The 271,009-nt window shown below is 41.6% G+C and overlaps 6 protein-coding genes, 1 long non-coding RNA gene and 1 pseudogene across 8 annotated transcripts; 2 read left to right on the plus strand and 6 right to left on the minus strand.

The window, feature by feature from the left end:
* Nucleotides 1–13,469: 13,469 nt before the first annotated feature.
* LOC147001680 (uncharacterized) lies at nt 13,470–47,367 on the minus strand. The gene is made up of 9 exons (XM_085828847.1): nt 47,218–47,367; nt 46,422–46,485; nt 46,039–46,193; nt 43,888–44,160; nt 31,300–31,450; nt 30,108–30,270; nt 28,661–28,792; nt 27,815–27,998; nt 13,470–13,646 (listed from the first exon to the last, which is right to left on the minus strand). The coding sequence occupies exons 1-9, from the start codon at nt 47,365–47,367 to the stop codon at nt 13,470–13,472; spliced, it is 1,449 nt and encodes a 482-aa protein (XP_085684973.1).
* A 10,169-nt stretch (nt 47,368–57,536) lies between these two features.
* On the minus strand, nt 57,537–58,007 carry LOC147001681 (eosinophil cationic protein 2-like). The gene has a single exon (XM_085828932.1). It carries the CDS (start codon nt 58,005–58,007, stop codon nt 57,537–57,539), a length of 471 nt encoding a protein of 156 aa, XP_085685058.1.
* A 15,610-nt stretch (nt 58,008–73,617) lies between these two features.
* Nucleotides 73,618–217,496, plus strand: LOC147001682 (uncharacterized). Of its 2 annotated transcripts, none has more exons than XR_015044612.1 (3): nt 73,618–74,234; nt 203,600–204,091; nt 216,985–217,496. It is a non-coding gene; the product is annotated as an uncharacterized LOC147001682 (long non-coding RNA). The 2 variants fall into 2 exon arrangements; XR_015044613.1 differs by lacking the exon at nt 73,618–74,234 and adding an exon at nt 175,185–175,264.
* Nucleotides 98,263–103,472, minus strand: LOC147001683 (disks large homolog 5-like). Its single transcript, XM_085828933.1, has 5 exons — nt 103,423–103,472; nt 102,295–102,457; nt 101,038–101,169; nt 100,177–100,361; nt 98,263–98,565 (listed from the first exon to the last, which is right to left on the minus strand). The coding sequence occupies exons 1-5, from the start codon at nt 103,436–103,438 to the stop codon at nt 98,501–98,503; spliced, it is 561 nt and encodes a 186-aa protein (XP_085685059.1). The 5' UTR covers nt 103,439–103,472; the 3' UTR covers nt 98,263–98,500.
* Nucleotides 124,923–132,125, plus strand: LOC147001684 (uncharacterized; annotated as a pseudogene).
* LOC147001685 (disks large homolog 5-like) lies at nt 150,348–161,110 on the minus strand. Its single transcript, XM_085828999.1, has 5 exons — nt 160,960–161,110; nt 159,768–159,930; nt 158,327–158,458; nt 157,479–157,662; nt 150,348–150,422 (listed from the first exon to the last, which is right to left on the minus strand). Exons 1-5 carry the CDS (start codon nt 161,108–161,110, stop codon nt 150,348–150,350), a joined length of 705 nt encoding a protein of 234 aa, XP_085685125.1.
* Nucleotides 188,639–189,109, minus strand: LOC147001686 (eosinophil cationic protein 2-like). Its single transcript, XM_085828934.1, has one exon. It carries the CDS (start codon nt 189,107–189,109, stop codon nt 188,639–188,641), a length of 471 nt encoding a protein of 156 aa, XP_085685060.1.
* Nucleotides 217,497–228,383: 10,887 nt separating the features above from the next.
* Nucleotides 228,384–233,565, minus strand: LOC147001687 (disks large homolog 5-like). The gene is made up of 5 exons (XM_085828935.1): nt 233,515–233,565; nt 232,387–232,549; nt 231,118–231,249; nt 230,256–230,440; nt 228,384–228,646 (listed from the first exon to the last, which is right to left on the minus strand). Exons 1-5 carry the CDS (start codon nt 233,528–233,530, stop codon nt 228,582–228,584), a joined length of 561 nt encoding a protein of 186 aa, XP_085685061.1. The 5' UTR covers nt 233,531–233,565; the 3' UTR covers nt 228,384–228,581.
* Between the last annotated feature and the right edge of the window lie 37,444 nt (nt 233,566–271,009).

Genomic DNA, 271,009 nt, shown 5'->3' on the forward strand with positions numbered 1-271,009 from the left:
TCTTTCTTCTAATGGCCGACTAGGCCATCTTCTGATACATATGCAGCTATAGACACGATCTCTGGGGGGTACTGGTTAGTTCATAATGTTGTTTCACTTATAGGGTTGCAGTTCCCTTTAGCTCCTTGGGTAATTTCTCTAGCTCCTCCATTGGGGGCCCTGTGATCCATCCAATAGCTGACTGTGAGCATCCACTTCTGTGTTTGCTAGGCCCTGGCATAGTCTCACAAGAGACAGCTATATCTGGGTCCTGATTTCTTATGAACCCCAAATGAATATTCATTTCCTAAGAAGCTTTAGAGCAATACAGTTGTGACTCTTATTAATGTGTGCCACAGACCCTCTGGGCCCCTTTGTCTGCATGGAACGGGTCTTTAGTCACCTGTGGGCAAAGCGTCGGATGAATGACAAACAGATGCACACAGGAGAGGTCTTGTGGAATCTGAATGTAATGCCAATTCGAGCATCAGACTTTTTAAGCAGAAGACAATAACGAAGTTGGGTGACATACTCGCAAGGTACAAATGAGGTAACCGGATGCTTAATGACTCTTACACAGAACAGAGGAATGAAAACACAAAGACTGGCAGGAACTGGGCAATAAAATAACTGAGACAAAGTCAGCCCTATCTAAGATCAGCTATAGTCTTAGAAGCCTGGTGTGAGATCTTTTCACTCCTAGGGCAAGGGCTTTCACACCCAAGTCATGGTTCTAACTAGGGAGTTCCATTCTAGCTAACCATCTCATGAATAATGCAATACTCTAAAACCACAGCCCTAAACTACTTCCTAAACCATTGTAAATTCCTGTATATGGGAGCGACTTGACTTTTATTCTAAGTGATACTGTAGTACCAGAGGCTATTCTGAATGTCAGTGAATAAGCAACATTCTTACTGAATTTCAAGCCCATGGTCTTGCTCAAGGACGTTCTAGGACTGTTGGAACACTAAGGCTTTAGCTATGTCAGAATTCAATCTTAAAAGGCATTTATAATAAAGAGAGCACGTGGATCCATCCACTAGACTAACGTGGGAATGGAAAATTAATGTATGGGTTAAAGAGAAAGCCAGACTCCAGGAGCAAGTTTCTGTGAAACTCTTTTTGCTTCATGAGCAGCTTTTATTTAGGCATCCCTACCTGAAAAGCTGACTCGACCAGAGTGCCATGGCAAATGTGGTCAGCATGACTATTACAGGAACATGTGAATACCATGTACCATATTTTAGGGGTATCTAATTATATGACCTAAAGGATACAGTATAAATCCATTTTCTATCATGAAGTGCTTATTCACAGAGTAGGCCATGACATCCACACACCCCAAAATATACCCTTGTGAAGCACTGGGAATTCATGATTTAGACCATGATGCCTGGAGAGTACAGAAAAACATCTCTGCCTGTGAATTCTGGAGCTCCAGAAGTGTGACACCATAGCTGGCTAAAAATGCTGGGCTTGAGAGTGTAGGCTTTGAACTTGTTTCCTTATTGTTGGTTTGTTTTTCAATTCATAAAAATGCAGACATTTCACTTGGTACGGGCATAAAAAGAACCTCTCTCTACTCAGCTGGATCAGTATATGCAGTGTATATAGCTTTAGCAAAATATCAAAATAGTGACCAGAAAAAAGAAAGAGAAAATAAATATCAAATCCTCAAACTAATGCAACCAAAAACGCTAAGCCTGTAAGCAAACAAAACCCAAATAAACAGGGGCAGTTTAGTGGCACTGAATTACAACAAGTGGTCAGCCATGAAGACAAGGTAGAAAGTTTCAGATGTAATAGCTATCAAGGAAAGCATTGCCATGTTTCTTTGGGTCTTTGTAGTTTAAGATTTTGTAAGACCAAGGATGACACATGTTACAGGATTTTGCTCAAAGTCTTTTAAATTTACTTAACTCACATCGATTAAATATTCTTGGTGGTTGGTGAGGACAAGTATTAATTTACAGTCTTAGACATTTTCTCCTGAATTCTGAGCAGCTCTGGATGAGCTTCTGCCTTCTCTGAAGCACTGCCAGGTGCAACCTCAGCAAGAGGGGAAGCCCATACACCTCTATGTGGAAATAAACTACCCCTGCTTACCAGTAACATCATCTAATCTCTGCTCAGGTCTTTCAACTCCTAAGAAGATGAATATCTTCTTGATGTACATTAATAATTTTGTAGCATAAATATAATATAATATAGCATAACCAATATAGTATAGAATACAAATTCTTGCAACTTAAGTGTTCTCAATGCTTTGTCCTGGAGCACATAGCTCCCCTCCCCCTTTTCCTGACATGTACTACACACAGCAGCACAGACCTGAGTATGGTATTCCTCCTTTCTCTCTGAAATGGCTATTGAGCCTAATGAACTCAAAGCTTTGTTCATCCCCAAGTCTACACATTAGCTGCAAATAATGAAGTTTCTTAGGTTCTCAGCTTGGAGCATGATAGAAATTCTTATTGTCCATAATCACTTATTTCTTATAGTGATCTTGTCCAGCCCTACAACTTGGAGAAATGAATGACAACAGTTATACACTACAACCAGTAGAATCCTCTGAAAAGCTCTTTTGCCACATGATTTGCAGTTACACCTTTTCAGATAATCAGTCTGAAAGTCTAAAATGTATTCTATTGCTGCCACTCTGAGGATGAAATTTCCAGGGTTTGGACATGCCTCAACTGCCTCTTGCTCCAGGCCTGCTTCCCTCAGCCCCTAGCTCTCTGGCCTCACAAAAATCAATAGTCTATGATTCATTAAGAGACTCTTGGAGCCTTCTGACTAACACAGCCAAAGGATGTATTCCATGCCTTATATTGGGATTTTTTGTTCGATAGCCTATGGCTCTGGGGAAGACTTTTTATCCCAGTAGCATAATTCATTCTCTCTCTCTCTCTCTCTCTCTCTCTCTCTCTCTCTCTCTCTCTCTCTCTCTCTCTCTCTCTCTCTCTCTCCCCGTGTTACTGTGTGTGAGTGTGTATGTGTGTTATACAATTTTTCGTATATGTAAATTAATATGACCGCTTAAGTCATATTAATTTAGTATTAGTTTTTCCCACAAATTCCCTCTCCTTCTGTATTATCCCCTTCATCCTTCTCAAATTAAGCCTCTCCCTGTTTTGTCCACTTTCCATTTCATATCACCTTATCACCTGTATCCTAATAGCCTATTCTACTCCCATAGTCTCCATTTACATTTTTGTTTTCTATGGTTACTGCAAATTAATACCAATTGAATAGTAGTGAGCTATTTTGCAGTATGCTACTCTCCAGAACACAGGTCATCAAGACAAAAGATAAAGAAACATGAGAATTAAATATTACACATCAAATGGACAGATAGGTGCAGAATATTCTACCCAAGTACCAAAGAATAAACATTGTACTCAACAATCCAGGGACTCTTCTCTAAAATAGACAAGTTTGTGGGCCACAAAAGAAATATGAGCAAAATTGAAATAAGTCTACATATCCTATTGCAACACAGTACAGTAACATTTAAAACCAACAGCAAACAAATCTCTAATAAGTACAAAACTCATTGTAATTAAACAACTCAGTGCTAGATAATGATACATCAAAGAAGAAATCAAAAAAGAAAAAAAGTAGAAAATTTCCAGGAAAGAACAACACAACAGTATCTCTAGCACATGTCAAAACTGTTCTACAAGGAAAATTAATATCTCTAAGTTCTTCCATTTTAATAATATTTCTTCAATTACATGTCTGGGATTTAAGGACATAAAACTGTGCCACCAAACTGCAGGGTGGGTCTTTTGTACCCAGTTAATCGTCTTTGGAAATGTCCTTGTACATATATCTGTAGTTTTTAACCTCATTCCGATACTAGGTAGTTCTTGTTTGTTTGTTTGTTTGTTTGTTTGTTTGTTTGTTTTTTGAGACAGGGATTCTCTGTATAGCCCTGGCTGTCCTGGAACTCACTTTGTAGAGCAGGCTGGCTTTGAACTCAGAAATCCGACTGCCTCTGCCCCCCACCCCCTTGTCCCTGAGTGCTGGGATTAAAGGCATGTGCCACCACACCCTGCCCACTAGGTAGTTCTTAATCCAGTAAATTTGCAAAAGAATTTAACCATTAAATGCATATTTGGAACTTAAAATTTCAGAAAATGTGTCTGTGGCCATCATGGCTAGAGAATATGACATCAGGCAGTCAGGCAGTAAGTCACTGTGCTGAGAGATTACAACTTCACACACACACACACACACACACACACACACACACACACACACACACACTAATGCCACATCTCTTGATCTTCCCCTGTTTCACCACAGGATAGCTGGTCCTGCCACTCTTCTGCAGTGAGGAAGCCAGAATGCAGGGGAGATGCCTTTCCTGCCCTTACCCTTGGCCACCTTAGGTAGACAGGAATGAAGCCTGAGGGACAAGAGAGAGTGGCAGTTTACCCACCCCTCACAGACTATAGCTGTTAGAGCAGCACACCCAGCATATCACCTGGGCTGCACACTAGAGCTGAGCCAGGTTGCAGGAGCAACAGTGACCCAGCCCCAAGAATGTGAGTACAGCAGACATGATTCTGTCACTTGGCAGCTGAGCTGTGGCATGGGCATGGGAGAGAGGTTGTCCCCAAATTCCCAACCCTGTGCCAGGTAGTGGAGCAGGATGTGGGGCCATACAAGTGTTACAGTTGGCCCTGCTCCTCACCAGCTGAAGCATTCAGGAGAGCAGTCCTGCAAATTGCCTGGGCAGCACAGAAAGCTAGCCCTTGTCTACGGATATTATATCACAGCAACAGGAAAAGAAATTAAGTCAACATAGTTTTGAACTCCTGAATTTTAGAATCGAGGATAAAAATCCTCTATTGATTAAGGCATCCACTTTGTGGTACTTTGTAATGATAGCTCCAGAAAATTAACATGGGACTTTTCAAATGGCTATTCTTAAAACATTTGCTGATATTTATTTCACGGATAATGATGTCAGCCTTCACTCACATGAAATCTGTTTGTTTCCTGTAGAATGTACCAGACTTGCATCTTTCCTGTTTGTGCAAGGGCTTTTTAAAAACATGAACACCTCCTGAAGGGGCCTCAGATGCAAAATTTCTGATCTTTCCCTTTCCTCCCCAGACCAACTGTCTCAAAGTCCTGATGACCTCTTATTAGTTTGCACCAAATCTCTATTTCTTGGGATTAGTGAAAACTGCTCTAATGAGGGAGAAGGTAACATTGTGGCTTAGAGCAGTGCCTGAGTATTAGAATAACCATTAGAGCTTCCTGGAAGACACCTATGACTGATCCCATTCCTGCTGTTTAGAGTCAAAGACTGTAGAGTATAGGGTTGAGCCTTTAGTAGAAAGACACCTCCAGTGGTCAGCATGCATAACCAGGGTTGACATTCACTGAAGCTCAAGGGCATTGCCCCTTGTTATTCCTAGCAGGAATAATAGAGAGGAAACTGGAGATGATCCTATCACAGGATTTTTGTGGACAGCCCTGGGGCTAATTATATAAGATATTAATTCTGTTCTCCTGTGAGTGGTTGTGAACAAGGAATGAGTCAGCACTCAGGTGATTTCCTGTAAACCTTATTCCCATTTTAATTTGTAAAATAGAGGAGAGCTGATGATTGGGCAGGTAAAAGGGAAGGTGGAGGGGGAGAAGAAGGAGAAAATGGAAGAGGGAGAGGACACAGAGGAGGAGGAAGAAAGAGAAAATTGGAGCAGAAGCACATGGTCTGGAGAAACTGCAAGTTCTAAGGGGTATCTTAAGTTCTGAAAGATGTTAGTGTAGTGGTAGGTCTGCCCAATCTAGGTGCACTGCATGTAATCATATTGTATTGATCCTTGCCAGGATATATTTGGGTTGGAGAGATTTACTGCAACACTGGCTTTATTCTAGTCTACATTCCTTTGATTATGACACAAAAAAGACAAAACTTTCAAAAAAATCTCAGTAGGTCTTCCAAGTATGAGGAGATGAAAGGACTATAGCTGTACAGAGTAGAAGAAAGTCACCATGACAGTGAGGAACAGATGGCATGCAAGGAGAAATGGTAGGAGCAGCCTAGGTGGTTACCCAGAACCAGAGCCTTTCATTAAGTACTGAATGCCTTATGCATTTCTAACTTCTGGTTCTGCTTACACATCATCGTTCTCTGAAGATTGGAAAGTCAGGTACAGGGCAAGATATTCTTCAGTGGTTGTTAGATAAAGAATTTTTATAAAAATGTGTGTGTGTGTGTGTGTGTGTGTGTGCCTGATATATGTAGCACACATGAACATTTTAACATGGAGGGATACACACATTTGTGGCATATCTAGGTCAGATAAGAACATCAAGGGTCCTGTTCTATTACTTTCTGTCCTATTACTTGCAGAGAATATTTACAGTCTGGGTTATCTTTCCAGGTCTTCCTTTCTTTAAATATATTTTTCTCTCCTCCATGTATCACCCCACTGTGTATCCTCTTAGGATCTAATTTGGACAAAAGACATAAGCTATGCTTATGGTATGGATAGTGCATAGGTTGTGCGGGAAGCAAAGCAAGGATGTATGATGTGTGGTGTGATTTCAGAGTTGATGAGATGGTTGTTGCAGAGATTTGTTTAGAAGTAAGGAGATGGATACTGATAGATAAGAGATTTCAAACAACAATATACTCTAGAAATATACTCTAGTACATAACACTGTAGAAGGGAATGTTCACTCCCCAGAAACATACTATATATTTTATGGAGAACTTAAGTAAATAGTTCAAAGTCTCTAAATGGAAAAATGTGAAAGGGTGGACAAATGAAAAGGCTCATTAGAGGTGGTAGTTTCATTTCTCTTGCTGTGATGAAATATCCAAGCCAAAAATGTCTCAGGGAAGAAGCAGTTCTTCTAGCTTACAGTTTTATGTGACTGTTCATCATTGCAGGAATAACAGCTGGTGGTGACATTACTGGTCTCATCACACTGACAGTCCAAAGCAGAGAGAAAGGAACACAGATATGCTCACTAGCTCACTTGAGTGCTTACTTGTGTTCAGCTCAATTCTCCACCTTTATGCAGTTCAGGACCCCCTCCCTGTCTAGGGTATTGTGCCTCTGACAGTAGGCTGTGGTTTTTGACATCAATTAATTTGACTAAGAGAACTAACCCCAAGGATATGCCCATAGGCCACCCATGGATAATCCCTTGATGAGACTCTCCTCCGAGATGACCCCTGGTTAGATGTAATGGACAATTAAAGTTAACCCTCACAGACAGCAAGTTTATGGTTAGAAAAAGTACTTGTTTAAGAAAAACATTTATATACTATTCACTATGTATTTAAGGCTATAAAGGTCATTTTTGTATCAGGTAGTCAGGCGCTTTCTCTTTTTCAGTTTAATGAGGCTGAGTCCTGCCATGTTGTCCATGCTGGCCATGAACTCTTGCCCCAGCATCCCAAGTACCAGGTTGAGAGGCCTATACATCTCTGCTCAGGTAAGCTGGTCCTTAAAAATAGAGAAGGTTCTAATTAAGAACTTTTATATTTAACTATTTTTGAAAAGTATCTTAACACCAGTTCCTGTGTTCTCCACAATCTACAATTTTTTGTGCAAAAGAGTATTTAGCAACTTTAAAGCTATCTCGTAAGTTCAGTATCTTAAGGTTCATATGGTAATGGACATTATACCTGTCAGAATAAAATTAAAGAGTCAGAAGCTGTTTCTACCAAAAAACAAACCAAGAAGAAAACATTAGGTCAGTCAGAAATGGGAGTTCAAAGCTCCCAAGGAAAAGAAATGTTAAATGATTTGATAGTTTTACATTGCGTTCTTGTAATGAAGCTTCAAAAAAACATAAATTTGCATGCCAGTTTAAAAGCCTTAATATTGCCAACCAGCCTGCTAGACAAAGCCAAAAGTGATTTTGCTTAAAAAATAGTTTTCTGAATCCAGTATAGAAATATAAAGAAGACATGTTCCCTCAGTGGAAAGTCAAAAGTTGATCTTAGAGAAACAGGAAGACTGGGGTTGGCTAGTGTAGTGTAGTGTAGTGTAGTGAAGTGTAGTTTAATGTAATGCTTAATGTTTAGTGTGCCCAAGACCCTGGGCTCTCTCTCTAGTAATGCCCACTTAGAAAAGCTGAAATCAGAACAGCAGGTGACAGATCTTGGGACAGATGTTGAGAGGGTCATGGTAGGCAGTGAGTTGCAACTCAGCTACCAATGGATTAGCTCTTCTGTAGAAGTACTGTGGTGGGCAGCAATTCGCCAAATATCTCCAAGTAACTGCTAAAGAGAAATTGGTATGTTCACAACACACATCACACACACAAACATCCATACACACACACACACACAAACTAATGTGATAGATGTCTGACCTGATGGATGTGCCAATTACCATCTTCTTCAGCATTGTGGTCTTACCACTGACTTCTAGAAAGTATCCAAGAGCAATCACAATAGCCTTTAATGTTTCCTGAGTGGGTACTAGACTTCCATGATGAACAACCCAAAACAAAATAACCAAAAGCTGCCCCTGGGTTTTTCATTTGATAGTTTATGGGATTTAGCAGAGGCATTGTCAGAGCATAATAGAGTAATTTTATTTAAACATTGTTTATATTTATTTGTATATTATAAAGGTTCTACAATGGTTGGTTTCCATGTAGCCTTTCAAAAGTCTTCAGTCAGTTATCTCACCTCCATACTACCTCCTTGTCTTAGTGCAGTTTTGCTTTTTCCCTGCAGTAAAGGTGTGGAAAAACCACTGGGCAGACCAAATGCAGAGATGTTAGACTATATTTACCATAATCCCTCTGTCTGGTATTGACCTGGATGAAAATGCAGATACACTACTTAGACAGTAGGAAAATGTAGCCTTGGATGTGGGAGGTTGAAACTGGGCTTATATTTTCAAAATTTTAGTACATTTTTGTCTTGGCAAAAGCATGGCATCCTATGGGCAGACATGGTGTGGGAGTTCTGTATCTGGAACTCCAGGAAGCAAGAATACCTGTCCTGAGCTGGTGAACCTTTAAAGCTGTTTTTAATAACAGGAATTACAGAGGGCTACAGACACAACATAGTGTTTGTGCTTCTGAATATCATGAGCCCATGAGCCTAAGGGGCTCTCTGAGGCAGCCCTGTTCTTATACTTCACCATACTTATGGCCCTTTGGCTTGGGACAGTCTCAACCCCAAGCAACTCAGTCTTTCAAATCATAACACCTTGAACAAACTCCAAGGAAGGGAGACTGAGTGAACCATAGGCAAAGTTGGAAAGAAAATGCTAGCAGGCAAACAGGAAAACAAACTAGGATGCCAAGAATATGCAAGAATCCCCCTGGTTTTCCAGTGTGCAGTTACTATTCACCAAGTACAGAGAAGGAACACAAAGGCTTAGCCAGCCTTTTTGACTCTCAGCCAAATGGGTTTAACACAGCAGACTCATCACTAATTCCAGGTTCCACCTTCCTTTCTTTTCTTACAAATGATTTCAATGCAGATAAGCACTTTTCCCTCTACAAACCCTTCAAAATCTGACTTTACACCATGTTTGTCTCCATTTGTTCTAGTGATCTAGGTGGAGAGGCATGATGAAGAGCTGTTTCCCCAATGCAAAATGAACTGACAGAGTACTTTTCTCTTTTAAGTTGTCCTCTATTATATAGTTTAAGATGTTTGCTCACCAAGTGATTATGTGAATATATACAAACACATACATACATATGTGTACAGAGACACATGAATACATGCCTTCACATATACATGCACACACACATAAAAGAAAAGAATACATGAATGAACAGTACTATGTACTAGCACCTACAACAGGTACCTACCATTACACAAATATGACACATAAACATGTTCACAAACACCTGGGCAAAAAAACACACACACACACACTCACACACACAAACACACCAATGAAAACACTGCTATATTACATATATTACAGCACATTTCCTGACAATTGACCTAGTATTGGGACCTGAGCTGTGTAGTAGATTCTTAAATTAACCCAGCCTGTGCTGTCTGGGCCTGTCCTGATTTCCTTGTCAGGAACTTTTTCCATGCAGATATTTGCTGCTTCTCCAAGTATGGTATAAAACAGACAAGCGGATCCTCTGCACACACAAGTGGGTCCACACAAGATTCAAGGTTCTAAAAAAGGGTTTCAAAACATCCTCCAGCAAGCTCCAAGTTGAAATATATTCTGCTCTCTAAACCTAACTTGGCTAGTTCTCATAAGACTCTTGTAACACCAATAAAAACAGTTAGCCATAGATATTATTCAGTAGCTGCAATTCAACACATTACAGTTCATGTGATATAATGTCAGGGCCAGGAACCAGGAGTGGGTGAGTTGGTAAGAAGGGGAGGGGAAAGGGAATTGGGGGAGGTTTTTATTAATGAGGGGATACCAGGAAACGGGATAATATTTAAAATGTAAATTTAAAAAATCCCAATTTAAACACACAGGCGTGCAATAGCACGTGTGCGCGCGCATGCACGCGCGCGCGTGTGCACAAATACACACACACACACACACACACACTCTTCATTCCTAATGTGGGCCAAAATGAATGATATTAGTGACTTAACATGCCTTGTTTTTTTTTTTTTCTGAAATGAGGCACTCTGCAAAATAATGAGGTGGAAGACATGAGAAGAGAAGTCATTTCCATGATACACTCAGCAAAAACAATGTCAGCAGAGGGATGCACTGTATTATTCCAAGAATCCACTTGGTGAAGCCAGTAAGACACTCCATTAATTTTCAGGGGGTTATCTTAGTGCAAGGAAGGCAAAGGAGTCTAATTTTTATTTTTAAATGCTTACATATTTAACTTTTTATTACTAAAGACTTTAATTAGAAAACAATAAAACTGGAGACTGTCCTTCTGTCCTAGGAGTAGATGGGGCCAGAGGTGCTCTGAGTTAGCTGCCATAGAGAAGATCGGAGGACTTGGTTCCTAGATAATTCCGGAAGTGACATCCCGAGGTACCTTTCCATACCATAGAGCTGGAAGGGGTTGTTTTCAGGGGTCCAGGAACTCCTATACCTAGAAAGGAAAGCTAGCCGTGACCAACTGGGAGGGGGACCAGGGCATGTGGCTGTATTAGAACTGGCCACAAAGGTTATATCTGGCCTGGTCTCCTGACCTCCTGACTCCAGTGTCTGAGTATCTGCTGCGACCCCTGCCAGCATCCAGGATGCATGCAAGAGAAAGAGTGCTGTGTGAAGGCTTCGCAGCAGAAGAGAGGCCCAGAAGTGGAGCTTCAGGAAGAAGCTTGATCCCCAGGGCCACTGGAGTCTGAGGACCAGTAGATGGAGAGCCATGAGAATCCAGGTAAGTTGGATTCTGTGGTCCCTCAACCAACACCAATGCTTTCCCACCAGGCCACAGAACCATCTTTCGTGACTCCGGGGTGCCTGGATTCCTGCCCCTTGTCCTCCAAGAGCCCTACACTCCCATCATAGAATGATAGGCTGGTGTTTTAGGTTCCTAAGTGTTCTTTCAATAGGAACATTGAGATCCTTGGAGCCCTGTTTTGTCTCATGTCTTCAGCTGGCTGGTTTTGAGCTCCCCTTTTGTGCTCCATATCATGCTTGGGTTCCAAGGGTACCATGCTTCGTGGTACCCCTTTTTTTTTTCACATGGGAGGCCCTCCAAACCCTGGGTCTGGAAGTTGTAGTGAATGAGGGAAGGACTGGGAAGGGGACTCTGAGGTCACATGATAAGATTTGGAAAAGGTGGGCTGGACTATCTATGTTTTTATTCACTTTTAAATGTTGGCAACATGGTTTCTCTCTCTCTCTCTCTCACTCTCTCTCTCTCTCTCTCTCTCTCTCTCTCTCTCTCCCTCTCCCCCTCCCCCTCCTCCTCCCCCGCCCCTTTCCCTCTCCCTCTCCCCATTCCCCTCCTTCCCTCCCTCCCTCCCTCCCTCCCTCCATCCCTTTCTTTACCAAAAATCATAAGTGAGTCGAAAACTATGAGGAGATAGCAATGGATGGTAGAGAAACAGTTGAATGGAGACTATGAAAGACTTATGTTTAATGTGAGACACAGGACTCTGCTATCCATCACTGGGGAATAAAAATTTTTAGGGGGCACACTCTTAGACTAGGTTGAGAGCATTAGTGAAATTTCATTTTTGAAGACTCACATCTTTCACACTGACACTCAGCCTGAGAGAAGCCTATTTCACATCCCTGTTGATCCAGTCAGCTCCAGAATATAAGCTCTAGGAAAGAACTCGAGCAACACTGACAGAAAACAGGACTGACAAGTACCTGCTCAGGCTCTTTCAGTGTGAGTCAAGATCTAGGCAGGGTGAAGAGACCATCTTGCAATGCAGGGAAAGGGGAGAGAAAACATAAAATCCCCCCCCCAAAGGCAATGATAACCATTCATTTGGCAATTCCACTGGGATCTAATACTTGTAAATTTTGTCCTGCCTGTCTCACATGACCCCTAAGAAGCAAATGACCATTTTTTAAGGTGCTTCTCTGCCATTCAGTATTCCTCAGGTGAGAATTCTTTGTTTGGTTCTGAGCCCCATTTTTTAATGGGGTTATTTGATTTTCTGGAGTCCACCATCTTGAGTTCTTTATATATATTGGATATTAGTCCCCTATCTGATTTAGGAGAGGTAAAGATCCTTTCCCAATCTGTTGGTGGCCTTTTTGTCTTATTAGCGGTGTCTTTTGCCTTGCAGAAGCTTAAAGTTTCATGAGGTTCCATTTGTCAATTCACGATCTTACAGCAAAAGCCATTGCTGTTCTATTCAGGAATTTTTCCTCTGTGCCCATATCTTCAAGGCATTTCCCCACTTTCTTCTCTATAAGTTTCAGTGTTTCTGGTTTTATGTGGAGTTCCTTGATCCACTTAGATCTGACCTTAGTACAAGGAGATAGAAATGGATCAATTCACATTCTTCTACATGATAACAACCAGTTGTGCCAGCATAATTTGTTGAAAATGCTGTCTTTCTTCCACTGGATGGTTTTAGCTCCCTTGTCAAAGATCAAGTGACCAGAGGTGTGTGGGTTCATTTCTGGGTCTTCAATTCTATTCCATTGGACTACTTGTCTGTCACTATACCAGTACCATGCAGTTTTTATCACAATTGCTCTGTAGTAAAGCTTTATGTCAGGCATGGTGATTCCACCAGAGGTTCTTTTATCCTTGAGAAGAGTTTTTGCTATCCTAGGTTTTTTGTTATTCCAGATGAATTTGCAGATTGCTCTTTCTAATTGGTTAAAGAATTGGGTTGGAATTTTGATGGGGATTGCATTGAATCTGTAGATTGCTTTTGGCAAGACAGCCATTTTTACAGTGTTGATCCTGCAAATCCATGAGCATGGGAGATCTTTCCATTTTCTGATATCTTCTGGTTTAGAGGCAAACAGTATATAAACTGAGCCCCTACTTTGGTTCAAAGACAAGGATGGGCAGACATATCCTGTGCCTAGTACATGGATCATGATCCTGTTAGTCACTCACCAGTAGAATTGATTTTCTTTAGTCAACTCCTTGTACTTGTACAAGGCTTCACTAATGTCCTGAGGCATTCTCTTCAGGTCAGTCATCACCTGATCATGTTGCATGTTGAGCATGAATGTCCTAATTTTGATTCTGTGGGAGGGCATGGCCCAAGGAGCAAATAATCCCATGAACTATGGATACAAGGATCATGTTAATTCAAGCTGAATCATGGACTACCCCAACACATATATACCACGACATTGCTCCATGTTACCAGTTCCACTTGGAGCTTATTAAACTTATTACTCTTTGCCTGGGGTCAGTAGAGGCAGGGAAGTAAAAGCAGGGATTTGACCTACTTTATCTCCCCGAAGGGGCATGAAAGAATAGACTAGCACTCCAAGAACTTTCCAGGAACCTGTGCTGTAGTCCTGGGTCCACCTACATATCTGTTTGTAGACAAGGAATTGTCAATCCTTGCTTCTATTGCTACATAAACTCCCAAAGGACATAATCAGTATCTACAGGATGCTACATTTCCAGTGTGCACCTAAGGTGAGCACAGAGCTCATATGCTGTGCTGCTCAAAGTGAGGCTCCCTCTGTCTTCACTATTTTTGGCTGGAAACTGTGTCAAGCAAAATCTCAGGCCCCAGCATACCACACAGACACTCCAGCTCTTAAGTGGAACACATACACACACACACACACACACACACACACACACTGACACCCCCCCCATAATCAAACACAATCCGAATGCCAAATGAACACACATTATCTGATAGTATAGTGAATAGAATGTGATAAAAGCAGTGATGAACTATGGCCAATCCAGTTATACTGAGAGACAGTATGTGGGACCAGGCCCCTCCAGCTGTTGACATTACCAGTTGAACACAAATTATTTCCAGGTCAACTGCAAACATGATTGGCCATAAACACAGTGTACTTTGCCTCTCCCCAAAACTTATACCTGTATAGGATTCTTACATTGCAGGATTAGGGCTCACACACTACAACCCTAAAGCCCAGACTGTAATTCATACCACAGGCTCTGATTTACCTTTGGAGAAATCAAATTGCCTGAGTCCCATTTCACTCCTATCTGAACTTGAAGTTCTGTGTCGAAAATCCATTCAGCAAAATGAATTGGGATGTGTGGACAGCCTGGTGTTTTAGCCTCCTGTGATATGAGGGAAACTGAGGTTAACAGAGAGGGCCCAAGACAGTCAGCAAAGAACTGGGCATAATGACTACCTGTTGTTCAAATCCTTGTTAGTGTAATTGGCTAGGATTCCCTGGAGTTCATCTCTCTCATTTTTGATCCCTTTGAGCTTCTCCATCCTCTTGATTCTCTGATCCTGCTTATTGGTGGTGGAGGGTTGGGGTGATGCCTTTCCAACAGACCATGTAGGTTGATAAACACTATTAAACTCATAGAGATAATAGGGCAGGGAATGGTGACAACATGCTTTTCTTTTTCTTTGGGTCTCTAGTGAGATTATTCATTTGTTGTGTTTTCTTGGGTATGTTTACACTTATTCTGTTTGAATTTTGCTTCTAGTATCCTCTGTAGTGCTGGAGTAGTGGAAAGATATTGTTTGAATTTGTTTTTGTTGCAGAATATCTTAGTTTCTCCAACTATGGTCATAAAGAGTTTTCTGGGTATAGAAGCCAGGGCTGGCTTTTGTATTCTCTTAGAGTTTGCAAGACATTTGTCCAAGATCTTCTAGATATTATCATTTCTGGTGACAAGTCTGATGTAATTCTCATAGGTCTTCCTTTGTATGTTATTTGACTTTTTTTTCCCTTAGAGCTTGTAATATTTTCTTTTTTTATTCTGTACATTTATACTTTTGTTTAATATGTGACAGGATGATTTTCTGTATTGGTCGAATCGATTTGGTGTGTTGTAGGTTTCTTGCAAACTTAAGGCCATCTCTGTCTTTAGGTTAAGGACTTTTAAAAATGATATTGTTGAAGATGTTTTCTGGGTCTTTGAATTGTTAAGTCTCACCCACTTCTTTTTCTATTATTCTTAGTTTTGTTCATTTTATTGTGTCCTGTATTTGCTAGATGTTTTGACTTAGGAGTTTTTTACTCTTTGTATTTTCTTTGAGTGACTTTGTAATATCATTTATGGTATTTCCTTTGCCTGTAATTCTCTTTTCTAAGTTCTTTTGGTGAGGCTTGTATCTGTAGATCCTGATCTATTTTGTAGATTGTCCTTCTCCAGGGTTGCCCCATTTGTGATTTTTATAACTTTATTTTTACTTTTTCTTTATTGATTTTCTTATGTATTTCCATTCCAAATGTTATCCTCCTTCTCAGTTCCCCCTCCAAAAACCCCATCCCCTCCACTTCTAGGGTTTCCTTTATGTATGAGGGTGCTCCTATACCCCCTCCTCCCCACACTCTTGCCTCAGTGCCCTAGCATTGCCCAACCCTGGATCATCATGCCTGTACAGGACCAAGGGCATTCCCTCCCATTGATGCCAGATAAGGCATTCTTCTGCTACGTATCCAGCTGGAACTCTGGATATCCCCTCATGTACTATGTGCTTAGTGGTTTAGTGCATGTGAGTTTTGCGAGGCTCTGTTTGGTTGAATTTGTTGTTCTCCTTATGGAGTTGCAATCCCCTTCTGTTCCTTCAGTCCTTGTCCTAACTTCACAATCTGGGTCCCCTTGCTCGGTCTCATGTTTGGCTGCATGCATAGAATTTCAAGAGAGACCAAATACCAAAGTTGCAGTTATGAAGTAGCATTTCAATAATTACATGGTATGGGGGCGGGAGTATCACCAAAACATGAAGAAGTACATAAAAGATTTGCTGCAGCATTAGGAAGGTTGAGGACCATTGCTACATACTGATATACTGAATCGTCTCCTGATTACCCATAATCCTAACTTGGTACAAATGTTATCTATCAATGTTACACTGTGTTTAGGGAAAAGCAACAAAAATGTTCCTGCACCTGTGGGGGAAAAAAAAAGGAGAGAGAGAAGAGAGAGAGAGAAACTTGCCAGGCTCCTGACAGCATCAGATTTCTTGACATCAGCAATAGTGACTGGGTTTGGTGTCTCCAGATGGAATGGATCCCAAGTTGGGGCAGTCTCTAGATGGCCTTTCCTTCAAGCTCTGCTCCTCTCTTTACCCCTGCATTTCCTTTTGATAGAAGGAATTCTGGATTAATACTTTTGAGATGGTTGGGTGGCTACATCCTTCAAAGGTTTCCATGCTTATCCAATAAATATGGTCTGTATAGTTCCTACTTCTTCTTTGTTTGGTATTCGGCTTATGTCCTTCATGTTGGGTTCTGGGACTCTCTTGGGTCCCTGGCATCTGAGACTTTATAGTGGTTACACACAGTTCCCCCTCCCCAGTGGCTACAGACCTCATTTCAAATGACTTTCCCTCTGTACTTCTTCCCGGTCTCCTCCCATGTCTGAACCAGAACCCCCTTTACCTCCTACTCTTCTCTCCCTCCCAGATCCTTCTCTCCTCCTACTTCCAAACATTCTTTTCTTCCCCCTTCTGAGTAGAACTGTAGCATTCACACTTTGGTGTGATCTTCCTTCTTCGGTTTCCCATAGTCTGTTAGTTGTATCGTGAGGATTCCATGCATTTTTTGAACAATTTCCACTTATCAATAACTACATACCATCTATATCCTTTTGTGACTAGGATACCACACTCAGGATGATATTTCAACTTCCAAACATTGGCCTTGACTTTCATGAAGTAATGTTTTTAAAGCTGAGTAGTACTTCTGTACAATGTACCATATTTTCTGTATTCATTCCTCTGTTGAGGGACATCTGGGTTGTTTTCGCATCTGGTCATTATAAGGTTGCTATGAAAGTAGTGGTGCATGTGTCCTTTTAATATATTGGAGAATCTTTTGGGTCTATGTACCATGGTGGTATACCTGTATTTGAGGTAGAACTATTTCCAACTTTCTCATGAATTGCCAGATTGATCTCCAAAGTGGTTTTTCCAACTTGCTGTCCCAGCAGGAATGGAGGAATGTTCTTCTTTTTTCACATTCTTGCCAGAATCCCCTGTCAGCTGACTTTTGTTCTTGGCCCATCTGAGTGCTGTGAAGTGGAATTTTAGGGTCATTTTGATTTGCATTTCCCTGATGACTAAAGATATTGAACATTTCTTTAAGTACATCTCAACCATTCAAGATTCCTCAGTTGAGAATTTTCTGTTTAGCTCTGTACCCCATTCTTTAATAGGGTTATTAAGATCTCTGGAGTGTAACTTCTTGAGTTCTTGGTATTTTTTGGATATTAGCCCTCTATCAGACGTAGGGTTGGTACAGATGTTTTCCCAATATGTGTGTTCAATTTTGTCCTTTAGACAGCATCCTTTGCCTTACAAAGCTTTTCAATTTTATGGGGTCCCATTTGACAATGTTTTTTATCTTACAGCATGAGCCATTGGTGTCCTGTACAGCAACATTTCCCCTTTGCCAATATGTTTGAGGTTCTCTACTGCTCTCTCTTGTATTAGATCCAGTGTATCTTGTTTTATGTGGAGGTCCTTGAGTGACTTGGACTTGAGCTTTGTACAAGGAGATAAGAATAGATCAATTTGCATTCTTCTATATGCATACTGCCAGTTGAACAAGCACCAATTGTTGAAAATGCTGTCTTTTATCCACTGGATGGTTTTGGCTCCTTTGACAAAGATCAAGTACCATATGAGTGTAGGTCCATTTCTAGGTCTTCAATTCCATTCCATCTGTCTACTTGTCTGTCTATACCAGTACCATGCCATTTTTATCACTATTGCCCTGTGGTATATTTTGACATCAGGGATGGTGATTTCCCCAGCCATTCTTTTATTGTTAAGAATAGTTTTTGCTATACTGTGGTTTCTGTTATTCCAGATAAATTTGAGAATTGCTTTTTCTATCTCTGTGAGGAAATGAGTTAGAATTGTGATGGGGATTGCATTGAATCCGTAGATTATTTTGGCGAGATGGACCTTTTTTACTATATTAATCCTGCTCATTAATGACCATGGGAGATCTTTCCATATTCTATGGTCTTCTTTGATTTCTTTGTTCAGAGACTTAATGTTCTTGTCATTCAGATCTTTCCCTTGATTTGTTAGAGTCACACCAAGATATTGTTTGTGACTATTGTGAAGTATGTTGTTTTTTAAAATTTCTTCCTCAACCTAATTACCCTTTGAGTAGAGGAAAGTTCCTGGATTTTCTGAGTTAATTTTATATCCATTGACTTTGCTGAAGTGGTTTATCATCTGTAGGAGTTCTCTCCTGGATTTTTTTGGGCTCACTTATGTGTAATATCCCATACTCCTCAAATTGTAGTGTCTTGAATTCCTCCCTCCCAATTTGTATCACTTTGATCTGCTTTTTTTTGCCTGATTGCTCTGGGTAAAATGTCAAGAACTATGTTGAATACATAGAGGAAGAGGGGGAAGTCTTTCCTTGTCTCTGATTTTAAGGGGACGGCTTCAAATTTTTATTCATATATTTTGATGTTGGCAACTGGATTGCTCAATGTTGCTCTTATTATATTCAGATATAGACCGTGATTTCTGATCCCTCCAGTGCATTGAACTTGAAGTTGTATTGTATTTTGTCAAACACTTTTTCAGCATCTGATGAGATTATCCAATATATTTTAAGTTATTTTATATAGTGGATTACATTGATGGATTTCCATATATTGAATCATTCCTGCATCTGTGGGATGATACAGCATCTAAAGGGATGATCAAGTAATACTTTCTTAAATTTATTACATAGTATATTACTTTGATGAATTCCAAAACATTGAATCATTCTTACACCCCTACATGATGCCTATTGGATCATGGTGAATGATCATTTGCATGTGTTATTAGATTCAGTTTCCAAGAAGTTATTGAGTATTTTTGCATCAATATTTGTTATGGTTTTTATATGCTCAGCCCACTGAGTGGCAATATAAGAAGGTGTGGCCAAGTTGGAGTATAGGGTGTGGTCAAGACCCTCACCCTAGCTGCCTGGACATTAATGTTCTATTAGCAGCCTTCACATGAACAAGTAGGAATTTCAGCTTCTCCTGTACCATGCCTTTCTGGATGTGTCCATGTGGCCACCTTGTTAGTACTTGACTGATCCTCTTAACCTGTAAGGCATCCCCATTGAATTGTAGGAGAAGCTGCAGTGCAGCCAGACTTGGAGGAGTCCCAAAACCCTCCTGGTACAACTAGTCATGGAGTTTGTTCAGCAGCCATCCGTCTGCAGGAGTCAGGGTGTTATTCAGAGTCACACCTCTTATCTAAAGCTTTGGAGAACCACCTGTCTGAGGGCCAGAAGCTCTTGTGGGTATCGGCTGATGCAGAGTTAGAAACAGCTCTATAAGTACTCAGCCTGATACACAGAGTCCTAAGGGGAGAAACAGCAAATACAGAGGTCTGAAGGAAAGGACAAAGTACCCAAAAAATGAGTATCCAAGGCTGTATCCTCAGATTAGAAAAGAGAACAGAAAAAATGGAGAGGGAACCCAGTAAGTGGCAATGGGGAGAATGGAGGCCAGGTGTTCCTGGTGGTCATGAACTGCAGAGAGTTCACAGCAAATTTTAATGTGGATTATGAAAGTAGAAAATGTTCCCTTTGTTTTATTACATTCACCTTGTTTGGGCAGATAATCCACGCAGGAAGGCTGAGCAAGTGCTAAGAAAGAAAGTTGATCTCAGAGAAACAGGAGGACTGGGGTTCTCTAGTGTAGTATACTGTAGTGTGGAGAGGGGTGGTGTGTTGTGGTGAAGTGTAGTGTACACTCGTGTAGTGTTTGCTGGTTGGTATACATGAGGCCCTGGGCTCCTCTCCAGTTTAGCCCACTTAGAGAAGCTGAAGTTAGAATATCAGTTGACAGATTTTAGGAGGGTGATGGTGGACTGGGAGTTGCAATCTCAGCTACCAAGGGATTACATCTTCTATAGAAATAGAGTAGATGAGATAGTTCTTGTAGAGACCTGAGTAGAAGGAAGGAGATGGGGATTGTTAGATAACAGATGTCAAATTACAATAAGAACAAAGAAATTAATTCTAGTACTTAACATTGTAGAAGGGAAAGTTCAGTTCCCAGAAACATGTTGCATTTGATGGAGAAATAAAGTAAAAAGAGTTCCAAGCCTCCAAATGAGAAGATCTGACAGGGTGGACAAATGAAAAGACGCTTCAGAAAAAGCATCTTAGGAGAGAAACAGTTTGTTTAGTTTACAGTTTCATGTGACTGCCCAGCATTGCAGGAAGTCGTGACAGCTGGTGCTTGAGAGTACTGGTCACATCACACTGACCTTCCAATGCAGAGACAAATGAACACAGATATGCTCACTAGGTCGCTTGAGTGCTTACTTGTGTTCAGCTCAATTCTCCACCTTTATGCATTCGGGGCCTCTTCCTTGTCTAGGGAATATTGCCTCTGAGAGTGGGCTGTGGCTTTTGATATCATTTAATTTGACTAGGAGAACTAACCCCAAAGATATGCCCACAGGCCACCCAGGGAAATATCCCTTGTTGAGACTCTACTCCCAGATTCACTCCAGGTTGTTTCCAACTGACAATTAAAGCTAATCTTCAAAGACTTGGTTACAGCAAGTCCTTGTTTAAGAAAAACATTTCTATACTACAGATGAGCTTTTCCTTCGAAATAAACCAGAAACTAGGTAAGAGGTTTTATATTCTGACTATTTTGGTAAAAGTATTTTAAAACCCAACCCCCAGATTCTCCATAATCCATAATTTGTTTGCAAAAGAGTATTTAGCCACGTTAAAGCTATCTGATGAGATGAATATTTTCAGGGTTGTATGGTAATGGTCATTATACCTAGGAGAAGAAAATTAAAGAGTGTGGAACAGCTTCTACCACAATACCAACCAACAAGAAAACATTAGGTCAAAATGAAAATGGGAGTTGAAAGCTCCCAATGAAAAGAAATGATAAATAATTTGATAGTTGTACATTGTATTCTTATATTGAATCTTCACAAAGGATAAAGTTGCATGTCAATTGAAAATCTTTAACATTGCCAACAAACTTGCTAGACAAACACCAAAGTGATCTTGGTTAAAACATATTTTCCTATATCCAGTGCAGATATATAAAGAAGACATGTTCCCACAGTGGACAGCCAAAGTTGATCTCAGAGAAACAGGAGGACTGGGGTTATCTAGTGTAGTATACTATAGTGTGGTGTGGTGCGGTGTGCTGTGGTGAAGTGTAGTGTATTGTCCTGTAGTGTTTGCTGCTTGGTGTGCCTGAGGCCCTGGGCTCCCTCTCCAGTTTAGCCCACTTAGAGAAGCTGAAATTAGAATATCAGTTGCCAGATTTTAGGAGGGTGATGGTGGACTGGGATTTGCAATCTCAGCTACCAAGGGATTATCTCTTCTATAGACATTTGGTGGGTTGCAATGGGCCAAATATCTCCAAGTAACTGCTAAAGAGTAATAGATATGTTCTCAAGAAAATAATGAGATAGATGCCTGAATTGATGGCTGTGCCAGATACCATCTTCTTCAGCAATGTGGTCTGACCATTGACTTCCAGAAAGGGAGGAAGAGCAATGGAAGCAGTCTTTAATGATTGGGGAGTGTGTATGAGACTCAGTGATGAGCAACTCCAAACAAGATAAAGCAAACCTGGCCCTGGGCTTTTCATTGGGTAGTATATTATGTTCAGGGGAGGAATTGTCAGAGCATAATAGGGTATTTTCATTTAAACCTCCTTTATATGGGTTTGTGTATTAAAAAGCTTCTTAAATTGTAGGCTTACAGGTGGCCTTTCAAAAGTCTGCAGTCAGTTATCCCACCTCCATACTACTTCCTTGTCTTAGTGTTGTTTTGCTTTCTGATCTGCAGCACAGGTGTGGGAAACCAACTGGGCAGACCAAATGCAGACATGGTAGATTGTATGTATCCTAAGCCCACTGTCTGGTATTGACCTGGATTGAAATGCAATTACACTACTTAGGGTGTGGAAGAATGTAGCCTTGGGCATGGGAGATCGAAGCTGGGGTTCCCTGACACCTTGGAGTCCATTTGACATTGAAAACCACAGGCAAGAGTAGAGAATGGAGTTTCTGAATTCCATGGGCCTATGTTAAGGAGTCTGGGGACATGGACCCAGGAAATCCTAGACATCCAGACAGTGCTGAGTTGCAGGGAGTTTATAGCAGGTTAGAGCCTGCTGGCCTGCAAGGAGACCAGGCCAAGGGGTTCTCAGAATCTTGGACATGCAGGTACTGCTAGAAGTCACAGAGGAGCTGAGCATGTAGGAGGCCAGCAGGCTGAGAACTAGCCCTGAAAACAGGGAATGGGAAATTCTGTATTAGCTCAGAAGTGACTAGTCCAGGAGAATTAAGGGGCCTTCTGTTGGAGACTTAGATGGCATGGCTCTGTAGGCAAAGGCTTTTTCTTCGTATAACCCACAGTTGATTTGATGAGAGAGACACTCCTTGGTTCTAAACTGTTTATTGATTGTTTTTCATGGAAATGAAAGCATAACATGTCTTGAGGTTAGACTAGAAGTTAAGTACCTTCTGAGGAAGGAATGTCCAGGAAGGGAAGCTTATTGACTAAACCCTACCATCTTCTAGGTACCTCATTAGTAGGGGGAACCCTATTCTGTTCTAAATGACCACAGGCCATGTTCCTATATAGAGATTTTGGTCCCATGAAAGAGGCCTTTTAGGAAGCAGGTGACACTTTTGCCATCTGCTGTGGGTCTGGGACTTCCAACCCACTCAACCTTACCAAATTCCTGACATGGTGGTCTACTGTCCCAGGTCTTTGAGTTTTATTGATGTGAGGAGACACCAGGACCAAGGCCACTTTTCATTAGATCTGGCTTATAGGTTCATAGGCTCAGTCCATTGATTTCAAGGCAGGAAGCATGGCAGCATCTAGACAGACATTACTTTGGAGAAGAAGCTAAGAGCGCTATATCTTATTCTGAAGGCACCAAGAAGACTGTCTAACTGGTGTTTAGTAGGAGGGTCTCAAAGCCCACCCTCCACACTGACACACTGTTTCTAACAAGGCCACAACTCCTAAAGGTACCACTCCCATGATCAAGCATATTCAAGCCACCACAGTCCTCTGCAATCTCCCAAGATATTTACCTCACTCAGTCCTACTGTTTTCCTTTTTTCTCCTTCACCAATTATGTGTTCTATTATTTTCTTGAAATATCCTCCTATAACTCAACACTATGCATTACCTTCAATGGATACTGCAGTTTAAATACACATCTCTAGACATTCAAAGTTACCATCAACATAAGACACATCATGTGGTATTTGTCTTTTTGGGTCTGGGTTATATCACTCAGAAAGATTATTCATGTCTCCATCCATTAACCTGTAAATGTCATTTATATTGTCACAGTTCATTACCATTGTGTATATGAACCATATATTCATTATCCTTTCATCAGTTATATTTACGTCTGGGTTGTTTTGATGTCCTGCCTATTGTGAATAAATCAGCAAGGAACATGAGCACACCCAGGTCTCTGTCTTAGGATAATGCCTTTGGCTATATGCCCTGGAATAGTGTCTGAGTCTGTGTTCTCTTGCTAGAAAGAGACAACAGGACCATGATAGGTCCCTTTAAGGAGAGCATTTAAATGGGGGTCTGCTTACCATTTCAGAATTTTAGTAAATTTTTGTCTTGACAGAATCATGCATAGGACATGGTGTTGGAGAAGTAGCTGAGAGTTCTGGATCTGGATTTGCAGGAAGCAGGGATACTGGCCCTGAGCTGGGCTTTTGAAACTTAAAAGCCCACCCCCACAGAAGGCCACAGCTCCAAATTCGATCAAATAGTGCTATACCCTGTTGACCAAGTATCCAAATCTATGAGCCTATAAGGGTTCTTCTCATTCACACCACCACAAATAGTACAGCTGGTTCATATAGAAGATCTATCTCTAGTAATATTTTCCAGAACATTTCTCCTGTTTTTCGTAATGACTGTACAGGTGAATATATTCTCTTACCCCACACTCATGCCAACAGTTGTGGTCCTTAGGCTATTGTTAATAGCCATTCTGACTGCAGTAAGATACAAGGTTAAAACTATTTTAATTTGCATTTTCCTATGAGGAAGGATATTAAATGTGTAAATACATATCTATGATCCATTTCTTTCTCTTCTTTTGAAGATTCTGTTCAGTTCGACAGAACATCAGAAGGGAGTATGTTTGAGACTGGGACTCTCTAGTTACCCCTGCTGTCCCAGAATCTAGTACATAGACCAGACTGTCCAGAGGCTCATGCAGTTCTTCTTGCCTCTGCCTTCTGACTGCTGGGATTACAGGTGTGCACTACCATGTACAGCCATAGAACATTTTGAAATGCTTAAATTTATAATGTTTTAGTATTTAACAGGCAGGTTTTCTGGTGTTTGGTTTTAAACACCATCCGATTGTCTAGAAATGAACTCTCTGTCATATGTACACTTAGTAAAGATCCTCTCCCATCTTGTAGCTGATCTTTGCATTAATTAAGAGTTTCTTTTGCTTTCTTATTCACTGTTTTATTGCTAGGACACATCTTGATCAGGATAAAGTATAAAGAAAATATTCAATTGGGGTTGGCCAACAATATAAAAGGGTGATTGAGGATTGTCAAGGTGGGGAACATGGCAGTAGGCAGGCAGGCATGCATACAGGCATCATAAAAATAGAGGAGTAGATGAACTTGTATCTGATACATATAGAGGAGGCAGAGGAAAGAGATAGATAGATACAGATTGACAAACAGAAAGACTGAGGCAGAGACGGAGACAGAGACATTATAGACTGAGATATAGAGAAAAAAAGAGAGAAACATAGTGAGATCAACAGAGACAGAGAGAGAGTGACAAAGACAGGGACAAAGACAGAGGCAGGGATTGGCATGAGCTTTTGAAACCTCAATGCCAACCTCCATTGTCACAACTCCTCCAGCAAGTCCATATCTACTACTCCTTTGTAAAACAGTTCTATGAAGTAGGTATCAAACATTCAATTATGAAATGAACTTTGAAGGTCATTTTAATCCCAATCACTTCATTTATAATTCAGAAGATTTTAATTACTCAATGTGAATATTTTTGTTTCCTGAGATGTATTAGAGAAATACTGTTGTGTTTCTAATTTGTTTGTCTGACGTGGTCATCCACAAGAGAGTACATTATGACTGTAGCTAAATTTTTGACTATAGAGATAGAGCATGGATACTTTTTCCATCCTGACATCGGGATCCACATAGTTTGATACATTATCTACATCAAAAGCTCAATTTTATGTGGAGATCTGGCTGGCTGGGCACTACTTATGAAGCCTAAACAACATAATACTTGAAGAGTCCCATTCCTGCCTGAAACTTCTAGTGTTACAGGACTATGTATGAACCACACATAAATGCAGAATATCCTTATAATAGAAATAATTAGAGATGATGTTTTATCCATAACAATACACTAATTTTATTCAATAAATTCTTAACGTGGGGAGTCAGTTTATACAAGATATAGACTTAGCAAAATGCAAATTAATTACATTAACAAAAAGATAATGAATATATATTGAAACTTCAAATGAAAACACAGGAAAACCAAAGACCCAAAGAAATCAAAACTCTAACCAAAAACCAAACAAAATAATTAAGCTAAGCATCATTCTCTTGCTGCAGATGTTCAGCACAGACCCACAGCCTGTTGCTGGCCTTGGTGAAATAGTGCAAAGGCAGTCACTGATGGTAATAATCTATTGAAGATGAATATAGGCATGCCTCATTGGGGTTGGTGTTCTGCTCATGGACTAGTCCATCAAGGCTAACATGAGAGATGTTACAGATGATACCTCAACGTTTTTCAAATTCACATGACTGACCACTATGAATTATATCTTGATGACCCAACAGGACCTGCCAAAATTGGCATTGTCAGAGTCCTGCTGGATGCCCAGCAGATCTTGATGTATCTCAGTACTTCTCTGAAGCCTTCCAAACAGGCAGTCTTGCTGGATGAAAGGCTAGACAAAATAAAGGCCTCATTACCCATAGCAAACTAAAAAAGAAGAAAATGCAGCCCAAGGTTGCCATGGTTACAAGGATTAGATGTGGTTAATTTGCTTTGCACATCCAGTGCTCCTGGTGAACAGTTGTGTCGGAGCAAGATCTTGACCTGGTGTCTGATCTGTTTGAGCTTCTGCAGAATATTTCAGACCTATGGGAGGAAGAGAAAAAAGCCTGGTGAGATCTTGCCATGTCAGCGATCCAAGAAACACCAGCTTTACTCATCAGGATAATCTAGTATGACCTTTCATCTGAGATCTTTCCTGTATCCCCATAGGAGAAGGGGCAGAGAGCACCTGGGCCTGGATGTTTTTCTCAAATGTAAAAAATTGCTTGACACTGAATTGTGAACTACACACTGTGCTGGAGTTAAAGTAAAACACCACATTTCTCCAATAGTCTAAAGTTTATATTGAAAAATAAGTTTGTATCAGTGTCTGAATCTAACATTGAACAGAGGCCTTCTAAGGAGCCTAGCAAACTTTGAAGTGAAGGCTCTTATTATTTCTGGAGTGCAGAATCCTTCCTTGGCTCTCCTTGTGAACCCCTATATCTGGGAATCCCCAGAGAAACCATCTCACAGGAAATCCATGCACACTGAAAAGATACTGTAATCAGCAAGAGTGTGCTTCGTGCAATTCTTCCCAAGGGTAAGCATTGAACTCTAAAGGGGATACTCATGAAGGAAAAAACAAAAGCAAAACCAAAAACCAATAGCCCTGCTATGTGTATGGCTCCTTATATACTGCCATCCTGTACTAGTACTTCATCTCGGAGACATCGAAAGGACACTGCATCGTTTCAGCCAAGCCATGACACACACGCACACCCATACACACGTACACATACACAATAAAATTGGAGCCTGCCCTTCTGTCCTAGGAGAGGACAGGCCCAGGCCCCTCTGGATGAGTTGCCATAGAGCAAAAGAGAGGGCCTGATTCTTAGATAATTCAGGAAATGGCATCCTGAGGCACCTCTCCATACCATAGAGCCTCGAGGGGTTGCTGTCAGGGGTCCAGGATCTACTCTGCCTAGAGTGGCAAGCTAGAGGTGGCCAACTGGGATGGGGAGGAGAGGGCATGGCAGAAATCCAATTTCTTCAAAAGAGGGTAACTCCACAGGAAGTCTTGGAAATGATCACAGAAGTGTAAAACTGGATGAGACATAGGAGAGAGCCTGGATAAGGTGCAGGATGGTTACATAGGCTTGACTGTCTTTATGATAACACATTAGGGCATTCTGCCCATGATGCTTCATTCATCCTACCTGCTGCTGCTTAGTATAGTGGTCTTTGATCTTCTGGCTGCCTTCTTTACATAGTATTTTTGTTGCTATGTTGCATTCTTCCAATGCAGTCTGATCCCATACCAGCTGTCTGTTCTCACTCCTCAACATCCTAACTTTGTGCTGGATGAGCTTAGATTCAATCAGGAGGTGGCAGTTCCTGAAGCTGAGCCACAAACAAAACATGGTGATTACAGGCAGCATCCATCCATCTTCCTCCCATTCCTCCAAGCACCATTCCTTCATCATGGGCCCTGATCCTCAGACAGCCCCAGACAAGTATCCAGATTGGCCATAGAGGGAGATCAAATCCAGAGGACTGCCACTTTCCAGAAGTCCCAAGGTACTTTTGAAAACTCTGACACCAACAGGGACTCATGTATCTCTCAGAAAAGAACATGGTGTCTATATGTGCTTATGAGTCTGTGGTATTAAAAACCACCTGTAGGTATAGGGCAAAATTCTCTAGGAGTGAAGAGACCCAAGCATCATACTATCTTTCTATGTTTCTCCTGGAAACCCCTTCTATGAATCTACTTTCAGAGCTCAAGAGGTCCAAGGTTGATTGATATCTCCATCATGGTAGAAACCTTTCAATCTTGAGGATACTGAGTTGGAAAGGACAGTGACTTGAGGGGCTCCCAGACTCTTCACACTTGGTCAAAATGACTCTAAGATGTTAAAATCTTAGTGCCTCATTTGAAGGAGGCAGGCTTCCTCTTTAGAGACTAAGAGTATAGAACCTGAGCCCCATGTTCGTTCAAAGACAAGGATTGTCAGACATATCCTGGGCCTAGTTCTTGGGTCATGACCCTGTTAGTCACTCACCAGTAGAACTGATTTTCTTTAGTCAACTCCTTGCACTTGGACAAGGCCTCACTGATGTCCTGGGGCATTCTCTTCAGGTCAGTCATCACCTGGTCATGTTGCATCTCAAGCATATATGTCTCAAAGTTGATCCTGTGGGAGGGCATGGCCCAAGCAACAAATTGTCCCATGAACTAAGGATACAAGGATCATTTCAATTCAAGCTGAATCATGCACTACCCTACCCCATATATGCCACTGGACCTAGCTCCTTGTTACATTTTCCACTTGGTGCTTATTAAAATTATTGCTCTTCAGCTTGGGCCATTAAGCCCAGGGAAGAAAAGGCAGGGTGCTGATCTGCTTCAACTCCCTGAAGGGGTTTGAAAGAATAGACTAGCTCTCCCAGAACTTTCTAGGAATCTGTGTCACAGGCCTGGGTCCCACGTTAAATCTGTATGATTCTCCTCCTGGTTTTAGACAAGGAATTCCTAATCCTTGGTTCTATTGCTACAAAAATTCCCAAAGGACATAATCATATCTACAGGGAAAAGCCTTTATCACACACCAGGAGATTCCAATGTGCATTCACGGTGAGCACAGAGGTCAAGTCCTCTGCTACTCAGAATGAACCTCCCTGGCTTCCTCACTGTTATTGCCTGGAAATGGAGTCTTGCAAAACTCAATGATATATCACATGACACAGACTCTCTAGATCTTAAGCTGCACACACAGGAACACACACACACAGGAACATATACACACAGGAACACACACATTCACAAACGCACACACAAGCTCACATGCAAACAGTATCTCTCTCAGTCTCTGTCTCTCTGTCAGTATCTCTCTCTGTCTCTATCTCTTTTACACACACACACACACACACACACTCACACACAGACAGACGAAAGACACAAGATACACACACACAAGACACACACACCCCCAATCAGAATGCCAAATAAATAAAATGATTTGGCTTTATCTGAGAGTATAATGAACAAAATTTGAGAAAAGCAGTGATGAACTGCAGCCAATCCAGTCATACTGAGAGACAATATGTGGGACAGTCCGCTCCAGCTGTTGACCGGACCAATTGGATCCAATTTATAGCCTGGTCAGTTATGGAAAGCATTGGCTATAAACATACATTACCTAGCAACTCCCACACACCAACACCTGTGTAAGCTTCTTAAATGGCAGGATGAGAGCTCACACATTACTACCTTCATCCCCAGACTGTGATTCATGCCACAGCCTCTGAATTACTTTTGGAGGAATGAAAAGTGCCTGTGACCCCATCTCACTCCTATCTGAACTTGAAGTTCTGTGTCGACAGTCCAATCAGCAAAATTAATTTGTATATGCAGACAGCCTGGAGTTGTAGCCCACTGTGGTATGAGGGAATCTGGGCTTAACAGGGATGGCCCAAGATAGTCAGCAGAGAACTGGGAATAAAGACTACCTGTCATTTAAATCCTTGTTAGTATAATTGGCCAAGATTCCCTGAAGTTCTTCTCTGGCATTTTTTATGTTCTGGAGCTCTCTTTTGAGCTTCTCCAACCTCTCGAGTCTCTTCTCCTGCTCATTGATGGTGGGGGTTTGGGGTGATGCCTCCCCAACAGAGCCTGTAGGTAGAAAAACACTAGTAACCTTGTAGAGATAATAGGGCAGGGAAAGGGAAACCATGCTTTGTCCCACACAGAAGCCTGAGGAAGAGGAACATCTAGAGACACCGAGAATCCCTGATAGTGCATCATAGGTTTCTTCAAGCTGGGCTCCTCAGCTAGGTCCCTGTTCACAACCACCATCACTAAACATATGCCTGACTTCCTATTGTAATCGCCCTAGCCCTGAAATGCATAAGCTGCCCCAGGCAAGAATAAGTGGATGGCATTTGTATATGCAGACAGCCTGGAGTTGTAGCCCACTGTGGTATGAGGGAATCTGGGCTTAACAGGGATGGCCCAAGATAGTCAGCAGAGAACTGGGCATAAAGACTACCTGTCATTTAAATCCTTGTTAGTGTAATTGGCCAAGATTCCCTGATGTTCTTCTCTGGCATTTTTTATGTTCTGGAGCTCTCTTTTGAGCTTCTCCAAACTCTCGCGTCTCTTCTCCTGCTCATTGATGGCATTGTCAGCTCATATCTGACAACAAAGTCTGTACCTCTTAGCATACTAGCCAACACTTTTCTAGTCTTCTTCAAATGCATGATGAGAGCTCATACACTACTACAGGAACCCCAGACTGTGAATCAGTCCACATCATATGTGTTCCATACCAAAGTGTCTGAGACCTTGATTCATAGGCAGGGGAATAGCCCTCTCTGTTCTTGGCATCACATGCTCATGTAACCTAGAGGAAACTCTATTAAGATGAAGTGCATGAACACTCTATCCTTAGAACAACACTTTTCTATTCTCACATAGCTTGGTCTGCATAATTTTCCATTCAGGAGGAAATTAAGATCTCTCAGCAAAGAAAGTGCAGGCTTTTGAATACCAGGCTGTCCGTAAAACTAATCATCAGATATTCTTGACTCTGGTTCTACCATTGAAGAATATTAAGTATCCAGATCACAATCCCTATTCCTGGAAGGACCAGCTGAAGCCCACAACCTCTCAGCAGCTCCCCAAACCTTGCCCAGGACTCACTGTGCCATCTCCATGACCAGTTGTTTCTTGCCCTTTCCCACCATGACGGGCGGCCGGACTCTTTCTGCCTTGGTCTGGTGTCTGTGTGTATTCTATTCTCTCTCTGAAATACCCTGAGGAGCATGGACAACATGCCTCCTTGGGAACCCATGAGGATCTGAAGGAATACCCCACAAGCCGCTCTGGTTACCACAACACTGGTGACATCACAGAAGATTCTAGGGTTCTCTTGGATACAAGAGATTGTCTGGGAAGTGACTGATGATGTCACTGGGAACTTCCATGGCCTACCGGCTTACCAGCTTACCCCATCTTGACCAGTTTCTGAGGTGTCCTTTCCTGGAGTTTCTCTTTTGCCCCTGGGGATACCTCTTGGCAAATTCTCCTTCCAAAGCTAGAGATTTCTCTCTGCTTCACTACAAGTCCAGTGCTTTGAATGGGGAGAGTTTCTTAGTGCCATGGCATGGGTCGCTCTTCTTTGTTAGGATCCTTTTATGAGGGAGATTCTTCTCCAATATAAATCTACTTCTGGGGTCCATTCATGGAACAAACAATCGATTTACCCAGGTGTCTCTGTTTCCCAGAGGCCAAAAACCTACTCCTGCACCTTTACTCTTACACAAGTTGGATTATATGTTTTAGACTGCCACTGCCTTGGGAGGAGACACTGTTTCAATATATCGATCCCTGATTTCACACAATCTCTGATGCTAAAAAGGACTCAGTATAGGTTTAGTGAGAGGGCCTTGATGAGTCAAAACGGGCTTAGTGGAGGCATAGGTGGAAAGCTCTTTCTTGGCAATTTAGTGCTGTGTTGTCCAGGATATCCGTGTAGAGCTTGTAATTTCCTTGTAGGACAGCAAGTATTTGCATATAAAATATTCCTGAGGAGGAGATAAGTACAGGTCAGAGCTGCAAAGCCCCCTTAAGTCTAAGAGCCTTGTGCACATCATAGGTCCCACTACATGCTCATACAATAGAAAATATGCTAGATAAGAGCAAGAATTTCATTGTTGTATGTGTGTTTGTGTCAGTCTTTGTGTGGTATGTGGTGTGTATGTTGGTGTGTCTGTGTGTGTGTGTGTGTGTGTGTGTTTGTGTACCAGCTATGACTCAGTGTGTTTATTCTAAGTTGTGTGTTTGTGTAAGGCAAAATGCCTTTGCAAGTGTTTGTGGTATGGATGCTTGAATATACAACTGTGTTTGTGTGTGTATATATGTTTGTGTGTGTGTTTGTGTAGACATGTAACCATGTCTGTTCTAGAGGCCAAGCATGATGAAAAGCCCCTGAGATTACAGACTGCATGCATAAAAAATCAAATACGGCAGTCAAATTAGTGTGCAACTCTACCTAGCTTCCCAGAAAAAAAAAAGTACACAAATACTCATGTAAAGTCAGGCTCTCAACTGGATAGTGGCAATAGTACTGATCCTCATTGAAATCCTTTGGAGAAAATCATCAGAATATGGTACATAGTGTTGAGGAGGACGTTGGTGTATAATATCCATGTGTTATGTCCCTTTTCTGCTCTGGAAGAATTATGAAGGGCCACTGGAATATCAGGTGGCTCACTGTGTATTCTCAGCATTCCAGATTCTTTTCGTCATTGCCTGCTACCATTGCCTATCCAGCTACCTATACTCAGTAAAACGTTGCCTTGTCATATGTCTTGGATTCTAATCATTGAGAGATTGAGTTGCATGTAGCTGAACATGCATCCAGCAGAATTCCTATAGCTGTGGTGCAAAACAGGGGTGTTTCAGGAGCCCCTTGAGGGTCATGATAATCTAAAGAACTCACACTATGTTATCTGTGTAGCATTCTGCAATTGCTGTTATTCAAACTCTTTTCTCAGTGTTAAAATCAGCCTCCATGGGGGTTGGGGGAAATGAGGACATTCAGACAGGTCTGGTAGTATAAAATCAGGTAGGTGTTTGAGAAGTGGGGTTCAGAAAGTAGAAAAGAAGTCACTTTTGACCCACTGATTGCAGAACAAGGAGTAGATATCCAGAGAGTCTCTAGGGCACATGAGGTCTGTACTGGTCCTCAGAGTAGTCCATTAGAAGATGATATCCTGATGTCCATCAGCTAAAGAGTGAAACTGTACTATGTGATGCAGCCCTTTCATGAACTACTGCTCAGTGTTAGATAATCCATGCAAGTATTTGCCCTTCAACTAGTTAGCCGCATCTTACTCAAAATATCCCTGACACAGTCACATTATTGGGAGAAAATTGTTCCATTTGTTCCTCATTATAGTGACTTCCTATTTTTCTGGGATCATACCTTTGGACACCTAGTCAGTAAGGCAATGACAAAGGTAGCCTCTAATGGAAGGAAATGTTTTCTTTGGGAAAGGATTGAAACAATGAAGGAGAGGCTAGTCCACTACCACCATGTGATCCTTTGCTGGCAGACAAGCCTACTCTTCCTACCTTTTGGAACTTGCTAAGACAGGTTGGATACTATGCCAAGAACCCTGATTCTGAGTCTGTGTTTATGAGTGGAAAGCTTATCACTGACTGAGCTGTCTATATGCTTTGCTCATTATGTACCTATCCCATTCAAGATTTGTTTTTTATGACTCCAAAATATCCTGGGAGATTTTTATAATAGCATTACCTAGGAAACAACACTAAACAAGTTACTGAGGTATACTGTGCTTGTGTTGTGTGAACACAAATAATTTGCATATTTGACAGAGTGCTCTACAACAGTCTCAGATGTACAGGTGTGTTGTTATGTTCCTTCATGACCATCACTTTTTAAATTTAGTTCCTAGTGTTAGAAATATTTTCAGTTAAAACATTCTTGCTGATTATAGGACCCATGCAGTGCCTGTAGATTTCATGTGATATGTTTTCTCTGGTTATTTCCAGATATAGGGGTTGATGAGTGGTACCCTGTCAGGATCCTGCACTAGAGAAATAATCATAATCTTCGAATCAATTCTAGGCAGGTTCCCCATATGGCATCCACATGATTTTCTAGGTTTTTCACATCTCTCTTGAACTCAGATTTGGGCATTCCTACAATGTTAGTTTTCAATATATTATACCTGGATTATTGGAGTAATATAGTGTTTTTCTTTTAAACTCCAGTACAATGTGTAGTTCACAGCTCAGTTTCTAGCAGTTTTTAAAAGCTGAGAAATAATTCCAAGCATAGGTGCTCTATGACACTTGGGGATGCAGGGAATGACCTCGGCCAATGATGGGGATGCAGGGAATGACATCAGCCAATGATGGGGATGCAGAGAATGACCTCAGCCAACGATAGGTCATAATGTATTATCCAGCTTAATAGATCTAGTGTGGGATGGAGAGCTGAATTGACAAATTCTAATCAGGCCGTTGTTCCTTCCTACACTTGGTGTGAAATACTCCAGCAGAAACTGGAACATGGAACAGACCAGAACAAGGTATCCTTTGAAGATAACTTCTATAGGGGCATCTCTGCGTGTGCAAAACAAATATTTCATCTCATCCCCAGTAATCATGGCTATCATCTGTTGCATTTTCTTCCTTTACTTTTGTTTCCTTGCAATGAATAGCTATCAATTTCATCTGGGTTGTGGCTCAGCAAGAGTGAGCATGTAGAGGGATTCAGACATGTGCTGAGACACATCAAGAGCTGCTGGGAAAACAGGAAGATTCTGAGAGTGTAAATTTTTCTTGTCCTGATAAGTCATCAAGGAAAATAACAAAATCATTCTACAAAATCGCAAAGACTTTGAGCCCAAATCTGTAACATGTTTTCTGCTTAGTGTTGGGTGTCCTTATTCTTCAAACCCATATTCCAAAAAAGGAGACCTACTTAATTTTCTCTTGTAAAGATTGTTACCAGAAGTAAATTATTTTCATGTGTGTTGCCAAGGACAGCCATGGGCTGTAAGTCTGTGCTGCAAAATAACAGCCAAAGAAGGCTCTTTAGCACAAGTCTTGTTTTTAGATTTTGGTTTGAGCTTTGATTAATTTTGTTATTTGGTTTTCTTTTGTTTCATTAGAAGTTTTTTTGTTTGTTTCTTTGCTGTTGTTTTGTTTTGTAATTGATTTAATATTTTGATAAGGCTATACACTGTACTTATTGACTGCCCACTTTTAGTTTCTATTGAGTAAATTGGATATATTCTAAGACTAAAACAGTGATCTCCAACTCTTCACTCTTAAGAAACTTCTTTATTCAGATGTGGTATCATCCTACTGAAATCTCACACCTATCAGACACAGATGGATCTAAGTAAGGGGCTTGGGTTCCATAATGACTTCCCAGCCAGATTGAGCTACAAAAGGAATAGATTGTACATTCAGTGTGTCTAGTGTGTACAACTCTGTGAATTCCAACTTCAAGATGGAAAAATTATCCATGCTGTATCCTTGCATGTCAAATATTTAGCTGCTGCTAAAATACTGTGGATGATAGTGTTGAACAAATTAATGGGAAATATATCAGTATTTCTGAAATGTCTTTCAGGAAATAAAAACATATTCTAAGGGAATATAAAAGCTCTCAGAAAACACAGATATGTATGCTTCTGCTTTCCTTCAAATGTTCTACCAGTGGTAACTACTACTAGAGATATTCATATTTAGGACCTTTCGAGTAGGGATTTATCATTTTTTGGTTATTTTGTTGTTTTTCTTTGTTATGAGAGTGAATTTTGTGCTTGACAATACATTTGGTTCCTTTTTGGGTTTTTAACACAAACACAGTGTATAGTTCAGTATTCAGTATACAAATGTTTTTAAAAGCTGAGACAAAATCCAGGCCCATATGCTCTATGAGTTTTCTCCTTCTTCACCACCCTCCCGTGGTGATTCTGCTTGTTATTTGGAATTATTTTATATTTATGCATGATTTGCCTGTAGGTCTGTGCAACTTTTGCATGCCATTCCAAAAGGCCAGAAAAAGTTATTGGGTTTCACCTGGAACTAAAATGACAAAGGACTGTTAGATGACATGTGGGTATTTTGAGAAACATATTCTCAAATGAAGAGCTATCTCTCATCCCCTGATATGCACTTTTGTCCTTCCATGTTGCTATATTACTGGAATGGATCATACCTATAGAAAGTGTTTCTTGAGATATGTTTACTTTGTTGTAAAAAAGTAGAAGCACCCATTTCCTTTCAGAGCCAAAGCAGTTTAGAATGTGATTTGAAGTTTCTCTTGTGATAAGAGAAGCAGGTTTTGGGAGCAGCAACACCAGGTAACAGGGACAAATCATAGTGCAGAGCCCATCACTGACACTACCACAGGAAAGTGGGCAATGCAGAGAATACTTGCATAAGACAGTGGAGCTGGTGCCAAGTTAAAATCCTGCAATTGCAGTGGCTTGGAAAATGAGAAAGAGCCTTCCCAGATGGTGCCTAAATGGAGTCTTCCATTTCTTTACAATAGGAAACATGGTATCCATTTGAGTAGCTGGTGTGTACTGGAGATCCAACCTCTGCTTTGCAGGGTAGGGCTCTCATGGGAAATCCTCTACCAAAGCACTGAATAGGTCAGAGGTACTTAACCCTTAACTGAGTACTTCTCCTAGCTTTCTGATTCTGTACATTGCACACAATAATCCTTGTAAGAGTCCCAGTGTTTTGACTTAGTTTGACTGGCATATAGCATATGACATATTCCATACTTTATTATTCAGGACTACTCTCAAATGTTGTGTGAAACTAATTTCAGAACATCAATAACTTTTACAATACTCGGGTCCAAATGTTGTCTCTATTTAAATTTCTAATAATTTCTTTAAAATGTCTTTGAAAGTTATGCATTAATCTGGAACTACCATTACTCAGTTATTATTACATTGTTTCCAAGATGAGAACACACAGCATACACCTGGGACATTTTGATCTGTGCTGTACTGAGCGCTTATATCTCAATTTTTTCATAGTTTAAGAATCATTACATCAAGAAACATCGAGTTTCACAGACTACACTAGAGAAGAAGAAAAAAGAAACAGGAAATTCAGATATAATAGAATAATTATATACATCTAGGCCAGCTGAAAAGCAGTGATGAATTCTATACAGTGATTGTATAGGACTAAGGTTAAGATAAAGGGGAATTACGTTTTAGTATGAAGAGCTTCCACAGGCTATTGAGATGTTTCTATCTCAGCCTACAACAGGCAGGCCCTTATTTCAAATTGCAGGTACCCAGGAGGAATGTGTCTCCTGCTTCTCAAGACCACAGTCACCATCCTCTTTTACAAGTAGCTGCTGCAGGCTGCTGAGAGGTATCCATTTTGACCTGTTGTGGGCAGTCCCTCTAGTTGCATGCTCTCTCCATCACCCTTTAAATGTAAAAATGCAGAGACCCACAGCCAAACATTAGGCTGTGGTCAGAGATTCATGTGGAAGTGTTGGTGGAAGTGTTGTAGTAGCCAGAAGGGTTAGGAAGCCACAAGAGGACCTACAGAGTCAATTAATATGAACCCTTAGGGGTTCACAGAGACTGAACCATGAGTCAACACCACATAGGGGTTTGAACTAGGACCCTTTCATAAATGAAACAGATATGCAACTTGGTCTTCATGTGGGCGACTAACAACTGGAGTGGGTGCTGCCTCGGATTTAGACTCTGTTACCTGCCTTTAGATCTCTTTTCCCTAGCTGGGCTGCCCTGTCTGTGCTCAGTGAGAGAGGATGCACTTATTCCTGATGCAACTTGATGTGCCGGGTGAGTTGTTACAGGGGAAAAAAGGAGGGTCACTTACTCTGGGGAGAAGGGGATAGGGAATTGTGTGTGGGGGGGATTGGGACATTGATTATGACTGGGAAGAGAAGGAGGGACTGTGATCAGATGGAAATAAATAAATAATTCAACGAAAAAATGCACACCCACTGGCTCTTGGAGACTTTCTGTTCAAGTATGTCTTTGATCATTTTCTTCATGATCTTCTCTCCCTTCCCCTCCAGGCAATGCTCTACTCCTTCCCTATCACCTTCTTTTTTGATACAAAGTTTCAGTAGAAACAATTTAAGCTCATCTGGACTTGCTTCCAAACAAATGACTCAGACTCTGCTTACATCATTTGACTCTGACAATTACTGTGAGGTGGTGGTGCACACTTTTACTCCCAGCACTTGCAAGGCAGAGGCAGGATTTCTGAGTTTGAGGCCAACCTGATCTACAAAGTGAGTTCCAGGACAGCCAGGGATATTCAGAGAAACCCCGTGTTAAAAAAACAAAAACAGAGACAATTACTGTGGGTTTGGTCACCCCTAATCTGCTTTTCTACCAGCTCACCTGGCTACCTCCCCAGTGGTGCACCCCAAATACTTGCTGTTTCTCCTCCATATGCACACAGGGTACCTCTCCTCCATGGTACCTTTTCTCTTTTCTTCTAATTTCTCCTCTTATCTTTCAGTTCTCCACCCACAACCAGATAACTAAAAACTCACATATGTCTACTGCCTCCATTAAATACCAGTAGTCAGTTTTATTTAACCAATGGTTTTAAATTAAGCAACAATATTTGCACAACAAAATCATTTGATAGGAGAATTCTCTCCTAGTTCCAGACCTTCCTAGGAACAGAATTTAGCATTACAATACATAGCAACAGATGGGAACTCAATGAAGTTCTTAGAGTAATAAAGGTGACTTAAAATTTCTTATGTAGTCAAGGATGCTCCTGAACTGATTCTGACCTCCTCTCCCAAGTGCTGGGATTACAAGCAATGTTGTGAGATGTCAGTAACTTCATTTTCAAGGGATATAAGGCCTTCTTCTGTGTCTCCTGACACCATGTACCCACATCATGAATGGAAATACATGGTGCCAAAAAACCCATCCAAATGTGGGCCCTGCATCTTACTATATATGAACTGGTGGGAGTATTTCCTTATAATAACTATGTTTAGCACTCTTCTGTTAGGCTAGGCAGAATCCCCAAAGCAGATAATTCATTAGTCCTCTGGATGCACTTGCCTTGGAGCTGAAAGAAGGCCTGGGTTCCACAATTTATCTGTGAATATTTGCATTATCCCTTCCTACAAGTACAAAGTCCCCTTAACTGGTAAGCCTAAAACCTCCAAACCTCAGAAACTTATTTGACTTGATCCCGTATAAAAAACATAATCTCCACAAACTGTTTAGACTGCATTGATTTCATAGCATTCTGTCTGCCTGTACCTTTCCTGGCATTAAAGGCAAGTGCCACCATACTAGGTTAGATTGTTATGTCTTGTAAGATTGAAATAGATCATTGGGCCATTGTAAAGTGATCTTCTGGTACACATAACAGGAAAGTAGGACCACATCCCTGTCATGTGAGTGTCCACGGAACAAGGTGGTACATGATTAATCTATGTGGGCTGAAAAGAGAAGGAGAATGTTCTTCAGAGCAATGAACTACAGCAATGGCTATTTCTTCTTAACCTTGAGCCAACTCCACTGTGTATATTGAAGAGAAAGCAATTGTCTCAGCAGCAAATTCACAAGACAGTGACTTTCATCACTCTCCTTATGCTGTCTAGACCACAGATCCAAAGACCTTCTAGTAGTGGGAATACCTTCTACCTGGAAAACTGTCAGACACTCTGTACTAGGCCTCTGCCTGCACCTCACATTCCACTGTCTACTCCCAGGTCAATTTAATTGTTTCAAAGCCTACTGTTGTAAGCCTGGGCATATGCTTCCATCTTTGGGTCCTTTGTACTTTGCTACTGGTGTCTGCTTAAACCTAGGAGTGCTAGCACTGTAAATCGTTTCACTCTGTGTCACTGATAACTGCTACTTTGTCAGAGGAAGATATTAGCATATGGCAGTACAGGCGACCAGGAGCAGCTGTGCATCATCCAGGCAAATCATCCTCACTCAAGCTGACTCTGACATCTAGTGAGGCTTCAACAGTCACAGGGATTAGTGCAAATTTCATCACAGTTTTTTTGTCTCTTTGAAGTAATCAGAGGTAGACAATAAAACAAAACTATAGCAACAAAGAAACAGCAGTGAAACAACAGCATCTACTACAGTTGGCCACACATGTATTGAAAACCATTTAGAGCAGTTTGGAACACATGAGGTTCACACCTCAGTTACAAATTCCCTATATCCATAATCCCTAACCTGCATTTCAGTTGTTGGTCTGATGCTGGCCTCCTTGGTTTCTCTAACTAAAAAAGTACTGAATCTCTGAAATGGAGCACAGAGTCATATAATTACATGAGTGTATCAGATGGAGAGTTCTCAGTGTAAGTGAGCAGTGGGAAACTTTAGCTGATGAGACCTGGCACCCCCACCTACATGAAAGTCAGAGGACAATTTATGGAGTTTTTTCTCTCCTATGATGTGGGTCACAGGGAAGGAACTCAGGTCTCTATGCTTGGTCACATTACCTTTATCCACTGAGCCATCTCATCAGCCAGTCATCACAGACACAGAATTTAATAATCTGTGTATTCCTATTTACATTCGGGGTTATAACACAACTATGAAAACTTTCCCCAGAGAATATATCTACTCAATTAAGGGCAATAATTGGAGTCTGGGAGGGATCTATGAGGAAGGTGGCAGACTTTAAAAGCCTCCATGGAGCCTCACAGTTTTTTTTGTCTCCAACAAGTCTGAATGAGATGGGGTACTTTTTCCTTCTCTTTGACCTCCCAGTGCTATGATTGAACCTAATAAATGTCCATGCTCCCTGAGTTACATTCCAGCCCTGTAACTTTATTCATCTGTTACAACAGCTACAAGGCAAGTGGCAATTTGAGACTCTATAGTCAGTTTGGCTGCTACAAGATTGGTCCTTGAAAATGGCTGACAGAATGCTTTAAAGACTAGGAATATCTATCTGAAAGAGAAAAGGAAGTGTCTCAGTCCACTCTGCATACTTGGGACAGTTTAGTGGTTTAAATACTGATGTCAAGCTGTTATCTACCTGTACAAATAGCATTACTAGATATCAGGTAATGTACCTGACAGGTAGCATTTACCAAAACAGCCAAGCACTACACTGAAGACTTACAAGTAAATAAGGCTCAGGACCCACCAGAGAATTAAAAGATGGACAAGAAAAGCCGTATCACGTGATAATGATTGGTTTCCTGTGTGTTTACAGATGTCCCTTTCTGTGTCACAGTCAGCTTAGAAAGAGAAGGTGTCCAAAGACAGTGAGCAACTTAACACATCCCTCAATCCTTCTCAGGCTTCTACTTAAAAGCCCTGGTTTGACAGCAGCAGGTTGGGGACCCAGGGGATTAATTCCTTCACACATTAAGTCTCTGACTCACAGTCTCAGAAATGAGATCTGTTCCAGGAGACCTTCATAAGCATGCAGCATCCACTGGAAAAAGTACTTCCTCAATAAACTCTGAGATCTAGTGTGGTTAAGATCAATATCAGCCATCGCTCTCCCTTCCTAGCCTTGCACAGACATGCTCTCCACCATTGGCATGTGACCTCTATTTCAGGATCCATCCATGCAGGATAGTTTGAAGTTTCATCCCAACACTGGTTAGCTGGCCTTAAATTTTTATTCCTTTGTCCACTTCTACTCACTGAGGAACTTCTCAATTCTGCATTTCATCGATTAGGCATTTCATGCCTAGTCTGCAGTGTTATCCTACATGAGAGGTGACAGATCTGCTTCAACCTTGACCATTCTATGGCATTATATTGAACCCACAAGAGCTCTGAATGGGTGTCAGGTAACCTAGGAAAATTAGCATTCCATCTTCAAGCACCTGAACCTATAGGTCTCCATAAACTTCTATCTTTGATTGTGGATGATCTTGTTCATTTGAAAACCACACAATCTTGAAGGACAAAGAAGAAATATAGTGTAGATACAGGAAAGAAGTCTCCTCCATTAAGAGCATTTGTCTATCCAACAGAGGACCCAGAGGGCAGCTAACAATCCTATTAATGCTTCTCTGGGTTGAACATAATGCCCTCTTCTGGCTTCTGGAGGAATTGCATGCATTTGGTGCACAGATGTGGTCCTGGTGGGATTTCTAGAACCCCCTCTGGGCACCCGTGGGGTCCTGCCCCGTGCGCCTGGCTCACTTGCTTTTTGCCGGTTTTCTGGTACCAGGTGAGGGTTGCAGCAGGCAAAACATACTTATAATAAAAAAAAAAAATAGCAACGCTCCAAATTCAAACAAATAAAACCCAAAAGGCTCCAAATGTGTAGTCACATTAATATTACCTTAAAAGAAAGCCATGTCTCAACATGTCTGGGAAATCTCAACATGGGTAGTTGGAAAGTCTTTTTCTGGAAAGTCAGTATTTCTGCTTTACAGTTATCACCAATGCTGTATTTCAAGGAAATGTGAGGCAGATAGCTCTGGGTTTCCTGATTTCTTATGAACCCCAAATGAATATTTATTTCCTAAGAAGCTTTAGAGCTTTAGAGTTGTGACTCTCAGAAGTAGTGACACAAGCGCTGCCCCTTCTCACACCTGGGCGACCTATGTTTACTGCCCCCCACCCCCACCATCATAAGGCGGTTGCTTGTGCACGGGTTGAAAACTTAAGGACCAGTCCCAGTTAGCTAGAAAAGTCCTGAAGTTACTTTTTCAGGACAGGATGGGTGAAAGTGTGATGGACCTGCCTTTCCTACACCCTTGGGATCTTAGTGTGTGTGCGGGGGTGGAGGTGGGTGTGGGGGGCACGACACTTCTCCCCTTCCAGGACCCCTCACTCTCCCACCTCTAGTAGCCCCAGACCTCCCCTACCAGATGGTCTGTCCTCATTGAGTATCCACCAGGGAGGTCCTCCCAGTCGGAGACAGAATTTCGTCTCCCACTAAGCTTGCCATACTCCAAAGTCCATTTGTGAGAGCGAGTCCCTTTCTAATGTCTGCCTGTAGAAAAACTGAAAGTAGAAAGAAAGGAAGCAATCTCCAAGCAGATGTCTGACCACCCCTACTCGTGAAGTCACTACTCACAGCATTGGGTTACAGGGTCCTAGGAGCCCCAACTCCATTCTGCAGCCCCAAAAGGGTGAACAGCTGGTGATTTCACTCCAACTTCCGAATTCCCCCAGGTCACTCCGTACCCCGCAGGATTAGGACCCCATAGTCAGGGAGGGCAGCGGAGAACAATGATATAGGTATAAATATTGAGCCTGGCTCCTCCTCTCCCCCGCGCTCCAGACACACTCTGGGCTGCTAGGCACGCCCCATCTGGTCCTACTGCTTTGCTCGGTGCTTATCCCTGAGGGGCCCCAGCAATCTTTTACTGCAGGAGCCCTGCTGGGGAAGAAAAGTAACTTTTTGTTTGTTTGTTTGTTTTTGTTTTTTGTTTTGTTTTTGTTTGTTTGTTTTGTTTTTTTCTGAGAAACCCAGCCTGATTAGACAGCCAGGGCGGGGCGGGGGGGGGGAGCTGGTGGAACCCGGTGGAAGTCTCCCAGGCAGTCTGATCACACTTTCTCCTTGTCCTCCTGTCTCCTCCTCCTAGGTGCAGAGATTGTGGGCAGACTCTGTAATCACTGAGGAGGGGGAAGAGGAGGGGTCGGAGCTCTCCTGCAGTGATGGCACGGGCGCCCTTATGACTTGGCTAGGTGGAGTTTCATGGAGGCTGCACCAGAGGTCCTTCCTTCTAGCCTGGCGGCCTCAAGTCCAACTCCATACCTCTCCGAGGCCTGTAAGGCAGGAAGTGCGCACCCCGGTTCCACTGTGCCCCACCTGCAGCCTGCGGCCAGCATGGAGAAGGACAGCCTGAGCCGCGCCTATCAGCAGTATGAGTGCATGACAGAGATCTGCTAAGGCGCCTATGGGAAGGTGTTCAAGGCCCGCGACCTGAAGAAAGGTGGCCACTTCTTGAATCTGAAGCACATGTGAGGGCAGACAAGTGAGGAGGGCATGCGGCTGTCCACCATCCGCGAGGTGGCGGTGCTGAGGCACCTGGAGAATTCAAGCATCCCAGTGTGGTCAGGTGAGCTGAGAGCCCTGGCCTTGGGGTCCAGGAAGGTGCTGGGCAAGGGGCAGCTGGTGGCCCAACTAAAGTTAAGAGTTGAGTTTCCCCAGATAAAACCGGTGACCCTGCTAGACAGTGCAGAAAAGTTGACCTGCGGTGGCTTCCAGGCAGCCAAGCTATTCTGAAGAGCTTTCTTTCTTCCTGCTCCAAGGGGTCCAGGGATATTGGGTGTCTTTTAGGGACAAAACCAGACAACCCCAGAAATGTCCCTCCAGCCCTTAATTAACTTTTCCCGTCCGTGGGGGGAATTTTTGAGAGACAGAGTGAGATAGTTATCCAGCTTGCAGATACTAGAAGGAAACTTTAAGGGTGGAGCATAATGTAAATAATAAAGTTTAAGAAAATGCAGAAATGTGCAAAAATGTGTTGGCCAATCACACCCACAGTGGTGACTTTTTTATATAGTTGTACATTGGCTTCTGATAGTCTTAGAAGTTCAGAAGTTTAGAGTCTGACACCTAGTGTTAAACATTGTTTGAAAAATGTCTTTCAAGGCTGGGTACTGGGAACACTGAACCAGGAAGATCCAGAGTTCAAGACCCTCCTGAGCTACAAAAGACCCTGTCTGAGGAAAGAAAGGGAGGGGGAGTAGGTAGTAGGGTGGAGGGCGATTGCATCTCAAAAGGTTTTCTGATTGTATCATTTAGTATCTGTGGACTAGTATGATCTGACTTAGAATGCCTCTCTCACAGAGGTTAAATGTGAGTCTGTGCTTTAGATTCTAAAGCCTCTGTTTTCCCTGGAAGAGTTGTGCAGGTGGGGGTGTTCCTAGCCCACTCTCCTGTGATTGAAGAGAATGGTGTTTTCTTGAAGACTCTGGGATTTCCCTATTGTGCCTTTTCTCATTCTCTTTTTAAACACATGCATAGCTGGAAGTTAAAAGGGAAAGCACAGACTTTTCTACAAATTAGGTGATGAGTTAACATTCTCAGCTCTTCTTTTTAGAGGGATGATCTTGGAGTCTTCATCCTGTCTTCTCATTCCTGTAGGGATTCCTTACAACAAATATGTGCCTACTGTATGCCCTGGTGCGTCCCAGGCTTGATGAGCCAATAGTGTTCTGCACACAGATTTGCTCTAGTTTTATGGTTCATAATCTTGAATTCTGGAGCCTTTGTCAGAATAAGACTGTACGGCCAGAGTGTTCCTATTCCACAGGTGATTTCTGTTTGTCATCCTTATAGACCTGTGATGGGACATCTGTTTGTAGACAAGGAATTGTCAATCCTTGGTTCTATTGCTTACATAAATTCTCAAAAGACATAATCAGTATCCTCAGGTGAAAGCCTTTATAACATACACCAGGAGTTTCCAGTGTGCATCTAAGGTGAGCACAGAGGTCATGTGCTGTGCTGCTCAAAGTGAGGCTCCCTGGCATCTTCATTATTATTGCCTGGAAACTGTGTCAAGCAAAATCTCAGGCCCCAGCATACTACACAGTCACTCTAGATTTTAAGTGGAACATACACACACACACAAACACACACACACACCACATAACTAAACACAATCAGAATTCCAAATAAACACACATTATCTAAGAGTATAATGAACAAAATTTGAGAAAAGCATTGATGAACTACAGCCAATCCAGTCATCGTGAGAGGCAGTATGTGCGACCAGGCTCCTCCACCTGTTGACTGGACTAGTTGGACCCAACTTACCTCCATGTAAACTGCAATCATGATTGGTCATAAACAGAGAGGACCTTGTATCTCCCACAAACCAACACCTTTATAGGATTTTTACAATGCAGAATTAGGGCTCACACACTACTACCCTTATCCCCAGACTGAGATTCATACCACAGGCTCTGATTTCCTTTTGGAGGAATCAAAAGTGCCTAAGACCCATATCACTCCTATCTGAACTTGAAGTTCTGTGTCGAAATTCCAATCAGCAAAATGAATTTGGATATGTGGACCGCCTGGTGTTGTAGCCTCCTGTGATATGAGGGAATCTGCGGTTAACAGAGAGGGCCCAAGACAGTCAGCAAAGAACTGGGCATAATGACTCCCTGTTGTTCAAATCCTTGTTAGTGTAATTGAGTAGGATACCCTGGAGTTCTTCTCTCTCATTTTTGATCTTCTGGAGATCCCTTTTGAGCTTCTCCATCGTCTTCATTCTCTGCCCCTGCTTATTGATGGTGGAGGTTTGTGGTGATGCCTTTCCAACAGTTGATAAACACTAGTAAACTTGTAGAGATAATAGGGCACGGAATGGAGACACCATGCTTTGTTGCACACAGAAGTCTGAGGAAGAGGAAAATCTAGAGTCACAGAGAATCCCTGAAAGAGCAGGAAAGCTATCTTCAGGCTGGGCTCCTTAGCTAGATCCCTGTTCCCAGAAACCATCATTAAGCATATTCCTCCCTCCCTATTGCAATTCCCCTAGCCCTGAAATGCATAAGCTCTCCCATGCAAGAATAATTGGAGGGCATTGTCAGCTCTTATCTGACAATGCAGTCTGTTCTACTTAGCATAAAAAAGTTTGACCATAAACATTAACACCTAACATCTCCCATAAGCCAACACCTGTCCATGCTTCTTAAAATGCATGATGAGAGCTCCCACATTACTACACTAACCTCAGACTGTGAATCAGTCCACATCTTGTGTGTTCAATGCCAGAGTGTCAGAGACCTTGATTCATGAGCAGGGGAATATCCCACTCTGTACTTGCCATCACATCCTCATATAACCTACTGGAAACTCTAACAGGATGAAGTGCTTCAACACTCTATCCTGAGAGCAACACTCTGTTATCCTCACAGAGCTTCCTCTGGGCATATTTTTGCCACTTGGGATGATATTAAATTTCTTAACAAAGCAAGTACAGGTTTCCCAATTCCTGGCTCTCGGCAAACTAATCATCATAAATTCTTGTTTCTGGGTCTGCGATTGAAGAATTTTGAGGATCCAAATCATAAGCCCTATTCCTGAAAGGACCAGCTCAAGCCCACATCCTCAATGTAGCTCCCCAACCTTTGCGCAGGAAATATTGTGCCTTCTCCAGGACCATTTCTTTCTTCCCACTTCCCAAGATGACAGAAGGCTGGCCTCATTCCTCCAAAGTCTGGTCTCTGTGTGTATTGTATTTTCCCTCCAAAATAGCGTGAGCTGCATGGACAACATGTTTGCCTGTGAAACCAATTGGTTCTGAAGGAATACACTACAGGCCTTTGGTGTCACCACAACAATGGTGACATCACAGAAGAGTCAAGGGTTCTCCTGGATACAAGAGATTGTCCAGGGATGTGACTACTGATGATGTCACTGGGAACTACCATGGTGCACTGGTTTACCAGCTTGCCCCATTTAGACCCGTTTCTGAGGTGCCTGTAAAATTTGATATTCCCCCTGTACCTGAGATTCCCTATTGCCATGAACAAGGGAGTTTTAATTAGAAAAAAAAGTGGGATTCTCTCTTTTGACCCAGGGGTTCCCTTTGTCACCTTCTCCTTCCAAAGCTGGAGAGTTCTCTCTGCTTCACTACATGTCAAGTGCTTAGGATGGGGAGAGATTCATAGGGCCTAAACATGGATAGCTCATCTTCGTTAAGGCCTAGAGCTCTAGGATCCTTGCATGTGGTAGATTGTTCTCCAATGTAAATCTACTTCTGGTGTCCATTCATATAACATATAGTCCAATTCCCCAGGTTGCTCTGGTTTTCAGAGGACAAAATCATTCTCCTGCACATTTAATTTTCTGCATGTTGGGTTATGTTTTTTAGTGGGCACATACCTTGAGAGGAGTCATTGTTTCAATATATTGAGATATGTGCTTTCAAAAAAGCTCTGTTTTAAGATCAGATTTTTTTTCAATGAAATTTCCTTGTACTTGGCAATAGAGGAACTCAGATACAGGGGGAATATCAAATTGTAAAGTTTATGTCCCTTCTTCAAAAGCTAAAATCCCACATTCTCTCTTCATCCAAAAGAACAAGACAAAGTAGGCATCTGTGAGCAAAGGTCAACAGGGGTCTTGGATTGCTGCTCTGTAGTCCCATTAGCTCTCCCTTCTCCAATATTTACCTTCTGATGTTCCCAGTTCCAAGTCTGAGGCTGTTGGGCATTGAATTATGATCCCATAGTCGACTACAAGATACGTAATACTCAATATGGTGGATAGGCAATGGAAAGGGCTCAGGTCTGTGGAAACCTCAATTTTAATGGGTCCATAATTTCAGGATGGTCTCTGTTTGGCATTGTCATCTCTGGCTTCTAGCTTTTCGACATGGGCCTGCTGAATGCATGGTAAAATGCCACCTAACCTCTCAGGTGTAAGAGTGGAAAAATCATGTAAGTGTTTTTCAAATTGATTGTGTTGTCTTTAGCTACCCTTTTCAGCCAAGTAGTATCACTACAACAAGGCTCAGAGGTGGCTAGGATGATGGTGGAAAAGTCAGAAGTCCACTATGTCTCTCAAAGAGTTGATGAATAGCCTTTATGGAAACAGGAGGACCTGGACAATGAAAAAGAAATACTTATAGTTTGGTTAACTGATTATCTTTGATATTGGGAAGCAATGGGGGAGGCATTCTAAACAAATACTATAGGGATGGATTCCTACATGCATTGGGTACAAAATGCCAAAGTAAGAAGGAGGCCCATCCATCCTTCCAGGAAATCTCCTGAGAGTTAAGTACCGTTTCCATTAGTGAACTATTCTTCATTTGAATGTGAGCAGAACTCTGAGGTCTGCATATACAATGAAGTTTCTCAGCTATTCAGAAATCATCCACTGTTACTTGACAAGTTTTGGCTATGAGTTCTCTGCTATAATCTGACACAATTCCAAGCAAGTGGTAAAATTGTTGGTCCAGCACCTGGAATAGCTTTTGAGCTACTCTTTGAGACCTTTGAGACTAGTGGATAAAACTTACCTATCCAAATAAGGTATCACTAAAAAGAAGCATGGACTCTTATCCTCCCCTAGCAGGCCACATATCACTGAAGTCAGTTTCTCACAATTGACCATAGTTTGGCCCCTCGTATGTGCCCACTTCTGGGATAAGTGTCTGTCTTTACATTTATTTTACTATAAATCTGACATATTGCTTACATAAATCGGGCCAGGCTGTCATGTCTAGTTATAACATGCCTTTTTCTGGGCAACTCAGAAAGTATACTGGACCTCTGTCTGGTACCCTGGTGAAAGTTACTTTCCAGAACCCTGCCAATATTTCCTGGCAGAATGATCTTCCCTCTGGCTTCCACCACCATTCGTTTGGCTCTTCTACCCTTTGGATATTTTTATATTCCCTATGTCCCCTTGGTTGTATATGGATTCTCAGGCAGCAGTGATGCACTTTATGTCACCAGAATGTCAGTAGGCCTCACTGGTTTTTGGGCCGATTTTTGGGTAGCCAAGTCAATTCCCTGGTGACTCGTGGCCTCAAGGGTGTTTTAAAGTTGATGTCCTAAGCATTGAAACCAAGAAACTCCTAGAGGAAGGCAAAGAGTTTCCAGGAGAGGCAAGAACTCCTCTTCGTTTTTAATGTTCTTTCTGCCAGCAGTGACGAGCCCTCCTTCTTGATAGATCAGAACATTCACATGTGCAGAATCTAAGGCATAGTGACATTCCTGGTATGAGATAACAGGTCTTCTTTTTCACCATATATTTGGTCTATAAATCTGGGGTCCAAATCATTTCAGTTGCAATTTCTGCTGAAGCCCCTGTGTCTCTGAATCCATGTTTAAAGATGGTGCTCCCAACCATGCCTCATTGCCTCAGAATGCCAAGCATTGCCTCAGAACTGAAAGATTTCATTGGATGTGGGGATATTTATTAGGTTTAGGCAGACAGATTTTTCTTTCTTTCTTTCTTTCTTTCTTTCTTTCTTTCTTTCTTTCTTTCTTTCTTTCTTTCTTTCTTTCTTTCTTCCTTCTTCCTTCCTTCCTTTCGTTGTTTGTTTTGTTCATTTGTTCTTTCTTTCTTACTTTCTTTCTTTCTTTCTTTTAATTTCTTATTAGAGATTTTCCTCATTTACATTTCAAATGCTATCCCAAAAGTTCCCTATACCCTCCTCCCACCCTGTTCCCCAACCCACACACTTCCACCTCCTGGCTCTGGCATTCTCCTGTGCTGGGGCATATAATCTTCCCAAGACCAAGGGCCTCTCCTGCCAATGATGGGCAACTAGGCCATCTTCTGCTACATATGCAGCTAGAGACATGAGCTCTGGGGGTATTGGTTAGTTCATATTGGCTGCAGACCTGTTCAGCTCCACAGGTACTTTCTTTAGCTCCTCCATTGGGGGCTAAGTCTTCCATCCAAGAGATGTCTGTGAGCATCCACTTCTGTATTTGCCAGGCACTGGCATAGCTTCACAAGAGACAGCTATATCAGGGTCTTGTCAGCAAAATCTTGCTGGCATAAGCAATAATGTCTGGGTTTGGTGGTTGTTTATGGGATAGATCCCCAGGTGGGACAGTCTCTGTGTGACCTTCCTTCTGTCTCAGATCCAAACTTTGTCTCTGTAAGTCCTTCTATGGGTACATGAGTTACAGAGACAGATCTCTTTCATCACATTTCTTTCCTCAGACAATTACTGATGAGTTTCTGTGTGTCAGCATCTGGCAAGAATGTAGCAGGACTGATGACAGTGGGGTTTTCTATCTAGATTCCAAGGATAGTCCAAGAAAAGGACCTGCTACTTTTTCAAACATGGCTTGATCAGCCAGGGTTCTGGTTTTCCTTTGAGAAGAACCTTCACTGCATGGGGTGATGTAAGTATAAGATGCTGACCCAGAGTTAACGTCTCTGCTTCTCTTGCTAAAATAGTAGTAGCCAACATAGCTCATTTTTTATTAGATATTTTCTTTATTTACATTTCAAATGCTATCCCAAAAGTTCCCTGTCCCCTCCCCCCGCTCAGCTCCTCTACCCACCCACTCCCACTTCTTGGCCCTGGTGTTCCCCTGTACTGGGACACATAAAGTGTGCAATACCAAGGGGCCTCTCTTCCCAATGATGGCCGACTAGGCCATCTTCTGCTACATATGTAGCTAGAGACACGAGCTCTGGGGGTACTGGTTAGTTCATATTGTTGTTCCACCTATCGGGTTGCAGACCACTTCAGCTCCTTGGGTACTTTCTCTAGCTCTGCCATTCGGGGCCCTGTGTTCCATCCAATAGCTGACTATGAGCATCCATGTCTGTATTTGACAGGCACTTGCAGAGCCTCACATGAGACTATAGGTATTTTGTTCCCTAAGTGGAACAACCTGAGGAGACAGAGTCCAGTAGCCTGGACAGGGCTGTTACACGGTGGTACAATGGGCCTAAAATACGTAGTTTCACACTACTTGCAGTAAAATTTGTTTTATGGACCTGTAGATGAAAAGGCTTGGAGGCATCTGGAGTTGCTAGGGTTTTGAACTAAAGCCCCATCTTTAAGGTCCCAAACATGATTTGTGCAGACTCATTCCAGATTAGAGAGTCAATGCCCTCATTTTCACTTTTTTTGTTTTTGTTTTATTTTTTGTTTTTGTTTTGGTTGGGAGGATTCTAATGACTACTTCTGTTTCTGTAGAGGTTATGGGACTTTTTATATGGTTTACTTATCTTGATTTTAGTTTGGTATGTGGTATTGGGCTGGAGAGATGGGTCAGCAGTTGGGAGCTCTGGGTTTCTTCCAGAGGTCCTGAGTCCAATTTCCAGCAGCAGCATGGTGGCTCACAAAAATCTATCATGGGATCTGATGCCCTCTTCTGACACATGTGTATATATGCAGCAGAGCACTCATACATTCCAAAATAAACCTTAAAATAAAATAATATCTTCCATTTCATCTACATTTTCCAGGTTGGTTGAGCATAGGTGTTTCTAGTCAGACAGGCTGAGTTTTTAAATTCCTCAGTTTCTATTGTTATGTTTCCCTTTTCATTTCTGTTTTTCTTAATTTTGGTACTGTTTTTGTGCCCTTTAGTTAGTTTGGCTAACTGTTTTCTCAAAGAGCCAGCTCTGGGATTCTTTGATTCTTTGTATCTTGCTCTTTGTTTCTATTTGGTTGACTTCAGCCCTGAGTTTGAGTATTTTCTGACATTTACACCTCTTCAATGTGTTTGCTTCTTTTCATCCTAGAGAATTTAGGTGTGTTCTTAAGGTGCTGTTGACTCCTTATTAAGATGACTTCAAATTCTTTTTTTTTCCCCTATCGTCAATTTACTCTGTTTTTTAATTGGATATTTTATTTATTTGATTTTCAAATCTTATACTCTTTGCAGGTTTCCCCTCTGCAAACTCCCATGCCATCCCCCTTTATCATGCTTCTATGAGGGTTTTCCCTTGCTCCATTGCTTCAGCATGGCCGGTCCCAATGAGAACAGGCAGTCAATGGTTTTAAAGCATGTATTTTAGAAAGGCACAGAGAGGAAGAGAGCAAGGAAACAGGGAGGCTCGCTATGGCCATATGGAGAGAAAGTAGAAGAGGATGGGGAAAGGAGGAGAAAGTGGGAAGCAAGAATAAGAGAGACATGAGAGTAAAAGTGTAAGAGGTTAAGAAAGGGAGAAGGGGGCAAATAACCCCTTTTAGAGTGCACAGGTCTACCTGGCTGTTGCCAAGTAATTGTGGAGAGGAAACTAGATGTGGCCAGGTAATTGGCAGTGTGGAGACCATACAGAATACCAGGAGCTTGGGGCCTTGTCTATGTGACTGATGGGCACACACACCCCTGCAGGGGGACTGTGGGAGGCTGTGGCTGCAGTAGGAACCAGGGGCCCAGGAGATGTGGCTGAACACCTGCCGTCCCATTCAGGCAGAAGTCACCATATACCAGGTCACCATGGTTCAAGGCCTGTGCTCTACTAGGGACCAGCCTGTAGGTGCACAGCTCACTGTCCCACAAATCAAGGCAAGTTTTAGAGTGTAAAATGACACCATGACTCAAATGTTTGTGTTGGAGTCTGAGAATCGTCACACACACCACTCAGACACTGGTGCCTCCCATCAAACAGGAATGGTCTATCAAACACCATACCCCATGGCTGATGATAGATCAGGGACTCCAGTCAGACGTGGGAGCAGACTGTCACCTTGTGTCAAGATCCAGTAGGGCTTTTTAAGCCTGAGATTACAAATATCTGTGCCAAGATTTTCACCCATCAGGATTTAGGGATGGGGGTTTCCTTAGGAACATGTCTTTGTTGTACACTCATCCTGTTCCCATTGGTTGGAGTATTCAACTGTGGCAAAGGACTTGCCTTGTCTAACCTTCATGTGTTAACTTGTCAACCAGGATGGGATTTGTCTAACCTTCATGTGTTAACTTGTCAACCAGGATGGGATTTGTCTGACCTTCATGTGTTAACTTGTCAGCCAGGATGGAATTTGTCTAAACTTCATGTCTTAACTTGCCAACCAGGATGTCAGTTACCCATATACACATCTCTTTGTACCAAGTAGGATGCCAGCTCCCAGAACGGTCCTGGCAACTTAAACTTTACTTGACCCTTACTCAAAATGGAAGCTTTAATCTAAATAGATGCAGGTGTCTCTCTTATGATTGGGTCCATCCCAGGGGCAACTTATAAAAGCAAGTACCATAAGGATTTATACACAGGTGCAGGAAGTGCTGTTGTTGAGTGGTTGGTTCGGGATGAAGCTTATTGTGGGTACCTAGACAAAGCAGTTCTATTGAATTTTATCTTAATTTCAAGGGCACAGAACAGAAAAGAATATGTAATCAACTTGGCATTAGCAAGTTTCCTAATGACAGCAGAAGCAACACTTGAGAAAGTTTCATTATAATATTAGTAACAGCACAAAATGACAGGCTATCCAGGAAACAGTTACCTAGGCCTTAACATTTTTACTTAGGTTTTAACATTCCATCTTGGCCTTGCTATTTTACCTAGGTCTTAACAATTTGAATCCTGCTACTAAGGAATATGGAGATAAGGGTGAGGGTGAAGTGAAGCGGTGGATCAACCAGCAAAGGCCCTTGCCATGAATGTATGGCAACCTGAGTTTGATTCCTAGAACCCAAGTAACGGTTATTGGCCAACATCTGACCTATAAAATATAAGCAAACATAAGCAAAAAAGATTTTAATCCTGTTGGACGCTGTCGAAGATTTTGTCAAAGATCAGTCATGTACTGGAAGGGCCATCAGAAGGCCATGCATGTCTCATGTGTCCCAAGGAAATATTCCAGCGCAGAGAAAAGCAAAGAAGACAGGATTGCAGATAGATCCCCATGAGAGTACTGATCCTTCCAAAGACAGATGATATAAAACCTATATGTACATCACTGTGCCATGAAAAAGGGGCAACAGAAACTGGCCATGGATCAATGTGGAGAGCACCTTTCCTCTCTAAGTCCTGCAGTTAAGAAAAATCATGGAATACATGATTCATTCCATCCAGGGAGGGATGTCACTCTGTAAATGGGAACTTGACTGTTCTTGGGTAGAGAGTTACCTACAGTAAAGCAAGAATATCAGGGCTATGGTCTTCACAATGTTGCTGCCCTCATTCTTTACACATCTTGGAGCAATGCAGAGGACGTGCTCCTATCCCAATAAGGACTTGGAGGTAGAATGTACTCTTTTGTCTCCTTGGGGCAGCTTCAAATATGTGTTGGTGTTTGTACACACCTTCTTGTACTAGATAGAATCTTTAGCAACTGGGGTTGAAACGATTACAGAGGAGTCAAATATGTTTTTCTAAAGGACACTGTCCAAGGTTTGGTCTCTTCTGGTCATTTAAGACTCACAGATTAACCTTTATTTACACATGTGATTATCTATATTCACAGCTCTAGGGATAAAATATTACCCAAACTCTGCTTGGAAGCCCCAAAGCTCATGTGGTATTGAAATTATTAACGAAGCTCTTAAGTAGATCCTAGGAAAACGTTACCAAGAAATTGAAAGACCCACAAAGTTAGGACTCCCCCATGTTCTGACTCAGGAGAGGCGACACCCCAAATCACTCACCAGAAATGGCCTTGATGCACACCGCAAGAGGATTTTTTTTTTATTCCAGGCAAGCTCTAGGCCCCACAGTCGCACACCACGCAGGGGTAGAAGACTGTGGACCCCGAGTAGCTGGAAAAGGAGGTATTTAAAGGAAAAAAACACAGCCCAAGGGGGTAGGGAGGGCATTATTGGAAAATGCCAAAAACACTGGTGAAAAATCCTAAGGGGGAACTAAAAATTACAAGGGGAAACTCCCTGCTTCTGAAGATTGTTCTCAAGATTTTAATCTAACTTTTGTGAACAACCAGGCCCTGGAACAGGGTCACTGAACCAGCTAACCTACATTCTTGGTGCTAGGGGTCTGAATTTTTACTGGTCTTTCAAAACCTCTGATAAATGGGTGAATCTGTTCTTGTTGCCCCCAGGGGTGTTAGAATAGCTCCCCAAACTGACACCAAATATAGTCCTTGGTTGTTGTATATCTTTTCCTCACATGAGTCCTGGGTTAGACTCTGAGGTCAATCAGATGATTCAGTACAATACACTACGAACTTGGGGCAAATCCAATAACCCTACAAGAGTATGGAAACAAAGTTGTACGCACTCAGTCTGAATGGATCTGGCTTCTCCTGGTAAAATCCACAGAATAGTTGGATCCTCTGTGGAAGGGACCTTACCAGGTGGTTCTGAGAACCCCAATGACTGTCACATTGTTTGATGTTAATACCTGGGGTTATAGTTTCAAGCTAAAATCAGCAACCTCAAAGCAGAGATTCCACCTGAGGACATAGAGTAATAACCCCCACCTATGATCCAAGGAAGGCTCTCCAACTTCTCTTAATGGACCAATGAATTGGCTCAGCAAATGAAAGCACTGCTGATGTCCCAAGTTTGAGCTGCAGAGTCCATGTATTGGAAGAAGGGAACCAGATTCTGTAAGTTCTCCTTTGATACCCACATACATGACCACCACATACATGTCTTCCACATACATGCTATGGTATGTGTGCCCCCACCAACACAATAAATGTAAAGCATTAAAATAAAACATCAAACAATAAACAAACCTCTACCCCCATGAAATGCCATCACCCCCTATCTAGACTAAGATCATCACCTGTAACATAATCTTATCAGGGAGAAAATAGTGTGGGAGAGCATAAGGCATGCTAGCTGTACAGAGAAAAGTGCCAACAACTATCTCAGAGACAAGAATGGTCACATGGATAAACATGAGAAGGAATGGCTCTGTTACCATTTCCTATGGAATTTGTTAGCTTAATGAAGAGAGGAAGACAAAGCTATAGAATGCTGAGCCTCTCTCTTCTCAGATGGATGGGCCACCCAAGAAAGGACAGTTTGAAGATTCACTTCCTGGTTTTTGTCTGTGTAAAGGTTAGATACAAAGCAGTAGTGTTTATCATGGACATTCCACTCACTTGTGTAATCATAATTTCTCCTTCATTCCTCTGCCTCTCTGATCTGTCTTGCACTTCCTCACCCTGTGTGGCTGGTTCTCTTGTTTCACACAGTCCCAGCTTCTGCTTTCCTATTCCATGTATTCTACTCCCCTATTTTACACTTTCCTTTAGATTTCATCTTTGCTTTTCATCTAAATCCATGTATGGTTACATATAAGTACACACACACACACACACACACACACCCCACTTTTAAAAATCCATTGAGGTGGAGAGATATCTCGGCAGTTAAGAACACTGATTGCTCTTGCAGAGGACCTGTGATTCATTCCTAGTTCCCATGTAGCTAACAAACATCTGTAACCCCAGGGCAGGCCCTCTCATTATTCATCTCTTTCCTGTGCAGATTCCAGTTCCCTTATCTTGGAATCTGTCCTTCTGGTTTGAGTTGAATGTTCTCGTAATTGATCTTTAAGGACAGCTGTACAAGGAGAGGGCAAGGGATAGCCTCATCCAGAGATCCCAATTCCCTGGTCTCCTCTGCCAGCCACCTCTTTCCCACAGTGAAACTTTAGGTAAGATGCTGTGTGGGAACTTTTGGGAAAGATGTCCATATTTTCTCAGATTCATTTGTTTCTAGGGACTGGGAAGATTCCTAAATTGGTATAAGGCCCTGCCTCAACACACACACACACACAACACACACACACTTTTCTGTGTGTGTCTCTTCCCCTTCCTCTTTCCACAACACTGACAGACACAAAGATACCAGAGATCTAGATTTGTACGCAAAGGTGTTTATTAGTAAGAAAATATCTGTTCAGCTAAATTAAAGGTAGTCAGGGACAGGTTACACGAGGACATGTGCTATATGGAGTGCAGACAGAGGAACTGTCTCTTCATTACTATGATCTTGCAAGTAGCAGATGAGTGAAGGTGCAAAGTGCTGGCACTGGAGTTAAAATGTCCCATCCAAGTGAACTGGTACCACTGGATACATGGGACTATCCTGTTGAGTTCTGGGGTTATAGGCAACTGTGTAGTACTCCACTGATCTTCTTGGTTGGTATCTGCATTGGGTATAAGGTGTTCTCCTCCGACTTGTGATGTTACAGACAGTTATATGCACCCGAGATGAACTATTATGACAGTTTCTACTTATATTGTCACTGCACAAGCCACTTGGATTTCCACACACACCAACAGCATTAGCAAAACTTGTATGAAGAAAAGTATTTAGGCCCTTACATGTTCTTCTAAACCTGTTAATACGCTGCATTTCAACATTACATTGGAGGTTGGCATTATTATTGATATGCTGGATGGCAAACCACTGGGAAGGGGTTTGTCCCAGGCATGAGGAAAGCATTAGGACAAGTCCTAGCAGCAGCAGGAGACAAATTCGGGACTCAAGCAGCTTCGGACCCATGTTTCCTGTGAGGAGAGAAGAGAAGTGACTGCTCCCACCTTGCCTTAGTTTTCCCTATGTCTTCCTGAAGGCCCTTGCTGTCATTATGGGTTCACAGTGCCACTTTTCCTGGACACTGCCCCATTACCTGCCCACCCTGTCCCAGGCATAGGCAGTCAGTGTCTTACCCCATCTGCTTTGTGGTTCCCGTGGACCTGAGGTCTGGTTGTCCTGGAAATCAGGGATAATGGGTGAGCACCACTTGGGCCCTTAGATATACAGCAGGCTCTGTGGGTGGAGCTGGTGGAGAACCCACAGATTGGTACATTGCCTGCTTGTGCAACCAGCCTTCTGTTTCTTCACTTGGCCAAGCCATGGTGCTGCTGGCTCCATTGTAAGGAATAAATTCCAAGCCCTCTTGTGCAGGGCAGTTTGAAGTCTGAATTGGAACTCTCCACAGAAATCTCTGTATTGCCTTTTGATTGGCTGTAGGCTTCGTGTCTGTTTTCAGTAAGGAACAGACAAGTTTTCTATTAGCCTGACTACACACTTTTAGGAAGCCTTGGGAAGCCGGAAACATAAGAGATATTTACCTTTCTGTCTTGCATCTTTAAAATTATATGATGGTGAGGTCTGCAGAGATGGCTCAGTTGTTAAGAGTACTTGATGCTCTCCAGAGGACCCAAGGTTGGTTTCAGTACCTATGCTGGATGGCTTACAATTGCCTGTAACTCCATCCAGCACATATCATGTCTTCTAATAGCATCTGTTGGCATGTTCATACACATGTGCACAGACAGACAGAGACACATTAGTAAAAATAGGTCTTAGAAATCAGTGAGATGATAGTGGTTAAGAGAACTTCCACTCTTCCAGATTCCTCCTCTTCCAGAAGATCACAGTTTGTCATGCAGAGGCCACAACTTGAGATAACTCTAGGTCCAGGGGAATTGGACACCTGTTTGGTTTTTGTTAGTACCTGTACACACATGGCACATGTGAGTTCAGACACATGTAAATGTTAAAAAGGCAAACTTTAAATATTGCATATAGGAACACTGTCATAGTTATAAGAAAACACTGTACTCACGGCATAGTTCATAGTACTTTCCTGATTGTTTTCTATATAAGATTCCTTTCTACATTTCCATCTACCCTCATTTGTTCCAGAGCTAGTACCAATGGTCTAGTTTTACAACATGGACCCTCAGAAAACATCTCTTTATCTAAGATGCCAGAGTTACTATAAGCCAATGTTAAAAATGGTGCAATAACTCTAAAAGAATTTTGATTTCTGTTTTTCTTCATACTGGAGTTTGAACCAGGCTTTTTGCAATCTAGAGACATGAACTGCTGCTGGTCTACATCCCTAGTGTCACCTAGATAGAGAGTTTGGGCTTCCATAGTTTAAAAGCCTCTCTAAGTTTTTTGTTATCCAAACCTCCCTTGCACTCCCACCCACTGACACATGCCCAGACCTGCTCTCAGTTCTGTTGTGAAGTACAGCCGGAGTTATAGCCCAAGAGTAAGTCTTGGGATTTTCTTTCCAATCTTGATGAATATCATAATAATATCTCAAGAAATACTTTTGCACTTGACCTATAAGCTACAATGACTATTTTGATTTCCCAATTGATAGATGTTTTTTGTGCAGATTCCATCGATGAGAGATTGTTTCCAAAACTTGGAATTTCTTCAACCCTGGGATCCTCATGCAATGACTGCTCTTGACCTACTGACTGACAGATGCCCAGTGTCAGTGTAGTATTTGACACAGCTCTGTCAAGTGCTCCGGCTGTCTATGGAAATGACAGTGGACAACATTTATAAAATTGTCACAGGAACCTGTTTTTAGGGACTAATCTTTTGGGGGTCTAAGGAGTGTTGAGTAGGGTATCACTCTGTAGCCTGGGTTTGGTTTCAACTTGCTTAGAAACCCAGATTGGATTCAAAATTTTCTGTCCTTCTGCCTCAGGCTGGAAGTTGTAGGCTCCCAGACTTGCAATTCCAGACCCAGCTTATGAACCAAGTTGTAAGCAGCCTGTGCTGCTGTGAGTGGATGCTCAGCTTTAGGAAGTAAGACTCAGCAGCAAGAAGCTAGGATGCCATGGGCTTGCCCTTGAAGGATGTTTGGGGACGCAGTGCCCTTTCCTGTCCTCCTTTCTTCTGCCTTGACCTTGAGCAGCATTGCTTTAACACACACCTCCCATCGTGGGCGTTTCTCTACCACAGACTCCGGAATAAGAAAGCCAACTGACGGGATGTTATCCCTGACACTAAAATTAAATGAATGTCTGTTTCCCTTCATAGTTGTTCCCGTACACACATGCACACATGCACACACATGCACACATGCACACATATGCATGTGCACCCACATTTATTCATTGACTCAAAGCACTAGAGAGATTCCTAGATGGAAGGAATCTATGAGATCTTTTATTACAGATCCTTCATTTCACAAAAGAAGACCAGAATCCGGTGTGATGTCCCAGGCTGACACAATATGGGACTGGTGACTCTCCGATCTTAGGGACACACAGCACTCTGACAACTTCAGGGTTGAGGTGGAGATCTCCTGCAGAGTGTGCAGTCTCAGAAAGAGAAGAAGAGGCTGAAGCTGGGCGCCTGCAGGAGGCTAAGAAAGGTTGGGCTATCAGCTAGCACAGAATGAGGTCTATAAGACCTCACTGTGGTCAGCAGAGGGCAGGAGAGGGCCTGTAGTCCTGTGCTGGTGTGGGGCCTGGGAAAAGAGGACCTGGCCTGGAGATGGCCTCATTTCTTCCTGAAACACAGAAAACACAGATGTGGATGTTCTTCCCACTGGAACCTTCTCAACTAGAGTCTCTTTACTAGACTAAGAATGTTGTAACTTTCAATGGACTGCCCAGCCTCCTCACTCTGTTAATAGGATAACCTGTAATGATGTGTGTGGGGTGCTGCTTCACTCTGAAATGAGAGATCATCCCAGTGGGGTTGTGCTTCAATGTTCAGCAGCCTTCCCCTTTGATGACACTAACCTGGGATACAGCTGTTTAGAACACTCTAGAGATGAAAGCAGTTAGGATAAGTCCTGAGGACAGTCATTTAGAGGCTGCATGTTGGTCTCTAGGAAACCCTTGCTCTTGCCTCCTTCCCTAACCTACACGGCTTTTATTCTCAGTTTTATCAATAAAATACTCTCTTCAGTTTCATGGTGCTTTGGGGGACTCAAGGGGTCAGGAGCTCTGGTCCTGTTCAGTGTATGGCCCTTACCCAGCACCAGGCTGTAGGTGCCACCAACTGTCCAACTTCTGTCTGATTTGCCTCAGCCAGGCCACTCTCTTTGAACCAGTACTATTCTTGGCATTGCCTCCCAAGTGCTGGATTACTGAATAAACTTCCCACCTTCTCAGGGGCTGAGGACTGTTTTTGGTTTGTTTTATTTGTTTGTTTTCTGAACGACAGTTCTCACTATTTAGCCCTGGGTGGCTTGGAATTTGCTATGTAGATCAGGCTGGCCTCAGAATCAGACAGAGCCCCTTGATTCTGATTCTCAAGTGTTGAGGTAAAAGCTTGTGCCACTATGTCTGATACCACTAAAGAAAGCTTCTCGGTCAGATTCTGTTGGGCACAGCATCTGGGAAATTTAGATCCACACTGTGCAGACTTTCTGATTTCTCACAAGGCAGAAATAAAGATTACTTTTATGTTGAAAACTGTAAATATTTATGTATGTATTTATTTATTTAATGTATGTAAGTACACTGTCACCATTTACAGACAGACCAGAAGTGAGCATCAGATTCCATTATAGACAAGCCACCATGTGTTTTCTGGGAATCAAACTCAGGAATCCTGTAAGAGCAGTCAGTGCTCTTAGCCATTGAGCCATCTCTCTCGAAAACAGTTTATCTTTATATTTGTAGTTAATTAAAAAACATAAAAGGGACAGTGTAGTTCAGCCAGAACACATGTAGGGGCATCAGGTCTCTGCTCCTACTTAGTGACCTTATCCTTTGCTTTGTAATTCATGGCCACATCATCCCCCTTTACTATGACTGCGAACTTGCAGGAAGAACAGTATAGAGCTAGGCACACCAACAAGTCAGCTAGTGGAAATTAGGTAAGCCTATCACAACATTGCTATGGACAACACGTTTGAAGAAGCTGTCTGTCCTAGCAAACATGACCTGATTGCCAGGTTTTTGTGTTAAATAAAAAGCAGCTACTTCACTCAGGGTGCAGGAGGGACAAACAGGCTTAGCATACTAGCACTGGTTGCCTCTTCAGGCCTGTTCCATTCATCTTCTATTTTCTTTCTCCTGCCAGATCATCTCCTTGGAGTTGTGGTTCTTTAAAGTTTCTTGTTTTCTCAGCATGTCCTTCAGGCCACCTTGGGTCTTTTGCCTTTTTCCTCCCAAATTATTGGTATCATGGCAGGAGCAGTTGACCCAAATGGACTTTGCATTGGTGTACGTGAGCTCTCTTGCTGATTTGCAGTGGTAAGGAGTGTTAAGAGATGGTGAGATGGCTCAGCTTGGAAAGTACTGAGAAGAGGGGTGGGTAATGAATGAGATCTCAGTGGAATAAGGGTAGCTTATGCCTGAAGCCTTATATACTTGCATGAGCTGTCCTTAAATACCTTTCTGTAATCATGAATGTTCATGTGATAATAACAAAACCATACAACATGGGTTCTAGTTTAAAGTTTATTATAAAATCATCCTCTCTTGTGCCTTGAAGCTCCCTCCTCCTTCAAAAAAAGAAAAGAAAAAAGAAAAAGAAAAGAAAAATGTTGTCATTCTGTTGTCCCCAGAACATGTTAGATAAAAGGCACTAAGCAATAAGGTGTTGTTATGGGTTAACAAGCCGCTTATCAGAACTCAGATGGTGAAAGCAGAATCCGTTACTTCACCACCCCTCTATCTCTTCTGTCTTGGTCTATCTTCAGGCAGAAGTCCCACACGCATTGATAAGAAATTCGTTTTGTAGCAATCTTTCTGGAATCAGCCCACTGATACCAGAGAGACCAGAAGAGAGGTGATGTCACCTGTGGACTGAAGCTAGGATAAATCCTGGAAGGGCTCTCAGGGTGGGGTTGGCTTTTATTCTCATTTTATACTCTAGGACCACCAGGTTGGGCAGATAAGCAAGCAAGAGATTATAGAAGCATAGCTGACAGTCAGCAGGTTAAAATTAGCAGACCCTTGCCATTTCTCCAAGCCATTCTGTTTCAGGTAGCAGGTGAAGTCATGGTTGACCAACAGGCAGTACAAACAGTATCAGTAAATCAAGTATATAACTAAATAAACCAATAAGTCTATATCTAGTAATTGGTCTTTTCTAGCATATTCTACTCCAGTGGCAGCAGGGCCAAACCCTACTGTCTCAAGAATGAGAGGAGCGGGTAAGGTCTCCATCTTTGTCCCTCAACACTCTCAAGACAATGTTTCTGAGTGTCAAGGGTCTCCCAGTGATAGAACAGTGGATCCCAGGAGCAAGAAGCTGTCGCTGATTACCTCATGTTTGCACCAATAACCCTGGTGGTCCATCAACTCTTCTGTGGTAGCTGTGTGTCAGCTCTTCTCTTTCCACTGCTTATGTGTATGAAGCCAACTTTATATAATTCAACAGAATAATGATGTAGAACAGTACAGATAAAAATCAGATTTGGAATCAAGATGTCAGCCTCTAAAGAGATTTTGAAAATATAATCCAGCATCAATTTTTCTTATTTATCTTTTTGTTTGGAAAAGGATGTGTTTACTAGCCAGATCTGGTGACACATGTTCCTCTAGACATGGCAGAGTTGTGTTCAGAGTGTTAGGCATCGCAGACAGCTCTGGGGTCTGTGGAAGACCTCGTTCTGGAGTCTGTGGTCCACACAGAGTCCAGGGGTGTCAGGTTCTCAGGCTTGGACACTGCAGATGCCACTGGATGACCCTGAAGAGCTGAGACCAAAGAAGGGGTGACTGGAAGAGGGGAAGCTCAGGCAGACTCTGGTCTGGGGCCTGAAGGGAAATTTCCAGGAGGAGGGAGTGCTGGCTCAGTTCCCATGGGGAGGAGAGTGTCTGCCTAGCTCTGCTGGCTTCCTTAGTGGGCAGGTTGATGGTGGTGGTGGCTGGGAACCAGAGAGATCTCCTGGTGGGAGGTTCTGAGCAAGCACCTCTTTACAGGAATGTCTGCTCCATTGCTTCAGCTCAGCAGGTCTGATGAGAAAAGGCAGTTAATGGTTTTAAGGCATTTATTGTAGGAAGGCAGAGATAGGGAGAGAGCAGGGAAGCAGAGGTTCTGGCAACTTGAACTTTACTTGACCCTTACTCAAAATGGAAGTCTTAATATAAATTGATGCAAGTGTCTCTCTTATGTTGGGTTCCATCCCAGGCATAATGTATAAAAGTAAATATCATAAGGGGTTATACACAGATGCAGGAAGTGCTGCTGTGTGGTTGGTTCAGTTTTAAGCTTATGTGGGCACCTATACAAAGCATTTCTATTGACTTTTATCATGATTTCCAAGGGCACAGAACATAATAGAATATTTAATCAATTTGGCATGAGAAAATTTTCTAGTTACAACAGAAACAACACATGAGAAAGTTTCCTTATAATATTAGTAACAGCACAAAATAACAGGTTAGCCAGGAAACAGTTACCTAGGCCTGATATTTTCACTTAGGCCTTAACATTCCATCTTGGCCTTGCTATTTTACCTAGGTCTTAACAATGTGAATCCTGCTACTAAGGAATATGGACATAAGGGTGAGGGTGGAGTGAGGTGGTGGACCAACCAGCAAAGGCCCTTGCTATTCATGTTTGGCAACCCGAATTTGATTCCTAGGACCTATGTAAAGATGGAAAAGAAGAATAGATTCCACAAAGATGACCTATGTCTTCCACATCCCCCCATAACACTAAACAGAAATTAAGAGGGATTGGAGAGAGGACTCAGTGGTTAAATTGTTAATCAATTTAACCACTCAGTGGTAAATTGTTAATCTGCTCTGAGCTCCCAGTGGGAGCATTCATAGCCCTGTAGTCCCTCAAGAGACCTGGACTCATGATTGAAAGACACACACATGCCGGCTGACTTTTGATATGCCTTACTAGCTCAGTGGTTGGGCACTTCCAAACCTCCCTGTGGCAAGCACACACTCCCTCTGGTATTCCAGAGTTAACACTTTCTATATCCCAACATCTCATCCTTTCTGTTGGGAATTGGTTTTAATGCTTTGTCTTAATTAGGTTCCCAAAATCACACAGGAAATTGTGTGTCCAAACACTGAGGGCCCCTGACCCCAGTTGTTTTCAGAAGGTAGTGCAGGATGTCTTTGAAGCAAGTCTTGAGGCTCCATAGCCTAGCCTCATGCCTGGCTCATTGTCTGCTTTCTGAGTGTGGATGTAATGTGACTAGCTCTTTTCCTACTAGTATGACTTCCACGTCTGCTGTCATAACTTTGACAGATGCTGGACTGTGTCCCAGTGTCTGCCTGGAGCTGTAAGTCAAAGTAACCCATTCTTATACAAGTTGGTTTTTCCCTATTTTATCACAGCAGTGATAAAAGGCAATGCTAATGATCTGAATTTGACCTGCACAATCCATATGGCAGAAGGCGGGAACCAACTGCTGTAAGTTGTCCATTGACCTCCACATACATGACCTCACACAGTGTGCTGTGGTATGTGTGCACCCACCAACACAATAAACGTAAACCATGATAATAAAGCAAAACAGCAAACAAAAACATGGATAATAAACAAAGGATCTCACAACCTCCCTTAAACCCCAAGAGCTACTGGCCAGATTCAGACCATTGCCTGTAACATCTGCTTCTCAGAGAGATTACAGTGTGGGAGAGCCTAAGCCACCCTAGCTACATAGAAGGAAGAGACCGAAGGGAGAAAATGCCAACACCTGTCTCAGAGATTAGCATGGCCATGTGGATAAACATGAGATGGAATGTCTCTGTCTCCATTTCCTATGGACTCTGCTAGGATCACTCCAGAAAGTTCAGGTTAAAGATCAAACAGACCCACAACCTCCTTTTCTAGATGTTCGACCTGACTTTCCTGTGAGTCCAGCAGGTACAGTCACAGCCCTGTCTCCAGGACACACAGACCTTATCTCCTACCTCACCTCAGAATACTAACTCTATCCGTTTTCTTCAGTTCCAGAGACGAGGTGCCCAATGTTATGACAAGCTGTGGGTCCCCAAAGCTGAGTAGCTAAGGCTGGTTTCTGCTTCTGTTGCCAAAACTGTCTGGCCCTGTTGTTGGAAGACGTTTTATAGCTCGAGTTCAGAGGTCAATGTTTGCTTGTCTTTTTCACACTGAAGTCGTTTTCTTTAAGGAGGTCAAGACATTCCTTCACTGGACTAAATTTCCTTTTTCATTTGTCATTAACATTCATCCTGGTCACATGCAGACACTTGTTATGTGGTAAGTGTACAGTGCCCGGTGTGGGTGCTTCTCCTTCTAACTTTATTCTATCCAAATTCTCCTGTCTTTTCACTAAATTTTATTTTAAGTGTATGGGTGTTTTGTTTTGTTTTGTTTTGTTTTGTTTTGTTTTGTTTTGTTTTGTTTTTCTGTGAAATTCTCCACAACACAAATTGCTCTAAAATTTCCCCTGCTTCACTCGCTCTCCTTCTGCTTTATAAGAGCTGTTCCAACTGCCAGCATCCTCCCTCCTCCTGATTTTTCATAACAAGGGGTCATTTCACAAAGAAATCCTGGGAGGTGAGCTGCAAAGAATGAGCTTGGACAAGTGAGTGGCCCCTCAGCTTTGGGTTGGGGACACTGGTGCCCCCTCTGGAGGGAAATGTTGCCAGAGACAGGTAAAATTTCCCCAAAGTGACTGAAAGAGATCTGGGAACAACTATAGTTGAAAGATAGTTTAGTCTGCTGTAAAAACAACAACAACTACAACATACACACAAAGAGAGAGTGAGAGTGCCACATGTCTTTCTTCTGGCACACTGGGCAACATCTGATCCATTTAGGAAGACTTAGAACTGATAAAGTAGGAAAGGGAATCTGGTGAGTGAGCCTCTTTCCTAGGAACTGAAGAAAACTGATAGTGTCAGTTGTCTGAGATGGTTTAGGAGATAAGGTCTGTGTGTCCTGGAGACAGGGCTGTGACTGCTCCTGCAGGACTTGCCAGTCAGGGCAACCATCTGGAAAAGGGGACTGTGTGTCTGTTTGACCTCAACCCAGGGCTTGGATGTTTGAATCATCTCTTCTCAGAGTTGATGTAGATTGGGAAAGGATCTTTACCTATCCTAAATCAGATAGGGGACTAATATCCAATATATATAAAGAACTCAAGAAGGTGGACTCCAGAAAATCAAATAACCCCATTAAAAAATGGGGCTCAGAACTGAACAAAGAATTCTCACCTGAGGAATACCGAATGGCAGAGAAGCACCTGAAAAAATGTTCAACATCCTTAATCATCAGGGAAATGCAAATCAAAGCAACCCTGAGATTCCACCTCACACCAGTCAGAATGGCTAAGATGAAAAATTCAGGTGACAGCAGATGCTGGCGAGGATGTGGAGAAAGAGGAACACTCCTCCATTGTTGGTGGGATTGCAAGCTTGTACAACCACTCTGGAAATCAGTCTAGCAGTTCCTTAGAAAATTGGATATAGTACTACCAGAGGATCCTGCAATACCTCTCCTGGGCATATATCCAGAAGATGTCCCAACCGGTAAGAAGGATACATGCTCCACTATGTTCATAGCAGCCTTATTTATAATAGCCAGAAGCTGGAAGGAACCAAGATGCCCCTCAACAGAGGAATGGATACAGAAAATGTGGTACATTTATACAATGGAGTACTACTCAGCTATTAAAAGGAATGAATTTATGAAATCCCTAGGCAAATGAATGGACCTGGAGGGCATCATCCTGAGTGAGGTAACACAATCACAAAGGAACTCACACAATATGTACTCACTGATAAGTGGATATTAGTCCAAAAACTTAGGACCCCAAGATATAAGATACAATTTGTTAAACGCATGAAACTCAAGAAGAACAAAGACCAAAGTGTGGACACTGTGCCCCTTCTTAGAATTGGGAATAAAACACCCATGGAAGGAGTTACAGAGATAAAGTTTGGAGCTGTGATGAAAGGATGGACCATCTAAAGACTGCCATATCCAGGGATCCATCCCATAATCAGCTTCCAAACGCTGACACCATTGCATACACTAGCAAGATTTTGCTGAAAGGACACAGATATAGCTGTCTCTTGCAAGACAATGCCGGGGCCTAGCAAACACAGAAGTGGATGCTCACAGTCAGCTAGTGAGTGGATGGATCACAGGGCCCCCAATGGAGGAGCTAGAGAAAGTACCCAAGGAGCTAAAGGGAACTGCAACCCTATAGGTGGAACAACATTATGAACTAACCAGTAACCCAGAGCTCTTGATTCTAGCTGCATATGTATCAAAAGATGGCCTAGTATATCATCACTGGAAAGAGAGGCCCATAGGACTTGCAAACTTTATATGCCCCAGTATAGGGGAATGCCAGGGCCAAGGTGTGGGAGTGGGTGGGTAGGGGAGTAGGGGGGGGGAGTGTATTGGGGACTTTTTGGATAGCATTGGAAGTGTAAATGAGGAAAATACCTAATAAAAAAGATTAATTAAAAAAAAATTGTTATGTAGTCAAGGATGCTCCTGAACTGATTCTGACCTCCTCTCCCAAGTGCTGGGATTTCAAGCAATGGTGTGAGATGTCAGTAACTTCAGTTTCAAGGGATATGAGGCCTTCTTCTGTGTCTCCTGACACCATGAACCCACATCATGCATGGAAATACATGGTGCCAAAAAACCTGTCCAGTTGTGGGCTCTGCATCTTACTGTATATGAACTGGTCGGACTATTTCCTTATAATAACTACGTTTAGGACTCTTCTGTTAGGCTGGTCAGAATCCCCAAAGCATATTATTCATTAGTCCCCTGGATGCACTTGCCTTGGAGCTGAATGAAGGCCTGGGTTCCACAATTTATCTGTGAATATTTGCATTATTCCTTCCTACAAGTACAAAGTCCTCTTAAAAGGTAAACCTAAAACCTCCCAACCTTAGGATCTTATCTGACTTGATCCTGAATAAAAAAAACAAAAAAACAAAACAAAAAAAACCCCATAATCTCCACCAACTGTTTAGACTGCATTGATTTCATAACATTCTGTCTGCCTGTGACTCTCTGGGTATTAAAGGCAAGTGCCACCATACTAGGCTAGGTCATTGTGTCTTGCAAGATTGAACTAGATCATCTGGGCCATTGTAAAGTAATCTTCTGGTACACATAACAGGAAAGTGGTATCATATCCCTGTCATGTGAGGGTCCAGGGAACAAGTTGGTACATGATTAATCTATGTGGGCTGAAAAGAGAAGGAGAATGTTCTTCAGAGGAATGAACTACAACAATGGCTGTTTCTTCTTGACCTTGAGCCAACTCCACTGTGTATATTCAGAAGAGAAAGCAATTGTCTCAGCAGCAAATTCACAAGACAGTGACTTTCATCACTCTCCTTATGCTGCCTAGACCACAGATCCAAAGACCTTCTAGTAGTGGGAACACCTTCTAGCCTGGATAATTGTCAGACACTCTGTACTAGGCCTCTGCCTGCACCTCACATTCCACTGTCTACTCCCAGGTCAATTTAATCGTTTCAAAGCCTACTGTTGTAAGCCTGGGCATGTGCTTCCATCTTTGGGTCCTTTGTACTTTGCTACTGGTGTCTGCTTAAACCTAAGAGTGCTAGCACTGTAAATCATTTCACTCTGTTTCACTGATAACTGCTACTTTGTCAGAGGAAGATATTAGCATATGGCAGTACAGGCGACCAGGAGCAGTTGTGCATCATCCAGGCAAATCATCCTCACTAAACCTGACTCTGACATCTAGTGAGGCTTCAACAGGCCACAGGGATTAGTGCAAATTTCATCACAGTTTTTTTTTTTTTTGGTCTCTTTGAGATAATCAGAGGTAGACAATAAAACAAAACTATAGCAACAAAGAAATAGCAATGAAATAACAGCATCTACTACAGTTGGCCATGCATGTATAGAAAACCATTTAGAGCAGTTTGGAACATATGATGTTCACACCTCAGTTACAAGTTCCCTATTTCCATAATCCCTAACCAGTGTTTCAGGTGTTGGTCTGATGCTGGCCTCCTTGGTTTCTCTAACTTCTGGGCAACAAAAGTGAAAATAAAAAAGTACTGAATCTCTTAAATGGAGCACAGAGTCATATAATTACATGAGTGTATCAGATGGAGAGTTCTCAGTGTAAGTGAGCAGTGGGAAACTTGAGCTGCTAAGACCTGGCACCCCCACCTACATGAAAGTCAGAGGACAATTTATGGAGTTTTTTTCTCTCCTATGATGTGGGTTACAGGGAAGGAACTCAGGTCTCTATGCTTGGTCCCATTAACTTTATCAACTGAGCCATCTAGTCAGCCAGTTACCACAGACACAGAATTTAATAATCTATGTATTCATATTTATATTCTGGGTTATACACCCCACTATGAAAACTTTCCATAGGGCAATAAATGGAGTCTGGGAGGGATCTATGAAGAGGGTGGCAGACTTTAAAAGCTTCCATGGAGCCTCACAGTTTTGTTTTGTTTTGTTTTGTTTTGTTTTGTTTTGTTTTGTTTTGTCTCCAACAAGTCTGGATGAGATGGGGTAATTTTTCCTTCTCTTTGACCTCCCTGTGCTATGATTGAACCTAATAATGTCCATGCTCCCTGAGTTACATTCCAGGCCTGTAACTTCATTCATCTGCTACAACAGCTACAAGGCAAGTGGCAATTTGAGACTCCATAGTCAGTTTGGCTGCTATAAGACTGGTCCTTGAGAATGGCTGACAGAATAATTTCAAGCCTAGGAATATCTATCTGAAAGAGAAAAGTAAGTGTCTCAGTCCACTCTGCAAACTCGGGATAGTTTAGTCGTTTAAAGACTGATGTCAAGCTGTTATCTACCTGCACAAATAGCATTACTAGATATCAGGTTAAGCTACCCAACAGGTAACATTTACCAAAACAGCCAAGCACTACACTGAAGTAAATAAGGCTCAGGATCCACCAGAGAATTGAAAGATGGATAAGAAGAGCCATATCACTTGATAATGATTGGTTTCCTGTGTCCCTTTCTGTGTCAGAGTTAGCTTAGAGAAGGTGACCAAAGACAGTGAGCAACTTAACCCATCCCTCAATCCTCAGGCTTCTGCTTAAAAGCCCTGGTTTGACAGCACCAGTTTTGGGATCCAGGGGATTAATTCCTTCACACATTAAGTCTCTGACTCACAGTTAGTCTCAGAAATGAGATGTGTTCCAGGAGACCTTCACAAGCATGAAGCATCCACTGGAAGAAGTACTTCCTCAATAAACTCTAAGATCTAGTGTGGTTAAGATCAATATCAACCATCGCTCTCCCTTCCTAGCCTTGCACAGACATGTTCTCCACCATAGGCATGTGACCTCGATTTCAAGATCCATCCATGCAGGAGAGTGTGAGGTTTCATCCCATCACCAGTTAGCTGGCCTTAAATGGTTATTCCTTCCTCTACTTCTACCCATTGAGGAAATTCTCAATTCTGCATTTCATCAATTAGGCATTTCATGCCTAGTCTGCCTGGTTATATTACATGAGAGGTAACAGATCTGCTCCAACTTTGTCAATTCTATGACCTTATCTTGAACCCACAAGAGCTCTGGATGGGTGCCAGGTAACCTAGGAAAATTAGCATTCCATCTTCAAGCACCTGAACCTATAGGTCTCCATAAACTTCTATCTTTGATTGTGGATGATCTTGTTCAATTAAAAACCACACAATCTGGAAGGACAAAGAAGAAATGTAGGGTAGGGACAGGAAAGAAGGCTCTTCCATTAAGAGCATTTGTCTATCCACCAGAGGATCCAGAGGGCAGCTAACAATCCTATTAATGCATTTCTGGGTTGAACACCATGCCCTCTTCTGGCTTCTGGGGGAATTGCATGCATTGGTGCACAGATGTGGTTGTGGTGGGATTTCTAGAGCCCCCACTGGGTGCCCGAGGTGGTCTGCTCCATGTGCCTGGCTAGCTTGCTTTTTGCCAGTTTTGCTGGTACCAGGTGAGGGTTGCAGCAGGCAAAACATATATATAATTAAAAAAAATAGTAATGCTCCAAATTCAAACAAATAAACGAAACCCAAAAAGGCTCCAAATGTGTAGTCACACTTATATTACCTAAAAGGAAAGCCATGTCTCAACATGTCTGGGAAACCTCATCATGGGTAGTTGGGAAGTCTTTTTCTGGAAAGTCGGTATTTCTGCTTTACAGTTATCACCAGTGCTGTATTTCCAGGAAATGAGAGGCAGATAGCTCTGGGTTTCCTGATTTCTTATGAACTCCAAGTGAATATTCATTTCCTAAGAAGCTTTAGAGCAATACAGTTGTGACTCTTAGAAGTCTCTACACAAGGGCCGCCCCTTCTAACACCCGGAGACCTAAGTTTACTGCCCCTGACCCCCACCATCTTAAGGGCGGTTGCTTTTGCAAGGGTTGAAAACTTAAGAGCCAGTCCCAGTTAGCTAGAAAAGTCCTGAAGTTACTTTTTCAGGACAGGATGAGTGAAAGTGTGATGGACCTGCCTTTCCTACACCCTTGGGATCTTAGTGTTTGTGCGCGGGTGGGGGTGGGTGGCACGACACTTCTCCCCTTCCAGGGCCCCTCACTCTCCCTCCTCTAGTCGCCCCAGCCCTCCCTAACAGATGGTCTGTCCTCCCTGAGTATCCACCAGTTAGGTCTCTGAGTTGGAGGAGAATTTCATCTCCCACTAAGCTTGCCATACCCCAAGGAACATTTGTGAGAGCTAGTCCCTTTCAAATGTCTCACTGTCGAAAAACTGAAAGTAGAAAGAAAGGAAACAATCTCCATGCAGATGTCTAACCACCCCCACTGGCATACTGGCAGCATGGGGTTACAGGGTCCTAGGAGCCCCAACCCCGTTCTGTGGCCCCACACAGGTGACCCCCGGTGCTTTCACACCAGCTTCCGAATTACCCCAGGTCGACCCCGCACGATTAGGACCCCGGAGTCAGGGAGGGCAGCGGAGAACAATGATATAGGTATAAATATTGAGCCAAAGGGCAGCTAACAATCCTATTAATGCATTTCTGGGTTGAACACCATGCCCTCTTCTGGCTTCTGGGGGAATTGCATGCATTGGTGCACAGATGTGGTTGTGGTGGGATTTCTAGAGTCCCCTCTGGGTGCCCGTGGTGGTCTGCTCCATGTGCCTGGCTAGCTTGCTTTTTGCCAGTTTTGCTGGTACCAGGTGCGGGTTGCAGCAGGCAAAACATATATATAATTTAAAAAAAATAGTAATGCCCTTCCAGGGCCCCTCACTCTCCCTCCTCTAGTCGCCCCAGCCCTCCCTAACAGATGGCCATGACATTGAAGCGCGGGGCTTCTCCCCCGCGCCCCAGGCACACTCTGGGCTGCTCCGCACGCCCCCTCTCTTTCTGCTGCTTCAAGCCCAGCTCTCATCCCGAGAGGCCCCAGCAACCTTTTCCTCGCTAAGACTGCACGAGCCCTGCTGGGGAAGAAAAGTAACTTGGTTTTTCTCCGAGAAACCCGGCCGGATTAGGCAGCCAGGGCGAGTAGAGGAGAGGAGGCGGGGAGCTGGTGGAACCCTGTGGAAGTCTCCTGGGCAGTCTAATCGCACTTTCTTCTTGTCCTCCTGTCTCCTCCTCCTAGGTGCAAAGATTGTGGGCGGACTATGCAATCACTGAGGAGGGGGAAGAGGAGGGATCAGAGCTCTCCTGCAGTGATGGTGCAGCGTGGCGCCGTGAGGCGCGGCCTGGCGTCTTGGCTAGGTGGAGTATCACAGCTGCTGTGCTTGAGGTCCTTCGTTCTAGCCTGGCGGCTGCGAGTTCAACTCCGTGCCTCCCCGAGGCCTGTAAGGCAGCGAGTGTGCACCCGGTTCCACTGTGTCACGCCGGCAGCCTGCAGCCAGCATGGAGAAGGACAGCCTGAGTCGCTCTGATCAGCAGTTTGAGTACATGATGGAGATCAGCGAAGGCGCCTAAGTGAAGGTGTTCAAGGCCTGCGACTTGAAGAAAGGCTTCCTCTTCGTGAATCTGAAACTCTTGTGAGTGCAGACCAGTGAGGAGGGCATGCCGCTCTCCACCATCCGCAAGGTGGCGGTGCTGAGGCACCAGGAGAATTCCAGCACCCTAATGTGGTCAGGTGAGCTGGGAGCCCTGGCCATGGGGTCCAGGAAGGTGCTGGGCAAAGTGTTGCTGGTGGCCCAACTAAAGTTAAGAGTTGAGTTTCCCCAGATAAAACTGGTGACCCTGTTAGACAGCGCAGAAAAAAAGACCTGCAGTGGCTTCCAGGCAGCCAAGCTATTCTGAAGAGCAGGCTCTGCCTGCCCCAAGGGGTCCAGGGGCATTGGGTCTGCCTGCCCCAAGGGGTCCAGGGGCATTGGGTGTCTTTTAGGGACAAAACCAGACAACCCCAGAAATGTCCCTCCAGCCCTTACTTAACTTTTCCCATCCGTGGGGGGATTTTTGAGAGACAGAGTGACATAGTTATCCAACTTGCAGATAATTAGAAGGAAACTTCAAGGGTAGAGCATAATGTAAATAAAGTTTAAGAAAATGCAGAAATGTGCAAGAATGTATTTGCCAATCACACCCACAGTGGTGCCTTTTTTATATAGTTGTAAATTGGCTTCTGATAGTCTTAGAAGTTCAGAAGTTTAGAGTCTGGCATCTAGTGTTAAACATTGTTTGAAAAATGTCTCTCAAGGCTGGGGTACTAGGAACACTGAACCAGGAAGATCCAGAGTTCAAGACCCTCCTGAGCTACAAAAGACCCTGTCTGAGAAAAGAAAGGGAGGGAGGTAGGTAGTAGGGTGGAGGGCGATTGCTTCTCCAAAGGTTTTCTGATTGTATCATTTAGTATCTGTGGACTGGTATGATCTGACTTAGAATGCCTTTCTCACAGGTGAGATGTGAGTCTGCACTTAGATTCTAAAGCCTCTGTTTTCCCTGGAAGAGTTGTGCAGGTGGGTGGGGGAGGCATTCCTAACCCACTCTCCTGTGATTGAAGAGAATGGTGTTTTCTTGAAGATGCTGGGATTTCCCCATTGTGCCTTTTCTCATCCTCTTTTTTAAACAGATGCATAGCTGGAAGTTAAAAGGGAATGCACAGACTTTTCTACAAATAAGGTGATGAGTTAACATTCTCAGGTCTTCTTTTTAGAGGGATGATCTTGGCATCTTCATCCTGTCTTCTCATTCCTGTAGGGATTCCTTAAAACAAATATGTGCCTACTGTATGCCCTGGTGCATCCCAGGCTTGATGAGCCAATAGTGTTCTGCACACAGATTTGCTCTAGTTTTATGGTTCATAATCTTGAATTCTGGAGCCTTTGTCAGAATAAATCTGTATGGCCAGAGTGTTCCCATTCCACAGGAAGTTCTGTTTGTCATCCTTATAGACTGTCCGAAACTATCTTTGGAGAAAGTTTCCGTGGACATTGTGTGCTTCCTGAGATTCGTGTTTACTCCTTCAGGTTAGTCCAGCCTTGAGTAGACTTTGAAGATACAGAAAGAACCAGAGGCTGATGAACACCTCTTCCAAATGACTAACTTGTCCAGTCACTGGTTTTTAAGCTTTTCCCATGTTATTTTATTTCGGGATTATCAAATTGACTCCTTTTCTATGTTTTCTGGAGATCATCTGGAGATTTTGAAATGATGATTCCACTCAATCTTATATAAAAGCACTAAGATTAGTGGTCCTGAAACTACTTAAGCAGTTACTCAACATCCTGTAGGAAGACAAAACACAAAATTAAGTACATATAATAAGGGACAATTTACTCCAAAGGAGAGAGAGCAGGATTTGTAGAGAAGAGCAAATAATGATTAAGGCTCATAAACCAGTGGAACTCTGCAGCCTGGATATGGGACAACAATGTATGGTTCCGTGCCATTCCTGAAAGAAAAGGTCAGAATTCATCCTCATCCTTAGGGAATAAGCCACCTCCAGATGAAAATTAAAATTATTTCCTTCAACTACCCTCCCCAACACACAGAGAAACCTGTCTTGATTTATACAAGGACACACAGGTTAGGAAGATTAGCCAAGACCTTCTCAAGTCTCATAATCTCTAGATAATTTAGAAGTTCAGTTTATTTATTATTTTTAAAATATTTTTATTTAAATATTTTCTTTATTTACATTTAAATGTTATTCCATTTCCTGGTTACCTCTCTGAAAACCCCTAATCCCCTACCATCTCCCCCAGCTCACTAGCCCACCTACTCCAGCTCCCTGGTCCTGGCATTCCTGAGCACGGGGGCATGGAGCCTTTACAGGACTAAGGGCCTCTCCTCCCATTGATGACCAACAAAGCCATCCTCTGCTAAATATGCAGCTAGAGAAATGGTTCCCTCCATGTGTACTCTTGGGCTAGTGCTTTAGTCCCTAAGATCACTGGGGGTACTGGTTGGTTCATATTGTTCCTCCTATGGGGCTGCAAAACCCTTCAGTACCTTGGGTCCTTTCTGTATCTCCACTACTGCAGTCCCTGTGATCAGTCCAATGGTTGGCTGAGAGCATCCTCCTCAGAATTTGACAGGCACTGACAGAGTCTCTCAGGAGGTAGCTATACCAGGCTCTGGTCAGCAAGCTCTTGTTGGTATCCACAAGAGCACCTGGGTGTAGTGACACTATAGGGAATAGTTAGACAGACAGGACAGTCTCTTAATGACCTTTCATTCAGTCTCTGCTCCACACTTTGTCTCTCTGTCTCCACCCATGGGTATCTTGTTCCCCCTTCTAAGAAGAACCAACATATCCACATTTTGGTCTTCCTTCTTTTGAGCTTCATGTGGTCTGTTAATTGTATCTTGGGTATTCCAAGCTTCAGGGCTAGTATCCACTTATAAGTGAGTGCATACCATGTGTGTTCTTTTGTGATTGAGTTACCTCACTCAAGATGATATTTTCTAGTTCTATTCATTTGCCTAAGAATTTCATAAATCATTGTTTTTAATAGCTGAATAGTACTCCATTGTGTAATTACATCACATTTTCTGCATCTATTCCTCTGTTGAGGGACATTTGGGTTCTTTCTAGCTACTGGTTATTATAATAAGCCTGCTATGAAAATAGTGGAGCATGTGTCATCATTACATGTGGGAGCATCTTCTCGGTATATGCCCAGGAGTGTTATTGCTGGGTCCTCAGGTAGTACTATATCCAGTTTTCTGAGGAACCACCAAAATGATTTCCAGAGTGGTTTTCAAGCATCAGTGGACTCAGTTCCCAAATAAAAGGACATAGTCTAAAAGATTGGAAAAGTAAACATCACCCGGGATTTTGCTGCATACAGGATATGCACCTCACTGACAAAGACAGATACTACCTTAGAATTAAAAGCTGAAAAACAATTTCCCAGACTAATGTTCCCAAGAAATAAGATGAAGTAGGCATTCTAATATCAAATAAATCGACTTCCAGCCTAAAGTTTTCAAAAAAGACAAGGAAAGACACTTCATATTCATCAAAGGAAATATCTACCGAGATAAACTTTCAATTCTGAACATCTATGCTCCAATTGCAAGGGCAACCAAAACCAGAAAAGAACTTTTACTAAAGTTCAAAGCACACATTGTAACTCCCACAACACTGGAGGGAGACTTCAAGTACCCCACTCTCATCAATGGTCAGATCATGGATACAGAATCTAAACAGAGACAAAATGAACCTAACAGAAGTTATGAACTAAATTGATTTAACAGATATATATATATATATATATATATATATATATATATATATATAGAACATTTCATCCTAAATCAAAAGAATATACCTTCTTCTCAGCACCTCATGGCAACTTCTACAAAATTGACCATATAATCATTCACAAAACAGGCCACAACAGATACAAAATATTGAAATAATCTGATGCAACCTATCATATCACCACGGACTAAGGCTGGTCTTCAATAACAACAAAAACAACAGAAAGCCCACATACACATGGAAGCTAAACAATGCTTTCCTCAATTATAACTTGGCCAAGGAAGAAATGAAGAAAGAAATGAAAGACTTTTTAGAATTTAGTGAAAACAAAGTTACAACACACCCAAACTTATGGGGCAAAATAAAAACCATGTTAAGTGGAAAACTCATAGCTCTGAATACCTCCTAAAAGAAACTGGAGAGAGTATATACTAGCAGCTTGACAGAACATCTGAAAATTCTAGAGCAAACAGAAGCAAATATACCCAAGAGGAGTAGATGGAAGGAAATAATCAAACTCAGGGCTGAAATCAACCAAAGAAACAAAGAAACAAACAAACAACAACAACAACAAAACTATACAATGAGCCAACAAAACAAGGAGCTGATTCTTAGACAAAATCAACAAGATAGAAAATCCCTTATCCAGACTAACCTGATGGCACAGACACAGTATCCAAATTAACAAAATCAGAAATGAAAAAGGAGACATAATGACAGAAACCAAGTTAATTAAAAAAATCATCAAATCCTACTACAAAAATGTACTCAACAAAACTGGAAAATCTGTATGAAATGGACAATTATCTTAACAGATACCTGGTACCAAAATTAAATCAGGATCAGATAAACCATGTGAACTGTCCTATAACCCCTAAAGAAATAGAAGCAATGGGTAAAATCTCCCAGCTAACAAAAGCTCGAGACCAGATGGGTTTAGTGCAGAATTCTTTCAAACCTTCAAAGAAGACCTAATACCTATTCCCTTCAAACTATTCCACAAAATAGAAACAAAAGGAATAATACCCAATGTGCTCTATGGAGACACAGTTACACTGATACCAAAACCACACAAAGACCCAACAAAGAAAGAACTTCTGAATTTCATTTATGGATACCAGTGCAAAATTATGCATTTCACTTCTCAAAAACCAAATCCAAGAACAAATCAGGAAGATCATTCGTCATTATCAAGTGGACTTCATCCCATGGATGCAGGGATGGTTCCATATACAAAAATCCATCTGCATAATCCACTATCTAAAAAATCTCAAAGAAAACCACTACATGATCATTTCATTATATGATGAGAAACCATTTGACAAACTTCAACATCTATTTATGATAAAAGTCTAGGGAAGATCAGGAATTCATGGCCCATACCTAAACATAGTAAAATCAATATACAACAAACCTGTAGCCAACATCAAAGAAGGGAGAGAAACTGGAAGCAATCCCACTAAAATGAGGGAGTAGACAAGGCTGCCTTCTCAGTCCCTACCTATTCAATATTGTACTCAGTGTCCTAGCCAGAGCAATTAGACAACATAAGGAGGACAAAGGGATACAAATTGGAAAGGAAGAAGTTAAAATACCACTATTTTCAGATAATAGGATCATATTCTGAACTGACCACAAGTTCCACCAAAGATTTCCTTCTTTTATCTTTCTTCTATTTTTAAAATTTTTTTCCTTTATATATTTTAAACTCCAGAATTTTGTTTGTTTGTTTTTTGTTTTTGTTTTGTTTTGCTTTGCTTTGTTTTGTTTTGTTTCAGGACAGGGTTTCTTGTTGTAGCCCTGGCTGTCCTGGAACTCACTTTACAGACCAGGCTGTCCTGGAACTCAGATATCTATCTGCCTCTGCCTCCCAAGTGCTGGGATTAAAAGTGTGCGTCACCATGCCAGGCTAAACTCCAGATTTTATTCCTCTCCTGGTCCACCCCCATACCATATCCCATACCACCACCCCCAAACCCCTGTGTCCACAGGATGTTCCCACCACCAGGCCAACCCCCACCAGACCTTCAAACTCTCTAGGGCCTCCATTCTCTTGAGACTTATGTGCATTTTCTCTGACTGAATCCAGCCTGGCAGTCTTCTGCTGTATATATTTTGGGGGCCTCATAACAGATGTTGTATGCAGCCTGGTTGGTATTGCAGTGTCTGAGAGATCTCCAGTGTCCAGGATTACTGAGCGTTCTTGTCCTCCAACAAGGTTGCCCCCCCCCTCCTCAGCTTCTTTCAGCTTTCCAACAACTGGGGTTAGCAGGTTTCCATAATTCAACCACAGGGGTCAGCACACAACCAATGGTTAGAAGCACTGACCACCAGAGAACTGCTAAACCTGATATACAACTTCAGCAAAGTGACTTGATATGAATTATATCAAACATATCAGTATCCTTTTTTTACTCAAAAAATAAACAGGCTGAGAAAGAAATTAGGGAAACCACATCCTTCTCAATAATCACAAATAAAAGAAAATACCTTTTTTTAAATTTTTAATATTTTTATTACATATTTTCCTCAATTACATTTCCAATGCTATCCCAAAAGTCCCCCATAGCGCCCCCCACTTCCCTACCCACCCATTCCCATTCTTTTGGCCCTGGCATTCCCCTATATTGGGGCATATAAAGTTTGCAAGTCCAATGGGCCTCTATTTCCAGTGATGGCCAACTAGGCCATCTTTCGATACATATGCAGCTAGAGACAAGAGGTCCAGGGTTCTGGTTAGTACATCATGTTGTTCCAACAATAGGGTTGCAGATCCCTTTAGCTCCTTGGGTACTTTCTCTAGCTTCTCCATTGGGAGCCCTGTGATATATCCAATAGCTGACTGTGAACATCCACTCCTGTGTTTGCTAGGCCCCGGCATCGTCTCACAAGAGACAGCTATATTTGGGTCCTTTCAGCAAAATCTTGCTAGTGTATGCAATGGTGTCAGCGTTTAGAAGCTGATTATGGGATGGATCCCTGGATACGGCACTCTCTAAATGGTCCATCCTTTCACCACAGCTACGAACTTTGTCTCTGTAACTCCTTCCCTGGGTGTTTTGTTCCCAATTTTAGGAAGGGTCACAGTGTCCACACTTTGGTCTTCATTCTTCTTGAGTTTCATGCGTTTAGCAAATTGTATCTTATATCTTGGGTATCCTAAGTTTGGGGCTAATATCCACTTATCAGTGAATACATATTGTGTGAGTTCTTTTGTGATTGTGTTACTTCACTCAAGATGATGCCCTCCAGATCCATCCATTTGGCCAGGAATTTCATAAATTCATTCTTTTTAATAGCTGAGTAGTACTCCGTTGTGTAAATGTACCATAATTTCTGTATCCATTCCTCTGTTGAGGGACATCTGGGTTCTTTCCAGCTTCTGGCTATTATAAATAGGGCTGCTATGAACATAGTGGAGCATGTGTCCTTCTTACCGGTTGGGACATCTTCTGGATATATGCCCAAGAGAGGTATTGCTGGATCCTCCGGTAGTACTATGTCAAATTTTCTGAGGAACCGCCAGACTGATTTCCAGAGTGGTTGTACAAGCTTGCAATCCCACCAACAATGGAGGAGTGTTCCTCTTTCTCCACATCCTCGCCAGCATCTGCTGTCACCTGAATTTTTGATCTTAGCCATTCTGACTGGTGTGAGGTGGAATCTCAGGGTTGTTTTGATTTGCATTTCCCTGATGATTAAGGATGTTGAACATTTTTTCAGGTGCTTCTCTGCCATTCGGTATTCCTCAGGTGAGAATTCTTTGTTCAGTTCTGAGCCCCATTTTTAATGGGGTTATTTGACTTTCTGGAGTCCACCTTCTTGAGTTCTTTATATATATTGGATATTAGTCCCTTATCTGATTTAGGATAGGTGAAGATCCTTTCCCAATCTGTTGGTGGTTTTTTTGTCTTATTGATGGTGTCTTTAGCCTTGCAGAAGCTTTGCAGTTTCATGAGGTCCCACTTGTCAATACTCGATCTTACAGCACAAGCCATTACTGTTCTATTCAAGAATTTTTCCCCTGTGCCCATATCTTCAAGACTTTTCCCCACTTTCTCCAAAGACAAAAACCACATGGTCATCTCCTTAGATGCGGAAAAAGCATTTGACAAGATCCAACACCCATTCATGATAAAAGTCTTGGAAAGATCAGGAAGTCAAGGCCCATACCTAAACATGATAAAAGCAATCTACAGCAAACCAGTAGCCAACATCAAAGTAAATGGTGAGAAGCTTGAAGCAATCCCTCTAAAATCAGGGACTAGACAAGGCTGTCCACTTTCTCCATACCTATTCAACATTGTACTTGAAGTCCTAGCCAGAGCAATTTGACAACAAAAGGAGATCAAAGGGATACAAATTGGAAAAAATGAAGTCAAAATATCACTTTTTGCAGATGATATGATAGTATATATAAGTGACCCTAAAAATTCCACCAGAGAACTCCTAAGCCTGATAAACAGCTTCGGTGAAGTAGCTGGATATAAAATTAACTCAAACAAATCAATGGCCTTTCTCTACACAAAGAATAAACAGGCTGAGAAAGAAATTAGGGAAACAACACCCTTCTCAATAGTCACAAATAATATAAAATATCTTGGCGTGACTCTAACTAAGGAAGTGAAAGATCTGTATAATAAAAACTTCAAGTCTCTGAAGAAAGAAATTATAGAAGATCTCAGAAGATGGAAAGATCTCCCATGCTCATGGATTGGCAGGATCAACATTGTAAAAATGGCTATCTTGCCAAAAGCAATCTACAGATTCAATGCAATCCCCATCAAAATTCCAACTCAATTCTTCAACGAATTAGAAAGTGCAATCTGCAAATTCATCTGGAATAACAAAAAACCTAGGATAGCAAAAACTCTTCTCAAGGATAAAAGAACCTCTGGTGGAATCACCATGCCGGACCTAAAGCTTTACTACAGAGCAATTGTGATAAAAACTGCATGGTACTGGTATAGTGACAGACAAATAGACCAATGGAATAGAATTGAAGATGCAGAAATGAAGCCACACACCTATGGTCACTTGATCTTCGCGACAAGGGAGCTAAAAACATTCAGTGGAAGAAAGACAGCATTTTCAACAAATGGTGCTGGCACAACTGGTTGTTAACATGTAGAAGAATGCAAATTGATCCATTCCTACCTCCTTGTACTAAGGTCAAGTCTAAGTGGATCAAGGAACTTCACATAAAACCAGAGACACTGAAACTTATAGAGGAAAAGAAAATACCTTGAAGGAGACTCTAACCAGGAAAGTGAAATATCTGTATGACACGATCTTCAAGTCTCTGAAGAAAGAAATCAAAGAACATCTCAGAAGATAGAAAGATCTCCCCTTCTCATGGATTGGCAGGATTGATATAGTGAAAATGGCCATCATGCATCTGCAGACTCAATTCAATCCCCATCAAATTTCCAAATCAATTGTTCTTATACTTAGAAAAGCAATTTGCAAATTCATTTAGAATAACAAAAAAAATATGTCATAGAAGAGTGAACAAAAGTGTCACAGGAGGAAATGTGGAGACAAGCTGTGGAACTGAGACTGAAGGAAAGGCCATCCTGAGAATTCCCACCTGGGGATCCATCCCATATACAGACACCAAACTCAGACACTGTCAAAGATGCGAAGAAGTGTTTGATGGCAGGAGCCTGCTACAGCTGTCTCCTCAGAGGCTCTGCCTGAGACTGATGAATACAGAGAAGGATGCTTGCAGCAACCCTTTGGAATGAGCATAGGGTCCCCAATTGAGGAGTTAGAGAAAGGACTGAAGGGGCTAAATGGGTTTGCAACAATTGGAAGAACAACAATGTCAACCAACCAGATACTCCAGAGCTCACAGGAACTAAACCACCAATCAAAGAGTACACATGGAGCAACCCAAGGCTCTAGTTACATATGCATCAGACAATGGCCTTGCCAGACATTAATGGGAAGAGAGGCCCTTGTTCCTTTGAAGGCTCAATGCCCCAGTGTAGGGGAATGCCTGGGCAAGTAGACAGCAGTGTTTGTGTGAGTGGGGAACTCTCTCATAGATGCAGATGGAGGGGGCATGAAATAAAAGGTTTTGAACTAGAAACCAGGAAACAGGATAAATTTTGAAGTGTAAGATTAAAATATTTTAAAATAGAAAAACAAAATGAATTGAAGACCCAGAAATTTAACCATACATATCGACACATGATCTTTGACAGAGAAGCCAAAAATATACAATGGAAAAAAGAAAGCATCTTCAATCAATGGTGCTGGTCCTACTGTCAGTAAGTAAGTATGTATAAAAATGAAACTAGATCCATATTTGTCACCAGGAATAAAACTCAAGGCCAGGTGGATCAAAGACTTCAACATAAAACCAGATTCACTGAATCTAATTGAAGAGAAATTGAGAAAGAGCTTCAAACTCACAGGAATTGGAGCAAATTTTCTAAATACGCTCCGATGGCTCAGGTTCTAACATCAAAAATTGATAAATCGGACCTCATGAAACTGAAAAACTTATGTAAGGCAAAGGGCATAGCCAGTAGGACAAATTGATAGCCTACATATTGGGAAAAATTTTCACTAACCTTACATTCCAAAATATCTAAAGAACTCAAGTAGCTAAACACCAAGAAGAATAGAACCCAGTCTAAAAATGTCGTAAAGAACTATAGAAAAAAATCACAACAAGGATCCTTGAATGGCCGAGAAGCACTTAAAGAAATGTGGAAAGTCCTTAGTCTTCAGGGAAATGAAAACCAAGGCGACTGAGATTTGTATAAGGCAGTATAATTTCCAAATAAGAATGGCCAAGATCAAAAACTGGTAAAAGCACATGTTGGTGAGAATGTGAGAAAAGAGAAACAAAACTTCATTTCTAGTGGGAGTGCAAAGTGCTTTGAGAGCTATGGAAATCAATCTGGAGGTTCTCAGCAATCTTCCATTTGCCTGCCACTCCTCCAAGTACTATGATCCCTGCAAGGGCCCTGATCCCCAGACAGCCCCAGACTAGAGACCACACTATACCCATCAGTCCAAAAGAGAGGCAGGTCAAATCCAGGGACCAGCCAAATGCCACAAGAATCAAAGGACTTCTGAAAACCCTGACACTAAGTGTGTCCCATGTACATCACAGAGGAGGAAATGTACCTCATGGTTGCTTATATGTCTGTGGTACCAGAAAACCATCAGTAGGAAGAGTGTAAATCCCCTCTGAGGGAGGAGAGGAGACCCAAAAGGTATAAACTCTTTCGATTTTTGTCATGGATCCCAGATCAGTGCCTGTGGATTTCATGTGATATGTTTTCTCTGGTTATTTCCAGATATAGGGGTTGATGAGTGGTACCCTGTCAGGATCCTGCACTAGAGAAATAATCATAACCTTCACTTCAATTCTAGGCAGGTTCCCCATAAGGCATCCACATGATTTTCTAGGTTGTTCACATCTCTCTTCAACAAAGATTCAGACATTATTACAATGTTATTATTCAATATATTATACATGGGCTATTGGAGTAATGTAGTGTTTTTTTTTAAACTCCACTACAGTGTGTAGTTCAAAGCTCAGTTTCCAGCTGTTTTTAAAAGCTGAGAAATAATTACAAGCCCAAGTGCTCTATGACAGTTGGGAATGCAGGTAATGACCTCAGCAGACGATAGGTCATAATAATTGGTTGTCCAGCTGAATAGATCTAGTGTGGGACGTAAAGCTGAATTGAAAAACAACACTAACGGGGCTGTTGTTCCTTCCTTCCCTAGGTGTAAAATACTCCAGCAGAAACTGGAACATGGAACAGACCAGGACAAGGTCTCCTTTGAAGAGAACTTCTATAGGGGAAGCTCTGCATGTGCAAAGCAAATATTTCATCTCATCCCCAGTAATCATAGCTATCATCTGCTGCATTTATTTCCTTTATTTTTGTTTCATTGGAATGAATAGCTCTTAATTTCATCTGGGCTCTGGCTCAGCAAGTGTGAACATGTAGAGGGATTCAGACATGTGTTGAGACACATCAAGAGCTGCTAGGAAAGCAGGAAGATTCTGAGAGTGTAAATTTTTCTTGTCCTAATAGGTCATCCAGGAAAATTAAAAAATCATTCTACAAAATTGTAAAGATTTGAGCCAAGGTTGGTAACATGTATTCTGCTTAGTCTTGGGTGTTCTTATTCTTCAAACCCACACTCCAAAAAAGGAGACCTACTAAAATTTCTCTTGTAAAGATTGTTACCAGAAGTAACTCATTTTCTACTGTGTTGCCAAGGACAGTCATTGGCTGTAAGTCTTTGCTATAAAATAACAGCAAAAGAATGCTGTTTTGCACAATTCTTGTTTTTGGATTTTGGTTTGAGCTTTGATTACTTTTGTTCTTTGGTTTTCTTTCATTTCATTAGAAGTTTTTTTGTTTGTTTCTTTGCTGTTGTTTTGTTTTGTAATTGATTTAATATTTTGATAAGGCTATACACTGTACATATTGACTGCCCACTTTTAGTTACTATTGAATAAATTGGATGTTTTCTTAAGATTAAAACAATGATCTCCACCTCTTCACTCATAAGAAACTTCTTTATTCAGCTGTGGTATCATCCTACTGAAATCTCACACCTATCAGACACAGATGGATCTCTGTAAGGGGCTTGGGTTCCATAATGACTTCTCAGCCAGACTGAGCTACAAAAGTGATTGATTTTACATTCAGTGTGTCTAGTGTGTCCAACTCTGTGGATACCGATGTCATGATGGAAAAATTCACCATGCTGTATCCTTGCATGTCAAATATTTAGCTGCTGCTAAAATACTGTGGATGATAGTGTTGAACAAATTAATGGGAAATAGATCAGTATTTCTGAAATGTCTTTCAGGAAATAAAAACATATTCTAATGGAATATAAAAGCTGTCAGAAAACACAGACATGTATGCTTCTGCTTTCCTTCAAATGTTCATTCAGTGGTAACTACTACTAGAGATACTCAATTTTAGGACCTTTTGAGATAGGGAATTTTTTTGGTGATTTTGTTGTTTTTCTTGATTATGAGAGTGAATTTTGTGCTTGACAATACATTTGGTTCCTTTTGGGGATTTTAACACAAGCACAGTGTGTAGTTCAGTATTCAGTATCCAGATGTTTTTAAAAGCTGAGACAAAATCCAGGCCCATATGATCTATGAGTTTTCTCCCTCTGTTTTCTTTCGCCCCAGTGGTGATTTTGTTTGTAATTTTGATTTATTTTATATTTATGCATGTTTTACCTTCTGTAGGTCTGTGCAACACTTGCATGCCATTCCCCAAAGGCCAGAAGAAGTTATGGGGTTTCACCTGGAACTAAAATGACAGAGGACTGTTAGATGCCAGGTGGGTTTTTTGAGAAACATATTCTCAGATGAAGAGCTATTTCTCCATCCCCTGATATGCACTTTTGTCCTTCCTTGTGTGCTATATTAGTGGAATGGATCATACCTATAGAAAGAGTTTCTTGAGATATGTTTACTTTGTTGTAAAAAAGTAGAAGCACCCATCTCCTTTCAGAGCAAAAGCAGTTTAGAATGTGATTTGAAGTTTCTCTTTAGATCAGAGAAGCAGATTTTGGGAACAGTAACACCAGGTAACAGGGACAAATAATAGTGCAGAGCCCATCACTGACACTACCATGGGAAAGTGGGCAATGCAGAGAATACTGGCATAAGACAATGGAGCTGGTGCCAAGTTAAAATCTTGCAATTGTAGTGGCTCTGAAAATGAGATAGAGCCTTCCCAGATGGTGGCTGAATGGCTTCCTCCATTTCTTTACAAAAGGAAACAAGGTATCCAATTGAGTAGCTGGTGTGTACTGGAGATTCATCCTCTGCTTTGCAGGGTAGGGCTCTCATGGGAAAGCCTCTACCAAAGCACTGAATGGGTCAGAGGTGCTTAACCCTTAACTCAGTACTTCTGCTAGCTTTCTGATTCTGTACATTGCACACAATAACTCTCATAAAAGAGTCCCAGTGTTTTGACTTAGTTTGACTGGCATACAGTATGACATATTCTATACTTTATTATTCAGGACTACTCTCAAATGTTGTGTGAAACTAATTTCCGAACATCAATAACTTTTACATTTCTCGGGTCCAAATGTTGTCCCTATTTCATTTTCTAATACATTATTCAAACTTTCTTTAAAAGTCATGAATTAATCTGGAACTATCATTACACAGTTTTTACATAGTTTCCAAGATGAGAACACACAGCATACACCTTGGACATTTTGAAGTGTGCTGTACTGAGCTCCTTATATCTCAATTTTTCATACTTTAAGAATCATTACATCAAGAAACATCGAGTTTCACAGACTACACCAAAGCAGAAATAGAAAGAAATAGAAAATTCAGATATAATAGAATAATTATACACATCAAGGCCAGCTGAAAAGCAGTCATACACAATGAATTCTCTACAGTGATTGTACAGGGCTAAGGTTAAGATAAAGGGGAATTATGTTTTAGTTTGAAAAGCTTCCACAGTCTATTGAGATGTTTCTATCACAGCCTACATCAGGCAGTCCCTTATTTCAAATGGCAGGTACCCAGGAGGAAGGTATCTCCTGCTTCTCAAGAACACAGACACCATCCCTTTTTACAAGTAGCTGCTGCAGGCTCCTGAGAGTTTTCCATTGTGTCCTGTTGTGGGCAGTCCCTCTAATTGTCACTCTCCATCACCATTTAAATGTAAATATGCAGAGACCTACAGCCACAGCTGGCCTCCTTGGTTTTTCTAATTCTGGGCAACAAAAGTAAAAATAAAGAAGTACTGAATCTCTCAAATGGAGCATAGAATCATATAATTACATGTGTGTATCTGATGGAGAGTTCTCAATAAGTGAGCAATGGGAAACTTGAGCTGCTGTGGACTAGGACTTGGCACCCCTACCTACATGAAAGCCAGAGGACAAAATATGGAGTTTTTTTCTCTCCTATCATGTGGGTCACAGGGAAGGAACTCAGGTCTCTATGCTTGGTCGCATTACCATTATCCACTGAGCCATCTCATCAGCCAGTCACCACAGACACAGAATGTCATAATCTATGTATTCGTATGTACATTCAGGCTTATACCTCAACTATGGAAACTTTCCCCAGAGAATATATCTACTCAATTAAGGGCAATAAATGGAGTCTGGGAGGGATCTATGAGGAGGGTGGCAGACTTTAAAAGCTTCCATGGAGCCTCTGGTTTGTTGACATTGTTTTTCTCCCTATTGGGTTGCAAACCCCTTCTGCTCCTTCAGTCCTTGCCCTAACTTCACAATCTGGGTTCCCTCACTCAATGTTTGGCGGTCTGCATAGCATTTCAAGAGACAGCAATAACAAAAGTTACAGTTATGAAGTAGCATTGCAATACTTATATGGTAAGGGGGCGGGGAGCATCACCAAAAACTAAAGAACTTCATAAAAGTGTCACAGGATAGGAAGGTTGAGAAGCACAATGTTGAATAGGTATGGAGAGAGTGGACAGCCTTGTCTAGTCCCTGATTTTAGTGGGATAGCCAACATCAAAGTAAATGGTGAGAAGCTGGAAGCAATTCCACTAAAATCAGGGACTAGACAAGGCTGTCCACTCTCGCCCTACCTATTCAACATTGTACTTGAAGTCCTAGCCAGAGCAATTCGACAACAAAAGGAGATCAAGGGGATACAAATTGGAAAAGATGAAGTCAAAATATCACTTTTTGCAGATGATATGATAGTATATATAAGTGACCCTAAAAATTCCACCAGAGAACTAAACCTGATAAACAGCTTCGGTGAAGTAGCTGGATATAAAATTAACTCAAACAAGTCAATGGCCTTTCTCTACACAAAGAATAAACAGGCTGAGAAAGAAATTAGGGAAACAACACCCTTCTCAATAGTCACAAATAATATAAAATATCTTGGTGTGACTCTAACTAAAGCAGTGAAAGATCTGTATAATAAAAACTTCAAGTCTCTGAAGAAAGAAATTATAGAAGATCTCAGAAGATGGAAAGATCTCCCATGCTCATGGATTGGCAGGATCAACATTGTAAAAATGGCTATCTTGCCAAAAGCAATCTACAGATTCAATGCAATCCCCATCAAAATTCCAACTCAATTCTTCAACGAATTAGAAAGTGCAATCTGCAAATTCATCTGGAGTAACAAGAAACCTAGGGTAGCAAAAACTCTTCTGAAGGATAAAAGAACCTCTGGTGGAATCACGATGCCTGACCTAAAGCTTTCCTACAGAGCAATTGTGATAAAAACGGCATGGTACTGGTATACTGACAGACAAGTAGACCAATGGAATAGAATTGAAGATGCAGAAATGAAGCCACACACCTATGGTCACTTATCTTTGACAAGGGAGCTAAACCATCCAGTGGAAGAAAGACAGCATTTTCAACAAATGGTGCTGGCACAACTGGTTGTTATCATGTAGAAGAATGCGAATCGATCCATTCCTATCTCCTTGTACTAAGGTCAAGTCTAAGTGGATCAAGGAACTTCACATAAAACCAGAGACACTGAAACTTAGAGAGGAGAAAGTGGGAAAAAGCCTTGAAGATATGGGCACAGGGGAAAAATTCTTGAATAGAACAGCAATGGCTTGTGCGGTAAGATCGAGAATTGACAAGTGGGACCTCATGAAACTGCAAAGCTTCTGCAAGGCAAAAGACACTGTCAATAAGACAAAAAGACCACCAACAGATTGGGAAAGGATCTTTACATATCCTAAATCAGATAGGGGACTAATATCCATTATATATAAAGAACTAAAGAAGGTGGACTCCAGAAAATCAAATAACCCCATTAAAAAATGGGGCTCAGAACTAAACAAAGAATTCTCACCTGAGGAATACCGAATGGTAGAGAAGCACCTGAAAAAATGTTCAACATCTTTAATCATCAGGGAAATGCAAATCAAAACAACCCTGAGATTCCACCTCACACCAGTCAGAATGGCTAAGATGAAAAATTCAGGTGACAGCAGATGCTGGCGAGAATGTGGAGAAAGAGGAACACTCCTCCATTGTTGGTGGGATTGCAAGCTTGTACAACCACTCTGTAAATCAGTCTGGCGGTTCCTTAGAAAATTGGACATGGTACTACGGGAGGATCCAGCAATACCTCTCCTGGGCATATATCCAGAAGATGTCCCAACCGGTAAGAAGGACACATGCTCCACTATGTTCATAGCAGCCCTATTTATAATAGCCAGAAGCTGGAAAGAACCCAGATGCCCCTCAACAGAGGAATGGATACAGAAATTATGGTACATTTACACAATGGAGTACTACTCAGCTATTAAAAAGAATGAATTTATGAAATTCCTGGCCAAATGGATGGACCTGGAGGGCATCATCTTGAGTGAAGTAACACAATCACAAAGGAACTCACACAATATGTATTCACTGATAAGTGGATATTAGCCCAAAACTTAGGATACTCAAGATAAAAGATACAATTTGCTAAACGCATGAAACTCAAGAAGAATGAAGACCAAAGTGTGGACACTGTGCCCCTTCTTAGAATTGGAAACAAAACACTCATGGAAGCAGTGACAGAGACAAAGTTTGGAGCTGTGATGAAAGGATGGACCATCTAGAGACTGCCATATCCAGGGATCCATCCCATAATCAGCTTCCAAATGCTGACACCATTGCATACACTAGCAAGATTTTGCTGAAAGGACCCAGATATAGCTCTCCCTTGTGAAACTATGCCGGGGTAACAAACACAGAAGTGGATGCTCACAGGCTGGAGAAAGTACCCAAGGAGCTGTGGGGATCTGCAACCCTATAGTTGGAACAGCATGATGAACTGACCAGTACCCCGGAGCTCTTGTATGTATCAAAAGATGGCCTAGTTGGCCATCACTGGAAAGAGAGGCCATTGGATTTGCAAACTTTGTATGCCCCAATGCAGGGGAATGCCAGGGCCAAAAGAATGGGAATGGGTGGGTAGGTAAGTGGGGGGGGGTATGGGGAACTTTTGGGATAGCATTGGAAATGTAATTGAGGAAAATACGTAATAAAAGAATATTAAAAAAAAAAGGAAGGTTGAGAAGCACTGCTCTGTACTGATACACTGAAACATCTCCTGATTGCCCATAATCCTAACTTGATACATATGTTATCTATCATTGTTACACTCTTTAGGGAAACAAGACAAAAAGATTATCCCCCTGTGGGAGAGAGAGAGAGAGAGAGAGAGAGACCAGGTTCCTGTCAGCGCCAAATTTTTTCACATTGGCTATATTGACTGAGTTTGGTGTTTGCAAATGGGATGGAACAGTAGGTGTGTCAGTCTCTGGGTGGCCTTTCCTTCAATCTCTGCTCCTTTCTTTATCTCTGCATTTTCTTTTGAGAGAAGTAATTCTGAATTAGTATTTTTGAGGCAGTTAAATGGCCCCACTCTTCAACTGTGGCCATGCATATTCACTGAATATGGTTTGTATAGTTCATACCTGCCCTTTGTTTGGTATTTAGGCTAATGTCCTCCATGTTGCGTCCTGGGAATCTCTTGGGTCCCTGGCATCTGGGACTTTATAGTGGCTACAAACACTTCCCCCTCCCCCATGGCTACAGACCTCCTTTCAAATGAGTTACCCTCTGTACTTCTCCCCTATCTCCTCCCATATCTGAACCAGCCCACTCTTACCTCTTACTCTTCTCTCCATCCCAGATCCTTCTCTCCTCCTATCTCCAAACATTCTTGTCTTCCCCCTTCTGAGTAGGACAGAAACATCCACATTTTGTGTGGTCTTCCTTCTTTCTGGGTTACATATTGTGTGTGAATTGTTTCATGAGCATTCCATGCAGTTTTTTGACTAACATCTACTTATCAAAAGTACATACCATGTGTGTCCTTTTGTGACTGGGATACTACACTCAAGATGATATTTCAGCTTCCAACCATTGGTCTTCAAATTTCAAGAAGTCTTTTTTTTAATAGCTGTATAGTATTCCACTGTACAATGTACCATATTTTCTGTATCCATTCCTCTGTTGAGGGACATCTGGGTTGTTTTCATCTTCTGATTATTATATAATAAGGCTGCTATTAATATACTGGTGCATATTCCTTTTAATGTATTGGAGAATCTTTTGCTTATATGCACCATAGTGGCATAGCTGCATTTAAGGTAGAACTATTTCCAACTTTCTGAGAAATTGCCAGATTGATCTCCAAAGTGATTTTTGCCAACTTGTTGTCTCAGCAGAAATGGAGGAATTTTCTTTTTCATCACATCTTTGCCAGCATCAGCTGTCAGTTGAGTTTTGATTTTAGCCAATCTGACTGCTGTGAAGTGGAATCTCAGGATCAGTTTTATTTGAATTTTCCTGATGACTAAAGATGTTGAACATTTCTTTAAGTACATCTCAGCCATTCAAGATTCCTCCGTTGAGAATTTTCTGTTTATCTCTGTACCCTATTCATTAATAGGGTTATTTGGTTCTCTGGAGTGTAACTTCTTGAGTTCTTTGTATATTTTGGATATTAGCCCTCTATCAGATATAGGGTTGGTAAAGATGTTTTCTTAGTATGTGCATTGCCATTTTGTCCTATTGGCACAATAAGAAGGTGTGGCACTGTTGGAGTAGATGTGACATTGTGTCAAGACCCTCAACCTAGCTGCTTTGAAATTAGTGTTATATTAGCAGCCTTCAGATGAAGATGTAGGACTCTCAGATTCTCCTGGACCATGCCTTTCTGGATGCTAGTATGTTGCCAACTTGTTGATACTGGATTGATCCTCTGAATATGTAAGGCATCCCCATTAAACTGTAGGGGAATCTGCAGTGCAAGGAGATTTGGAGGAGTCCCAAAGACCTCCTTGTACAACTAGTCATGGAGTTTGTTCATCAGATATCCATTTGCAGGAGTCAGGGTGTTGTTCACAGTCATGTCTCTTATCTGAGCTTTGGAAAATCACCTGCCTGGGGGGCCAGAAGTTCCCATGGGTATCTGCTGATGCAGAGCTGGAAAAAGCTCTAATAAGAACTCAGGCTGATTCACAGAGTCCTAAAGGGAGACATAGGCAATACACAGATTCTGAACGAAATGGCAAAATACCCCAAATCTGAGTTCCCAAGGCTGATTGTTCAGATTAGAAAAGAGAATAGAAAAAATGGAGGGGGACACCAGTAAGGGCCATTGGGAAGAAGGGAGGCCAGGTGCTCCTGTTGGTCATGAACTCTGCTGAGAGTTCACACCAAATTTCAGTGTGAATCATGAAGGTAGAAAATGCTCAATTTGTTTTATTACATTCACCCTATTTGGGCTGATAATCCATGCAAGGAGACTGAGAAAGGTCTAAGGTTTCCACCATTCTTGAAGCCACTACTCTTTTTCAGGTCCCCAGAAGGTGGAGTTTAACAATGAGTTGACCAAACAGGGTCCTTGAAACATTAGCAGATCTGCTTCAGGTGGCAGATCTTGGAAGTTTATGAGTCAACCAGGAAACAGGATTTTCTTAAGTATACCTGTCTGTGTTCATGGCTCATTTCCACATAAGGCAGACTAAATTTCAGGGGCAGCTATGTGTACACTGGAAAATCCAAGAGGTAATTTTTATTTGTTTTTCAGAAACCACAGTCACTTTGTAGGCAGGCTGACAGTTATAAGATAAATTGAACTCATTGTGTTGTCAAGCCTGTAACAAATCCTTGATCTCTTGTTACTCTTTCTGTGATCTGCTTAGCTTCCTAGACAGTGCCTGAATAGCCCTGCGTTTATGCATTATCTGCAAAGATATTGGAATTAAAGAGTTTTTTAACTCATAGGTAGCTGCATATTTCAATGTGGATTTTGAAACCAGAACATGCTAGCCTTTTTAGGAAGCACTCCTAAGGTTCATCTCAAGGAATACTGGAAACTATGCCACTCTGCTTGTGAGTAGCCTGTATATCATTGGAAACAGAATTAACTAGAGTCTCTTTCTTTAAGTGTTACCAGTCTGGGTCAGAAAATGGTGTCCTGCCTTAATGTGTAGTGGGATGATTTGTGCCAAATTATGTAAGCTATTAGATTACATCTTAGCATGAACAGTTTCATTAGGAAAAGTGTCAACCTATTGTGATGGACAGAGTATGGTAGAGGACAAGGCCCTGCTCTTCATCCTGAAAAGTTGACAGAGAAGATGCCTCCAGATGAATGTCTGTCCAGCTATTCATGCCATATTTCAGGTAGTTTTCAAGCTTTGGAATTACACAGAACCTTTAGGATTCTGGCTTAGTACTTCAAATTCAGTTATTGAAGAAGTTAAAGTGTCCCTTCTGTAGGGTGTGGGGCTTCTTTAAACTCAGAAGATTGATATTAGCATGGGGAAGAAATCATGTCTTTGAAAGAGTGTAATTCAAAGCTACTTTTGAAGACTCTTTCTGTGATGGGTAAATCCTAAGCCTTTCAGGATGCATTGACTGCAAAGGCTCAGCATCAGGTTAGTACTGTGTCCTGTGCCTTCACGTTAAACCCTATTTGCTAGCAATAGACAATGAATTTAGGTGAGTCCCATTTGGGTATGTCAGAGTGGAAGGGAAGGAGAAACTTGGATAAGGACAGGAGAGTCTGATGTAGGCTAGAATCTCTTCACAAGACACATACATAGTGGTCAATGTAATGGTTTTTATGGTATAATAATCCATAAATTGTGGCATGTGCCCTCTATTTTTATCATGTTGTGCATTGTTTATACACTTATGAATTATTGTATCCATCTCTGTGCTTGTTGCCCCCACACTTGGGTGAAGCCTAAAAGACAAGTTGTGAATCAATTTACTCTTGTCTTTCAATTGTTGGAGATCAAATTCTGGTCTCCAGCTTGGTTGCAATCACCGTCACTATTGTGACATCCCACGAGTTCATTATATTCATTTTCTTTTACTGTTTTGAAGATAGTATCTATAGTCCTAGCTATAGACGTGGAACACAAGAATACCAATGTCTAAACCTAGAGTTAAAGACACTCATTATCAAACAAAGTCTGTTGTGTCTTTCAAGGATATGTATTAGATGTTTCCAATTAACAACTAGGTTTCTTCAGCACATGTATATAGCATTGAGCAAGTGGTACATCATAAAGTTGCCTACCATCTATTGGACTGAGAAAGAAATTAGGGAAACAACACACTTCACAATAGCCACAAATAATATTAAATATCTTGGTGTAACTCTATCCAAGCAAATGAAAGACCTTTATGTCAGGAATTTTCACACCTGTAAGACAGAAATTGAAGAAAATATCACCAGATGAAATGATCTCCCATTTTCATGGATTAGTAGGATTTACATAGTAAGAGTGGACATCTTACCAAAGGCAATCTACAGACTCAGTGCAAAACATCCATTAAATTTCCAACACAATTCTTTTCAGACTTTTATAGGACATTACACAACTCAATATGGAAAGCCAAAAAAAAAAAAAAAAAGAAAGAAAATCAAAAACAAAAAACCATACCACCACAACCAACACCACCAAAAGCAAAAAACAAAACAATACCAAAACCCTGTAAAACCAAAACAATCACCTACAGTAAAGGTATTTCTGGAGGCATCACCATCTTTGATTTAAGCTTTACTAGAGAGCAATAGCAACCAAACAAAGTGCTACAGGCACGGATATAGAAAGTTTGACCAATGGAATTGAACTGAAGACCCAGAAGCAAATACCCTTACCTTGAGGAGAACTTAACTTTTCACCAAGAAACTAAAACTGTATAGTGGGGTGGAAAAAAAAAGCATCTTCAACAAATGGCTCAGGTCTAATTGAATGACTGCATGTTAAAGAATGAAAATACACCCATATTATTCACCCTGCACAAAACACAAGTCCAACTGGATCAAAGACCTCATCTAAAACATGATATACTAAATCTGATAGAAGAGAAAGGGAGGAATAACCTTGAACACAATCACACAGGAGACAGCTTCCTGTACAGAATGCCAACAGATCTAACACTTATAGCAAAAATTTAATAAATGGGACTTCATAAAACTGAAAAGCTTCACAATGGCACAGGTAATATCAAAAGGGCAAAAGTGCAACCTACAGAATGCGAAAAGATCTTCACTAACTCTTATATAACTCACCAAACTATGTATCTACAAACTAAATAAAATTTTATCCCAATTTTAAAGTTGGGTACAGATCTAAAGAGAGTATTCCAACAGAAGAATCTCACTAGGCCTAGAAGCACTTATGGATATGTTCAATATTCTTAGTCATCATCATCAGGGAAATGCAAATCAAAAGTACTCTGAGATCTTACAGGCCTCAGAATGGATAAAGTAAAAATCTCAAGGGACAGCTCATGCTGATGAAAATGTGTGCCAAGGATAACACTGCTGCTAGAAGGAGTACAAATTTGTCCTACCATATTGGAAATCAACTTGATGCTTTCTCTGAAAACAGGAAATATTTCTACCTCAAGACCCAGTTGAACTTTGCCTGGGCATATATGTAAATGATGCTCTACCATACCACAAGAACACTTGCATACCTCTCTTCATAGCAGCACCTGTATTGGGGGTGGGAGGCTCTCTGGGAAGAGCTAGAATCCCAGGACAGTGGAAAACCCCAGGAATCTTTTAGGGTGGCTCTAGACTCAAATTGGAAAGTCTGGATTCTGAACTGGCCATCTCCTGTAACTGGACAAGACGTCCAGTGGAGGGACTGAAACAACAACTCAGCCACCAAAACTTAGACCCACAATTTTTCTTGCTTTTAAGATGTGCATGGTAAAAGATGAAGTTGAATTTTATGAAAGCACAAAATAATGGTTTGCCCAACTTGAGACCCATGCCAAGAAATGGAGCCTCCCCACCCCCGACATAGTTAATGATATTCGTGTATATGTGCAGCCATGGATCTAGCATAACTATTGTTAGAGAGAAAGCCTTCACTCAGCAGCTTCTGAAAACAGATGCAGAGGCTTGGGGAATTCTGTGGAAGAGGGAGAGGCAGGGTTGAAGGAGCCACAGTGATCAAGGACACCACTTGATAACCTACAGTTTCAACAAATCTGAGCTCTGAATAACTCATAGAGACTGAACTTTGAACTAGAGAATATATGTGGGATTGACCTAGGCCTTCTCCAAAGAAGTAACAGTTGCATAGCTTGGTCTTCCCGTGGGAATCGTAAAACTAGAGAAGAGATTGTCTCTGACAATATTGCCTAACTTTGGATCCCCTTGTCTTGACTGTCATGATTTATCTAGCCTGAAAAGACAAAGATGCACCTAGGTATACTGCACCTTGATAATGCAAGGCTGGTTGTTATTCATAGGAGGCCTCCTCAATTCTGAGGAGAAGGGTAGGAAGGGTGGATAGCAGGGAGCCACTGGAAAGAGGGATTGTGAAGGGAGGAGGGTGCAGCTGAGATCTGGATATTAATAAATAATTAACATTAATAATAATTTTGAAAACATTAATTTTTATTGGTGATGAGATGTTAATAAATTCTTCCTCATACCTTTCTAATGCTAGTGAAACAAACTGACTAATACATAGCAAACATACTCAGTTCCGTTAGAAGATGCCATTTTTTTTTCTTTTTAAGAGAGACATGCCCCTTAGATTCACACAAAGTCCATTATTTAAGTTGTTGTTTTTGGTGCTGTTGTTGATCTTCCAGTGGGCAATCACTATTCACCAAGTGCAGAGAAGGAACACAAAGCCTTAGCCAGCTTTTTTTGACTCTCAGGCACATAGATTTGACATAGGAGCCTTTTCCTTACTTCCAGGTACCACAATTATTTGTTTTCCTACAAATAAAATCAAAACAGATAAGTATTTTTCAATCTACAAATTTTGGAATATCAGATTTTATACCATTTTTTGTCTTCTTTAGTTCTAGTGACCTAGGTGGATAGGCATGAAGATGGGCTACTATGTTTGAGGTTCTTAAAATGCAATATGAATTGACAGAGTACAATTCTCATTAAAGATTTCCTCCATTACCATTTAAGATGTTTAATGACCAAGCAAATGTATGAATATATATAGACACAATTACATATGTATATGTACAGAGACCCACAATTACATCCCTTCAAAGACACATGCACACACACATACAAAAAGAGTACATGAATACACACTTGTATAATGAAGCAACTATAACAAGCACCTACCATTACTGAAATACAAAACACACATACTAAACACCCATGGACAAGAGGACACACACACACACAAATGTACACAAACACACACACTCACACACACACATAGAGACACAACCTCCGCTATGAAAAGATGGCTATGTTTCAGAACATTTCCTGTCACTTGAGGAATTATTGGGACCTAAGATGTGTAAAAGGCTCTTAGACTAACCCAGCCTGTGTGCCCTGGCCTGTACTGATTTCCTTGTCAGGAACATTTTCCATGCATATACTTGCTGATTCTACAAGTATGGTGTAAGCCTTGCACAGACAAGCTGGCACACAAGATTCAAGGTCCTAGGAAAGAGGGGTCAAAGAACATCTGAAATATATTCTGCTCCTAAACCTACCTTGGCCACATCTCAGAAGACCCTGGTAGCACCAATAAAAAGAGTTAACAATGGTTATTATACAGGAACATTTCAACACGTTGCAGTTCATGTGATATAAAAATCATCTCCAATGTCAGTCAAAATGAGGCTAGTGAATTGACATGCAATGATTGTTCTGAAATGCAGCACTCTGAAAAACTCTGAGGGGGAATCTGTACTGAAGCAAAGCCAGGGCCATGACATACTAAGGAAACCTATGTCAGGAGAGGGATGCAGAGTAGGATTTTTTGAATCCTCTTGGTGAAGCCAATCAGACATACCTTGAATGTCTAGGTGGTTAACTTATGCAAGAAAGTCAAAGAAGTCTAATTTTTATTTTTAAAATATGTATATTGTGGAACTTACTCTTTTTTACTAAAGACTTTAATTATAAAACATTAAAATTAGAGGCTGCCCTACTGTCCTAGGAGGGGACTGGGCACAAGCCCCTCTGAGTGAGTTGCCATAGATCAGAACAGAGGACCTGGTTCCTAGATAATTCAGGAAGTGGCATCCTGAGGCACCTCTCCATACCATAGAGCAAGAACGTGATGGTATAAGGGGTCCAGGATCTCCTCTGCCTTATAGTGGCCAACTAGAGGTGTCCAACTGCTAGGAGGAAGAGGAGGAGGAAGAGGAGGACGAGGAGAAGGCATGGCAGTAATTAAATTTCTTGAAAAAAGGTCAAATACACAGAAAGTCTTGGTAATGATCACAGAATTGTACAACTGGATGGGACATAGCAGAGAGCCTGCATAAGTTTCAGGACAGTTGCATAGGCTTGACTGTGTTTATGCTTACACATTAGGGCAACTTGCCCCTGATGCTTCATTCAGCATACCTGCTGCTTGCCTGCTATATTTGTCTTTGATCTTCTGGCTGCCTTCTTTACATAGTATTTTTGTTTCTATGTTGCATTCTTCAAAGGCAATCTGCTCCCTTAGCAGCTGTCTGTTCTCCTTCTGCAACATCCTGACTTTGAGCTGGATGAGCTTAGATTCAATCAGGAGGTGGCAGTTCCTGAACCTGATCCACAAACAAAATATGATGACTCCAGGCAATATCCATCTTCCTCCCACTCCTCCAAGGACCATTCCCCTATCATGAGCCTTGATACCCAGACAGCCCCAGACAAGTATCCAGATTGTCCGTGGAGCATCACATAGAGAGAGGTCAAATCCATAGGCCAGCCACTTTCCAGAAAACCCAAGGTACTTCTGAAACCACTGACACCAACAGGGACTCATGTATCCCTCAGAAGGGAACATGGGGTCCATATGTGCTTATATGTCTACAGTATTAAAAACCACCTGTTTTTAGGTATAGGGCAAAATTTCTCTAGGAGAGAAGACACCCAAGCAGCACACAGTCGTTCTATGTTCCTCAGGGAAACCTCATCTATGAATCTAATTTCAGAGCCCAAGAGGCTCAAGGTTGATAAATATTTCCATCATGGTGTAAACATTTTCTATCTTGAGGATACTTAGTTGTAAAGGACTATGACTTGAGGGGCTCACAGACTCTACACACTTTGCCAAAAAGAGTACAAGATGTTAAAATCTTACAGGCTTGCTTTAAACGAGATAGGCTTCCTGTTAGAGAAAACAGTATAGAACCTGAGCCCTCACTTTGTTTCAAAGACACATATGGACAGACATATCCCGTGTCTAGTTCTTGCTTCATGACCATGTTAGTCACTCACCAGTAATATTCATTTTCTTTAGTCAAGTCCTGGCACTTGTACAAGGCCTCACTGATGTCCTTGGGCATTCTCTTCAGGTCAGTCATCACCTGATCATGTTGCATCTCAAGCATGAATGTCTCAAAGTTGATCCTGTGGGAGGACATGGCCCAAGGAATAAATAATCCCGTGAACCAAGGGTACAAGAATCATTTCTATTCAAGGAGAATCATGCACTACCCCAACCCATGTATGCCACAACCTAGCTCCTTGTCACCAGTTCGACTTGGTGCTTATTAAATTTATTACCTTTGGCCTGGGGCCAGTAGAGACAGGGAAGTAATGGCAGGGAGCTCACCTGCTTCAGTTCACTGAAGAGGCTTGAAATAATAGATTAGCTCTCAACAGACTTTCCTGGAACCTGTGCAACAGGCCTAGGACCACGTTAAATCTCTATGACTCTCCTCCTGTTTTTAGACAAGGATTTGGCAATCCTTGGCTCTATTACTACAAAAATTTCCAAAGGACATAATCATATCTACAGGGAAAAGCCTTTATAACATATACCAGGAGATTCGAATGTAAGCACAGAAGTCAAGTCCTGTGCTGTTCAGAATGATCCTTCCTTGCTTCCTCACTGTCATTTCCTAGAAACTGTGTCAGGCAAAACATAATGACCTGTCACATTACATAGATTCTCCAGATCATAAGCACACACACACACACACACACACACACACACACACACACACACACTTACACTCAATCAGAATGCTAACTAAATATAATGATGTGGCATTATCTGAGAGTATAATGAATAAAATCTGAGAAAAGCAGTGATGAACTGCAGCCAATCCCGTCATACTGAGAGGCATTATGTGGGACGAGGCCACTCCAGCTGTTGGCAGGGTCAATTGTACCCAAATTACCTCCAGATCAATTTTAAAAGGATAGGCCATAATCACACAATACCTAGCAAATCCCCCAAACTAACACCTGTGCAAGCTTCTTAAAAGGCAGGATGAGAGCTCACACATTACTACCTTCATCCCCAGATGGTGATTCATGCTAAAGGCTCTGATTTAGTTTTGGAGGCATCAAAATTCCTGTGACCCCCATCTCACTCCTATCTGAACTTCAAGTTCTGTGTTGAAACTCCAATCAGCCAAATGAGTTTGGATATGTGGACAGCCTGGGATTGTAGTGTCCTGTTTTACGAGGGAATCTGTGCTTAACAGGAAGGTCCCAAGATAGTAAAGAAGTAGGCACAGTGACTACCTGTCATTCAAATCCTTGTTAGAGTACTTGGCCAGGATTCCCTGGAGTTTGTCTCTCTCATTTTTTATGTTCTGGAGATCTCTTTTGAGCTTCTCCAACCTCTTGATTCTTTTCTCCTGCTCATTGTTGTTGGGAGTTTGGGGTGGTGCCTTCACAACAGACCCTGTAAGTAGATAAACACTAGTAAACGTGTATAGAAAGTAGGGCAGGGAAAGCAGAAACCATGCATTGTCACACACAGAAGCCTGAGGAAGAAGAAAATCTACAGACACTGTGAATCCCTGAAAGAGCAGGAAAGCTATCTTCAAGCTGGTCTCCTCAGCTGTGTCCCTGTTCCCATCCACCATCACTAAACATATGCCTGACAACCTATTGCAATCTCCCAGGCCTGAAATTCATAATAAGCTGCTCCAGAAAGAAGACTTGGAGGGCATTTTCAGTTCATATCTTACAACTTATTCCATCCCTCTTAGCACAAGAAAATAGACAATAAACACCAGCCCCTAACTTTCCATGAGCCAACACCTTTCTAGGCTTCTTACAATGTGTAATGAGAGCTCATACACTACTACACTGACCCCAGACTGTGAATCAGTCCACATCATACTTGTTCAATACCAAAGTGTCTGAAACCTTGATACATGAGCAGGGGAATATAGCTCTCTGTTCTTGGCATCACATGCTTATGTAACCTAGAGGAAACTATATCAGCATGAAGTGCTTCAACACTCTTTCCTGAGAGCAACACTTTGTTAATCTCATAGAGCTGGGTCTTTGAATAATTTGCCATTCACAGGAAAATAAAGATCTCTCAGCAAATCAACTGCAGGCTTGTCAATTCCACACTGTCTAAAAAACTAATCATCAGATATTCTTGTCTCTGGCTTAACCATTAAGGAATTTGAAGGATCCAGATCAAACGCAGTATTCCTGCAATGACCAGCTGAAGCCCACATCCCCCATGTATCTCCCCCAACCTTGCCCAGGTCTCACTGTGCCTTCTCCATGACCAGTTCTTTCTTGCCCTCTCCCAACATGATAGAGGGACAGTGTCCTTCTGCCTTGATCTGGTCTCAGTTTGTATTATATTCTCCCTCCAAAATACCCCGAGGAGCATGGACAACATACCTGCTTGGGAACCCATTAGGATCTAATGGAATACCTCACAGGCAACTCTTGTTACCACAACACTGGTGACATCACTGAAGATTCTAAGGTTCTCCTGGATACAAGAGATTGTCAAGGGAAGTGACTACTGATGATGTCACTGGGAATGTCCATGGCTTACCTGCTTGCCAGCTTGCCCCATCTTGACCAGTTTCTGAAATGCCCTTTCCTGGAGTCTCTCTTTTGACCCAGGGGTTAACCCTTGGCAACTTCTCCTTCCAAAATGAGACATTTCTCTCTGCTTCACTACAAGTCAAATGATTTGAATGGGGAGATTTTCTTAGGGCCATGGCATGGGTAGCGCATCTGTGATAGGATCTAAAGCTCTAGCATCATTGGATGTGGGCGATTCTTCTTCAATATAAATCTAGTTCTGGGTGTATTCATGTAACATACAATCCTATTCCTCAGGAGGCCCTGTTTCCCAGAGACCAAAAACATCCTCCTGCACCTTTACTTTTATGCAAGTTGGATTATATTTTTTAGTCTGCACATGCCTTGGAAGGACACATTGTTTCACTATACTGAGCCATGTGTTTTCATTAAATCTCTGTTTTACAACCCCATTTCGTTGCAAAGAAAACTCCCTTGTACTTGGTAATAGAGGAAGGCAGATTCAGGGAGAGCATCAACTTGTAAAGTTTACATCCATTCTTCAAAAGATAAAATCCCACATTCTTCCTGTCTCCAAAACAACCACACAAAATAGGCATCTGTGAATAAAGGCCTACAGGGACATTGAATTGCTGCTCCATAGTCCCATTACCTATCCCTTCTCCAGTTTCTACCTTTTTGAGTTCTCAGTTCCAGGCCTGAGACTCTTCCAGATTGGATAATGATCCTGTATTCATGAGATGCTTAAGACTCAATATAATGGATAGGCGATGGATAGGGGATGGAAAGGCCTCTGGCCCAGGGAAACCTCAATTTTAATGGATCCATCATTTCAGGAGGGGATCTGTTTGGCATTGACATCTGTTCCTTCTGCCTTCTTGACCTGGGTGTGCTGAGTGCATGCTAAAATGATACTTAAACTCTCCAGTAAAATAGTGGAAAAATCATGTAAAGCCTTTCCAAATTGATTATGTTGTCTTGTCTACCTTCTTGAGCTATGTAATATCACTATGACAAGGCTCCAAAGTGTCTGGGGGGATGGTGGAGTAGTCAGAAGCCCAATCTGTCTCTCAGGTCGTCAGATGAATAGCCTTTATGGAGAACTGGAGAAAATGGGTAATGAAAAAGCAATAGTTATAGATTGGGTAGCTGATTATCTCTGAGCATGGAAAGCAATGCAGCATGCATTCCAATCAAATAGTATTGGGATGAATCCCTCCCTGTATTTACGTACAATAGGCCCAAAGTAAGAAGGAGGCCCATCCATCTTTTCCTGAACTCTACTAAGTGTTTTGTAGTGTTTCCATTAATGAAATCTTCTTTACTGCATGAGACCCGAACTCTGAAGTCTGCATGCACCATGAAGTTTCCCATCTATCCATAAATCATTCAGTTTATTGACAAGTCTTGTCTATGAATTCTTTGGTATGGTTTGACACAATTCAATGGGACTGGTAAAACTGTTATTCCAGTATCTGGAAGAGCTTTTCAGCTACTCTTTGAGAAGTATCCTCTTCTTTTTATTTTATTTTATTTTATTAGATATTTTCTTCATTTACATTTAAAATGCTATCCCTAAAGTGCCCTATACCATCCCCCTGCCCTGCTCCCCTACCTACTCACTCCCACTTCTTGGCCTAAAATCAGGGCAGCTATTCTCAAGATAGGATATCATTCCCAACCATTGTGGCTAGTCATGTACCTCAGCACATACTGCAGTCCTACTGGCTCTGGATGGCGTAAGCTAGTCAGCCATGCTGTGCTTGGAGGGCATTGTCAGCTAGTATCTGATGTGATGCAAGTAGGTCCTGGATTCCCTAGTGCTTAGCACCACCAAGCTGTGATTGCCTATGTTCAAGATGAAAGTAGTGAATGAATGAGAACTTGGAATATCCTTTCCTTGATTTTTGCTATCAGGCATACATGGAACTTAAAGCAATACACCAAGCATGCAGTGTAGTAAAAGCCTACAGACATGGACTCCTCATAGAGGACCAATTGTGTGTCTGTGTGTGTGTGTATGTGCTTGTATCCCCCATGGGTCTATGCATCCTTGGAATCTGGAGTCTACAGTGGGGCCTGTTGCAAGGTGATGCTGTCTCCATGTGCAGGGAGCCCCACCTTAGTCAGCACTGCTCTTTGTCTATATGTTCACCTTGGTGGCACATTCAAATCACATGAGGATTATATATAGCAATCCTGATACTGAGTCTCCTCCCTGCAAATACTGATTTTTTGCTCTCGGTCGCTGTGTAGCAATAAGAACCTACAACTGAGAATTTGTGTTCTGAAGATATATTTTTGAAAAAAAAGTGGTAACAGGGTTGAGGTGGGCCAGGACCTGTGGCACAGACTTCCTGGGAACTTTTTAGAAGGGTAGTCTTTCCTTCCAGGTCCATGAGGGAGGTCTTGAAGCCCTTGATCCCTTACTAAGGAACCCCAACCTGTGTTGTCCTGGCATCAGGATACTGAGTTTAATAAGCAACAGAAGGTCTCAGTATATAGGAGGCAGAATGTGACATCCACTGCATGAGGGTAGTCCAGGACATAGCCTGAATTCACATGATCCTTGAAGCCTGTGTCATGGAGTAACTTCAGTGAGTAGAAGAATGGGTTAGATTTATTTCCTATACTCAAAGCAGACAGCAAAGGATGAAAGTCCTCTATGCATTATGAAAACTACTCAGAAGAGGGTGCTAGATCCTCAGTCTCCAAATTATCCAGAAGATGGGATAAGACAGATTGCCATCCAGTACCAAAGACATCCAGAGAGCATCTTAAGATCAAAGTCAGCTTGTGGTATAGCCCTAGGAGCAAGGAGGAGGAGTCTGCCGCCTGATGCCCTCTTCTGACAGTCAGAATGAAATTAAGGAGCTCTTGTACAGCAGCTGCAGCCTTGACAATTCCTGTTCCCTGTCAAACAAACTGCTCCAAGAAGCTCCAAGCTCCTGATTCTATTACTGGAATTCCAAGCTCAAGCCCACCTTCTCTAGGAAGCTCCCTCTTTCATGCCCAGGATTCATAGTGACTTCCCCAGGACCATTAATTCTTTCTCTTTAACACTAAGACCAAAGGCCATCTTGTGGCTGCCTCTTTCTGGTCTTTGTATGTTCATTGTTCTCACCTCCAAGAAAGCTGCTCAGTTTTGTCAGCATGTCTAAGGATGAACCTTAAAGGTAGTTAATGAATGCTCCAAGAGCAGTTGGAGTCACCACAACATTAGTAACATCACAGACAATGCCAGGGCTCTCCAGGTTACAATACAACATCTAGGGAAGGGACTTCTGATGTCACACAGGACAGCTCTTGCCTTCCTGCTGAGTACCTCACCCAAATTGACCTGAAGTCAAAGTGGCTTTTCCAGAGAGTGGGATAGATTGCCTTTTGGTACTCAAAATATTAAAAAGTGGCTATCAATCACCTTCCAATGCCAAACGTATCCAGAAGAGATCCTTTGGATCCCCATGCAAATCCACATGAAATACCCAGACTCCAGAATAAGATACTAGGCAATATACAACATATCTAGATAAAGTGTGATAGATCCCCTTGCAGTACTGAACCTATCCAGAAGAGGTTAATACACGTCCAGCCAGTTTCTATGCTATGAGGACTGACCTGGACAGAATGGAAAATATCACAACTAATGACCAATATATGGTTATGTTGTCCAGGTGTTCTGGAAGATGTTATGTGAGAATTGCAGCCCAGCTGGTTATTGCAGGAAAACAAAAACTGGAGCAAGGATTTGGTTCATGTCCTGAATCTTATTCTACAGAAAAATTTTAGCAACACTAATACATATTAGCAATGACCAATAGCTGTAAGGGAAGTAGTGTTATACTCTAAGCATACATCAGTGACATATAATAGTGTGTTAGCTTTTTAAATGTGGAAAAGAAAATGCAGATGAATGGGGAATTATGTAGAATTGGAGAGATGAAAATAAGGCATGTATTTTGAGGCAGTAGGCATTTGTGGTGCATGATTTTACCTGAATCTCCCAAGGACAGCATGGTGTATGGAGTGAGGTACAGGTACAGAACAGCTAGGAATAACACACAAAAACACTGTCTCAAAACCACCATGAGAGAGAGAGAGAGAGAGAGAGAGAGAGAGAGAGAGAGAGAGGGAGAGGGAGAGGGAGAGGGAGAGAGAGAGAGAGAGAGAGAGAGAGAGAGAGAGAGAGAGAGAGAGAGAGAGAGAGAGAGAGAGACAGGAGACAGAAAGAGAGGGGGACACACAGAGAGAGAGAGAGAGAGAAAGAGAGAGAGAAGAGACAGAGAAAGAGGGACAGAGAGAGAGAGAAAGAGAGAGAGAGAGATAGAGAGAGACAGACAGACAGAAACAGACACAGAGACAGACACAGAGACAGAGACAGAATGAGACATAGAATGAGACAGAGCGAGACAGAGAGACAGAGACAGAGAGACAGAGGCACACAGAAACATAATTTAGGGACACAGAGAGAGACAGAAAGAGAGACATAATCTCACTCTGGTCTAGACTATTCCCATGAGGAGAACACAAGAGGTATTCATCTACCTTGCATTACTAATAAGATCATACATTATTTGAACATAAACTGAGTCATGGACTGAGTTGGGAAAGGTACAGCAGATCTCTGCTTTGCACACAGAAGTTTCAGTCTTGACAATATCTCTGTGAAAAAAAACCGTTGTTCTCATCACACTCAGAAGAAACTTTTGATACAAGATGGCACCCACTTATGGGTTTCTAAAAAGGAAATCTAGTTTAGTTCCTTAACTTGATAAGAGGCCTCAACCAGAAACACACACCACACTCTGTTCCTTAGTCAGGAATCAGGAGCATTTTCTTTACAGAGGGAACTTTGACAGAGGATTTCCATCATTGATTCCATTTAAACATTTAGGTCCAAGAAAAAGAAAGCAGCATTCTTTTTCTTGGTGGGAAAAATTAAATCATCGTTACACAATGAGATCATTATTTACATACTAACTTAAGAGAAGGTAAAGATAAACTATTTTAGACTTGAAATACTTACTAATTTTAGAAATGAAGAAGTGGTTCTTAATTATTGATATTCAAATATTTAGGATGGCTTTTGGGATCCAAAGTCAACCTTGACCATGTTAGTGGGTTGTGTACAAGACCAGCCCTGGCTACTTAAGACTATCTAAAATCAGTAGCCTGTCTCCCACAACCATATTGCAAATACATAAGCCACATGCTATCCTGCTCTCTGGTTGGGAAACTATTCTAGGGAACCAATTGTTTTGAAGGCTTTTGCAAAAGGCAAGAATTTACTCTGATGACATTATCTAACCCACATTGCCTTCCAAAGGCCTCATCTTTAATGCCATAAATTGTTTCCACTCTTTTGCTACCTCACAATGAGGCTCAAATTTCAAGAAGAGATTTTCTGGTGGGTGAGGGAAGACTTTGTTGAGACCAAAACAGGTGAGAGGAAAAGCCTGCCAGTGTCCTGACAGCTCAGAAGAGACAACCCTGACAAAATCATCCACCATGACAGATAGTAGCAGAGAGAGAAGTGCTGGGTGTATAGGTCATGTAAGCATCTTAATCAAGTGTGTTGTTCTTAATAAATAATGGAGAACTCATGAATGTCAGCTCAGTGTAGCCTCTCAGGACCTTTAGTGACTGAGTCATCTCCTCCTTTCCTGTATGAATGCACCAACTATAAAAAAATGAGTTTTTTACTCATTTTTAGCAAAGGTTAACTTCAAGAACTGCCCAAGTACCTCTCTCCCTGCTCCTTTCTTGCTGAGCCAATGTTCTCTGGATTGTTCATTGACTCCCCAGCATCAGTCTGGACTCAATATATTTCGTCCTGATCTGTCTTCTAAGCTGTTTCAACATTTGATTTCTGTGCCCATAGACCTTGTACTGAGTCTCACCTCACACTCCAATTCCTAGGGATTTTCCCAGCCTTTCACTGTCATAGAAGTATGCAAAGAATTCATTCACTGGTTTTTTTTTTTACATTAGAACTTCATAAGTTTTAATTTTTATTCAAGGGAAAACAAAAAGTTACATAATTTGACATAAAATTCTTCCCATATGACACATATCCTTTATGTAACACTAAACTCCCAGTTTAGAGTTTAAATTCATGAATTCTAAGAAATTCACAAAGGTGATTTTGATTTGCAACTGTGGAATATGACTGGCATTGTAAGTATAAAAACACTAGGTCCAGCCATGAGTCTTAAATCCTGTGTTTTCATGTGAAGGATATTCAACAAAGGAGTCAGACTTTGGTTCAGTTTGTAAACTTTGCACAAATTTTGTTATGATAGCCTGCTGACAACAGAGGAAGATACCCATAAACAAAAACAACCTTATAGTTTATTATTATTGTTTTGTTTTGTTTTTCTTTCTTTGTTTTTTTTTTTTTTCCCTCCAGAGCTGAGAACCAAACCCAGAGCCTTGTGCTTGCTAGGCAAGCACTCTACCGCTGAGCTAAATCCCCAACCCCTAGTTTAATATTTTAATGCAAGCCATTGTAACTCTTTGGGTCTGAATTTTTAACCAGCTGGTACTTAATGTGAACCATAACCAGGGAAAGTACACAATGCTAAATTAACATAAAACATAAGTTGCAGCAGAAAAGAAAAGAGGACACCAAGAGAGGTAAAATCTGGTACAGTCAGCTTCATTGGTTTGGGGGGTTGTTTTTGACATTGCCCAGGTGATTTTGTAATCTAAACCATGACAATTCTCATCTGCTTGGCAACAGTTGTTTTCTAACACTATAATTAAAAATACCCAGGACAGCCAGGGCTACACAGAGAAACCCTGTCTCGAAAAAAACAAACAAAAAAAAAAAATACTACATAGTATAGAATAAACACTCTTCTGTTATAAGCTATTTGCCACTTAGTATTTTTTTGAATAATTTACTTAAATGAATGCATGACACCAAGTGCTTGTTCCTGCAGCTATTTATTGACTATTATTTTTAGATGAGATAAGCATATTAATTACCAGCAAATAAATTGTTTTAAAAAGCATTGCTAAGTGTGAACAGTCATCAAAATGGGGGAGGCTCTCACTTGTATCTTCGGCTAAGAGCCTAGTGATTGGTAGTAATGCTTTTATAAGTATAAAATCTAATAATTTGCTTTGTGTATGTGATACATCTGAAACTATAAGTAAAATTTGCTCAGAAACTGGGTTTTATTTTAGAAGATGCGCTCAAACACAAAATGTGTTTTATAAGTTAAGTTTAAAGGCACATCATTGCTCTGTTTTATTATTTAAAAAAATTACTACAATGCATCTGTAGTAAAAACTGTTTGCAGTTTTCTAGAGCAACTTTTATTCCTTTAACCTTGCTTCATATTGCAACATAATTAATTTTAAATACGAAAAAAAAAAACCTAGGGTGAAATTAGTAACATGGTCTAATATAAAAAAAAATCTTAAAAGCAATATTTCCAATTTAAACAGAATTTTGTTGATTTTTCTACAAAGTACAGAAATTGCCCCTCCTGTACTTTTTTCTCTCTCTTGCTTTAAGATGTTTAGAAGTTTTGAGATCTACAGATCTAGATTTGGGGAAAAATCGAATTATTTTCAAAGACAGCTATTTTGTTTTACTCCTTGTAGAAAGACTTGAAGACCTTTCCTCCCCTTCACCAAAATTCTCATTCTCACCTAAAGTAGCTGCATCCATTTTTTTCTCAGGTAAAAGGACATTCTTACAAAGGTTCAAATCTCAAAGTCCCCAATAAAGCACTTAAATTAAGCACTCTTCCTCATGTGTGCACATGTCTGTTATTTTGCAGTAATTTTTAATACTGAAATTGAATCTTTATAGTTCTCCAGAAATACCTTGGTGAGCCTCAACAGTTTCTAACCACTTAATAATTGTGACCCCGCCAGCCCCTTCAAATAGATCCTTAACCACAAGTGTGCTTGGCCATTCCCCAAACCATAGCCTCTGTCCAAAAAGAAAAGATAGGGCTTTGTGAGGCAGAAAGGAAGTGAGAGAAAACAAAACAAATGTAGCTCAAGCTGAAAGTGAAAAGTGCTTGGACAGAACAGATTGGTATTTTCTTTTCTGCATGGCATTCTGCCAATCTTCGCCCCACACCCCACTCCTCAATAAGGTCCGGTTTTTGCATGTAGGAAAATGTTGTTATCTGCCACCCCACGGAACCCCCATAAGTACTTTTCTTTATTTTGTTTTCTTCTGTCCTCAGCAGACTGATAACCTTCACCCACTCTGTCAACACCCCAACTCTGGGGGACCTTAATTGTTGGTGGAAACCCTGAAGACCCCCGATGCAGAATCCCACTGGATGCCTTTCATGCCACTTATTTTCAGTAGCTAGATTCCCCCACTAGAGTGGTTGCAGTGAGAACTGGAAATTTTCATTTACCTTTTCCTGGCCCTCCAGGTCCCCAGTTCTGAGCTGCTCACTGGGGAGCACAGCCTTGCTTGCTTGCTCCTGAAGGCTTTAATTTGCATGCTCACCTCCAGGTGGTTCTCAGAGGCTAGAAGGTCCACGCCCTGCTGTCCTCCACTTGGTTCCCCAGCCAGGGCTAAAGCCCGAGGCCCCTGAGCCTTCTGGGCTGCCCCATGGGCAGTGTACTCCCCTGTCCCTCCTCCCTCCCTGGCTATGCCCACACCCTGCCCGCAGAGTGCCACTCACCTGGGCCACAGTAGTCACTTACCTGCTTCTAGGGGCAAATGCCTGTGGGGGCAGACAGACACTCCAGCTTCACAGGAGTCTGGCGCCCCTGGACCACAGGAAAGGGGCCAAGGACTCTCGTGGGTAGGTTGAGGGGCGGGGGTCCTGGCTAGGATCCCAGTGTGTGAGAGTAAAGGTGTGTAGGGGGCTGTGTGGCCCCTCAGAATCTACTTGGGTTAACATTGGGACTGGGTAGGTTATGGGGGTCAGCTGGGAGGAGCTAGAGGTCTCCAGAGGAACCTCCCACAGCGGGGACACCCTGATACCTGGGTCCTATGCCAGCTTGAACAGATTTCGTGTATAAAATACTCATATGTTCACTTTTCATCGAGCTTCTCCAAACTGACTCTACTTGGACAGTCACATTTAAAATTGAACGTGCACCATCTGGGTGGGATTCTGTGCTGCAGAATGTGTTTCCGTGCCCCCACGTTTATTTCCCCTGTGCAAGTTCCCTCAGTAGCCTCCCGAGGGGTGTGGGTATGGGCCCCATCTTCCCAACTAAGGAGTAAAACCTTGGCCCAGGCTTCCTGCTGGCGACCCCTCAGGTTCTTTATGCATGGAGTAGTGCACACAGCCCACCATGGTTAAATCCCTGCAAGTGTGCACTCTTGCTTCAAGCCCCAAGTTTACTTTTCTTATTTAAAGCTTTGCAGTTCAAATGCACTCCCTGGGCAGGAGCAGCCCAGAGCCTGGGGGCACACTCATCCTGTATATGTGGGCTTTATCTGTGCGGGCGGGGGGGGGGGCAAGACACTTCTCCCCTTCCAGGGCTCTTTGCTCTCCTACCTCTAGTAGCCCCAGCACTCCCCTACCAGATGGTCTATCCTCCCTCAGTATCCACCAGGGAGGTCCTCCAAGTCAGAGGCAGAATTTGGTCTCCCACTAAGCTTGCCACACCCCAAAGACCATTTGTGAGAATGAGTCCCTTTCAAATGTCTCCCTGTAGAAAAACTGAAAGTAGAAAGAAAGGAAGTAATCTCTGAGCAGATGTCTGACACCCCTATTAGCATACTTGCAGCATTGGGTTACAGGGTCCTAGGAGCCCCATCCCAGTTCTGTGGCCCCACATGGGTGAACCCCAGGTGCTTTTATGCCAGCTTCAGATCTCCCCTAGGTCGCCCCATACCCCACAGGACTAGGCCCCCGGAGTGAGGGAGGGCAACAGAGAACAACTATGTAGGTATAAATATTGAACCATAACATTGATGCTCCGGGCGCCTCCCCTCCCCTATGCTCTGGGCACACTCTGGGCTGCTCTGCAGGCCCACTCTTGTCCTGTTGCCTCCCGCCTGGTGCTCATCGCCCAGGGGCCCCAGCAACCTTATCCTCTGAAGATTGCATGAGCCCTGCTGGGGAAGAAAAGTAACTTGGTTTTTCTCCAAGAAACCCAGCCTGATTAGGGAGCCAGGGCCAGTCGAGGGGAGGAGAAGGGAGCTGGTGGAACCCGGTGGAAGTCTCCAGGGCAGACTGATCATGATTTCTCCTTGTCCTCTGGTCTCCTTCTCCTAGGTGCAGAGGTTGTGGGCAGACTGTGTAATCACTGAGGAGGGTGAAGAGGAGGGATTGGTGCTCTCCGCAGCAGCAGCAGCCCAGCACAGTGGCTTTGCTAGGTGGAGTTTCCTGGAGGCTGCACGAGGCTTGTGCCCAAGGGCAAGGAGGTTGGTCAGTCCTGCCCTGTGGCCAGGAGTCCAACTCCAGGCATCCCTGAGGCCTGTAAGGCAGGAGTGCGCATCCTGGTCCCACTGTGCTGAACCGATAGCCTGCAGCCAGCATGGAGAAGGACAGCCTGAGTCTCGCCTATCAGCAGTATGAGTGCTTGGAGGAGATCTGCTAAGGCGCCTAAGGGTAGGTGTTCACTACCTGAAGAAAGGTGGCTGCTTCATGACTCTGAAGCTCATATGAGTGCAGACCAGCGAGGAGGGCATGCAGCTCTCCACCATCCGCTAGGTGGCAGTGCTAAGGCACCTGGAGAATTTGAGCACCCCAACTTGGTCAGGTGAGCCAGGAGCCCTGGCTATGGGGTCCAGGAAGGTGCTGGGCAAGGGGCTGCTGGTGGCCTAACTAAAGTTAAGAGTTGAATTTCCCCAGATAAAACCGGTGACCCTGCTAGACAGCGCAGAAAAAGAGACCAGCTGTGGCTTCCAGGCAGCCAAGCTATTCTGAAGAGCTTTCCTCTGCCTGCCCCAAGGGGTCCGGGGATTTGGGTGTCTTTTAGGGACAAAACCAGACAACCCCAGAAATGTCCGTCCAGCACTTACTTAACTTTTCCTGACCATGAGGGGATTTTTGAGAGACAGAATGAGATAGTTATCCAACTTGCAGATAATTAGAAGGAAACTTTAAGGGTGGAGCATAATGTAAATAAAGTTTAAGAAAATGCAGAAAAGTACAAGAATGTGTTTGCCAATCACACCCACAGTGGTGACTTTTTTTTATATATATAGTTGTAAAATGGCTTCTGATAGTCTTAGAAGTTCAGAAGTTTAGACTCTGACACCTAGTGTTAAACATTGTTTGAAAAATGTCTATCAAGGCTGGGTACTAGGAACATTGAACCAGGAAGATCCAGAGTTCAAGACCCTCCTGAGCTACAAAAGACCCTGTCTGAGAAAAGAAAGGGAGGGGGAGGGGGTGGTAGGGTGGAGGGCGATTGCATCTCAAAAGGTTTTCTGATTGTATCATTTAGTATCTGTGGACTGGTATGATCTGACTTAGAATGCCTTTCTCATTGGTTAGATGTGAGTCTGTGCTTTAGATTCTAAAGCCTCTGTTTTCCCTGGAAGAGTTGTGCAGGTGGGTGGGGGAGGCATTCCTAACCCACTCTCCTGTGATTGAAGAGAATGGTGTTTTCTTGAAGATGCTGGGATTTCCCCATTGTGCCTCTTCTCATTCTCTTTTTTAAACAGATGCATAGCTGGAAGTTAAAAGGGAAAGCACAAACTTTTCTACAAATTAGGTGATGAGTTAACATTCTCAGGTCTTCTTTTTAGAGGGATGATCTTGGCATCTTCATCCTGTCTTCTCATTCCTGTAGGGATTCCTTAAAACAAATATGTGTCTACTGTATGCCCTGGTGCATCCCAGGCTTGATGAGCCAATAGTGTCCTACACACAGATTTGCTCTACTTTTACGGTTCGTAATCTTGAATTCTGGAGCCTTTGTCAGGATAAGACTGTACAGCCAGAGTGTTCCCATTCCACAGGTGGGTTCTGTTTGTCATCCTTGTAGACTGTGAATCTATCTTTGGTGAAAGTATTCCATGGCCACTGTGTGCTCCCTGAGATTCGTGTTTACTCCTTCAGGTTAGTCCAGCCTTGAGTAGACTTTGAAGGTACAGATAGAACCAGAGGCTGATGAACACCTCTTCCAAATGACTAACTTGTCCAGTCACTGGTTTTTAAGCTTTTCCCATCCTGTAGGAAGACAAAACACAGAATTAAGTACATATAATAGGGGATAATTTACTCCAAAAGAGAGAGCAGGGTTTGTAGAAAAGAGCAAACGGCCAATAAAGCTCAGAAACCAGTGGGGCTCTGCAGCCTGGAAATGGGACAACAATGTATGGTTCTGTGCCATTCCTGACAGTAAAGGACAGAATTCATCTTCATCCTTAAGGAATAAGCCACCTCCAGATGAAAATTAAAATTATTTCCTTCAACTACCCTCCCCAGCACACAAAGAAACCTATCTTGATTTATACAAGGACACACAGGTTAGGAAGATAAACCAAGAGCTTCTCAAGTCTCATAATCTCTGGATAATTTAGAAGTTCAGTTTATTTATTATTTTCAAAATATTTTTTATTTAATTATTTTCTTTGTTTACATTTAAATGTTATTCCATTTCCTGGTTTCTTCTCTGAAAACCCCCAATCCCCTAACCTCTCCCCCTGCTCACTAACCCACCTACTCAAGCTCCCTGGACCTGGCATTCCTGAGCACTGGGGCATTGAGCCTTCACAGGACTAAGGGCCTCTCCTCCCATTGATGACCAACAAAACCATCCTCTGCTAAGTATGCAGCTAGAGAAATGGTTCTCTCCATATGTACTCTTGTCCTAGTGCTTTAGTCTCTAAGAACACTGGGGGTACTGGTTGGTTGGTATTGTTCCTCCTATGGGGCTGCAAAACCCTTCAGTACCTTGGGTCCTTTCTGTATCTCCACTACTGCAGTCCCTGTGATCAGTCCAATGGTGGGCTGAGAGCATCCTCCTCAGTATTTGACAAGCACTGACAGAGACTCTCAGGAGGTAGCTATACCAGGCTCTGGTCAGCAAGCTCTTGTTGGCATCCACAGTAGCACCTGGGTGTAGTGACACTATAGGGAATGGTTAGACAGATGGGGCAGTCTCTCAATGTCCTTTCATTCAGTCTCTGCTCCACACTTTGTCTCTCTGTCTCCACCCATGGGTATTTTGTTCCCCCTTCTAAGAAGAACCAAAGTATCCACATTTTGGTCTTCCTTCTTTTGAGCTTCATGTGATCTGTTAATTGTATCTTGGGTATACCAAGCTTCAGGGCTAGTATCCACTTATAAGTGAGTGCATACCATGTGTGTTCTTTTCTGATTGAGTTACCTCACTCAGGATGATATTTTCTAGTTCTATCCATTTGCCTAAGACTTTCATAAATTCTTTGTTTTTAATAGCTGAATAGTACTCCATTGTGTAATTACATCACATTTTCTGCATCCATTCCTCTATTGAGGGACATCTGGGTTCTTTCCAGCTACTGGCTATTATAATAAGGCTGCTATGAACATAGTGGAGCATGTGTCATTATTACATGTTGGAGCATCTTCTTGGTATATGCCCAAGAGTGTTACTGCTGGGTTTTCAGGTAGTACTATGTCCAGTTTTCTGAGGAACCACCAAAATGATTTCCAGAGTGGTTTTCAATCATCAGTGGACTCAGTTCCCAAATATCATGACATAGACTAAAAGACTCGAAAAGTAAACAGCACCCAGGATCTTGCTGCATACAGGATATGCACCTCACTGACAAAGACAGATACTACCTTAGAATTAAAAGCTGAAAAACAATTTTTCAAACAAATGGTCCCAAGAAACGAGAAGTAGGCATTCTAATATCAAATAAAATCGACTTTCAGCCTAAAGTTTTCAAAAAAGATAAGGAAGGACACTTCATATTCATCAAAGGAAATATCTACCAAGATAAACTGTCAATTCTGAACATCTATGCTCCAATTGCAAGGGCAACCAAAACCAGAAAAGAAATTTTACTAAAGTTCAAAACGCAAATTGTAACTCACACAACACTGGAGGGAGACTTCAAGTACCCCACTCTCATCAATGGTCACATCATGGATACAGAATCTAAACAGAGACACAATGAACCTAACAGAAGTTATGAACTAAATTGATCTAACAGATATCTATAGAACATTTCATCCTAAATCAAAAGAATATACCTTCTTTTCAGCACCTCATGGCACCTTCTACAAAATTAACCATATAAATGTTCACAAAACAGGCCACAACAGATACAAAATATTGAAATAATCTGATGCAACCTATCAGATCAGCATGGACTAAGGCTGGTATCAATAACAACAAAAACAACAGAAAGCCTACATACACATGGAAGCTAAACAATACTTTCCTCAATTATAACTTGGCCAAGGAAGAAATGAAGAAAGAAATTCAAGACTTTTTAGAATTTAGTGAAAACAAAGTTACAACACACCCAAACTTATGGGACACATGAAAACCATGTTAAGTGGAAAACTTATAGCTCTGAATACCTCCTAAAAGAAACTGGTAAGAGTATATGCTAGCAGCTTGACAGAACATCTGAAAATTATAGAGCAAACAGAAGCAAATATACCCAAGAGGAGTAGATGGAAGGAAATAATCAAACTCAGGGCTGAAATCAACCAACCAACCAACCAAACAAACAAATAAACAAACAAAAAACTATACAATGAAATCAACAAAACAAGGAGCTGATTGTTTGACAAAATCAACAAGATAGAAAATCCCTTATCCAGACTAACCTGATGGCACAGAGACAGTATCCAAATTAACAAAATCAGAAATGAAAAAGTAGACATAATGACAGAAACCAAGTTAATAAAAAAAAAATCATCATATCCTACTACAAAGCTGTAGTCAACAAAACAGGAAAATCTGTATGAAATGGACAATTATCTTAACAGATACCAGGTACCAAAATTAAATCAGGATCAGATAAACCATGTGAAATGTCCTATAACCCCTAAAGAAATAGAAGCAATGGGTAAAATCTCCCAACCAACAAAAACTCCGGGCCAGATGGGTTTAGTGCAGAATTCTTTCAAACCTTCAAACAAGACCTAATACCTATTCCCTTCAAACTATTCCACAAAATAGAAACAAAAGGAATAATACCCAATGTGCTCTATGGAGCCATAATTACACTGATACCAAAGCCACACAAAGACCCAACAAAGAAAGAACTTCTGAATTTCATTTATGGATACCAGTGCAAAATTATGCATTTTACTTCTCAAAAACCAAATCCAAGAACAAATCATGAAGATCATTCATCATTATCAAGTGGACTTCATCCCATGGATGCAGGGAAGGTTCCATATACAGAAATCCATCTGTATAATCCACTATCTAAAAAATCTCAAACAAAAACACTGCATGATCATTTCATTATATGCTAAGAAAGCATTTGACAAAATTCAACATCTATTTATGATAAAAGTCTAGGGAAGATCAGGAATTCATGGCCCATACTTAAACATAGTAAAATCAATATACAACAATCCTGTAGCCAACATCAAACTAAAGGGAGAGAAACTGGAAGCAATCCCACTAAAATTAGGGAGTAGACAAGGCTGCCTTCTCAGTCCCTACCTATTCAATATTGTACTCAGAGTCCTAGCCAGAGCAATTAGACAACAGCAGGAGGACAAAGGGATACAAATTGGAAAGGAAGAAATTTAAATACCACTTTTTGCAGATGAAAGGATCATATACTTAACTGAACACAAAAGTTCCAACAGAGAATTCCTTCTTTTTTTCTTTCTTCTATTTTTTAAAATTGTTTCCTTTATATATTTTAAACTCCCGATTTTTTTGTTTCTTTTTTGTTTTTGTTTTATTTTGTTTTGCTTTGTTTTGTTTTGATTTGGGACAGGGTTTCTCTGTGTAGCCCGGGCTGCCTGGAACTCACTTTATAGACCAGTCTGGCCTGGAACTCAGAAATCTGCCTGCCTCTGCCTCCTGAGTGCTGGAATTAAAGGTGTGCGTCACCATGCCAGGCTAAAATCCAGATTTTTTTCCTCTCCTGGTCCACCACCATACCATATCCCATACCACCACCCCCAAACCCCTGTGTCCACAGGATATCCCCACCCCCACGCCCACCCCCACCAGACCTTTGAACTCTCTAGGGCCTCCATTCTCTTGAGGATTATGTGCATTTTCTCTGACTGAATCCACACCTGACAGTCCTCTGCTGTATATATTTTGGGGGCCTCATAACAGCTGTTGTATGCAGCCTGGTTGGTATTGCAGCATCTGAGAGATCTCCAGGGTCCAGGTTTACTGAGTGTTCTTGTCCTCCAACAGGGTTGCCCTCCCCCCTCCTCAGCTTCTTCCAGCTTTCCAACATCAGGGGTTAGCAGCTTCCCATAATTCAACCACAGGGGTCAGCACACAACCAATGATTAGAAGCACTGACTACTAGAGAACTACTAAACCTGATATACGACTTCAGCAAAGTGGCTGGATATGAATTATATCAAACAAATCAGTATCCTTAATTTACTCAAAAAATAAACAGGCTGAGAAACAAATTAGGGAAACCACATCCTTCTCAATAGTCACAAACAAAAGAAAATACCTTGAAAGAGACTCTAACCAGGCAAGTGAAATATCTGTATGACAAGAACTTCAAGTCTCTGAAGAAAGAAATCAAAGAACATCTCAGAAGATAGAAAGATCTCCCCTTCTCATGGATTGGCAGGATTGATATAGTAAAAATGGCCATCATGCATCTGCAGATTCAATGCAATCCCCATCAAAATTCCAAATCAATTGTTCTTATACTTAGAAAAGCAATTTGCAAATTCATTTAGAATAACAAAAAAAGTGTCATAGAAGAGTGAACAAAAGAGTCACAGGAAGAAATGTGGAGACAAGCTGTGGAACTGAGACTGAAGCAAAGGCCATCCTGAGAATTCCCACCTGGGGATCCATCCCATATACAGACACCAAACTCAGACACTATCAAAGATTCGAAGAAGTGTTTGATGACAGGAGCCTGCTACAGCTGTCTCCTCAGAGGCTCTGCCTAAGACTGATGAATACAGAAACAGATGCTTGCAGCAACCCTTTGGAATGAGCATAGGGTCCCCAATTGAGGAGTTAGAGAAAGGACTGAAGGGGCTAAATGGATTTGCAACAATTGGAAGAACAACAATGTCAACCAACCAGATACTCCAGAGCTCACAGGAACTGAACCACCAATCAAAGAGTACATATGGAGCAACCCAAGGCTCTAGCTACATATGCAGCAGACAATGGCCTTGTCAGACATTAATGGGAAGAGAGGCCCTTGTTCCTTTGAAAGTTCAATGCCCCAGTATAGGGGAATGCCTGGGCAAGGAGACAGCAGTGTTTGTGTGAGTGGGGAACTCTCTCATAGATGCAGATGGAGGGGGCATGAGATAACAGGTTTTGAACCAGAAACCAGGAAACAGGATAAAATTTGAAGTGTAAGATTAAAATATTTTAAAATATAAAAACAAAATTAATTGAAGACCCAGAAATTTAACCATACATATCGACACATGATCTTTGACAAAGAAGCCAAAAATATACAATGGAAAAAAGAAAGCATCTTCAATAAATGGTGCTGGTCCTACTGTCAGTAAGTAAGTATGTAGAAAAATGAAAGTAGATCCATATTTGTCACCAGGAATAAAACTCAAGGCCAGGTGGATCAAAGACTTCAACATGAAACCAGATTCACTGAATCTAATTGAAGAGAAATTGAGAAAGATCTTCAAACTCACAGGAGTAGGGGCAAATTTTCTAAATACGCTCCGATGGCTCAGGTTCTAACATCAAACATTGATAAATGGGACCTCATGAGACTGAAAAACTTATGTAAGGCAAAGGGCATAGTCAGTAGGACAAATTGGTAACCTACATAATGGGAAAAAAATTTCACTAACCTTACATTCCAAATTATCTAAAGAACTCAAGTAGATAAACACCAAAAAGAAAAGAACCCAGTCTGAAAGTCGCAAAGAACTATAGAAAAAAATCAAAACAAGGAAACTTGAATGGCTGAGACGCAGTTAAAGAAATGTGGAAAGTCCTTAGTCTTCCGGGAAATGAAAACCAAAGCAATTGAGATTGGTATAAGGCCGTATACTTTCCAATAAAGAATGGCCAAGATCAAAAACTGGCAAAAGCACATGTTGGTGAGAATGTGAGAAAAGAAAATCAAAACTTCATTTCTGGTGGGCATGCAAAGTACTATGACAACTATGGAAATCAATCTGGAGGTTCCTCAGAAAATTCGAAATAGATCTGCCTGAAGGCCAAAGACTTACCTTCATGGCCTATGGCTTCCGAATTTCATGTTTCATCCAATGGCATATTATTTAGATCTTCCTATTGGGCTTCGACTTTGATCTTGGTAAGCATTTGGTCTCTGATTCTCAAACAGTTCTCTGTCCTCACACTTTTTTGAGGTATCGCCAACCCCAGGGACATATTTTTCCTTCAAATTTCTCCAAATTTGGGGACTTCTAATATTTGGGGAAACTGAGTGACAAAAGCAATGTATGCTGAGCACTTTAGTGTCCAGTGCATATGAAACTATGTGTGTTTAGATATGGTAATCCTCTAGAACATACTTTATGAAAGAAGCAGTATGCTCTTAGGTTCCCTGTTTGACCTCACTTAACTTTGCCAGCTTTGTGGGCTGCTGTACTGCTGCTCTGAGAATAATCAGAAACTCCTGGAATAGATGCCTCATGTCTCATTGCCTTTGCCAGGGTTAGGACACTAGTGGGAGTAGGTTTGATGGAACATTAACAAAACCAGTGCTTCTTGTCAACCATCTGAATGAAGTACCATGTTCCAGGACAGTTCTGTATGAACTTGTCATATCCAGGAAATGGAGCAAGAGAAAAGCCAAGCAAAAGACATCCTTTTACAGCACCCTCGACACCTTTTCACAGGACAGGGTAAGTTGGCTTTGGTAGAAGAAGAGATGTTCTGAGATAGTTGCCCTTCATCTGATCAGAGAATAAGAGTTCATGAATTTTGGGGAAACATTGTGAGTGTGGGGTTGCAGTAAGCATCATGTAATGTGAATGAGCAAAAACTATATTAATATAAAAACAAAATTAAAGTTTTATCAAAATGGGGCAAAATATATTGTTCTACTAACTCTAGTATGTATACACCGGCAAACACTTTAACATCTAGAAGGGCTAGATGTTGTAAAGTAGGGTGACTTTGTCATTGACACATACTGTGTACATAGCAAAGATGAATAAAATGGAGGACTTGCACCCCAAAGATCCATTATTCCCCTCACATCAAAGTGACTGTGCCACCTTTAATAGAAATCTAGAGGCTTCTTTTCATCCTGGTCTCAGGGCTCATCCATAATACAGTACCAAACAAGCCCTGGCCATGTGTTCCTGTGTTACTGGCAGAATTCTGCCTCAGGGTTCAGAGACACTGAAGGGCCAGCTTTGGCCTTCCAGGGCAGCCATTCTTTCAGCTATACCAGGCCCTCTGCCACCTAAATGGAGACTTCCACATAGGCCTGTCATCTCAAAAACAGAAGCTAAGTTAATCCAAAATATTGAGATGCCACTCTACAGTCATGTTGAGTTGGTTCCATGAGATCATACAAGGTAACTAATGTTTCTGTGACTGTTTTCCTTATTTGAAATTGAGTAATGAGATCATCTGAGGAGTAACCACTTCTGACTAACATGAATGATAGGACTGTACAGAGCATGAGCTTAACGTTCTAGGTACAGTGCAAATAACTGGGGGAATTAACAACAAAAACCAAAGGAAACAATAGGAATACTAACAACAACATTTTTTCAAAAAAATACTGAGTGCTGGGATTAAAGGCATGTACCCACTCTGGCTAGCTTTATATGTAATAAAAACCAAACAAACAACCCTTTTACAGTTCTATCAGTTACAGTAGAGGGAGCTGTGTGATACTGTGTGCTGCTTTCTTTCCCCAGATACCTCAGGTCTTCAGTCTTCTACCAGGTGAGCTGGACCTAAGAGCAGCCTAGTTGACTTTCCTACTGGCATGGCATGATTCTGCAAAAATCCTTTTCATGATAAGAAAAAGTATGGAGGAGACCCCTTGTTGGTGCATCCAGAATCCTTTAGGCCAGGAAACAACCAAGCCACAGATAGTGAAAAACCAAAGGAAAAATCACATTGCCAAAATATGGGCTCCATATTGGAAGAAAAGGCCCTCAACTTCTAAGGTATCAACAATATCTGCCCCTCAATTGTGAGCTCTGCATGTTGGTATTGTGTGGCTTCAGGTGGTAGTCAAAGGCAGATGTCTTCCCGCAAAAGACATACATGATTTTTCATCGTCCATCTGTGAGGATAGGTTTCATTATAGCACAGATTCAGCACACCCAGCATAAGAACACAGAAGCCTCAGATGACAAAGCCAAAGGGACTCCATCCTGAACTTATAGACCCATTAAAATTGAAGTTTAACCTGAACTCAGGCCATTCCACTCCTTGCCCTACCTCCTGAGTTTTATGTTTGCTATGAGTAGAGAATTATGATACAACCCCAGCATCCCATGCCTGCACTTGGGAATTCAGGAAGACTGATATTAGAGAACTGATGGCTATGAGGCTACAATGCAGTACAGTCCAGGTTGACCTTTCCTCAATGATGTCCACTTTAATTGTCTGGTTGTATTTTAGAAAGGGAGGGTGTGCAAGTTAATAATTTGAAGATGGGACAGAAAGTTTACCACTTTATATTTGTCCTGTCGCTGAGCCCCTATGTTCCAAAGAAAAGGGCGTTTTCCTTGCAAAAGATGGGATTATAAATGGGAGATTTTTTGAAACACATGGATATGTATATAGGAACAATACCAAGTATCAAGATATGCACAGTAACAAGATATTATCCAGATTTTATACAATTAAAGGTATAGGAGAAAGATATTGGCCTTTGTGAAACAGGGAAAACCTGGGGAATTAGACTGTATGTCACATGAATTCACTCAGATAGTATATTTATTATTGAGAAATATCTCTTCACCATCCCTAGAGATTTGGATGCTAACAAAAATCTCTTCTGCATATCAGGGTCCTAACCAATGCTTCCCATCGAAAGCACTTGTCTTCTAATGAAGCATATGAAAAATCTCTGAATTTAGAAAGAGAGGTTGCAATAGGGTATTTGCCAGGTCACATGAGAGGCTCTAGGAAATGCACAACAGAAACTGGTAAATTTGGGGAGATCTAGTTATCAAATAGGCCTTAGCCTTTCCCAGTGACATCATCAGTAATGCCTTCCTTGGACAATCTCTTGTATCTAGGATAGAACTAGAATCTTCTGTGATGTCACCTGTGTTGTGGCTACAGCAACTGACTGTGGGATATTCCTTCAGTGCCTTTTGGGTTTTCAATCAGGCATGTTTTCCTGGCTGCGCAGGCAATTTCACAAGGAGAATGGTGATCAAGGAGAGACCAGACCAAGACAGAAGGAATCTGGCATCCTTTCTTGTAAAAACAGAAGAAGGAAATCATTCTGGGGAAGGCACAGTGAGTCTTGGGCAGAGTTTGGGAAATTCTGGAACAGGTTGGCTTGAGCTGAGCCTTCCCTGAGTAGATATTAAGAGCTGGAGCCTTGGACTTTCTTAATGACAGACCAAGAGACTAAAATTTCTGAAAATTCATTTGACAGAGCCAGGAATTGACAATCCTGCAGCTTCTTTTCTAGGAGCCATTTAATTTCATTTAGAGTGTCAAAGAATGCCCTGAGAAGGCACTATGAGAATAACAATGTGTCCCTTATTGGTAGGGAGTTGAAGCACTTCATCTTCTAAATTATTGTAGGATACATGAGTCTCTGATGCAGAGAACAGAGGAGGATTCTAATCTGGTCATTTGTTGATGTCTCAGCCACTTTGAGTTTGAACACACATGACTAGGTATTGATGGTTTTCTTGGCATAACATATGACATGAGCTGAAATTGTTCCCCAAATCTTTATGTGTGAGGCAGCTTATGGATTTCAGGGCAAGGGGTAATATAATAAATAGTGTGTGTTAGTTGTGACCAACAGTGGTGGTTGGGAAGAGGAATATAACTTAGCAGACCAGCTCAAATATAGCCTTTCTGCTTTTTCAGTGATTAATCCTGTCTCTAGCTTTTCTCTTCCTCAACCTTCTCTTTGGGACTCAGAATGGTCTCCCCTGCCCTGGGCCATCAACTATGCAAATGCATTTGTGTTTATCTATCTTCAGTGTCTGCTGGGAAAACATCACCCCAAAATTGCAACATCACTAATCATATGAAGAATATGAATAAAGTAGAAGATATGAAATTTTATATCAGGAAGATAAATGCTGAGAGATTAGAACTTTTTCGAATCTTGGACATTGACATGAATACTGATTTGAACTACAGGTAAAATTATGCCCTGTATCCTGTTGACTGTATTGTGCCCTCTCTGTTAACCCACATTTTCTCTCATAATGGAGTGTGTCATCTCTCACATTCATTATAAGAAGTCTTGACAGTTGTTAAATTGTTGGATAAGAGCTGTGTGTTCTATGGTCATCCTCTTTTGTACTTGCCCTTGCTGTGCTTGGAGTCTGATTGGTTTTGTTAACAACTGGTCACAATTGCTGCCTTACTGTGTAAGAATGCAATGTCTGCAGGCCATTATTGCTTTAATATAATTTTGTTCATTGTACTCTCAGACTGTGGAACCTACCTGGATTTATTTGGCGTTTTAACTTGTGTGTGTGCATGTGTGTGTGTGTGTGTGTGTGTGTGTGTGTGAAGTTAGTTGTTTGTGTTTTGTCCAGGATCTGGGGTTCTGAGACCTTTGATGGGATCTGAGGATTTGTGTGATGCACAGTTTGTAGTGCATGGTAGTGTTGAGTCCTTAGAGGCCCAAGTTGATCATCAGGGTACTTTGTTCCCTGTGTTTACCTTGGTATCACAAGGAATCTCCTGGGGTAGGAGGTGTTATAAAGCCTTTTTCTTTGTAAATACTAGTTATGTCCTCTGAGAATTCATTTAGCAATTGGATCAAAGGATTATCCCTGCCTTAAAACTAAGAGGAGAAAAATCCTTATATCTAAGGACCAAAGCCTGTGGCTCAGTCTAGTAGAAACATCTCACAGAACTAGTATATTCTTTCAGGCTCACAAAAGAAGCTCTTGAAGGTCAGCCATCTCCATTTGGTCGCCTGGCTCTGCTGTCCTCTGCACAAGATATTTAATCAGTACCAATAGGACCCACTTTGAAGGAGCAATGATGTGGCATACAATTGGCTTGGGTAGTCCAGATACAGCCTTTTTGCACATGATACCTGATTGCTTTAGTTCAGAGGATTATTTACTCTTTGGGCCATGCTCTACCACAGGATGAACATTGAATTCACCATCATTAAATCACAACATGAGAAGACAATGTTAGATATGGAAAAAATGACACAGTCAATAAGTGATACCATTGAGATGTACAAGGAATTCATAGAAGATAAAGATTCCTACAGGTGAGTCCCAGACACAGCTGAGACCCTGAACTAGGCAGGGAATGCTTGTGGACTTCCAGGACTTTGAACAAAAGTAAGAGCTCTAGTTCTATACTATCTGTTTCTTAATAGGAGCCCTCCCTTGAGGCAAGGGTCTTGGATTTGTACCTCTTGAACTCATTTTTCCTAAGTGTGAAGATTGTCCAAGACAGTCAGTCTTTATTCTTCCAAATTCAGGATCCTCTGTATAGAACCAATTTCCACCATGCTGGGAATCTCAAGCAACCCTGACCTCTAGGGTTCTGACAGCAGATTAAAAGATCTGGGATCCATGACAAAAATCGAAAGAGTTTATACCTTTTGGGTCTCCTCTCCTCCCTCAGAGGGGATTTGCACTCTTCCTGCTGATGGTTTTCTGGTACCACAGACATATAAGCAAACATGAGGTACATTTCCTCCTCTGTGATGTACATGGGGCACTCTTAGTGTCAGGGTTTTCAGAAGTCCTTTGATTCTTGTGGCATGTGGCTGGTCCCTGGATTTGACCTGCCTCTATTTTGGACTGATGGGTATACTGTGGACTCTAGTCTGAGGCTCTCTGGGGATCTGGGACTTGCAGAGATTATAGTACTTGGTGGAGTGGCATGCAAATAGAAGCTTGCTGGGAATCACCTTTTTTGTTTGTTTGTTTGTTTGTTTGTTTGTTTTTTATTCAGCTTCAAGCACACCTACCTCCTGAAAGAATGCAATCAATTGAAGGAAAAAGTAAGGATGTTGCTGAATGAGAACAGAAAGCTGCTGGTAGAGCAGGCTGACCAGAAAGCATCCTATGGTGAAGAAAAGAGGTTCTGTGATGAGACCTCCAAGAACATACATCCCAAGTGCTAAGCAGTAGCAGGTAGGGTGATGTGTATCAGAGGCAGATTGCCCTCATGGCTAACCATAAACATAGACAATCCAATGAAACATCCACCAACTTATCCAGGCACTCCCCTGTGTCTCCTCCAAGTGTTTATTTAGGTGATCATCTACAAGGCTTTCTCTGGAGGTAGCCTTTTTCAAGAAACTATATGTTTAGCAAGCAAATTTTTCTGCCCTGCTATAATCTGCAGTTCACTAGGGGAGATTAGTTGATTACACATCACAACTCTACATGATATTAAGTTTGAAGGGTGCTGTGCTGGAGTCCTTCTTCAGATCAGTGGAGAGCTTTGAAGGAAGAAGTAAAGTCCTGAAGCTCATTTGCTTTATGGGCATCAGGTAGGTTTCTAGGTAGGACATAGATTGCAGGAATGATAGCTTAGTGGAACTGACAAATAAGTGGATTTCATTGTTGCCTTTTGGAAGTTTTTGTCCCCCACCCCAACCTTTTCCCCTATAGATCTTGATTCACACTGAGTGAACCTGAGTAGCAGCATGTCAGTCCTATTTTCTTTGAGTGCTGTTGGAGTTTTCCTTCCTGGGCCTTGTGGTCTGGAGCTGGCTGAATGAGCAGGGATGTAGGAAAGGCTTCTCAAAATCTCAGTTGGTGTGAGAGTTTTGAGGCTTCATGTAAAAATTTCTCCATATATACCCCTCATATGACCAAGAATGTTTTATAGGGATTTCTATTTCTCTAGTAAGAATACTAGAGTTGAAATTCTCAGTTTAAATATCTGCTCTGCATAGTCTAAAATATTTGTTCATCTAGCATGATAGATTCTTCATTGTTTTTTGCTCCCTTATGTTTTTATGTGTGTGTGTGTTTGTGTATGTGTGTTTATGGGTGCTTATGCCAATCTGTACCTTTGTGGGTATTTTGTAAGGCCAGTTAAGGACATCTGATTTTGTGTAGTCATTCTTAACTTATTTCTTTGGGCCTAGGTCTCTCAATAAACCTGATACTTCCTGTTGTTCGATGTCCAGTAGACTTTTCATCTCCTGTCCACTACCAGGTGGACATCTGTCTCTTATTTAAACCAACAAATCATTAAACAATACTACTATTTTTAAACTAAGTATTAGATTTTTTCATTTTTCCTGCTTAGAGTTATTGCCTGGGAGATTCTGGCTTGTCTTATTGGCTTAACCATGGGCATACATAGAAGCCTACAGGACATCATTCTGCTGACATTGTTTTGCTAACTATATTTTGGGCATGGCTCTGTTTCAGGATAGATTCTCAGAGTTGTGTAGAGTGCTGCATTTCAGATATGTCACAGCAGGTCATTTAACTAGATTTCTCCTGACTGATTTTGAGAATGATTTAATATCATATAATAAGTAAGGTGTTGTAAACTTCCTGAGTAATGACCAAAAGTCACAGTCTTCCTTGGATGCTAAAAAGGACTCAGTGTAGGTTTAGTGAGGGGACTGTGATGAGTCACAATGGGGCTTACTGGAGGCTATAGGTAGAAAGCTCTTTCTTGGCAATTTAGTGCTACGTTGTCCAGGATATCTGTGTAGAGATTTTAATGTCCTTGTAGAACCAGCAAGTATTTGCATAGAAAAAGTTTCTAAAGAGGAGATAAGTACAGGTCAGAGCTGCAAAGCCCCCTTGAGTCTAAAACCCTTGTACACATCATAGGTCCCACTACATGCTCATACAACAAAAATATGCTAGATAAGAGCAAGAATTTCATTGATGTATGTGTTTTTGTTTCAGTCTTTTTGTGCTATGTGGTGTGTGTGTTGGGGTGTGTTTGTGTGTGTGTGTGTGTGTGTACCAGCTGTGACTCAGTGTGTTTATTCTAAGTTGTGTGTTTGTATAATGCAAAATGCCTTTGTAAGTGTTTGTGGTATGGATATATACAACTGTGTTTCTGTTTGTGTGTCTGTTTGGGTAGACTTGCAACCGTGTCCGTCTTGAGCGACCAAGCATGATGAGTAAAGCCCCTGAGATTTCAGATTGCACCCATGAAAAATCAAATACAGCAGTCCATTTAGTATGCAACTCTACCTAGCTCCCAAGTGAAATAAAAAGGGACACAAAAGCTCATATATAGTCATACTTTCTACTGGCTAGGGGCCATGTTACTGATCCTCATTGAAAACTTTTGGAGAAAATCATCTGTATATGGTACATAGAGTCGAGGAGGACATTATTATATAAAATCCATGTTATGTCCCTTTTCTGCTCTGAAAGAATTATGAAGGCCCACTGTAATGTCAGGTGGCTCACTGTGTCTTTTCAGCATTCCAGATTCTTTCCTCACTGCTTGCTACCATTGCCTTTCCAGCTTCCTCTACTCAGTAAAACTTAGCCTTATAATTTCATTTGGATTCTAATCATTGAGAGATTGTGTTGCTTGTAGTTGTACCTGTATCCAGCACAATTCCCATAGTTGTGGTGCAAAACAGGGCTGTTTCAGGAGCCCCTTGATAATAATAATAATAATAATGATAATCTAAAGAACTCACACTATGTTATTTGTGTAACATTCTGCAATTGCTGTTATTCAAAATCATTTTCTCAGAGTTAGAGTCAGCCTAATTGGGGGTTGGGAGAAATTAGGACCTTCAGACAGGTCTGGTAATATAAAATCAGGTAGGTGTATGAGAAGCAAGGTTCAAAAAGTAGAAAAGAAGTCTCCTTGGATCCAGAGATTCCAGAACAAGAGTAGATATCCACAGAGTCTCTAGGACACATGAGGTCTGTAATGATCCTCAGGGTAGTCCAGAAGAAGATGATATCCTGATGTCCATCAGCTAAAGAGTGAAATTGTACTATGTGATGCAGCCCTTTCATGAACTATTGCTCAGTGTTAGATAATCCATGCAAGTATTTGACCTTCAACTAGTTAGTCTCATTTTACTCAAAATATCCCTGACACAGTCATATTATTTGAAGAAAATTGATCCATTGGATACTACTTATAGTGACTTCCTATTTTTCTGGGATCATACCTTTGGACATAAAGACAATGATCAAGGGAGCCTCTAATGGAAGGAACTGTTTACTTTGGGAAAAGGCTGAAACAATGAAGGTGAGGCTAGTCCACCACCAACACGTGATCCTTTGCTGGCAGAGAAGCCTACCCTACACAGCCTTTGGAACTTGCTAAGACAGATTGAATAATATGCCAAGATCCCTGATTCTGAGTCTGGTTCATGAGGGGAAAGCATATCACTGACTGAGCTGTCTATATGCTTTGCCCACTATGTATCTATCCCATATAAGATTTGTTTTTTATGTCTCCAAAATATCCTGGGAGATTTTTATAATAGCATTAACTGTGGAAACTAAACAGTTTGCTGAAGTATAAGGTATTAGTGTTATGTGAATACAAATAAATTGCATATTTGACAGAGTGCTCTACCACAGTCTTAGATGTACAGGTGTGTTGTTATGTTCCTTCATGGCCATCAGTTTTAAAATTCAGTTCCTAGCCTTGGGAATATTTTCAGTTAGCACATTCTTTCTGATTTTAGGACCCATGCAGTGCCTGTGGACTTCATGTGATATATTTTCACTAGTTATTTCCAGATATAGGGGTTGATGAGTGGTACCCTGTCAGGATCCTGCACTAGAGAAATAATCATAACCTTCACTTCAATTCTAGGCAGGTTCCCCATAAGGCATCTACATGGTTTTCTAGGTTGATCACATCTCTCTTGAACTCAGATTCAGAGATTGCTACAATGTTATTATTCTATATATTATACATGGACTATTGGAGTAATATAGGTTTTTTTTTAAACTCCAGTATAGTGTGTATTTCACAGCTCAGTTTCTAGCTGTTTTTAAAAGCTGAGAAATAATTACAAGCCCAAGTGCTCTGTGACACTTGGGGATGCAGGCAATGACCTCAGCAGATGATAAGTTGTAACAGATGGTCCAGCTTAATAGATCTAGTGTGAGACGTAGAGCTGAATTGAAAAACACTTACTGGGCCGTTGTTCCTTCCTTCCCTAGGTGTGAAATACTCCAGCAGAAACTGGAACATGGAACAGACCAGGACAAGGCCTCCTTTGAAGAGATCTTCTATAGGGGAAGCTCTGCATGTGCAAACCAAATATTTCATCTCATCCCCAGTAATCATAGCTATCATCTGCTGCATTTTCTTCCTTTATTTTTGTTTCATTGCAATGAATAGCCCTTAATTTCATCTGGGCTCTGGCTCAGCAGGAGTGAACATGTAGAGGGATTCAGACATGTGCTGAGACAGATCAAGAGCTGCTAGGCAAGCAGGAGGTTCTGAGAGTGTAAATTTACCTTGTCCTGATAGGTCATCCAGGAAAATTACAAAATCATTCTACAAAATTGTAAAGATTTGAGCCAAAGTTGGTAACATGTATTCTGCTAAGTCTTGGGTGTCCATATTCTTCAAACCCACACTCCAAAAAAGGAGACCTACTAAAGATTCTCTTGTAAAGATTGTTACAAGAAGTAACTCATTTTCTACTATGTTGCCAAGGACAGTCATTTGCTGTCAGTGTTTGCTATAAAATAACAGTAAAAGAAGGCTGTTTAGCACAATTCTTGTTTTGGGATTTTGGTTTGAGCTTTGATTACTTTTGTTCTTTGGTTTTCTTTCATTTCATTAGAAGTTTTTTGTTTGTTTCTTTGCTGTTGTTTTGTTTTGTAATTGATTTAATATTTTGATAAGGCTATACACTGTACATATTGACTGCCCACTTTTAGTTACTATTGAATAAATTGGATGTATTCTTAAGATTAAAACAGTGATCTCCAACTCTTCACTCATAAGAAACTTCTTTATCCAAGTGTGGTATCACCCTACTGAAATCCCACACCTATCAGACACAAATGGATCTCGTTAAGGGGCCTGGGTTCCATAATGACTTCTCAGTCAGACTGAGCTACAAAAGTGATTGATTTTACATTCAGTGTGGATAGTGTGTCCAACTGTGGATACCGATGTCATGATGGAAAAATTACCCATATTGTATCCTTGCATGTCAAATATTTAGCTGCTGCTAAAATGCTGTGGATGATAGTGTTGAACAAATTAATGGGAAATATATCAGTATTTCTGAAATGTCTTTCAGGAAATAAAAATATATTCTAAGGGAATATAAAAGCTGCCAGAAAATACAGACATGTATGCTTCTGCTTTCCTTCAAATGTTCTATCAGTGGTAACTACTACTAGAGAGATTCAATTTTAGGACCTTTTGAGATAGGGAATTTTTTGGTGATTTTGTTGTTTTTCTTGATTATGAGAGTGAATTTTGTGCTTGACAATACATTTGGTTCCTTTTAGGGGTTTTAACACAAGCACAGTGTAGAGTTCAGTATTCAGTATCCAGATGTTTTTAAAAGCTGAGACAAAATCCAGGCCCATATGATCTATGAGTTTTCTCCCTCTGTTTTCTTCCCCCCTCCCCGTGATGATTCTGTTTGTTATTTTGATTTATTTTATATTTATGCATGTTTTGCCTTCTGTAGGTCTGTGCAACACTTGCATGCCATTTCCCAAAGGCCAGAAGAAGTTATGGGGTTTCACCTGGAACTAAAATGACAGAGGACTGTTAGATGCCATGTGGGTCTTTTGAGAAACATATTCTCAAATGAAGAGCTATCTCTCCATCCCCTGATATGCACTTTTGTCATTCCTTGTGTGCTATATTAGTGGAATGTATCATACATATAGAAACTGTTTCTTGAGATATGTTTACTTTGTTGTAAAAAAAGTAGAAGCACCCATCTCCTTTCAGAGCCAAAGCAGTTTAGAATGTGATTTGAAGTTTCTCTTTGGATCAGAGAAGCAGATTTGGGGAACAGTAACACCAGGTAACAGGGACAAATCATAGTGCAGAGCCCATCACTGACACTACCACTGGAAAGCGGGCAATGCAGAGAATACTGGCATAAGACAATGGAGCTGGAGCCAAGATAAAATCTTGCAATTGTAGTGGCTCTGAAAATGAGATAGAGCCTTCCCAGATGGTGTCTGAATGGCCTCCTCCATTTCTTTACAAAAGGAAACAAGGCATTCAATTGAGTAGCTGGTGTGTACTGGAGATTCATCCTCTGCTTTGCAGGGTAGGGCTCTGATGGGAAAGCCTCTACCAAAGCACTGAATGGGTCAGAGGTGCTTAACCCTTAACTCAGTACTTCTGCTAGCTTTCTGATTCTGTACATTGCACACAATAACTCTCATAAAAGAATCCCAGTGTTTTGACTTAGTTTGACTGGCATACAGCACATGACATAATCTATACTTTATTATTCAGGACTACTCTCAAATGTTGTGTGAAACTAATTTCAGAACATCAATAACTTTTATATTTCTCGGGTCCTATTTCATTTTCTAATAATTTATTCAAACTTTCTTTAAAAGTCATGAATTAATCTGGAACTATCATTACACAGTTATTACATAGTTTCCAAGATGAGAACACACAGCATACACCTGGGACATTTTGAAGTGTGCTTTTCTGAGCCCCTTATATCTCAATTTTTCATAGTTTAAGAATCATTACATCAAGAAACATCGAGTTTCACAGACTACACCAAAGCAGAAGAAGAAAGAAATAGGAAATTCAGATATAATAGAATAATTATACACATCAAGGACAGCTGCAAAGCAGTCATGCACAATGAATTCTATACAGTGATTGTACAGGGCTAAGGTTAAGATAACGGGAATCACGTTTTAGTATGAAGAGCTTCCACAGGCTATTGAAATGTTTCTATCACAGCCTACATCAGGCAGTCCCTTATTTCAAATGGCAGGTACCCAGGAGGAAGGTATCTCCTGCTTCTCAAGAACACAGACACCATCCTTTTTTACAAGTAGCTGCTGCAGGCTCCTGAGAGGTTTCCATTGAGACCTGTTGTGGGCAGTGCATGCTCTAATTGCATGCTCTCTCTATCACCATTTAAATGTAAATATGCAGAGACCTACAGCCACAGCTGGCCTCCTTGGTTTTTCTAACTCTGGGCAACAAAAGTAAAAATAAAGAAGTACTGAATCTCTCAAATGGAGCACAGAGTCATATAATTACATGTGTGTATCTGATGGAGAGTTCTCAGTAAGTGAGCAGTGGGAAACTTGAGCTGCTGTGGGCTAAGACTTGGCACCCCCACCTACATAAAAGCCAGAGGACAAAATATGGAGTTTTTTCTCTCCTATCATGTGGGTCACAGGGAAGGTACTCAGGTCTCTATGCTTGGTTGCATTACCATTATCCACTGAGCCATCTCATCAGCCAGTCACCACAGACACAGAGCTTAAGAATCTATGTATTCATATTTACATTCGGGGTTATACCGCAACTATGAAAACTTTCCCCAGAGAATATATCTACTCAATTAAGGGCAATAAATGGAGTCTGGGAGGGATCTATGAGGAGGGTGGCAGGCTTTAAAACTTCAATGGAGCCTCACAGTTTTTTTTTTTTTTTTTTTTTTTTTTGTCTCCAACAAGTCTGGATGAGATGGGGTAATTTTTTCTTCTCTTTGACCTCCCAGTGCTATGATTGAACCTAATAATGTCCATGCTCCCTGAGTTACATTCCAGGCCTGTAACTTCATTCATCTGCTACAACAGCTACAAGGCAAGTAGCAATTTGAGACACCATAGTCAGTTTGGCTGCTACAAGATTGGTCCTTGAGAGTGGCTGAGAGAATGCTTTCAAGACTAGGAATATCTATCTGAAAGAGAAAAGGAAGTGTCTCACTTCACACTGCATACTCGGGAGAATTTAGTCCTTTAAAGACTGATGTCAAGCTGTTATCTACCTGCACAAATAGCATTAGTAGATATCAGGTTAAGCTACCTGACATCTACCAAGACAGTCAAGCACTACACTGAAGACCTACAATTAAATAAGGCTCAGGACCCACCAGAGAATTGAAAGATGGACAAGAAGAGCTGCATCACGTGATAATGATCGGTTTCCTGTGTGTTTACAGGTGTCCCTTTCTGTGTCAGAGGCAGCTTAGAAAGAGAAGGTGTCCAAAGACAGTGAGCAACTTAACCCATCCCCCAATCCTTCTCAGACTTCTGCTTAAAAGCCCTGGTTTGACAGCACCAGTTTGGGGATCCAGGGGATTAATTCCTTCACTCATTAAGTCTCTGACTCACAGTCTCAGAAATGAGATCTGTTCCAGGAGATCTTCACAAGCATGAAGCATCCACTGGAAAAAGTACTTCCTCAATAAACTCTAAGATCTAGTGTGGTTAAGATCTATATCAACCATCGCTCTCCCTTCCTAGCCTTGCACAGACATGCTCTCCACCATAGGCATGTGACCTCTATTTCAGGATCCATCCATTCAGGATAGTTTGAAGTTTCATCCCAACATTGGTTAGCTGGCCTTAAATTTTTATTCCTTCGTCCACTTCTACTCACTGAGGAACTTCTCAATTCTGCATTTCTTCAATTAGGCATTTCATGCCTAGTCTGCAGTGTTATCCTACATGAGAGGAGACAGATTTGCTCCAACCTTGACAATTTTATGGCATTATCTTGAACCCACAGGAGCTCTGGATGGGTGCCAGGTAACCTAGGAAAATTAGCATTCCATCTTCAAGCACCTGAACCTATAGGTCTCCATAAACTTCTATCTTTGATTATGGATGATCTTGTTCAATTAAAAACCACACAATCTGGAAGGACATAGAAGAAATGTAGAGTAGGGACAGGAAAGAAGGCTCTTCCATTAAGAACATTTGTTTATCCACCAGAGGACCCAGAGGGCAGCTAACAATCCTATTAATGAGTCTCTGGGTTGAACACCATGCCCTCTTCTGGCCTCTTCAGGAATTGCATGCATTTGGTGCACAGATGTGGTCCTGGGGGGATTTCTAGAGTCCCCTCTGGGCACCCCTAGGGTCCTGCCCTGCAGGCCTGGCTTGCTTGTTTTTTGCTGGTTTTGTGATACCAGGTGCGGGTTGCAGCAGGCAAAACATACATATAAATTAAAAAAAAATGACAACGTTCCAAATTCAAACAAATAAAACCCAAATAGGCTCCAAATGTGTAGTCACACTAATATTACCTAAAAAGAAAGCCTTGTCTCAACATGTCTGGGAAATCTCAACATGAGTAGAAGGAGGTAGTTTTCTGGAAAGTCAGTATTTCTGCTTTACAGTTATCACCAATGCTGTATATCAAGGAAGTGAGAGGCAGATAGCTCTGGGTTTCCTGATTTCTTATGAACCCCGAATGAATATTCATTTCATAACAAGCTTTAGAGCAATACAGTTGTGACTCTCATAATTTGGTCAGCATGCTTATTACAGGAACATGTGAATGCCATTTACCTTATTTTAGGGGTACCTAAATATATGACCTAAAGGATACAGCATAGATCCATTTTCTATCATGAAGTGCTTATACACAGAGTAGGATATGACATCCATGCCCCCCAAAATATACCCTTGTGAAGGACTGGCTGTCTGGGAATTCTCGATTTAGACCATGATGCCTGGAGTTTACAGAAAACCATCTCTGCCTGTGAATTCTGGAGCTCCAGGAGTGTGACACCATACCTGGCTAAAAACGCTGGGCTTGATAGTGTAGGATTTGAACTTGTTTTCTTTTTTGTTTGTTTGTTTTTTAATTCATAAAAGTGCAGACATTTCACTCAGTATGGATTTAAAAAGAATCTCTCTCTACTTAGCTGTATCAGTATATGCAGTGTATATGGCTTCAGCAAAATATCAAAATAGTGACCAGAAAAAAGAAAGAGAAAATAAAAATCAAATCTGCAACACCAAGGTAACCAAAAATTCTAATCCCCTAAGCAATCAAAACCAAAACCTACAGGGGCAGTTTAGTAGCACTGAATTACAACATGTGGTCAACCGTGAAGCAAGGTAGAAAGGCAGTTTCAGATGTAATAGCCCATCAAGACAATCATTGCCATGTTTCTTTGGGGGCTTTGTAGTTTAGACTTTGTAAGACCAAGGTCGACACATGTTACAGGATTTTGCTCAAAGTCTTTTAACTTTACTTAACTCAACTCCATTAAATATTCTTGGTGTTGGGTGAGGACAAGTATTAATTTACAGTCTTAGACATTTCCTCCTGAATGCTGAGCAGCTCTGGATGTGCTTCTTCCTTCTCTGAAGCTCTGCCTGGTGCAACCTCAGCAAGAGGGGAAGCCCATACACCTCTGTGTGGAAATATACTGCCCCTGCCGACCTGGAACATTATCTGACCTCTGTTCATGTCTTTCAACTCCTAAGAAGATGAATGTCTTCTTGATGTACAACAATAATTTTGTAGCATAAATATAATATAACATAACATAAACAATATAGTATAGAATACAAATTCTAGCAACCTAAGTGTTCTTAATGCTTTGTCCTGGAAGCACATAGCTCCCCTCCCCCTTTTCCTGACATGTACTACACACAGCAGCACAGACATGAGTATGGTATTGCTCCCTTCTCTCTGAAATGGCTGTTGAGCCTAATGAACTTAAAGCTTTGTTCATCCCCAAGTCTACACATTTTACATTAGCTGCAAATAGTGAAGTTTCTTAGGTTCTCAGCTTGGAGAATGATAGAAGCTCTTATTGTCCATAAACAGTTGTTTCTTATAGTGACCTTGTCCAACCCTACAACTTGGAGAAATGAATGACTGCAGTTATACACTAAAACCAGTAGAATTCTCTGAAATTTTCTTTTGCAACATGATTTACAGTTACACCTTTTCAGATGAACCTTCTGAAACTCTAAAAGGTATTCTATTGCTGCCACTCTGAGGATGAAATTTCCAGGGTTTGGACATGCCTCAACTACCTCTTACTCCAGGCCTGCTTCTCTCAGCCCCTAGCTCACTGGCCTCACAAAAATCAATAGTCTATAATTTATTAAGGGTGTCTTGGAGTATCCTTACAAACACAGCCAAAGGATGTCTCCCATGCCTTCTATTGGGATTTTATATTTCATAGCCTATGGCTCTTGGGGAAGACTTTTTATCCCAGTAGCATAACTCTCTCTCTCTCTCTCTCTCTCTCTCTCTCTCTGTCTCTCCTGGTGACTGTGTGTGTGTGTATGTGTGTTATATAATTTATGTATATGTAAAGTAATGTGACCCGTTAAGTCTATTTCAAACAATTTAGAGTTAATTTTTCCTACAAATTCCCTCTCCTTCTGTATTGTGCCATTTGTTCTAGTGATCTAGGTGGAGAGGCATGATGAAAAGCTGTTTCCCCAATGCAAAATGGACTGACAGAGTACTTTTCTCTTTTAAGTTGTCCTCTATTATATCGTTTAAGATATTTGCTGACAAAGTGACTATGTGAATATATAAAAAAATACATGCATATGTGTACAGAGACACATGAATACTTGCCTTCACATATACATGCACACACACATAAAAGAAAATATGAATGAACAGTACTGTATACTAGCACCTACAACAAGCACCTATCATTACACAAATATGACACATAAACATGCTCACAAACACCTGGGCAAAAACACATACACACACAAACATACACATACACACACACACACACACACACACACACACACACACACACACACACACCAATGAAAACACTGCTATATTACAGCCCATTTCCTGACAACTGAGGAAGTATTGGGACCTGAGCTGTGTAATAGATTCTTAAATTAACCCAACTTGTGCTGCCTGGGCCTGTACTGATTTCCTTGTCAGGAACTTTTTCCATGCAGATATTTGCTGCTTCTACAAGTATGACATAAAACAGACAAATGGGTCCTCTGCATACACAAGTGGGTCCACACAAGATTAAAGGTTCTAAAAGAGGGTTCCAAGAATATCCTCCAGCAAGCTCCAAGTGGAAATATATTCTGCTCTCTAAACCTAACTTAGCAATTTCTCATAAGACTCTGGTAGCACCAACAAAAACAGTTAGCCATAGATATTATCCAGTAGCTGCAATCAACAGATTACAGTTCATGACATATAATGCCAGGGCCAGGAACCAGGAGTGGGTAGGTAGGTAAGAAGGGGAGTGGAAAAGGAATTGGGGAGGTTTTTTTTTTTTTTTTTTTTTTTATGATGGGAAACCAGGAAACGGGATAATGTGAGTAAAGAAAATACCCAATTTAAAAACAAAGTTGTGCGTGTGCCCACGAGTACGCACGCGTGCACACACACACACACACACACACACACACACACACACATGTTAGTAATGTCAGCCAAAAAGAGGTTAGTGACTTAACATGCCTTGATTTTTCTGAAATGCAGCACTCTGCAAAACAATGAGGGGGAATCTGTACAGAAGCAAAGTCATGTCTATAATACACTCAGCAAAATAAAGTCAGCAAAGGGATGCAGTATAGGATTCCATGAATCCACTTGGTGAAGCCAGTAAGTCACTCATTAGATTCCAGGGGTAGATAAACCCCTGTGCAATGAGGCAAAGGAGTCTAAGTTTTATTTTTAAAATGCTTACATGTTTAACTTTTTATTACTAAAGACTTTAATTAGAAAACAATAAAACTGGAGACTGTCCTTCTGTCCTAGGAGTGTATTAGGCCCGAGGAGCTCTGCTCTGAGATAGCTGCCATAGAGAAGATCGGAGGACCTGGTTCCTAGATAATTCCGGAAGTGACATCCTGATTCACTTCTCCATACCATAGAGCTGGAAGGGGTTGCTGTCAGGGGTCCAGGAACTCCTCTGCCTAGAAAGGAAAGCTAGCAGTGACCAACTGGGAGGGGGACAAGAGCGTGTGTCTGGATTGGAAGTGGCCACGAAGGTCACATCTGGCCTGGTCTCCTGACCTCCTGACCCCAGGGTCTGAGTATCTCCTGTGATTCTTGCCAGCATCCACGAGGCAGGCAAGAGAAAGAGTGCTTTGTGAAGGCCCTGCAGCAGAAGACAGACACAGAAGTGGAGCTTCACGAAGAAGCTTGATCCCAGGGCCACTGGAGTCTGAGGTCCAGTGGATGGAGAGCCATGATAATCCAGGTAAGTTGGCTTCTGTGGTCCCTCAACCAACACCAATGCTTTTGCCCAATGTCAGGGAACCATCTTTGTGACTAGGGGGTGCCTGGACTCCTGCCCCTTGACCTCCAAGAGCCCCACACTCCCATCTTAGAATGATAGGCTGTTGTTTTAGGTTCCTAAGTGTTCTTTCAATCGGAACATCGAGATTCTTGGAGCCCCGTTTTGTTCATGTCTTCAGCTAGCTGTTTTTGAGCACCCCTTTTGTGCCCCATATCATACTCATATTCCAAGGGTACCATGCCGGCTTTGCGGTTTTTTCTCACATGGGTGGGCATCCAAACTCAGGATCTGGAAGTTGTAATGAATGAGGGAAGGACTGGGAAGGGGAATCTGAGGTCACATGGTAAGATTCGGAAAAGGTGGGCTGGACTATCTATGTTTTCATTCACTTTTAAGTGTTGGCAACATGGCTTCTCTTGGATTAGTAAGACATTAATTGTTGAAAAATTCAACTGTGGGTAACATGTAGCCCAGATTTCTTGGGTAAGACCACCACTAGTCTACCCCCTCCCTACTGCTTCTTTCTGAAGTTTCCTTCATGATGAGATAAAACTCATGAGAAGGCACAGTGAGCCAAGTTGTGTGTCTGACACCTGAAGTAGACAGCATTGACTTCCTCTTTGTTAATGAATTGGCACTTACAAAAACAAACAAATAAAAAACCCCAAAACACTAAAATGTTTGTATAAAATTATAGAAAATAGCACCATGATCTTCCTAGCTATGAGCAATTGAACCTCATAACAATTAGTTGAGACCAAACCATACAAAGATTTCTGCCTGGGAGGTGACAGAAAATTCAAAGATGCTGGTCAGACAGCTTAAACAAAACAGGAAGTCTCAGGTTCAGTGACAGACCTGGTTTCTAGGGAATATGTTACAGAAAGACTGAATAAAAAACAAACAAAACGATGCTGTCCCAATCAATCAATCAATCAATCAATAAATAAATAAAACAAAAAAAGAAAAACTGAACAAAATCTTACATAAATAACTGGACTTTCAACACACCCACCAATATATGTATTGGTACAAATATGCTTATGCCACACACAAACACATACTCTCTCTATAGATAGATAGATAGATAGATAGATAGATAGATAGATAGATAGATAGATAGATACCACACACAAACACATAGTCTCTCTCTCTAGATAGATAGATAGATAGATAGATAGATAGATAGATAGATAGATAGATAGATACCACACACAAACACATAGTCTCTCTCTCTAGATAGATAGATAGATAGATAGATAGATAGATAGATAGATAGATTGATAGATATAGATATATGTCGCTTTCTCTGTCTAAAAATCATAAGTGAGTAGAAAACTATGAGGAGATAACAATGGATGGTAGAGAAACAGTTGAATGAGGACTATGGAAGGCTTATGTTTAATGTGAGACGCTGGTCTCTGCTATCCATCCCTTGGGCACTAACATTTCTTAGGGGGCACAATTTTTAGACTAGGTTGAGAGTGTTAGTGAAATTTCATTCTTGAAGCCTCACATCTCTCACACCAACACTCAGCCTGAGAGAAGCTTTTCTCACATCCTGGTTGATCCAGTGAGCTCCAGAATATAAGCTCTAGGAAAGAACTCTAGCAACACTGACAGAAAACAGTCCTGACAAGTACCTGCTCAGGCTCTTTCAGTGTGAGCCAAGATTTAGGTCTGCGATGACACATCTGTTTGTAGACAAGGAATTGTCAATCCTTGCTTCTGTTGCTACATAAATTCCCAAAGGACATAATCAGAATCTACAGGAGACTACATTTCCAGTGTGCACCTAAAGTGATCACAGAGCTCATATGCTGTGCTGCTCAAAGTGAGGCTCCCTGTGTCTTCAGATCTTAAGTGGAACATACACACACACACACACACACACTCCCTCCCCCATAATCAAACACATTCAGAATGCCAAATGAACACACATTATCTGAGAGTATAGTGAATAAAATTTGATAAAAGCAGTGATGAACTATGGCCAATCCAGTTATACTGAGAGACAATATGTGGGACCAGGCCCCTCCAGCTGTTGACAGGACCAGTTGAACCCAAATTACTTCCAGCTTAACTGCAAACATGATTGGCCATGAACACAGTGTACTTTGCATCTCCCCAAAACGTATACCTGCATAGGATTCTTACAATGCATGATTAAGGCTCACACACTTCAACCCTTATGCCTAGACTGTAATTCATACCACAGGCTCTGATTTACCTTTGGAGAAATCAAACTGCCTGAGTCCCATTTCACTCCTATCTGAACTTGAAGTTCTGTGTCGAAAATCCATTCAGCAAAATGAATTTGGATGTGTGGACAGCCTGGTGTTTTAGCCTCCTGTGATATGAGGGAATCTGAGGTTAACAGAGAGGGCCCAAGACAGTCAGCAAAGAACTGGGCATAATGACTACCTGTTGTTCAAAGCCTTGTTAGTGTAATTGGCTAGGATTCCCTGGAGTTCGTCTCTCTCATTTTTGATCTTCTGGAGAAACCTTTTGTGATTCTCCATCCTCCTCATTCTATGCTCCTGCTTATTGGTGGTGGAGGGTTGGGGTGATGCTTTTCCAACAGACCATGTAGGTTGAGATAATATGGCAGGGAATGGAGACAACATGATTTTCCTTTTCTTTGGGGCTCTTGTGACATTATTCATTTGTTGTGTTTTCTTGGGTATAATCACACTCATTCTGTTGGAATTTTGCTTCTAGTATCCTCTGTAGTGTTGGATTAGTGGAAAGATACTGTTTGAATTTGTTTTTGTGGCAGAATATCTTAATTTCTCCAACTGTGGTCATAAAGAGTTTTCTGGGTATAGTAGCCAGGGCTGGCTTTTGTGTTCTCTTAGAGTCTCTGCAAGACATTTTTCCAAGATCTTCTAGATATTTTCATTTCTGGTGACAAGTCTGATGTAATTCCCATAGGTCTTCCTTTGTATGTTACTTGAGTTTTTTCCCTTATAGCTTGTAATATTTTCTTTCTTTATACTGTACATTTATACTTTTGTCTAATATGTGACAGAATGATTTTCTGTATTGATCCAATCGATTTGGTGTGTTGTACGTTTCTTGTAAATTTAAGGCCATCTCAGCTTTAGGTTAAGGACTTTTAAAAATGATATTGTTGAAGATGTTTTCTGGGTCTTTGAACTGTTAACCCTCACCTACTTCTTTTTCTGTTATTCTTAGTTTTGTTCTTTTTATTGTGTACTGCATTTGCTAGATGTTTTGAGTTAGGAGTTTTTTACTCTTTGTATTTTCTTTGAGTGACTTTGTAATATCATCTGTGGTATTTCCTTTGCCTGCAATTCTCTTTTCTATGTTCTGTTGGTGAGACTTGCATCTGTAGATCCTGATCTCTTTTGTAGGTTGTCCTTTTCTAGGGTTGCCACATTTGTGATTTTTATAACTTTATTTTTACTTTTTCTTTATTGATTTTGTTATGTATTTCCAGTCCAAATTTTATCCTCCTTCTCAGTTCCCCCTCCAAAAACCCCATCCCCTCCACTTCTAGCATTGCCTCTATTTATGAGGGTGCTCCTATACCCCCTCCTCCCCACACTCCTGCCTCAGTGCCCTGGCATTGCCCAACCCTGGATAATCATGCCTGTACAGGACCAAGGGCATGCCCTCCCATTGATGCCAGATTAGGCATTTCTCTGTTACGTATCCAGCTGGAACTCTGGATATCCCCTCATGTACTATGTGCTTGGTGGTTTTGTGCATGTGAGCTTTGTGGGGCTCTGTTTCATTGATTTTGTTGTTCTGCTTATGGGGTTGCAAGCCCCTTCTCTTCCTTCAGTCCTTGTCCTAACTTTACAATCTGTGTTCCCTCGCTCGGTCTCATGTTTGGCTGCGTGCATAGCATTTCAAGAGACACCAACTACCAAAAGTTGCAGTTATGAAGTAGCATTGAATAATTTTATGGTATGGCGGAGGGAGTATCACCAAAACCTGAATAAGTACATAAAGGATTTGCAGCATTAGGAAGGTTGAGAACCATTGCTGTATACTGATATACTGAATCACCTTCTGATTACCCATAATCCTAACTTGATATGAATGTTATCTATCGTTGTTATACTGTGTTTAGGGAAAAGCAACAAAAATGTTCCTCCACCTGTGGGAAAAAAAGGAGAAAGAGAGAGAGAGAGAGAGAGAGAGAGAGAGAGAGAGAGAGAGAGAGAGAGAGAGAGAGAGAGAGAGAGAGAATGAGAATATACCAGGCTCCTGACAGCATCAGATTTCTTGACATCAACAATAGTGACTTGGTTTGGTGTCTCCAGATGGAATGGATCCCAAGATGGGGCAGTCTCTGGATGGCCTTTCCTTCAAGCTCTGCTCCTCTCTTTATCCCTTCATTTCCTTTTGAGAGAAGGATTTCTGGATTAATACTTTTGAGATGGTTGGGTGGCCCCACCCTTCAAAGATTGCCATGCTTATCCAATAAATATGGTCTGTACAGTTCCTACTTCTTCTTTGTTTGGTATTTAGGCTAATGTCCTTCATGTTGGGTTCTGGGAATCTCTTGGGTCCCTGGCATCTGAGACTTTATAGTCGGTACACACAGTTCCCCCTCCCCAATGGCTACAGACCTCATTTCAAATGACTTTCCCTCTGTACTTCTTCCCCATCTCCTCCCATGTCCGAACCAGAACCTCCTTTACCTCCTACTCTTCTCTCCCTCCCAGATCCTTCTCTCCTCCTACTTCCAAACATTCTTTTCTTCCCCCTTCTGAGTAGAACTGTAGCATTCACACTTTGGTGTGATCTTCCTTCTTCTTCGGTTTCCCATAGTCTGTTAGTTGTATCGTGGGCATTCCATGCATTTTTTGAACAATTTCCACTTATCAATAACTACATACCATGTGTGTCCTTTTGTGACTAGGATATCACACTGAGGATGATATTTCAACTTCCAAACATTGGCCTTTGAATTTCATGAAGTAATGTTTTTAAAGCTGAGTAGTACTTCTGTACAATGTACCATATTTTCTGTATCCATTCCTCTGTTGAGGGACATCTGGGTTGTTTTCAGTGTCTGGTCATTTTAAATATGGTTGCTATGAACATAGTGGTGCATGTGTTCTATTAATATATTGGAGAATCTTTTGGGTATATGCACCATGGTGGTATAACTGTATTTGAGGTAGAACTATTTCTAACTTTCTCAGGAATTGCCAGATTGATCTCCAAAGTGGTTTTTCCAATTTGCTGTCCCAGCATGAATGGAGGAATGTTCTTCTTTCTTCACATTTTTGACAGAATCACCTGTCAGCTGAGTTTTGTTCTTGGCCCATCTGAGTGCTGTGAAGTGGAATCTTAGGTTCATTTGGATTTGCATTTCCCTGATGACTAAAGATGTTGAACATTTCTTTAAGTACATCTCAGCCATTCAAGATTCCTCAGTTGAGAATTTTCTGTTTAGCTCTGTACCCCATTCTTTAATAGGGTTATTAGGATCTCTGGAGTGTAAGTTCTTGAGTTCTTTATATATTTTGGATATTGCCACGTACTTTGGTTGAGTCAGTTTGACATAGCGAAACCTGGGAAGCTGACCTATGAAGCAATGAGTTTCAAGGAAACTCTCTTCCTGGAGTCTGGCACTTTCTCCCCTAAATCTTTATAAACCATAAAATCAATCTTCCATCCCCGAATTAGCCTAGTGTATGGATTCACGTGTGCTCTATTTAGTATTACCTTAATGTAATGACTTTTAAGATTGAATTCTAACATAGCTAAAGCCTTTCCCAGTGTTCTAAGTTCCCAGATAGCAGCAAGGAGCTTAAACTATTCAGTAACTAATTAAGCACTGCAATAAAACAATAAAGCACTAGCCATTAGCTCAGTTATCTGCAGAAAGAGATTGGAATTCTCACTGAGATAGAAATTCTTTTTACAGACTACATTCCATGCCAACAGCAAGTTAATATACTATACTGATAAATGGGAATTCTCCAGACGTAGATAAGAATTAAAAAGACCTAAGAATTCCAAGGTCCTTGACACTACTTTATTCCTGAGGCCAGGCAAGAGTTAATACCCCCCCCCAGCCCAATTAACAGTAAAGTGTGAAACTCTTGCCTGGCACAGGGCTGATCCAAAGCAGATGCTAATCTCTAATGTAAACATCATCCTTTTGAAGTCACTCCTCTTACATCTGGAGGGATGCTTATCTCTAATGTAAACATTTATCTGGTTACTATAAATTCTTTTTATAGTCACTCCTCTTGCACCTGGAAAACTTCTATGTACCCTATCTGCTATGTTTTACAATTTATGATATTCGCTGTAATATAATTAGTCTAAGTTCGACCAGAAAATTACATTCAGATTCTGCACAACCTCTCCTGTGTATGACTGTTTGTCACTCCATCCTAAGCTTTGCCCACCTACTCTAGAGAACCATTTCACACAGGCATGGGACCCAGAGGGTCTGCAGCAGGATACTAGCCCTCTATCAGACATAGGGTTGGTGCAGATGTCTTCCCAATATGTGTGTGCAATTTTGTCCTATTGACAGTATCCTTTGACTTACAAAGCTTTTGAATTTTATGGGGTACCATTTGACAATGTTTTTTGTCTTACAGCAGGAGCCATTGGTGTCCTGTACAGGAACATTTCCCCTGTGCCAATGTGTTCGAAGTTCTTTACTGCTCTCTCTTGTATTAGATTCAGTGTATCTTGTTTTATGTGGAGGTCCTTGAGTGACTTGGAATTGAGCATTGTACAAGGAGATAAGAATAGATCAATTTGCATTCTTCTATATGAAGACTGCCAGTTGAACAAACACCAATTGTTGAAAATGCTGTCTTTTATCCACTGGATGGTGTTGGCTCCTTTGACAAAGATCAAGTATCATATGAGTGTAGGTCCATTTCTAGGTCTTCAATTCTATTCCATCGGTCTACTTGTCTCTCTATACCAGTACCATGCCATTTTCATCACTATTGCCCTGTGGTATATTTTGAGATCAGGGATGGTGATTTCCCCAGCCATTCTTTTATTGTTAAGAATAGTTTTTGCTATACTGGGGTTTATGTTATTCCAGATAAATTTGAGAATTGCTTGTTCTATCTCTGTGAAGAAATGAGTTGGAATTGTGATGGGGATTGCATTGAATCTGTAGATTGTTTTGGCGAGATGGACATTTTTTACTATATTAATCCTGATCATCAATGACCATGGGAGATCTTTCCATCTTCTACAGTCTTCTTTGATTTCTTTGTTCAGAGACTTAATGTTCATGTCATTCAGATCTTTCCCTTGCTTTGTTAGAATCACACCAGGATATTGTTTGTGACTATTGTGAAGTATGTAGTTTTTAAAAATTTCTTCCTCAGCCTAATTATCCTTTGAGTAGTGGAAAGTTCCTGGATTGTTTGAGTTAATTTTATATCCATTGACATTGCTGAAGTTATTTATCAGCTGTAGGAGTTCTCTCCTGGATATTTTGGGGCTCATTTATGTGTAATATCCCATACTCCTCAAATTGTAGTGTCTTGAATTCTTCCCTTCCAATTTGCAACACTTTGATCTGCCTTTTTTGCCTGATTGCTATGGCTAAAATGTCAAGGACTATGTTTAATACATAGGGGAAGAGGGGGAAGTCTTTCCTTGTCTCTGATTTTAATGGGATTGCTTCAAAATTTTCTCCATATATTTTTATGTTGGCAACTGGATTGCTCTATGTTGCTCTTATTATATTCAGATATAGACCGTGACTTTCTGATTCTTCCAATGCATTTATCTTGAAGTTGTATTGTATATTGTCAAACAATTTTTCAGCATCTGATGAGATTATCCAATATATTTTAAGATATTTTATATAGTGGATTACATTGATGGATGTCCATAATGAGTCATTCCTGCATTCGTGGGATGATACAGCATCTAATGAGATGATCAAGTAAAAATTTCTTAAATTTATTACATAGTATATTACTTTGATGAATTCCAAAACATTGAATCATTCTTACATCCTATGCATGATGACTATTGGATCATGGTGAATGATCATTTGCATGTGCTATTAGATTCAGTTTCCAAGAAGTTATTGTGTATTTTTGCATCAATATTTTTTATGGTTTTTATATGCTCAGTCCACTGAATGGCAATATAAGAAGGTGTGGCCATGTTAGAGTATAGTGTGTGGTCAAGACCCTCACCCTAGCTGCCTGGACATTACTGTTCTATTAGCAGCCTTCACATGAACATGTAGGACTTTCAGCTTCTCCTGAATCATGCCTTTCTGGATGCATCCATGTGGCTACCTTGTTGGTACTTGACTGATCCTCTTAACCTGTAAGACATCCACATTGAATTGTAAGGGAAGCTGCAGTGCAGCCAGATTTGGAGGAGTCCCAAAACCCTCCTGGGACAACTAGTCATGGAGTTTGTTCAACAGCCATCTGTCTGCAGGAGTCAGGGTGTTGTTCAGAGTCACACTTCTTATCTAAAGCTTTGAAGAACCACCTATCTGAGGGCCAGAAGCTCTTGTGGGTATCTGCTGATGCAGAGTTAGAAACAGCTCTACTAAGTACTCAGCCTGATACACAGAGTCCTAAGGGGAGACACAGCAAATACAGAGGTCTGAAGGAAAGGACAAAGTACCCAAAATCTGAGTATCCAAGACTGTACCCTCAGATTAGAAAAGAGAACAGAAAAAATGGAGAGAGAACCCAATAAGTGGCAATGGGGAGAAGGGAGGCCAGGTGTTCCTGGTGGTCATGAACTGCAGAGAGTTCACAGCAAATTTCAATGTGGATTATGAAAGTAGAAAGTGTTCCCTTTGTTTTAGTACATTCACCTTGTTTGGGCAGATAATCCATGCAGGAAGGCTGAGAAAGGGCTAAGAAAGAAAGTTGACCTCAGAGAAACAGGAGGACTGGGGTTCTCTAGTGTAGTATACTGTAGTGTGGTGAGGGGCGGTGTGTTGTGGTGGAGTGTAGTGTACACTCGTGTAGTGTTTGCTGCTTGGTATACATGAGGCCCTGGGCTCCCTCTCCAGATTAGCCCACTTAGAGAAGCTGAAGTTAGAACATCAGTTGCCAGATTTTATGAGGGTGATGGTGGACTGGGAGTTGCAATCTCAGCTACCAAGGGATTACCTCTTCTATAGAAATAGAGTAGATGAGATAGTTCTTGTAGAGACCTGAGTAGAAGGAAGGAGATGGGGATTGTTAGATAACAGATGTCAAATTACAATAAGAACGAAGAAATTAATTCTAGTACTTAACATTGTAGAAGGGAAAGTTCAGTTCCCAGAAACTTATTATATTTGATGGAGAATTAAAGTAAAAATAGTTTCAAGTCTCCAAATGAGAAGATCTGACAGGGTGGACAAATGAAGAGACACTTCAGAAAAAGCATCTTAGGAGAGAAACTGTTTAGCTTACAGTTTCATGTGACTGCCCAGCATTGCAGGAAGTCGTAACAGCTGGTGCTTGAGAGTACTGGTCACATCACACTGAAATTCCAATGCAGAGACAAATGAACACAGATATGCTCACTAGCTCGCTTGAGTGCTTACTTGTGTTCAGTTCAATTCTCCACCTTTATGCATTTCAGGGCCTCCTCCCTGCCTAGGGAATATTGCCTCTGAGAGTGGGCTGTGGTTTTTGATATCATTTAATTTGATTAAGAGAACCAACCCCAAAGATATGCCCACAGGCCACCCAGGGAAAAATCCCTTGTTGAGATTCTGCTCCGAGATTGACTCCAGGTTGTTTCCAACTGACAATTAAAGCTAATCCTCACAGACTTGGTTACAGCAAGTCCTTGATTAAGAAAATCATTTCTATACTTCAGGTAAGCTGATCCTTTTAAATAAACCAGAAACTAGTTAAGAGGTTTTATATTCTGTCTATTTTGTAAAAGTATTTTACAACCCAACCCCAAGATTCTCCATAATCCATAATTTCTTTGCAAAAGAGTATTTAGCCACTTTAAAGGTATCTGATGAGATGAATATTTTCAGGGTTGTATGGTAATGGTCATTATACCTAGGAGAAGAAAATTAAAGAATGTGGAACAGCTTCTACCACAATACCAACCAACAAGAAAACATTAGGTCAAAATGAAAATGGGAGTTGAAAGCTCCCAATGAAAAGAAATGATAAATGATTTGATAGTTGTACATTGTGTTCTTATATTGAATCTTCACAAAGGATAAAGTTGCATGCCAATTGAAAATCTTTAACATTGCCAACAAACTTGCTAGACAAACACCAAAGTGATCTTGGTTAAAACATATTTTCCTATATCCAGTGCAGATATATAAAGAAGACATGTTCCCACAGTGGACAGCCAAAGTTGATCTCAGAGAAAAAGGAGGACTGGGGTTATCTAGTGTAGTATACTGTAGTGTGGTGTGGTGTGGTGTGCTGTGGTGAAGTGTAGTGTACTGTCCTGTAGTGTTTGCTGCTTGGTGTGCCTGAGGCCCTGGGCTCCCTCTCCAGTTTAGCCTACTTAGAGAAGCTGAAATTAGAATATCAGTTGCCAGATTTTAGGAGGGTGATGGTGGACTGGGATTTGCAATCTCAGCTACCAAGGGATTATCTCTTCTATAGACATTTGGTGGGTTGCAATGGGCCAAATATCTCCAAGTAACTGCTAAAGAGTAATAGATATGTTCTCAACACACAGAAAATAATGAGATAGATGCCTGAATTGATGGTTGTGCCAGATACCATCTTCTTCAGCAATGTGGTCTGACCATTGACTTCCAGAGAGGAAGGAAGAGCAATGGCAGCAGTCTTTAATGATTGGGGAGTGTGTATGAGACTCAGTGATGAGCAACTCCAAACAAGATAACGAAAACCTGGCCCTGGGCTTTTCATTGGGTAGTATATTATGTTCAGGGGAGGAATTGTCAGAGCATAATAGGGTATTTTCATTTAAACCTCCTTTATATGGGTTTGTGTATTATAAAGCTTCTTAAATTGTAGGCTTACAGGTGGCCTTTCAAAAGTCTGCAGTCAGTTATCCCACCTCCATACTACTTCCTTGTCTTAGTGTTGTTTTGCTTTCTGGTCTGCAGCACAGGTGTGGGAAACCCACTGGGCAGACCAAATGCAGACATGGTAGATTGTATGTATCCTAAGCCCACTGTCTGGTATTGACCTGGATTGAAATGCAAGTACACTACTTAGGGGGTGGAAGAATGTAGCCTTGGGCACGGGAGGCGGAAGCAGGGTTCCCTGACACCTTGGAGTCCATTTGACAATGAAAACCACAGGCAAGAGTAGAGAATGCAGGTTCTGAATTCCATGGGCCTATGTTAAGGAGTCTGGGGACAGGGACCCAGGAAATCCTGGACATCCAGACAGTGCTGGGTTGCAGGGAGTTTATAGCAGGTTAGAGCCTGCTGGCCTGCAAGGAGACCAGGCCAAGGGGTTCTCAAAATCTTGGACATGCAGGTACTGCTAGAAGTCACAGAGGAGCTGAGCATGTAGGAGGCCAGCAGGCTGAGAACTAGCCCTGAAAACAGGGAATGGGGAATTCTGGGTTAGCTCAGAGGTGGCTAGTCCAGGAGTATTACGGGGCCTTCTGTTGGAGACTTAGATGACATGGCTCTGTAGGCAAAGGTTTTTTCTCCATATAACCCACAGTTGGTTTGATGAGAGAGACAGTCCTTGGTTCTAAACTGTTTATTGATTGTTTTTCATGGAAATGAAAGCATAACATGTCTTGAGGTTAGACTAGAAGGTAAGCACCTTCTGAGGAAGGAATGTCCAGGAAGGGAAACTTATTGACTAAACCCTACCATCTTCTAGGTACCTCATTAGTAGGGGGAACCCTATTCTGTTCTAAATGACCACAGGCCATGTCCCTATGTAGAGATTTTGGTCCCATGAAAGAGGCCTTTTAGGAAGCAGGTGACACTTTTGCCATCTGTTGTGGGTCTGGGACTTCCAACCCACTCAACCTTACCAAATTCCTGACATGGTGGTCTACTGTCCCAGGTCTTTGAGTTTTATTGATGTGAGGAGACACCAGGACCAAGGCCACTTTTCATTGGGACTGGCTTATAAGTTCAGAGGCTCAGTCCATTGATTTCAAGGCAGGAAGCATGGCAGCATCTAGACAGACATTACTTTGGAGAAGAAGCTAAGAGCTCTATATCTTATTCTGAAGGCACCAAGAAGACTGTCTAACTGGTGTTTAGTAGGAGGGTCTCAAAGCCCACCCTCCACACTGACACACTGTTTCTAACAAGGCCACAACTCCTAAAGGTACCACTCCCATGATCAAGCATATTCAAGCCACCACACTCCTCTGCAATCTCCCAAGATATTTACCTCACTCAGTCCTACTGTTTTCCTTTTTTTCTCCTTCACCAATTATGTGTTCTATTATTTTCTTGAAATATCCTCCTATAACCCAACACTAGTGCATTACCTTCTATGGATACTGCAGTTTAAATACACATCTCTAGACATTCAAAGTTACCATCAACATAAGACACATCATGTGGTATTTGTCTTTTTGGGTCTGGGTTATATCACTCAGAAAGATTATTCCTGTCTCCATCCATTAACCTGTAAATGTCATTTATATTGTCACAGTTCATTACCATTTTGTATATGAACCATATATTCATTATCCTTTCATCAGTTATATTTAGGTCTGGGTTGTTTTGATGCCCTGCCTATTGTGAATAAATCAGTAAGGAACATGAGCACACCCAGGTCTCTGTCTTAGGATAATGCCTTTGGCTATATGCCCTGGAATAGTGTCTGAGTCTGTGTTCACTTGCTAGAAAGAGACAACAGGACCATGATGGGTCCTTTTAAGGAGAGCATGTAAATGGGGGTCTGCTTACCATTTCAGAATTTTAGTACATTTTAGTCTTGACAGAATCATGCACAGGCAGACATGGTGTTGGAGAAGTAGCTTAGAGTTCTGGATCTGGATCTGCAGGAAGCAGGGATACTGGCCCTGAGCTGGCCTTTGAAACTTTAAAGCCCACCCCCACAGAAGGCCACAGCTCCAAATTCGATCAAATAGTGCTATACCCTTTTGACCAAGTATTCAAATCTATGAGCCTATAAGGGTTCTTCTCATTCACACCACCACCAATAGTACAGCTGGTTCATATAGAAGATCTATCTCTAGTAATGTTTTCCAGAACATTTCTCCTGGTTTTCGTAATGACTGTACAGGTGAATATATGTTCTCTTACCCCACACTCATGCCAACAGTTGTGGTCCTTAGTCTATTGGAATAGCCATTCTGACTGCAGTAAGATACAAGGTTAAAACTATTTTAATTTGCATTTTCCTATGAGGAAGGATATTAAATGTGTAAATACATATCTATGATCCATTTCTTTCTCTTTCTTGAAGATTCTGTTCAGTTTGACAAAACATCAGAAGGGAGTATGTTTGAGACCGGGACTCTCTAGTTAACCCTGCTGTCCCAGAATCTAGTACATAGACCAGACTGTCCAGAGGCTCATGCAGTTCTTCTTGCCTCTGCCTTCTGACTGCTGGGATTACAGGTGTGCACTACCATGTACAGCCATAGAACATTTTGAAATGTTTAAATTTATAATGTTTTAATATTTAACAGGCAGGTTTTCTGGTGTTTGGTTTTAAACACCATCCAATTGTCTAGAAATGAACTCTCTATCATATGTACACTTAGTAAAGATCCTCTCCCATCTTGTAGCTGATCTTTGCATTGATTAAGAGTTTCTTTTGCTTTCTTATTCACTGTTTTATTGCAAGGACACATCTTGACCAGGATAACGTATAAAGAATATATTCAATTGGGGTTGGCCAACAATATAAAAGGGTGATCCAGGATTGTCAAGGTGGGGAACGTGGCAGTAGGCAGGCAGGCATGCATACAGGCATCATAAAAATAGAGGAGTAGATGAACTTGTATCTGATACATATAGAGGAGGCAGAGGAAAGAGATAGATAGATACAGATTGACAGACAAACAGAAAGACTGAGGCAGAGACGGAGACAGAGACATTATAGACTGAGATATAGAGAAAAAAAAGAGAGAAACATAGTGAGATCAACAGAGACAGAGAGAGAGTGACAAAGACAGGGACAAAGACAGAGGCAGGGATTGGCATGAGCTTTTGAAACCTCAATGCCAACCTCCATTGTCACAACTCCTCCAGCAAGTCCATATCTACTAGTCCTTTCTAAAACTCTATGAAGTAGGTATCAAACATTCAATTATGAAATGAACTTTGAAGGTCATTTTAATCCCAATCACTTCATTTATAATTCAGAAGATTTTAATTACTCAGTGTGAATATTTTTCTTTCCTGAGATGTATTAGAGAAATACTGTTGTGTTTCTAATTTGTTTGTCTGACGTGGTCATCCACAAGAGAGTACATTATGACTGTAGCTAAATTTTTGACTATAGAGATAGAGCATGGATACTTTTTCCCTCCTGACATCTGGATCCACATAGTTTGATACATTATCCACATCAAAAGCTCAATTTTATGTGGAGATCTGGCTGGCTGGGCACTACTTATGAAGCCTAAACAACATAATACTTGAAGAGTCCCATTCCTGCCTGAAACTTCTAGTGTTACAGGACTATGTATGAACCACACATAAATGCAGAATATCCTTATAATAGAAATAATTAGAGATGATGTTTTATCCATAACAATACACTAATTTTATTCAATAAATTCTTAACGTGGGGAGTCAGTTTATACAAGATATAGACTTAGCAAAATGCAAATTAATTACATTAACAAAAAGATAATGAATATATAATGAAACTTCAAATGAAAACACAGGAAAACCAAAGACCCAAAGAAATCAAAACTCTAACCAAAAACCAAACAAAATAATTAAGCTAAGCATCATTCTCTTGCTGCAGATGTTCAGCACAGACCCACAGCCTGTTGCTGGCCTTGGTGAAATAGTGCAAAGGCAGTCACTGATGGTAATAATCTGTTGAAGATGAATATAGGCGTGCCTCATTGGGGTGGGTGTTCTGCTGATGGACTAGTCCTTCAAGGCTAACATGAGAGATGTTACAGATGATACCTCAAAGTTTTTCAAATTCACATGACTGACCACTATGAATTATATCTTGATGACCCAACAGGACCTGCCAAAATTGGCATTGTCAGAGTCCTGCTGGATGCCCAGCAGATCTTGATGTATCTCAGTACTTCTCTGAAGCCTTCCAAACAGGCAGTCTTGCTGGATGAGAGGCTAGACAAAATAAAGGCCTCATTACCCATAGCAAACTAAAAAAGAAGAAAATGCAGCCCAAGATTGCCATGGTTACAAGGATTAGATGCAATGGTGGTTAATTTGCTTTGTACATCCAGTGCTCCTGGTGAACTGTTGTGTCGGAGCAAGATCTTGACCTGGTCTCTGATCTGTTTGAGCTTCTGCAGAATATTTCAGACCTATGGGAGGAAGAGAAAAAAGCCTGGTGAGATCCTGCCATGTCAGCGATCCAAGAAACACCAGCTTTACTCATCAGGATAATCTAGTATGACCTTTCATCTGAGATCTTTCCTGTATCCCCATAGGAGAAGGGGCAGAGAGCACCTGGGCCTGGATGTTTTTCTCAAATGTAAAAAATTGCTTGACACTGAATTGTGAACTACACACTGTGCTGGAGTTAAAGTAAAACACCACATTTCTCCAATAGTCTAAATGTTTATATTGAAAAATAAGTGTGTATCAGTGTCTGAATCTAACATTTGAACAGAGGCCTTCTAAGGAGCCTAGCAAACTTTGAAGTGAAGGCTCTTATTATTTCTGGAGTGCAGAATCCTTCCTTGGCTCTCCTTGTGAACTCCTATATCTGGGAATCCCCAGAGAAACCATCTCACAGGAAATCCATGCACACTGAAAAGATACTGTAATCAGCAAGAGTGTGCTTCCTGCAATTCTTCCCAAGGGTAAGCATTGAACTCTAAAGGGGATACTCATGAAGGAAAAAAGAAAAGCAAAACCAAAAACCAATTGCCCTGCTATGTGTATGGCTCCTTAGATACTGCCATCCTGTACTAGTACTTCATCTCGGAGACATCGAAAGGACACTGCATCTTTTCAGCCAAGCCATGACACACACGCACACGCATACACACGTACACATACACAATAAAATTGGAGCATGCCCTTCTGTCCTAGGAGAGGACAGGCCCAGGCCCCTGTGGATGAGTTGCCATAGAGCAAAACAGAGGGCCTGATTCCTAGATAATTCAGGAAATGGCATCCTGAGGCACCTCTCCATACCATAGAGCCTCTAGGGGTTGCTGTCAGGGGTCCAGGATCTACTCTGCCTAGAGTGGCAAGCTAGAGGTGGCCAACTGGGATGGGGAGGAGAGGGCATGGCAGAAATCCAATTTCTTCAAAAGAGGGTAACTCCACAGGAAGTCTTGGAAATGATCACAGAAGTGTAAAACTGGATGAGACATAGGAGAGAGCCTGGATAAGGTGCAGGATGGTTACATAGGCTTGACTGTCTTTATGATTTCACATTAGGGCATTCTGCCCATGATGCTTCATTCATCCTACCTCCTGCTGCTTAGTATGGTGGTCTTTGATCTTCTGGCTGCCTTCTTTACATAGTATTTTTGTTGCTATGTTGCATTCTTCCAATGCAGTCTGATCCCATACCAGCTGTCTGTTCTCACTCCTCAACATCCTGACTTTGTGCTGGATGAGCTTAGATTCAATCAGGAGGTGGCAGTTCCTGAAGCTGAGCCACAAACAAAACATGGTGATTACAGGCAGCATCCATCCATCTTCCTCCCATTCCTCCAAGCACCATTCCTTCATCATGGGCCCTGATCCTCAGACAGCCCCAGACAAGTATCCAGATTGGCCATAGAGGGAGATCAAATCCAGAGGACTGCCACTTTCCAGAAGTCCCAAGGTACTTTTGAAAACTCTGACACCAACAGGGAACTCATGTATCTCTCAGAAAAGAACATGGTGTCTATATGTGCTTATGAGTCTGTGGTATTAAAAAACCACCTGTAGGTATAGGGCAAAATTCTCTAGGAGTGAAGAGAACCAAGCATCATACTATCTTTCTATGTTTCTCCTGGAAACCCCTTCTATAAATCTACTTTCAGAGCTCAAGAGGTCCAAGGTTGATTGATATCTCCATCATGGTAGAAACCTTTCAATCTTGAGGATACTGTGTTGGAAAGGACAGTGACTTGAGGGGCTCCCAGACTCTTCACACTTGGTCAAAATGAGTCTAAGATGTTAAAATCTTAGTGCCTCATTTGAAGGAGGCAGGCTTCCTCTTTAGAGACTAAGAGTATAGAACCTGAGCCCCATGTTCGTTCAAAGACAAGGATTGTCAGACATATCCTGGGCCTAGTTCTTGGGTCATGACCCTGTTAGTCACTCACCAGTAGAACTGATTTTCTTTAGTCAACTCCTTGCACTTGGACAAGGCCTCACTGATGTCCTGGGGCATTCTCTTCAGGTCAGTCATCACCTGGTCATGTTGCATCTCAAGCATATATGTCTCAAAGTTGATCCTGTGGGAGGGCATGGCCCAAGCAACAAATTGTCCCATGAACTAAGGATACAAGGATCATTTCAATTCAAGCTGAATCATGTACTACCCTACCCCATATATACCACTGGACCTAGCTCCTTATTACCTTTTCCACTTGGTGCTTATTAAAATTATTGCTCTTCAGCTTGGGCCATTAAGCCCAGGGAAGAAAAGGCAGGGTGCTGATCTGCTTCAGCTCCCTGAAGGGGTTTGAAAGAATAGACTGACTCTCCCAGAACTTTCCAGGAATCTGTGTCACAGGCCTGGGTCCACGTTAAATCTGTATGATTCTCCTCCTGGTTTTAGACAAGGAATTCCTAATCCTTGGTTCTATTGCTACAAAAATTCCCAAAGGACATAATCATATCTACAGGGAAAAGCCTTTATAACACACCAGGAGATTCCAATGTGCATTCACGGTGAGCACAGAGGTCAAGTCCTCTGCTACTCAGAATGAACCTCCCTGGCTTCCTCACTGTTATTGCCTGGAAATGGAGTCAGGCAAAACTCAATGATATATCACATGACACAGACTCTCTAGATCTTAAGCTGCACACACAGGAACACACACACACAGGAACACATACACACCGGAACACACACATCCACAAAGGCACACACAAGCTCACATGCAAACAGTATCTCTCTCAGTCTCTGTCTCTCTGTCAGTATCTCTCTCTGTCTCTATCTCTTTTACACACACACACACACATACTCACACACAGACAGACGCAAGACAGAAGATACACACACACAAGACACACACACACACAATCAGAATGCCAAATAAATAAGATGATTTGGCTTTATCTGAGAGTATAATGAACAAAATTTGAGAAAAGCAGTGATGAACTGCAGCCAATCCAGTCATACTGAGAGACAATATGTGGGACAGCCCGCTCCAGCTGTTGACAGGACCAATTGGATCCAAATTATAGCCTGGTCAGTTATGGAAAGCATTGGCTATAAACAAACATTACCTAGCAACTCCCACACACCAACACCTGTGTAAGCTTCTTAAATGGCAGGATGAGAGCTCACATATTACTACCTTCATCCCCAGACTGTGATTCATGCAACAGCCTCTGAATTACTTTTGGAGGAATGAAAAGTGCCTGTGACCCCATCTCACTCCTATCTGACTTGAAGTTCTGTGTCGACAGTCCAATCAGCAAAATTAATTTGTATATGCAGACAGCCTGGAGTTGTAGTCCACTGTGGTATGAGGGAATCTGGGCTTAACAGGGATGGCCCAAGATAGTCATCAGAGAACTGGGCATAAAGACTACCTGTCATTTAAATCCTTGTTAGTATAATTGGCCAAGATTCCCTGAAGTTCTTCTCTGGCATTTTTTATGTTCTGGAGCTCTCTTTTGAGCTTCTCCAACCTCTCGAGTCTCTTCTCCTGCTCATTGATGGTGGGGGTTTGGGGTGATGCCTCCCCAACAGAGCCTGTAGGTAGAAAAACACTAGTAACCTTGTAGAGATAATAGGGCAGGGAAAGGGAAACCATGCTTTGTCCCACACAGAAGCCCGAGGAAGAGGAAAATCTAGAGACACCGAGAATCCCTGATAGTGCATCATAGGTTTCTTCAAGCTGGGCTCCTCAGCTAGGTCCCTGTTCACAACCACCATCACTAAACATATGCCTGACTTCCTATTGTAATCGCCCTAGCCCTGAAATGCATAAGCTGCCCCAGGCAAGAATAAGTGGTTGGCATTTGTATATGCAGACAGCCTGGAGTTGTAGCCCAGTGTGGTATGAGGGAATCTGGGCTTAACAGGGATGGCCCAAGATAGTCATCAGAAAACTGGGCATAAAGACTACCTGTCATTTAAATCCTTGTTAGTGTAATTGGCCAGGATTCCCTGAAGTTCTTCTCTGGCATTTTTTATGTTCTGGAGCTCTCTTTTGAGCTTCTCCAACCTCTCGCATCTCTTCTCCTGCTCATTGATGGCATTGTCAGCTCATATCTGACAACAAAGTCTGTACCTATTAGCATACTAGCCAACATTTTTCTAGTCTTCTTCAAATGCATGAGGAGAGCTCATACACTACTACAGGAACACCAGACTATGAATCAGTCCACATCACGTGTGTTCCATACCAAAGTGTCTGAGACCTTGATTCATAGGCAGGGGAATAGCCCTCTCTGTTCTTGGCATCACATGCTCATGTAACCTAGAGGAAACTATATTAAGATGAAGTGCATGAACACTCTATCCTGAGAACACCACTTTTCTATTCTCACAGAGCTTGCTCTGCATAATTTTCCATTCAGGAGGAAATTAAGATCTCTCAGCAAAGAAAGTGCAGGCTTTTGAATACCAGGCTGTCTGTTAAACTAATCATCAGATATTCTAGACTCTGGTTCTACCATTGAAGAATCTGAAGTATCCAGATCACAATCCCTATTCCTGGAAGGACCAGCTGAAGCCCACAACCTCTCAGCAGCTCCCCAAACCTTGCCCAGGACTCACTGTGCCATCTCCATGACCAGTTGTTTCTTGCCCTTTCCCACCATGACGGGCGGCCGGACTCTCTCTGCCTTGGTCTGGTGTCTGTGTGTATTCTATTCTCTCTCCCAAAAACCCTGAGGAGCATGGACAACATGCCTCCTTGGGAACCCATGAGGATCTGAAGGAATACCCCACAAGCTGCTCTGGTTACCACAACACTGGTGACATCACAGAAGATTCTAGGGTTCTCTTGGATACAAGAGATTGTCTGGGAAGTGACTACCGATGATGTCACTGGGAAATTCCATGGCCTAGGGGCTTACCAGCTTGCCCCATCTTGACCAGTTTCTGAGGTGCCCTTTCCTGGAGTTTCTCTTTTGCCCCTGGGGATACCTCTTGGCAAATTCTCCTTCCAAAGCTAGAGATTTCTCTCTGCTTCACTACAAGTCCAGTGCTTTGAATGGGGAGAGTTTGTTAGTGCCATGGCATGGGTCGCTCATCTTTGTTAGGATCCTTTTATGAGGGAGATTCTTCTCCAATATAAATCTACTTCTGGGGTCCATTCATGGAACAAACAGTCGATTTATCCAGGTGTCTCTGTTTCCCAGAGGCCAAAAACCTACTCTTACACCTTTACTCTTACACAAGTTTTATTATATGTTTTAGACTGCCACTGCCTTGGGAGGAGACACTGTTTCAATATATCGATCCCTGATTTTACACAATCTCTGATGCTAAAAAGGACTCGGTATAGGTTTAGTGAGAGGGCCTTGATGAGTCAAAACGGGCTTAGTGGAGGCTATAGGTAGAAAGATCTTTCTTGGCAATTTAGTGCTGTGTTGTTCAGGATATCCGTGTAGAGCTTGTAATTTCCTTGTAGGACAGCAAGTATTTGCATATAAAATATTCCTGAGGAGGATATAAGTACAGGTCAGAGCTGCAAAGCCCCCTTAAGTCTAAGAGCCTTGTGCACATCATAGGTCCCACTACATGCTCATACAATAGAAAATATGCTAGATAAGAGCAAGAATTTCATTGTTGTATGTGTGTTTGTGTCAGTCTTTGTGTGGTATGTGGTGTGTGTGTTGGTGTGTCTGTGTGTGTGTGTGTGTGTGTGTGTGTGTGTGTTTGTGTACCAGCTATGACTCAGTGTGTTTATTCTAAGTTGTGTGTTTGTGTAAGGCAAAATGCCTTTGCAAGTGTTTGTGGTATGGATGCTTGAATATACAACTGTGTTTGTGTGTGTATATATGTTTGTGTGTGTGTTTGTGTAGACATGTAACCATGTCTGTTCTAGAGGCCAAGCATGATGAAAAGCCCCTGAGATTACAGACTGCACGCATAAAAAAATCAAATACGGCAGTCAAATTAGTGTGCAACTCTACCTAGCTTCCCAGAAAAAAAAAAAAAGGACACAAAAACTCATGTAAAGTCAGGCTCTCAACTGGCTAGTGGCAATAGTACTGATCCTCATTGAAATCCTTTGGAGAAAATCATCAGAATATGGTACATAGTGTTGAGGAGGACGTGGTGTATAACATCCATGTGTTATGTCCCTTTTCTGCTCTGGAAGAATTATGAAGGGCCACTGGAATATCAGGTGGCTCACTGTGTATTCTCAGCATTCCAGATTCTTTTCATCATTGCCTGCTACCATTGCCTATCCAGCTACCTATACTCAGTAAAACGTTGCCTTATCATATGTCTTGGATTCTAATCATTGAGAGATTGAATTGCATGTGGCTGTACATGCATCCAGCAGAATTCCTATAGCTGTGGTGCAAAACAGGGGTGTTTCAGGAGCCCCTTGAGGGTCATGATAATCTAAAGAACTCACACTATGTTATCTGTGTAGCATTCTGCAATTGCTGTTATTCAAACTCATTTTCTCAGTGTTAAAATCAGCCTCAATGGGGGTTGGGGGAAATGAGGACATTCGGACAGGTCTGGTAGTATAAAATCAGGTAGGTGTTTGAGAAGTGGGGTTCAGAAAGTAGAAAAGAAGTCCCCTTTGACCCACTGATTGCAGAACAAGGAGTAGATATCCAGAGAGTCTCTAGGGCACATGAGGTCTGTACTGGTCCTCAGAGTAGTCCAGAAGAAGATGATATCCTGATGTCCATCAGCTAAAGAGTGAAATTGTACTATGTGATGCAGCCCTTTCATGAACTATTACTCAGTGTTAGATAATCTATGCAAGTATTTGCCCTTCAACTAGTTAGCCGCATCTTACTCAAAATATCCCTGACACAGTCACATTATTGGGAGAAAATTGTTTCATTTGTTCCTATTTATAGTGACTTCCTATTTTTCTGGGATCATACCTTTGGACACCTAGTCAGTTAGGCAATGACAAAGGGAGCCTCTAATGGAAGGAACTGTTTTCTTTGGGAAAAGACTGTAACAGTGAAGGAGAGGCTAGTCCACTACCACCATGTGATCCTTTGCTGGCAGACAAGCCTACTCTACCTACCTTTTGGAACTTGCTAAGACAGATTGGATACTATGCCAAGAACCCTGATTCTGAGTCTGTGTTTATGAGCGGAAAGCTTATCACTGACTGAGCTGTCTATATGCTTTGCTCATTATGTACCTATCCCATTCAAGATTTTTTTTTTTATGACTCCAAAATATCCTGGGAGATTTTTATAATAGCATTAGCTAGGAAACTAAACTAAACAAGTTACTGAGGTATACTGTGCTTGTGTTGTGTGAACACAAATAATTTGCATATTTGACAGAGTGCTCTACAACAGTCTCAGATGTACAGGTGTGTTGTTATGTTCCTTCATGACCATCACTTTTTAAATTCAGTTCCTAGTGTTAGAAATATTTTCAGTTAACACATTCTTGCTGATTATAGGACCCATGCAGTGCCTGTAGATTTCATGTGATATGTTTTCTCTGGTTATTTCCAGATATAGGGGTTGATGAGTGGTACCCTGTCAGGATCCTGCACTAGAGAAATAATCATAATCTTCGAATCAATTCTAGGCAGGTTCCCCATATGGAATCCACATGATTTTCTAGGTTGTTCACATCTCTCTTGAACTCAGATTTGGGCATTCCTACAATGTTAGTTTTCAATATATTATACCTGGACTATTGGAGTAATATAGTGTTTTTCTTTTAAACTCCAGTACAATGTGTAGTTCACAGCTCAGTTTCTAGCAGTTTTTAAAAGCTGAGAAATAATTCCAAGCCTAGGTGCTCTATGACACTTGGGGATGCAGGGAATGACCTCGGCCAATGATGGGGATGCAGGGAATGACCTCAGCCAACGATAGGTCATAATATATTATCCAGCTTAATAGATCTAGTGTGGGATGGAGAGCTGAATTGACAAATCGTAATCAGGCCGTTGTTTCTTCCTACACTTGGTGTGAAATACTCCAGCAGAAACTGGAACATGGAACAGACCAGAACAAGGTATCCTTTGAAGATAACTTCTATAGGGGCATCTCTGCATGTGCAAAACAAATATTTCATCTCATCCCTAGTAATCATGGCTATCATCTGTTGCATTTTCTTCCTTTACTTTTGTTTCCTTGCAATGAATAGCTATTAATTTCATCTGGGTTCTGGCTCAGCAAGAGTGAGCATGTAGAGGGATTCAGACATGTGCTGAGACACATCAAGAGCTGCTGGGAAAAAAGGAAGATTCTGAGAGTGTAAATTTTTCTTGTCCTGATAGGTCATCAAGGAAAATTACAAAATCATTCTACAAAATCGCAAAGACTTTGAGCCCAAATCTGTAACATGTTTTCTGTTTAGTGTTGGGTGTCCTTATTCTTCAAACCCATATTCCAAAAAAGGAGACCTACTTAATTTTCTCTTGTAAAGATTGTTACCAGAAGTAACTTATTTTCATCTGTGTTGCCAAGGACAGTCATGGGCTGTAAGTCTGTGCTGCAAAATAACAGCCAAAGAAGGCTCTTTAGCACAATTCTTGTTTTTAGATTTTGGTTTGAGCTTTGATTAATTTTGTTATTTGGTTTTCTTTTGTTTCATTAGAAGTTTTTTTGTTTGTTTCTTTGCTGTTGTTTTGTTTTGTAATTGATTTAATATTTTGATAAGGCTATACACTGTACATATTGACTGCCCACTTTTAGTTTCTATTGAGTAAATTGGATATATTCTAAGAATAAAACAGTGATCTCCAACTCTTCACTCTTAAGAAACTTCTTTATTCAGATGTGGTATCATCCTACTGAAATCTCACACATATCAGACACAGATGGATATACTTAAGGGGCTTGGGTTCCATAATGACTTCCTAGCCTGATTGAGCTACAAAAGGAATAGATTGTACATTCAGTGTGTCTAGTGTGTACAACTCTATGAATTCCAACTTCAAGATGGAAAAATTATCCATGCTGTATCCTTGCATGTCAAATATTTAGCTGCTGCTAAAATACTGTGGATGATAGTGTTGAACAAATTAATGGGAAATATATCAGTATTTCTGAAATGTCTTTCAGGAAATAAAAACATATTCTAAGGGAATATAAAAGCTCTCAGAAAACACAGATATGTATGCTTCTGCTTTCCTTCAAATGTTCTACCAGTGGTAACTACTACTAGAGATATTCATATTTAGGACCTTTCGAGTAGGGATTTATCATTTTTTGGTTATTTTTTTTGTTTTTCTTTGTTATGAGAGTGAATTTTGTGCTTGACAATACATTTGGTTCCTTTTTGGGTTTTTAACACAAACACAGTGTGTAGTTCAGTATTCAGTATACAAATGTTTTTAAAAGCTGAGACAAAATCCAGGCCCATATGCTCTATGAGTTTTCTCCTTCTTCACCACCCCCCCCATGGTGATTCTGCTTGTTATTTGGAATTATTTTATATTTATGCATGATTTGCCTTCTGTAGGTCTGTGCAACTTTTGCATGCCATTCCAAAAGGCCAGAAGAAGTTATGGGGTTTCACCTGGAACTAAAATGACAAAGGACTGTTAGATGACATGTGGGTATTTTGAGAAACATATTCTCAAATGAAGAGCTATCTCTCATCCCCTGATATGCACTTTTGTCCTTCCATGTGTGCTATATTAGTGGAATGGATCATACCTATAGAAAGTGTTTCTTGAGATATGTTTACTTTGTTGTAAATAAGTAGAAGCACCCATTTCCTTTCAGAGCCAAAGCAGTTTAGAATGTGATTTGAAGTTTCTCTTGTGATAAGAGAAGCAGGTTTTGGGAGCAGCAACACCAGGTAACAGGGACAAATCATAGTGCAGAGCCCATCACTGACACTACCACAGGAAAGTGGGCAATGCAGAGAATACTTGCATAAGACAATGGAGCTGGAGCCAAGATAAAATCTTGCAATTGTAGTGGCTTCGAAAATGAGAAAGAGCCTTCCCAGATGGTGCCTGAATGGAGTCCTCCATTTCTTTATAATAGGAAACATGGTATCCATTTGAGTAGCTGGTGTGTACTGGAGATCCAACCCCTGCTTTGCATGTTAGGGCTCTCATGGGAAATCCTCTACCAAAGCACTGGATGGGTCAGAGGTACTTAACCCTTAACTGAGTACTTCTCCTAGCTTTCTGATTCTGTACATTGCACACAATAATCCTTGTAAGAGTCCCAGTGTTTTGACTTAGTTTGACTGGCATATAGCATATGACATATTCCATACTTTATTATTCAGGACTACTCTCAAATGTTGTGTGAAACTAATTTCAGAACATCAATAACTTTTACATTTCTCGGGTCCAAATGTTGTCTCTATTTAAATTTCTAATAATTTCTTTAAAATGTCTTTGAAAGTTATGCATTAATCTGGAACTACCATTACTCAGTTATTATTACATTGTTTCCAAGATGAGAACACACAGCATACGCCTGGGACATTTTGATCTGTGCTGTACTGAGCGCTTATATCTCAATTTTTTCATAGTTTAAGAATCATTACATCAAGAAACATCGAGTTTCACAGACTACACTAGAGAAGAAGAAAAAAGAAACAGGAAATTCAGATATAATAAAATAATTATATACATCTAGGCCAGCTGAAAAGCAGTTATGAATTCTATACAGTGATTGTATAGGACTAAGGTTAAGATAAAGCGGAATTACATTTTAGTATGAAGAGCTTCCACAGGCTATTGAGATGTTTCTATCTCAGCCTACAACAGGCAAGCCCTTATTTCAAATTGCAGGTACCCAGGAGGAATGTGTCTCCTGCTTCTCAAGACCACAGACACCATCCTTTTTTACAAGTAGCTGCTGCAGGCTGCTGAGAGGTTTCCATTTTGACCTGTTGTGGGCAGTCTCTCTAGTTGCATGCTATCTCCATCACCATTTAAATGTAAAAATGCAGAGACCCACAGGCAAACATTAGGCTGTGGTCTGAGATTCATGTGGAAGTGTTGGTGGAAGGGTTGTAGTAGCCAGAAGGGTTAGGAAGCCACAAGAGGACCTACAGAGTCAATTAATATGAACCCTTAGGGGTTCACAGAGACTGAACCATGAGCCAACACCACGTAGGCATTTGAACTAGGACCCTTTCATAAATGAAACAGATATGCAGCTTGGTCTTCATGTGGGCGACTAACAACTGGAGTGGGTGCTGCCTCGGATTTAGACTCTGTTACCTGCCTTTAGATCTCTTTTCCCTAGCTGGGCTGCCCTGTCTGTGCTCAGTGAGAGAGGATGCACTTATTCCTGATGCAACTTGATGTGCCGGGTGAGTTGTTACAGGGGAAAAAAGGAGGGTCAATTTCTCTGGGGAGAAGGGGATAGGGAATTGTGTGGGGGGGGGATTGGGACATTGATTCTGACTGGGAAGAGAAGGAGGGACTGTGATCAGATGGAAATAAATAAATAATTCAATGAAAAAATGCACACCCACTGGCTCTTGGAGACTTTCTGTTCAAGTATGTCTTTGATCATTTTCTTCATGGTATTCTCTCCCTTCACCTCCAGGCAAAGCTCTACTCCTTCCCCATCACCTTCTTTTTTGATACAAAGTTTCAGTAGAACCAATTTAAGCTCATCTGGACTTGCTTCCAAACAAATGACTCAGACTATGCTTATATCATTTGACTTTGACAATTACTGTGAGGTGGTGGTGCACACTTTTACTCCCAGCACTTGCAAGGCAGAGGCAGGATTTCTGAGTTTGAGGCCAGCCTGATCTACAAAGTGAGTTCCAGGACAGCCAGGGATATTCAGAGAAACCCCGTGTTAAAAAAAACAAAAACAGAGACAATTACTGTGGGTTTGGTGACCCCTAATCTGCTTTTCTACCAGCTCACCTGGCTACCTCCCCAGTGGTGCACCCCAAATACTTGCTGTTTCTCCTCCAAACGCATGAAACTCAAGAAGAATGAAGACCAAAGTGTGGACACTGTGCCCCTTCTTAGAATTGGGAACAAAACACCCATGGAAGGAGTTACAGAGACAAAGTTTGGAGCTGTGATGAAAGGATGGACCATCTAGAGACTGCCATATCCAGGGATCCATCCCATAATCAGCTTCCAAACGCTGACACCATTGCATACACTAGCAAGATTTTGCTGAAAGGATACAGATATAGCTGTCTCTTGTGAGAATATGCTGGGGCCTAGCAAACACAGAAGTGGATGCTCACAGTCAGCTAGTGGATGGATCACAGGGCTCCCAATGGAGAAGCTAGAGAAAGTACCCAAGGAGCTAAAGGGATATGCAACCCTATAGGGGGAACAACATGATGAACTAACCAGTACCCCGGAGCTCTTGTCTCTAGCTGCATATGTATAGAAAGATGGCCTAGTCGGCCATCACTGGAAAGAGAGGCCCATTGGACTTGCAAACTTTATATGCCCCAATACAGGGGAATGCCAGGGCCAAAAGAATGGGAATGGGTGGGTAGGGAAGGAGGGGAGGTATGGGGGACTTTTGGGATAGCATTGGAAATGTAATTGAGGAAAATATGTAATAAAAAATATTAAAAAAAAATAATGAGCCAGTGAGTAGGTAGGACTGACTGCAGAGCCCACATGTAGCGCCAGCTTCAGGTGTGGAGGATCACAAGGGGACCCTGTTAAATGTGGATCATGATTCAGGAGCTCCAGGTGCTAGAACAGTCACACTTAGGACAGGTTCAAAGGTCATGCTGCTAGCTGCAGATAGCAGTCTCTAGAAGGACATTGCCATCTGTTTCAGGACATTCCACTTTCAGCTGGAAAGTGGTGAAGGTAATCATAATGGCTTGAAGGAAATGGTTAAAAATGAGCAAGGCTTACATGAGACTTCAGGAATGTGGCTACGGGCTGAGGGAAACCCGGAAGGAGGAGGGGGTAAGTTTGGACAGGTGGAGTCCTGCTGGATTAGAGCCCTGTCAATGCCAAGTGAGTCACTCAGATACAGAGCTGATGAATATTTGGAAAAGGTCTTAGATTTTTGCCTAATCTAATTTCTCACTGAAGCATGCTCCTGATATACAGTCACTGCTGGCCTCCACAGCCACTGGGGAGCCAAATTCTTGTAACAAAGTGGCACCCCAAAAGAACCATTTCAGGTCAGACAAGAAGCACGGGGAAGGGTTCTGCAGGTCAGGCGCTGTGGCTGATGGGTCATGGAGCAGCACAGAGAAAATGGGGACCGAGAAAAAAATTAAAAAAAAAAACAGAGACAATTACTGTGAGTTTGGTCACCCCTAATCTGCTTTTCTACCAGCTCACCTGGGTACCTCCCCAGTGGTGCACCCAAATACTTGCTGTTTCTCCTCCATATGCACACAGGGTACCTCTCCTCCATGGTACCTTTTCTCTTTTTTTCTAATTTCTCCTCTTATCTTTCAGTTCTCCACCCACAACCAGATAACTAAAAACTCACATATGTCTACTGCCTCCATTAAATACCAGTAGTCAGTTTTATTTAACCAATGGTTTTAAATTAAGCAACAATATTTGCACAACAAAATTTTTTGATAGGAGAATTCTCTCCTAGTTCCAGACCTTCCTAGGAACAGAATTTAGCATTACAATACATAGCAACAGATGGAAACTCAATGAAGTTCTTAGAGTAATAAAGGTGACTTAAAATTTCTTATGTAGTCAAGGATGCTCCTGAACTGATTCTGACCTCCTCTCCCAAGTGCTGGGATTACAAGCAATGTTGTGAGATGTCAGTAACTCCATTTTCAAGGGATATGAGGCCTTCTTCTGTGTCTCCTGACACCATGTACCCACATCATGAATGGAAATACATGGTGCCAAAAAACCCATCCAAATGTGGGTTATGCATCTTACTGTATATGAACTGGTGGGAGTATTTCCTTATAATAACTACGTTTAGCACTCTTCTGTTAGGCTAGGCAGAATCCCCAAAGCAGATTATCCATTAGTCCCCTGGATGCACTTGCCTTGGTGCTGAATGAAGGTCTGGGTTCCACAATTTATCTGTGAATATTTGCATTATCCCCTCCTACAAGTACAAAGTCCCATTAACTGGTAAACCTAAAACCTTCAAACCTCAGAAACTTATTTGACTTGATCCCGAATAAAAAACATAATCTCCACCAACTGTTTAGACTGCATTGATTTCATAGCATTCTGTCTGCCTGTACCTTTCCTGGCATTAAACGCAAGTGCCACCATACTAGGTTAGATTGTTATGTCTTGTAAGATTGAACTAGATCATTGGGCCATTGTAAAGTGATCTTCTGGTACACATAACAGGAAAGTAGGACCATATCCCTGTCATGTGAGTGTCCATGGAACAAGGTTGTACATGATTAATCTATGTGGGCTGAAAAGAGAAGGAGAATGTTCTTCAGAGGAATGAACTACAGCAATGGCTGTTTCTTCTTAACCTTGAGCCAACTCCACTGTGTATATTCAGAAGAGAAAGCAATTGTCTCAGCAGTAAATTCACAAGACAGTGACTTTCATCACTCTCCTTATGCTGCCTAGACCACAGATCCAAAGACCTTCTAGTAGTGGGAATACCTTCTACCTGGAAAACTCAGACACTCTGTACTAGGCCTCTGCCTGCACCTCACATTCCACTGCCTACTCCCAGGTCAATTTAATCGTTTCAAAGCCTACTGTTGTAAGCCTGGGCATGTGCTTCCATCTTTGGGTCCTTTGTACTTTGCTACTGGTGTCTGCTTAAACCTAGGAGTGCTAGCACTGTAAATCATTTCACTCTGTGTCACTGATAACTGCTATTTTGTCAGAGGAATATATTAGCATATGGCAGTACAGGTGACCTGGAGCAGTTGTGCATCATCCAGGCAAATCATCCTCACTAAAGCTGACTCGGACATCTAGTGAGCCTTCAACAGGCCTCAGGGATTAGTGCAAATTTCATCACAGTTTTTTTTTTTTTTTTGTCTCTTTGAAGTAATCAGAGGTAGACAAGAAAACAAAACTATAGCAACAAAGAAACAACAGTGAAACAACAGCATCTACTACAGTTGGCCACACATGTATTGAAAACCATTTAGAGCAGTTTGCAACACATGAGGTTACCACATCAGTTACAAATTCCCTATATCCATAATCCCTAAACTGCATTTCAGGTGTTGGTCTGATGCTGGCCTCCTTGGTTTCTCTAACTTCTGGGCAACAAAAGAAAAATAAAAAAGTACTGAATCTCTGAAATAGAGCACAGATTCATATAATTACCTGTGTGTATCAGGTGGAGAGTTCTCAGTGTAAGTGAGCAGTGGGAAACTTTAGCTGCTAAGACCTGACACCCCCACCTACATGAAAGTCAGAGGACAATTTATGGAGTTTTTTCTCTCCTATGATGTGGGTCACAGGGAAGGAACTCAGGTCTCTATGCCTGGTCACATTACCTTTATCCATGAGCCATCTCATCAGCCAGTCTCCATAGATACAGAATTTAATGATCAATGTATTGGTATTTATATTCTGGGTTATACCCGAATTATGAAAACTTTCCCCAGAGAATATATCTACTCAATTAAGGGCAATAAATGGAGTCTGGGAGGGATCTATGAGGAGGGTGGCAGACTTTAAAAGCCTCCATGGAGCCTCACAGTTTTTTTTTTGTCTCCAACAAGTCTGGATGAGATGGGGTAATTTTTCCTTCTCTTTGACCTCCCCGTGCTTGATTGAACCTAATAAATGTCCATGCTCCCTGAGTTACATTCCAGGCCTGTAACTTTATTCATCTGCTACAACAGCTACAAGGCAAGTGGCAATTTGAGACTCTATAGTCAGTTTGGCTGCTACAAGATTGGTCCTTGCAAATGGCTGACAGAATGCTTTAAAGACTAGGAATATCTATCTGAAAGAGAAAAGGAAGTGTCTCAGTCCACACTGCAAACTCAGGACAGTTTACTCAATTAAAGACTGATGTCAAGCTGTTATCTACCTGCACAAATAGCATTACTAGATATCAGGTAAGCTATCTGACAGGTAGCATTTACCAAAACAGCCAAGCACTACACTCAAGACCTACAAGTAAATAAGGCTCAGGACCCACCAGAGAATTAAAAGATGGACAAGAAGAGCCGTATCACTTGATAATGATTGGTTTCCTGTGTGTTTACAGGTGTCCCTTTCTGTGTCACAATCAGCTTAGAAAGAGATGGTGTCCAAAGACAGTGAGCAACTTAACACATCCCTGAATCTTTCTCAGGCTTCTGCTTAAAAGTCCTGGTTTGACAGCATCAGTTTGGGGATCCAGGGGATTAATTCCTTCACACATTAAGTCTCTGACTCACAGTCTCAGAAATGAGATCTCTTCCAGGAGACCTTCACAAGCATGAAGCATCCACTGGAAGAAGTACTTCCTCAATAAACTCTGAGATCTAGTGTGGTTAATATCAATATCAGCCATAGCTCTCCCTTCCTAGCCTTGCACAGACATGCTCTCCACCATTGGCATGTGACCTCTATTTCAGGATCCATCCATTCAGGATAGTTTGAAGTTTCATCCCAACACTGGTTAGCTGGCCTTAAATTTTTATTCCTTTGTCCACTTCTACTCACTGAGGAACTTCTCAATTCTGCATTTCATCGATTAGTCATTTCATGCCTAGTCTGCAGTGTTATCCTACATGAGAGGTGACAGATCTGCTTCAACCTTGACAATTCTATGGCATTATATTGAACCCACAAGAGCTCTGAATGGGTGTCAGGTAACCTAGGAAAATTAGCATTCCATCTTCAAGCACCTGAACCTATGGGTCTCCATAAACTTCTATCTTTGATTTTGGATGATCTTACTCAATTAAAAATCACACAATCTGGAAGGACAAAGAAGAAATGTAGAGTAGGGACAGGAAAGAAGGCTCTTCCATTAAGAACATTTGTTTATCCACCAGAGGACCCAGAGGGCATCTAACAATCCTATTAATGCTTCTCTGGGTTGAACATAATGCCCTCTTCTGGCTTCTGGAGAAATTGCATGCATTTGGTGCACAGATGTGGTGTTGGTGGGATTTCTAGAGCCCCCTCTGGGCGCCAGTGGGGTCCTGCCCCGTGCGCCTGGCTCACTTGCTTTTTGCTGGTTTTCTGGTACCAGGTGAGGGTTGCAGCAGGCAAAACATGCTTATAATAAAAAAAAATAGCGACGCTCCAAATTCAAACAAATAAAACCCAAAAGGCTCCAAATGTGTAGTCACACTAATATTACCTTAAAAGAAAGCCATGTCTCAACATGTCTGGGAAATCTCAACATGGGTAGTTCGAAATTCTTTTTCTGGAAAGTCAATATTTCTGCTTTACAGTTATCACCAGTGCTGTATTTCAAGGAAATGAGAGGCAGATAGCTCTGGGTTTCCTGATTTCTTATGAACCCCAAATGAATATTCATTTCCTAAGAAGCTCTATAGCTTTAGAGTTGTGACTCTCAGAAGTAGGGACACAAGGGCCGCCCCTTCTCACACCTGGGAGACCTATGTTTACTGCCCCCCACCCCCACCATCATAAGGGCGGTTGCTTGTGCATGAGTTGAAAACTTAAGGACCAGTCCCAGTTAGCTAGAAAAGTCCTGAAGTTAATTTTTCAGGACAGGATGGGTGAAAGTGTGATGGACCTGCCTTTCCTACACCCTTGGGATCTTAGTGTGTGTGCGGGGGTGGAGGTGGGTGTGGGGGGCACGACACTTCTCCCCTTCCAGGGCCCCTCACTCTCCCACCTCTAGTAGCCCCAGCCCTCCCCTACCAGATGGTCTGTCCTCCCTGAGTATCCACCAGGGAGGCCCTCCAAGTCAGAGGCAGAATTTCATCTTCCACTAAGCTTGCCTTACCCCAAAGACCATTTGTGAGAGCGAGTCCCTTTCAAATGTCTCCCTGTAGAAAAACTGAAAGTAGAAAGAAAGGAAGCAATCTCCAAGTAGATGTCTGACCACGCCTACTCACATACTCACAGCATTGGGTTTAGGGTTCCTAGGAGCCCCAACTCCATTCTGCAGCCCCAAATGGGTGAACAGCTGGTGCTTTCACTCTAACTTCTGAATTCCCACAGGTCGCTCCGTACTCTGCACGATTAGGACCCCGTAGTCAGGGAGGGCAGCGGAGAACAACGATATAGGTATAAATATTGAGCCACGACATTGACGTGCCCGGCTCCTCCCCTCCCCCGCGCTCCGGACACACTCTAGGCTGCTAGGCACGCCCCATCTCATCCTACTGCTTCCCGCGCAGCGCTTATCCCCGAGGTGCCCCAGCAATCTTTTCCTCCATAAGACTGCACGAGCCCTGCTGGGGAAGAAAAGTAACTTTTGTTTTGTTTTTGTTTGTTTGTTTGTTTTTTCTGAGAAACCCGGCCGGATTAGACAGCCAGGGCGGGAGGGGGGGGGAGCTGGTGGAAACCGGTGGAAGTCTCCCAGACAGTCTGATCACACTTTCTCCTTGTCCTCCTGTCTCCTCCTCCTAGGTGCAGAGATTGTGGGCAGACTCTGTAATCACTGAGGAGGGGGAAGAGGAGGGATCAGAGCTCTCCTGCAGTGATGGCTCAGGGCGGCGACATGGCTAGGCGGAGTTTCTTGGAGGCTGCGCCAGAGGTCCTTCCTTCTAGCCTGGCTGACGCGAGTCCAACTCCTTACCTCCCCGAGGCCTGTAAGGCAGCGAGTGCGCACCCCGGTTCCACTGTGCCCGCTGGCAGCCTGCAGCCAGCATGGAGAAGGACAGCCTGAGCCGCGCCTATCAGCAGTATGAGTGCATGACGGAGATGTGCTAAGGCGCCTACGGAAGGTGTTCAAGGCACGCGACATGAAGAAAGGTGGCCACTTCTTGAATCTGGAGCAAGTGTGAAGGCAGACAAGTGAGGAGGGCATGCGGCTCTCCACCATCCACGAGGTGGCGGTGCTGAGGCACCTGGAGAATTCAAGCATCCCAATGTGGTCAGGTGAGCTGAGAGCCCTGGATATAGGGTCCAGGAAGGTGCTGGGCAAGGGGCAGCTGGTGGCCCAACTAAAGTTAAGAGTTGAGTTTCCCCAGATAAAACCGGTGACCCTGCTAGACAGTGCAGAAAAGTTGACCTGCAGTGGCTTCCAGGCAGCCAAGCTATTCTTAAGAGCTTTCTCTCTGCCTGCTCCAAGGGGTCCAGGGATATTGGGTGTCTTTTAGGGACAAAACCAGACAACCCCAGAAATGTCCCTCCAGCCCTTAATTAACTTTTCCCATCCGTGGGGGGAATTTTTGAGAGACAGAGTGAGATAGTTATCCAGCTTGCAGATAATAGAAGGAAACTTTAAGGGTGGAGCATAATGTAAATAAAGTTTAAGAAAATGCAGAAATGTGCAAGAATGTGTTGGCCAATCACACCCACAGTGGTGCCTTTTTTATATAGTTGTAAATTGGCTTCTGATAGTCTTAGAAGTTCAGAAGTTTAGAGTCTGACACCTAGTGTTAAACATTGTTTGAAAAATGTCTTTCAAAGCTGGGTACTGGGAACACTGAACCAGGAAGATCCAGAGTTCAAGACCCTCCTGAGTTACAAAAGACCATGTGTGAGAAAAGAAAGTGAGGGGGAGTAGGTAGTAGGGTGGAGGGCGATTGCATCTCAAAAGGTTTTCTGATTGTATCATTTAGTATCTGTGGATAGGTATGATCTGACTTAGAATGCCTCTCTCATTGGTTAGATGTGAGTCTGTGCTTTAGATTCTAAAGCCTCTGTTTTCCCTGGAAGAGTTGTGCAGGTGGGTGGGGGAGGCATTCCTAACCCACTCTCCTATGATTGAAGAGAATGGTGTTTTCTTGAAGATGCTGGGATTTCCCCATTGTGCCTTTTCTCATTCTCTTTTTAAACACATGCATAGCTGGAAGTTAAAAGGGAAAGCACAGACTTTTCTACAAATTAGGTGATGAGTTAACATTCTCAGCTCTTCTTTTTAGAGGGATGATCTTGGTGTCTTCATCCTGTCTTCTCATTCCTGTAGGGATTCCTTACAACAAATATGTGCCTACTGTATGCCCTGGTGCGTCCCAGGCTTGATGAGCCAATAGTGTTCTGCACACAGATTTGCTCTAGTTTTATGGTTTGTAATCTTGAAATCTGGAGCCTTTGTCAGAATAAGACTGTACGGCCAGAGTGTTCCTATTCCACAGGTGAGTTCTGTTTGTCATCCTTATAGACCTGTGATGGCACATCTGTTTGTAGACAAGGAATTGTCAATCCTTGGTTCTATTGCTTACATAAATTCTCAAAGGACATAATCACTATCTACAGGTAAAAGCCTTTATAACATACACCAGGAGTTTCCAGTGTGCATCTAAGGTGAGCACAGAGGTTATGTGCTGTGCTGCTCAAAGTGAGGCTCCCTGGCATCTTCATTATTATTGCCTGTAAACTGTGTTATGCAAAATCTCAGGCCCCAGCATACTACACAGTCACTCTAGATTTTAAGTGGAACATACACACACAAACACACACACACAGACCACATCATTAAACACAATCAGAATTCCAAATAAACACACATTATCTAAGAGTATAATGAACAAAATTTGAGAAAAGCAGTGATGAACTACAGCCAATCCAGTCATCATGAGAGGCAGTATGTGGGACCAGGCTCCTCCAGCTGTTGACTGGACTAGTTGGACCCAACTTACCTCCATGTAAACTGCAATCATGATTGGCCATAAACAGAGAGGACCTTGTATCTCCCACAAACCAACATCTTTATAGGATTTTTACAATGCAGAATTAGGGCTCACACACTACTACCCTTATCCCCAGACTGAGATTCATACCACAGGCTCTGATTTCCTTTTGGAGGAATCAAAAGTGCCTAAGACCCATATCACTCCTATCTGAACTTGAAGTTCTGTGTCGAAATTCCAATCAGCAAAATGAATTTGGATGTGTGAACAGCCTTGTGTTGCAGTCTCCCGTGATATGAGGGAATCTGAGGTTAACAGAGAGGGCCCAAGACAGTCAGCAAAGAACTGGGCATAATGACTCCCTGTTGTTCAAATCCTTGTTAGTGTAATTGACTAGGATTCCCTGGAGTTCGTCTCTCTCATTTTTGATCTTCTGGAGATCCCTTTTGAGCTTCTCCAGCCTCTTCATTCTCTGCCCCTGCTTATTGATGGTGGAGGTTTGTGGTGATGCCTTTCCAACAGTTGATAAACACTAGTAAACTCGTAGAGATAATAGGGCACGGAATGGAGACACCATGCTTTGTTGCACACAGAAGTCTGAGGAAGAGGAAAATCTAGAGTCACAGAGAATCCCTGAAAGAGCAGGAAAGCTATCTTCAGGCTGGGCTCCTCAGCTAGATCCCTGTTCCCAGAAACCATCATTAAGCATATTCCTCCCTCCCTATTGCAATTTCCCTCGCCCTGAAATGCATAAGCTCTCCCATGCAAGAATAATTGGAGGGCATTGTCAGCTCTTATCTGACAATGCAGTCTGTTCTACTTAGCATAAAAAAGTTTGACCATAAACATTAACACCTAACATCTCCCATAAGCCAACACCTGTCCATGCTTCTTAAAATGCATGATGAGAGCTCCCACATTACTACACTAACCTCAGACTGTGAATCAGTCCTCATCTTGTGTGCTCAATGCCAAAGTGTCAGAGACCTTGATTCATGAGCAGGGGAATATCCCACTCTGTACTTGCCATCACATCCTCATATAACCTACTGGAAACTCTAACAGGATGAAGTGCTTCAACACTCTATCCTGAGAACAACACTCTGTTATCCTCACAGAGCTTCCTCCGGGCATATTTTTACCACTTGGGATGATATTAAAATTTCTTAACAAAGCATGTACAGGTTTCTCAATTCCTAGCTCTCAGCAAACTAATCATCATAAATTCTTGTTTCTGGGTCTGTGATTGAAGAATTTTGAGGATCCAAATCATAAGCCCTATTCCTGAAAGGACCAGCTCAAGCCCACATCCTCAATGTAGCTCCCCAACCTTTGCGCAGGAAATATTGTGCCTTCTCCAGGACCATTTCTTTCTTCCCACTTCCCAAGATGACAGAAGGCTGGCCTCATTCCTCCAAAGTCTGGTCTCTGTGTGTATTGTATTTTCCCTCCAAAATAGCGTGAGCTGCATGGACAACATGCTTGCCTGTGAAACCAATTGGTTCTGAAGGAATACACTACAGGCCTTTGGTGTCACCACAACAATGGTGACATCACAGAAGAGTCAAGGGTTCTCCTGGATACAAGAGATTGTCCAGGGATGTGACTACTGATGATGTCACTGGGAACTACCATGGTGCACTGGCTTACCAGCTTGCCCCATTTAGACCCGTTTCTGAGGTGCCTGTAAAATTTGATATTCCCCCTGTACCTGAGATTCCCTATTGCCATGAACAAGGGAGTTTTAATTACAAAAAAAAAAATGGGATTCTCTCTTTTGACCCAGGGGTTCCCTTTGTCATCTTCTCCTTCCAAAGCTGGAGAGTTCTCTCTGCTTCACTACATGTCAAGTGCTTAGGATGGGGAGAGATTCATAGGGCCTGAACATGGATAGCTCATCTTCGTTAAGACCTAGAGCTCTAGGATCCTTGCATGTGGTAGATTGTTCTCCAATGTAAATCTATTTCTGGTGTCCATTCATATAACATATAGTCCAATTCCCCAGGTTGCTCTGGTTTTCAGAGGACAAAATCATTTTCCTGCTCATTTAATTTTCTGCATGTTGGGTTATGTTTTTTAGTGGGCACATACCTTGAGAGGAGACATTGTTTCAATATATTAGGATATGTGCTTTCAAAAAAGCTCTGTTTTAAGATCAGATTTTTTTCAATGAAATTTCCTTGTACTTGGCAATAGAGGAACTCAGATACAGGGGGAATATCAAATTGTAAAGTTTATGTCCCTTCTTCAAAAGCTAAAATCCCACATTCTCTCTTCATCCAAAAGAACCAGACAAAGTAGGCATCTGTGAGCAAAGGTCAACAGGGGTCTTGGATTGCTGCTCTGTAGTCCCATTAGCTCTCCCTTCTCCAATATTTACCTTCTGATGTTCCCAGATCCAAGTCTGAGGCTGTTGGGCATTGAATTATGATCCCATAGTCGACTACAAGATACATAATACTCAATATGGTGGATAGGCAATGGAAAGGGCTCAGGTCTGGGGAAACCTCAATTTTAATGGGTCCATAATTTCAGGATGGTCACTGTTTGGCATTGTCATCTCTGGCTTCTAGCTTTTCGACATGGGCCTGCTGAATGCATGGTAAAATGCCACCTAACCTCTCAGGTGTAAGAGTGGAAAGATCATGTAAGTGTTTTTCAAATTGATTGTGTTGTCTTTAGCTACCATTTCAGCCAAGTAGTATCACTACAACAAGGCTCAGAGGTGGCTAGGATGATGGTCGAAAAGTCAGAAGTCCACTATGTCTCTCAAAGAGTTGATGAATAGCCTTTATGGAAACAGGAGGACCTGGACAATGAAAAAGAAATACTTATAGTTTGGTTAACTGATTATCTTTGATATTGGGAAGCAATGGGGGAGGCATTCTAAACAAATACTATAGGGATGGATTCCTACATGCATTGGGTACAAAAGGCCAAAGTAAGAAGGAGGCCCATTCACCCTTCCAGGAAATCTCCTGAGAGTTAAGTACCGTTTCCATTAGGGAACTATTCTTCATTTGAATGTGAGCAGAACTCTGAGGTCTGCATATACAATGAAGTTTCTCAGCTATTCAGAAATCATCCACTGTTACTTGACAAGTTTTGGCTATGAGTTCTCTGCTATAATCTGACACAATTCCAAGCAAGTGGTAAAATTTTTGGTCCAGCACCTGGAATAGCTTTTGAGCTACTCTTTGAGACCTTTGAGACTAGTGGATAAAACTTATACCTATCCAAATAAGGTATCACTAAAAAGAAGCATGGACTCTTATCCTCCCCTAGCAGGCCACATATCACTGAAGTCAGTTTCTCACAATTGACCATAGTTTGGCCCCTCGTATGTGCCCACTTCTGGGATAAGTGTCTGTCTTTACATTTATTTTACTATAAATCTGACATATTGCTTAGATAAATCGGGCCAGGCTGTCATGTCTAGTTATAACATACCTTTTTCTGGGCAACTCAGAAAGTATACTGGACCTCTGTCTGGTACCCTGGTGAAAGTTACTTTCCAGAACCCTGCCAATATTTCCTGGCAGAATGATCTTCCCTCTGGCTTCCACCACCATTCGTTTGGTTCTTCTACCCTTTGGATATTTTTATATTCCCTATGTCCCCTTGGTTGTATATGGATTCTCAGGCAGCAGTGATGCACTTTATGTCACCAGAATGTCAGTAGGCCTCACTGGAATTTGGGCCGATTTTTGGGTAGCCAAGTCAATTCCCTGGTGACTCGTGGCCTCAAGGGTGTTTTAAAGTTGATGTCCTAAGCATTGAAACCAAGAAACTCCTAGAGGAAGGCAAAGAGTTTCCAGGAGAGGCAAGAACTCCTCTTCGTTTTTAATGTTCTTTCTGCCAGCAGTGACGAGCCCTCCTTCTTGATAGATCAGAACATTCACATGTGCAGAATCTAAGGCATAGTGACATTCCTGGTATGAGATAACAGGTCTTCTTTTTCACCATATATTTGGTCTATAAGTCTGGGGTCCAAATCATTTCAGTTGCAATTTCTGCTGAAGCCCCTGTGTTTCTGAATCCATGTTTAAAGATGGTGCTCCCAACCATGCCTCATTGCCTCAGAATGCCAAGCATTGCCTCAGAACTGAAAGATTTCATTGGATGTGGGGATAATTATTAGGTTTAGGTAGACAGATTTTTCTTTCTTTCTTTCTTTCTTTCTTTCTTTCTTTCTTTCTTTCTTTCTTTCTTCTTCCTTCTTCCTTCCTTCCTTCATTCCTTTCTTTCGTTCTTTCTTTTGTTCATTTGTTCTTTCTTTCTTTCTTTCTTTCTTTCTTTCTTTCTTTCTTTCTTTCTTTCTTTTAATTTCTTATTAGAGATTTTCCTCATTTACATTTCAAATGCTATCCCAAAAGTTCCCTATACCCTCCTCCCACCCTGTTCCCCAACCCACACACTTCCACCTCTTGGCTCTGGCATTCTCCTGTGCTGGGGCATATAATCTTCCCAAGACCAAGGGCCTCTCCTGCCAATGATGGCCAACTAGGCCATCTTCTGCTACATATGCAGCTAGAGACATGAGCTCTGGGGGTATTGGTTAGTTCATATTGGCTGCAGACCTGTTCAGCTCCACAGGTACTTTCTTTAGCTCCTCCATTGGGGGCTAAGTCTTCCATCCAAGAGATGTCTGTGAGCATCCACTTCTGTATTTGCCAGGCACTGGCATAGCTTCACAAGAGACAGCTATATCAGGGTCTTGTCAGCAAAATCTTGCTGGCATAAGCAATAATGTCTGGGTTTGGTGGTTGTTTATGGGATAGATCCCCAGGTGGGACAGTCTCTGTGTGACCTTCCTTCTGTCTCAGATCCGAACTTTGTCTCTGTTAGTCCTTCTATGGGTACATGAGTTACAGAGACAGATCTCTTTCATCACATTTCTTTCCTCAGACAATTACTGAAGAGTTTCTGTGTGTCATCATCTGGCAAGAATGTAGCAGGACTGATGACAGTGGGGTTTTCTATCTAGATTCCAAGGATAGTCCAAGAAAAGGACCTGCTACTTTTTCAAACATGCCTTGATCAGCCAGGGTTCTGGTTTTCCTTTGAGAAGAACCTTCACTGCATGGGGTGATGTAAGTATAAGATGCTGACCCAGAGTTAACGTCTCTGCTTCTCTTGCTAAAATAGTAGTAGCCAACATAGCTCTTTTTTTATTAGATATTTTCTTTATTTACATTTCAAATGCCATCCCAAAAGTTCCCTTCCCCTCCCCCCTCTCTGCTCCTCTACCCAACCACTCCCACTTCTTGGCCCTGGTGTTCCCCTGTACTGGGACATATAAAGTGTGCAATACCAAGGGGCTTCTCTTCCCAATGATGGCTGACTAGGCCATCTTCTGCTACATATGCAGCTAGAGACACGAGCTCTGGGGGTACTGGTTAGTTCATATTGTTGTTCCACCTATCGGGTTGCAGACCACTTCAGCTCCTTGGGTACTTTCTCTAGCTCTGCCATTCAGGGCCCTGTGATCCATCCAATAGCTGACTATGAGCATCCATGTCTGTATTTGACAGGCACTTGCAGAGCCTCACATGAGACTATAGGTATTTTGTTCCCTAAGTGGAACAACCTGAGGAGACAGAGTCCAGTAGCCTGGACAGGGCTGTTACACGGTGGTACAATGGGCTTAAAATACGTAGTTTCACACTACTTGCAGTAAAATTTGTTTTATGGACCTGTAGATGAAAAGGCTTGGAGGCATCTGGAATTGCTAGGGTTTTGAACTAAAGCCCCATCTTTAAGGTCCCAAACATGATTTGTGCAGACTCATTCCAGATTAGAGAGTCAATGCCCTCATTTTCACTGTTTTTTGTTTTTGTTTTGTTTTTTGTTTTTGTTTTGGTTGGGAGGATTCTAATGACTACTTCTGTTTCTGTACAGGTTATGGGACTTTATATATAGTTTACTTATCTTGATTTTAGTTTGGTATGTGGTATTGGGCTGGAGAGATGGGTCAGCAGTTGGGAGCTCTGGGTTTCTTCCAGAGGTCCTGAGTCCAATTTCCAGCGGCAGCATGGTGGCTCACAAAAATCTATCATGGGATCTGATGCCCTCTTCTGACACATGTGTGTATATGCAGCAGAGCACTCATACATTCCAAAATAAACCTTAAAATAAAATAATATCTTCCATTTCATCTACTTTTTCCAGGTTGGTTGAGCATAGGTGTTTCTAGTCAGACAGGCTGAGTTTTTAAATTCCTCAGTTTCTGTTGTTATGTTTCCCTTTTCATTTCTGTTTTTCTTAATTTTGGTAATGTTTTTGTGCCCTTTAGTTAGTTTGGCTAACTGTTTTCTCAAAGAACCAGCTCTGGGATTCTTTGATTCTTTGTATCTTGCTCTTTGTTTCTATTTGGTTGACTTCAGCCCTGAGTTTGAGTATTTCCTGACATTTACTCCTCTTCAATGTGTTTGCTTCTTTTCATCCTAGAGAATTTAGGTGTGTTCTTAAGGTGCTGTTGACTCCTTATTAAGATGACTCCAAATTCTTTTTTTTTTTCCCCTATCGTCAATTTACTCTGTTTTTTAATTGGATATTTTATTTATTTGATTTTCAAATCTTATACTCTTTGCAGGTTTCCCCTCTGCAAACTCCCATGCCATCCCCCTTTATCATGCTTCTATGAGGGTTTTCCCTTGCTCCATTGCTTCAGCATGGCTGGTCCCAATGAGAACAGGCAGTCAATGGTTTTAAAGCATGTATTTTAGAAAGGCACAGAGAGGAAGAGAGCAAGGAAACAGGGAGGCTCGCTATGGCCATATGGAGAGAAAGTAGAAGAGGATGGGGAAAGGAGGAGAAAGTGGGAAGCAAGAATAAGAGAGACATGAGTGTAAGAGTGTAAGAGGGTAAGAGGTTAAGAAAGGGAGAAGGGGGCAAATAACCCCTTTTAGAGTGCACAGGTCTACCTGGCTGTTGCCAAGTAATTGTGGAGAGGAAACTAGATGTGGCCAGGTAATTGGCAGTGTGGAGACCATACAGAATACCAGGAGCTTGGGACCTTGTCTATGTGACTGATGGGCACACACACCCCTGCAGGGGGACTGTGGGAGGCTGTGGCTGCAGTAGGAACCAGGGGCCCAGGAGATGTGGCTGAACACCTGCCGTCCCATGCAGGGAGAAGTCACCACCTACCAGGTCACCATGGTTCAAGGCCTGTGCTCTACTAGGGACCACCCTGTAGGTGCACAGCTCACTGTCCCACAAATCAAGGCAAGTTTTAGAGTGTAAAATGACACCATGACTCAAATGTTTGTGTTGGAGTCTGGGAATCGTCACACACACCACTCAGACACTGGTGCCTCTCATCAAACAGGAATGGTCTATCAAACACCATACCCCATGGCTGATGATAGATCAGGGAGTCCAGTCAGATGTGGGAGCAGACTGTCACCTTGTGTCAAGATCCAGTAGGGCTTTTTAAGCCTGAGATTACAAATATCTGTGCCAAGATTTTCACCCATCAGGATTTAGGGATGGGGGTTTCCGTAGGAACATGTCTTTGTTGTACACTCATCCTGTTCCCAATCGTTGGAGTATTCAACTGTGGCAAAGAACTTGCCTTGTCTAACCTTCATGTGTTAACTTGTCAACCAGGATGGGATTTGTCTAACCTTCATGTGTTAACTTGTCAACCAGGATGGGATTTGTCTAACCTTTATGTGTTAACTTGTCAACCAGGATGGAATTTGTCTAACCTTCATGTCTTAACTTGCCAACCAGGATGACAGTTACCCATATACACGTCTCTTTGTACCAAGTAGGATGTCAGTTCCTAGGAAGGTCCTGGCAACTTAAACTTTACTTGACCCTTACTCAAAATGGAAGCGTTAATCTAAATAGATGCAGATGTCTCTCTTATGATTGGGTCCATCCCAGGGGCAACTTATAAAAGCAAGTACCATAAGGATTTATACACAGGTGCAGGAAGTGCTGTTGTTGAGTGGTTGGTTCGGGATCAAGCTTATTGTGGGTACCTAGACAAAGCAGTTCTATTGAATTTTATCTTAATTTCAAGGGCACAGAACAGAAAAGAATATGTAATCAACTTGGCATTAGCAAGTTTCCTAATGACAGCAGAAGCAACACGTGAGAAAGTTTCATTATAATATTAGTAACAGCACAAAATGACAGGCTATCCAGGAAACAGTTACCTAGGCCTTAACATTTTTACTTAGGTTTTAACATTCCATCTTGGCCTTGCTATTTTACCTAGGTCTTAACAATTTGAATCCTGCTACTAAGGAATATGGAGATAAGGGTGAGGGTGAAGTGAAGCGGTGGATCAACCAGCAAAGGCCCTTGCCATGAATGTATGGCAACCTGAGTTTGATTCCTAGAACCGACATAACGGTTATTGGCCAACATCTGACCTATAAAATATAAGCAAACATAAGCAAAAACGATTTTAATCCTGTTGGACGCTGTCGAAGATTTTGACAAAGATCAGTCATGTACTGGAAGGGCCATCAGAAGGGCATGCATGTCTCATGTGTCCCAAGGAAATATTCCAGCGCAGAGAAAAGCAAAGAAGACAGTATTGCAGATAGATCCCCATGAGAGTACTGATCCTTCCAAAGACAGATGATATAAAACCTATATGTACATCACTGTGCCATGAAAAAGGGGCAACAGAAACTGGCCATGGATCAATGTGGAGAGCACCTTTCCTCTCTAAGTCCTGCAGTTAAGAAAAATCATGGAATACATGATTCATTCCATCCAGGGAGGGATGTCACTCTGTAAATGGGAACTTGACTGTTCTTGGGTAGAGAGTTACCTACAGTAAAACAAGGATATCAGGGCTATGGTCTTCACAATGTTGCTGCCCTCATTCTTTACACATCTTGGAGCAATGCAGAGGACGTGCTCCTATCCCAGCAAGGACTGGGAGGTAGAATGTACTCTTTTGTCTCCTTGGGGCAGCTTCAAATATGTGTTGGTGTTTGTACACACCTTCTTGTACTAGATAGAATCCTTAGCAACTGGGGTTGAAACGATTACAGAGGAGTCAAATATGTTTTTCTAAAGGACACTGTCCAAGGTTTGGTCTCTTCTGGTCATTTAAGACTCACAGATTAACCTTTATTTACACATGTGATTATCTATATTCACAGCTCTACGGATAAAATATTACCCAAACTCTGCTTGGAAGCCCCAAAGCTCATGTGGTATTGAAAGTATTAACCAAGCTCTTAAGTAGATCCTAGGAAAACGTTACCAAGAAATTGAAAGACCCACAAAGTTAGGACTCCCCCATGTTCTGACTCAGGAGAGGCGACACCCCAAATCACTCACCAGAAATGGCCTTGATGCAAACCGCAAGAGGATTTTTGTTTTATTCCAGGCAAGCTCTAGGCCCCACAGTCGCACACCACGCAGGGGTAGAGGACTGTGGACCCCGAGTAGCTGGAAAAGGAGGTATTTAAAGGAAAAAAAACACAGCCCAAGGGGGTAGGGAGGGCATTATTGGAAAATGCCAAAAACACTGTTGAAAAAGTCCCAAGGGGGTACTAAAAATTACAAGGGGAAACTCCCTGCTTCTGAAGATTGTTCTCAAGATTTTAATCTAACTTTTGTGGACAGCCAGGTCCTGGAACAGGGTCACTGAACCAGCTAACCTACATTCTTGGTGCTAGGGGTCTGAATTTTTACTGGTCTTTCAAAACCTCTGATAAATCGGTGAATCTGTTCTTGTTGCCCCTAGGGGTGTTAGAATAGCTCCCCAAACTGACACCAAATATAGTCCTTGGTTGTTGTATAGCTTTTCCTCACGTGAGTCCTGGGTTAGACTCTGAGGTCAATCAGATGATTCAGTACAATACACTATGAACTTGGGGCAAATCCAATAACCCTACAAGAGTATGGAAACAAAGTTGTACACACTCAGTCTGAATGGATCTGGCTTCTCCTGGTAAAATCAACAGAATAGTTGGATCCTCTGTGGAAGGGACCTTACCAGGTGGTTCTGAGAACCCCAATGACTGTCACATTGTTTGATGTTAATACCTGGGGTTATAGTTTCAAGCTAAAATCAGCAACCTCAAAGGAGAGATTCCACCTGAGGACATAGAGGAATAATCCCCCACCTATGATCCAAGGAAGGCTCTCCAACTTCTCTTAATGGACCAATGAATTGGCTCAGCAAATGAAAGCACTGCTGATGTCCCAAGTTTGAGCTGCAGAGTCCATGTATTGGAAGAAGGGAACCAGATTCTGTAAGTTCTCCTTTGATACCCACATACATGACCACCACATACATGTCTTCCACATACATGCTATGGTATGTGTGCCCCCACCAACACAATAAATGTAAAGCATTAAAATAAAACATCAAACAATAAACAAACCTCCACCCCCATGAAATGCCATCACCCCCTATCTAGACTAAGATCATCACCTGTAACATAATCTTTTCAGGGAGAAAATAGTGTGGGAGAGCATAAGGCATGCTAGCTGTACAGAGAAAAGTGCCAACAACTATCTCAGAGACAAGAATGGTCACATGGATAAACATGAGAAGGAATGGCTCTGTTACCATTTCCTATGGAATTTGTTAGCTTAATGAAGAGAGGAAGACAAAGCTATAGAATGCTGAGCCTCTCTCTTCTCAGATGGATGGGCCACCCAAGAAAGGACAGTTTGAAGATTCACTTCCTGGTTTTTGTCTGTGTAAAGGTTAGATACAAAGCAGTAGTGTTTATCATGGACATTTCACTCACTTGTGTAATCATAATTTCTCCTTCATTCCTCTGCCTCTCTGATCTGTCTTGCACTTCCTCACCCTGTGTGGCTGGCTCTCTTGTTTCACACAGTCCCAGCTTCTGCTTTCCTATTCCATGTATTCTACTCCCCTATTTTGCACTTTCCTTTAGATTTCATCTTTGCTTTTCATCTAAATCCATGTATGGTTACATATAACTACACACACACACACACACACACACACCCCACTTTTAAAAATCCATTGAGGTGGAGAGATATCTCGGCAGTTAAGAACACTGATTGCTCTTGCAGAGGACCTGTGTTTCATTCCTAGTTCCCATGTAGCTAACAAACATCTGTAACCCCAGGGCAGGCCCTCTCATTATTCATCTCTTTCCTGTGCAGATTCCAGTTCCCTTATCTTGGAATCTGTCCTTCTGGTTTGAGTTGAATGTTCTCGTAATTGATCTTTAAGGACAGCTGTACAAGGAGAGGGCAAGGGATAGCCTCATCCAGAGATCCCAATTCCCTGGTCTCCTCTGCCAGCCACCTCTTTCCCACAGTGAAACTTTAGGTAAGATGCTGTGTGGGAACTTTTGGGAAAGATGTCCATATTTTCTCAGATTCATTTGTTTCTAGGGACTGGGAAGATTCCTAAATTGGTATAACGCCCTGCATCAACACACACACACACAACACACACACACTTTTCTGTGTGTGTCTCTTCCCCTTCCTCTTTCCACAACACTGACAGACACAAAGATACCAGAGATCTAGATTTGTACGCAAAGGTGTTTATTAGTAAGAAAAGATCTGTTCAGCTAAATTAAAGGTAGTCAGGGACAGGTTACATGAGGACATGTGCTATTTGGAGTGCAGACAGAGGAACTGTCTCTTCATTACTATGATCTTGCAAGTAGCAGATGAGTGAAGGTGCAAAGTGCTGGCACTGGAGTTAAAATGTCCCATCCAAGTGAACTGGTACCACTGGATACATGAGACTATCCTGTTGAGTTCTGGGGTTACAGGCAACTGTGTAGTACTCCACTGATCTTCTTGGTTGGTATCTGCATTGGGTATAAGGTGTTCTCCTCCGACTTGTGATGTTACAGACAGTTATATGCACCCGAGATGAACTATTATGACAGTTTCTACTTATATTGTCACTGCACAAGCCACTTGGATTTCCACACACACCAACAGCATTAGCAAAACTTGTATGAAGAAAAGTATTTAGGCCCTTACATGTTCTTCTAAACCTGTTAATACGCTGCATTTCAACATTACATTGGAGGTTGGCATTATTATTGATATGCTGGATGGCAAACCACTGGGAAGGGGTTTGTCCCAGGCATGAGGAAAGCATTAGGACAAGTCCTAGCAGCAGCAGGAGACAAAGTCGGGACTCAAGCAGCTTCGGACCCATGTTTCCTGTGAGGAGAGAAGAGAAGTGACTGCTCCCACCTTGCCTTAGTTTTCCCTATGTCTTCCTGAAGGCCCTTGCTGTCACTATGGGTTCACAGTGCCACTTTTCCTGGACACTGCCCCATTACCTGCCCACCCTGTCCCAGGCATAGGCAGTCAGTGTCTTACCCCATCTGCTTTGTGGTTCCCGTGGACCTGAGGTCTGGTTGTCCTGGAAATCAGGGATAATGGGTGAGCACCATTTGGGCCCTTAGATATACAGCAGGCTCTGTGGGTGGAGCTGGTGGAGAACCCACAGATTGGTACATTGCCTGCTTGTGCAACCAGCCTTCTGTTTCTTCACTTGGCCAAGCCATGGTGCTGCTGGCTCCATTGTAAGGAATAAATTCCAAGTCCTCTTGTGCAGGGCAGTTTGAAGTCTGAATTGGAACTCTCCACAGAAATCTCTGTATTGCCTTTTGATTGGCTGTAGGCTTCGTGTCTGTTTTCAGTAAGGAACAGACAAGTTTTCTATTAGCCTGACTACACACTTTTAGGAAGCCTTGGGAAGCCGGAAACATAAGAGATATTTACCATTCTGTCTTGCATCTTTAAAATTATATGATGGTGAGGTCTGCAGAGATGGCTCAGTTGTTAAGAGTACTTGATGCTCTCCAGAGGACCCAAGGTTGGTTTCAGTACCTATGCTGGATGGCTTACAATTGCCTGTAACTCCATCCAGCACATCTCATGTCTTCTAATAGCATCTGTTGGCATGTTCATACACATGTGCACAGACACACAGAGACACATTAGTAAAAATAGGTCTTAGAGATCAGTGAGATGATAGTGGTTAAGAGAACTTCCACTCTTCCAGATTCCTCCTCTTCCAGAAGACCCCAGTTTGTCACGCAGAGGCCACAACTTGAGATAACTCTAGGTCCAGGGGAATTGGATACCTGTTTGGTATTTGTTAGTACGTGTACACACATGGCACATGTGAGTTCAGACACATATAAATGTTAAAAAGGCAAACTTTAAATATTGCATATAGGAACACTGTCATAGTTATAAGAAAACACTGTACTCACGGCATAGTTCATAGTACTTTTCTGATTGTTTTCTATATAAGATTCCTTTCTACATTTCCATCTACCCTCATTTGTTCCAGAGCTAGTACTAATGGTCTAGTTTTACAACATGGACCCTCAGAAAACATCTCTTTATCTAAGATGCCAGAGTTACTATAAGCCAATGTTAAAAATGGTGCAATAACTCTAAAAGAATTTTGATTTCTGTTTTTCTTCATACTGGAGTTTGAACCAGGCTTTTTGCAATCTAGAGACATGAACTGCTGCTGGTCTACATCCCTAGTGTCACCTAGATAGAGAGTTTGGGCTTCCATAGTTTAAAAGCCTCTCTAAGTTTTTTGTTATCCAAACCTCCCTTGCACTCCCACCCACTGACACATGCCCAGACCTGCTCTCAGTTCTGTTGTGAAGTACAGCCGGAGTTATAGCCCAAGAGTAAGTTTTGGGATTTTCTTTCCAATCTTGATGAATATCATAATAATATCTCAAGAAATACTTTTGCACTTGACCTATAAGCTACAATGACTATTTTGCTTTCCCAATTGATAGATGTTTTTTGTGCAGATTCCATCGATGAGAGATTGTTTCCAAACTTGGAATTTCTTCAACCCTGGGATCCTCTTGCAATGACTGCTCTTGACCTACTGACTGACAGATGCCCAGTGTCAGTGTAGTATTTGACACAGCTCTGTCAAGTGCTCCAGCTGTCTATGGAAATGACAGTGGACAACATTTATAAAATTGTCACAGGAACCTGTTTTTAGGGACTAATCTTTTGGGGGTCTAAGGAGTGTTGAGTAGGGTATCACTCTGTAGCCTGGGTTTGGTTTCAACTTGCTTAGAAACCCAGATTGGATTCAAAATTTTCTGTCCTTCTGCCTCAGGCTGGAAGTTGTAGGCTCCCAGACTTGCAATTCCAGACCCAGCTTATGAACCAAGTTGTAAGCAGCCTGTGCTGCTGTGAGTGGATGCTCAGCTTTAGGAAGTAAGACTCAGCAGCAAGAAGCTAGGATGCCATGGGCTTGCCCTTGAAGGATGTTTGGGGACGCAGTGCCCTTTCCTGTCCTCCTTTCTTCTGCCTTGACCTTGAGCAGCATTGCTTTAACACACACCTCCCATCGTGGGCGTTTCTCTACCACAGACTCCAGAATAAGAAAGCCAACTGACGGGATGTTATCCCTGACACTAAAATTAAATGAATGTCTGTTTCCCTTCATAGTTGTTCCCGTACACACATGCACACATGCACACATGCACACATATGCACGTGCACCCACATTTATTCATTGACTCAAAGCACTAGAGAGATTCCTAGATGGAAGGAACCTATGAGATCTTTTATTACAGATCCTTCATTTCACAAAAGAAGACCAGAATCCGGTGTGATGTCCCAGGCTGACACAATATGGGACTGGTGACTCTCCGATCTTAGGGACACACAGCACTCTGACAACTTCAGGGTTGAGGTGGAGATCTCCTGCAGAGTGTGCAGTCTCAGAAAGAGAAGAAGAGGCTGAAGCTGGGCGCCTGCAGGAGGCTAAGAAAGGTTGGGCTATCAGCTAGCACAGAATGAGGTCTATAAGACCTCACTGTGGTCAGCAGAGGGCAGGAGAGGGCCTGTAGTCCTGTGCTGGTGTGGGGCCTGGGAAAAGAGGACCTGGCCTGGAGATGGCCTCATTTCTTCCTGAAACACAGAAAACACAGATGTGGATGTTCTTCCCACTGGAACCTTCTCAACTAGAGTCTCTTTACTAGACTATGAATGTTGTAACTTTCAATGGACTGCCCAGCCTCCTCACTCTGTTAATAGGATAACCTGTAATGATGTGTGTGGGGTGCTGCTTCACTCTGAAATGAGAGATCATCCCAGTGGGGTTGTGCTTCAATGTTCAGCAGCCTTCCCCTTTGATGACACTAACCTGGGATACAGCTGTTTAGAACACTCTAGAGATGAAAGCAGTTAGGATAAGTCCTGAGGACAGTCATTTAGAGGCTGCATGTTGGTCTCTAGGAAACCCTTGCTCTTGCCTCCTTCCCTAACCTACACGGCTTTTATTCTCAGTTTTATCAATAAAATACTCTCTTCAGTTTCATGGTGCTTTGGGGGAATCAAGGGGTCAGGAGCTCTGGTCCTGTTCAGTGTATGGCCCTTACCCAGCACCAGGCTGTAGGTGCCACCAACTGTCCAACTTCTGTCTGATTTGCCTCAGCCAGGCCACTCTCTTTGAACCAGTACTATTCTTGGCATTGCCTCCCAAGTGCTGGATTACTGAATAAACTTCCCACCTTCTCAGGGGCTGAGGACTGTTTTTGGTTTGTTTTATTTGTTTGTTTTCTGAACAACAGTTCTCACTATTTAGCCCTGGGTGGCTTGGAATTTGCTATGTAGATCAGGCTGGCCTCAGAATCAGACAGAGCCCCTTGATTCTGATTCTCAAGTGTTGGGGTAAAAGCTTGTGCCACTATGTCTGATGCCACTGAAGAAAGCTTCTCGTTCAGATTCTGTTGGGCACAGCATCTGGGAAATTTAGATCCACACTATGCAGACTTTATGATTTCTCACAAGGCAGAAATAAAGATTACTTTTATGTTGAAAACTGTAAATATTTATGTATGTATTTATTTATTTAATGTATGTAAGTACACTGTCACCATTTTCAGACAGACCAGAAGTGAGCATCAGATTCCATTATAGACAATCCACCATGTGTTTTCTGGGAATCAAATTCAGGAATCCTGTAAGAGCAGTCAGTGCTCTTAGCCATTGAGCCATCTCTCTCGAAAACAGTAAATCTTTATATTTGTAGTTAATTAAAAAACATAAAAGGGACAGTGTAGTTCAGCCAGAACACATGTAGGGGCATCAGGTCTCTGCTCCTACTTAGTGACCTTATCCTTTGCTTTGTAGTTCATGGCCACATCATCCCCCTTTACTATGACTGCGAACTTGCAGGAAGAACAGTATAGAGCTAGGCACACCAACAAGTCAGCTAGTGGAAATTAGGTAAGCCTATCACAACATTGCTATGGACAACACGTTTGAAGAAGCTGTCTGTCCTAGCAAACATGACCTGATTGCCAGGTTTTTGTGTTAAATAAAAAGCAGCTACTTCACTCAGGGTGCAGGAGGGACAAACAGGCTTAGCATACTAGCACTGGTTACCTCTTCAGGCCTGTTCCATTCATCTTCTATTTTCTTTCTCCTGCCAGATCATCTCCTTGGAGTTGTGGTTCTTTAAAGTTTCTTGTTTTCTCAGCATGTCCTTCAGGCCACCTTGGGTCTTTTGCCTTTTTCCTCCCAAAGTATTGGAATCATGGCAGGAGCAGTTGACCCAAATGGACTTTGCATTGGTGTACGTGAGCTCTCTTGCTGATTTGCAGTGGTAAGGAGTGTTAAGAGATGGTGAGATGGCTCAGCTTGGAAAGTACTGAGAAGAGGGGTGGGTAATGAATGAGATCTCAGTGGAATAAGGGTAGCTTATGCCTGAAGCCTTATATACTTGCATGAGCTGTCCTTAAATACCTTTCTGTAATCATGAATGTTCATGTGATAATAACAAAACCATACAACATGGGTTCTAGTTTAAAGTTTATTATAAAATCATCCTCTCTTGTGCCTTGAAGCTCCCTCCTCCTTCAAAAAAAAAAAAAAGAAAAAAGAAAAAGAAAAGAAAAATGTTGTCATTCTGTTGTCCCCAGAACATGTTAGATAAAAGGCACTAAGCAATAAGGTGTTGTTATGGGTTAACAAGCCGCTTATCAGAACTCAGATGGTGAAAGCAGAATCCGTTACTTCACCACCCCTCTATCTCTTCTGTCTTGGTCTATCTTCAGGCAGAAGTCCCACACGCATTGATAAGAAATTCGTTTTGTGGCAATCTTTCTGGAATCAGCCCACTGATACCAGTGAGACCAGAAGAGAGGTGATGTCACCTGTGGACTGAAGCTAGGATAAATCCTGGAAGGGCTCTCAGGGTGGGGTTGGCTTTTATTCTCATTTTATACTCTAGGACCACCAGGTTGGGCAGATAAGCAAGCAAGAGATTACAGAAGCATAGCTGACAGTTAGCAGGTTAAAATTAGCAGACCCTTGCCATTTCTCCAAGCCATTCTGTTTCAGGTAGCAGGTGAAGTCATGGTTGACCAACAGGCAGTACAAACAGTATCAGTAAATCAAGTATATAACTAAATAAACCAATAAGTCTATATCTAGTAATTGGTCTTTTCTAGCATATTCTACTCCAGTGGCAGCAGGGCCAAACCCTATTGTCTCAAGAATGAGAGGAGCGGGTAAGGTCTCCATCTTTGTCCCTCAACACTCTCAAGACAATGTTTCTGAGTGTCAAGGGTCTCCCAGTGATAGAACAGTGGATCCCAGGAGCAAGAAGCTGTCGCTGATTACCTCATGTTTGCACCAATAACCCTGGTGGTCCATCAACTCTTCTGTGGTAGCTGTGTGTCAGCTCTTCTCTTTCCACTGCTTATGTGTATGAAGCCAACTTTATATAATTCAACAGAATAATGATGTAGAACAGTACAGATAAAAATCAGATTTGGAATCAAGATGTCAGCCTCTAAAGAGATTTTGAAAATATAATCCAGCATCAATTTCTCTTATTTATCTTTTTGTTTGGAAAAGGATGTGTTTACTAGCCAGATCTGGTGACACATGTTCCTCCAGACCTGGCAGAGTTGTGTTCAGAGTGTTAGGCATCGCAGACAGCTCTGGGGTCTGTGGAAGGCCTCGTTCTGGAGTCTGTGGTCCACACAGAGTCCAGGGGTGTCAGGTTCTCAGGCTTGGACACTGCAGATGCCACTGGATGACCCTGAAGAGCTGAGACCAAAGAAGGGGTGACTGGAAGAGGGGAAGCTCAGGCAGACTCTGGTCTGGGGCCTGAAGGGAAATTTCCAGGAGGAGGGAGTGCTGGCTCAGTTCCCATGGGGAGGAGAGTGTCTGCCTAGCTCTGCTGGCTTCCTTAGTGGGCAGGTTGATGGTGGTGGTGGCTGGGAACCAGAGAGATCTCCTGGTGGGAGGTTCTGAGCAAGCACCTCCTTACAGGAATGTCTGCTCCATTGCTTCAGCTCAGCAGGTCTGATGAGAAAAGGCAGTTAATGGTTTTAAGGCATTTATTGTAGGAAGGCAGAGATAGGGAGAGAGCAGGGAAGCAGAGGTTGTGGCAACTTGAACTTTACTTGACCCTTACTCAAAATGGAAGTCTTAATATAAATTGATGCAGGTGTCTCTCTTATGTTGGGTTCCATCCCAGGCATAATGTATAAAAGTAAATATCATAAGGGGTTATACACAGATGCAGGAAGTGCTGCTGTATGGTTGGTTCAGTTTTAAGCTTATGTGGGCACCTATACAAAGCATTTCTATTGACTTTTATCATGATTTCCAAGGGAACAGAACATAATAGAATATTTAATCAATTTGGCATGAGAAAATTTTCTAGTTACAACAGAAACAACACATGAGAAAGTTTCCTTATAATATTAGTAACAGCACAAAATAACAGGTTAGCCAGGAAACAGTTACCTAGGCCTGATATTTTCACTTAGGCCTTAACATTCCATCTTGTCCTTGCTATTTTACCTAGGTCTTAACAATGTGAATCCTGCTACTAAGGAATATGGACATAAGGGTGAGGGTGGAGTGAGGTGGTGGACCAACCAGCAAAGGCCCTTGCTATTCATGTTTGGCAACCCGAATTTGATTCCTAGGACCTATGTAAAGATGGAAAAGAAGAATAGATTCCACAAAGATGACCTATGTCTTCCACATCCCCCCATAACACTAAACAGAAATTAAGAGGGATTGGAGATAGGACTCAGTGGTTAAATTGTTAATCAATTTAACCACTCAGTGGTAAATTGTTAATCTGCTCTGAGCTCCCAGTGGGAGCATTCATAGCCCTGTAGTCCCTCAAGAGACCTGGACTCATGATTGAAAGACACACACATGCCTGCTGACTTTTGATATGCCTTACTAGCTCAGTGGTTGGGCACTTCCAAACCTCCCTGTGGCAAGCACACACTCCCTCTGGTATTCCAGAGTTAACACTTTCTATATCCCAACATCTCATCCTTTCTGTTGGGAATTGGTTTTAATGCTTTGTCTTAATTAGGTTCCCAAAATCACACAGGAAATTGTGTGTCCAAACACTGAGGGCCCCTGACCCCAGTTGTTTTCAGAAGGTAGTGCAGGATGTCTTTGAAGCAAGTCTTGAGGCTCCATAGCCTAGCCTCATGCCTGGCTCATTGTCTGCTTTCTGAGTGTGGATGTAATGTGACTAGCTCTTTTCCTACTAGTATGACTTCCATGTCTGCTGTCATAACTTTGACAGATGCTGGACTGTGTCCCAGTGTCTGCCTGGAGCTGTAAGTCAAAGTAACCCATTCTTATACAAGTTGGTTTTTTCCCTATTTTATCACAGCAGTGATAAAAGGCAATGCTAATGATCTGAATTTGACCTGCACAATCCATATGGCAGAAGGCGGGAACCAACTGCTGTAAGTTGTCCATTGACCTCCATATACATGACCTCACACAGTGTGCTGTGGTATGTGTGCACCCACCAACACAATAAACGTAAACCATGATAATAAAGCAAAACAGCAAACAAAAACATGGATAATAAACAAAGGATCTCACAACCTCCCTTAATCCCCAAGAGCTACCGGCCAGATTCAGACCATTGCCTGTAACATCTGCTTCTCAGAGAGATTACAGTGTGGGAGAGCCTAAGCCACCCTAGCTACATAGAAGGAAGAGACCGAAGGGAGAAAATGCCAACACCTGTCTCAGAGATTAGCATGGCCATGTGGATAAACATGAGATGGAATGTCTCTGTCTCCATTTCCTATGGACTCTGCTAGGATCACTCCAGAAAGTTCAGGTTAAAGATCAAACAGACCCACAACCTCCTTTTCTAGATGTTCGACCTGACTTTCCTGTGAGTCCAGCAGGTACAGTCACAGCCCTGTCTCCAGGACACACAGACTTTATCTCCTACCCCACCTCAGAATACTAACTCTATCCGTTTTCTTCAGTTCCAGAGACGAGGTGCCCAATGTTATGACAAGCTGTGGGTCCCCAAAGCTGAGTAGCTAAGGCTGGTTTCTGCTTCTGTTGCCAAAACTGTCTGGCCCTGTTGTTGGAAGACGTTTTATAGCTCGAGTTCAGAGGTCAATGTTTGCTTGTCTTTTTCACACTGAAGTTGTTTTCTTTAAGGAGGTCAAGACATCCCTTCACTGGACTAAATTTCCTTTTTCATTTGTCATTAACATTCATCCTGGTCATATGCAGACACTTTTTATGTGGTAAGTGTACAGTGCCCGGTGTGGGTGCTTCTCCTTCTAACTTTATTCTATCCAAATTCTCCTGTAAATAATTAAAATTTTATTTTAAGTGTATGGGTGTTTTGTTTTGTTTTGTTTTTCCGTGAAATTCTCCACAACACAAATTGCTCTAAAATTTCCCCTGCTTTACTCGCTCTCCTTCTGCTTTATAAGAGCTGTTCCAACTGCCAGCATCCTCCCTCCTCCTGATTTTTCATAACAAGGGGTCATTTCACAAAGAAATCCTGGGAGGTGAGCTGCAAAGAATGAGCTTGGACAAGTGAGTGGCCCCTCAGCTTTGGGTTGGGGACACTGGTGCCCCCTCTGGAGGGAAATGTTGCCAGAGACAGGTAAAATTTCCCCAAAGTGACTGAAAGAGATCTGGGAACAACTATAGTTGAAAGATAGTTTGGTCTGCTGTAAAAACAACAACAACAACAACATACACACAAAGAGAGAGTGAGAGTGCCACATGTCTTTCTTCTGGCACACTGGGCAACATCTGATCCATTTAGGAAGACTTAGAACTGATAAAGTAGGAAAGGGAATCTGGTGAGTGAGCCTCTTTCCTAGGAACTAAAGAAAACTGATAGTGTCAGTTGTCTGAGATGGTTTAGGAGATAAGGTCTGTGTGTCCTGGAGACAGGGCTGTGACTGCACCTGCAGGACTTGCCAGTCAGGGCAACCATCTGGAAAAGGGGACTGTGTGTCTGTTTGACCTCAACCCAGGGCTTGGATGTTTGAATCATCTCTTCTCAGAGTTGATGTAGATTGGGAAAGGATCTTTACCTATCCTAAATCAGATAGGGGACTAATATCCAATATATATAAAGAACTCAAGAAGGTGGACTCCAGAAAATCAAATAACCCCATTAAAAAATGGGGCTCAGAACTGAACAAAGAATTCTCACCTAAGGAATACCGAATGGCAGAGAAGCACCTGAAAAAATGTTCAACATCCTTAATCATCAGGGAAATGCAAATCAAAGCAACTCTGAGCTTCCACCTCACACCAGTCAGAATGGCTAAGATCAAAATTTCAGGTGACAGCAGATGCTGGCGAGGATGTGGAGAAAGAGGAACACTCCTCCATTGTTGGTGGGATTGCAAGCTTGTACAACCACTCTGGAAATCAGTCTAGCAGTTCCTTAGAAAATTGGATATAGTACTACCAGAGGATCCTGCAATACCTCTCCTGGGCATATATCCAGAAGATGTCCCAACCGGTAAGAAGGATACATGCTCCACTATGTTCATAGCAGCCTTATTTATAATAGCCAGAAGCTGGAAGGAACCAAGATGCCCCTCAACAGAAGAATGGATACAGAAAATGTGGTACATTTATACAATGGAGTACTACTCAGCTATTAAAAGGAATGAATTTATGAAATCCCTAGGCAAATGAATGGACCTGGAGGGCATCATCCTGAGTGAGGTAACACAATCACAAAGGAACTCACACAATATGTACTCACTGATAAGTGGATATTAGTCCAAAAACTTAGGATACCCAAGATATAAGATACAATTTGTTAAACGCATGAAACTCAAGAAGAATGAAGACCAAAGTGTGGACACTGTGCCCCTTCTTAGAATTGGGAACAAAACACCCATGGAAGGAGTTACAGAGACAAAGTTTGGAGCTGTGATGAAAGGATGGACCATCTAAAGACTGCCATATCCAGGGATCCATCCCATAATCAGCTTCCAAACGCTGACACCATTGCATACACTAGCAAGATTTTGCTGAAAGGACACAGATATAGCTGTCTCTTGCAAGACAATGCCGGGGCCTAGCAAACACAGAAGTGGATGCTCACAGTCAGCTAGTGAGTGGATGGATCACAGGGCCCCCAATGGAGGAGCTAGAGAAAGTACCCAAGGAGCTAAAGGGAACTGCAACCCTATAGGTGGAACAACATTATGAACTAACCAGTAACCCAGAGCTCTTGATTCTAGCTGCATATGTATCAAAAGATGGCCTAGTATATCATCACTGGAAAGAGAGGCCCATAGGACTTGCAAACTTTATATGCCCCAGTATAGGGGAATGCCAGGGCCAATGTGTGGGAGTGGGTGGGTAGGGGAGTAGGGGGGGAGTGTATTGGGGACTTTTTGGATAGCATTGGAAGTGTAAATGAGGAAAATACCTAATAAAAAAGATTAATTAAAAAAAATTGTTATGTAGTCAAGGATGCTCCTGAACTGATTCTGACCTCCTCTCCCAAGTGCTGGGATTTCAAGCAATGGTGTGAGATGTCAGTAACTTCAGTTTCAAGCGATATGAGGCCTTCTTCTGTGTCTCCTGACACCATGAACCCACATCATGCATGGAAATACATGGTGCCAAAAAACCTGTCCAGTTGTGGGCTCTGCATCTTACTGTATATGAACTGGTCGGACTATTTCCTTATAATAACTACGTTTAGGACTCTTCTGTTAGGCTGGTCAGAATCCCCAAAGCATATTATTCATTAGTCCCCTGGATGCACTTGCCTTGGAGCTGAATGAAGGCCTGGGTTCCACAATTTATCTGTTAATATTTGCATTATTCCTTCCTACAAGTACAAAGTCCTCTTAAAAGGTAAACCTAAAACCTCCCAACCTTAGGATCTTATTTGACTTGATCCTGAATAAAAAAAACAAAAAAACAAAACAAAAAAAAACCCATAATCTCCACCAACTGTTTAGACTGCATTGATTTCATAACATTCTGTCTGCCTGTGAATCTCTGGGTATTAAAGGCAAGTGCCACCATACTAGGCTAGGTCATTGTGTCTTGCAAGATTGAACTAGATCATCTGGGCCATTGTAAAGTGATCTTCTGGTATACATAACAGGAAAGTAGGACCACATCCCTGTCATGTGAGTGTCCAGGGAACAAGGTGGTACATGATTAATCTATGTGGGCTGAAAAGAGTCGGAGAATGTTCTTCAGAGGAATGAACTACAGCAATGGCTGTTTCTTCTTGACCTTGAGCTAACTCCACTGTGTATATTCAGAATAGAAAGCAATTGTCTCAGCAGCAAATTCACAAGACAGTGACTTTCATCACTCTCCTTATGCTGCCTAGACCACAGATCCAAAGACCTTCTAGTAGTGGTCTGGATAATTCTAGCCTGGATAATTGTCAGACACTCTGTACTAGGCCTCTGCCTGCACCTCACATTCCACTGTCTACTCCCAGGTCAATTTAATCGTTTCAAAGCCTACTGTTGTAAACCTGGGCATGTGCTTCCATCTTTGGGTCCTTTGTACTTTGCAACTGGTGTCTGCTTAAACCTAAGAGTGCTAGCACTGTAAATCATTTCACTCTGTTTCACTGATAACTGCTACTTTGTCAGAGGAAGATATTAGCATATGGCAGTACAGGCGACCCGGAGCAGTTGTGCATCATCCAGGCAAATCATCCTCACTAAACCTGACTCTGACATCTAGTGAGGCTTCAACAGGCCACAGGGATTAGTGCAAATTTCATCACAGTTTTTTTTTTTTTTTTTTTTGGTCTCTTTGAGATAATCAGAGGTAGACAATAAAACAAAACTATAGCAACAAAGAAATAGCAATGAAATAACAGCATCTACTACAGTTGGCCATGCATGTATAGAAAACCATTTAGAGCAGTTTGGAACACATGATGTTCACACCTCAGTTACAAGTTCCCTATATCCATAATGCCTAACCAGTGTTTCAGGTGTTGGTCTGATGCTGGCCTCCTTGGTTTCTCTAACTTCTGGGCAACAAAAGTGAAAATAAAAAAGTACTGAATCTCTTAAATGGAGCACAGAGTCATATAATTACATGAGTGTATCAGATGGAGAGTTCTCAGTGTAAGTGAGCAGTGGGAAACTTGAGCTGCTAAGACCTGGCACCCCCACCTACATGAAAGTCAGAGGACAATTTATGGAGTTTTTTTCTCTCCTATGATGTGGGTTACAGGGAAGGAACTCAGGTCTCTATGCTTGGTCCCATTAACTTTATCCACTGAGCCATCTAGTCAGCCAGTTACCACAGACACAGAATTTAATAATCTATGTATTCGTATTTATAGTCTGGGTTATACACCCCACTATGAAAACTTTCCCTAGGGCAATAAATGGAGTCTGGGAGGGATCTATGAAGAGGGTGGCAGACTTTAAAAGCGTCCATGGAGCCTCACAGTTTTGTTTTGTTTTGTTTTTTGTCTCCAACAAGTCTGGATGAGATGGGGTAATTTTTCCTTCTCTTTGACCTCCCTGTGCTATGATTGAACCTAATAATGTCCATGCTCCCTGAGTTACATTCCAGGCCTGTAACTTCATTCATCTGCTACAACAGCTACAAGGCAAGTGGCAATTTGAGACTCCATAGTCAGTTTGGCTGCTACAAGACTGGTCCTTGAGAATGGCTGACAGAATAATTTCAAGCCTAGGAATATCTATCTGAAAGAGAAAAGTAAGTGTCTCAGTCCACTCTGCAAACTCGGGACAGTTTAGTCAGTCATTTAAAGACTGATGTCAAGCTGTTATCTACCTTCACAAATAGCATTACTAGATATCAGGTTAAGCTACCCAACAGGTAACATTTACCAAAACAGCCAAGCACTACACTGAAGTAAATAAGGCTCAGGATCCACCAGAGAATTGAAAGATGGATAAGAAGAGCCATATCACTTGATAATGATTGGTTTCCTGTGTGTTTACAGGTGTCCCTTTCTGTGTCAGAGTTAGCTTAGAGAAGGTGACCAAAGACAGTGAGCAACTTAACCCATCCCTCAATCCTCAGGCTTCTGCTTAAAAGCCCTGGTTTGACAGCACCAGTTTTGGGATCCAGGGGATTAATTCCTTCACACATTAAGTCTCTGACTCACAGTTAGTCTCAGAAATGAGATCTGTTCCAGGAGACCTTCACAAGCATGAAGCATCCACTGGAAGAAGTACTTCCTCAATAAACTCTAAGATCTAGTGTGGTTAAGATCAATATCAACCATCGCTCTCCCTTCCTAGCCTTGCACAGACATGCTCTCCACCATAGGCATGTGACCTCGATTTCAAGATCCATCCATGCAGGAGAGTGTGAGGTTTCATCCCATCACCAGTTAGCTGGCCTTAAATGGTTATTCCTTCCTCTACTTCTACCCATTGAGGAAATTCTCAATTCTGCATTTCATCAATTAGGCATTTCATGCCTAGTCTGCCTGGTTATATTACATGAGAGGTAACAGATCTGCTCCAACTTTGTCAATTCTATGACCTTATCTTGAACCCATAAGAGCTCTGGATGGGTGCCAGGTAACCTAGGAAAATTAGCATTCCATCTTCAAGCACCTGAACCTATAGGTCTCCATAAACTTCTATCTTTGATTGTGGATGATCTTGTTCAATTAAAAACCACACAATCTGGAAGGACAAAGAAGAAATGTAGGGTAGGGACAGGAAAGAAGGCTCTTCCATTAAGAGCATTTGTCTATCCACCAGAGGATCCAGAGGGCAGCTAACAATCCTATTAATGCATTTCTGGGTTGAACACCATGCCCTCTTCTGGCTTCTGGGGGAATTGCATGCATTGGTGCACAGATGTGGTTGTGGTGGGATTTCTAGAGTCCCCTCTGGGTGCCCGAGGTGGTCTGCTCCATGTGCCTGGCTAGCTTGCTTTTTGGCAGTTTTGCTGGTACCAGGTGCGGGTTGCAGCAGGCAAAACATATATATAATTTTAAAAAAATAGTAATGCCCTTCCAGGGCCCCTCACTCTCCCTCCTCTAGTCGCCCCAGCCCTCCCTAACAGATGGCCATGACATTGAAGCGCGGGGCTCCTCCCCCGCGCCCCAGGCACACTCTGGGCTCCTCCGCACGCCCCCTCTCTTTCTGCTGCTTCACGCCCAGCTCTTATCCGAGAGAGGCCCCAGCAACCTTTTCCTCGCTAAGACTGCATGAGCCCTGCTGGGGAAGAAAAGTAACTTGGTTTTTCTCCGAGAAACCCAGCCGGATTAGGCAGCCAGGGCGAGTAGAGGAGAGGAGGCAGGGAGCTGGTGGAACCCTGTGGAAGTCTCCTGGGCAGTCTAATCGCACTTTCTTCTTGTCCTCCTGTCTCCTCCTCCTAGGTGCAAAGATTGTGGGCGGACTATGCAATCACTGAGGAGGGGGAAGAGGAGGGATCAGAGCTCTCCTGCAGTGATGGTGCAGCGCGCCTCGCTGCGCCGCGGCCTGGCGACTTGGCTAGGTGGAGTATCACAGCTGCTGTGCTTGAGGTCCTTCGTTCTAGCCTGGCGGCTGCGAGTTCAACTCCGTGCCTCCCCGAGGCCTGTAAGGCAGCGAGTGTGCACCCTGTTCCACTGTGTCACGCCGGAAGCCTGCAGCCAGCATGGAGAAGGACAGCCTGAGTCGCTCTGATCAGCAGTTTGAGTACATGATGGAGATCGGCGAAGGCGCCTAAGTGAAGGTGTTCAAGGCCTGCGACTTGAAGAAAGGCTTCCTCTTCGTGAATCTGAAACTCTTGTGAGTGCAGACCAGTGAGGAGGGCATGCCGCTCTCCACCATCCGCAAGGTGGCGGTGCTGAGGCACCAGGAGAATTCCAGCACCCTAATGTGGTCAGGTGAGCTGGGAGCCCTGGCCATGGGGTCCAGGAAGGTGCTGGGCAAAGTGTTGCTGGTGGCCCAACTAAAGTTAAGAGTTGAGTTTCCCCAGATAAAACTGGTGACCCTGTTAGACAGCGCAGAAAAAGAGACCTGCAGTGGCTTCCAGGCAGCCAAGCTATTCTGAAGAGCTATTCTGCCTGCCCCAAGGGGTCCAGGGGCATTGGGTCTGCCTGCCCCAAGGGGTCCAGGGGCATTGGGTGTCTTTTAGGGACAAAACCAGACAACCCCAGAAATGTCCCTCCAGCCCTTACTTAACTTTTCCCATCCGTGGGGGGATTTTTGAGAGACAGAGTGAGATAGTTATCCAGCTTGCAGATAATTAGAAGGAAACTTCAAGGGTAGAGCATAATGTAAATAAAGATTAAAAAATGCAGAAATGTGCAAGAATGTATTTGCCAATCACACCCACAGTGGTGCCTTTTTTATATAGTTGTAAATTGGCTTCTGATAGTCTTAGAAGTTCAGAAGTTTAGAGTCTGACGCCTAGTGATAAACATTGTTTGAAAAATGTCTCTCAAGGCTGGGGTACTAGGAACACTGAACCAGGAAGATCCAGAGTTCAAGACCCTCCTGAGCTACAAAAACCCTGTCTGAGAAAAGAAAGGGAGGGGGAGGGGGTGGTAGGGTGGAGAGGATTGCTTCTCAAAAGGTTTTCTGATTTTATCATTTAGTATCTGTGGACTGGTATAATCTGACTTAGAATGCCTTTCTCACAGGTGAGATGTGAGTCTGCACTTAGATTCGAAAGCCTCTGTTATCCCTGGAAGAGTTGTGCAGATGGGTGGGGGAGGCATTCCTAACCCACTCTCCTGTGTTTGAAGAGAATGGTGTTTTCTTGAAGATGCTGGGATTTCCCCATTGTGCCTTTTCTCATCCTCTTTTTTAAACAGATGCATAGCTGGAAGTTAAAAGGGAATGCACAGACTTTTCTACAAATAAGGTGATGAGTTAACATTCTCAGGTCTTCTTTTTAGAGGGATGATCTTGGCGTCTTCATCCTGTCTTCTCATTCCTGTAGGGATTCCTTAAAACAAATATGTGCCTACTGTATGCCCTGGTGCATCCCAGGCTTGATGAGCCAATAGATCCTACACACAGATTTGCTCTACTTTTACGGTTCGTAATCTTGAATTCTGGAGCCTTTGTCAGAATAAATCTGTATGGCCAGAGTGTTCCCATTCCACAGGAAGTTCTGTTTGTCATCCTTATAGACTGTCCGAAACTATCTTTGGAGAAAGTTTCCGTGGACATTGTGTGCTTCCTGAGATTCGTGTTTACTCCTTCAGGTTAGTCCAGCCTTGAGTAGACTTTGAAGATACAGAAAGAACCAGAGGCTGATGAACACCTCTTCCAAATGACTAACTTGTCCAGTCACTGGTTTTTAAGCTTTTCCCATGTTATTTTATTTCGGGATTATCAAATTGACTCCTTTTCTATGTTTTCTGGAGGTCATCTGGAGATTTTGAAATGATGATTCCACTCAATCTTATATAAAAGCACTAAGATTAGTGGTCCTGAAACTACTTAAGCAGTTACTCAACATCCTGTAGGAAGACAAAACACAAAATTAAGTACATATAATAGGGGACAATTTACTCCAAAGGAGAGAGAGCAGGGTTTGTAGAGAAGAGCAAATAATGATTAAGGCTCATAAACCAGTGGAACTCTGCAGCCTGGATATGGGACAACAATGTATGGTTCCGTGCCATTCCTGACAGACAAGGTCAGAATTCATCCTCATCCTTAGGGAATAAGCCACCTCCAGATGAAAATTAAAATTATTTCCTTCAACTACCCTCCCCAACACACAAAGAAACCTGTCTTGATTTATACAAGGACACACAGGTTAGGAAGATTAGCCAAGACCTTCTCAAGTCTCATAATCTCTAGATAATTTAGAAGTTCAGTTTATTTATTATTTTTAAAATATTTTTATTTAAATATTTTCTTTATTTACATTTAAATGTTATTCCATTTCCTGGTTACCTGTCTGAAAACCCCTAATCCCCTACCATCTCCCCCAGCTCACTAGCCCACCTACTCCAGCTCCCTGGTCCTGGCATTCCTGAGCACGGGGGCATGGAGCCTTTACAGGACTAAGGGCCTCTCCTCCCATTGATGACCAACAAAGCCATCCTCTGCTAAATATGCAGCTAGAGAAATGGTTCCCTCCATGTGTACTCTTGGGCTAGTGCTTTAGTCCCTAAGATCACTGGGGGTACTGGTTGGTTCATATTGTTCCTCCTATGGGGCTGCAAAACCCTTCAGTACCTTGGGTCCTTTCTGTATCTCCACTACTGCAGTCCCTGTGATCAGTCCAATGGTTGGCTGAGAGCATCCTCCTCAGTATTTGACAGGCACTGACAGAGTCTCTCAGGAGGTAGCTATACCAGGCTCTGGTCAGCAAGCTCTTGTTGGTATCCGCAAGAGCACCTGGGTGTAGTGACACTATAGGGAATGGTTAGACAGACAGGACAGTCTCTTAATGACCTTTCATTCAGTCTCTGCTCCACACTTTGTCGCTCTGTCTCCACCCATGGGTATCTTGTTCCCCCTTCTAAGAAGAACCAACATATCCACATTTTGGTCTTCCTTCTTTTGAGCTTCATGTGGTCTGTTAATTGTATCTTGGGTATTCCAAGCTTCAGGGCTAGTATCCACTTATAAGTGAGTGCATACCATGTGTGTTCTTTTGTGATTGAGTTACCTCACTCAAGATGATATTTTCTAGTTCTATTCATTTGCCTAAGAATTTCATAAATTCATTGTTTTTAATAGCTGAATAGTACTCCATTGTGTAATTACATCACATTTTCTGCATCTATTCCTCTGTTGAGGGACATTTGGGTTCTTTCTAGCTACTGGTTATTATAATAAGCCTGCTATGAAAATAGTGGAGCATGTGTCATCATTACATGTGGGAGCATCTTCTCGGTATATGCCCAGGAGTGTTATTGCTGGGTCCTCAGGAAGTACTATGTCCAGTTTTCTGAGGAACCACCAAAATGATTTCCAGAGTGGTTTTCAAGCATCAGTGGACTCAGTTCCCAAATAAAAGGACATAGTCTAAAAGACTGGAAAAGTAAACAGCACCCGGGATTTTGCTGCATACAGGATATGCACCTCACTGACAAAGACAGATACTACCTTAGAATTAAAAGCTGAAAAACAATTTCCCAGTCTAATGTTCCCAAGAAATAAGATGAAGTAGGCATTCTAATATCAAATAAATCGACTTCCAGCCTAAAGTTTTCAAAAAAGACAAGGAAAGACACTTCATATTCATCAAAGGAAATATCTACCGAGATAAACTTTCAATTCTGAACATCTATGCTCCAATTGCAAGGGCAACCAAAACCAGAAAAGAAATTTTACTAAAGTTCAAAGCACACATTGTAACTCCCACAACACTGGAGGGAGACTTCAAGTACCCCACTCTCATCAATGGTCAGATCATGGATACAGAATCTAAACAGAGACAAAATGAACCTAACAGAAGTTATGAACTAAATTGATTTAACAGATATATATATATATATATATATATATATATATATATATATATATAGAACATTTCATCCTAAATCAAAAGAATATACCTTCTTCTCAGCACCTCATGGCAACTTCTACAAAATTGACCATATAATCATTCACAAAACAGGCCACAACAGATACAAAATATTGAAATAATCTGATGCAACCTATCATATCACCACGGACTAAGGCTGGTCTTCAATAACAACAAAAACAACAGAAAGCCCACATACACATTGAAGCTAAACAATGCTTTCCTCAATTATAACTTGGCCAAGGAAGAAATGAAGAAAGAAATGAAAGACTTTTTAGAATTTAGTGAAAACAAAGTTACAACACACCCAAACTTATGGGGCAAAATAAAAACCATGTTAAGTGGAAAACTCATAGCTCTGAATACCTCCTAAAAGAAACTGGAGAGAGTATATACTAGCAGCTTGACAGAACATCTGAAAATTCTAGAGCAAACAGAAGCAAATATACCCAAGAGGAGTAGATGGAAGGAAATAATCAAACTCAGGGCTGAAATCAACCAAAGAAACAAAGAAACAAACAAACAACAACAACAACAAAACTATACAATGAGCCAGCATAACAAGGAGCTGATTCTTAGACAAAATCAACAAGATAGAAAATCCCTTATCCAGACTAACCTGATGGCACAGACACAGTATCCAAATTAACAAAATCAGAAATGAAAAAGGAGACATAATGACAGAAACCAAGTTAATTAAAAAAAATCATCAAATCCTACTACAAAAATCTACTCAACAAAACTGGAAAATCTGTATGAAATGGACAATTATCTTAACAGATACCTGGTACCAAAATTAAATCAGGATCAGATAAACCATGTGAACTGTCCTATAACCCCTAAAGAAATAGAAGCAATGGGTAAAATCTCCCAGCTAACAAAAGCTCGAGACCAGATGGGTTTAGTGCAGAATTCTTTCAAACCTTCAAAGAAGACCTAATACCTATTCCCTTCAAACTATTCCACAAAATAGAAACAAAAGGAATAATACCCAATGTGCTCTATGGAGCCACAGTTACACTGATACCAAAACCACACAAAGACCCAACAAAGAAAGAACTTCTGAATTTCATTTATGGATACCAGTGCAAAATTATGAATTTCACTTCTCAAAAACCAAATCCAAGAACAAATCAGGAAGATCATTCGTCATTATCAAGAGGACTTCATCCCATGGATGCAGGGATGGTTCCATATACAAAAATACATCTGCATAATCCACTATCTAAAAAATCTCAAAGAAAACCACTACATGATCATTTCATTATATGATGAGAAACCATTTGACAAACTTCAACATCTATTTATGATAAAGTCTAGGGAAGATCAGGAATTCATGGCCCATACCTAAACATAGTAAAATCAATATACAACAAACCTGTAGCCAACATCAAAGAAGGGAGAGAAACTGGAAGCAATCCCACTAAAATGAGGGAGTAGACAAGGCTGCCTTCTCAGTCCCTACCTATTCAATATTGTACTCAGTGTCCTAGCCAGAGCAATTAGACAACATAAGGAGGACAAAGGGATACAAATTGGAAAGGAAGAAGTTAAAATACCACTATTTGCAGATGATAGGATCATATTCTGAACTGACCACAAGTTCCACCAAAGATTTCCTTCTTTTATCTTTCTTCTATTTTTAAAATTTTTTTCCTTTATATATTTTAAACTCCAGAATTTTGTTTGTTTGTTTTTTGTTTTTGTTTTGTTTTGCTTTGCTTTGTTTTGTTTTGTTTCAGGACAGGGTTTCTTGGTGTAGCCCTGGCTGTCCTGGAACTCACTTTATAGACCAGGCTGTCCTGGAACTCAGATATCTATCTGCCTCTGCCTCCCAAGTGCTGGGATTAAAAGTGTGCGTCACCATGCCAGGCTAAACTCCAGATTTTATTCCTCTCCTGATCCACCCCCAGACCATATCCCATACCACCACCCCCAAACCCCTGTGTCCACAGGATGTTCCCACCACCAGGCCAACCCCCACCAGACCTTCAAACTCTCTAGGGCCTCCATTCTCTTGAGGCTTATGTGCATTTTCTCTGACTGAATCCAGCCTGGCAGTCTTCTGCTGTATATATTTTGGGGGCCTCATAACAGATGTTGTATGCAGCCTGGTTGGTATTGCAGTGTCTGAGAAATCTCCAGTGTCCAGGATTACTGAGTGTTCTTGTCCTCCAACAAGGTTGCCCCCCCCTCAGCTTCTTTCAGCTTTCCAACAACTGGGGTTAGCAGGTTTCCATAATTCAACCACAGGGGTCAGCACACAACCAATGGTTAGAAGCACTGACCACCAGAGAACTGCTAAACCTGATATACAATTTCAGCAAAGTGACTTGATATGAATTATATCAAACAAATCAGTATCCTTTTTTTACTCAAAAAATAAACAGGCTGAGAAAGAAATTAGGGAAACCACATCCTTCTCAATAATCACAAATAAAAGAAAATACCTTTTTTTAAATTTTTAATATTTTTATTACATATTTTCCTCAATTACATTTCCAATGCTATCCCAAAAGTCCCCCATAGCGCCCCCCCCCACTTCCCTACCCACCCATTCCCATTCTTTTGGCCCTGGCATTCCCCTATATTGGGGCATATAAAGTTTGCAAGTCCAATGGGCCTCTATTTCCAGTGATGGCCGACTAGGCCATCTTTCGATACATATGCAGCTAGAGACAAGAGCTCCGGGGTTCTGGTAAGTACATCATGTTGTTCCAACAATAGGGTTGCAGATCCCTTTAGCTCCTTGGGTACTTTCTCTAGCTTCTCCATTGGGAGCCCTGTGATATATCCAATAGCTGACTGTGAACATCCACTCCTGTGTTTGCTAGGCCCTGGCATCGTCTCACAAGAGACAGCTATATTTGGGTCCTTTCAGCAAAATCTTGCTAGTGTATGCAATGGTGTCAGCGTTTAGAAGCTGATTATGGGATGGATCCCTGGATACAGCAGTCTCTAAATGGTCCATCCTTTCATCACAGCTACGAACTTTGTCTCTGTAACTCCTTCCCTGGGTGTTTTGTTCCCAATTCTAGGAAGGGGCACAGTGTCCACACTTTGGCCTTCATTCTTCTTGAGTTTCATGCGTTTAGCAAATTGTATCTTATATCTTGGGTATCCTAAGTTTTGGGCTAATATCCACTTATCAGTGAATACATATTGTGTGAGTTCTTTAGTGATTGTGTTACTTCACTCAAGATGATGCCCTCCAGGTCCATCCATTTGGCCAGGAATTTCATAAATTCATTCTTTTTAATAGCTGAGTAGTACTCCATTGTGTAAATGTACCATAATTTCTGTATCCATTCCTCTGTTGAGGGACATCTGGGTTCTTTCCAGCTTCTGGCTATTATAAATAGGGCTGCTATGAACATAGTGGAGCATGTGTCCTTTTTACCGGTTGGGACATATTCTGGATATATGCCCAGGAGAGGTATTGCTGGATCCTCCGGTAGTACTATGTCCAATTTTCTGAGGAACCGCCAGACTGATTTCCAGAGTGGTTGTACAAGCTTGCAATCCCACCAACAATGGAGGAGTGTTCCTCTTTCTCCACATCCTTGCCAGCATCTGCTGTCACCTGAATTTTTGATCTTAGCCATTCTGACTAGTGTGAGGTGGAATCTCAGGGTTGTTTTGATTTGCATTTCCCTGATGATTAAGGATGTTGAACATTTTTTCAGGTGCTTCTCTGCCATTCAGAATTCCTCAGGTGAGAATTCTTTGTTCAGTTCTGAGCCCAATTTTTAATGGGGTTATTTGACTTTCTGGAGTCCACCTTCTTGAGTTCTTTATATATATTGGATATTAGTCCCTTATCTGATTTAGGATAGGTGAAGATCCTTTCCCAATCTGTTGGTGGTTTTTTTGTCTTATTGATGGTGTCTTTAGCCTTGCAGAAGCTTTGCAGTTTCATGAGGTCCCACTTGTCAATTCTCGATCTTACAGCACAAGCCATTACTGTTCTATTCAAGAATTTTTCCCCTGTGCCCATATCTTCAAGGCTTTTCCCCACTTTCTCCAAAGACAAAAACCACATGGTCATCTCGTTAGATGCGGAAAAGCATTTGACAAGATCCAACACCCATTCATGATAAAAGTCTTGGAAAGATCAGGAATTCAAGGCCCATACCTAAACATGATAAAAGCAATCTACAGCAAACCAGTAGCCAACATCAAAGTAAATGGTGAGAAGCTTGAAGCAATCCCTCTAAAATCAGGGACTAGACAAGGCTGTCCACTTTCTCCATACCTATTCAACATTGTACTTGAAGTCCTAGCCAGAGCAATTCGACAACAAAAGGAGATCAAAGGGATACAAATTGGAAAAGATGAAGTCAAAATATCACTTTTTGCAGATGATATGATAGTATATATAAGTGACCCTAAAAATTCCACCAGAGAACTCCTAAGCCTGATAAACAGCTTCGGTGAAGTAGCTGGATATAAAATTAACTCAAACAAATCAATGGCCTTTCTCTACACAAAGAATAAACAGGCTGAGAAAGAAATTAGGGAAACAACACCCTTCTCAATAGTCACAAATAATATAAAATATCTTGGCGTGACTCTAACTAAGGAAGTGAAAGATCTGTATAATAAAAACTTCAAGTCTCTGAAGAAAGAAATTATAGAAGATCTCAGAAGATGGAAAGATCTCCCATGCTCATGGATTGGCAGGATCAACATTGTAAAAATGGCTATCTTGCCAAAAGCAATCTACAGATTCAATGCAATCCCCATCAAAATTCCAACTCAATTCTTCAACGAATTAGAAAGTGCAATCTGCAAATTCATCTGGAATAACAAAAAACCTAGGATAGCAAAAACTCTTCTCAAGGATAAAAGAACCTCTGGTGGAATCACCATGCCGGACCTAAAGCTTTACTACAGAGCAATTGTGATAAAAACTGCATGGTACTGGTATAGTGACAGACAAATAGACCAATGGAATAGAATTGAAGACCCAGAAATGAACCCACACACCTATGGTCACTTGATCTTCGACAAGGGCGCTAAAAACATTCAGTGGAAGAAAGACAGCATTTTCAACAAATGGTGCTGGCACAACTGGTTGTTAACATGTAGAAGAATGCGAATTGATCCATTCCAATCTCCTTGTACTAAGGTCAAGTCTAAGTGGATCAAGGAACTTCACATAAAACCAGAGACACTGAAACTTATAGAGGAGAAAGTGGGGAAAAGCCTTGAAGATATGGGCACAGGGGAAAAATTCCTGAATAGAACAGTAATGGCTTGTGCTGTAAGATCGAGAATTGACAAGTGGGACCTCATGAAACTACAAAGCTTCTGCAAGGCTAAAGACACCATCAATAAGACAAAAAAACCACCAACAGATTGGGAAAGGATCTTCACCTATCCTAAATCAGATAAGGGACTAATATCCAATATATATAAAGAACTCAAGAAGGTGGACTCCAGAAAGTCAAATAACCCCATTAAAAAATGGGGCTCAGAACTGAACAAAGAATTCTCGCCTGAGGAATACCGAATGGCAGAGAAACACCTGAAAAAATGTTCAACATCCTTAATCATCAGGGAAATGCAAATCAAAACAACCCTGAGATTCCACCTCACACCAGTCAGAATGGCTAAGATCAAAAATTCAGGTGACAGCAGATGCTGGCGAGGATGTGGAGAAAGAGGAACACTCCTCCATTGTTGGTGGGATTGCAAGCTTGTACAACCACTCTGGAAATCAGTCTGGCGGTTCCTCAGAAAATTGGACATAGTACTACCGGAGGATCCAGCAATACCTCTCCTGGGCATATATCCAGAAGATGTCCCAACCGGTAAAAAGGACACATGTTCCACTATGTTCATAGCAGCCCTATTTATAATAGCCAGAAGCTGGAAAGAACCCAGATGTCCCTCAACAGAGGAATGGATACAGAAATTATGGTACATTTACACAATGGAGTACTACTCAGCTATTAAAAAGAATGAATTTATGAAATTCCTAGCCAAATGGATGGACCTGGAGGGCATCATCTTGAGTGAAGTAACACAATCACAAAAGAACTCACACAATATGTATTCACTGATAAGTGGATATTAGCCCAAAACTTAGGATACCCAAGATTTAAGATACAATTTGCTAAACGCATGAAACTCAAGAAGAATGAAGACCAAAGTGTGGACACTGTGCACCTTCTCAGAATTGGGAACAAAACACCCAGGGAAGGAGTTACAGAGACAAAGTTCGTAGCTGTGATGAAAGGATGGACCATTTAGAGACTGCCGTACCCAGAGATCCATCCCATAATCAACTTCTAAACGCTGACACCATTGCATACACTAGCAAGATTTTGCTGAAAGGACCCAAATATAGCTGTCTCTTGTGAGACGATGCCAGGGCCTAGCAAACACAGGAGTGGATGTTCACAGTCAGCTATTGGATGTATCACAGGGCTCCCAATGGAGAAGCTAGAGTAAGTACCCAAGGAGCTAAAGGGATCTGCAACCCTATTGTTGGAACAACATGATGTACTAACTAGAACCCCGGAGCTCTTGTCTCTAGCTGCATATGTACCGAAGATGGCCTAGTCAGCCATCAATGGAAAGAGAGGCCCATTGGACTTGCAAACTTTATATGCCCCAATATAGGGGAATGCCAGGGCCAAAAGAATGGGAATGGGTGGGTAGGGAAGTGGGGGGCGCTATGGGGGACTTGTGGGATAGCATTGGAAATGTAATTGAGGAAAATATGTAATAAAAATATTAAAAAAAAAAAAAAAAAAAGAAAATACCTTGAAGGAGACTCTAACCAGGAAAGTGAAATATCTGTATGACACGATCTTCAAGTCTCTGAAGAAAGAAATCAAAGAACATCTCAGAAGATAGAAAGATCTCCCCTTCTCATGGATTGGCAGGATTGATATAGTGAAAATGGCCATCATGCATCTGCAGACTCAATTCAATCCCCATCAAATTTCCAAATCAATTGTTCTTATACTTAGAAAAGCAATTTGCAAATTCATTTAGAATAACAAAAAAAAATATGTCATAGAAGAGTGAACAAAAGTGTCACAGGAGGAAATGTGGAGACAAGCTGTGGAACTGAGACTGAAGGAAAGGCCATCCTGAGAATTCCCACCTGGGGATCCATCCCATATACAGACACCAAACTCAGACACTGTCAAAGATGCGAAGAAGTGTTTGATGACAGGAGCCTGCTACAGCTGTCTCCTCAGAGGCTCTGCCTGAGACTGATGAATACAGAGAAGGATGCTTGCAGCAACCCTTTGGAATGAGCATAGGGTCCCCAATTGAGGAGTTAGAGAAAGGACTGAAGGGGCTAAATGGGTTTGCAACAATTGGAAGAACAACAATGTCAACCAACCAGATACTCTAGAGCTCACAGGAACTAAACCACCAATCAAAGAATACATATGGAGCAACCCAAGGCTCTAGTTACATATGCATCAGACAATGGCCTTGCCAGACATTAATGGGAAGAGAGGCCCTTGTTCCTTTGAAGGCTCAATGCCCCAGTGTAGGGGAATGCCTGGGCAAGTAGACAGCAGTGTTTGTGTGAGTGGGGAACTCTCTCATAGATGCAGATGGAGGGGGCATGAGATAAAAGGTTTTGAACTAGAAACCAGGAAACAGGATAAATTTTGAAGTGTAAGATTAAAATATTTTAAAACAGAAAAACAAAATGAATTGAAGACCCAGAAATAACCACACATATCGACACATGATCTTTGACAGAGAAGCCAAAAGTATACAATGGAAAAAAGAAAGCATCTTCAATCAATGGTGCTGGTCCTACTGTCAGTAAGTAAGTATGTATAAAAATGAAAGTAGATCCATATTTGTCACCAGGAATAAAACTCAAGGCCAGGTGGATCAAAGACTTCAACATAAAACCAGATTCACTAAATCTAATTGAAGAGAAATTGAGAAAGAGCTTCAAACTCACAGGAATTGGAGCAAATTTTCTAAATACGCTCCGATGGCTCAGGTTCTAACATCAAAAATTGATAAATGGGACCTCATGAGACTGAAAAACTTATGTAAGGCAAAGGGCATAGCCAGTAGGACAAATTGATAGCCTACATATTGGGAAAAATTTTCACTAACCTTACATTCCAAAATATCTAAAGAACTCAAGTAGCTAAACACCAAGAAGAATAGAACCCACTCTAAAAATGTTGTAAAGAACTATAGAAAAAAATTCACAACAAGGATCCTTGAATGGCCGAGAAGCACTTAAAGAAATGTGGAAAATCCTTAGTCTTCAGGGAAATGAAAACCAAGGCGACTGAGATTCGTATAAGGCAGTATAATTTCCAAATAAGAATGGCCAAGATCAAAAACTGGTAAAAGCACATGTTGGTGAGAATGTGAGAAAAGAGAAACAAAACTTCATTTCTAGTGGGAGTGCAAAGTGCTTTGAGAGCTATGGAAATCAATCTGGAGGTTCTCAGCAATCTTCCATTTGCCTGCCACTCCTCCAAGTACTATGATCCCTGCAAGGGCCCTGATCCCCAGACAGCCCCAGACTAGAGACCACAGTATACCCATCAGTCCAAAAGAGAGGCAGGTCAAATCCAGGGACCAGCCAAATGCCACAAGAATCAAAGGACTTCTGAAAACCCTGACACTAAGTGTGTCCCATGTACATCACAGAGGAGGAAATGTACCTCATGGTTGCTTATATGTCTGTGGTACCAGAAAACCATCAGTAGGAAGAGTGTAAATCCCCTCTGAGGGAGGAGAGGAGACTCAAAAGGTATAAACTCTTTCGATTTTTGTCATGGATCCCAGATCAGTGCCTGTGGATTTCATGTGATATGTTTTCTCTGGTTATTTCCAGATATAGGGGTTGATGAGTGGTACCCTGTCAGGATCCTGCACTAGAGAAATAATCATAACCTTCACTTCAATTCTAGGCAGGTTCCCCATAAGGCATCCACATGATTTTCTAGGTTGTTCACATCTCTCTTCAACAAAGATTCAGACATTATTACAATGTTATTATTCAATATATTATACATGGGCTATTGGAGTAATGTAGTGTTTTTTTTTTAAACTCCACTACAGTGTGTAGTTCAAAGCTCAGTTTCCAGCTGTTTTTAAAAGCTGAGAAATAATTACAAGCCCAAGTGCTCTATGACAGTTGGGAATGCAGGTAATGACCTCAGCAGACGATAGGTCATAATAATTGGTTGTCCAGCTGAATAGATCTAGTGTGGGACGTAAAGCTGAATTGAAAAACAACACTAACGGGGCTGTTGTTCCTTCCTTCCCTAGGTGTAAAATACTCCAGCAGAAACTGGAACATGGAACAGACCAGGACAAGGTCTCCTTTGAAGAGAACTTCTATAGGGGAAGCTCTGCATGTGCAAAGCAAATATTTCATCTCATCCCCAGTAATCATAGCTATCATCTGCTGCATTTATTTCCTTTATTTTTGTTTCATTGGAATGAATAGCTCTTAATTTCATCTGGGCTCTGGCTCAGCAAGTGTGAACATGTAGAGGGATTCAGACATGTGTTGAGACACATCAAGAGCTGCTAGGAAAGCAGGAAGATTCTGAGAGTGTAAATTTTTCTTGTCCTAATAGGTCATCCAGGAAAATTAAAAAATCATTCTACAAAATTGTAAAGATTTGAGCCAAGGTTGGTAACATGTATTCTGCTTAGTCTTGGGTGTTCTTATTATTCAAACCCACACTCCAAAAAAGGAGACCTACCAGAATTTCTCTTGTAAAGATTGTTACCAGAAGTAACTCATTTTCTACTGTGTTGCCAAGGACAGTCATTTGCTGTCAGTGTTTGCTATAAAATAACAGCAAAAGAAGGCTGTTTAGCACAATTCTTGTTTTTGGATTTTGGTTTGAGCTTTGATTACTTTTGTTCTTTGGTTTTCTTTCATTTCATTAGAAGTTTTTTTGTTTGTTTCTTTGCTGTTGTTTTGTTTTGTAATTGATTTAATATTTTGATAAGGCTATACACTGTACATATTGACTGCCCACTTTTAGTTACTATTGAATAAATTGGATGTTTTCTTAAGATTAAAACAATGATCTCCACCTCTTCACTCATAAGAAACTTCTTTATTCAGCGTGGTATCATCCTACTGAAATCTCACACCTATCAGACACAGATGGATCTCTGTAAGGGGATTGGGTTCCATAATGACTTCTCAGCCAGACTGAGCTACAAAAGTGATTGATTTTACATTCAGTGTGTCTAGTGTGTCCAACTCTGTGGATACCGATGTCATGATGGAAAAATTCACCATGCTGTATCCCTGCATGTCAAATATTTAGCTGCTGCTAAAATACTGTGGATGATAGTGTTGAACAAATTAATGGGAAATAGATCAGTATTTCTGAAATGTCTTTCAGGAAATAAAAACATATTCTAATGGAATATAAAAGCTGTCAGAAAACACAGACATGTATGCTTCTGCTTTCCTTCAAATGTTCATTCAGTGGTAACTACTACTAGAGATACTCAATTTTAGGACCTTTTGAGATAGGGATTTTTTTTGGTGATTTTGTTGTTTTTCTTGATTATGAGAGTGAATTTTGTGCTTGACAATACATTTGGTTCCTTTTAGGGGTTTTAACACAAGCACAGTGTGTAGTTCAGTATTCAGTATCCAGATGTTTTTAAAAGCTGAGACAAAATCCAGGCCCATATGATCTATGAGTTTTCTCCCTCTGTTTTCTTTTGCCCCAGTGGTGATTTTGTTTGTTATTTTGATTTATTTTATATTTATGCATGTTTTACCTTCTGTAGGTCTGTGCAACACTTGCATGCCATTCCCCAAAGGCCAGAAGAAGTTATGGGGTTTCACCTGGAACTAAAATGACAGAGGACTGTTAGATGCCAGGTGGGTTTTTTGAGAAACATATTCTCAAATGAAGAGCTATCTCTCCATCCCCTGATATGCACTTTTGTCATTCCTTGTGTGCTATATTAGTGGAATGTATCATACATATAGAAACTCTTTCTTGAGATATGTTTACTTTGTTGTAAAAAAGTAGAAGCACCCATCTCCTTCAGAGCAAAAGCAGTTTAGAATGTGATTTGAAGTTTCTCTTTAGATCAGAGAAGCAGATTTTGGAAACAGTAACACCAGGTAACAGGGACAAATAATAGTGCAGAGCCCATCACTGACACTACCACAGGAAAGCGGGCAATGCAGAGAATACTGGCATAAGACAATGGAGCTGGTGCCAAGTTAAAATCTTGCAATTGTAGTGGCTCTGAAAATGAGATAGAGCCTTCCCAGATGGTGGCTGAATGGCCTCCTCCATTTCTTTACAAAAGGAAACATGGTATCCAATTGAGTAGCTGGTGTGTACTGGAGATTCATCCTCTGCTTTGCAGGGTAGGGCTCTGATGGGAAAGCCTCTACCAAAGCACTGAATGGGTCAGAGGTGCTTAACCCTTAACTCAGTACTTCTGCTAGCTTTCTGATTCTGTACATTGCACACAATAACTCTCATAAAAGAGTCCCAGTGTTTTGACTTAGTTTGACTGGCATACAGTATGACATATTCTATACTTTATTATTCAGGACTACTCTCAAATGTTGTGTGAAACTAATTTCCGAACATCAATAACTTTTACATTTCTCGGGTCCAAATGTTGTCCCTATTTCATTTTCTAATACATTATTCAAACTTTCTTTAAAAGTCATGAATTAATCTGGAACTATCATTACACAGTTTTTACATAGTTTCCAAGATGAGAACACACAGCATACACCTTGGACATTTTGAAGTGTGCTGTACTGAGCTCCTTATATCTCAATTTTTCATAGTTTAAGAATCATTACATCAAGAAACATCGAGTTTCACAGACTACACCAAAGCAGAAATAGAAAGAAATAGAAAATTCAGATATAATAGAATAATTATACACATCAAGGCCAGCTGAAAAGCAGTCATGCACAATGAATTCTCTACAGTGATTGTACAGGGCTAAGGTTAAGATAAAGGGGAATTATGTTTTAGTTTGAAAAGCTTCCACAGGCTATTGAGATGTTTCTATCACAGCCTACATCAGGCAGTCCCTTATTTCAAATGGCAGGTACCCAGGAGGAAGGTATCTCCTGCTTCTCAAGAACACAGACACCATCCCTTTTTACAAGTAGCTGCTGCAGGCTCCTGAGAGTTTTCCATTGTGTCCTGTTGTGGGCAGTCCCTCTAATTGTCACTCTCCATCACCATTTAAATGTAAATATGCAGAGACCTACAGCCACAGCTGGCCTCCTTGGTTTTTCTAATTCTGGGCAACAAAAGTAAAAATAAAGAAGTACTGAATCTCTCAAATGGAGCATAGAATCATATAATTACATGTGTGTATCTGATGGAGAGTTCTCAATAAGTGAGCAATGGGAAACTTGAGCTGCTGTGGGCTAAGACTTGGCACCCCTACCTACATGAAAGCCAGAGGACAAAATATGGAGTTTTTTTCTCTCCTATCATGTGGGTCACAGGGAAGGAACTCAGGTCTCTATGCTTGGTCGCATTACCATTATCCACTGAGCCATCTCATCAGCCAGTCACCACAGACACAGAATGTCATAATCTATGTATTCGTATGTACATTCAGGCTTATACCTCAACTATGGAAACTTTCCCCAGAGAATATATCTACTCAATTAAGGGCAATAAATGGAGTCTGGGAGGGATCTATGAGGAGGGTGGCAGACTTTAAAAGCTTCCATGGAGCCTCTGGTTTGTTGACTTTGTTTTTCTCCCTATTGGGTTGCAAACCCCTTCTGCTCCTTCAGTCCTTGCCCTAACTTCACAATCTGGGTTCCCTCACTCAATGTTTGGCGGTCTGCATAGCATTTCAAGAGACAGCAATAAAAAAAATTACAGTTATGAAGTAGCATTGCAATACTTATATGGTAAGGGGGTGGGGAGCATCACCAAAAACTAAAGAACTTCATAAAAGTGTCACAGGATAGGAAGGTTGAGAAGCACAATGTAGAATAGGTATGAAGAGAGTGGACAGCCTTGTCTAGTCCCTGATTTTAGTGGGATAGCCAACATCAAAGTAAATGGTGAGAAGCTTGAAGCAATCCCACTAAAATCAGGGACTAGACAAGGCTGTCCACTCTCGCCCTACCTATTCAACATTGTACTTGAAGTCCTAGCCACAGCAATTCGACAACAAAAGGAGATCAAGGGGATACAAATTCGAAAAGATGAAGTCAAAATATCACTTTTTGCAGATGATATGATAGTATATATAAGTGACCCAAAAATTCCACCAGAGAACTCCTAAACCTGATAAACAGCTTCGGTGAAGTAGCTGGATATAAAATTAACTCAAACAAGTCAATGGCCTTTCTCTACACAAAGAATAAACAGGCTGAGAAAGAAATTAGGGAAACAACACCCTTCTCAATAGTCACAAATAATATAAAATATCTTGGTGTGACTCTAACTAAAGAAGTGAAAGATCTGTATAATAAAAACTTCAAGTCTCTGAAGAAAGAAATTATAGAAGATCTCAGAAGATGGAAAGATCTCCCATGCTCATGGATTGGCAGGATCAACATTGTAAAAATGGCTATCTTGCCAAAAGCAATCTACAGATTCAATGCAATCCCCATCAAAATTCCAACTCAATTCTTCAACGAATTAGAAAGTGCAATCTGCAAATTCATCTGGAGTAACAAGAAACCTAGGATAGCAAAAACTCTTCTCAAGGATAAAAGAACCTCTGGTGGAATCACGATGCCTGACCAAAACTTTCCTACAGAGCAATTGTGATAAAAAGGACATGGTACTGGTATACTGACAGACAAGTAGACCAATGGAATAGAATTGAAGATGCAGAAATGAAGCCACACACCTATGGTCACTTGATCTTTGACAAGGGAGCTAAAACCATCCAGTGGAAGAAAGACAGCATTTTCAACAAATGGTGTTGGCACAACTGGTTGTTATCATGTAGAAGAATGTGAATTGATCCATTCCTATCTCCTTGTACTAAGGTCAAGTCTAAGTGGATCAAGGAACTTCACATAAAACCAGAGACACTGAAACTTATAGAGGAGAAAGTGGGAAAAAGCCTTGAAGATATGGGCACAGGGGAAAAATTCTTGAATAGAACAGCAATGGCTTGTGCAGTAAGATCGAGAATTGACAAGTGGGACCTCATGAAACTGCAAAGCTTCTGCAAGGCAAAAGACACTGTCAATAAGACAAAAAGACCACCAACAGATTGGGAAAGGATCTTTACATATCCTAAATCAGATAGGGGACTAATATCCATTATATATAAAGAACTAAAGAAGGTGGACTCCAGAAAATCAAATAACCCCATTAAAAAATGGGGCTCAGAACTGAACAAAGAATTCTCACCTGAGGAATACCAAATGGTAGAGAAGCACCTGAAAAAATGTTCAACATCTTTAATCATCAGGGAAATGCAAATCAAAACAACCCTGAGATTCCACCTCACACCAGTCAGAATGGCTAAGATGAAAAATTCAGGTGACAGCAGATGCTGGCGAGGATGTGGAGAAAGAGGAACACTCCTCCATTGTTGGTGGGATTGCAAGCTTGTACAACCAGTCTGTAAATCAGTCTGGTGGTTCCTTATAAAATTGGACATGGTACTACCGGAGGATCCAGCAATACCTCTCCTGGGCATATATCCAGAAGATGTCCCAACAGGTAAGAAGGACACATGCTCCACTATGTTCATAGCAGCCCTATTTATAATAGCCAGAAGCTGGAAAGAACCCAGATGCCCCTCAACAGAGGAATGGATACAGAAAATATGGTACATTTACACAATGGAGTACTACTAAGCTATTAAAAAGACTGAATTTATGAAATTCCTGGCCAAATGGATGGACCTGGAGGGCATCATCTTGAGTGAGGTAACACAATCACAAAGGAACTCACACAATATGTATTCACTGATAAGTGGATATTAGCCCAAAACTTAGGATACTCAAGATAAAAGATACAATTTGCTAAACGCATGAAACTGAAGAAGAATGAAGACCAAAGTGTGGACACTGTGCCCCTTCTTAGAATTGGAAACAAAACACTCATGGAAGCAGTGACAGAGACAAAGTTTGGAGCTGTGATGAAAGGATGGACCATCTAGAGACTGCCATATCCAGGGATCCATCCCATAATCAGCTTCCAAATGCTGACACCATTGCATACACTAGCAAGCTTTTGCTGAAAGGACCCAGATATAGCTCTCCCTTGTGAAACTATGCCGGGGTAACAAACACAGAAGTGGATGCTCACAGGCTGGAGAAAGTACCCAAGGAGCTGTGGGGATCTGCAACCCTATAGTTGGAACAGCATGATGAACTGACCAGTACCCCGGAGCTCTTGTATGTATCAAAAGATGGCCTAGTCGGCCATCACTGGAAAGAGAGGCCATTGGATTTGCAAACTTTGTATGCCCCAATGCAGGGGAATGCCAGGGCCAAAAGAATGGGAATGGGTGGGTAGGTAAGTGGGGGGGGGGGTATGGGGAACTTTTGCGATAGCATTGGAAATGTAATTGAGGAAAATACGTAATAAAAGAATATTAAAAAAAAAAAGGAAGGTTGAGAAGCACTGCTCTGTACTGATACACTGAAACATCTCCTGATTGTCCATAATCCTAACTTGATACATATGTTATCTATCATTGTTACACTCTTTAGGGAAACAAGACAAAAAGATTATCCCTCTGTGGGAGAGAGAGAGAGAGAGAGAGACCAGGTTCCTGTCAGCGCCAAATTTTTTCACATTGGCTATATTGACTGAGTTTGGTGTTTGCAAATGGGATGGAACAGTAGGTGTGTCAGTCTCTGGGTGGCCTTTCCTTCAATCTCTGCTCCTTTCTTTATCTCTGCATTTTCTTTTGAGAGAAGTAATTCTGAATTAGTATTTTTGAGGCAGTTAAATGGCCCCACTCTTCAACTGTGGCCATGCATATTCACTGAATATGGTTTGTATAGTTCATACCTGCCCTTTGTTTGGTATTTAGGCTAATGTCCTCCATGTTGCGTCCTGGGAATCTCTTGGGTCCCTGGCATCTGGGACTTTATAGTGGCTACAAACACTTCCCCCTCCCCCATGGCTACAGACCTCCTTTCAAATGAGTTACCCTCTGTACTTCTTCCCTATCTCTTCCCATATCTGAACCAGCCCACTCTTACCAGGGCCAAAAGAATGGGAATGGGTGGGTAGGGAAGTGGGGGGCGCTATGGGGGACTCTTGGGATAGTATTGGAAATGTAATTGAGGAAAATATGTAATAAAAATATAAAAAAAAAAAAGAAAAAATGGAGGGGGACACCAGTAAGGGCCATTGGGAAGAAGGGAGGCCAGGTGCTCCTGTTGGTCATGAACTCTGCTGAGAGTTCACACCAAATTTCAGTGTGGATCATGAAGGTAGAAAATGCTCAATTTGTTTTATTACATTCACCCTATTTGGGCTGATAATCCATGCAAGGAGACTGAGAAAGGTTTAAGGTTTCCACCATTCTTGAAGCCACTACTCTTTTTCAGGTCCCCAGAAGGTGGAGATTAACAATGAGTTGACCAAACAGGGTCCTTGAAACATTAGCAGATCTGCTTCAGGTGGCAGATCTTGGAAGTTTATGAGTCAACCAGGAAACAGGATTTTCTTAAGTATACCTGTCTGTGTTCATGGCTCATTTCCACATAAGGCAGACTAAATTTCAGGGGCAGCTATGTGTACACTGGAAAATCCAAGAGGTAATTTTTATTTGTTTTTCAGAAACCACAGTCACTTTGTAGGCAGGCTGACAGTTATAAGATAAATTGAACTCATTGTGTTGTCAAGCCTGCAACAAATCCTAGATCTCTTGTTACTCTTTCTGTGATCTGCTTAGCTTCCTAGACAGTGCCTGAATAGCCCTGCATTTATGCATTATCTGCAAAGATATTGGAATTAAAGAGTTTTTTAACTCATAGGTAGCTGCATATTTCAATGTGGATTTTGAAACCAGAACATGCTAGCCTTTTTAGGAAGCACTCCTAAGGTTCATCTCAAGGAATACTGGAAACTATGCCACTCTGCTTGTGAGTATCCTGTATAACATTGGAAACAGAATTAACTAGAGTCTCTTTCTTTAAATGTTACCAGTCTGGGTCAGAAAATGGTGTCCTGCCTTAATGTGTAGTGGGATGATTTGTGCCAAATTATGTAAGCTATTAGATTACATCTTAGCATGAACAGTTTCATTAGGAAAAGTGTCAACCTATTGTGATGGACAGAGTATGGTAGAGGACAAGGCCCTGCTCTTCATCCTGAAAAGTTGACAGAGAAGATGCCTCCAGATGAATGTCTGTCCAGCTATTCATGCCATATTTCAGGTAGTTTTCAAGCTTTGGAATTACACAGAACCTTTAGGATTCTGGCTTAGTACTTCAAATTCAGTTATTGAAGAAGTTAAAGTGTCCCTTCTGTAGGGTGTGGGGCTTCTTTAAACTCAGAAGATTGATATTAGCATGGGGAAGAAATCATGTCTTTGAAAGAGTGTAATTCAAAGCTACTTTTGAAGACTCTTTCTGTGATGGGTAAATCCTAAGCCTTTCAGGATGCATTGACTGCAAAGGCTCAGCATCAGGTTAGTACTGTGTCCTGTGCCTTCACATTAAACCCTATTTGCTAGCAATAGACAATGAATTTAGGTGAGTCCCATTTGGGTATGTCAGAGTGGAAGGGAAGGAGAAACTTGGATAAGGACAGGAGAGTCTGATGTAGGCTAGAATCTCTTCACAAGACACATACATAGTGGTCAATGTAATGGTTTTTATGGTATAATAATCCATAAATTGTGGCATGTGCCCTCTATTTTTATCATGTTGTGCATTGTTTATACACTTATGAATTATTGACTCCATCTCTGTGCTTGTTGCCCCCACACTTGGGTGAAGCCTAAAAGACAAGTTGTGAATCAATTTACTCTTGTCTTTCAATTGTTGGAGATCAAATTCTGGTCTCCAGCTTGGTTGCAATCACCGTCACTATTGTGACATCCCACGAGTTCATTATATTCATTTTCTTTTACTGTTTTGAAGATAGTATCTATAGTCCTAGCTATAGACGTGGAACACAAGAATACCAATGTCTAAACCTAGAGTTAAAGACACTCATTATCAAACAAAGTCTGTTGTGTCTTTCAAGGATATGTATTAGATGTTTCCAATTAACAACTAGGTTTCTTCAGCACATGTATATAGCATTGAGCAAGTGGTACATCATAAAGTTGCCTACCATCTATTGGACTGAGAAAGAAATTAGGGAAACAACACACTTCACAATAGCCACAAATAATATTAAATATCTTGGTGTAACTCTATCCAAGCAAATGAAAGACCTTTATGTCAGGAATTTTCACACCTGTAAGACAGAAATTGAAGAAAATATCACCAGATGAAATGATCTCCCATTTTCATGGATTAGTAGGATTTACATAGTAAGAGTGGACATCTTACCAAAGGCAATCTACAGGCTCAGTGCAAAACATCCATTAAATTTCCAACACAATTCTTTTCAGACTTTGATAGGACATTACACAACTCAATATGGAAAGCCAAAAAAAAAGAAGAAAGAAAATCAAAAACAAAAAACAAACAAAAAACCATACCACCACAACCAACACCACCAAAAGCAAAAAACAAAACAATACCAAAACCCTGTAAAACCAAAACAATCACCTACAGTAAAGGTATTTCTGGAGGCATCACCATCTTTGATTTAAGCTTTACTAGAGAGCAATAGCAACCAAACAAAGTGCTACAGGCACGGATATAGAAAGTTTGACCAATGGAATTGAACTGAAGACCCAGAAGCAAATACCCTTACCTTGATGAGAACTTAATTTTTCACCAAGAAACTAAAACTGTATAGTGGGGTGGAAAAAAAAGCATCTTCAACAAATGGCTCAGGTCTAATTGAATGACTGCATGTTAAAGAATGAAAATACACCCATATTATTCACCCTGCACAAAACACAAGTCCAACTGGATCAAAGACCTCATCTAAAACATGATATACTAAATCTGATAGAAGAGAAAGGGAGGAATAACCTTGAACACAATCACACAGGAGACAGCTTCCTGTACAGAATGCCAACAGGTCTAACACTTATAGCAAAAATTTAATAAATGGGACTTCATAAAACTGAAAAGCTTCACAATGGCACAGGTAATATCAAAAGGGCAAAAGTGCAACCTACAGAATGCGAAAAGATCTTCACTAACTCTTATATAACTCATCAAACTATGTATCTACAAACTAAATAAAATTTTATCCCAATTTTAAAGTTGGGTACAGATCTAAAGAGAGTATTCCAACAGAAGAATCTCACTAGGCCTAGAAGCACTTATGGATATGTTCAATATTCTTAGTCATCATCATCAGGGAAATGCAAATCAAAAGTACTCTGAGATCTTACAGGCCTCAGAATGGATAAAGTAAAAATCTCAAGGGACAGCTCATGCTGATGAAAATGTGTGCCAAGGATAACACTGCTGCTAGAGGGAGTACAAATTTGTCCTACCATATTGGAAATCAACTTGATGCTTTCTCTGAAAACAGGAAATATTTCTACCTCAAGACCCAGTTGAACTTTGCCTGGGCATATATGTAAATGATGCTCTACCATACCACAAGAACACTTGCATACCTCTCTTCATAGCAGCACCTGTATTGGGGGTGGGAGGCTCTCTGGGAAGAGCTAGAATCCCAGGACAGTGGAAAACCCCAGGAATCTTTTAGGGTGGCTCTAGACTCAAATTGGAAAGTCTGGATTCTGAACTGGCCATCTCCTGTAACCGGACAAGACTTCCAGTGGAGGGACTGAAACAACAACTCAGCCACCAAAACTTAGACCCACAATTTTTCTTGCTTTTAAGATGTGCATGGTAAAAGATGAAGTTGAATTTTATGAAAGCACAAAATAATGGTTTGCCCAACTTGAGACCCATGCCAAGAAATGGAGCCTCCCCACCCCCGACATAGTTAATGATATTCGTGTATATGTGCAGCCATGGATCTAGCATAACTATTGTTAGAGAGAAAGCCTTCACTCAGCAGCTTCTGGAAACAGATGCAGAGGCTTGGGGAATTCTGTGGAAGAGGGAGAGGCAGGGTTGAAGGAGCCACAGTGATCAAGGACACCACTTGATAACCTACAGTTTCAACAAATCTGAGCTCTGAATAACTCATAGAGACTGAACTTTGAACCAGAGAATATATGGGGGATGAACCTAGGCCTTCTCCAAAGAAGTAACAGTTGCATAGCTTGGTCTTCCAGTGGGAATCGTAAAACTAGAGAAGAGATTGTCTCTGACAATATTGCCTAACTTTGGATCCCCTTGTCTTGACTGTCATGATTTATCTAGCCTGAAAAGACAAAGATGCACCTAGGTATACTGCACCTTGATAATGCAAGGCTGGTTGTTATTCATAGGAGGCCTCCTCAATTCTGAGGAGAAGGGTAGGAAGGGTGGATAGCAGGGAGCCACTGGAAAGAGGGATTGTGAAGGGAGGAGGGTGAAGCTGAGATCTGGATATAAATAAATAATTAACATTAATAATAATTTTGAAAACCTTAATTTTTATTGGTGATGAGATGTTAATAAATTCTTCCTCATACCTTTCTAATGCTAGTGAAACAAGCTGACTAATACATAGCAAACATATTCAGTTCCGTTAGAAGATGCCATTTTTTTTTCTTTTTAAGAGAGACATGCCCCTTAGATTCACACAAAGTCCATTATTTAAGTTGTTGTTTTTGGTGCTCTTGTTGATCTTCCAGTGGGCAATCACGATTCACCAAGTGCAGAGAAGGAACACAAAGCCTTAGCCAGCTTTTTTTGACTCTCAGGCACATGGATTTGACATAGGAGCCTTTTCCTTACTTCCAGGTACCACAATTATTTGTTTTCCTACAAATAAAATCAAAACAGATAAGTATTTTTCAATCTACAAATTTTGGAATATCAGATTTTATACCATTTTTTGTCTTCTTTAGTTCTAGTGACCTAGGTGGATAGGCATGAAGATGGGCTACTATGTTTGAGGTTCTTAAAATGCAATATGAATTGACAGAGTACAATTCTCATTAAAGATTTCCTCCATTACCATTTAAGATGTTTAATGACCAAGCAAATGTATGAATATATATAGACACAATTACATACGTATATGTACAGAGACACACAATTGCATCCCTTCAAAGACACATGCACACACACATACAAAAAGAGTACATGAATACACACTTGTATAATGAAGCAACTATAACAAGGACCTACCATTACTAAAATACAAAACACACATGCTAAACACCCATGGACAAGAGGACACACACACACAAATGTACACAAACACACACACTCACACACACACATAGAGACACAACCTCCGCTATGAAAAGATGGCTATGTTTCAGAACATTTCCTGTCACTTGAGGAATTATTGGGACCTAAGATGTGTAAAAGGCTCTTAGACTAACCCAGCCTGTGTGCCCTGGCCTGTACTGATTTCCTTGTCAGGAACATTTTCCATGCATATACTTGCTGATTCTACAAGTATGGTGTAAGCCTTGCACAGACAAGCTGGCACACAAGATTCAAGGTCCTAGGAAAGAGGGGTCAAAGAACATCTGAAATATATTCTGCTCCTAAACCTACCTTGGCCACATCTCAGAAGACCCTGGTAGCACCAATAAAAAGAGTTAACAATGGTTATTATATAGGAACATTTCAACACGTTGCAGTTCATGTGATATAAAAATCATCTCCAATGTCAGTCAAAATGAGGCTAGTGAATTGACATGCAATGATTGTTCTGAAATGCAGCACTCTGAAAAACTCTGAGGGGGAATCTGTACTGAAGCAAAGCCAGGGCCATGACGTACTAAGGAAACCTATGTCAGGAGAGGGATGCAGAGTAGGATTTTTTGAATCCTCTTGGTGAAGCCAATCAGACATACCTTGAATGTCTAGGTGGTTAACTTATGCAAGAAAGTCAAAGAAGTCTAATTTTTATTTTTAAAATATGTATATTGTGGAACTTACTCTTTTTTACTAAAGACTTTAATTATAAAACATTAAAATTAGAGGCTGCCCTACTGTCCTAGGAGGGGACTGGGCACAAGCCCCTCTGAGTGAGTTGCCATAGATCAGAACAGAGGACCTGGTTCCTAGATAATTCAGGAAGTGGCATCCTGAGGCACCTCTCCATACCATAGAGCAAGAAAGTGATGGTATAAGGGGTCCAGGATCTCCTCTGCCTTATAGTGGCCAACTAGAGGTGTCCAACTGCTAGGAGGAAGAGGAGGAGGAAGAGGAGGACGAGGAGAAGGCATGGCAGTAATTAAATTTCTTGAAAAAAGGTCAAATACACAGAAAGTCTTGGTAATGATCACAGAATTGTACAACTGGATGGGACATAGCAGAGAGCCTGCATAAGTTTCAGGACAGTTGCATAGGCTTGACTGTGTTTATGTTTACACATTAGGGCAACTTGCCCCTGATGCTTCATTCAGCCTACCTGCTGCTTGCCTGCTATATTTGTCTTTGATCTTCTGGCTGCCTTCTTTACATAGTATTTTTGTTTCTATGTTGCATTCTTCAAAGGCAATCTGCTCCCTTAGCAGCTGTCTGTTCTCCTTCTGCAACATCCTGACTTTGAGCTGGATGAGCTTAGATTCAATCAGGAGGTGGCAGTTCCTGAACCTGATCCACAAACAAAATATGATGACTCCAGGCAATATCCATCTTCCTCCCACTCCTCCAAGGACCATTCCCCTATCATGAGCCTTGATACCCAGACAGCCCCAGACAAGTATCCAGATTGTCTGTGGAGCATCACATAGAGAGAGGTCAAATCCATAGGCCAGCCACTTTCCAGAAATCCCAAGGTACTTCCGAAACCACTTACACCAACAGGGACTCATGTATCCCTCAGAAGGGAACATGGGGTCCATATGTGCTTATATGTCTACAGTATTAAAAAACCACCTCTTTTTAGGTATAGGGCAAAATTTCTCTAGGAGAGAAGACACCCAAGCAGCACACAGTTGTTCTATGTTCCTCAGGGAAACCTCATCTATGAATCTAATTTCAGAGCCCAAGAGGCTCAAGGTTGATAAATATTTCCATCATGGTGTAAACATTTTCTATCTTGAGGATACTTAGTTGTAAAGGACTATGACTTGAGGGGCTCACAGACTCTACACACTTTGCCAAAAAGAGTACAAGATGTTAAAATCTTACAGGCTTGCTTTAAACGAGATAGGCTTCCTGTTAGAGAAAACAGTATAGAACCTGAGCCCTCACTTTGTTTCAAAGACACATATGGACAGACATATCCCGTGTCTAGTTCTTGCTTCATGACCATGTTAGTCACTCACCAGTAATATTCATTTTCTTTAGTCAAGTCCTGGCACTTGTACAAGGCCTCACTGATGTCCTTGGGCATTCTCTTCAGGTCAGTCATCACCTGATCATGTTGCATCTCAAGCATGAATGTCTCAAAGTTGATCCTGTGGGAGGACATGGCCCAAGGAATAAATAATCCCGTGAACCAAGGGTACAAGAATCATTTCTATTCAAGGAGAATGATGCACTACCCCAACCCATGTATGCCACAACCTAGCTCCTTGTCACCAGTTCCACTTGGTGCTTATTAAATTTATTACCTTTGGCCTGGGGCCAGTAGAGACAGGGAAGTAATGGCAGGGAGCTCACCTGCTTCAGTTCACTGAAGAGGCTTGAAATAATAGATTAGCTCTCAACGAACTTTCCTGGAACCTGTGCAACAGGCCTGGGACCACGTTAAATCTCTATGACTCTCCTCCTGTTTTTAGACAAGGATTTGGCAATCCTTGGCTCTATTACTACAAAAATTCCCAAAGGACATAATCATATCTACAGGGAAAAGTCTTTATAACATATACCAGGAGATTCGAATGTAAGCACAGAAGTCAAGTCCTGTGCTGTTCAGAATGATCCTTCCTTGCTTCCTCACTGTTATTTCCTAGAAACTGTGTCAGGCAAAACATAATGACCTATCACATTACATAGATTCTCCAGATGATAAGCAAACACACACACACACACACACACACACACACACACACACACACACACACACACACTTACACTCAATCAGAATGCTAAATAAATATAATGATGTGGCATTATCTGAGAGTATAATGAATAAAATCTGAGAAAAGCAGTGATGAACTGCAGCCAATCCTGTCATACTGAGAAGTAATATGTGGGACGAGGCCACTCCAGCTGTTGGCAGGGTCAATTGCACCCAAATTACCTCCAGATCAATTTTAAAAGGATAGGCCATAAACACACAATACCTAGCAAATCCCCCAAACTAACACCTGTGCAAGCTTCTTAAAAGGCAGGATGAGAGCTCACACATTACTACCTTCATCCCCAGATGGTGATTCATGCTAAAGGCTCTGATTTAGTTTTGGAGGCATCAAAATTCCTGTGACCCCCATCTCACTCCTATCTGAACTTCAAGTTCTGTGTTGAAACTCCAATCAGCCAAATGAGTTTGGATATGTGGACAGCCTGGGGTTGTAGTGTCCTGTTTTACGAGGGAATCTGTGCTTAACAGGAAGGTCCCAAGATAGTAAAGAGGTAGGCACAGTGACTACCTGTCATTCAAATCCTTGTTAGAGTACTTGGCCAGGATTCCCTGGAGTTTGTCTCTCTCATTTTTTATGTTCTGGAGATCTCTTTTGAGCTTCTCCAACCTCTTGATTCTTTTCTCTTGCTCATTGTTGTTGGGAGTTTGGGGTGGTGCCTTCACAACAGACCCTGTAAGTAGATAAACACTAGTAAACGTGTATAGAAAGTAGGGCAGGGAAAGCAGAAACCATGCATTGTCACACACAGAAGCCTGAGGAAGAAGAAAATCTACAGACACTGTGAATCCCTGAAAGAGCAGGAAAGCTATCTTCAAGCTGGTCTCCTCAGCTAGGTCCCTGTTCCCATCCACCATCACTAAACATATGCCTGACAACCTATTGCAATCTCCCAGGCCTGAAATTCATAATAAGCTGCTCCAGAAAGAAGACTTGGAGGGCATTTTCAGTTCATATCTTACAACTTATTCCATCCCTCTTAGCACAAGAAAATAGACAATAAACACCAGCCCCTAACTTTCCATGAGCCAACACCTTTCTAGGCTTCTTACAATGTGTAATGAGAGCTCATACACTACTACACTGACCCCAGACTGTGAATCAGTCCACATCATACTTGTTCAATACCAAAGTGTCTGAAACCTTGATACATGAGCAGGGGAATATAGCTCTCTGTTCTTGGCATCACATGCTTATGTAACCTAGAGGAAACTGTATCAGCATGGAGTGCTTCAACACTCTTTCCTGAGAGCAACACTTTGTTAATCTCATAGAGCTGGGTCTTTGAATAATTTGCCATTCACAGGAAAATAAAGATCTCTCAGCAAATCAACTGCAGGCTTGTCAATTCCACACTGTCTAAAAAACTAATCATCAGATATTCTTGTCTCTGGCTTAACCATTAAGGAATCTGAAGGATCCAGATCAAACGCCATATTCCTGCAATGACCAGCTGAAGCACACATCCCCCATGTATCTCCCCCAACCTTGCCCAGGTCTCACTGTGCCTTCTCCATGACCAGTTCTTTCTTGCCCTCTCCCAACATGATAGAGGGACAGTGTCCTTCTGCCTTGATCTGGTCTCAGTTTGTATTATATTCTCCCTCCAAAATACCCCGAGGAGCATGGACAACATACCTGCTTGGGAACCCATTAGGATGTAATGGAATACCTCACAGGCAACTCTTGTTACCACAACACTGGTGACATCACTGAAGATTCTAAGGTTCTCCTGGATACAAGAGATTGTCAAGGGAAGTAACTACTGATGATGTCACTGGGAATGTCCATGGCTTACCTGCTTGCCAGCTTGCCCCATCTTGACCAGTTTTTGAAGTGCCCTTTCCTGGAGTCTCTCTTTTGACCCAGGGGTTAACTCTTGGCAACTTCTCCTTCCAAAATGAGACATTTCTCTCTGCTTCACTACAAGTCAAATGATTTGAATGGGGAGATTTTCTTAGGGCCATGGCATGGGTAGCGCATCTGTGATAGGATCTAAAGCTAGCATCTAGCATCATTGGATGTGGGCGATTCTTCTTCAATATAAATCTAGTTCTGGTGTGTATTCATGTAACATACAATCCTATTCCTCAGGAGGCCCTGTTTCCCAGAGGCCAAAAACATCCTCCTGCACCTTTACTTTTATGCAAGTTGGATTATATTTTTTAGTCTGCACATGCCTTGGAAGGACACATTGTTTCACTATACTGAGCCATGTGTTTTCATTAAATCTCTGTTTTACAACCCCATTTCGTTGCAAAGAAAACTCCCTTGTACTTGGCAATAGAGGAAGGCAGATTCAGGGAGAGCATCAACTTGTAAAGTTTACATCCATTCTTCAAAAGATAAAATCCCACATTCTTCCTGTCTCCAAAACAACCACACAAAATAGGCATCTGTGAATAAAGGCCTACAGGGACATTGAATTGCTGCTCCATAGTCCCATTACCTATCCCTTCTCCAGTTTCTACCTTTTTGAGTTCTCAGTTCCAGGCCTGAGACTCTTCCAGATTGGATAATGATCCTGTATTCATGAGATGCTTAAGACTCAATATAATGGATAGGCGATGGATAGGGGATGGAAAGGCCTCTGGCCCAGTGAAACCTCAATTTTAATGGATCCATCATTTCAGGAGGGGATCTGTTTGGCATTGACATCTGTTCCTTCTGCCTTCTTGACCTGGGTGTGCTGAGTGCATGCTAAAATGATACTTAAACTCTCCAGTAAAATAGTGGAAAAATCATGTAAAGCCTTTCCAAATTTATTATGTTGTCTTGTCTACCTTCTTGAGCTATGTAATATCACTATGACAAGGCTCCAAAGTGTCTGGGGGAATGGTGGGGTAGTCAGAAGCCCAATCTGTCTCTCAGGTCGTCAGATGAATAGCCTTTATGGAGAACTGGAGAAAATGGGTAATGAAAAAGCAATAGTTATAGATTGGATAGCTGATTATCTCTGAGCATGAAAGCAATGCAGCATGCATTCCAATCAAATAGTATTGGGATGAATCCCTCCCTGTTTTTGTGTACAATAGGCCCAAAGTAAGAAGGAGGCCCATCCACCTTTTCCTGCACTCTACTAAGTGTTTTGTAGTGTTTCCATTAATGAAATCTTCTTTACTGCATGAGACCCGAACTCTGAAGTCTGCATGCACCATGAAGTTTCCCATCTATCCATAAATCATACAGTTTATTGACAAGTCTTGTCTATGAATTCTTTGCTATGGTTTGACACAATTCAATGGGACTGGTAAAACTGTTGGTCCAGTATCTGGAAGAGCTTTTCAGCTACTCTTTGAGAAGTATCCTCTTCTTTTTATTTTATTTTATTTTATTTTATTTTATTTTATTAGATATTTTCTTCATTTACATTTAAAATGCTATCCCTAAAGTGCCCTATACCATCCCCCTGCCCTGCTCCCCTACCTACTCACTCCCACTTCTTGGGCTAAAATCAGGGCAGCTATTCTCAAGATAGGATATCATTCCCAACCATTGTGGCTAGTCATGTACCTCAGCACATACTGCAGTCCTACTGGCTCTGGATGGCATAAGCTAGTCAGCCATGCTGTGCTTGGAGGGCATTGTCAGCTAGTATCTGATGTGATGCAAGTAGGTCCTGGATTCCCTAGTGCTTAGCACCACCAAGCTGTGATTGCCTATGTTCAAGATGAAAGTAGTGAATGAATGAGAACTTGGAATATCCTTTCCTTGATTTTTGCTATCAGGCATACATGGAACTTAAAGCAATACACCAAGCATGCAGTGTAGTAAAAGCCTACAGACATGGACTCCTCATAGAGGACCAATTGTGTGTGTGTGTGTGTGTGTGTATGTGCTTGTATCCCCCATGGGTCTATGCATCCTTGGAATCTGGAGTCTACAGTGGGGCCTGTTGCAAGGTGATGCTGTCTCCATGTGCAGGGAGCCCCACCTTAGTCAGCACTGCTCTTTGTCTATATGTTCACCTTGGTGGCACATTCAAATCACATGAGGATTATATATAGCAATCCTGATACTGAGTCTCCTCCCTGCAAATACTGATTTTTTGCTCTTGGTAGCTGTGTAGCAATAAGAACCTACAACTGAGAATTTGTGTTCTGAAGATATATTTTTGAAAAAAGTGGTAACAGGGTTGAGGTGGGCCAGGACCTGTGGCACTGACTTCCTGGGAACTTTTTAGAAGGGTAGTCTTTCCTTCCAGGTCCATGAGGGAGGTCTTGAAGCCCTTGATTCCTTACTAAGGAACCCCAACCTGTGTTGTCCTGGCATCAGGATACTGAGTTTAATAAGCAACAGAAGGTCTCAGTATATAGGAGGCAGAATGTGACATCCACTGCATGAGGGTAGTCCAGGACATAGCCTGAATTCACATGATCCTTGAAGCCTGTGTCATGGAGTAACTTCAGTGAGTAGAAGAATGGGTTAGATTTATTTCCTATACTCAAAGCAGACAGCAAAGGATGAAAGTCCTCTATGCATTATGAAAACTACTCAGAAGAGGGTGCTAGATCCTTATTACCCAAAGTATCCAGAAGATGGGATAAGACAGATTGCCATCCAGTACCAAAGACATCCAAAGACCATCTTAAGATCAAAGTCAGCTTGTGGTATAGCCCTAGGAGCAAGGAGGAGGAGTCTGCTGCTGAAAGACCCCCGGAGGGCAGACACTCACTCAAGCCTCTGGACAGCCGCGTACCCAAGAAGACACTGAGACCGAACTTAAGATGTAGAGAGTAAGATTTAATAAAGCAACAACAAGAAAGCACATAAAAAGCACATAAACCAGAGCTCTGGGGTCGAAACTCATACACCCAGCATGGTGTAGAGGAGAATCGACGCCCAGCCCAAATTTTTACAGGCTTTTATAGGAAAAAGCCAGGGGAAAAGTACAAGTTTTACGTCACCAAGGGGTCGTGTTCTATATTTTGGCAATGTACCCGATCTATTGGAACATTCTGGGGTAGTACCAGGAGGCCCTTGTCTCAAAAATGTTCTTGGAACAGTCTTCAGTTAGGAGGGGTAGGACTAGGTTTGTTCCAGGAGACCCTTATCTAAAAAATGTTCCTGGAACAGTTTTCAATTGGGAGGGGGTCGGACTCTGAGGTGAAGAGTTCAGGAATGTACTCTGGGGTGAAGAGTTCAGGTGTGTTCCAGGAACAATCTCTAGATGGGAGGGGTAGGAGGACTCTGAGTTGAAGAGTTCAGGTGTCCAGTAATTTTCCTCTTTCACTGCCTGATGCCCTCTTCTGACAGTCAGAATGAAATTAAGGAGTTCTTGTACAGCAGCTGCAGCCTTGACAATTCCTGCTCCCTGTCAAACAAACTGCTCCAAGAAGCTCCAAGCTCCTGATTCTATTACTGGAATTCCAAGCTCAAGCCCACCTTCTCTAGGAAGCTCCCTCTTTCATGCCCAGGATTCATAGTGACTTCCCCAGGACCATTAATTCTTTCTCTTTAACACTAAGACCAAAGGCCATCTTGTGGCTGCCTCTTTCTGGTCTTTGTATGTTCATTGTTCTCACCTCCAAGAAGGCTGCTCAGTTTTGTCAGCATGTCTAAGGATGAACCTTAAAGGTAGTTAATGAATGCTCCAAGAGCAGTTGGAGTCACCACAACATTAGTAACATCACAGACAATGCCAGGGCTCTCCAGGTTACAATACAACATCTAGGGAAGGGACTTCTGATGTCACACAGGACAGCTCTTGCCTTCCTGCTGAGTACCTCACCCAAATTGACCTGAAGTCAAAGTGGCTTTTCCAGAGAGTGGGATAGATTGCCTTTTGGTACTCAAAATATTAAAAAGTGGCTATCAATCACCTTCCAATGCCAAACGTATCCAGAAGAGATCCTTTGGATCCCCATGCAAATCCACATGAAATACCCAGACTCCAGAATAAGATACTAGGCAATATACAACATATCTAGATAAAGTGTGATAGATCCCCTTGCAGTACTGAACCTATCCAGAAGAGGTTAATACACGTCCAGCCAGTTTCTATGCTATGAGGACTGACCTGGACAGAATGGAAAATATCACAACTAATGACCAATATATGGTTATGTTGTCCAGGTGTTCTGGAAGATGTTATGTGAGAATTGCAGCCCAGCTGGTTATTGCAGGAAAACAAAAACTGGAGCAAGGATTTGGTTCATGTCCTGAATCTTATTCTACAGAAAAATTTTAGCAACACTAATACATATTAGCAATGACCAATAGCTGTAAGGGAAGTAGTGTTATACTCTAAGCATACATCAGTGAAATATAATAGTGTGTTAGCTTTTTAACTGTGGAAAAGAATATGCAGATGAATGGGGAATTATGTAGAATTGGAGAGATGAAAATAAGGCATCTATTTTGAGGCAGTAGGCATTTGTGGTGCATGATTTTACCTGAATCTCCCAAGGACAGCATGGTGTATGGAGTGAGGTACAGGTACAGAACAGCTAGGAATAACACACAAAAACACTGTCTCAAAACCACCATGAGAGAGAGAGAGAGAGAGAGAGAGAGAGGGAGGGAGAGGGAGAGAGAGACAGGAGACAGAGAGAGAGGGACACAGAGAGAGAGAGAGAGAGAGAGAGAGAGAGAGAGAGAGAGAGAGAGAAAGAGAGAGAGAGAGAGAGAGAAGAGACAGAGAAAGAGGGACAGAGAGAGAGAGAGAAAGAGAGAGACAGAAAGAGACAGACAGACAGAAACAGACACAGAGACAGACACAGAGACAGACACAGAATGAGACATAGAATGAGACAGAGCAAGACAGAGAGACAGAGACAGAGAGACAGAGGCACACAGAAACATAATTTAGGGACACAGAGAGAGACAGAAAGAGAGACATAATCTCACTCTGGTCTAGACTATTCCCATGAGGAGAACACAAGAGGTATTCATCTACCTTGCATTACTAATAAGATCATACATTATTTGAACATAAACTGAGTCATGGACTGAGTTGGGAAAGGTACAGCAGATCTCTGCTTTGCACACAGAAGCCTCAGTCTTGACAATATCTCTGTGAAAAAAAAAAAAAAACATTGTTCTCATCACACTCAGAAGAAACTTTTGATACAAGATGGCACCCACTTATTGGTTTCTAAAAAGGAAATCTAGTTTAGTTCCTTAACTTGATAAGAGGCCTCAACCAGAAACACACACCACACTCTGTTCCTTAGTCAGGAATCAGGAGCATTTTCTTTACAGAGGGAACTTTGACAGAGGATTTCCATCATTGGTTCCATTTAATCATTTAGGTCCAAGAAAAAGAAAGCAGCATTCTTTTTCTTGGTGGGAAAAATTAAATCATCGTTACACAATGATATCATTATTTACATACTAACTTAAGAGAAGGTAAAGATAAACTATTTTAGACTTGAAATACTTACTAATTTTAGAAATGAAGAAGTGGTTCTTATTTATTGATATTCAAATATTTAGGATGGCTTTTGGGATCCAAAGTCAACCTTGACCATGTTAGTGGGTTGTGTACAAGACCAGCCCTGGCTACTTAAGACTATCTAAAATCAGTAGCCTGTCTCCCACAACCATATTGCAAATACATAAGCCACATGCTATCCTGCTCTCTGGTTGGGAAACTATTCTAGGGAACCATTTGTTTTGAAGGCTTTTGCAAAAGGCAAGAATTTACTCTGATGACATTATCTAACCCACATTGCCTTCCAAAGGCCTCATCTGTAATGTCATAGATTGTTTCCACTCTCTTGCTACTTCACAATGAGGCTCAAATTTCAAGAAGAGATTTTCTGGTGGGTGAGGGAAGACTTTGTTGAGACCAAAACAGGTGAGAGGAAAAGCCTGCCAGTGTCCTGACAGCTCAGAAGAGACAACCCTGACAAAATCCTCCACCATGACAGATAGTAGCAGAGAGAGAAGTGCTGGGTGTATAGGTCATGTAAGCATCTTAATCAAGTGTGTTGTTCTTAATAAATAATGGAGAACTCATGAATGTCAGCTCAGTGTGGCCTCTCAGGACCTTTAGTGACTGAGTCATCTCCTCCTTTCCTGTATGAATGCACCAACTATAAAAAATTGAGTTTTTTACTCATTTTTAGCAAAGGTTAACTTCAAGAACTGCCCAAGTACCTCTCTCCCTGCTCCTTTCTTGCTGAGCCAATGTTCTCTGGATTGTTCATTGACTCCCCAGCATCAGTCTGGACTCAATATATTTCGTCCTGATCTGTCTTCTAAGCTGTTTCAACATTTGATTTCTGTGCCCATAGACCTTGTACTGAGTCTCACCTCACACTCCAATTCCTAGGGATTTTCCCAGCCTTTCACTGTCATAGAAGTATGCAAAGAATTCATTCACTGTTTTTTTTTTACATTAGAACTTCATAAGTTTTAATTTTTATTCAAGGGAAAACAAAAAGTTACATAATTTGACATAAAATTCTTCCCATATGACACATATCCTTTATGTAACACTAAACTCCCAGTTTAGAGTTTAAATTCATGAATTCTAAGAAATTCACAAAGGTGATTTTGATTTGCAACTGTGGAATATGACTGGCACTGTAAGTATAAAAACACTAGGTCCAGCCATGAGTCTTAAATGCTGTGTTTTCATGTGAAGGATATTCAACAAAGGAGTCAGACTTTGGTTCAGTTTGTAAACTTTGCACAAATTTTGTTATGATAGCCTGCTGACAACAGAGGAAGATACCCATAAACAAAAACAACCTTATAGTTTATTATTATTGTTTTGTTTTGTTTTTCTTTCTTTGTTTTTTTTTTTTTCCCTCCAGAGCTGAGAACCAAACCCAGAGCCTTGTGCTTGCTAGGCAAGCACTCTACCGCTGAGCTAAATCCCCAACCCCTAGTTTAATATTTTAATGCAAGCCATTGTAACTCTTTGGGTCTGAATTTTTAACCAGCTGGTACTTAATGTGAACCATAACCAGGGAAAGTACACAATGCTAAATTAACATAAAACATAAGTTGCAGCAGAAAAGAAAAGAGGACACCAAGAGAGGTAAAATCTGGTACAGTCAGCTTCATTGGTTTGGGGGGTTGTTTTTGACATTGCCCAGGTGATTTTGTAATCTAAACCATGACAATTCTCATCTGCTTGGCAACAGTTGTTTTCTAACACTATAATTAAAAATACTACATAGTATAGAATAAACACTCTTCTGTTATAAGCTATTTGCCACTTAGTATTTTTTGAATAATTTACTTAAATGAATGCATGACACCAAGTGCGTGTTCCTGCAGCTATTTATTGACTATTATTTTTAGATGAGATAAACATATTAATTACCAGCAAATAAATTGTTTTAAAAAGCATTGCTAAGTGTGAACAGTCATCAAAATGGGGGAGGCTCTCACTTGTATCTTCGGCTAAGAGCCTAGTGATTGGTAGTAATGCTTTTATAAGTATAAAATCTAATAATTTGCTTTGTGTATGTGATACATCTGAAACCATAAGTAAAATTTGCTCAGAAACTGGGTTTTATTTTAGAAGATGCGCTCAAACCCAAAATGTGTTTTATAAGTTAAGTTTAAAGGCACATCATTGCTCTGTTTTATTATTTTAAAAAATTACTACAATGCATCTGTATTAAAAACTGTTTGCAGTTTTCTAGAGCAACTTTTATTCCTTTAACCTTGCTTCATATTGCAACAGAATTAATTTTAAAAACGAAAAAAAAAAACCTAGGGTGAAATTAGTAACATGGTCTAATATAAAAAAAAATCTTAAAAGCAATATTTCCAATTTAAACAGAATTTTGTTGATTTTTCTACAAAGTACAGAAATTGCCCCTCCTGTACTTTTTTCTCTCTCTTGCTTTAAGATGTTTAAAAGTTTTGAGATCTACAGATCTAGATTTGGGGAAAAATCGAATTATTTTCAAAGACAGCTATTTTGTTTTACTCCTTGTAGAAAGACTTGAAGACCTTTCCTCCCCTTCACCAAAATTCTCATTCTCACCTAAAGTAGCTGCATCCATTTTTTTCTCAGGTAAAAGGACATTCTTACAAAGGTTCAAATCTCAAAGTCCCCAATAAAGCACTTAAATTAAGCACTCTTCCTCATGTGTGCACATGTCTGTTATTTTGCAGTAATTTTTAATACTGAAATTGAATCTTTATAGTTCTCCAGAAATACCTTGGTGAGCCCTCAACAGTTTCTAACCACTTAATAATTGTGACCCCGCCAGCCCCTTCAAATAGATCCTTAACCACAAGTGTGCTTGGCCATTCCCCAAACCATAGCCTCTATCCAAAAAGAAAAGATAGGGCTTTGTGAGGCAGAAAGGAAGTGAGAGAAAACAAAACAAATGTAGCTCAAGCTGAAAGTGAAAAGTGCTTGGACAGATTGGTATTTTCTTTTCTGCATGGCATTCTGCCAATCTTCGCCCCACACCCCACTCCTCAATAAGGTCCGGTTTTTGCATGTAGGAAAATGTTGTTATCTGCCACCCCACGGAAGCCCCATAAGTACTTTTCTTTATTTTGTTTTCTTCTGTCCTCATCAGACTGATAACCTTCACCCACTCTGTCAACACCCCAACTCTGGGGGAACCTTAATTGTTGGTGGAAACCCTGAAGACCCCCGATGCAGAATCCCACTGGATGCCTTTCATGCCACTTATTTTCAGTAGCTAGATTCCCCCACTAGAGTGGTTGCAGTGAGAACTGGAAATTTTCATTTACCTTTTCCTGGCCCTCCAGGTCCCCAGTTCTGAGCTGCTCACTGGGGAACACAGCCTTGCTTGCTTGCTCCTGAAGGCTTTAATTTGCATGCTCACCTCCAGGTGGTTCTCAGAGGCTAGAAGGTCCACGCCCTGCTGTCCTCCACTTGGTTCCCCAGCCCGGGCTAAAGCCCAAGGCCCCTGAGCCTTCTGGGCTGCCCCATGGGCAGTGTACTCCCCTGTCCCTCCTCCCTCCCTGGCTATGCCCACACCCTGCCCGCAGAGTGCCACTCACCTGGGCCACAGTAGTCACTTACCTGCTTCTAGGGGCAAATGCCTGTGGGGGCAGACAGACACTCCAGCTTCACAGGAGTCTGGCGCCCCTGGACCACAGGAAAGGGGCCAAGGACTCTCGTGGGTAGGTTGAGGGGCGGGGGTCCTGGCTAGGGCTAGGATCCCAGTGTGTGAGAGTAAAGGTGTGTAGGGGGCTGTGTGGCCCCTCAGAATCTACTTGGGTTAACATTGGGACTGGGTAGGTTATGGGGGTCAGCTGGGAGGAGCTAGAGGTCTCCAGAGGAACCTCCCACAGCGGGAACACGCTGATACCTGGGTCCTATGCCAGCTTGAACAGATTTGGTACATAAAATACTCATATGTTCACTTTTCATCGAGCTTCCCCAAACTCACTCTACTTGAACAGTCACATTTAAAATTGAAAGTGCACCATCTGGGTGGGATTCTGTGCTGCAGAATGTGTTTCCTTGCCCCCACGTTTATTTCCCCTGTGCAAGTTCCCTCAGTAGCCTCCCGAGGGCTGTGGGTATGGGCCCCATCTTCCCAACTAAGGAGTAAAACCTTGGCCCAGGCTTCCTGCTGGTGACCCCTCAGGTTCATTATGCATGGAGTAGTGCACACAGCCCACCATGGTTTAATCCCTGCAAGTGTGCACTCTTGCTTCAAGCCCCAAGTTTACTTTTCTTATTTAAAGCTTTGCAGTTCAAATGCACTCCCTGGGCAGGAGCAGCCCAGAGCCTGGGGGCACACTCATCCTGTATATGTGGGCTTTATCTGTGCGGGGGGGGGGGGGGGGGGGAGGGGGGCAAGACACTTCTCCCCTTCCAGGGCTCTTTGCTCTCCTACCTCTAGTAGCCCCAGCACTCCCCTACCAGATGGTCTATCCTCCCTGAGTATCCACCAGGGAGGTCCTCCAAGTCAGAGGCAGAATTTGGTCTCCCACTAAGCTTGCCACACCCCAAAGACCATTTGTGAGAATGAGTCCCTTTCAAATGACTCCCTGTGGAAAAACTGAAAGTAGAAAGAAAGGAAGTAATCTCTGAGCAGATGTCTGACACCCCTATTAGCATACTTGCAGCATTGGGTTACAGGGTCCTAGGAGCCCCATCCCAGTTCTGTGGCCCCACATGGGTGAACCCCAGGTGCTTTCATGCCAGCTTCAGATCTCCCCTAGGTCGCCCCATACTCCACAGGACTAGGCCCCCGGAGTGAGGGAGGGCAACAGAGAACAACTATGTAGGTATAAATATTGAGACATAACATTGATGCTCCGGGCGCCTCCCCTCCCCTGTGCTCTGGGCACACTCTGGGCTGCTCTGCAGGCCCACTCTTGTCCTGTTGCCTCCCGCCTGGCGCTCATCCCCCAGGGGCCCCAGCAACCTTATCCTTTGAAGATTGCATGAGCCCTGCTGGGGAAGAAAAGTAACTTGGTTTTTCTCCAAGAAACCCAGCCTGATTAGGGAGCCAGGGCCAGTCTAGGGGAGGAGAAGGGAGCTGGTGGAACCCGGTGGAAGTCTCCAGGGCAGACTGATCATGATTTCTCCTTGTCCTCTGGTCTCCTTCTCCTAGGTGCAGAGGTTGTGGGCAGACTGTGTAATCACTGAGGAGGGTGAAGAGGAGGGATTGGTGCTCTCCTCAGCAGCAGCAGCCCAGCACAGTGGCTTGGCTAGGTGGAGTTTCCTGGAGGCTGCACGAGGCTTTTGCCCAAGGGCAAGGAGGTTGGTCAGTCCTGCCCTGTGGCCAGGAGTCCAACTCCAGGCATCCATGAGGCCTGTAAGGCAGGAGTGCACATCCTGGTTACACTGTGCTGAACCGATAGCCTGCAGCCAGCATGGAGAAGGACAGCCTGAGTCTCGCCTATCAGCAGTATGAGTGCTTGGAGGAGATCTGCTAAGGCGCCTAAGGGTAGGTGTTCACTACCTGAAGAAAGGTGGCTGCTTCAAGACTCTGAAGCTCATATGAGTGCAGACCAGCGAGGAGGGCATGCAGCTCTCCACCATCCGCTAGGTGGCGGTGCTAAGGCACCTGGAGAATTTGAGCACCCCAACTTGGTCAGGTGAGCCAGGAGCCCTGGCTATGGGTTCCAGGAAGGTGCTGGGCAAGGGGCTGCTGGTGGCCCAACTAAAGTTAAGAGTTGAGTTTCCCCAGATAAAACTGGTGACCCTGCTAGACAGGGCAGTAAAAGAGACCAGCTGTGGCTTCCAGGCAGCCAAGCTATTCTGAAGAGCTTTCCTCTGCCTGCCCCAAGGGGTCCGGGGATTTGGGTGTATTTTAGGGACAAAACCAGACAACCCCAGAAATGTCTGTCCAGCACTTACTTAACTTTTCCCGACCATGAGGGGATTTTTGAGAGACAGAATGAGATAGTTATCCAACTTGCAGATAATTAGAAGGAAACTTTAAGGGTGGAGCATAATGTAAATAAAGTTTAAGAAAATGCAGAAAAGTACAAGAATGTGTTTGCCAATCACACCCACAGTGGTGACTTTTTTTTTATATATAGTTGTAAAATGGCTTCTGATAGTCTTAGAAGTTCAGAAGTTTAGAGTCTGACACCTAGTGTTAAACATTGTTTGAAAAATGTCTTTCAAAGCTGGGTACTGGGAACACTGAACCAGGAAGATCCAGAGTTCAAGACCCTCCTGAGCTACAAAAGACCCTGTCTGAGAAAAGAAAGGGAGGGGAATAGGTAGTAGGGTAGAGGGCGATTGCTTCTCAAAAGGTTTTCTGATTGTATCATTTAGTATCTGTGGACTGGTATGATCTAACTTAGAATGCCTTTCTCACAGGTAAGATGTGAGTCTGCACTTAGATTCTAAAGCCTCTGTTTTCCCTGGAAGAGTTGTGCAGGTGGGTGGGGGAGGCATTCCTAACCCACTCTCCTGTGATTGAAGAGAATGGTGTTTTCTTGAAGATGCTGGGATTTCCCCATTGTGCCTCTTCTCATTCTCTTTTTTAAACACATGCATAGCTGGAAGTTAAAAGGGAAAGCACAAACTTTTCTACAAATTAGGTGATGAGTTAACATTCTCAGGTCTTCTTTTTAGAGGGATGATCTTGGCATCTTCATCCTGTCTTCTCATTCCTGTAGGGATTCCTTAAAACAAATATGTGCCTACTGTATGCCCTGGTGCATCCCAGGCTTGATGAGCCAATAGTGTCCTACACACAGATTTGCTCTACTTTTACGGTTCGTAATCTTGAATTCTGGAGCCTTTGTCAGGATAAGACTGTACAGCCAGAGTGTTCCCATTCCACAGGTGAGTTCTGTTTGTCATCGTTATAGATTGTCTGAATCTATCTTTGGTGAAAGTATTCCATGGCCACTGTGTGCTCCCTGAGATTCGTGTTTACTCCTTCAGGTTAGTCCAGCCTTGAGTAGACTTTGAAGGTACAGATAGAACCAGAGGCTGATGAACACCTCTTCCAAATGACTAACTTGTCCAGTCACTGGTTTTTAAGCTTTTCCCATGTTATTTTATTTCGGGATTATCAAATTGACTCCTTTTCTTTGATTTCTGGAGGTCATCTGCAGACTTTGAAATGATAATCCCACTCAATCTTATATAAAAGCACTAAGGTTAGTTGTCCTGAAACTACTTAAGCAGTTACTCAACATCCTGTGGGAAGACAAAACACAGAATTAAGTACATATAATAGGGGACAATTTACTCCAAAAGAGAGAGCAGGGTTTGTAGACAAGAGCAAACGGCCAATAAAGCTCAGAAACCAGTGGGGCTCTGCAGCCTGGAAATGGGACAACAATGTATGGTTCTGTGCCATTCCTGACAGTAAAGGACAGAATTCATCCTCATCCTTAAAGAATAAGCCACCTCCAGATGAAAATTAAAATTATTTCCTTCAACTACCCTCCCCAGTACACAAAGAAACCTATCTTGATTTATACAAGGACACACAGGTTAGGAAGATAAACCAAGAGCTTCTCAAGTCTCATAATCTCTGGATAATTTAGAAGTTCAGTTTATTTATTATTTTCAAAATATTTTTTATTTAATTATTTTCTTTGTTTACATTTAAATGTTATTCCATTTCTTGGTTTCTTCTCTGAAAACCCCTAATCCCCTAACCTCTCCCCCTGCTCACTAACCCACCTACTCAAGCTCCCTGGACCTGGCATTCCTGAGCACTGGGGCATTGAGCCTTCACAGGACTAACGGCCTCTCCTCCCATTGATGACCAACAAAACCATCCTCTGCTAAATATGCAGCTAGAGAAATGGTTCTCTCCATATGTACTCTTGTCCTAGTGCTTTAGTCTCTAAGAACACTGGGGGTACTGGTTGGTTCGTATTGTTCCTCCTATGGGGCTGGAAAACCCTTCAGTACCTTGGGTCCTTACACTATCTCCACTACTGCAGTCCCTGTGATCAGTCCAATGGTGGGCTGAGAGCATCCTCCTCAGTATTTGACAAGCACTGACAGAGACTCTCAGGAGGTAGCTATACCAGGCTCTGGTCAGCAAGCTCTTGTTGGCATCCACAGTAGCACCTGGGTGTAGTGACACTATAGGGAATGGTTAGACAGATGGGGCAGTCTCTCAATGTCCTTTCATTCAGTCTCTGCTCCACACTTTGTCTCTCTGTCTCCACCCATGGGTATTTTGTTCCCCCTTCTAAGAAGAACCAAAGTATCCACATTTTGGTCTTCCTTCTTTTGAGCTTCATGTGATCTGTTAATTGTATCTTGGGTATACCAAGCTTCAGGGCTAGTATCCACTTATAAGTGAGTGCATACCATGTGTGTTCTTTTCTGATTGAGTTACCTCACTCAGGATGATATTTTCTAGTTCTATCCATTTGCCTAAGACTTTCATAAATTCTTTGTTTTTAATAGCTGAATAGTACTCCATTGTGTAATTACATCACATTTTCTGCATCCATTCCTCTATTGAGGGACATCTGGGTTCTTTCCAGCTACTGGCTATTATAATAAGGCTGCTATGAACATAGTGGAGCATGTGTCATTATTACATGTTGGAGCATCTTCTCGGTATATGCCGAAGAGTGTTACTGCTGGGTCTTCAGGTAGTACTATGTCCAGTTTTCTGAGGAACCACCAAAATGATTTCCAGAGTGGTTTTCAATCATCAGTGGACTCAGTTCCCAAATATCATGACATAGACTAAAAGACTCGAAAAGTAAACAGCACCCAGGATCTTGCTGCATACAGGATATGCACCTCACTGACAAAGACAGATACTACCTTAGAATTAAAAGCTGAAAAACAATTTTTCAAACAAATGGTCCCAAGAAACAAGAAGTTGGCATTCTAATATCAAATAAAATAGAATTTCAGCCTAAAGTTTTCAAAAAAGATAAGGAAGGACACTTCATATTCATCAAAGGAAAAATCTACCAAGATAAACTGTCAATTCTGAACATCTATGCTCCAATTGCAAGGGCAACCAAAACCAGAAAAGAAATTTTACTAAAGTTCAAAACACAAATTGTAACTCACACAACACCGGAGGGAGACTTCAAGTACCCCACTCTCATCAATGGTCAGATCATGGATACAGAATCTAAACAGAGACACAATGAACCTAACAGAAGTTATGAACTAAATTGATCTAACAGATATCTATAGAACATTTCATCCTAAATCAAAAGAATATACCTTCTTTTCAGCACCTCATGGCACCTTCTACAAAATTAACCATATAAATGTTCACAAAACAGGCCACAACAGATACAAAATATTGAAATAATCTGATGCAACCTATCAGATCAGCATGGACTAAGGCTGGTATCATAACAACAAAAACAACAGAAAGCCTACATACACATGGAAGCTAAACAATACTTTCCTCAATTATATCTTGGCCAAGGAAGAAATGAAGAAAGAAATTCAAGACTTTTTAGAATTTAGTGAAAACCAAGTTACAACACACCCAAACTTATGGGACACAATGAAAACCATGTTAAGTGGAAAACTTATAGCTCTGAATACCTCCTAAAAGAAACTGGTGAGAGTATATGCTAGCAGCTTGACAGAACATCTGAAAATTCTAGAGCAAACAGAAGCAAATATACCCAAGAGGAGTAGATGGAAGGAAATAATCAAACTCAGGGCTGAAATCAACCAACCAACCAAACAAACAAACAAACAAATAAACAAACAAAAAACTATACAATGAAATCAACAAAACAAGGAGCTGATTGTTTGACAAAATCAACAAGATAGAAAATCCCTTATCCAGACTAACCTGATGGCACAGAGACAGTATCCAAATTAACAAAATCAGAAATGAAAAAGGAGACATAATGACAGAAACCAAGTTAATAAAAAAAAAAATCATCATATCCTACAACAAAGCTGTAGTCAACAAAACAGGAAAATCTGTATGAAATGGACAATTATCTTAACAGATACCAGGTACCAAAATTAAATCAGGATCAGATAAACCATGTGAACTGTCCTATAACCCCTAAAGAAATAGAAGCAATGGGTAAAATCTCCCAACCAATAAAAACTCCGGGCCAGATGGGTTTAGTGCAGAATTCTTTCAAACCTTCAAACAAGACCTAATACCTATTCCCTTCAAACTATTCCACAAAATAGAAACAAAAGGAATAATACCCAATGTGCTCTATGGAGCCATAATTACACTGATACCAAAGCCACACAAAGACCCAACAAAGAAAGAACTTCTGAATTTCATTTATGGATACCAGTGCAAAATTATGCATTTTACTTCTCAAAAACCAAATCCAAGAACAAATCATGAAGATCATTCATCATTATCAAGTGGACTTCATCCCATGGATGCAGGGAAGGTTCCATATACAGAAATCCATCTGTATAATCCACTATCTAAAAAATCTCAAACAAAAACACTGCATGATCATTTCATTATATGCTAAGAAAGCATTTGACAAAATTCAACATCAATTTATGATAAAAGTCTAGGGAAGATCAGGAATTCATGGCCCATACTTAAACATAGTAAAATCAATATACAACAAACCTGTAGCCAACATCAAACTAAAGGGAGAGAAACTGGAAGCAATCCCACTAAAATGAGGGAGTAGACAAGGCTGCCTTCTCAGTCCCTACCTATTCAATATTGTACTCAGAGTCCTAGCCAGAGCAATTAGACAACAGCAGGAGGACAAAGGGATACAAATTGGAAAGGAAGAAATTTAAATACCACTTTTTGCAGATGATAGGATCATATACTTAACTGAACACAAAAGTTCCAACAGAGAATTCCTTCTTTTTTTTTCTTTCTTCTATTTAAAAAAAATTTTTCCTTTACATATTTTAAACTCCAGATTTTTTTGTTTGTTGTTTTTGTTTTGTTTTGTTTTGTTTTGTTTTGTTTTGTTTTGTTTTGTTTCAAGACAGGGTTTCTCTGTGTAGCCCTGGCTGTCCTGGAACTCACTTTATAGGCCAGGCTGGCCTGGAACTCAGAAATCTGCCTGCCTCTGCCTCCTGAGTGCTGGAATTAAAGGTGTGCGTCACCATGCCAGGCTAAAATCCAGATTTTTTTCCTCTCCTGGTCCACCACCATACCATATCCCATACCACCACCCCCAAACCCCTGTGTCCACAGGATATCCCCACCCCCACGCCCACCCCCACCAGACCTTTGAACTCTCTAGGGCCTCCATTCTCTTGAGGATTATGTGCATTTTCTCTGACTGAATCCACACCTGACAGTCCTCTGCTGTATATATTTTGGGGGCCTCATAACAGCTGTTGTATGCAGCCTGGTTGGTATTGCAGCATCTGAGAGATCTCCAGGGTCCAGGTTTACTGAGTGTTCTTGTCCTCCAACAGGGTTGCCCTCCCCCCTCCTCAGCTTCTTCCAGCTTTCCAACAACAGGGGTTAGCAGCTTCCCATAATTCAACCACAGGGGTCAGCACACAACCAATGATTAGAAGCACTGACCACTAGAGAACTACTAAACCTGATATACAACTTCAGCAAAGTGGCTGGATATGAATTATATCAAACAAATCAGTATCCTTAATTTACTCAAAAAATAAACAGGCTGAGAAACAAATTAGGGAAACCACATCCTTCTCAATAGTCACAAACAAAAGAAAATACCTTGAAAGAGACTCTAACCAGGCAAGTGAAATATCTGTATGACAAGAACTTCAAGTCTCTGAAGAAAGAAATCAAAGAACATCTCAGAAGATAGAAAGATCTCCCCTTCTCATGGATTGGCAGGATTGATATAGTAAAAATGGCCATCATGCATCTGCAGATTCAATGCAATCCCCATCAAAATTCCAAATCAATTGTTCTTATACTTAGAAAAGCAATTTGCAAATTCATTTAGAATAACAAAAAAAGTGTCATAGAAGAGTGAACAAAAGAGTCACAGGAAGAAATGTGGAGACAAGCTGTGGAACTGAGACTGAAGCAAAGGCCATCCTGAGAATTCCCACCTGGGGATCCATCCCATATACAGACACCAAACTCAGACACTATCAAAGATGCCAAGAAGTGTTTGATGACAGGAGCCTGCTACAGCTGTCTCCTCAGAGGCTCTGCCTAAGACTGATGAATACAGAAACAGATGCTTGCAGCAACCCTTTGGAATGAGCATAGGGTCCCCAATTGAGGAGTTAGAGAAAGGACTGAAGGGGCTAAATGGATTTGCAACAATTGGAAGAACAACAATGTCAACCAACCAGATACTCCAGAGCTCACAGGAACTGAACCACCAATCAAAGAGTACATATGGAGCAACCCAAGGCTCTAGCTACATATGCAGCAGACAATGGCCTTGTCAGACATTAATGGGAAGAGAGGCCCTTGTTCCTTTGAAAGTTCAATGCCCCAGTATAGGGGAATGCCTGGGCAAGAAGACAGCAGTGTTTGTGTGAGTGGGGAACTCTCTCATAGATGCAGATGGAGGGGGCATGAGATAACAGGTTTTGAACCAGAAACCAGGAAACAGGATAAATTTTGAAGTGTAAGATTAAAATATTTTAAAATATAAAAACAAAATTAATTGAAGACCCAGAAATTTAACCATACATATCGACACATGATCTTTGACAAAGAAGCCAAAATTATACAATGGAAAAAAGAAAGCATCTTCAATAAATGGTGCTGGTCCTACTGTCAGTAAGTAAATATGTAGAAAAATGAAAGTAGATCCATATTTGTCACCAGGAATAAAACTCAAGGCCAGGTGGATCAAAGACTTCAACATAAAACCAGATTCACTGAATCTAATTGAAGAGAAATTGAGAAAGATCTTCAAACTCACAGGAGTAGGGGCAAATTTTCTAAATACGCTCCGATGGCTCAGGTTCTAACATCAAAAATTGATAAATGGGACCTCATGAGACTGAAAAACTTATGTAAGGCAAAGGGCATAGTCAGTAGCACAAATTGGTAACCTACATAATAGGAAAAAAATTTCACTAACCTTACATTCCAAAATATCTAAAGAACTCAAGTAGATAAACACCAAAAAGAAAAGAACCCAGTCTGAAAGTTGCAAAGAACTATAGAAAAAAATCAAAACAAGGAAACTTGAATGGCTGAGACGCAGTTAAAGAAATGTGGAAAGTCCTTAGTCTTCCGGGAAATGAAAACCAAAGCAATTGAGATTGGTATAAGGCCGTATACTTTCCAATAAAGAATGGCCAAGATCAAAAACTGGCAAAAGCACATGTTGGTGAGAATGTGAGAAAAGAGAATCAAAACTTCATTTCTGGTGGGCATGCAAAGTACTATGACAACTATGGAAATCAATCTGGAGGTTCCTCAGAAAATTCGAAATAGATCTGCCTGAAGGCCAAAGACTTACCTTCATGGCCTATGGCTTCCGAATTTCATGTTTCATCCAATGGCATATTATTTAGATCTTCCTATTGGGCTTCGACTTTGATCTTGGTAAGCATTTGGTCTCTGATTCTCAAACAGTTCTCTGTCCTCACACTTTTTTGAGGTATCGCCAACCCCAGGGACATATTTTTTCCTTCAAATTTCTCCAAATTTGGGGACTTCTAATATTTGGGGAAACTGGGTGACAAAAGCAATGTATGCTGAGCACTTTAGTGTCCAGTGCGTACGAAACTATGTGTGTTTAGATATGGTAATCCTCTAGAACATACTTTATGAAAGAAGCAGTATGCTCTTAGGTTCCCTGTTTGACCTCACTTAACTTTGCCAGCTTTGTAGGCTGCTGTACTGCTGCTCTGAGAATAATCAGAAACTCCTGGAATAGATGCCTCATGTCTCATTGCCTTTGCCAGGGTTAGGACACTAGTGGGAGTAGGTTTGATGGAACATTAACAAAATCAGTGCTTCTTGTGAACCACCTGAATGAAGTACCATGTTCCAGGACAGTTCTGTATGAACTTGTCATATCCAGGAAATGGAGCAAGAGAAAAGCCAAGCAAAAGACATCCTTTTTACAGCACCCTCGACACCTTTTCACAGGACAGGGTAAGTTGGCTTTGGTAGAAGAAGAGATGTTCTGAGATAGTTGCCCCTCATCTGATCAGAGAATAAGAGTTCATGAATTTTGGGGAAACATTGTGAGTGTGGGGTTGCAGTAAGCATCATGTAATGTGAATGAGCAAAAACTATATTAATTCAAAAACAAAATTAAAGTTTTATCAAAATGGGGCAAAATATATTGTTCTAGTAACTCTAGTATGTATACACCGGCAAACACTTTAACATCTAGAAGGGCTAGATGTTGTAAAGTAGGGTGACTTTGTCATTGACACATACTGTGTACATAGCAAAGATGAATAAAATGGAGGACTTGCACCCCAAAGATCCATTATTCCCCTCACATCAAAGTGACTGTGCCACCTTTAATAGAAATCTAGAGGCTTCTTTTCATCCTGGTCTCAGGGCTCATCCATAATACAGTACCAAACAAGCCCTGGCCATGTGTTCCTGTGTTACTGGCAGATTTCTGCCTCAGGGTTCAGAGACACTGAAGGGCCAGCTTTGGCCTTCCAGGGCAGCCATTCTTTCAGCTATACCAGGGCCTCTGCCACCTAAATGGAGACTTCCACATAGGCCTGTCATCTCAAAAACAGAAGCTAAGTTAATCCAAAATATTGAGATGCCACTCTACAGTCATGTTGAGTTGGTTCCATGAGATCAAACAAGGTAACTAATGTTTCTGTGACTGTTTTCCTTATTTGAAATTGAGTAATGAGATCATCTGAGGAGTAACCACTTCTGACTAACATGAATGATAGGACTGTACAGAGCATGAGCTTAACCTTCTAGGTACAGTGCAAATAACTGGGGGAATTAACAACAAAAACCAAAGGAAACAATAGGAATACTAACAACAACATCTTTTCAAAAAAATACTGAGTGCTGGGATTAAAGGCATGTACCCACTCTGGCTAGCTTTATATGTAATAAAAACCAAACAAACAACCCTTTTACAGTTCTATCAGTTGCAGTAGAGGGAGCTGTGTGATACTGTGTGCTGCTTTCTTTCCCCAGATACCTCAGGTCTTCAGTCTTCTACCAGGTGAGCTGGACCTAAGAGCAGCCTAGTTGACTTTCCTACTGGCATGGCATGATTCTGCAAAAATCCTTTTCATGATAAGAAAAAGTATGGAGGAGACCCCTTGTTGGTGCATCCAGAATCCTTTAGGCCAGGAAACAACCAAGCCACAGATAGTGAAAAACCAAAGGAAAAATCACATTGCCAAAATATGGGCTCCATATTGGAAGAAAAGGCCCTCAACTTCTAAGGTATCAACAATATCTGCCCCTCAATTGTGAGCTCTGCATGTTGGTATTGTGTGGCTCCAGGTGGTAGTCAAAGGCAGATGTCTTCCCGCAAAAGCCATACATGATTTTTCATCGTCCATCTGTGAGGATAGGTTTCATTCTAGCACAGATTCAGCACACCCAGCATAAGAACACAGAAGCCTCAGATGACAAAGCCAAAGGGACTCCATCCTGAACTTATAGACCCATTAAAATTGAAGTTTAACCTGAACTCAGGCCATTCCACTCCTTGCCCTACCTCCTGAGTTTTATGTTTGCTATGAGTAGAGAATTATGATACAACCCCAGCATCCCATGCCTGCACTTGGGAATTCAGGAAGACTGATATTAGAGAACTGATGGCTATGAGGCTACAATGCAGTAGAGTCCAGGTTGACCTTTCCTCAATGATGTCCACTTTAATTGTCTGGTTTTATTTTAGAAAGGGAGGGTGTGCAAGTTAATAATTTGAAGATGGGACAGAAAGTTTACCACTTTATATTTGTCCTGTCGCTGAGCCCCTATGTTCCAAAGAAAAGGGAGTTTTCCTTGCAAAAGATGGGATTATAAACAGGAGATTTTTTGAAACACATGGATATGTATATAGGAACAATACCAAGTATCAAGATATGCACAGTAACAAGATATTATCCAGATTTTATACAATTAAAGGTATAGGAGAAAGATATTGGCCTTTGTGAAACAGGGAAAACCTGGGGAATTAGACTGTATGTCACATGAATTCACTCAGATAGTATATTTATTATTGAGAAATATCTCTTCACCATTCCTAGAGTTTTGGATGCTAACAAAAATCTCTTTTGCATATCAGGGTCCTAATCAATGCTTCCCATCGAAAGCACTTGTCTTCTAATGAAGCATATGAAAAATCTCTGAATTTAGAAAGAGAGGTTGCAATAGGGTATTTGCCAGGTCACAGGAGTGGCTCTAGGAAATGCACAACAGAAACTGGTAAATTTGGGGAGATCTAGTTATCAAATAGGCCTTAGCCTTTCCCAGTGACATCATCAGTAATGCCTTCCTTGGACAATCTCTTGTATCTAGGATAGAACTAGAATCTTCTGTGATGTCACCTGTGTTGTGGCTACAGCAACTGCCTGTGGGATATTCCTTCAGTGCCTTTTGGGTTCTCAATCAGGCATGTTTTCCTGGCTGCGCAGGCAATTTCACAAGGAGAATGGCGATCAAGGAGAGACCAGACCAAGGCAGAAGGAATCTGGCATCCTTTCTTGTAAAAACAGAAGAAGGAAATCATTCTGGGGAAGGCACAGTGAGTCTTGGGCAGAGTTTGGGAAATTCTGGAACAGGTTGGCTTGAGCTGAGCCTTCCCTGAGTAGATATTAAGAGCTGGAGCCTTGACTTTCTTAATGACAGACCAAGAGACTAAAATTTCTGAAAATTCATTTGACAAAGCCAGGAATTGACAATCCTGCAGCTTCTTTTCTAGGAGCCATTTAATTTCATTTAGAGTGTCAAAGAATGCCCTGAGAAGGCACTATGAGAATAACAATGTGTCCCTTATTGGTAGGGAGTTGAAGCACTTCATCTTCTAGATTATTGTAGGATACATCAGTCTCTGATGCAGAGAACAGAGGAGGATTCCAATCTGGTCATTTGTTGATGTCTCAGCCACTTTGAGTTTGAACACACATGACTAGGTATTGATGGTTTTCTTGGCATAACATATGACATGAGCTGAAATTGTTCCCCAAATCTTTATGTGTGAGGCAGCTTATGGATTTCAGGGCAAGGGGTAATATAATAAATAGTGTGTGTTAGTTGTGACCAACAGTGGTGGTTGGGAAGAGGAATATAACTTAGCAGACCAGCTCAAATATAACCTTTCTGCTTTTTCAGTGATTAATCCTGTCTCTAGCTTTTCTCTTCCTCAACCTTCTCTTTGGGACTCAGAATGGTCTCCCCTGCCCTGGGCCATCAACTATGCAAATGCATTTGTGTTTATCTATCTTCAGTGTCTGCTGGGAAAACATCACCCCAAAATTGCAACATCACTAATCATATGAAGAATATGAATAAAGTAGAAGATATGAAATTTTATATCAGGAAGATAAATGCTGAGAGATTAGAACTTTTTCGAATCTTGGACATTGACATGAATACTGATTTGAACTACAGGTAAAATTATGCCCTGTATCCTGTTGACTGTATTGTGCCCTCTCTGTTAACCCACATTTTCTCTCATAATGGAGTGTGTCATCTCTCACATTCATTATAAGAAGTCTTGACAGTTGTTAAATTGTTGGATAAGAGCTGTGTGTTCTATGGTCATCCTATTTTTACTTGCCCTTGCTGTGCTTGGAGTCTGATTGGTTTTGTTAACAACTGGTCACAATTGCTGCCTTACTGTGTAAGAATGCAATGTCTGCAGGCCATTATTGCTTTAATATAATTTTGTTCATTGTACTCTCAGACTGTGGAACCTACCTGGATTTATTTGGCGTTTTAACTTGTGTGTGTGTATGTGTGTGTGTGTGTGTGTGTGTGTGTGTGTGTGTGTGTGTGTGAAGTTAGTTGTTTGTGTTTTGTTCAGGATCTGGGGTTCTGAGACCTTGGATGGGATCTGAGGATTTGTGTGATGCACAGTTTGTAGTGCATGGTAGTGTTGAGTCCTTAGAGGCCCAAGTTGATCATCAGGGCACTTTGTTCCCTGTGTTTACCTTGGTATCACAAGGAATCTCCTGGGGTAGGAGGTGTTATAAAGCCTTTTTCTTTGTAAATACTAGTTATGTCCTCTGAGAATTCATTTAGCAATTGGATCAAAGGATTATCCCTGCCTTAAAACTAAGAGGAGAAAAATCCTTATATCTAAGGACCAAAGCCTGTGGCACAGTCTAGTAGAAACATCTCACAGAACTAGTATATTCTTTCAGGCTCACAAAAGAAGCTCTTGAAGGTCAGCCATCTCCATTTGGTCGCCTGGCTCTGCTGTCCTCTGCAAAAGATATTTAATCAGTACCAATAGGACCCACTTTGAAGGAGCAATGATGTGGCATACAATTGGCTTGGGTAGTCCAGATACAGCCTTTTTGCACATGATACTTGATTGCTTTAGTTCAGAGGATTATTTACTCTTTGGGCCATGCTCTACTACAGGATGAACATTGAATTCACCATCATTAAATCACAACATGAGAAGACAATGTTAGATATGGAAAAAATGACACAGTCAATAAGTGATACCATTGAGATGTACAAGGAATTCATAGAAGATAAAGATTCCTACAGGTGAGTCCCAGACACAGCTGAGACCCTGAACTAGGCAGGGAATGCTTGTGGACTTCCAGGACTTTGAACAAAAGTAAGAGCTCTAGTTCTATACTATCTGTTTCTTAATAGGAGCCCTCCCTTGAGGCAAGGGTCTTGGATTTTTACCTCTTGGACTCATTTTTCCTAAGTGTGAAGATTGTCCAAGACAGTCAGTCTTTATTCTTCCAAATTCAGAATCCTCTGTATAGAACCAATTTCCACCATGCTGGGAATCTCAAGCAACCCTGACCTCTAGGGTTCTGACAGCAGATTAAAAGATCTGGGATCTATGACAAAAATCGAAAGAGTTTATACCTTTTGGGTCTCCTCTCCTCCCTCAGAGGGGATTTGCACTCTTCCTGCTGATGGTTTTCTGGTACCACAGACATATAAGCAACCATGAGGTACATTTCCTCCTCTGTGATGTACATGTGGCACTCTTAGTGTCAGGGTTTTCAGAAGTCCTTTGATTCTTGTGGCATTTGGCTGGTCCCTGGATTTGACCTGCCTCTATTTTGGACTGATGGGTATACTGTGGACTCTAGTCTGGGGCTGTCTGGGGATCTGGGCCCTTGCAGAAATCATAGTACTTGGTGGAGTGGCATGCAAATAGAGCTTGCTGGGAATCACCTTTTTTGTTTGTTTGTTTGTTTGTTTGTTTGTTTGTTTTGGTTCAGCTTCAAGCACACCTACCTCCTGAAAGAATGCAATCAATTGAAGGAAAAAGTAAGGATGTTGCTGAATGAGAACAGAAAGCTGCTGGTAGAGCAGGCTGACCAGAAAGCATCCTATGGTGAAGAAAAGAGGTTCTGTGATGAGACCTCTAAGAACATACATCCCAAGTGCTAAGCAGTAGCAGGTAGGATGATGTGTATCAGAGGCAGATTGCCCTCATGGCTAACCATAAACATAGACAATCCAATGAAACATCCACCAACTTATCCAGGCACTCCCCTGTGTCTCCTCCAAGTGTTTATTTAGGTGATCATCTACAAGGCTTTCTCTGGAGGTAGCCTTTTTCAAGAAACTATATGTTTAGCAAGCAAATTTTTGTGCCCTGCTATAATCTGCAGTTCACTAGGGGAGATTAGTTGATTACACATCACAACTCTACATGATATTAAGTTTGAAGGGTGCTGTGCTAGAGTCCTTCTTCAGATCAGTGGAGAGCTTTGAAGGAAGAAGTAAAGTCCTGAAGCTCATTTGCTTTATGGGCATCAGGTAGGTTTCTAGGTAGGACATAGATTGCAGGGATGATAGCTTAGTGGAACTGACAAATAAGTGGATATCATTGTTGCCTTTTGGAAGTTTTTGTCCCCCACCCCAACCTTTTCCCCTGTAGATCTTGATTCACACTGAGTGAACCTGAGTAGCAGCATGTCAGTCCTATTTTCTTTGAGTGCTGTTGGAGTTTTCCTTCCTGGGCCTTGTGGTCTGGAGCTGGCTGAATGAGCAGGGATGTAGGAAAGGCTTCTCACAATCTCAGTTGGTGTGAGAGTTTTGAGGCTTCATGTAAAAATTTCTCCATATATACCCCTCATATGACCAAGAATGTTTTATAGGGATTTCTATTTCTCTAGTAAGAATACTAGAGTTGAAATTCTCAGTTTAAATATCTGCTCTGCATAGTCTAAAATATTTGTTCATCTAGCATGATAGATTCTTCATTGTTTTTTGCTCCCTTATGTTTTTATGTGTGTGTGTGTTTGTGTATGTGTGTTTATGGGTGCTTATGCCAATCTGTACCTTTGTGGGTATTTTGTAAGGCCAGTTAAGGACATCTGATTTTGTGTAGTCATTCTTAACTTATTTCTTTGGGCCTAGGTCTCTCAATAAACCTGATACTTCCTGTTGTTCGATGTCCAGTAGACTTTTTATCTCCTGTCCACTACCAGGTGGACATCTGTCTCTTATTTAAACCAACAAATCATTAAACAATACTACTATTTTTAAACTAAGTATTAGATTTTTTCATTTTTCCTGCTTAGAGTTATTGCCTGGGATATTCTGGCTGTTCTTATTGGCTTAACCATGGGCATACATAGAAGCCTACAGGACATCATTCTGCTGACATTGTTTTGCTAACTATATTTTGGGCATGGCTCTGTTTCAGGATAGATTCTCAGAGTTGTGTAGAGTGCTGCATTTCAGATATGTCACAACAGGTCATCTAACCAGATTTCTCCTGACTGATTTTGAGAATGATTTAATATCATATAATAAGTAAGGTGTTGTAAACTTCCTGAGTAATGATCGAAGTCACAGTCTTCCTCAGATGCTAAAAAGCACTCAGTGTAGGTTTAGTGAGGGGACTGTGATGAGTCAAAATGGGGCTTACTGGAGGCTATAGGTAGAAAGCTCTTTCTTGGCAATTTAGTGCTACGCTGTCCAGGATATCTGTGTAGAGATTTTAATGTCCTTGTAGAACCAGCAAGTATTTGCATAGAAAAAGTTTCTAAAGAGGAGATAAGTACAGGTCAGAGCTGCAAAGCCCCCTTGAGTCTAAAACCCTTGTACACATCATAGGTCCCACGACATGCTCATACAACAAAAATATGCTAGATAAGAGCAAGAATTTCATTGATGTATATGTTTTTGTTTCAGTCTTTTTGTGCTATGTGGTGTGTGTGTTGGGGTGTGTTTGTGTGTGTGTGTGTACCAGCTGTGACTCAGTGTGTTTATTCTAAGTTGTGTGTTTGTATAATGCAAAATGCCTTTGTAAGTGTTTGTGGTATGGATATATACAACTGTGTTTCTATGTCTATATGTGTTTGTTAGTCTGTTTGTGTAGACTTGCAACCATGTCCGTCTTTAGCGACCAAGCATGATGAGTAAAGCCCCTGAGATTTCAGATTGCACCCATGAAAAATCAAATACAGCAGTCCATTTAGTATGCAACTCTACCTAGCTCCCAAGTGAAATAAAAAGGGACACAAAAGCTCATATATAGTCATACTTTCTACTGGCTAGGGGCCATGTTACTGATCCTCATTGAAAACTTTTGGAGAAAATCATCTGTATATGGTACATAGAGTCGAGGAGGACATTATTATATAAAATCCATGTTATGTCCCTTTTCTGCTCTGAAAGAATTATGAAGGCCCACTGTAATGTCAGGTGGCTCACTGTGTCTTTTCAGCATTCCAGATTCTTTCCTCACTGCTTGCTACCATTGCCTTTCCAGCTTCCTCTACTCAGTAAAACTTTGCCTTATAATTTGATTTGGATTCTAATCATTGAGAGATTGTGTTGCTTGTAGTTGTACCTGTATCCAGCACAATTCCCATAGCTGTGGTGCAAAACAGGGCTGTTTCAGGAGCCCCTTGATAATAATAATAATAATAATGATAATCTAAAGAACTCACACTATGTTATTTGTGTAACATTCTGCAATTGCTGTTATTCAAAATCATTTTCTCAGAGTTAGATTCAGCCTAATTGGGGGTTGGGAGAAATTAGGACCTTCAGACAGGTCTGGTAATATAAAATCAGGTAGGTGTTTGAGAAGCAAGGTTCAGAAAGTAGAAAAGAAGTCTCCTTGGATCCAGAGATTCCAGAACAAGAGTAGATATCGACAGAGTCTCTAGGGCACATGAGGTCTGTAATGGTCCTCAGAGTAATCCGGAAGAAGATGATATCCTGATATCCATCAGCTAAAGAGTGAAAATGTACTATATGATGCAGCCCTTTCATGAACTATTGCTCAGTGTTAGATAATCCATGCAAGTATTTGACCTTCAACTAGTTAGTCTCATTTTACTCAAAATATCCCTGACACAGTCATATTATTTGAAGAAAATTGATCCATTGGATCCTATTTATAGTGACTTCCTATTTTTCTGGGATCATACCTTTGGACATAAAGTCGGTCAGGCAATGATCAAGGGAGCCTCTAATGGAAGGAACTGTTTACTTTGGGAAAAGGCTGAAACAATGAAGGTGAGGCTAGTCCACCACCAACACGTGATCCTTTGCTGGCAGAGAAGCCTACCCTACACAGCCTTTGGAACTTGCTAAGACAGATTGAATAATATGCCAAGATCCCTGATTCTGAGTCTGGTTCATGAGGGGAAAGCATATCACTGACTGAGCTGTCTATATGCTTTGCCCACTATGTATCTATCCCATATAAGATTTGTTTTTTATGTCTCCAAAATATCCTGGGAGATTTTTATAATAGTATTAACTGTGGAAACTAAACAGTTTGCTGAAGTATAAGGTATTAGTGTTATGTGAATACAAATAATTTGCATATTTGACAGAGTGCTCTACAACAGTCTTAGATGTACAGGTGTGTTGTTATGTTCCTTCATGGCCATCAGTTTTAAAATTCAGTTCCTAGTGTTAGAAATATTTTCAGTTAACACATTCTTGCTGATTATAGGACCCATGCAGTGCTTGTGGACTTCATGTGATATATTTTCACTGGTTATTTCCAGATATAGGGGTTGATGAGTGGTACCCTGTCAGGATCCTGCACTAGAGAAATAATCATAACCTTCACTTCAATTCTAGGCAGGTTCCCCATAAGGCATCCACATGGTTTTCTAGGTTGATCACATCTCTCTTGAATTCAGATTCAGACATTGCTACAATGTTATTATTCTATATATTATACATGGACTATTGGAGTAATAAGGTTTTTTTTAAACTCCAGTATAGTGTGTATTTCACAGCTCAGTTTCTAGCTGTTTTTAAAAGCTGAGAAATAATTACAAGCCCAAGTGCTCTGTGACACTTGGGGATGCAGGCAATGACCTCAGCAGATGATAAGTTGTAATAGATTGTCCAGCTTAATAGATCTAGTGTGAGATGTAGAGCTGAATCGAAAAACACTTACTGGGCCGTTGTTCCTTCCTTCCCTAGGTGTGAAATACTCCAGCAGAAACTGGAACATGGAACTGACCAGGACAAGGTCTCCTTTGAAGAGAACTTCTATAGGGGAAGCTCTGCATGTGCAAAGCAAATATTTCATCTCCTTCCCAGTAATCATAGCTATCATCTGCTGCATTTTCTTCCTTTATTTTTGTTTCATTGCAATGAATAGCCCTTAATTTCATCTGGGCTCTGGCTCAGCAAGAGTGAACATGTAGAGGGATTCAGACATGTGCTGAGACAGATCAAAAGCTGCTAGGCAAGCAGGAAGATTCTGAGAGTGTATATTTACCTTGTTCTGATAGGTCATCCAGGAAAATTACAAAATCATTCTACAAAATTGTAAAGATTTGAACCAAAATTGGTAACATGTATTCTGCTAAGTCTTGGGTGTCCATATTCTTCAAACCCACACTCCAAAAAAGGAGACCTACTTAAATTTCTCTTGTAAAGATTGTTACCAGAAGTAACTCGTTTTCTACTGTGTTGCCAAGGACAGTCATTTGCTGTCAGTGTTTGCTATAAAATAACAGTAAAAGAAGGCTGTTTAGCACAATTCTTGTTTTGGGATTTTGGTTTGAGCTTTGATTACTTTTGTTCTTTGGTTTTCTTTCGTTTCATTAGAAGTTTTTTGTTTGTTTCTTTGCTGTTGTTTTGTTTCGTAATTGATTTAATATTTTGATAAGGCTATACACTGTACATATTGACTGCCCACTTTTAGTTATTATTGAATAAATTGGATGTATTCTTAAGATTAAAACAGTGATCTCCAACTCTTCACTCATAAGAAACTTCTTTATCCAGGTGTGGTATCACCCTACTGAAATCCCACACCTATCAGACACAAATGGATCTTGCTAAGGGGCCTGGGTTCCATAATGACTTCTCAGTCAGACTGAGCTACAAAAGTGATTGATTTTACATTCAGTGTGGATAGTGTGTCCAACTCTGTGGATACCGATGTCATGATGGAAAAATTACCCATATTGTATCCTTGCATGTCAAATATTTAGCTGCTGCTAAAATGCTGTGGATGATAGTGTTGAACAAATTAAAGGGAAATATATCAGTATTTCTGAAATGTCTTTCAGGAAATAAAAACATATTCTAAGGGAATATAAAAGCTGTCAGAAAACACAGACATGTATGCTTCTGCTTTCCTTCAAATGTTCTATCTGTGGTAACTACTACTAGAGATATTCAATTTTAGGACCTTTCAAGATAGGATATATTTTGGTGATTTTGTTGTTTTTCTTGATTATGAGAGTGTATTTTGTGCTTGACAATACATTTGGTTCCTTTTAGGGGTTTTAACACAAGCACAGTATAGAGTTCAGTATTCAGTATCCAGATGTTTTTAAAAGCTGAGACAAAATCCAGGCCCATATGATCTATGAGTTTTCTCCCTCTGTTTTCTTCCCCCCCTCAGTGGTGATTCTGTTTGTTATTTTGATTTATTTTATATTTATGCATGTTTTGCCTTCTGTAGGTCTGTGCAACACTTGCATGCCATTTCCCAAAGGCCAGGAGAAGTTATGGGGTTTCACCTGGAACTAAAATGACAGAGGACTGTTAGATGCCATGTGGGTCTTTTGAGAAACATATTCTCAAATGAAGAGCTATCTCTCCATCCCCTGATATGCACTTTTGTCATTCCTTGTGTGCTATATTAGTGGAATGTATCATACATATAGAAACTCTTTCTTGAGATATGTTTACTTTGTTGTAAAAAAGTAGAAGCACCCATCTCCTTTCAGAGCCAAAGCAGTTTAGAATGTGATTTGAAGTTTCTCTTTGGATCAGAGAAGCAGATTTGGGGAACAGTAACACGAGGTAACAGGGATAAATCATAGTGCAGAGCCCATCACTGACACTACCACGGGAAAGTGGGCAATGCAGAGAATACTGGCATAAGACAATGGAGCTGGAGCCAAGATAAAGTCTTGCAATTGTAGTGGCTCTGAAAATGAGATAGAGCCTTCCCAGATGGTGGCTGAATGGCCTCCTCGATTTCTTTACAAAAGGAAACAAGGCATTCAATTGAGTAGCTGGTGTGTACTAGAGATTCATCCTCTGCTTTGCAGGGTAGGGCTCTGATGGGAAAGCCTCTACCAAAGCATTGAATGGGTCAGAGGTGCTTAATCCTTAACTCAGTACTTCTGCTAGCTTTCTGATTCTGTACATTGCACACAATAACTCTCATAAAAGAATCCCAGTGTTTTGACTTAGTTTGACTGGCATACAGCACATGACATAATCTATATTTTATTATTCAGGACTACTCTCAAATGTTGTGTGAAACTAATTTCAGAACATCAATAACTTTTATATTTCTCGGGTCCCAATGTTGTCTCTATTTCATTTTCTAATAATTTATTCAAACTTTCTTTCAAAGTCATGAATTAATCTGGAACTATCATTACACAGTTTTTACATAGTTTCCAAGATGAGAGCACACAGCATACACCTGGGACATTTTGAAGTGTGCTGTTCTGAGCCCCTTATATCTCAATTTTTCATAGTTTAAGAATCATTACATCAAGAAACATCGAGTTTCACAGACTACACCAAAGCAGAAGAAGAAAGAAATAGGAAATTCAGATATAATAGAATAATTATACACATCAAGACCAGCTGCAAAGCAGTCATGCACTATGAATTCTATACAGTGTTTGTACAGGGCTAAGGTTAAGATAACGGGAATCACGTTTTAGTATGAAGAGCTTCCACAGGCTATTGAAATGTTTCTATCACAGCCTACATCAGGCAGTCCCTTATTTCAAATGGCAGGTACCCAGGAGGAAGGTATCTCCTGCTTCTCAAGAACACAGACACCATCCTTTTTTACAAGTAGCTGCTGCAGGCTCCTGAGAGATTTCCATTGAGACCTGTTGTGGGCAGTGCATGCTCTAATTGCATGCTCTCTCTATCACCATTTAAATGTAAATATGCAGAGACCTACAGCCACAGCTGGCCTCCTTGGTTTTTCTAATTCTGGGCAACAAAAGTAAAAATAAAGAAGTACTGAATCTCTCAAATGGAGCACAGAGTCATATAATTACCTGTGTGTATCAGATGGAGAGTTCTCAGTAAGTGAGCAGTGGGAAACTTGAGCTGCTGTGGGCTAAGACTTGGCACCCCCACCTACATGAAAGCCAGAGGACAAAATATGGAGTTTTTTCTCTCCTATCATGTGGGTCACAGGGAAGGAACTCGGGTCTCTATGCTTGGTCGCATTACCATTATCCACTGAGCCATCTCATCAGCCAGTCACCACAGACACAGAGCTTAAGAATCTATGTATTCATATTTACATTCGGGGTTATACCGCAACTATGAAAACTTTCCCCAGAGAATATATCTACTCAATTAAGGGCAATAAATGGAGTCTGGGAGGGATCTATGAGGAGGGTGGCAGGCTTTAAAACTTCAATGGAGCCTCACAGTTTTTTTTTTTTTTTTTGTCTCCAACAAGTCTGGATGAGATGGGGTAATTTTTCCTTCTCTTTGACCTCCCAGTGCTATGATTGAACCTAATAATGTCCATGCTCCCTGAGTTACATTCCAGGCCTGTAACTTCATTCATCTGCTACAACAGCTACAAGGCAAGTAGCAATTTGAGACACCATAGTCAGTTTGGCTGCTACAAGATTGGTCCTTGAGAGTGGCTGAGAGAATGCTTTCAAGACTAGGAATATCTATCTGAAAGAGAAAAGGAAGTGTCTCACTTCACACTGCATACTCTGGAGAGTTTAGTCCTTTAAAGACTGATGTCAAGCTGTTATCTACCTGCACAAATAGCATTAGTAGATATCAGGTTAAGCTACCTGACATCTACCAAGACAGTCAAGCACTACACTGAAGACCTACAATTAAATAAGGCTCAGGACCCACCAGAGAATTGAAAGATGGACAAGAAGAGCTGCATCACGTGATAATGATCGGTTTCCTGTGTGTTTACAGGTGTCCCTTTCTGTGTCAGAGGCAGCTTAGAAAGAGAAGGTGTCCAAAGACAGTGAGCAACTTAACCGATCCCCCAATCCTTCTCAGACTTCTGCTTAAAAGCCCTGGTTTGACAGCACCAGTTTGGGGATCCAGGGGATTAATTCCTTCACTCATTAAGTCTCTGACTCACAGTCTCAGAAATGAGATCTGTTCCAGGAGATCTTCACAAGCATGAAGCATCCACTGGAAAAAGTACTTCCTTAATAAACTCTAAGATCTAGTGTGGTTAAGATCAATATCAACCATCGCTCTCCCTTCCTAGCCTTGCACAGACATGCTCTCCACCATAGGCATGTGACCTCTATTTCAGGATCCATCCATTCAGGATAGTTTGAAGTTTCATCCCAACATTGGTTAGCTGGCCTTAAATTTTTATTCCTTCGTCCACTTCTACTCACTGAGGAACTTCTCAATTCTGCATTTCTTCAATTAGGCATTTCATGCCTAGTCTGCAGTGTTATCCTACATGAGAGGAGACAGATTTGCTCCAACCTTGACAATTTTATGGCATTATCTTGAACCCACAGGAGCTTTAGATGGGTGCCAGGTAACCTAGGAAAATTAGCATTCCATCTTCAAGCACCTGAACCTATAGGTCTCCATAAACTTCTATCTTTGATTATGGATGATCTTGTTCAATTAAAAACCACACAATCTGGAAGGACATAGAAGAAATGTAGAGTAGGGACAGGAAAGAAGGCTCTTCCATTAAGAACATTTGTTTATCCACCAGAGGATCCAGTGGGCTGCTAACAATCCTATTAATGAGTCTCTGGGTTGAATACCATGCCCTCTTCTGGCCTCTTCAGGAATTGCATGCATTTGGTGCACAGATGTGGTCCTGGGGGGATTTCTAGAGTCCCCTCTGGGCACCCCTAGGGTCCTGCCCTGCAGGCCTGGCTTGCTTGTTTTTTGCTGGTTTTGTGATACCAGGTACGGGTTGCAGCAGGCAAAACATACATATAAATTAAAAAAAAAATGACAACGTTCCAAATTCAAACAAATAAAACCCAAATAGGCTCCAAATGTGTAGTCACACTAATATTACCTAAAAAGAAAGCCTTGTCTCAACATGTCTGGGAAATCTCAACATGAGTAGAAGGAGGTAGTTTTCTGGAAAGTCAGTATTTCTGCTTTACAGTTATCACCAATGCTGTATATCAAGGAAGTGAGAGGCAGATAGCTCTGGGTTTCCTGATTTCTTATGAACCCCGAATGAATATTCATTTCATAACAAGCTTTAGAGCAATACAGTTGTGACTCTCATAATTTGGTCAGAATGCTTATTACAGGAACATGTGAATGCCATTTACCTTATTTTAGGGGTACCTAAATATATGACCTAAAGGATACAGCATAGATCCATTTTCTATCATGAAGTGCTTATACACAGAGTAGGATATGACATCCATGCCCCCCAAAATATACCCTTGTGAAGGACTGGCTGTCTGGGAATTCTCGATTTAGACCATGATGCCTGGAGTTTACAGAAAACCATCTCTGCCTGTGAATTCTGGAGCTCCAGGAGTGTGACACCATACCTGGCTAAAAACGCTGGGCTTGATAGTGTAGGATTTGAACTTGTTTTCTTTTTTGTTTGTTTGTTTTTTAATTCATAAAAGTGCAGACATTTCACTCAGTATGGATTTAAAAAGAATCTCTCTCTACTTAGCTGTATCAGTATATGCAGTGTATATGGCTTCAGCAAAATATCAAAATAGTGACCAGAAAAAAGAAAGAGAAAATAAAAATCAAATCTGCAACACCAAGGTAACCAAAAATTCTAATCCCCTAAGCAATCAAAACCAAAACCTACAGGGGCAGTTTAGTAGCACTGAATTACAACATGTGGTCAACCGTGAAGCAAGGTAGAAAGGCAGTTTCAGATGTAATAGCCCATCAAGACAATCATTGCCATGTTTCTTTGGGGGCTTTGTAGTTTAGACTTTGTAAGACCAAGGTTGACACATGTTACAGGATTTTGCTCAAAGTCTTTTAACTTTACTTAACTCACCTCCATTAAATATTCTTGGTGTTGGGTGAGGACAAGTATTAATTTACAGTCTTAGACATTTCCTCCTGAATGCTGAGCAGCTCTGGATGTGCTTCTTCCTTCTCTGAAGCTCTGCCTGGTGCAACCTCAGCAAGAGGGGAAGCCCATACACCTCTGTGTGGAAATATACTGCCCCTGCCGACCTGGAACATCATCTGACCTCTGTTCATGTCTTTCAACTCCTAAGAAGATGAATGTCTTCTTGATGTACAACAATAATTTTGTAGCATAAATATAATATAACATAACATAAACAATATAGTATAGAATACAAATTCTAGCAACCTAAGTGTTCTTAATGCTTTGTCCTGGAAGCACATAGCTCCCCTCCCCCTTTTCCTGACATGTACTACACACAGCAGCACAGACATGAGTATGGTATTGCTCCCTTCTCTCTGAAATGGCTGTTGAGCCTAATGAACTTAAAGCTTTGTTCATCCCCAAGTCTACACATTTTACATTAGCTGCAAATAGTGAAGTTTCTTAGGTTCTCAGCTTGGAGAATGATAGAAGCCCTTATTGTCCATAAACAGTTGTTTCTTATAGTGACCTTGTCCAACCCTACAACTTGGAGAAATGAATGACTGCAGTTATACACTAAAACCAGTAGAATTCTCTGAAATTTTCTTTTGCAACATGATTTACAGTTACACCTTTTCAGATGAACCATCTGAAACTCTAAAAGGTATTCTATTGCTGCCACTCTGAGGATGAAATTTCCAGGGTTTGGACATGCCTCAACTACCTCTTACTCCAGGCCTGCTTCTCTCAGCCCCTAGCTCACTGGCCTCACATAAATCAATAGTCTATAATTCATTAAGGGTGTCTTGGAGTCTCCTTACAAACACAGCCAAAGGATGTCTCCCATGCCTTCTATTGGGACTTTATATTTCATAGCCTATGGCTCTTGGGGAAGACTTTTTATCCCAGTAGCATAACTCTCTCTCTCTCTCTCTCTCTCTCTCTCTCTCTCTCTCTCTCTCTCTCTCTCTCTCTCTCTCTCTCTCTCTCTCTCTCTCTCCCCTTGTGACTGTGTGTGTGTGTATGTGTGTTATATAATTTATGTATATGTAAAGTAATGCGACCCGTTAAGTCTATTTCAAACAATTTAGAGTTAATTTTTCCTACAAATTCCCTCTCCTTCTGTATTGTGCCATTTGTTCTAGTGATCTAGGTGGAGAGGCATGATGAAAAGCTGTTTCCCCAATGCAAAATGAACTGACAGAGTACTTTTCTCTTTTAAGTTGTCCTCTATTATATCGTTTAAGATATTTGCTGACAAAGTGACTATGTGAATATATAAAAAAATACATGCATATGTATACAGAGACACATGAATACTTGCCTTCACATATACATGCACACACACATAAAAGAAAATATGAATGAACAGTACTGTATACTAGCACCTACAACAAGCACCTATCATTATACAAATATGACACATAAACATGCTCACAAACACCTGGGCAAAAACACATACACACACAAACATACACATACACACACACACACACACACACACACACACAAACACACCAATGAAAACACTGCTATATTACAGCACATTTCCTGACAACTGAGGAAGTATTGGGACCTGAGCTGTGTAATAGATTCTTAAATTAACCCAACTTGTGCTGCCTGGGCCTGTACTGATTTCCTTGTCAGGAACTTTTTCCATGCAGATATTTGCTGCTTCTACAAGTATGACATAAAACAGACAAATGGGTCCTCTGCATACACAAGTGGGTCCACACAAGATTCAAGGTTCTAAAAGAGGGTTCCAAGAATATCCTCCAGCAAGCTCCAAGTGGAAATATATTCTGCTCTCTAAACCTAACTTAGCAATTTCTCATAAGACTCTGGTAGCACCAACAAAAACAGTTAGCCATAGATATTATCCAGTAGCTGCAATCAACAGATTACAGTTCATGAGATATAATGCCAGGGCCAGGCACCAGGAGTGGGTAGGTTGGTAAGAAGGGGAGTGGAAAAGGAATTGGGGGAGGGTTTTTTTTTTTTTTTTTTTTATGATGGGAAACCAGGAAACGGGATAATGTGAGTAAAGAAAATACCCAATTTAAAAACAAAGTTGTGCGTGTGCCCGCGAGCACGCACACACACACACACACACACACACACACACACACACACACACTTAGTAATGTCAGCCAAAAAGAGGTTAGTGACTTAACATGCCTTGATTTTTCTGAAATGCAGCACT

This window comes from Mus caroli, unplaced genomic scaffold (genome assembly GCF_978045245.1).
Source record: "Mus caroli unplaced genomic scaffold, Mus_caroli_1 scaffold_12, whole genome shotgun sequence".
Lineage (NCBI taxonomy): Eukaryota > Metazoa > Chordata > Mammalia > Rodentia > Muridae > Mus > Mus caroli.

What these genes read in the sequence shown, in the direction of transcription:
- LOC147001687 (XM_085828935.1), bottom strand. An exon ending in AAAGAAAATGAATATTACTG is followed by an intron (nt 230,441 to 231,117) that starts GTGAGTGACTAA and finishes TTTGTGGATCAG; the next exon opens with GTTCAGGAACTGCCACCTCC. An exon ending in ATATAGCAGGCAAGCAGCAG is followed by an intron (nt 228,647 to 230,255) that starts GTAGGCTGAATG and finishes TTTTATTTGTAG; the next exon opens with GAAAACAAATAATTGTGGTA.
- LOC147001681 (XM_085828932.1), bottom strand. Translation starts at nt 58,007, where the DNA reads ATGGGTCCGAAGCTGCTTGAGTCCCGAATTTGTCTCCTGCTGCTGCTA.
- LOC147001680 (XM_085828847.1), bottom strand. Translation starts at nt 47,367, where the DNA reads ATGTTGTCCATGCAGCTCACGCTATTTTGGAGGGAAAATACAATACAC. An exon ending in TTATCTCTACAAGTTTACTA is followed by an intron (nt 46,194 to 46,421) that starts GTGTTTATCAAC and finishes TGTTAACCGCAG; the next exon opens with ATTCCCTCATATCACAGGAG. An exon ending in AAAGGAAATCAGAGCCTGTG is followed by an intron (nt 44,161 to 46,038) that starts GTATGAATCTCA and finishes TGAATTCTCCAG; the next exon opens with GTGCCTCAGCACCGCCACCT.
- LOC147001686 (XM_085828934.1), bottom strand. Translation starts at nt 189,109, where the DNA reads ATGGGTCCGAAGCTGCTTGAGTCCCGACTTTGTCTCCTGCTGCTGCTA.
- LOC147001683 (XM_085828933.1), bottom strand. An exon ending in AACAAGGATTTGAATGACAG is followed by an intron (nt 101,170 to 102,294) that starts GTAGTCACTGTG and finishes GTCCTCCCACAG; the next exon opens with GATCAACTTTGAGACATTCA. An exon ending in AAAGAAAATGAATATTACTG is followed by an intron (nt 100,362 to 101,037) that starts GTGAGTGACTAA and finishes TTTGTGGATCAG; the next exon opens with GTTCAGGAACTGCCACCTCC.
- LOC147001685 (XM_085828999.1), bottom strand. Translation starts at nt 161,110, where the DNA reads ATGGGTTCCCAAGGAGGCATGTTGTCCATGCTCCTCAGGGTTTTTGGG. An exon ending in CTGGTCATGGAGATGGCACA is followed by an intron (nt 159,931 to 160,959) that starts GTGAGTCCTGGG and finishes TTCTACCTACAG; the next exon opens with GCTCTGTTGGGGAGGCATCA. An exon ending in ACCATACTAAGCAGCAGGAG is followed by an intron (nt 150,423 to 157,478) that starts GTAGGATGAATG and finishes TTGGAATTTCAG; the next exon opens with TGTGATGTGACCAGTACTCT.